Here is a 288,358-nt window from a genome sequence, read left to right as displayed (position 1 = left end):
GAGTGGTTCGTGTTGCTGTGTGGGAAGCTGAATTCTGGCTCTGAAAGATACTGAATTGTGGAGGTGAAAGATGATTTTTTTTTTTCATGGAAGAAAATATTTCTAGTTTAGTTTTTCTTAAAATAACAAGTGAGCAAAAATATTTGCTTAGAAGAACTAGGAAGTTCCTTAATCTGGGCTAGATTCTGCTCTCAGTTATGTTGCTATGAATGAAGATGAACTTTACTGAAGACAATGAAAATACCTTGGCATAAAACTGGTCTGAAGACCAGTTCCACAAACAGACAAATCCTCACTTATGTAGGAGAGAAACACAGGGGAGTTGGATGACATTTCTGGACCGGTAACCTCAACAATGTCTTATTTTAGAGAATAAGTAAAAATTGCAGATGAATTCCATACACATTCCATCCATACACACTGTGTGCAGGAAAAAAAGCAGAAAATACAAATGCTTCAGCGGCACTATTAATTCAGCCATAGGCACAGCATGTATGTCAGCATAAATCTTCAGTAGCCTAGCCAGCTACTGAAACTGCTGCTTCTGCATTTGCTTTCTCTGTATTTACTTACTAAAAGAAAGAAATTTCAGAAAACCGGAGGGCTATAAAGGTGTTAGGAACAAATGCCACTCAGAAAAATTAAGAAAAAGCTAAATACGACATTTTTCTGGGCATACTTACAACATAGATTTATTTTTGCAAATGGACCATCTGAGGCTCTGTAAGCACAGTAGATGTTTGAAGATTTTGAGACAAGTGTTCAGGGGAAAAAATGGCAGATTTTAGCACGATCAAATAATAATTTGGATTCTACCACAGGAAACATGGTTTAAGGTAAAGCTGAGACACGCTGAATTTCTCCAAAACACTGCACGTAGCGGTGGGGCTCCAGCACAGGGACATCACCAGTCAGTACACAGGGTCAGGTTTGAAGGTGGAGGTGGGTTGCTGCCTCTGTGCTGATGCTAAACAGCTCCATGGTGGCCATGAATCCCCAGGGCTTGCAGCCCATCCCCTTGGCCCCAGGGAGAGGGAAAGGCAGGTAATCGCTCAGCAGCTCCTGACACAGAGAAAAAAAAACCACATCGTGATGCAGGAGGGAGAAGGCTCCTGCTTGAGAGCCAAGCCAAGCATGAAATTAATATTTCCTTACAGTAAAAAAAAAAAAAAAGAAGAAAAAAGAAAGCCTGTAACATGGCAATAAATGTAAACTTGGGGTGGGAACAGGCTTTGAACTCCATGCGAGAAGGGGAAGGCTTTGGCTGGTTCACATCTCTCCCTGTTAAGCAGCACAGCACCAGAGAGGTCTAGGATGAGCTGCATGGTTAGATCCTGATACCCAGCCTGCTGCCCAGGTGAATCTCCTGTAGGTCTTGTATTCTTAGCCCGCTTCAGAATATCTCACCCACGAGGTATAGGCAGGGCCTGTGCAAGTCTTCAAACCCCCAGGAGTGGATTTGGTCCTTCCCCCCCAGCTCTCAGCACCACTTGCTGGGCTACCAGCTGCCAAAAAACACTGCAAAAACTGGTGGGGCTTCAGAAGGGCTTTCCTGCAGACAAAAGGGCAGCAGTGCTGTGCAGGGTTGTGCATCAATGGGCATTTTTACTTCCATGGTCGGGTTTCATGAAGTAATTTGTATTTCTTCATCCCTCTGTTTCCTCTAAGGAACCGCTCCAAAACATCTCGTGTTTGGAACCATCAGCGCTGGGACTGACCAAAACCAGGGTGTGAAACTAAAGTCCGGGCAACCTGAGAGGTACGGGATTTAATAAAAACTGCATCATGATTAAAAATGGCACCCTCCCTTTTTGCCAAATGAAAATTTCTCTGGAAAATTTTTTTTTTTCTTTTTTTTTTTAATTCTTTCTTCTTTTTTTGACAGCTGCATCTCAGCACTGCCCTACCTTTCCCTCCCATCTGTGGTTTTCTGGGGAGGAGCTCCGCATCCCCTGAGCCCAGCGCAGCATGGCCGGTGCATTTCTCCTGGCTGGCTTAGCGGAGGAACAGAGATCCCCACAGCATCACTGACGGTCCCCAGGGGAGGCAAACTCTTGCTGTCACCACCAAGTAGCTGAAGCAAAGCAAGTGAGCAGCGGGGACGGGCAAACACCCTGGGTGGCAAGCAGAAGCGCAGCCTCTCCCAGTGGGGAAGAGCTGCGTCCACCCAGGACAGGCATGTTTTGGAGGGGGGTGGTGCAGGCGGCAGGCAGGTAAATACCCAATGTGTCATGCACTTATTGCCCTTACCCCTCTGAAAGGCGTGGGATGAAGGAGGGACACATGGCCATTCTGCGATGGAAACAAATGACCCAGCTTTGCCCATTTTGGGCACAATACACAAGGGAAGAAGAGCAAAATTATGGAAAACGTGGCACAATTTTCAGCACAAGGAAAAAAGCTAAATAAATTCCTATGGTTTTTTTGGTTTTGAAAAGCTTGTGTTTGGGAAATCGGCTTGAAACTAGGCTTCACCTGTCTCTGTTCTCCTACCTCTGCTGGGCTGAGCCATCACTGGTTCATGAGGTCTGATGTGCAGCAATGCTACTGCTCGGTGCATTGCCTTTTTGGTTTTTTCCTGCCATATGTCCAACTTTTTGGTCACCTGGACATACCAAAGCACAGTTCTGCTTTGAAAAGCCACGATCTCCTCCTAAGTCATCAGGCTGCTCCTCCTTTCAGCTAGGAACCTGATGTGCCTGTTTAAAAAGGCAAAATAATTCCCTTTTTTCCTTACAACTTCTATTTCAGAGACAGCCTGGCCAGTGCAGCAGGAGCTAGACTCTGGCCGCTCTGCAGTATCTACTTTTCCCCAAAAATGCCATGCTGGAAAGAGTCTGACAAGAGGAAGCAGCTGGGGTGAGGAGCCCCTTGGTGTGCTTGGGATGCCACCACACTTTGGTCCCTTTCCCTGGCAGGCTGCCACCCCCCTCCTGTCCTCGGTGCACCCACGGGCCTTTAAATTCTGTGAAAGCTCTTTGTTTTCGGAGAAAATAATAATTAGAAAGAAAAAAAGAAAAAGCAGAGGAAAATTCTTCCTTGATTGCTGAGGCACTGATGGCAGAACCCCTCCTCCCCGGCAGGTTTCTTTCCCTGCTGAAGCACTTAATCAGGCCAGCCTTGCCGCCTCAGGCAGCCACCCCCCCGCAGCAGCGGGTGCCCACCGAGGCGGCCTCGCGAAATCTCCTCATCACTGGCAAATGGGCCTGATGATAGCACAGCAGGAGCCGAGCAAGGCTGGCTCTCATCGAGCGTAGAGGAGCTTCGCCGGCAGTGCTGGAGCTTCCCATCTCTCACCACCAATGCTGGCAGGGGAAGGTTGCTCCACCATCCCTGGGCAGCTCCCTCGGCCTCTGGCCACCAGCTGCTGATGCTGAGGATGCTCATGAGGATGCTCAGTCCCAAGCCTGGACACTGGTGGTGAGGGCACAGCCCAGCACTCCCTGGTTTTCAGCAGGAGAGCTCCTAGCTCCTCGGACAGTGAGGGAACACCAGGATTTCAGAGGGAAGGAGGCATCAAGGGGCCACTTGTGACACAAACTGACCTGCCTGACCATTTTCCTGGCCTTTTTACTTACAGCCACGTGGCTGGGCAGGCACCCACTGCTTTTCCTCTGGGACGTTGTGCTTTCACTTATTGTGCCCATACAGGGCCCCATTCCCAATCTGAGCCAATCTTTATGAATGACAGTAGAAAGCACAATTTTGGCACAATGCTGGCGCTTTCTCCTTGGCTTCTGTAGCACGGATACTGATGCTTTCCCATGACCCACAGCTCTCTGCCGTGGGCATTACCAGGGTTACATGCTGCCCTCCCAACTTTACTCGAGGTGACATCATTACAGTCCCTGTCTCCTCTGGATAAATGTCTTCAGTTGCTCAGCAACCTCCACACCAGGATTAAATTAACTTTGATTACAATTACAGACAGCAAGAATCAGCCCGCACCATCAGAAGAAAGCAGAGCGCGGGCTGTTTTTTTCTGGAGGATTTTCTTCCCAAAGCACCACTCTCAGGGGGAATCGCATCTCCCCGCTTTGCTTTGTGCCGAGCCTGGATGCATCCCTGATGCTTTAAATGCACAGTGGGATCGAGCACAAAAGAATTGATTTACATGCCTGAAAATATTGCCCTGCATGGGGAAGGAAAGCAGAGAGGAGGCCCAAGTGCTGAAGGCAGCTTTGCTCTTACGCCAAGGTCCCAAAACTTCCTCTGGTGAAACCAATAGGCTTAAATACAGCTACTCATACCCCCATAGGGTCTTTTCTGCCACCTCCTCCAGGTCCTCAAACTAATATATGGGAATGTGCAGTTATTATATATAGTTCCACAGCTCCCCGGAACAGGCTTTCCAGCTCCAAGAACCCCCTGGGCGATGAGGAGTTGCAGAGGACCAGCCCCGCAGGGATCAGACCTACAGGGCACAAAGCGGGAGGGTTAAACGCCTCTATCTGCTGCTCGTGGTCTTCTCTGCCCACTCCTGGAGCAGACCTGCCGGGCTGGCAGGACGCTTTCGTGGTGCCCAGCGTCTCACCATGTGGGCTGCAGTGGGCTATGCCTGGACGGGCAGGAGGGCCTTTGCCTGGGGTCTAGAAAACTGAGGGTTACCTGAAGCACTGCCCATTTAACTCCTGGCTTCAGGGAGGTCAGGCTGCTCTGCTCCCTGCTCTTGCACCTCTTTATTTCACCACCTCCTCTCAGCCAAACTAGAGCCTCTCTTTCCCTGGTTCTCCCACTTCCCCGGCTCATTGCACAGGAGAGCTGAGTACTGCTGGCCACCACCAGCCTGCAGAAGACCCGCTGGCACCATGCTGAAGCACCTACTGAGCTGTGTTTCAGGTAAGAACCTCCCTCAGGTAGGTGGAGAGGAAAACCGTACAGAGTGGTGTATCAACGTGAGAACTGGGACTGGCAGCACCAGCGAGAGGCATATAAAGCCTGGGTTAAAATTGAGGTTTGCTTTCTAAATGCCTTAGTAGAGGGGCAGTTTCTTCTCTCCCTGGGTGAGGAGGAAGAGGAGGAGGAGAAGGCAGGGCAGGGGAGCAGCTTTTGCTCCTGTCTGCGGTCCCCTGGACAGGAGACTTTTGCCAACTCAGTAGGTAAGGGCATCATCTGCTGCAGGAATTGGCCAGCAGCAAATGACTGCTCCCAAGTGGGAGCGGGGAAGGAAGTGTGGAGGCTCATCACATATAATGTAATTACTCTGGACTTACAGCAGGTTATGCGACAAAGGAATTTGGCCTTCTCCCTTTTCCCCCCTTCCCTGCCTTAATCTTCAATGATATAAGGGCCTGGTCATACCAACCTGTGATCCAAAGCGGCTCTCTGCAGTTTCTCCTTAAACAGAGACACTCCTGGCCTTGCACAGGCAGAGGTAACATGGCAGAAAAATTTATAAATAAGCCTAAAATTTGGCCAAGGCTGCTGCCGTGCAGAGGTCTGACGCAGGCAACTCCTGCCCTGGCGTCCCCCGCCAGGCAAGTCCCCTTGCTGGCAGAGCTGCTGCCCTCCCAGCTCTGCCAAGGAAGAGTCGGAGCTGCTCCTTGGCCATCTGCCCACCGCCTGCACAGGAGGCACGGCCGCGGAGGCCAGCAAAGGGTTCCCTTTGCCCGAGACCCACCACTGCACCTTCACCACCTGCAAACCAGATAGCTGGAGGAGCGTTGTCCAGGATGTCCCAGAGGAGGGTGGGACATGGGAGCTTTGATCCACCCACTTCTCCTCCCCCAGCTCTTGGTTTTGCCTCCTTTGCTTACTGCTGGGGGAGATGGAGGTGGCTAAAAAGCGGTGGCAGCACTGTCCTGCTCACCTGGGCATGCAGCTCTCCTCAGCACCCTGTGCACTGGGCTTGCACCTCTGTCCTGGCACCAACGTCCTGGGTGCTGGGTACTGACCTTCACCCTGGGGCTCCCAAGGCTTGTCCATGCAAGCCAGCCTGGGGCCACCTCCTGCCAGACACCTTCATGGGTTATGCAGGCAGGTCCCTGGGCCGTGGCAGTAGGCGGCTACGCGCACCCTGGGAAAGCGCGTGGTCATCGTCCATCGCTGCTCACAGCTGTCTTTCAGTATCTGTTTTCTCTCTCTCATGAGCCTCTTGATGTTTCCTGACACTTTCACCTTCCTTTTCTTTGTGCGCACCCAGGGGAAAGTGTCTTTGACTCACATTCCCGCTTCACCGTGACGCATTTCAGTCCTGCTGCAGCCTGCTCTGACCACTCGCCTGACCGCAGCGCGTCAGATATGCCAGAGATTGCCAGGATTTGTCTTTCCTAACCATATTTCTTATGAAAGGAGCCTTTGCATAGTCTGCCTCTCACAGACTTCGTCAAACAGATCACTTTGATCTTGTGATCATCAAGAAGTTGCAGGTCCATGCTCACCTTTTCCTGAGGTCAGGTTGGACTTTCAAACGGCTTAAATTTGGCTTCCTTCTGTCCCTTGCTGTACACTTTGCAAACATCTCACACACCTATTTGTTCCAGCAGGAAATATTCTCTCTGGCTGATCTGTCTCCAGGAGTGCAAGTTTTATCTGTTTCATGCTGCCAGCTCTACGTTTGCTCGCATCCCTTAGCAGCCTGATTTACACAAATTCCCCATGTGTGTACACTGCTCCTCGTTTTCTGATGATGGAGGTAGCACAGGACACTTGGTCCTTGCAGTCTGGCCATCAACAATTTGCCACCTTCCAGCCACCCTGCACCCAACCCTACCCAGCGCTTGGCAGGAGTGCCTGGAGCCTCCCCCCAGAGAGGCTAAGGCACACAGCAAGGGTGATAGGGTCAATCTTTTCTTCCATTGAACTACCTGTGTTGTACCCTGTGTGTCCCACTTGCGTGGGAGACAGCTCCTGCTCCATGTCCACATGGAGCCACCGTTACTGTGTTTTGCAGACAGGCGGTGCAGTCAACCATGGCTCCTTCCTGGTGCTTCCTCCTGGCTGGTGATCAGGCCGTGCATCCCGCTGGGACCCAACAATGCCCCCTGGTAACCACCCATCTCCTCCCTGCGCCTCTCCGGGCTCTGCTGCAGAAAGCCCCATGCTGTTGTCTCTGTGCCGGCGATGATCAGAGTTCCTCCTCCACCGTGGCACGCGTCAGCACGAGCAGCTCCACCTGCCCCCAGCATGTCAGGGCTTAGCCATATGTATCATCTTCTTGACACTTCCAAGTGCAGAAAGTGGACTTCTTTTCTTCGTGCTACTGGTCACCAAAGTCAACTGGCTGCATGTTACGAAAAGAGGTTGAGCTATTGCTTGCAAAGGCATCTCCATTTCAAGGGCTCTTGTGATACCCTCAAGTCATTGCTTCAGCAGTGGTGATGGAGGCCTCCAAAACGGGATGCCCAGGTGTTCTCACTGCCCCCTCCCTCATCTCAACAGATGTAGAAACACCGTCCCCAGCCATGCGATCCACACATGGATCAGCCTACAGCCTCCGGCAAATGTACCGCCTGTCCTCCGTTTCCCTTTCAGGAGCGAGTGTCCACAGCATCCATTTCTCCTGTGCAGATAAACCCAACTTTCAGAATATGAAGGACTTTAGGTCCATTTAAATACTTATTTGCTAACACAAAAGCAAGTGACCCCATAATTTAATATTCTTCTGGAAGTAATTGGATAGAAGTCCTTTGTTTCTTTTCTTCCTGCCAACTTGCATTTGTTTAATTTGGCTGTCGTGACACAAAGTGACAGATCCCATGCTCCATTTTTACAGATAGCAAAACTCTGGAATTCTTCTTTCTGCATTGTTAGAAATTTATGTATTCTCCCCATTCACTTGTACATCACTGTTGTGTCAGATTACTGACCCCCTTAAGAATAAATGCATTTTAATACAGCTGACCCACAAACCTCCCAGAGGGGAGATAAAGCGTAGCTCCGAGAACCAGCTGAATTTGCTGTAGCTTAGAGAGGAATCAGAGAAGGGTCCAAAGTGGGCAATGGCTCAGTGCCACGGCTATTTCCTATTAACAAGCCTCCCGCCACGTCCCCGCTTCCTGCTGCTCACAGCAGGCTGGTCCCAGGGCCGCGTCCGCTCCTCTGGGTGGGAAGGGGATGCTCGCACAGAGTTTTCTGCAACGCTTTCCCAGAGATACAGGTGCAGGGGAGGATCAGGCTTTATCCCCATGCAGAGCAGGCAACAGGGCTGTCCCAGAGACCGGGGACCCTGGCGTGAAGCACAGCAGGCTCTGAGGGCAGCAAAATTCAAGGACAGGTATTACTCAAGCTCAACTCCCGCAAGGGCAAGAAGGCAGGGGACAAAGCTGTCTGCAGGGGTTGGGGAGGCACGCTGCAAATAATGCCTTGTACTACGCTTCCCTGGCTGGCAATGTTCCTGGCACTTCTCTTTAAAGAATATTTTTCAGAAGAAAGGAGAAACAGCAGGAAATCGCAGAATCAACCTTGTATGGAAATGTGAAGCTGCAGAACGCAGGAGAAAAAAATATCATCTGTCTCTTCTAGAAGCCTTTAGACATTTTCTCAGATTTCATACAGTGAATCTTGTTCCCCATCCATTTTGGCAAGTTGTTTTAGAATGATTTCTATAAAATGCATTCAAAGCCTGAACGACTTGCTCAGTTCTGAGGACCACAGGCCAGTAGCGCTTCTCTTGTTTTGAGGTTTCCGAGTTGTGTGTTTGGGTCCTTGTGGAGGTCATCAGTTCAAAGGAAATATCTTCAGATTATAGCTGTGGCAAATTGTTGGGGGGAAATTTGTGTCACACTGGATGACTCCAGTTACCCATCCTGTTATTCTAACACCTTCCCCAAGCACCACAGGCCTTAGGTGCTTAATCTCTGTGCTATAACGTAACAGTGACCAAATAAAGACCTTTTCAGGCAAAAACTTCTCTTAGTTTATGAACTGCATGTTGAATGTTATACTCAAGCAGTTTATAATGGCCACATCATTATTAGCCCTAAGAGGCTAGTCCTGCAGTGGCCCTGGCAATGACCTTGCCCCATGGGAACAGCGGATGCAGGTGGACGCTGCCACCTGGGAGCCTGCCCACGCGTTCTGTTTGCCACCGCGGCCAGTCTGGCTGAGGCCACCGGGAAGGTCCTTCATCCCAGCAATATGCTTTGCACCCACCCTTGAAGGGACAAAAACCTCCATGGTGCCTTCCCCGTTTCCCGCACACACAGAGGCCAGGTCCCCTCTCCCACCTGCCAGCCCGGACCCTGCGGTCATGAGCTGAAACCGGCCTCTGCTCTCACTGCTGGAGCAAGAATCTGTGGGCACAGCAGGCGGTTTCACATGAGCTGGTGAAGGTGTGCGGGAACCAGTGCTTCCACACGTACTGGGAGCCAGCACACCTCGTTTAACCTATTAACACTGTAAGGGATGAGCCTTTCTGCTGTTTTATTACTGGTGATCAGTGGTGTAGGGATGAATCAGAAAGCGGCTAAGTTCATTTGCTTGATCTTCCAGGGTAGCGAAGACTGGGTAGGTTCTTCTAATCTGTGTTTCCCTTCCCTGAGGGGGTATGAAAGCCAAGAGGAGAAAATAGCTGAGGTTTCAGAACTCAGGTCGATTTTGCAGCATGGGCAAAAAAAGAAAGCAAGCTTCTCCTCTTGTTTGGTGCTGAAGAACATTTGCTCTGGAAGCCCTTGAAAGAAAATAAACATGGTGCAATATGCTGTTGTTTGTACAATCAGTTTTTTGTGAAAAACTTTACTTTAAATGGTAATGGAGATCTGGATAGTGTTGATCACGCATGTGAATTTAAGGACTATGCAGTAGCCAGGGTTATATTTCTACAAATTGGGCTACAGAGAAAGAAGCATTTCTGAGGGCCGCTCGCCTCTCCAATACAAATAGGCTCACACACATGCATATATATACATATATATACTAGAGTTTATTTAGATCTAAGGCCCATTAAACAACCTGGCTTTAAGACTCATGATGAGATTAATTGGGCATGGTAATTACATGTGCTTGAAAATTACTTAGCAATTATGCTTGAAGTTACCAAGAATTTCTGTGATGAATTACCTTAGGATTTTAATTCTGAAAGAGGTAAGGACAAGGTTAACAGAGGTCTAGGTTGAAGACAGTTAAGCACCAGATAATTATCCCGTGCTGCTGTATATTTACAGCGTGCACTGCTGCCATGAATCTTCAGACCTGTTGCAATGTAATTATTCCTGTTTTCCTTAATACGCAATTAATTCTGCACCATGGCTTGGGATTCCCTGCTTAAATCTGTGGATATTTTTTTGTTGGTGGTCCAGAGAGGGGACCTGACAGTCTCTCAGGACACTGCAGGTGGCTCATCCCACTCTCCTTTCCTCATGTACCAAGATGTGGATTAAGATGCCAGATGCTGGGTACCTATTTGGGGAATTTTCATGGAAAAGGATTTAAAAAATTCCGTTTTCAGAACCGAAGCATTTAAGTTCCTAAAAAGCACGGTGTAAGGGGCCGCTGCTTCCCTGTGTCAGCTGAACTAAGGAGAAGATGGAGGGCTGGCATACAGAAGCACGCTTTCTTCATCTACAAACATCTACTCTGTGCATTAAAACCAAAGGGGCCATAACTTTCCTTTGCTGGCCTCAGCCCCCCCCGAGGAATACGAGACTGTGGTGCTGGTGGGAGTTGGATGGAGCAGGGGTCTCAGCCCTACAGGGGACCACAGGGGATGGTTTCAGCAGCCAGGCTTGGCGCGCTGGGTCTGCAGCAGCCGTGCGGGTGTCCCCGGGCATGGCGTCGGTCCCCCGGTGCTCAGGCAGGACCGGGACCCTCCTTACAGCAAACAACAGGCAGAGCCTGGCTCATCCTTGGCAACATTGCCTGGTCTTCAATGGAATTGCACAAGAGAGGCGTTTCGTCTCTGGTGCCCAGGCAGCGGGAGCAGGGAGAGGTGGGGCTGAATGAAATCTCTGCAGCACTTAGGTTCCCAAGTAAATATCTAATTAGAGAAATGTTTGACTTCAATAATAAATGAGCAGAATATCAGGAGACATGAGTACTGGCAAAGTACATCTACGGCAAAGTCTTTACAATGGGGGCATGTTTTGGCCTGCCCTCCTATTTAAGGTCTTCACATAAGTGGAAAAACCATGTGTGCGGCTGCTGAGGGTAGGGCATGACTTTCCTCGCTCTTGCTCGAACAATTTGGAGGCACCCATCGGCAAACCCACCCTCATCAATTCTGCATCTTCCTGAAAATGTACTTTTAAGCACCTTAATTGCATTTCAGAGATAACCCTGCAGGCAAAGTGACAGGAAGAGAAACCATATGGAGCAGTTTGGCGGTCGGGCTCTTTGTTTTAAATCAATCAAACATCTGCGGCTAATGTAGCTTTGGGCTGCTCCTCAGGAAACATTAGCCCTATTAGTCTGGGCTGGCAGGAACACAAAATAATATATTTATGGACAAAGCACATGTGCATTACTGCTGGAGAGCGAGCGGAGGAGGAGGAGGAGGAAGAGAAGATCTGTGGTCAGCACTTTGCCTTCTTGGGAGGTCAGCTCCAACACGCAAAGAGCAGGAACATGGGGTCCTGTCTCCCAGCCCCAGCCCCGCGCCACCCACCTCCCTGCCCGGGTGCAGCCTCAAGACCTGCTGCCCCAAGCCCAGAGGAGAAAGACCACCAAAAAGAAGCTGGGTGGCATCTCGCCTTAAAGGAGATGAAGTGGGATGGTGCAGTGGGATGTGTTGCAGTCCCCAGGGGCAGCGATGGGGGAGGAACGCCGAGCGGTGGGGCCGGCCGTGGGGTCCCACAACACCACATCCCCGTGGGGCTGATGTACCGCAGCAAGCACAGCACAGGGATTGCACTCACTGCTTACAGGCGGAGGCAAGCACCGTGCGCGCAAGGGAGCAGGGTGTTACCGGACTGAAACCACCGTTTCACACCAAGGGCTACGAAAGCCAGAGGTGGGCTGGTTCCCCGTATATGTTCCCTTTTAAATCTAGAGAACCTCTGGGCAGTTCATCCCATTTACCTCCCATGTGGTGTCTTGATACGAGCTCATGTAACAGCAGCAGTCCCAAGGAGGAGGTGGGAGATGGAAGGTGTAACGAGGCTTTTTCATTTACGCTGTTATGCAGACAAATATGTGGGCATTTGCATGTGCATCCATAAATGAGAGGCACAAGGACATACGTCCGCCTGCCAGCACCTCTGTAGTCCATCCATCCATACCCCAGTTCCCTGGGAAATGGAGAACCATGACCAAGAGCAAGAAGAGCAAGAGCTTTGCTTTGGGGCTGCTTTGCAGCTGGCCACTGCCCCTATGCAGTAAGGAATTTGCACTAGAGAAACCTTAAAAGGTGTGAAAATACTGTACATAATCTTAATTAACTCCCCAACCACAGTTTTAGGCTTCCTTGTTTCTATTCTCTACAGGGGAAAACTAAAAGGCCTAGGACATTTAGGGGGGATAAGGTAGAGCATCCAAATTTAAGGAAAAGTACATCATTGGCATGTTTTGATTCCACCAAAACAAAAAGTTGTGAATCCTGAAAACACAAATAGTTGTTGAATTCAAGAAAAAACCCAAACTAATTCAGAGTTAGGAGTTGTATATTAGGTAGGCTGAGACAAACCTTAACTCTGCCCCTTAGTGACACTGTGAAGTAATCATATAACTATGACTTTTCAGTCCAGCACTAGATGAGCCTGATTTCCAAAATATAATCTAGTTAATCCTTTTTTATTTTTTCTGATGCTATCAACACTGGGCAGAGTCAGGGATTTGGGGATGCCTTAACTGACTTTGCAAATTTTTAAATGTTTTGTTCCATCTTTGCACTTCTTCAGATTATAATGGCAGGGGTTAGGGAGAGGAGGATGGCAGCATGTGCAGTTTGGGTATTCTTTTTTTAACCATGCTTCCATGGATGCATTTAGTATTAGTGTGTATGTGTCAGTTTGAGGAGTTTCCTCTTTTGCCCAGGTTGAAAATGTCAGTCTGGTACAGTGACTGTGAAATGCAAAGAGAACACTATTACATGCAGGAAATGTAATGACTTAAACCTGGAGAATACCAGCTTTATTTAAATTTCTGGTCTTTCATGAGCATGCTCATTTGTAAGCTCTGCCTTTCTTGCAGGGACACAGAGAAGCTAAGCTAGTTTTGTAAAGTAGAGCTGCTGAGGCAGGTAACTCAGCATGCCCTGCAGACCTCCCCGCTGCCTCTGTAGCTTATGCCCCTCACATGCCCTACATAGTCCTCCTGCCCACAGCATCTCCCCATACCTCTTGTGCACACAAGCCCCATGCAGGCGTGTGGGTGCCGCCCCACAGCCCATCCTCCTGCTCCTTTCACAGCCCTTGGCTTTTCCAAAACACGTGTCAGCTCCCAATGTGTTCAGCTGCGCTAAGACTGTTCCTGCCCCAGCAAACATCCCCATTTCTGAGCAGACACGTACTTCCACCTTCCACTTCTCTAAAGGGATGGATGAATTGTGCCAACTCGTGACCCCCGTTCTCCCAGGAGGGAGCTCCATCCGTTATGAAATGGGGCAATCTCTGGGACAGCCATTATTGCCTTTTCCTTTCCCAAAGGCTGACAAAGCTTCAGTGCTCAATGGCAGGAGAGGGACTCACCTACCATCTTTTGAGAACCCACAAATGCAGCCCGTGCAAAATACTTCGTCCCTAAGTGAAGGCTGGAGAAACATCTACACATTTCCTCTGGCACATTCACGAGAAGGCAAGGGTCTGAAGACTGCCGCTAAATTTGTCAAAGGACATATCTTCCAAAGTACTTCTAACTCAGGCAAATTATCCAATTTATTTGCAAATTATTTGAAAATCCATCCTCTACTCAAAAGAGTAAGTGCTGTAATTGTGCCAGAGATCCGCTGCATCCTCACCAGTCACTCACCACCTTCTCCAAGCGCAAAGAAACGTCATAATTCTCAGCAGCATCCCCATCATGCAAAGCACACCGATTTGATTTGAATTTTCCCAGCATCACAAGCAAAAAGTTTCCTTGAGTCATCCAGAGCTGAGGGGCTTCAGGAAGAAACCAAGGGATAGCTTGGCTGCGAGCACAGGGAAACTGCTGCCGATGGAGATTCCCAGTGCGGTCGAGGGCCTCCTGGGAGGGTGGGAAGAATAAGCGGGAGATGTTTCTGAGAGGAAAAAATGGTCGAAGGGAGTTTGCTTTGAAAATAATGTGTACCTCTACCCATAGGCCACATACCATGACGGGGGGAATACCGGAGGCAGCTGAGGTCTTGCAGCAGACATCCCCTGAGTATCGGCTGCCCCGTGGTCCCCTCGGTGGCTCAGCAGAGCAGGGGCCTGTGCTTTGTGGGTCACAGAGCGGGACGGCGTCCCAGGAAGCACGTGGGGTTTGAACTGACCGAATTTCCACAACTTCCCACAGAAGACATTGCTATTAGGAGTCATCTTAGCCCATGCAGTCAAAAGCAATCATCATACACAATATGTACGTAATCATCAGCTATAACAAGAGAAAGTTTTTCTTTCTTGACCCATACTTTGCGGGAACTCTTTTTCCAAGGAAAGGGTGTGGGAGCTTATCAGCAATGACAGCACCTCAAAGCAAGGGCGGCAGTCCTTCCCCACGCAACTGAAGGTCTCTCATGGTCCCAAAGAGGTGATACTGCAAAAAAGGATTCAGAGAAGAGTCAGTGTAATTCCAAGTTTAGTTTGTCCTGGCGCCAGCTGCTTGAAAGACTTCAGTGCTGGACCAATGTCTGAAGTGAAGGACATGAAAAGATAATTACACAAGGAGAAATGAAGTCCTTTGCAATGAATGTTTGTTGCTGTGGGGCGAGGGAGGTTGTGCTTACCCTTGTGAGGAGCATGCCTCATAATTAAGAGAAATGAGGAACAATGTGGTGACCACATGTACATTTGAAGATGGCCTGATAAAACTCCGATCTGTGTTCAGAAAAAGACAGAGGTGTGGGGCAGACCCAGGGGAGGGATGGGACCTCAGGGGAGTTGTCCCACTGCCTTCACACCCCTTTGGACGAGATCTGTGGTGTCCTCCCTCCCAAGGAAAAAGGATGTGCAGGGCCAGTACCAAGTAAGCTTTGACTTGTGGCCTCCAGGCTGGGCCCCGTTTGCCTCTTGCCCCTTCATTAGTTGTTCATTGATGAGGCTGTGCTCGGGTGGGCTGTGGAAGCCTTTTGCAAAGAGCCGGTGAGGAGCCCTGCCCAGCTTGTGAGGTGGGTCACCAGATAAGGTCGGCTGATAGTGGCTCTTTGCATCTTCACCCTGACCGGCACTGCCTCCGTGAGCTCTGCAAGACCCATTGTCCGGGAACAGAAAGAGCAGTCCTAACCTTCCCTGTAGGTACCAAATCAAACTGTTTTTTTTTCTTTTGCTTTCAGCAGGTTCTCTAATTATTAACCATGCAGAAGAGCTTAGGGATTACTGCGCGGGTTACTGCAGAGCACCTCGCTTGGGGAAGGCGCTCTGCACAAGCTGGGGGGCTTGTTTGCTCCTTGGCGTTCCTGCGAGATAAGAAAGACATTGAACAATGGAAACCAAATAATCTTCCTTTTTCCCCTTGACCATTAATTTGATTCATGGTACTTTTTGTTTGCCACTGATGAGTAATGAGCTATTTCATCGTCACTCCAGATCTATGCAGAAATGATAGGTACACATCATGCAATGTAAAAGACATATAGATTTAACCCCTTTGCCCAGCAATGCACTGCTAATAACATGGGCCTTAGAGATAGTGCTGTGATAGTAGAGGGGAGAAGTATTTTTTTGAAATCTACCTTTGATTAGGGACATACATTTTTGGAGTGACGGCCTGCCAGAAATACAGTGTTACACAAGCTCTCATCATCTGAACCAGCATCCCGGAGCAGCTCATTTTTCTCTCTCAAGGTCATTTTGCTATTATGCAACTGCACAAGCAAGGCAGGGACTAAAGGGGTAAAAAGACAAAGGAGGTTTTGACGCTCTCCCAGGAGCACAGGGCCTTTAGGACTGTCCATTTAAGTATATATGTTTGAAATATTCCCCACACTTTCTCTCAATTTGGCCATTTTTTGTGTAGCCCCCATGCAGTCTGGGGGCACAGAAGTGCCACCCGGCCCTGCATGCTGGGTGCCTCGGGGTCCCGCTCTCCCTGTGCCAGGCTGGAGCTGTGCAAGGCAGGTGCTGTGCAAATACCCGAGCCTCCTTCCCACCCATCCGTAGCACGGGGCACCTTCTTCGGTCCCACCCTGAGTAGTCATAGCCAGAAAACCCTGTGCCAGGTCAGCCTGGTGGTCCCTCCAGCCCAGTCGCTTTCTCTAGCAATGCCCAGTACGGCAGAGGCTCGGTGCCTTTGGGACCAGTATAAGTTAGGGGCACCCGGCTGGCAGGCAGCCCTTGCTCATGCCCTCCTGATTCAACCCAAGTGCTGGCAGGAGAATATATGTGCGGGTTAATAGCGGTGCCGAAACAGCGATGGTTTTCCAGAGCCCTCCGGAGCTGACTCATAGGACAGAGCTGAGCCAGAGATGACAGGGGTATAGAAATCAGGGCCCTGACGAGCTTCTCCATCAATTATCTATTTATTTCGTGCACCATCTTCTCCTTCTGCCTGTTGGCAACGAGGAGAATTCATAAATGACGGTAATAAATGCGAAATGACAGCTAATCTTAATTGACCAAAGCTTCCCTCAAAAGCCTGGGTTGTTCTTTAATATGCTCTAAACATAAAAATATACGCCATGAAATTACACTGGTGGTTTTACATGCCTTTAATCGGGTGGGTTTTATGCTGCCAAGCAAAAAAATCAAGGTGGGATCCGGCTGTGAGTGGGATTTTTTTTCCCCCAAATGGGAACTCTGCAGTTCAGTGGCCTCATGTTGCTCCTCTGTCCCACTGCCTCTGCTTCCCAAACCTGCAAATTTGGGCTCTGGAGTGGCAACACTTGGTAGGGGTTTATTTTCTACCTAAACTAACCTAATCTTTCTGGGCATCTGCCACCTGCTCGGTGCAGCCACCATGGTGAGAAGCAGCCGAGACATGCCGGGGGAGAGCCCTGTATTTTGCCAATGATATTTTACCTTGGTGGGTTACTTATTTTCTCTCCACTTATAATGCACCACAGACACTTATTTTTCCAAGAAATCATTTTTCCTCCCAGGAAACGGGTGTTGATAGTAAGGTGTCTGTCCCCTTATATCCCATCAGCTCTAGCACATTTCTCTTTGGAAACGGGAGAGGGATGCCTGGGGGCTCTTTGGAGCCAGGGGGAAAAGAGCCCCAGCTATTCCCTTCTGGACAGGCAGGCAGTGCTCGGTGCACCCCTGGCAGACCTCTCCTCCCATCAGAGGGTATCCAAAAGCTGCAATATTTTCCAGTGCTCCCCGCGGGAGCCGTGCACCAGGGAGCTGGGGCTGTGGTGGCTGCTCCCGCTCTCACCTTGGGCTTGCAGCACCATCCCGCTCCCCAAATTTCTTGGCTGAGTGGGCAGTGCCTGGGAGGCTGGGGCTGGGACATGTGAAGGAGGAGGGCCAAAGGAGAGTGGAAGGTGAAGAAGGAAACCTGAAGACAACAGCGTTTTCGCGGTCCTGCCAGGATGCTCCTCCTTGGGGTTTCTTTCCCCCCTCCCCAGCTTGGGTAGGTCCCCTCCCCGCCGCCTCCCCCGCCTGCCATGCCAGCTCGGCTGGGCTTGTACTGCGGCACTTTCATGAGAGCATCCCAGAGACTTCAAAACCTCCTCCTCGTCCTGGCAGAATGACTTGCAGCTTTTCCGAAAACTGGCAGGCAGCCTCAGTGCTTTACCGTGGGAAGAGGATTAACCCCTTCCCTCCTTTTCTCCTTCTTTCCCCTTCTCCCGGCCCAGCACACACTCCCTCTAGTTTGTCTGGGAACTGGCTGGGAGGAACGACAGAGGAGGAAATAATCTATTTTTAAGAGCATTTAGCCCTCACAGCTCCCTGGCTCAGGGTAACAGGAACGCAGCCTTGCACCGACAGCCTGAGGTTTCAGCCGTCTGAGGCCATGAGATAAAATCTCGATTTTTGAAAGGGGCAACTGAGGATTTGGGGGACAGTTGGTTGGGGGGTGTGAAACATTTAGAAGTAGGGAGAAAAGATTTATCCTTCAGGCGCTGCAGGGAGGAGCTGGCAGCAACTCAAAGGGCTCCCAGCCCCGAAGGAATATTTGAAAGTTTTCCTATTTCCTAGCTCTGCGTAAGAGCAACCTGCAGCAATCGCACAGCGGGGACCCGGGACTCCCGCCTCCTCTTCCTAGCTTTGCCTTGGGCTTGCGGTGTGATCTGCTTCAAGAACACCCGATTTCTTGGCTAATTTTCAAAAACATTACTTTTTTTTCTCACAGCAAGCTTTGCAGGTACAAAAAACATCGGGGTTCAATGCAGTGCAGCTGCAAACCCAGCTGTCCACCTGGCTCCCTGGTTTACACCCAGTTAATGTGGGACCCAGGGGTGCTGCCTACATCCCCCTCTGGCCCTGGGCTCCTCTACACCCCTCACCTCCCCAGGACGCCCCTGGCCCCTGCCACTGCTCGGGTGGGAATAACCACCCTCTGCCCCTGGCAGAGGCTGGCCGGGATGGCCAGGGGACGTGTAGTGGGAGAGGTGAGGGCTGAGGAGGAGGAAGACTAAGAGGCTGCCACAGCGAAGAGGTCCAGCCCAGTAAGCCGGGCTTTAAGCTTTTTCCTTCTTCTTTTGCAGATATGATTCCCACTCCTGCGATGTCAAGACTTCAGATTATTGGGAGATAAATTTAGAATAGATCTGAAAAGTAATTTAGAGACCTAAAAATAGCCTGTGAGCCTGTCTATCCAACAACTGTAAAACCAGAAGGGAGGAGAAAGGAGAAAGAATGACTGGGGGGTGAAGGGAAATAGGAATAAACAATTATTAGAGGTGGCAGCCATGACAGAGAGAAATCTTGAGCACACGTGTGCCTGATCGCTGGGATCAGGAGCTGGACAGCAAGCTATCTTAACTTGTCCCTGTACGCATTGAGAAAATATGGCCAGCTATTTTGATATTAAAGTTGAGAGATGCTATTTCATGTTGCAGTGGGTAGCCCCACGTGACTGCCCGCTGCTTTGCTCTCCGCACTCTGCCCCAGCCGGGGGCATCACCAGTGCCCGTAGCCCAGCAGGACATGACCCCTGATCTTCTTTCTTTCTTTCCCTGATAAAGTCATGGGAAACACCATTTGCCCTGAGTGCTGAACCAGACGAGGCGCTGGCGGGAATCAAATAGCAAAGGGGAATTTTTTTCGAGAGTTTTGGTAAACTGAGTAAACACAACTTGGCCAGTGATGTGGATTTGGCGTAGCAGGGCTGGACCTGGGGACCACTGACAGCCCCTGGCATGATGAGCCAGGTCCAGGATGCCATCCAAGGGATGGAGACAAGCGACAATGTATAAGCAATGTGTCCCTGCTGGGGAGAAGCCACCTGCAGCCCAGGGCCACAGTCCATGTTGGAGGCAGGACCGGAAGCAGGACCAGATGCAGGCAGCATAGTGCAGGCAGGACCGGGTGCCCCAGCCAGAGCTCAAACAGGTCTCCTGGTCCCCCATGAGAAAACAACCCGGTGGGACCAGGGTACTCGACCCCCATCACAGTACCGGAGCCCCCGGGGGGAGAGTGGCAGCCCCGGGAGGGCATGAGGAGGGGGCGGTGGGGGCTGCAGATGTTTCCTGCCTGCTGAACATGAGCTGTGGAGAGGAGATAAATGTCGGCACTGCGAGCTAAGCCTCGCCTCATATCGCGCCTTGCTTTTATAACCTCTTCTTTTTAATATCCTGTTGAGAAAAGCAGCCTGTGCATGTGTGCTGGGGGGGACCTGCTGAGCAGCTGAGTGTCTTTAGAGCATCTCAGCCTGAAAGATGCTCAAATGTCCCCTTTGCGGGGGGACATTAGATGCTCTAAGAAATTCAGTATTGCAGCAAGTGCTGGGCTGCCAAATCGCTCCTGTCCCAACCTTGGCTCCCTCAGGGGCAACAGAGATTCGTGACATGGCCACAGGGTCTGGGTGGGGCACCTTGGTTTGGTGGTGACAGACCATGGAGGGCAGGGATTGCAGCGGGACAGGGAGACGATGACACAGGTTGCCGAGATGGTCAGTCAAGGACTGACAGGATGCCACAGACATCTCCCACGCGATCTTTTCAAATGCCACACAGGCACTATAATGCTTTTGCACAAATACAGGCATTGGGTAGGTGAAACGTGGCTTCACACGTGATGACGCTGCTGGCCACCATGAGTCTGTGTCCTAAAAATGCTCCTGGCTGCAGCAGCGTCACCTCTCCTTCTGTATCTCCCATCGAAAGAAGAGGCGATGTTGCCGCAGCCCGAGCTATTTATCCTTCCCCACTTGGCACAAATCCCTGCTTCCAGAGGGAGTCATTAGATGTCCAGCAGCACATGGGAGTGAGGAGGCAGAGAGCAAAAGCCTCTCCCTTAGTTATACCCAGGTCGCCTGATGACTGATGCTCAGCACACAGTGGCATTCCAATTTTCCCCCTTGAACCACGAATCACGCCCTGTTTCTGTAACAGGCGCTTTTGGGGCGGACACATCATCCCTCGCGCAGTCTGTCACCACGCTCCCACCTCTCACGGGAAGGAGGGGTGCAGGGGAGGGTGCAGGCGTGGGCCGGGGTGTCACCTCTTCTCACACCATCAGCACCCAGACCTGGAAGGCGGGTGCCCAGCGGCCACATCCAGCAGCACAACGCCCACGTGGGCTTGGCCGTGGCAACGATCCCTTAAACTGTGGGGTGGGCTTTCAGCCCCACAGGTTTGCCCCAGCACCCTTCGGCATCCCGGCCAGCCCCACGCTCCAGTTGTCGTAGGGCCAAATCCTGCTCCCCGCCACAGGCTGGTCGCTGTCCTGGGTGGGGCAGCCGAGGTGAGGGAAGCAGTCCTGCCTTGCCCCAGCTCCCACGGTCACCAGCCCCACCGTAAGGTCTGGTGAAGTGTCCCTTCCCCTCGGCAGCAGCTGGTGCAGCCCCAGTTGCCCCAGTGAGGGACTGGGCTGACTGGGAACGACCAGGGGGACACTTCCTAGGCCCCTATCCTCAGTTATCAACACCAGGTGCTACTTCGGTGCCTCTCTCAGAAAAACCCCACGCTTTTAATTAAACATGCAGCTCAGACTACTTGTTTCTGTCACTTTGGGGACAACCTATTTTTGCAGAGACCGCCAAGCCTTTCAGCTGCTTTGCCCCCCCCCCGGGGGCAAGGGGCCTCGGGTGCTGGGGTCCCAGAGCCCATCTCCACCCTCCCTCGGGGACAGGGGGGTCTGTCTGTCCCCACCAGAGCCGCACGGCCCCGGCCAGCCCTTCCCGAGTGGCTCTGTCCTAACAGTGACATGCAGTGGCAGCGCGCTGCAACCAAGGCTGGAGATGCCCTCGCTCTCGGCCCGAGGTGCCAGTACCAGTTACAGCACCGAACAGGTTTCTGTAGCCATCTCTCTTTTTTTTATTTACTAATGGGTCAATATTCTCTCGATAATGAATTTTGCTCTTGTTTCGTACAGCACCGTTTTCTTCGAGCTCCCTTTTTGTCGCACCCATGCATGCACACATGCAGGCCTACTGCAAAATTTTCTGCAGAGATCCAGCTAAGCAGCAGTAAAGCTGAAACCGCTTTTCCTAGGGCACGGCCAGCGACGGGCTCCTGCATCTCCCGGAGAGAGCAGGGTGTATTGAGAGGGGAGGCTGGCACAGGCTGGGGGGTCCCGGCCGCCTCACCCATACCCTGCGCCCCACACAGCCCCCACCATCTCCCCATCTCTGGGGGTCTCGACACCTGCCCGTGACAGACTCACTGAACCAAAGGGAGCTTCTCCACGAGGAGAGGAGGCGGCGGCAGCCCTCCCCCAGCGCCCACGCAGCCCTGGCAGAGCGTGCCCGTGGCCGTGCCCCAGCGCATACTTCTGCACTGCTTACCTGCTGCTGCTGCTTGCAGATCAAGTAGCTAATGTCTAAGCAGTCCCATTTAAACCCACAATCAAATTACAGGAACAAAATTAGAAGCCAGACTGGAGCCACTTTAAAAGTTGCCCCTTATTTAATAATTCTGTCGCAGTTATTTTTCCTCTTATCACCATTTATTCTCATTCTGGGGCCGGTCTGTAATAACAGAGGAGGTTCATTTGTGCTCCCCCTCCTCTTTCCAATGTCTAGTCTTTCTGCGTGGGATTCATTTCTGCTTTGTGAAAAGACATTAGGATAAATAAACCAATGATATAGTACTACAGAGGTCTACGTTAATCGTTCATGGGACCACGCTGCACTCACCCCTTCCACGACCCTCCCTCTCCCGTACGAAAGGGGTGAATCAAAGAGATGAAATTCCTGTTTTACCCCTGCCCATACGTATAGGAATCAATCTATTGTGCATGGGAAGAAGAAATTGCAGTGCAGCTCTTTCCTTCAAGGCAGCACCACGCAGAAGCAGGAGCCCGGAGGAGGTGCTGGGGCGGTTTGGGAGTGCTGTCCCCGCTCTGGCGCGATCTGCACAGAACCGATGGAGGAGAGGTGGCAAGAGCCTCCCCATCCCTCCCTGCTCCTGCTGTCCCCCTGTGCAGCCAACAGTGCAGGTGTGGAGATACTGGGGTAGCAGGGATGCACAGCCCCAGCTGGGAGCTGGCTTGCACTGAAGGAGCCAGGGGAATCATCTGTCTATTAATTAAATATGTGACTTGATGAGAGATCAGATTCATTCCCCTGGCTGGATTTTCATCTGTTTCCGGATTAACTCTGGGAAAACAATAAATGCAGCTTCTCACTAACCCTTCAGCGTTTTAGTAAAAACTATTTTTAGATCCCCTTTAAAAACAAACCTATAGCCATTCTACAATAGCCAAGCAGTGCTGTGTGGTTAGTTGTCCCCCAAACTACTGCTGAAATCTGCCAGTATTTAAAAAAAATAAAAGTTTATGTGACCTTTTGGTGACAACCGCCTCTGTAGCACACCTGAATTCTTGTTTTCTATGAACAAGGCATTAGCCTAACTCACAGTAGGCACTGACTCGGGCATTTGCTGGCAGGAACCATGGCAAGAGCCACACAGCCTGGAAGCTGCTTCAGGGTCATGCACAAAGTCCCAGCATGGCCTGATCCTGCCTGTGCAGAACACAGTTACCCACGGGCACGGGGGCTGATGCATGGGAGATCTCCACGAAGGAAAGCGTGAGGATTTGCGGCCAGGGAGAGGTGTTCCTGACCGGGGGACTTGCTGCATGCCGGCCCTCTCGCAGGGCACGGAGAGAGGCTGAAAGCTGGGCAGGAGCCAGTGCGGGGGGATGAGCCGCCAGCAGGTTCTCTCCTCAGCTTTCACTGCACCTTACCTGTGCCCGCTACTACCCTGCAAAGTTTCTTTGTAGAAACAGCTGCATATTCCTGAAGGCTTCAGCTGTGAGCAGGCTAGCTGCCACTGGACTGCTTGGACGGAGGTTTAAGATGCCCAGGAGGCTCAAAGGTTTCATCCTGCCGCTAAGGGAGCTGGAGGCAGGGAATCAAATTGCGAGTAGGGGGCATACAGCAAGCAAAGGTGACAGCGGCACAGTGCTCAGTCCCTGCAAACTTGGAAACAAGCCAGAGCCAAGGGCTGGATGGGGGTCACCATCCCACCGCTCTCAGGAATCATCATGTGCTGGTCCTTCTCCCCCATGCATGATCCCACTACTAGAGTCTTCCTTCCACCCACACGCTCCCGCTAAGCAGAGTGCTTGCAGAATGGTTATTTTCCTTAACCCTGTATTTATCAAAGCATCTACTGGCGGCACTCACGAGGCAGAACAGGCCACCGGCACATGGTCAAACACAGGGGCTCGGCATCCAGCAGGACGAGCTGAGGGAGATCAGTCTCGCTCCTGGCAGGCGCAGAGGAGAACATGAACCTTGGGTAAACGTGAGCAATAATCCTTCTTTCAGAGGGGTGCTCTAGCTGGGGGATTTGCATCCACTGAGCTGTTTAGCCTCCATTTTAGGTTTGAGCTCTGAGTGAATGCAAATGTCTTTAAATAAAGTCAAAGCAGAAAGGCTGCTGGATATCAGGCAAGCATTTAAGTATCACGAAGCTACAAAGGAAGCGATAGCCTCACCTTGCTCCACATACAGCTCCAGTCATTTACACATCAAGTAGGTGAATTCAAGAGTGCAGAAACAGACCTGTAAATATATGGAGATTCTGCTTTTGCAGTAGTTCAAAGCACATCTACTTCTTAGTGTACATCTGGGGTCACACTCCACCTCACAGCTCTTGCACAGCTTTCTAAAACAAGCTGTTTCAGCTTGCTAGCGTTCCTCTAGAAGTGAAGCATGAAATACAAGTAAACACCTAACTTTTAGTGTTGTCACTCCTTTCATCTTGCTGCTAATTACTATTGTAAATTACATACATATCCTAAAATGTCTGAATTTCGGTGCAGTACGTTCTTGCTACTTGTGTTTCTTATTTTTAAAATATATAGAATCATAGAATCATTTCGGCTGGAAAAGACCTTCAAGATCATCGAGTCCAACCATTAACCATGCCCCCTAAACCATGCCCTGGAGTACCCTGTCCACTCGCTTTTTGAATACCTCCAGGGATGGTGAATCAACCACTTCCCTGGGCAGCCCATTCCAATGTTTGACAACCCTCTCAGTAAAAAAATTTTTCCTAATATCTAACCTAAACCTCCCTTGCCTCAACTTGAGGCCATTTCCTCTTGTCCTATCTCCAGACACCTGACAGAAGAGACCAACACCCACCTCACTACAACCCCCTTTCAGGTAGTTGTAGAGAGCGATAAGGTCTCCCCTCAGCCGCCTCTTTTCTAGACTGAACAACCCCAGATCCCTCAGCCGCTCCTCATAAGACTTGTGACAAATATTTCCATATTTTGTATTTCTACATTCTACTGACCACATCCAAATCTTATGGTAGGATATTCCTGTGATCAAAATGCAACGAGGCAAACTGGAATAGAGCAAAGGCCCTCTACTCCTCTTGTAAAAGACAGATTTATGATCTTTAGTGACAAGTCTTGTTGTACATCTTGATTTTTCATCTGACCTCAGGCACACCCTTAGGACACTTCCAGCATACCCCCTACCTCATGCTTCATCATCAGCTCATTTTTGACTTGTGAGAATACCGTTTCTCACAATTTCTTGAGCACTGCAGGAGATAGCCATTCTTTAAATGTTTCCCATACAAGTACCAGTCTGAGGCAACGGCGTCCAGCTTGTGAAATAGCACTTGCATTCAGAGGACAAGCTTTAGTCAAAGTAGGGATACAAAAACTTTACAGTGCCCCACGTAGTGTAGATTCAAGCTCTCCAGCCAGACTTCCCTCTAGCTGGTGCTGCAGGCATCCTCCTTACCTTGGTAAGCCATGTTATTGTGCGGCAGCCTTAGCTAGCCCAGATAAGAACTGAAAAGAAGGGAGCTCGAAGATGGAAAAGTTAGATTGCTGTCTAGTTCCAGCACCCAGAAAGCAAGCTGTTGTTAAGACAAATATTCAGTGTTTTACGGAGGCAATGAGGAATTAATTATACAAGAAGATATTTCAGTTTAGCACTTAACTGGATTACAGATGCTGGCTGCCTGGGGCTTTGTTGTCTCCTTGCAGGCGCTCCTTTGGCAGCAGGCTACCTTCTGCTCTAGCCCAGTTCACACCTACCCCAGGCATGTCAGCCAAGTTCTTCTCTCTCCTTATTTGCCAGTCCTCGCTCACTCTATGCCCTAGGCACCCCAAACCTTTCCCTCACCATTTCCCTTATCCTCACCCAGAGCTGAACCGGCTCTTGAAGCAAATGTTCGCACCCGTCTGCTCTTCTGCTGAATTTTGCTGTTTTCAGCTGCCTCATTCCTTTCTAGCTCTTACTGTTCCTTGTGGTGTATGCTGTCATTCCAGTTATATGCCTCTGCTCTATGCACTGGTCCATCCACCACCTGCCTGAAAACCTGAAGCCTCCATCCATTTTCATCTACTGCCACTAATACCAGAAAGCAGTTGCTGCGCACAACCGTGTCCTGTTCTGATCTTACTAGTCCCACTAAAACGTGCCTCACTGCAGTTACCTTTAGTGACTCACCCTTTGACAAGTTTCACTTCCTACAACATAAATCCCCAGATGAAGGCTTCTGGCAATGTGGGTGCGCTGCCATGCTTAAACATCGCAGGATGGGCTGATGGTGAACTGGCCAATGTAAAAGAACCCAACGAAATGAGATACGTGGAGGAGCCCCAAGAAATCACCCATTTAAACAGCAGTTGACTATTAGCCTTAGGCTTCTGGAGGCTCACATTTTAATGAATGCTAGCAAAATAGGCAATCCTGAACATGTCTGCCCATACGTTGATTCTAGATGGTTTTACTGTATTTAACCTTGTCTTACTCGCAGTCAAAAAGCTGAATAGCTGTGATCTGGAAGGGCTGGGAATTTGAGGAACCACAACAGACCACAGAGAGCGTTTCAGACAGAGACTGTCACATCAGTTCAGCACGAACAGTTGTAGCAACCTTGAAAAGATAAGGTTTAAAAAGAAATGCCAGCATTGGTTTAATTCGAGTGAAACCAGATGACGGCACTTCTCCTGCTTGGACCCATTTTTCCAAGCTCAATGCCTATGAATTCACATTCTCCATTTCCATTTCACAATCAGATACAAACAGGGACTTTCTTGTGATCGTTGTGAAAGTTTTATTATAGACTCTTATCAATAAATTACTTCTCTGAAAATCAGTTTTTCAGAACTAAAATCTAATCTGGCAGGGTTCAATAAGTAACAAGATGAAGTCAGCCATGCAAACAAAATATTACTAAGTTACTTTAATAAAATTTTATCTCAACAACCTCAGGAAGAAGAGCGTGTTCTGGAGACTTAGACAGTTAATCTTGGATTTTTATTAATATTTTGGATTCTTTTTGTTATGCCCTAGCCTCTGGTACACAGCTGTCTTCATTTTGATGCTAGAATGGGATAGATCTTTGGGTGCCTTTATGCCTGTGATTCTTGTCTTATTTTATAGCGCTGTAATAAAAATAGCACCATCAGTGTTCAGTGCTCGCCACAGTACATTTAAGCAACTGGTCATTGCACTGGAACAGAACTTCTGGAGAAACCGAGTTTATTCCTGGACAGCAACTGCTCACAAAAGGTCTAGCTCCCAAGTCTTTCAGTATGTGCCATTCATTTTCTGTTCAGCACCACTTATGAAGTTTATTAAAGTAACTTTATTGGGTTATGTTGCACACAATAGGATATTCAGAATTCCATCTTGACCTTCACAGCAGTATCTAATACTGCCTAGAAGATAACCAACAAACATTTTTTCTTTGTATATACAATCAGGATTCTGAGCTTGCAGCTACTTGTTGACAAATCCTTACCAGTTTCAGTTAAATACAAGAAAACCTAAGAACACTGAGAAATTTGAAAATAAGCATTACCATATTTTTAATGTATTTTGGATGGTTTAGCTCAACTTATTAATTACTCTTGATTTCCAGGGCTTAATTACACATAATTTTTACAAAAGCAACATCATGTCTTAACTTTAATCAAAGATAACATTTAAGATTTTTTTTTTATTGTGCAAAACTTAAGCAATAAGTCTTATTAGTACAATAAGCTGAAAAAGCAAGGGATATTTAAAACAATATTCATATTCAGTGTGCAGTTTTTATCCCTACTTCCATCTTTTGATGTGGAATCTAGAATTCCCATCAGTAAGTGCAGTCTGAAAATACCAATAGTTTGTTTCACCTTTTGTAATTTGGAGGAGACTCAGAATATATTTTTGCATTAGATTTTTATGCACAATTAAGACAGCTGTTTAAGTTGATAAATACAAATTAAGACACTGAAAAGGGTGAAAAAATACATATTGAAGGCATCCACCCAAATGGTGGTATGACAATAATTTATAGCTTATATTCAAAAATATAATTGATATTCTGATTTTCCATTTTGAACTCAAGATTTTAGCAAATAACCCAAAATTTTGTTTAAAATTCTGCCATCTGCTAATTGAAAAAGTAATTTAATACAATACTTAATTATAATTAAAATCTTTAGCTTATTAGTATTAAGTGCTACCAGTCAAGGCAGTCACAAAAGACTGATGTTTACATAGCATGATATAGACAAATATCTCCTTCAGAAACAGAGAGATTATGTTCGGCTAGGAACACAATCAGAGCATTTCCTGAATATTTTAGGTATCTTTGCCTTCCACATCATGAATATGTGCAACAATTCCTTAATTTGAGAAAAAAAATGCACAGAATTCCACTCAAGATTTAAGATGGTGCCATCATTAATTCAAATTCTCTATGTATAAACCTATCAAGAACTATTCAGTAGTCAATTTAATATTCAAAAGCAGATCGATAGTTTTATGTAAACTTGTTAAAAAACAAACCACCACATAATTTGGCTTTAAAGTGACAAAGTATTTTGCTTAATATAATTTACTAAACATGTGAAGAACTAACGTCAAACTACGATTTCAAAAAGATGCAGAGACGGGATTATCTCTGATATTGAAATACTCGATTAAAATACATAATTATATAAAGAATCTCCAAAACATGTAATTACAATTTGTTACAGTGGTATTGTTCATTCCGGTAATAATCCATCCTATAAGGAGGCTGCAACGTTAACTAAAATACACTAACCTGTTGTAGTTCCCAATTAGAGAACATCAATATTCTCCCTCTGCCTCTCTTCCGCCCTGAACTTACTAAAAAGCAGACTAGGTTTTCTACCTAAAGAAAAAGGGAATTATGCTCACTATCCAGATGGTCATTCCTTAGCCCTCATCAAAATCTTGTCAACTTATCTACAATTGTTAGTTTTAGGCTAGTAACAAATCTTGCAGTAAAGTGTTAAAAATAGATGGAGTAACTAACAAGCCATCTTCTGCATTTTAAATCACTGAAATCTACATATCAAAATACTTACAGAAGCATGAGTGCTGGTGACATCATTGACTCTTACAAAGAGAGCCTTCCGTAACAGTTGCACAGATGGAGAAAGATGCCTTGAGATAAATGGAAATAAAATCCAACTGAAGAAAGATTTCCTAATATTGAGCCCCAATTCCTTACAAACTAACACATGTATTTCAGTGACAGACACTGCTCATTATTTGGCCCTGTCTCTCTCCCAGAATCAGCTTCATAAGCTGTTATCACTCCAATTAAAAAAAAAATAAAATACACCCTGTTAAAATATTGTATATGGAGTTCTGGATTCCAAAAATAAAATGTAAAAGCAATTTCATATTCTTGCTATGAAACTTCAACTGAAAAACATGAATGTTTATAAAGAAACCAAATTGCATTGTATCTATATCAATACAGTTCTGTTAGTGGAGAATTCAGCAACTTTGTAAGTTCAACATGTGCAAAATTCAATTACATTTTGAAGAAAATTCCAGTTTAAAAAGTTATATATAATTTCATATATGACAGGCCAATAATCTAAAGGCCAATCTAAAACAAAGGTGTACAAAGTTTGCTTCAAATCTCCCTATACCCCCCCCAAAAGGCACTAAGTGGTTTAAGTGTGCAAATGGCTTCTTAGAAGAAACAGTGTACAAACAGAGCCTGTTTCATCAGCTCTGCATTCTTTAGTGATTTCCTAGACAGTATTGCTATTAATGCTATCTACAGTATGACTTTCTAAAGAACAGAAGACAGTCAGTCCACAGAATCACAGATATCTTTCACTTTCTGATTGAAGTCTTCAGGTTGATCAGCATACACATAATGACCTGCACCAAGGATAGCCTAGAGGATAAAGGTGAAGAAAGAGGTCAAAATCACAAGAATGTAGTAAGCAAATAAATAAATACTGGGATATGTCAAGAACCTGACTTTTACACATTACCTACTTGATATGCTATTACTTGAAAAGACAAATGTCAAAACTGAACTGATGTCTTGCACCCAGCCTGTGTTAAAGCAGTTAGCACAACTGCTGCCAGGAGGTGGTATCATACAGCCTAAAAAGGACTGTAAACATAAGGAAAAACGAAAGCTGTTTCAGCTGTTGAAGGAACTTTGCTACACAGGAAAAGAGGGTAAAACTACTGCTTATTCAACTGCGCACCTTGTTGAAAAAAAACACCATTCAAGCAGACACAAGTCACTGCAAAACAAACTTAGGAGAACATGCTTTACATAGCAAACTTCTGATTCATCTTCATCCCCTTCATTCTCCACTCAAATAGTTCTGCCAGGTTGCTCTTTTGTTCCGTAAGTGTTTGCATTAGAGACAGCATCAAATCATTTGTATTCTCTTATTATTAAAATGATATGGAAGAGACTAAAGAAGGTACTAGGATAAATGATTAAGAACTCAGAAGCTTAAATTGCTGGAGATTTTCTAGACTTGTGGAAGCAGATTTCAACCCTCCAAATAAACGACTACTATGTTAAGCAGGGACAAGTAAAATCCAAATGATGCAATATGGGGAGGAAAACCCCAGTCTGTGACCTAAATTATTTCACAGCAACTATGTAACAAAATTAAGGGCTTAAGCAACCACACACAGGGTGGTTACCCTATTTCTATAATTTATCATTCTCTGCCAAAACTGGTAGGAAGCAAGCCATCAGCATAGTGTACAGCAAAGGTACTTGACCTATTTTCTTTCCATTTTATAATTAGTCTGAGATTAATTTGTATTTAAATCTATTTTTCCCCTCCCTCCATTAAAACACTGCCTCTTAAGTCTCTAAATGAAGCCCCTAAAACGCATAGCTATGTTATTGTGTTAAAATCCCCCACAAAGTAAAAATTAATTACAAATAAACACACGTAATAAAACCCCAGAACCTCTGTGCATTTTACCAAGGATGGCACTGCCAGTCCGTGTCTCAGCCTCATGAGAACCCTTTCCCTCCTACGGTTTTTTGAAAGTCCCTATAATTTCTACCACTCCAATTTACCATTTAGAAGCTGTACTTGGCTTGACAAAATTTTAACCTGGAATACAATAGAGTTCTCCACAGTCTCTTCTAAAAGCCATTGACCAGACTGGAAAAATCTGCCTGAATGGTATATGCTTATCCTACCAATATATTGTACACTTCTTAACAGGGACTTTTTGTTACAACTTTCTCTCTGGTTAAGCAGTGAAGTGACACTTTCGGTCTGGATGTCAACATTTATGAAGTGTATTTTTGCTCTTTAACACATGTAAACAGTTCAATAACAATGTTTTTTCTCTGAGTTCCAGCTCTGATGTCAGCTACATCAAGATTATAAAATTTTATTTTAATGACTTGTAGTATACTATCAACATCACATACTGTACACTTCTGTCCAGATAGATCTAGACATCAGTAAGAAAGCAGCTGGTGTATTCAAACATTTTACCACCTCATAGCATTGAAACATATATGCATATTCAATTACCACGGGTGGCTGATGTGACAATGCGTGAAGAATACTTTTAAATTAATTTGTTTTTATAGAAATCAACAAAAATGCAGTGTGCACATTCACATCGAGTTGCAAGTACACACATTTTAAATGATAATGCCATACCTCTAAACAAGAACGTATTGGCTAGGAAGATAACACTAAGTATTTTTTTTAATGACTTAAAGACGCTTACAAGAACCTAAGCACCACGTACAAACTACTCTCTTATCAAAGAAACAAAAGCATTATACAGACAGATTAGGACAGCTTATGAGACCCTCCTCACTATGTCATACATATATGCAGATATTAGGACTGCTGTGGTTTAAAGCACAGACAAACCCAGAGATACTTACTAGTGACCACAAAAACTACTTGTACTAGCACATTGTAGAGCAAAGTATTTTATAGAGCAGAAGAACGACCTTGGCCAAAGATCTAATTGAGTTTCTAGTGCTACAGTAAGTTTCTTCTTAGTCTTGGGAACTCAATACTCTTTTGTCTACATTTTCTCTGATCTAACGCTTGTTTTCTCTGTCTCTGTTACAGAAATCAAAAGTTATTACCCCAGGCTTTAAATCAGAGGGCCAGCATTCCACAGTTGGTATAAAAAACATAGATATGGTTTAAACAAATCCACACAATAAATAAACAACTGCTTTAAAAGTTAACTTACTATTGTCTTCACATATGAATTTGGTCTCAGAGACTGGATAGTGCTGCCAGAATTGCCATCTATACATGAACGTGCTCCATAGACCACAGTGATAGGAATGTCTCGATCCATTTGAGGAATCCGCTGCAGCATCGGCCTTTTTGCCCATCCATAAGGAATAGTCATGTTCTTGAAAGCTGTTTCACCACTTCAAGTCATTCAAAAGGGTAAAAACAATTAAATTTCCATTGGATCTGCCTTTTCTCTAAATTGGAGTATCTGTGCCTTTTAGTAACAGAGCGTGCAATAGTACATAAGGCTGGGATTTTTTACTATTAAGAAACCTAAGTTTTCAATGTTTGCATGTAATTTTCAACAGAACCTATGTTTTTACAGTACTGAGTGATAACACTTTGTTCTGGTTTCGGCTGGGATAGAGTTAGTTTTCTTTTTAGTAGCTAGCATAGTGTTATGTTTTGGATTTAGTATGAGAATAATGTTGATAACACACTGATGTTTTCAGTTGTTGCTAAGTAGTGTTTATACTAAAGTCAAGGATTTTTCAGCTTCTCATGCCCAGCCAGTGAGAAGGCTGGAGGGGCACAAGAAGTTGGGAGGGGACACAGCCAGGGCAGCTGACCCAAACTGGCCAAAGGGGTATTCCATACCATGTGACGTCATGCCCAGTATATAAACTGGGGGGAGTTGGCCTGTGGAGGTGGGGGCAGATCGCTGCTCAGGAACTAACTGGGCATCGGTTGGCATGTGGTGAGCAATTGCATTGTGCATCACTTGTTTTGTATATTCCAATTCTTTTATTTTTATTATTATTGTCATATTATTATCATTATTATTATCATTTTCTTCCTTTCTGTCCTATTAAATTGTCTTTACCTCAGCCCATGAGTTTTACTTTTTTTTTTTCCCCCTCAATTCTCTCCCCCATTCCACTGGGTGGGGGGGAAGTGAGAGAGCAGCTGCGTGGTGTTTAGTTGCTGGCTGGGGTTAAACCATGACGCACTTAAAAAACTTTAAAAGTAAAGCATATCATTCTAAGAAATTTGTTCCAAATTAAACCACTGTAACAATTTTTTAATTAAAATTAGTGCCCAAACTCTCAGAATCAACACACAGGTAGGTTACAAGAAATATTGAATTAGAATAGCTTTTACATTTTTCAGTTTCTGGAATTCAGAAAAAGTGCAATGCTATTTTTTTCTTCAATTAACACAACAAATGTTACAATTTTTAAAAAAAAGCACACATACTGTTTCCATGGGCATTGGAGGGAGTAGCAGGCACTCAGTAAATGAAAGACAGAATTCAAAACATACACTGGGAAACTCATACTCACCTGGGGGACTGTACATTGCAGTGGTAGATATATTCAGCCACAGTGTTATCATCAAACATCGATGAATATTTTCGCTTGAAATCTGGTCTTAAACGTTGAACAAGGCTTAATCCTGTTCACACAGAAAATGCTATTACAGGAGGAATTAATATGGACAACTTTATCAGATTGTCCAACACTTTTCTTTACAAGCCTTCAAACACGTTCCCTTGAAACTCATGGCTAAGCTTGATGAATTCTAAACCCAATGTCTTGTTTCACCACTTGCATGTCTTAGGAAAACATGATGGCACTACACCAAACAGGAATGAAATATAAATATTCTAAAGGATTTTATGCTGCACCAGAAGAGGGGCAGTTTAATCACTGCTGAATACATATGGGGAATGTTTGAGAAGGGCCACTGCAGCAATAGAAGAAACATGCAAAGGGGACCAGCAAAAGGGCTAGGCAGAGTACCTTTTTGCTACCAGTTTAGTCTCACATTATACCAACACTGTCTTTCTCCTTGCTGTGGCAGCACTGTGTGGGCCAAAAGCAGCCCACCTTTCAGAACCAGAAGACACTGTTGAAAAAGCTGGGCTGTTTTATTTCCTCAGATGTAAGCCTGTGCTCTCCTTTTACAGAACAGTCTTCTTTTCAAGCTAGTTCATCTAACTAGTGCTTAGTTGAAAGAACAGAAGTCTATGCTGAACAACAGGTGTAGAAATCTTGACACGAGTATAAGACCCAAGAACTGCTATAAATTAAGAGATTTGACCTAGGAAAGCTGTAATCCCCATGCTCTCTTAACAGCCAAAGTAGAGAAGCTGGTCCCTTCAGGGGCCAGTTCAGGCTTTCTAAAGTTAAGCTCCTATTCTGAATCACGTCTTTAAGGAAGAAGCCTCTTCTAGTTGACCAGATGGATCTTTGGCATAAGAGCCTCACCAAAGGCTAATCTTAGTCTAAGAATATTATTCATGCCTGAAGAGATAGGCTTGCAGTTTACCAACTGAAAATAGAATCATATCATAGAATGGTTTGGGTTGGAAGGGACCTTAAAGATCATCTAGTTCCAACCCCCCTGCCATGGGCAGGGACACCTTCCACTAGACCAGGTTGCTCAAAGCCCCATCCAACCTGGCCTGGAACACTTCCAGGGATGAGGCATCCACAACTTCTCTGGGCAACCTGTTCCACTGTCTCACTACCCTCAGAGAACTTCTTCCTTACATCTAATCTAACTCTACCCTCTTCCAGTGTAAAGTCATTACCCCTTGTCCGATCACTACATGCCCTCGTAAAAATTCTCTCTCCAGCTTCCCCTGTAAGCCCCCTTTAGGTACTGGAAGGCTGCTATACAGTGTCCCCAGAGTCTTCTCTTCTCCAGCCTGAACCACGAACTCTTTCAGCCTCTCTTCATAGGAGAAGTACTCCAGCCCTCTGATCAGCTTCGTGGCACTTCTCTGGACTTGCTCCAACAGGTCCATGTCCTTGTTATGCTGGGGGCCCTAGAGCTGACTGCAGTACTCCAGGTGGGGTCTCATGAGAGCAGAGTAGAGGGGGAGAATCACCTCTCTCGACCTGCTAGCCATGCTTCTTTTGATGCAGCCCAGGATATGGTTAGCTTTCTGGGCTGCAAATGCACATTGCTGTGTCATGTTGAGCTTTTCATCAACCAACACCCCCAAGTCCTTCTCAGCGCTGCTCTCAATCCATTCTCCACCCAGCCTGTACCTGCGTTTGGGACTGCCCCAACCCTTGTGCAGGACCTTGCACTTGGCCTTGTTCAACTCCATGAGGTTTGCACAGGCCGACCTATCAAGCCTGTCATGGTCCCTCTGGATGGCATCCCTTCCCTCCAGCATGTCAACCACACCACGCAGCTTGGTGTTGTTGGCAAACTGGCTAAGGGTGCACTCAATCCCACTGTCCATGTCGCCAAAGATATTAAACAGCGCCAGTCCCAATACCGACCTCTGAGGAATGCCACTTGTCACTGGTCTCCACTCGGACACCGAGACGTTGACCGCAACTCTCTGAGTGCGACCATCCAGCCAATTCCTTATCCACCAAGTTGTCCATCCGTCAACTCCACGCCTCTCCAATTTAGAGACAAGGATGTCATGCAGGACAGCGTCAAATGCTTTACACAACTCCAGGTAGATGACATCCACTGCTCTCCCTTATCCACCAATGCTGTAACCCCGTTGTAGAAGGCCGCCAAATTTGTCAGGCACAATTTGCCCTTAGTGAAGCCATGCTGGCTGTCACCAGTCACCTCCTTATTTTCCACATGCCCTAGCATAGTTTCCAGGAGGATCTGCTCCATGCTCTTGCCAGGCACAGAGGTGAGACTGACTGACCTGCAGCTCCCACAGTCCTCCTTTTTTCCCTTTTTAAAAATTGGGGTTGTTTCCCCTTTTCCAGTCAGTGGGAACTTCATACTGTTGTAGATCTGTGCAATTATGATGATGTCACTTCTTCCCACCTACCCCTGGCCAAAGGTCTGGTACTATTTATGCAGACTTTGTCACAGTGATCTATGCTTTTGTAGCCTTGAGATTAGACTATTGCAACACGCCCTTATGTATCCTTTAAATCAATTTATAAAACTAATACAGTGCAAGAGAAAATAATTCCCTTATGAAACAGTGATTTAAGTCCTGAAGCGAAGAAGATTTTGCGAACATTCTGCAGTTTACTCTGCTGCTTGTATTTTCTCTATAGAGAGTTCAATTGCTGGACTTATGTCTTCTTCTGTCTGTCTGTTTGGGGGTTTTTTTGAACAGAAACAATACAGCTGGCTTGGAATAAGAGTACCTGGAAGAAAGAGACTAATTCTGTGTGTTCCAATGCCATCAGCATAGAGGCCACAGCATTCCCATTTCCAATAACTAGGGGACCGAAAGTTACTGAATTTTAGAATTCACTTTCCGTTTTGATAAAATGTGTTTTGTCTGTGAGTCCAATTGCAAACCCATTCTCCTTCCCTGGGAATTTACAGGGGAGAATGAAACAAGGGGTCAAGGCACCTTGGAACAAATTTAGGAATGAAATCACACTGCTTCATTCTCGTAATGTTTATAGAAGACACTCTCAGTTGTCTGGCTGATGTTTTCCATAGTGTCTATGGAAATGCTAAAAGAAATACTAACATTGAAGACTCTGAGTTCCACAAAAAGGGTGTGGTCACAGTGACTAAATTACTGTTGTCCTGAGGAATTTTTAGGTGTCCAGCTCTAGGAATGGAATTCACAAATCCAATCTAAGCACCAAAACCCCTATACTGTGAGCCTCCTGGGTGACTGTTCCAGTTAAGTGAAGGAAAACATGCAAATCAACTAACTGGAAACCATTCAAAGAAAAAGATCTCTCTGGATTCTGTCTCTCTCCCAAGTTTAAGTATCTGCCTGAAGGTCTGATTAAATATCCATGTGATACCACCATGATATCCCAAAGAACCTGGCTCACATTTAAGTGCCTAACTCATACCTTTGAACAGGAGCAATTGGCTTTATAGTATAGACAGCTATGCCTGCCCAGCAGCTTAAGCATATGTGCATGTAGAAGAAAACCTGGGTTTGGTTCAGTGCCTTCATCAGGTTGGGTTGGATGCCTACCTCGCAGCACGGTGTTTAAACTTACTCTTCTCTAGAGCTTCATCTGTCAAGAACTGCACATTAAGTTGATGATGGAAAACTTTTCTAACACGTGGAGTGAGAAATGGATGAAAAATTTTGAAAAGCACTGCCCTCCACAGCAACCTATAAGCGAGGTTAGGTTGGGGATACCTTGCCAAGACAGGGTCTGTTTCTGCAGCATGGTTTTGACTGCACTTACTTGCTAAGGGAGACAACTTCAGCTTTGAACTCTTCCACATGGATTGATTTATGCATGCATTTGTTATTGGATAAAAGGCATTAAATCAGTGCTTATCACTCAATATGCTTCAGGTTGTTTTTAACCGAATTAGCATTTTACTTTTACAAAAAAAAAAATCTGTACGAAACATGTTGCTTGTCTGAAAAGCTAATTTTGTCACACTCCTGAAAACAATCAAATAGATCAGCATATTAAAATAAATATTCTAGAATGAGATTTAGGAAACAGATGTGGTTTAAATGTAAACAAAGCCTAGAAATGTCACTAGTTTATCTTCAGACTGAATACTAAAAATAATGAAGAGGTAAGTTAATTGTAACTTGTGAGGGGCCTGAAGGATATCCTTTTCCAAGCCTCTCCAGCAGATACTCCTGTAGTACGGAAAGTAATAGACAGATAACCTCCTTCCCCTATGGAAGGAATACAAATAATGACTTTAAAATTTGATCACACCCTTCTCCCCACAGAAACTAAAACTGCAGTATTTTTGGTCATCCAAAATAGTCATCCCTACCTAGTCCTAGAATTAGGATATATAGAGTTTATCTAACATCTCATCAGTGCTGTTGAAGAAATGTAGAAATAGGAAGGACAGACTGCCACTGTAACGCAGGACACCAATGAGACCCACAAAATTTGCTAGAGTAATAAGAAAATGGCTAATGGAAAGAACCCAGTTTCAATTTAACTTTTCTAAACTTAGGCCAAAGCCCAATGAGTTTATGAGAGACTGCCTTCCAATGTTAACCAAATTTGGAAATCCTGTTTGTCCATCAAACTGCAGATGGAAGGGAAACTAAATGGACTGTGACCAGAGGCAACCAGAGAAAAAGCCTCTTCACATTCATGCCTCTTTGTCAGGCTTCCCCAACAGATGTCCACATAATCTGACTCACTGGAACTGTAGCCTACAATAACGTAACGTAGCTGGCTATAAACTATCGTACTAGTATTTCTCATAGAAAGAGCTTGCCATCTTGTCCTAAAGAGTTCCTCTTTCTTCAACGCCCTTCCACTTTTTCCTCCAACTCTTTTCTCTGTGGGTGATATGGTCTTGCAACAAAGCTTATCTTAATGTGATATCTGCCCCATGTTTATGTTTAATGAAAACAGAAACGGTATTTAAGAGTAGCTAAAACTCACCAAAGGGTCCTGCTATCCTCAGCCCAGCTAATGGATTAAATGGACTCAATATAGCTCCTAGTGCTTTGATCCAGATCGGAATTGGTCTCTCATGTTCAGCATTGTCAGGCCTCTCTGGAAAACCCCATGGCTCCACTAAGATAAGATGTTTGACCCTGTTGGCAAAAAAGGTTCAGAGGTTTAGAGTACGTTAATTTTTCTTCAGCTGAGTATGACGGAAATGTGCTATCTGTGGACTATGCAACCTGTTTTAGTCACTTCTATCATAGTGGCTTATTACCTAGTTTCTGATTCATCAATGGTTTTGCTTTCGATAGCTATTAGAGAGAGATTGAACTGTAACTCATCACATGTATGAACACCAGAAACTTGGAAGCTCATGTCCCAAAGAGAAACTCAGTATTCAATAGATACCCACTGTCCTACACATTTGAGAAACAGGCCAGTCTTGTTTCTATTTTTAAAAATAGCCTAAGCTATATGCTCAGTCAATATTATTTGCAGGAGCAGTTTAACTGCGAGAAAAGAAGATAATTGCATCTGTTTTATTTAAGTAAACTTCCTAAAAATCTTTCTTTTCCAAGCCATCTAAGACCTCTGTTCAAAGAAGAGATGCAATTTATCTGAAAAATCATCTTATCAAAGTAAAATTTGAACTGAGAGAGGCAGAGCAAAATTAGCAGATGTTTTCTAAATTTATTGATTTTAGGTCATGAAAGAAACATCAGAGAGACAATTTATAACATTATTACTCAAAGGAACCTCAGTACAGAGAGCATAGTAGGAGTCTCCAACTATGAATCACTTCAGGCCGTGAGTCCTCCCCAAGCAAAAAATCTATTTCATCTTGGTAGATTGGAATTGTCCATTTCTGTTTAATCCCATAATAACACCTACTCTAACTGTGCTAGATACTGCTGATTTCTGAAAAAGTGACTCTTAACTATAGTTTTGCATATTTAAGGCAATTTTCTATGCAAGCTTCATCATCTTTACTTCATTCTTCATAACTTCCTTCTCTTTCAAAGCCACAGGATTAGATACTTAATACACCAGAGTTCTTAGTGCCTAAAACAATGTCAGAAGTGATTCCAAAGGCTATTTCTGGACTATGATCAGTTGGGAAACCAAAAATCTGTGCTTGAAATGAGGGGTTGAAAAGGATTAACCTCACAAAGATGTTTCTTGGCTGTCAGCTCAGTCACAAGCGTGTTTGCACACAGCAGCAAACACCAATGGTAAGAGAGGACAGGGTAGAATTTAACTATACAAACCAAGCAGGAGAGATTAGAGGCTAAGGAGCGCAAACAATGAGGAGCCATTCAGGACAGCCACACGTTCTGTGCAGAAACTATGGCATTAAACATAAAACAGCAAACACATGAATAAAAATAGAATAAGCTTTCTTTCTTGTTTCCTTTCTTAATACCTTCCTTCCTATTTGGCATTTCTCCTTTTGGTAATCAAGCCTAAAACATAACCCAGGATAATGGGAAGTTGACCACAAGAATCATTCCAAAAGCAATAGTCCAGAAGTTGTAGTATTTGAAAATCATGACCCACCACCACCCGGGAATATTCTAAATAGGAATCTTTTTGGATTAGTAACCTCAGATGTCCCATGAACAACTTTGGTACAATGTAGTAAGTTAACAGATCATCTAAGCTTGGAGAAACAGCTCTACTTTCCTAACAATATGTATCCAGAATCCCTTAAGCCTCTAATGCATTGTTAGATAATCTGGCTGAAAGCTGTGCTATATTTATCACTTGATTCAATGCTGTCTTAAAATCCCACCAATCAATTTTCTAATTTGATGGTGTTAGTTTAATTTCAGAAAAACATTAATAATGTGAGAGCACAAACTGAAACAACCCCAAATTAATTAACCCCAACCTAAGCAAAGAGGCATGACAACAAAGTGTCATTCTCAATGTAAGGCAGCAGGGAGCAGAAACAATACCCCATCCCACAGGGATGGGATAGCCCCATTTATAGATACTTCAGAAAAAGGGGTAAGGAACTTGTAAGTGATGTAACTACAGTTAGCTAGAAGTTGTTTTATGCCCAAAAGGATAACAGGTTTACGTCCCTAGAGCAGAGGACTGCACTTCTTCACTGCAACTCCAGATTTAGATGCCTGCCTACTTTCACACATCATTTCCAACTGCATGTGCCAGCTGTGGTCCACTTGGAAAGAAAGACACAAAGCGTTTTAGCAAAAAATGATGTATGAATTTATTTCAAAATCTCCAAATGAGAGACAAAGGAATGTATATGGTGTAAACTGATGTGAATATAAAAGAATAAGATACGTTTTATATAATATAGAATCTGCCATACTATGTGGAAAGCTAAAGTTTTATCCACAGTTTTTCACAGGAGTCCACTATGTGTATCTAAACAAAGGCAACGTCCTTTTTTGATACAGAATGACTTCAGCTGGTGGGATCCTAGCTCACCAGGGGCTATATAACCAGACTATATAAAAAAAAGAGACAAATTATTAGTTTAAGTGAAAAAAAAAAAGATCAGCTGTTGGCACAATGGAGTGCAGAAAATGCTGATGAAATACAATTACAGGACTGCTGCAGCTGGGTTGTTTTTCAAAGAAGTAGTATGAAGTGGCATAAAGACAATTTAAATCAGTCACTAAAATAATTTTTACATCATCATGCTGGCACCAGGCCGACTTCTAGCATACAGGCATAAATAACTTAGGGGAATTACGTTCAGAAGTTTCAGTGTTATCCATAATAATGGGAAGTTTGGCAGAAACAGGCTTATTTTCCCTTCACAAACCTGTGTTTGATCAGAGATGTCACAAATCATCCATCCATAAATACGATCTTTGCTGTTTTGCCTTATAACATGGCAAGGGGGTACTGAACAAAAAAAGAGGTACAGAAAAGTACACAGAAAAGCATGTTTACCATATCTACTTATTTCTATTCATCTGGAAACAAACCATACAATTAATACTTTGGGCTTAAAACTCAGTATCAAGTTTCTTTAAATCAGCACAGTCATTTACTTAAAGATAATCTGTAAAGATACTGATAAAATAAAATCTGTGTTAAAATCCCTAGTCAAATACAGAAAAGGAATTCCTTCATTCCTTTATTTTCACATACCTTGATGGGTATTTTAATGAGTAAGCAGCAGCCAGGAATCCACCTAGGTTGTGTCCAAGTAAAATCATTTTTTCTAACCCCACCTCCTTTCTCCATTCTTCTATGGATTCCACAAACTGGTTTTCTGCTTCCTGAGCATCAGTGTCAAAGTGTGGTCTACTGCTACGTCCAAATCCCAAGAGGTCCACAGCATGAACAGGCCTGTTCTCACAGAGATCTTCAAAATTGAGAGCCCACAGTCCAACACCTCCTCCAAACCCATGCAGGAGAACAAGCGGAGTTTTATGTGAAAGGTCCGGAGAGAATGTCAGTGTCCATATTTTATTTCCATTAGATATATACACATATCGTTTATTGTATGTACTTGCAATACCTGAAGAAAGAGTGGGAAAAAATTATGTTGCTAGATGTGCCTGATAAAATATGAAGTACATTCTACAAAACCCGCTGTTTTAAATAGGAGCTACCTTTCAAAGGGGAGAGCCTACAATCAAATATCTAAATAAGGGAACAATGAAAATCTAAATATAAACCTGTTTATTTCATTAGAGTGTAAAAGCCATATTTAAAAACTTCTCTGATTATATTTAATGTAAATTTATAGAAAATCTAGTGGTATCTATGAATCTTATTAAAAACCAAAGACTTACATTTTAGCATTTTGTCCTCAGCCTCTTTAAGGTGTAGCAGTGATGTGGGACACCAAGCAGGAAGCCAGCTGAATAACCATCCTAACCTACAACAGCAATACAGAATAAAAATTTCTTGAGCAAGACGGCAATTTTTTGCACGATTTGATGCTCTGAAGACATTTCTTTTGCTGCTTTTCATAAAAGAACCCCAATTACACACCATGCAGGACAGGAGTGCGCAGTGGGGGGGAATTCACTTTCTCCTGACTTTTATAAAGTGGTGTCATAATCAGGGGGTGTTCTTCAAACAGCTGTTTCTGCACCGTGTGTTCCTTATCAGAGTGTACTGTTCTATCTCCATCAGAGCAGGCTTCTTCTAAGAACCTGAAGACATCAGTCCTCACGCCAACCCGACAAGCCTGGCACAATCATTGGGGTTTCTAGACTCCTCTCAAGTTCCCTTGGAAGTCTGCCTGCACACACATTACCCTGCATGAACCTACTACTTCCAAAAAAAGCAATAAACCATGCACTTGCCAGCCTAACTTGAACTGATTCATATACTAGATAAATTTAAAAAGTGAAAAATAAGAAGACTTATTCTAGCAAAGCAAAAAAACAGGGCCTTCATTACCAACTTAGAAGCAAAGTCCCAGAGGAAAACAAAACAGAATTTCAATTCCCCCAACAGAAGCTGCTTTTCCAGCTGTCAGTTACTATCTTGGTAGAACTAGCTTGACCATGAGAGCAGGGAGAATGACTCAGCTAGCAGCACCGCCTTACTGACAGTGCTTCAAAAGACACAGCAACTGGGTACAGCTCTTCCTGGGTGCTAATTTATCCTTTGTTTTTAAGATGGAATCCTATTTTTCCCTCTCTCACCTGTTTTTGAAGTGGCTCAGACTATCAGTGCTACTGTAGGACCCCAGACCATTCCTCACAGGGAAGAGGATAAGGTCACCAAATTCACAATCAACTTTCTTTAGCAATTTTTTCCTACACTGAACTGCTTTCCAGTTAGTTATAGTATTTTCAAGACTGAACACTGCAAATATTAATTGTACAACAATTAATGTAAAAAGACTATAAGTATACTAATGTCCAATTTTTCAGGGTGTACACAACACATCAATAACAAATTACAGATCTAGCCCCACCAAGTTCTTTACCCAAAGGACCTTCTCTCCCCCCTTTTTAAGAGATTGAGCTACCTTAGCTGCATAACTACTTAAGTTTATGATACAACATAGAAGGTTTTCTGGGGATGCACAATGCAATCGCAAGCAGCACTGTTCAGATTCATAGAAACATATTAGGGGATATAAAGAAAAAAAAACCCAAACCACACTTGATCAAAAAGGATTAATCATCCAGTCACCCATGCCCACTGCTATTCAGTATTATTTACTCCTCTGAGAAATGCACTGATGTCTGGCTGTTCTGTAAATAAGCTTCCTAAACCACCAGACCGTGGGAATCATTATAATGGTGTATTGAGGGACTGGGAAAGGATGGTTGCATGTCATTCCATGCCATGTCCTCATGCAACCTAAGAAATGAAGGAGCTCAGCATCTTACAGGAATGGGCATCCAAGTATTTTGCTTCCACATTAATCTGTGCTTTTATTTAAAAGTAAGATTTTTAAGAGGTTAAAGCTGGCACCAGCCAAAAGCTGTTTCACCAGCAAATAACTGTGAAATCTGAGTTTAAATCACTAATTGTGTCCAATGTTATGAATTACTCTGGTAAATTATTAAACAATAGCTATGTCACCACCCTCCTGAGCCAAACTTTCTGCTAGTTACATGCTTAACTAGGCATTTTCATTCATAACTCCTAGGTCAGAAGCACAAAACCCAAACACTATTTCCCTCAAACCAAAACTATAGGAAATGTTTCTTCTTGGCAAAACCACTGATTCAGCAAAGGAACTTCTTTAAAGTGTTTGGTTTTTTCTACAGAAATATATAGCTGCAACATGTCAACATGAAGACAGTGCAGAGATATGACCACAATGAAATAAAAATGCAATCTACAGTTCACAGTCCCAGAATTTTATTTCCCAGTCTTAGGGAGACACCTGGATACTCATTAAAAATATTTAGAAAATTGTATCAGAATAAGAAAGTTATAACATAGATGCCCACTCTTTCTTTTGTTAGTTATCAGTACAGTTTATAAATACTGAGATTTTCATTCAGAAGAGACATCACATACACATAGCTTGACGAAGTCAGCAAGCTGAAACACTTAAAATAAAAATTATGTTTGCAATTCAGTCATTCTGTACTTGCTAAAGTAAAAGAGAAAGTGAAGAAGGCTTTCTGTCAAAAAGCGATCACTTTCCAGAAAAGTTATTTTAGAAAGAAAATATCTAGTTACTTATATTCAAGACTTAATCCTTTGGTTTTCACCCCCTCCTTCCAAAAATTATTTACCACATTGCTAGATGTTTTCCACATGTGGAGAACAATCAACTATTTAATCTATTTGAATAATTTCTCTGATAGTTTTGGAAGACTAGAGTGTGACAGTATCATTTCTTTTGTACATCTGCCCTAAACATGTCTTCTAAATGCACACAAGAATGTCAATTGCTTACATGGCCTATCATTTTTATTTCTGTGATATAAAGTTAAAAGAGCTATGTAACGTCAAAAAAGCAGCAATGGACCTTTCAAGACACTGTGCTCACCAGCAATGGAGATAAGATATGAAAGAAAACCAAAGATTTCCAGTAGTTTCACTTTGTAAGTGAGCTACCCACTGTCAGAAGAGGCAGACCCCCATTCTGCTTTCATCACCCACCACTTCCCAAACACTCTGTTTCCATCTTTCTTTTTACAAAAAGAAAACTCAACAGTGGAATTGTATTTTGAGGCATTAAGAAATCCATTGGGCTTAGCTGCTTGCCGAATCAAAAAGTGTGAAATAAATCTGGCAACTGACAGCCCAAATTTCTATCATTTTTATACTGATTGTACACACGGGCATTACGTGCCAAATTACCAAGGCGTGTAACTAGTGGAATTTAACCCGTATATTCGTTTGTGGCCATGCAGTAACATAAACCAGTGTGTGCATCCATGCTAAAATAAGCAATAGTCAGTAGGGCAGAGCGTGCCATAGCATGCTTCCTTGCATCTCCTATTTTGGGTCAGTTACACTTTTCACAGACACCTGAAAAAGTCTGGAGTACTGGAGGCTGGAAAAATCAGAGGCCAGCTGACCTGCTGGGTGTTCAAAGAAGTCACTCGCTCTGCCAACAGACCTCCACACTTCTAGTAACATGTCTGGGGCAGGAGACCAGAAGGTAAGGGAAAGCCCCAGAGACATGCACTGAACGGCCTTAGATATGGAAAAAGTCGAGGTGATTAGTGTGCGGCTAGAAGATTAGTAAGACCATCAGCAGCCTATGCTGATAACCAAATACAGTAATAAATAATGAAAAAAAAAAAAGGGGACACAGGCACAGACATCTGACAACATGGAGCTGCAATCACTATGCGCAGGGGCCAAGCTGCCAGCCAGGACCTAACACGTTGGCTGGTTGGAGCACGTGTCCTATTTCCCTGGGTCCCAGCATAAGAAAGGATAAAAATAAATAAATAATTATTTAAAAATAAATAATAATTACTATGTTTAGACATCTAAGGAGTAAAGAATAATTGAATATCATGTAAAATGTAACTAAGGATAACACCGCTTTTCCTTAGCTGCCTGAATGTTAATTTGAATCAAGAACTTGCTGTCACAGCACAGCTTAAATTGCCCGAGGGTAACTTTCAAAAGAACTGGGAATCAAGTAGAGGCAGAGGTATAGTGAACCTGACACACCCATCCACCTCCACTAATTACGTCAAATTGGGTGAAGAAGATGGCGAATAGGTAACTTGGATACTACCATTCTGTCAGCTAAATTAATCCTGTTTAGCTTGGTGAGAATTGATTACATGCAAGACAACTGATGGATCTGTAGTCAGCTACAAATTTGACATACTCCACAAAAAGCTCATGAAAGCTTAGATAATACTGAAGAATTGAAAACATCTATTGTAGCACTGATGTATGCACTCAAACAGCTGAATAATCTATCTAATTTCTGGCTTGTAATGTGGATTTAAAAAATGAAGCTCTACCATATAAAGATGTTCAACAAATGTTCAGCAGAAGTTGCTTATAATTCTATCTAGGAGATATAAATGTACATGGAGCTCACTCTCTCACTTTTCAAGCTGACAATTTACTTACTCACATGACAGTTATATGAATGCATGGCTTACAAGAGGTATTAAGCTTAAAATCATTCAACAGAGGTTATTTTCCCATGCGCACCACCACTGTAGATCTAACTGTAATAATCTATGCAAAGCCTGTGTGGCCAAAAAGCAAAACAAAAAACCTGTAAGCAACAGAACTCCACTAAATCAGAGTAAATGAAAGCAACACCATTTGCTACATGATGATCTGTCAAAAATTGCTGACCCGCCGAGACAGGACATGCAGAGATCTTTCTACAATACTGAATATAAAAATTGGCTTTTCACTAAGAATTTTGAAGTTAGTAAGGTAACCAAAACTCCCAATACAGACCAAGAAACAGGTGCTGAAACATGCATGTTCCCTGTCATGAAGATTATTTGGCCTTAAAAATGACATCAGCAGGGGAACCAGAGCTCAGGGTATACAACAATTACACAACAATTCACAAGCAAAGGATTACTGGAATGTAACTGAATTGCTCATTATGGGAACGTAACTGTTGCTCTGCACGAGCAACAGAGCTGCATATCTGTTTCTGTCTTGCTCTCCGCAAATGAACATATTTAAGATTTTTAATTGAATTTGTGAAGACAATGTGGCAAACTACCAAGGTTTTAGCTAGGGAACAAGCTCAAAAACTTAAAATGCTGAAACACTGAGTGAACTCACTGGTGAACCATTTCAAGCTTTACCCTTTACCCTTAAAACTTATTCGAATCAAGCTGATCTTTCAAAAACCCTAACCCTCTCCTCTCCTGACTCTCAGAATTAATTCCAGGTATTTATAAGGAAGAAAAAATCAAATTAATGCAGAGAATTTGTTGTACTGTTTCTGCCCAGCACCAAGAGGAATGGCATTGTGATTTTCAGGGCCATCCACCTGGCATGGCAGTTATGAATATCCATCAATTTGAGCTAGCCTCAAATTAAGAGAATCTTGCACTGTAACAGAAAAACAAGGGTAAGCTAATAGAAAGACAGCTCAGGCTGTCCCATCTTGCTTCCACATAAAGTATTTTTGAAGTACTGTGCAAGCAAAGGAATTCAGAACTGCCGATGTGTTGAAATCTAAATAAGATAAGCAACGTAAGGCTTACTATTCTAAGGTCTCACGTAACCCCATCACATAAAAACACTTAAGCATTGTACTTCAATGGAACTAGTCATATATTTAAGTGTTCTGCTGAACTGAGTTTAGAGTGCTCAGCATTTTATCAAAACAAACCCCAAATACTTAAATATTATCATTAATCCATAAGTAACACTCAAAAGAGATCAATAATTTAAAGAATGGAGCAACCACCTGCAGGGAAAAGCAACTCACTCAGCCCTTTCAATTGTTACAGAAATACTAAGAACGGGCAAACCAGGAGGAGTGAAAAGGAGCATCAGGTATTCATAACACATGAAGTCAACAAATCAAATTTAGGGCAAACTGCCAATTTTAAAAGAAAAATTGTTTTACTATAATGATCTAAGGACACTCTCTAGTTAACATAGGATTTTGTATGGATGGATGCTTAAGTGAAATAAGTAGAGATACACTTCTACCCTTTTCATTATCATCTTTTTTTCTTTTCTCTCTCTTTTTTTTTTTTTTTAAAAGGAACAGCAGGAATAAGTCTGTCTACTGAATGTTTTCTGCATTTTCCTCAGCATCAGCAGTAGGCTACACAAAGCCTAAGAGGTAAGTAGGATGTGGTTTCTTCCGTCCTTAACAGCATCAAGTTTTCAGAGCAAATTCTACTTTCGGTTACTAAATTTCAAGTTTACAGGTAATGACCTGAAACAATACAAAGCAAAAGAAACAGTCAAGGATGACAGAATCAAATAGGACTTTGTGTGTCAAAATGTCAGAGAAAAGTCGCAGGTTTACATCTGGCTAATTTATGTCCAAGATAGAGCTGAGTTATAATAAACTTTTCCTTTCCCATTTCATTAATTTAAAGGCCTGCAACACCAGCATACTGAGTGCTGTTTACATGACTGATTATGGCAAGAATTAATGCTTTTTAATTAACATTTACCAGCAACACTATCATTACAAAACCCTCTACTATTTAAGTAAAGAAAAATATTTTTTTTTCCAGCATTCACTATACCCAAGTTCCATCTTGTTCTCTGTTTACTACCAGGAGAATTTCTCTTGCATGTAGGTTGTTTAACAAATCACTGGGGGGGAAAAAAGCACTTTGGAGAAAAATGCAATAAACCTATTTCACCTAGTGTGTGAAAGAACAATAAAAAATGTTTCTAAAACTCCAGTAAATTGAAAAGTAAACTTGAGGAGATACAGAGGTGGCAACTATTTTCAACTCAAGAAAGTTTTAAAATTATTATATATTGGAACTGCATATCTCTGAATCAAATTTGATAACATTTTTCTGTTTGATAACACAATATTAAATGACTAATAGTGATAAGAAATTTAAAACGCATAAGGTAGTACCACTAAAATTAGGATGTCAATCATTGTGGATTTAATTTTACGAACATTTTCAAGTCCTCCTATATGGTTTCAGACAAGCAAGCAGTCTCTGTAGCATTTCAACAACTGTAATCATTTAAAATCCAAGAAAATTACACATCCAAGCTTAGTACTAGTTTAAAGCAGAAATCTTGCTATGAGAGGGAAATTTGGGGTGGAGAAAGTTCTAATGTAAAGAAGTAAATAAAATACATTCTTAAAGACCAAGATAAATGCTCCTTCTGTTCAAAGAATATATAAGAATATAATGGTGAGATTTTCTTAATTATAAAATACAGTAAAAACTGTAAGGCAAAGCACATTTAATTGAAAACGACAGAATGCATTACTGATTAGCACAAAAGAGGACTCAAATTTCCTAATTAAAATTGGAAAATTTAGGAAATTAGGAAAATATGTTTATCACATGAAAGCAACACGCTCTGCATGAAACTGAGAACAAAATGCAGCAAACAGATATATATTAGACTTAAACTTTTGACAAAAGTAGTTGACTGCAGTTAATATTCAGTGTTAGCTTGTTAAGCCAAGGAAAGTCCATGTGTCAGTCTAACTTGGAGAAGCACCGTACTTAAGCGTTTTTATTCCTGCTGGTGTCAGTATGCAGTAAGCTGGGTGATGTAACGCCTGAATCTCAGGCCATCCTCACTACCAGCAGATCAGATCAGATCTAAAAGCTTACTATTCCCTCCATTTTCCCAACTCAACTATTTTGTGGATGCTCTCTCTATCAGATTTGTGAAATGATTCAGCTTTAAAAGAAACTATGTTTTAAACCAGATTAATTACAGAGATCCAGCTATAGTGAAGCCAAACAGTTAACCAGCAGACCTATGGACTAACAAGATGGAAAAAAGACCAGCAAGGCAAGGTGGAGTAAGGAGAGCTTTTAAGTCAGAGCTGCCAGACAGTAACATATAATCATGACCTCAGTCAGGGCAGGGATGTCTTGGGAACAATGCTCAGGATATGGTTTCATGAGAACTTTTAAGAGCATAACCAATTTTAGGAGTCCTTGTAGTCCTTCATTCGTGTCCCCAAAGTGCACCATGTTCTTTAGTGCTTCAGTTTTCTGAGAATAATGAATACAGTCAGAATAATTCAAGCATACACAATCTACGTATAGTAAGTGTTATTGCAAAGGCTCTATATCCAGGGGAGGAGCTTCTGTATGTACAGTAGAAGTGAGATGGAGTAACCACAACAACAGTTTGAATGAGATGTTCCTAGGACAAAAATTAGGCTCTAGCAGTTGCAGAAAAACATCAGGAGAAGAAAAATATTCCATGTTCCAGTCCATAATCACTGCATGAAAAAACCTTGAGGAGCATAATAAAGAGGCAAGACCCAGAAACAAGAATTAGAAATATGGTATGGGAACAAAAAACCTCAATCCTTTAACAAATGTCTGCTTACCATTTTCATGAGGTGACAAAAAAAAGCATGAAATTGCTGTGAATGGGTTAAAAAGGAACCCAATTTTTTTCCCCAGATGACATTACAACCCTGCCTATAAAGTTCTGTTTAGATGAGTTTTGAGCCAAGATGTTCCATGCAATTAGATGTTGTGAAACTCTTGGATACTTCAGTAACATTAAAATAGAATGTTTTGAAAACCTCTACATAATATTTCTAGGGCGTGTAATCTACAATAGCCCCATTCCAACAAAAAGCCCATGATAGGTTATTGCAGGATATTGCTGCACTAGGTCAGAGATAAAAACAATGCATTCCTCACGTACTTACTGCATCTTGAACTCTGTATTAGAACATTCAACATCAGAATGAATGTAAAAATTCAGAAGCAAATTTTATTACTGTCTCTATATTAACACTGCTATTCAGGACTATCACTTATCAAAATTAACCTGAGAATGTAAATAATGAATGTGAAGCCATAACTAAGGATCATTTTCTGGCTGTTTTAGTAATACTGAAGATTACCGTGTTATTTAAATTCATTTGAGCAACCTGAGCATTCAGGCAGTGCAGAGGAATTTTGCTCCCTCCCATGCTGAACCCCAGCCATAGGTATGCTTTGCTGTATACCTTGCATCACTGCAGCCCTCTCCCCATTTTCTTCTCTGTCTCCCAGTATTGCCTTTCATTTTTTTTATGCATATGTATCCTTTTTATATGTTTTTGTCATTTCTTCCATCCCCTTTCTAGCTACACCTAAAGGTGGCCATTTCAGGGCATGTGCTTTGTCAGTATGTACAAGAATGAAGTTTACCTGTGGACTGTCAACCAAGCCTGCAGCCTGTAATGCTCATACTGCTTACAAAGTAGCTGTGTTAACAGCCAGTGCAAGAAACCATTAAGCATGTATGCAATAATGAAGAAACTATGCGTGTGGTCATACAGCTATTACTAATTCCTATTACTGTTCACTGCTATACAGGTTCCAAATCTACAAACAAGGGCACTGTCCTACCATCCTTCAAAACATCACAAAGTCTACTCCACAGTCAGGTTGAAGTCAGGCCACAAATATACTACAGAGCAGAGAACTAATCAATTCTAACCAGCTGATGTGGTTTAACCCCAGCCAGCAACTAAGCACCATGCAGCCACTCACTCACTCCTTTCCACTCCCAGTGGGATGGGGAAGAGAATAGAAAAAAAAGTAGTAAAACTCATGGGTTGAGATAAGAATGGTTTACTAACTGAAGTAAAATAAAATACAATAATAATAACAATAAAAATTTAAAAAAATGTAAAAAAAAAAAAGAGAGAGAGAAATAAAACCCAAGAAAAGACAAGTGATGCACAGTACAATTGCTCACCACCCGCTGACCAATGCCCAAGCAGTGATCCACCCCTCCTGGCCAACTCCCCCCTGTTTATATACTGAGCATGATGTTCTATGGTATGGAATATCCCTTTGGCTAGTTCAGGTCAGCTGTCCTGGCTATGCTCCCTCCCAGCTTCTTGTGCACCTGCTCGCTGGCAGAGCATGGGAAAATGAAAAATCCTTGACTTAGGGTAAGCACTACTTAGCAACAACTAAAACATCAGTGTGTAACCAACATTATTCTCACACTAAATCCAAAAGACACCAGCTTTGAGAAACACTGTTCCTCCCTAACTTACAACACACTCTCTAACATACAGGCATTTCCGCTTAAAAACTTTATGGTCCACTAGCTGCTAATACTAACCAGCCAAGCAAGTCCTTGGTTATTTCCTTCCATCTCTTCTAAAGACCCATTATTTTATAGTTTGATTTAAAAGCTAAAATCAAACATAATCTACAGAAAAATCATATTAGCAACTACAGACCAGGAATGGAAGAATACAAAGATAAAGATGCAGAGGAGAGGAATGGGGGGAGCTGCACAGTCCCACTAAAACTACTCAACCTTGTGACAGAGATCATGGGTGTAACACACAAGTTAGGTACCACTGAGAACCTACATCAGTCTGCCTCCTCCACAGTAAACTCACATCTGATAGAACTTGGCACTGCTACAGCTGTTAAGTGTTTGTAAAAACAACACACTGCACACTGCATTAAGAATTTGTGAAGAAAAGCGTAATTAAAGAAAATTAAAATTTCCTCTTGGTGCCCTTCAGATGCTACAGAACTTTCTACTACTTCCATTTTGTTCACCCACCTACTGATGTACTCCTGCCGCCCTTCGGATACTGCATAACCTCAACCTAGATTAAACTTTGTCAGCCTCCTCATATCTACCATGCCAGAGGCCCGCACTTCAGACTGTCCCCAAGTTCCATCAAACAGGACAAGAACAAACCACACATGTAACAGGCACCTCTCAAATCTGCACCATTGCCCACCCACACTCTACCCCACTTATCTTTTGTTTATATTCCATAGTGTATTATGCACAATTCAGATCAAAACTTAAACAGATGGTTATTTTTATTTTTCCATAGAGAGACATATATGAACATAGATAAAACACTATCTAAAGCACACAATTATTTCCCTTGGCTCCAAACGTGCTATACACAAACCCCACTCGTATCATACCTGTCTCGAGTGTGAATACATACTGAAGATGGCTTGTTTCACTGCAGACCATTAGAACAGCTTCTACATTATGTTCCTTTATCATAGTCACCTATGGTGACTAACAGTTACCTATGTCAAATTTCAAGAACTGGAATTCAATGTTTTGGGCTACCTAGCCTCATTTCCACTTCTGGAAAACCTAAGAAGTGTACAACACTTTTCCTAACAAACTGTTTTGTGTACATGCCTACACTACAAATGCTTTAGATGTCAAGAAAGTGTAAGTAGCCTTAGAAATAGGTAAGAAGATAAGCGGGTCTAAAAAGCCATTGCATCAAATGTCCCCTCATGGAAAGGTACAATATAATTAGTAAGCCTTTAGGGTCAGTATAACACTTACTAAATGTAATCAAGAAAAAAAAAAAAATCTACAATAGTTTGCTAGCACTAACCCACCTTATTTCTTTTTTTTCCTCATTGCAATACATTTCTCTCCCCACTTCAATATACGAGTGGACTTCCTCAATGGCAACAGGCGCTCTTAGATCTTTTGTTACAAAATGCATTTTTACAGCTGTATCTTCCCCTCCTTTCTGCAGTCTCGTATAATCCTGAGTTTTCTATGACAACTCATTCAGAGCACCTTCCTCCTTTGCCATTCCTCACCACATTTTCTTCATGTCACTCAAGGCTTACCCTTAAAATCCTCCTCTTTTACCCTCTTAACCTTATTCCAGACTGACCTCATTCCCTTACACAGCTTCACTGACTCACAAATCTCTCTTCTCCACTGACCTCTCTCCTGCTGTTCAGCTTCTCATCTGCATCTTTCAGAGCCAATGCAAATGCAGACATTCGCCTTTCCTCCCATGCCCTGTTCTCTCTGGCTGTCAATACAAATCATGTACAAAAACCTACCGTGAAAGAATGTCAGAGTTGCAAGTAAATACTCAAAAGTTATGAAACAAAAGAATCAGAATTTCCTCAACAAGAAATCTTAATAAACCACTATATAAGAGAGAAAAGAAAAGCTGCTTTTATAATTTATCAGTTGGGAAAGTTGTTCAGATTCTCCCATTGATGTTCAGGAAAGTCAGAGACCAGGGAGATCCTCCTGGCACAGACATTGTCCTTTTTGGAGGGTAAGTGTCTAACTGGGCCTACCAGCCCCCTAGCAGGCTCTAAAAAACCTAGAATATACCCAAAGACATGCAACAGTGGCTGAAGTTTGCATTCTCCAATGACCCATAGTCACCAACACTTTGGCAACCCCAGTAGTAACCCCACAGCTAGCTGCCTCTCTGGATCTGTGACTCTGCTTTAATTCCCACTGGTGCTACGACCCCCGCCAAGGTACCCTAATCCTACTTTGGCAATTTTTGTAGTAGTCTTTGCTTGATACTTGGAAAGTTTCCACTTGACCCACACAATTAGTAGCAGACTTTTTAATGCTGCCTCTTCCACCTGCCTTACCCCCCATCAGTAAATGTAAATTAAAAGCTACTACATAATTACTATCTTCCTCCCTCTGCTTCTCATATTTTTCTTTAATGACTTGAGCCGGATGGCTGATAAATCTAGTCAGATATTTTTTGTGGGGGATTTCTGTCATAGCATATGACTTGGCCAGGTCATCACTGAAGGAGAGAGGCATCTTCTACAGGAGGCAGAGGAAACCTTCAGGCCAGACGCTGAAAGTGTCTCTTCTTGTGACAGTTTCCGTAAAAATTCATGTCCATTTACTACATACACAAAGCATGAAGCACACGAAGCACACCCGACCTCTGGGATCACCTGCATGCCCACGGGTGGCAGTGGAAACCACGCACTTGAATGCTGCTTCACTGAAGGCGGCAACCAGCGTTGTTGCCACAGGCCACTGGAAAGGGGCAACTGAGAGTATGGACTGCTGCTCGGAAAGAGGGGGGACCTTCCGCAGTTCGCTGCAGCACGTTAGTGTGGCCTTTCCTCCTATCATCTAACAGAAGAACAAGTTTCAGAAAGAGCAGAGGAGAAAACCTTTCAGCCTAGACGTGTCTAGCCTGTGGCATTCAAACCTCTAGATGATGTTTCCTAAGGCAGTCTCCCTTAGGAACCATGAAGAACTATGAAGAACTGAAGAATTCTCTGGAAAATCACAAACATATTTGCTGAATTATAAATGAAATGTATGGGATGCCCCAATGTTACTCATTTTGTTTTTAAACTGTGAAACAAAGTCCAGGGGCCTCACTGTTCCCTCATGAAGAGGTCTTGACCAAGATTGTGGTCCTTCAGCAGCAACTTGCCATCAGCCCTGTCATCTAATTTCCTGCTAAGCTGAGGGAACTTGTAAGGTGGTAAGTAAACATATAAATGGGTCTAACTGAAATCTAAAAATCCCCTTCACAAATGTTAAGTAAATCAGGTATAACCATGGAGGACTAGTGTGAAATGGGTGAAGAAAATCTAAAAAAAATAACAAATAGAAAACTCTTCTCTCGATCTCTCCCCTAAACATGAGTCAACGAATATTTAATAAACAAGGGAATTCTAAGAGGAGCCAAAATGGAGTAAAAAGAGCTAAACAGATCATCTACTTTGGTATAGTCATTGCAATTTATTTTTTTAAAACTTTTTTCCATAATGTTTGCCTACGGTTGCCAGCTGGGAAAAGCTGAACATTACTTTCTATCCCCTGTAGTGTTTAATCAAGCCTCTCACAGGGGCATTTGGATGAGATTCTTCCTTGTCCAGGGACAGGGACATGACCATCTTTTTTCTGCCACTGGAATGAGAAGATAGCCCCTATTAAATTTTGCCATCTTTTCCCTCTCTCCCTTGAGTCTGTGTTGGGGGAGAAAAGAGATCTTCCCTAATGAACACAGACCTTCCCTTCCCAAACTCATAGAAGGACAGGAAAACCATTAGAAACAACCCTATAAATGCCCGAAAACGTGCTCATACATATACTTTCAGATGAGCACACGGATGTAACACAGAAGACATTAAGCACTGAAGCTATGACCGACACAACTCTGCCAGGGAAAAAGACAAAATCAGAAAAGAGGAAGGAAACGTCCTTTAGCCATTTCCCACATGTGCTTACCACACTGCACTTAGGTCTCACTCGTTCTTTAAAAATGCAGGTTGTAGGTACCAGACCTGCTGTCAGTCGCCTGCGCTATATGAAAGGCCCTTAGAAATAGTCTCCTTTCACAAAGAAAAGTAAGCAGGACCCTGCTTTCAGCAGTCTACCCACTCAGTTTGCTTTAAAACCTAGATGCTGTAATGAGCAAAAAATCAAGCAAATATTTTGAGTTGAGAGTGTCCCTTCATGCTGTAATATCATGCTTTAACATATCACTATGATATCCCCATGAACCGTCCTACTAAGAGGCAGACGCAGGCTCTACTAAGCCTAATAAACTATTCCTCTTTTATTAATCAAACAGCTCACTTCAAAACTGTATAAAGAATTCTGTCATACAAACAAGCTTGAAGGATAGTGCAAAAATAATTGTGATTACTGGTGTTGCAGTGTACTTTTTCACCTATTACACCAAGCCATTACTTTGTGGGATTACAGGCCACTTACAATCAATCTGGTGAAGGTTTGTAAGTGCAGATCCCTTAAAAATTTTGTTTTAAAGAAAGCTATTCCACTTATCTCAGAGCAGGGAAAAACCCAGCATTCTGTTTTGGGGATTTTTTCTGTATATATACATACATTTAGTAGCTGCTATTCCTAGTTATATTACAAGCCATAACTAGTCCTGTTGAATCCAGAGTGAGTATAAGTGAATTCAATACTGGCAAAAGGCTTATGCTAGGCTGTTCGCCTCGCAGGCAGAAGTCTACATCTAAAACTTAGGCAGAGAAGGTCCAAGGCTGTGAAGAGGTTTGGAAATTGTTAGCAGGTGACATGTTAACCACGCAATCACTTCCATGATGAATACTAAAACATTTGTTTATTTATCTTCTCATTCAAAGTTAGGACAATGTAGTGAGTATCTTTCAGGGGAGATCTTCTAGAAAGTAACTGAGCCACTATTCTGTTTTCACCAGGCTTTACACAGTTACCAGATTGCAACAAACAGCGTGTGTTGCGTAACAAGTTGAGCCACACTATTTTTTTCAAAGCGGATAAAGTAAACTTTGTTTTTATTCTTTGTATACACCTGTCACTAACAATTTAATCTAGGGTTTTGATGGTATATTGTACTCTTCCTCTCACTGCCAAGGAGTTTTAAATCAAAAAATATTTAACATATTTCACTTGTTTATAAATTTCCTCTGGGTACAGAGCTTTGCTCAACTTCAAAAGACGAAGAAATGCTAATTTTGACTATTGTTAGAAACAGACCAATAAAAACACTAACAACTTGGAGCACTAGCATTTCATCAAAGCTAATGCACTTTCTGAATTCATGGAAAAAAAGGATGAGATTTTGTTCTTAGAAGTCTCTAATGAATTGGGGGGCTTACTCTGAAAGATTTCAGATGAAATGGCCTGATTGTTCAGAGGGCAGACACCGACAACATCCTGAAAATCAACCTGCTTTAAAAAGCTACCCAGCTGAGTAAACCATGATGAGGAACTTGTCATAATCCTTTTGAAAATTTAGCCTATGATTCCTAACCCTATGTCCAGATCATCTAGTGTTATGATCCTGCAATCCTGACAGGCTACTGAAGCTGAGGGTACTTGGCACTGTCTCAGCAGCACTCAGTGCTCCACGTGATCAAACCAGACAGCTAATACAGTTCAGGCTAACATGCTGAATGAACATACAAACAAAACAGGTTGAGGCAGAGCTATTTTAAGTCTCTTACTTAAAAAACCCGTAAACCATCAACAAGAGGCTTTACAAATGATGTGTATTTTATGAATGTGAATGGGTCAGAAAGAACACAGAACCAAGAAGGCGACTGTAGTTTCAAATGGGTAATGTTGCAGAACACAGAGGGGGTGGTGGGGAGATTATTTTGAAAAACTATTTTAAGCTTGAGGAAAGGAGGAGAGCACAGAGTTACAGAGCAGACAAAACTGCATAGTGCTTTGAAAGGGAAGCCTTTGAAGTTTATACTTGAAAAGAGAATGCTGTGTGTACATGGTGATAAAGTGTTGTGGTTTAACCCCAGCCAGCAACTAAGCACCATACAGCTGCTCACTCACCCCCCTCCCTCTCCCCCAGTGGGATGGGGGAGAAAATCAGGAAAAGAAGTAAAACCTGTGGGTTGAGATAAGAACGGATTAATAGAACAGAAAAGAAGAAACTAATAATGATAATGATAACACTAATAAAATGACAACAGCAATAATAAAAGGATTGGAATGTACAAATGATGCGCAGTGCAATTGCTCACCACCCGCCGACCGACACCCAGCTAGTCCCCGAGTGGTGATTCCCCCCGCCCCCACTCCCCCCAATTCCTATACTAGATGGGACGTCACATGGTATGGAATACCCCGTTGGCCAGTGTGGGTCAGCTGCCCTGGCTGTGTCCTGTGCCAACTTCTTGTGCCCCTCCAGCTTTCTCGCTGGCTGGGGATGAGAAGCTGAAAAATCCTTGACTTTAGCCTAAACACTACTGAGCAACAACTGAAAACATCAGTGTTATCAACATTCTTTGCATACTGAACTCAAAACATAGCACCGTACCAGCTACTAGGAAGACAGTTAACTCTATCCCAGCTGAAACCAGGACATAAAGGCGTAACAGGGAGTTTGGAAAAGACTGGTAGTCCAGTTCTGGTCAGATTGAGCTGGCAGAGCAGCAAAGTACGTAAGATGAAATACCAAAGCCAGAAGTTGGAAAAAGGACTAAAAAGAGAACAAGACTGAGAATGGAGGTAGTTTTGAAAGGTAACAGAACAGACACATAACATGTCAACATGCAAACATCCTTGATATGAAGTCATGAATGCACAGCATGATTTTCATGCAAGTAGCTGAAGAATTTTAAGTGGAATTTCTCAAAATAACACAAGACTTAATTATGAAAGAAGGGAGATGGGAGAAGAACAGGCAATAAATGAGTTTTTGTGGGCCAGGCAATCAACAAGGAGATACACCACCTAATATTTATAGGATGGAGAAATAGGAAAAATTCTTGTAAACAGTGCATACAAAGCACATTTACACACCTGACAGAGGGTATAAAGCACATGTATAACTAGAGCACAGCTAGATATCTCCTGATAGAGCATTTTTTGGACTAGGACCATAAAATATGATGGAACAAACTGGGAGGTAAGTGACCAGCAGACGTATTAAGTATGTTTGGTGAACAGACTCAGAGACAGGATGACTGTATTATTCTATCGCGGGATAAAGGAGGGCAGACAATGTATTTGGGGGCAATGGAAGAGTATAAGAACAAGTCTGTACTGGAAGCTGAAGTGTACAACGAGAAATAGAACATACACTGAAAGACAAGGCATGAGAAGGCGTACACGAGTAAAGAACACGTCAATGGAAGAAGTACAGACCACCGATTAATTACTTGATTTTTACGGAACCATTTGAATATACACAGACAAAAGATACAGTGCGGAACTATGTAATTTAAGGCAGAAGAGTGATTAATAGCTATAATGAAGTCATATATCGAGGGTGTGAGTAAGTAGTTACCAACAAGTATTAGGGATACATGTTAAGAACAGGGGCAGGATAATTTATGCCAGAGGAGTTATTTTGGTAGATGTGAATGCCTTGGGATAGTGAAAAGAAAGAAAAGGTTAGCAGAGCTAGCTGGAGATGAGGTAGGCATACAGTACTAGAAAAGGGAAAAGTTAGAGCAACAGCATATATGTTTGTAATTAAAAGATGTGCTCTCATCTACTTGCATCAAGCATTACCCAGAAGAATGGCGATACAATGGCAGAGAGGCTGACAAGCCTTACTGTCTGCTCGACACCTAAACAAAGGTATAGAACGGGCGGAATGAGAAGATGGGATATCTGTACGTACCAGTAAAGTTGCAAAGGCACACAAAAGCATGGGGCAGCAGCACGTACAGATGTGTGCATACTGGACTCCGGGGCGCAAAGGAAGGGTGGATGACAGCACGAGTGCATACATGCGCCGAAGCAAAGGCGACGGTGACATGTGTATGTATATACGTGTAAGCAGGTGTGCGGTTACAACCGCTGGGCCAAGCACCGCCAAGCTCGTCTGCAGAAAATGAAGCGGCAGGGCACGGGCACGGGGCTAGTGGCAAAATCTCCCGGGAGGGAGCCTGCCCGTGCGAGGACCCATCTATACCCACGGGAGGGAGGAAGCCACAGCAGGAGGGCGGTCTGTGCGGCAGGGAAAATGGCAGACAGCGTGCCCGTAGGCCGAGGGAGCACACCAGAGGCGATGCAGGAGCGCACGGGGGCAGGCGGGGCGGCCGCACCGGAGGCGCTGCGCGGCGGGGAGCAAGCGTACCTGCTTGCTCGGGCTGCGGCGAGACAGGCCAGCGGCCGGGGGGAGGCGGGCAAGCAGGGCCTGGAGCGGCAGGGTACGGCCGGGGTCCCCCTTACAGCCCTCCTCCCCCCCGCCGCGGGCACCTACGGGGAGGACGAGGGTCACCCCGGGCCCGCTCCACTCACCCTTCGCTGGAGGTCTCCTCCTCGGCCATGGCGGCGGCGCGGCGGCCGGGAGCTGGCAGCGGAGGCGGGGGGGCAGCGGTGGCGGCGGCCGGCAGCGCAGCGAGGGACAGCGCGACGGCGGCGGCACCGGCCATCACGGGCTCCTCCTTCCCGTCCGCCCGCCCGGCGCCTGCGTCATCCCCCGCGGCGGCCACCCACACCACAGAGCGGGGCGGCCGCCGGCGGCCAGAGCGCCGCCGCGCGCGGCCGGGGAGCGGGGAGGGCCCCGCTGCCAGGGGGCGGGGGCGGTGGCCGCCTGCCTGCCGGCGGCGGCGTGTGGGCGCGGGTCAGGGTCCCCCTGAGAGGGGAGGGGGCCCCGGGCGCTCGGCGGCGGCCTCGCTGGAGCAAGGCTGCCGGGATCCTGCTCGTAGGCCCCGTGTCCCCCCGCCTGGTCCCGAGATAGCCGCCCGTGAAGCGGGGCCGCCCGCCCGTGAAGCGGGGCCGCGGCTCCCCGGCCAGGCGGAGGGTGAGGTCCGGCCGGGGCTACTGCTCTGCGGCGGCCGGCTCGGCTCGGCTCTGCCCTGCCCTGCCCTGCCAGCCCTCCGCGCCCTGCGCCTGGGGCCCGGTGCGAGTCCGCCTCTGCTGAGCGAGCGTCTTTCCCACCGCACTTGCCTTCCCCGCCGTGTAACTCGCGTACAGGGTAACGGCCGGCCGGGGGGCCGAACAGCCGGCAGCTACCTCGGGGAGGGAGCACAGCCTCCGTGCCAGCACACGGCTGACAGGTAAAGCAGGAGAGGGAGCAGAACCCAAACGAAAGTCTCGGCCCCTCCACAAACGGAGATCCTTCGCCAGCTTGCTCAGCAGGGCCCGCAGAGACGGCAGCAATGGTAGTCAGCACTAGGTTTTCAGGTTGGTCGTCTGTGTTTGTTTTTACGTATAAGAAGCAAATTAGGAGCTCTGGATGTAACTTAAGTATTACCTGTCCCTAAGACGATGACGAGTAGAACGCCCATTGTGATTTTCGTTTTCAAGTGTTTTGAAAGTCTTAAGCGCAGCCATGCCTATGGGGAGGAGGACGCTTGGGGAAAGGGCTGTGCTTGTTTTAGTCAGCATTTAGCCTCACCATATAGGTAGTGTTGTTATTCAGCTGCGTAAGAACTGCATTCCTATTGAACAAACCTTAACTGAAATAAAGCAGCAAGGTGCAGTGAGTGGAAGGAGTGGTGAGAAGTTTTTAAGTCTTGCATTTCTTCTGAATTTTGCCACTGAGCTGAAGCACTTCAGAAAGACAGAACAGAAGATTGATTACCATTTCTTTTGGTTTCTGAAATCCTTTGATAAAAGGCATAAGGTTAATTTGGTAATAGCTGGCTCTCTTTATTGAATTAGTTTAATGTCATTCTCTTTAATAAGAGGTATGTCACCCAATGTTGCTATTATAAGCCAGAATTTTATTTTCAGATCCCATCATCTAACATAGATAAGCTTAAAATAGAAAGACTTTCCTCTGTCACAGTGATAAAATTTAAAAAAAACCCAACAGATGTCTGTTCACTTTGTTGTTATCCTTACAGCTTCCTTTGTTATACTTTTTTCCAGGGCAAACATCTTTTCCTGCTAGCATCAGAAGAAAAAGCAAGTTCCCTTTGCTGGAAGAAGAAAAGCAATCCAGCTGACCTCACAGATCCCCCTTGTCCTGGACTGAGATAAAAAAAAAAAAAATCAATCTCCGTGCTAGAGAAAGACTCCAGATGACACTACAAAAGCTTGAGTGTCAGAGCCATCTTGCTTACTCTGGATTTCACATAATGGCTTTCAGACTATCTATGTTAGAGGCCAGTTCACAGTAACTGTCATTGTTCTTAGCTGTTTAACATTTGGGGTTGTATTATTGTCTATGTCAATGTTCTTCAAATACACAGAACTTCTATATTATGTGTACTATGCTTGTGATCCTACTTTCGATCCAACAGAAGTAGCTACATGTCAGCCAGAGCTTGTGACTTAATAAAGCACGAAAAGAGAGCAATAGTGTTTATCATCCACATTTTTATAACGACCCACTTAGTAAGCTACTTCTCCAAACTGCATCACAAAGAGCTTGCTAAAATCAGTCTGAGAAAAACTGTAGAGAAGGTTGAACTGGCCAAGTATGTACAGACTGAGGGGGAAAAGGTTGTTTATGCTTGTTATTTATAAGAAAGTGATAAAAACGGCAGCTTGATGAAAGTAACATCATATACTATGCCTATTCTGATTTGGTGGCAATAACTAAGATAGCACCCCAGCTCAAGAGCAAAGGGGCTCCCACCAGTTTCATCCTTGTGGTATTTCAGCAAGCATGTAGTTGACTACCATACAGCCTCTGCAGGCCTTTTGCTTCTTGCTCCCACAGACTCTCTTCCTCTAAGTGTCTACTCTACATGTTCTCCATCTTTTAGTTCAGGCATAAGTTCCAGCTGAAAATGTGAGCCTTGCCTCCCAGGTAGCCCAGGTTGAAAAGGAGAGCCACCTTATTTTGGCATTTTGCGGGGACTCAGGATAACAAGGAAAAAGCAGAATAAAACTGATTGGTTTCTGCAAATGAACCTGTTCATGATGGCAAGAGGACCTTGAAGCCATCGTAGGATGTCCCTGGGAGCTCCTATCCATGCCTTGCTGTTACTGGAGGACTTAGCTTATCTGCCATGCCACTTCAGGGGAGAAGCCTAATATTTGTCACCTGCCTCAGAGACTGGAGCTGCAGGTGTTGGAGCTAGCTGTGGCTAAGCCTGAGTGGAAGTCCAAATGGGGCTGGAGGACTGACAGCTCTCAGGATGTGTAAATGAGGAAGTCTGCCCACAGTGCTGTTGTCTGTGTTTCTCTGGGAAGAGCTCTTGGTGTTGCTGAGGTGGGGGAGGAATCCTGACATCAACTGAGCCTCTGCTGCCTGGTTCTGGACCTCAGTACTATGGCAGTCTGGCAGCTGCATATTTCAGCCTTGGATCAGTCGGTGAAGAAAATTCATAACCATGTCAGTCTTTGGTAGAATCTGGGCATTCATATTACTGGGCACTCTTAGACCCCAGTGGTCTACAGGGTCACTGCAGCCCCACAGGCAGCTTGTTCAACTTTTTATCTGTCTTACTGCTTTGTAGACTCTGTCACAGTGCTCCCCTGCAAACTGGAGTGGCAGTTTGAGACCAATGGCAGCATGCTTGTTATGCTCCTAGTGTGACTGCTCCATGTTATCCTGTTTCCTAGACATATGTGGGTGTGGGAAAAGAGTTTAAAATCAGTGTAGGTTGACCAGGAAGCGTTCAACTACTTGGAGGTCCTTTTTCGCTTTAATTTTGCCAACATCTTCCAATCAACATGTCTCTGCCTCTGGTGAGCATAAGGAGGCTATTTCTACAGATACCCAAAGTCCTGGAAGCTGCAAGGGATGTTGGTGACATGGGAGACCCTCCTTGAAGCAAGGCTAGTGTTTTGCTGTGGTCCTTGTGCCTGAGGCCTGCCCTGCATAGGGAAACAATCTGTCTCAGCCTCTTCTCCTTTCACGTTCCTGCTGTGCAGAAGGGCAAGCTTTCTTGTGCCTCTTCCAAGAGTCATGTCTGATCCTGCTCTGGGAGCAGGCTGTCTGTGGACTGGGAAACCTATGTATGACATTGTGGCCGTGACTGTGAGGGGACAGTCCTGGTGAGAATGGCTGGGGCAAACCAGAGTCTCTGTGAGCCTGGCACTTGAACACATGAGGTGCAGTTGAGGAGAGTTGTGAGAAAAGTTTTGCTGGTTACTTCACCAGGGTCATGTCATGTAAGCACAGTAAATAGCAGTGCTGACTGAGTTGCTGTTTACAACATCTCAGAGTAGGGTTTGCATTCAGAGCCCCTATAGCACCATTTTGAAACCGTGCCCAGTTGCGGTAGGAAGTTGAGTAACTGTGTGCAAGGGTCAGCTATGGGGAGGCCAGGAGAAGTTTTAGGGCTCCGAGAAGCAAGTGAACTGCAGAGGGGTGCCTAGATACATCTTTATTAATATATCCGTATCAGCAACAGCTGAGGTCATGACAAGCTGTGTTGCTAGCCAGAACTTCCATCTTGTCATACTCGGCTATTCCAGAGTATATGATTCACATGTGATTAACCTGAAATTCCCTCCTGGATACAGGAGTGGCTAGGGAGAGACAAGGTCTCATGTTTTCAGGTGGGTGGAAGGGTGCTCCCATCAAGGGTACTGTGACTGTGTCTTCCTGGGTCATGTGTGCTAGCTGTGAGAACCCACGCCGATGAGACATTCAGCCGCATGAGACAGGGCGTGTAATCTAAGCTGTGTCCCTGTGCCACAACCTTCTGTTTTCCTTAGCTGTGAATGTGAATACCTACATGAACGCACAAGTTGGAGACAGGTGAGCCTTCCAGGCTTTCTGAAGAAGTCCACAGAGCAATGAGGCTATTCTAGTTTTGATTACAAACAATAAGAAGCAACTAGCTGAAAAGGTCAGGGTAAACATTAGATGAGACTGTCCATGAAATAGCAGAGTTAGTGATCTGCAGGACCAGAATGAGGAGTAGGATCAACATGAACCCCAAGAAAGTCAGGAGGGCAGCCTTCAATGAACTTGGAGAAGAGGAAGGCAGGGGTCCCCGGGAAGCTTGTATAACAGGTGAATGGAAAAGAAAGAGTGAATTCACAGGAGCTGCTAATATTAAGAGCACAAATACAGGTTCTAATTGTGAAGTAAATTCAGCAACTGTAGTTAGGAAACCAGCTTGGCTAAATCAGTCAAACTGAAGAAACAAACCTATAGGGAAGGAGAAAGCAGGCTAAGCTGTTAGGGCTGAGAATAAAAGTGTAACAGAAGCATGTAGGAACAAAATCAGAAAGACACAAGCATGAAATGAAATGCAACTAGCAAGCAAAATAAAAAAACCCACATCACTCTAGAAGCCCACTAATTGTATGAGGTAGAAAGGGTTCTCTTAACTGTAAAGTGAGAAAACTAAAAGGTGTCAGGAAGGCAGTACCTTCTAGACTTTACTACAAAAGATCAGTAAAATAAGGAAACTAATGCATTAGCCTCAGTTAAGAAAAGGGTAGAATATTTAAGGCAGGTATTTTCAAACTGACCTCAAGTCTCTCTCTAACTTCATCCTAGTGTATTTAAAGATCTTTCTAACAGAATCCGAGTGTCAATAATCAATGTCTTTGACAAGTTATGGATGTTAGGAAGGATAGAGGGAGGCTGTAAAGTGACGAGCTTGGTGGAGGGGAGGGAGGAGAAAAAGGAGAAGGTATGGAATTATTGATTAAGCAAATTAATTTCAATTCCTAGAAAAATAGTGAAAAATATATTTGTACATTCCTGAAAAATAACATAGGGATGAGTAACCATCAACAAGAAACCACATCTCAAAAATTTGGTTGCCTTTACGACAGCATGACATATCTTATGGAGAAGAGCTATAGATACAATATGTCTTGATTTTCAGGTAACTTTTTATGTGATTTGCATAAGCAAATTAATAAAGTGTGTTCTACATTAATCTGCAGCTAGGTGTGTGCAAAGCTTGTGGGAAAACCAGAGTAACAGGGTGGTTCTCTATAAAAATGGAAATGTGTATCAAGTTGGATTGCACAGATCCAGAATCTGGTGACCTGGACGAATGCTTATAAAAGGGAAAATGCTTATTGAATTCACATATATGTCAGGCTGGGAAGGAGTAAGTATGCTGGAGGACAGGGACAGAATAAAAAATGATCTTCAATTAGAAATATGAAAAAAATGGAAGCTAGTCAACCAAAACAGCTGCAGACCTAGGCAGGAATAATCAACTGGTAGGGAAAACTGGTTAGGTAGCAGTTCTGTACAATAGTAACTCAGGCTTTGAGTGGTCACAGACTGGCTGTGAGTCAACCATGGCTTGTTATTGCAAAAAAAGGTAAGTGTCCTGCTGGGGTGTATTATGAGGATTAGAGTTTGCAAGACTTGGCAAGGAATTCTGCTTTGCTTAGCAGTTGTAAAGCTAGTTCTGGATGTTGCATGTGAAGAAGGATGTGGACCACCTGGAGAGCAACCAGAATGTCAAAGGGCCTAGAGGAAATAGTGAATTATTAGGGAGGAATAAGATGAGTAGAAGAATGACAACAGTCCACAAATATGTGAGAAGTTACTGATGAGATGGGAATGTTTTCTATGTCCACCAGGGGCAGAAATTGCAACCAGGATATTTTACGTTAAACATTAGGACAAACATTTTTCAAGGGTAGAGGTACTGGAAAAAAGATTGCCAGTGGTATGGTCAGGGTCTGTCATTGGGGTCTTTAAGAACAGGCTACATACATATCCTCCATAAACAGAAATTTGGTAGGTGTAGTGGAGCAGCCTGGAGGCAGGGAGGCTGTCAGTAGGACTTTCTTCGGACTCTTCAGCCCTATGTTTCTATTGTTGCTAATGTCATAGAATCACAGAATCATAGAATGGTTTGGGTTGGAAGGCACCTTTAAAGGTCATCTAGTCCAAACCCCCTGCAAGGAGCAGGGACATCTTTCACTAGATCAGGTAGCTCAAAGCCTCATCCAACCTGACCTTGAACACTTCCAATGATGGGGCATTGCTTCTCTGGGCAACCTGTTCCAGTGTCTCACCACCCTCATCATAAAAAAATTCTTCCTTATATCAAATCTAAATCTACCCTTTTTCAGTTTGAAACCATTGCCCCTTCTCCTATCACTACAGGCCTTGGTAAAAAGTGGATCCTGTCCACCAGTACACGCATTGTCCCCTCCCATGTCCTGGAGTCTATGCCATTCCACTTGATACTAGTTGAAGGTTTCAACCCCCAAAATCCTCCTCATAATCCTGCTCCTAGTTAAGTTAATTTACCTATGAAACACAGTGCAACTTCTCTGGTGTAATCCTGACCTCATCCTAACCCTGTTGGTTGTAAATAAAAACTTGTGCAATGTTTTGGAGTTTTCTTTTTACATAAAACTACATCTCTTTTTTTAACCTTAAAACTTATGTTGTAATACACAGCTGGTCAACAGTCTCCAAACATCTGCCATGGGTAAATACAGGAAATGTCTTGTGGCTGTTGTACTTGATGTCTGGTAAGCGCCGAACCTGAGAATTTCCAGTCATTACTCTTGAGAAATAATTTCCTACTGCAGGCTTTTTTTGTTAAAAATATTATTTTTAATACTTCTCTATACTTGAAATAAAATAATAAATTCTTAATGTTTTGAACCAGATTCATAAAAATAACTGATATTTTTCCAGCCGTGTTAAGTCCCAGTTATTTATGTATACAACATGAGTAAAAAATAATTACCTTTACTAGTAAAATCTTTTGCTTTGTGTGTGTGAAGACAATATTGAAAGTATTATTTAAAGTCAGTAAACATGTTTGGTTACAATTTTTTAATTGTTGTTTATTCTTTTGAGAGAAATTGTTCTTCTTTTGTTCTCTTTTAATAATCTTTAGGGTTCAATAAAGCAAAAAGAAATATTTCTTATTTGTACTGATCTTAGCTGGTAGAAAATAGTAGTAGTAAGTAGTAGTAGAGTGGAAAATACTTCTGTCCTTGGAGTTTGGCCTTTTTAACATAAAGATCACTTTTGTAAGGCAATGTCAAGATGAGTAACTGCTTAAACTCAGTTTAAAAGTACTTTTTTTTTTTTCCCACTTTGTAGCCTCTGTCACTGGCCAGATTCAGCCTTGCGAGATTTTTTTTTTAAATTAGGGAATGCAGTGACAGAGAACCCAGTTATGTCTATGGTGCACTGTTTTTATTTGCAAGAAATGTACACGAAGTGCTATTTCCCTGAAAAGAGGGGAAAGCAAACAACATGAGGCACTTTGCTTACAGTTTGTTCTTTTGACCTTCTCTTGGTGAAACACAACTGTTGCTTCTCTTGCTCTCTGTGGCTTTTTTCCTGTTTGCTTGCTGGGTGCTGATGATACACAGATACACACTGTCCTTCCAAACCACACTCAACCTTTGCATTTGCATTGAAACCACAGTGCTACCCTTTATACCACATATCTTAGTTCCTACCCCAGCCTTGTCACACTTGTCCAGATTTCAGCCAGCATTTTTTACTGTGTCAGTTATTGATAACTAAAGGCAAATTTAGCATGATTTCTTAATTCTGTTCTGCCCACTATTTTCAGCAGTGCCCACAGAGCAAAGTCAATGGCTACTCCCAGAGACAGCAAATCTACAGGATGAATTTATATTAAAAATTAAATACGTATTTATGTAATCTCAGTGTTCAAAGTGCTGCAGTAAATGACAACATGTATGCTGCGTTTGTGTCTTTTTTCCTTCCAGATGAAAATATGATATCACTTCTGAGGGCAAAAGGCTCTTTCTCCCACTGGTGTTTCCCACAGGACTTCAGGAGAGGGCTGGCTTTGGAACTGCTGCTTCTCATAGCAACAGAATGGTGATGAACTGTTGCTGTGAGAGGCAGGGACCCCTGAAGCACAGCTCCTGCTGAGTCTTGAGCTAAGTAGGAGGAAAGGACAAGTGACCCTGCTGCTCACGGAGGCAGCCCTTTCCTTTCCTGGATGTTGTGAGTCTCTTAGTTCCAGCTGAGGTCCTAATTCAGCTGTCCCGCAGCTACAATCTATGACAGCTGCATGATCTGCCTCCATGTCCGGCAGGGAGTGCTCATGGAATTCAGAACTTGTCCAAAGGTAGGAAATCCTGTAGTTCAGCAGTGGAAGAAAAGGTTCCTGTGAACAGCATCTGAAGTGGCAGAAACTCCACTATTGCGACAAATGCCATCCATGAGCATTCAAGGATTTAACAAGACAGTCTCTGAAATGGAGTAAAAATGTTTCGGGGAGGAAGACAGTATAATTTTTTTCCTAACTGGTTGAGGAACAGAGTTATTCTTTCAATGTTACCACATCTGCACCTCAAGACAGCTCGCTGTCACTCACACCTCCCGATAAGCTCCTTGGTGAACAAGTTCTTCAGCTGAACTGACTAGATCCAGATGGGATGCCAACGGCAGCTGTGGTCACACCTTTTCATGACATCAAGCATATGATTCTGTGTGATGTAGGGTTTTGTCATTGACCTAATTAGGATCAAAAGCAAATCCTAATGGCTGCCTGCAAGACCCTGTGATGTCAGTAAAAGTTTTGCCATTGTACTTTTGTACCAACTTCTTAACACATCATGACTTCCATCTGCATGTGGACGGAGACCCAATCAACTAGAGCTCTTATCAAGCTTCTGGGATAAAGCTGATCAAAAATAAAATCCTGGAACAAAATCTGCTTTGAGTTATTTTATGTTTCACACAAATTTAACTCTGTTAATTGCCACGGAATTTCTCTTCAGCTGCACTGTTGCAACGAAGTGCAGAGCTTTTGCCTCAAATGTCTCCCAGCTTCAGAAAATGTTCTGATCAGGAATCTTTTAATGTATTTCATTCTTCTTGATGTTGAAGTTATTTCACTAACCCTTCTTTATCTTTGCTGCTGAATATACATTTGATTACTAAATTTAGTGCTTCTCTTCACATGACCCATTTCTTTTGAGTCTTAATGCTGTTGCTTGGATACGCTTCTCTCTTCTAAGTGAGGCACTTGGTTTCATCTTGCTTTTTTCTGTGCTTTGGGCAATACAAATGGATTGTTATTGAATATTTTTTCAGGTTTTTAAATGTATTTGGTTTGTCTGGCACCTTGGTTTCAGGAGAACTTTTGTCTTTGCAGATCTGTCTTTTTATGTATAGTATATCCTGTGTAACGTTGAATAGCTTGCTATTGCTTTTCTTCACAATCAGTTACAAAAATGACACCATTATGTTGAGTAAAGGCCAATCACTACATAACTTATGGGAATACGAATATTTATAGATAAACAGGGAGATATATTCAATTTCCTTTTTGTATGTGTACTGTAGCTGCAAGTTAATTTCTGAAGCACCTTACATGAATTCATCTTTTTGTTTTAGTCCTGGGCTATTAAAGTATACAACAGGAATAAACTAAAGCACTTTAATTTGGGCTGAAGTATTCTTACTCCTGTACAGAGTTTTGCTTATACCATTTTGAAAAAGGTATAGTAGACTAGCACAAGAAGAAGTTGAAGGAAGGCTGGCAGAGACTTTCAGAGGTAGAGAATAGCTACCATGGGTGGACATGGTAAATAGGTTAGAATTCTTGGCCTAGAAGAGTGATTGTTGCGGACACATATTTAGCTAACGGTCGCAAAAGTATTCCAGACGCCTTTAGAAGGCCTTGAACAGAATAAACAAGAAGACAAAAAAAAGAAAGATGCCAATTAGAAGAACACAGGTGCACATTCCAAGATAAAGGGAACTTGGCACGAAGAACCTCAATTCGGCAGTTTATCTTAACCAATTAGGCTGAGACAAGTTTCACATGTTTTAGTTAGTATAACCAATTGTGTCCTATGTTTAGGCGCGTGTACAGAGTTAGTATAACCAATTGTGTCCTATGTTTATGCGCGTGGACAGAGATAGTATAACCAATTATATTTTAGCTTTTGGCACGTGGACAGCTGATGTTTAGCTTGACAAGGTATATAAGCACGCTATTTGGGCAATAAAGGGAGAACAACTTTAACCGTATCGGTGTCCGGTTGTTACTCGGCTCACGTCTCCAGATGGTTCCCTGCTACAAGTGATGATGGAAAGCAGCACAAGAAAAATCTTTAAAGCAATGGATGGTGTGGACAGGTAAACAAGAAGCAAGCATTCACATAATCTCACAATACAAGAATTAGGACCATCCTGTGAATCATATAACAGATAAAAAAAAATCAGAAGCAAGTACTTTTTTATGTGACAAATAGTGGAATGTGATGCTGTTGGAGACTGAGGAGCCAGTACTATAAAAAGTGAGTAGGTAGGGAAATGGAAGGTGTCCGTTGGTTGCCATTGAAGATAGTGGCCAGATACAAACCCCATCTTAATCCTTTGGTCACTGATTGCTGGAAGCTGAAAAAACGTGCAACAGGAAGGTTCAGAGCATGTTGCTAGATTTTTGTATGGGTTGCATTCTGATTTATGTAATGTGCTGTCTAGCCTATGCTGCTGCATCTTCACTGCTACTTGTACCTGTGCTAACTGGATTAAAGATAGCATACATATACCTCCCCGTGCTACATGTACCTCTTCATTTTGCTGTGTAGGGTGTTTTGGACATGTAGAGCAATTCTGAGAAGAACAGGAAAGCTTTTAAAGTTTACCTTATCAAAATGTTCCATATGCTTACTGGTATGTGGCTAAGCAATCACACTGCCGTGAGTGTTTAATACTGTGTATTTTCTTTGTAGGCACACCCAAAGTTTCATTATGGTTTGTACTGCTGGAGAAATAATAGAAATCAAGGAGTTAGAATTCTGTGAAGAGAGCAGTAATTGATGGTGATGTGTTGCGGAAGCACATGCCTGAAACGAGTTAAGTACTTGGACTTTCCATTTATTAACAATATTACCAAATGTTATTTGTATGAAGACGTTACTGTAGGCTGTGTGAAAGAAAATTAATCATACGCTTTTTAACAATCAAAATGAGAACAACGTATATAATCATGTTCTTGATGGGTAACTTCTTGTGTAAAGAACTGTTGGCTTTTGAGGCTGATGCAGAACACTGCTCTCTCAAGAAAAAGAATAAAGTGCCCACCTAATTAGAGAAGCAAAAAGCTAAATAAGCTGCTTGAACATAGCTGTCTAGTACCATTTTAGTTGCTATGTGGTATCTCTCTCCTGTCTGCCAGCTGTTGCTTCAGAAAGCTGCAGATCTATCATCAGTCTTGTGGTGTATCTGCAAGCCCTCTGCAGATATCTTTGATACCCAAGGGTGTGTCAGGTGGCACTAGATGATGCAGATGATCTCTGTGAGTGGCAGCTGAAAAGTCACCCGGGGGGCTCTTGCTGACACTCCTTCAGGTAACAGAAGTGTGGAGGGACCTATCTGGGGAACCAATTTCTCACCTAGATGTGTCAGAGCATTGATGTACAGCCCCCAAAATATAAAAGTTTATACTTCAGTTACATGGGCTGAACTTAGTGGAGTCAATACAAATAAATCACATTAAAAAATCATGTATGTGTGAGTTATGCAAGAGCAGATTCCACACTGTATACGGTACAGTACTGGATACATTACTTTGATTAAATTTTTACTTGATTTTCGTATCTAGTGTGGAAGAAACTTTAATAAAGGTCAGTTAAATGCTAAGGTATTGTTTCTTCTGGTCTTTTAAGGAACTATAATTTCTTTACCATTTTCCTCCTTATTCAAATATGTTCAGATGCTGTTGAAATTGTCCTGTATCAAACACGTACATTTAAAATAGCAAATAAATATATATGGCTTTTGAAATTAAAAAAAAAATTGGTGAACTAGCGTTAATATTCACTGCGTCCCTCAGAGAGTTGAATAATGACACATAGTGAATAAATCAACAATTAAATGTAACTACCCCATGACAAACAAATAAAAAAAAATTAACAAAACAACCATTACAGATCTAGATAACAAAATCTAGGAAGATATTAATATCTAGAGTAATCTGCAAAATGTCCATCAATCAAAAAATCATTAAAATAATAATACACAAATAATACTACATCTTACCATAATAGCTCTGCATTTTTTTAATTAATGTTAACATTTCTGGCAAACTTATCATGTTGTTTTTCTTAGTATTTATCACACAACATTACTTTTGTCATACAACGAAATGCCAGGAGTATATTGAGACCTCCTGAAAGGCCACTTAACTAAATGAGGCACAAATGTTGTCTGTTGAAGGCAAAATGTCTTTCACCTTTGAATCTTAAAGTCCTCTTTAAAAATGTCAGAAAGGGATGTGTGTTTGATTACTTTGCTAATGATTAAGGAAAAATCCAAAGTATCCGATAACTCAATATTGCTTCTTATTAACAGTTGCCTAAGGAAGGGATACAGAAAACCTAAGTATATGGACAACACATCTTTCTTCTGGCTAGATGATGCTGGTATCTATAGTCTTACAGCATGCTATGTCAGTGTTGCCAAGTGGATCATTACCTTCAGCGTGAGGTACTGTAATTACATCATCTAATATTGCCAGTACTTATCCTAATTCTGCCATTTACCAGTCTCCCTGCTTTTAAGAATGTTAAATGCCCAGAATGTTTTAGATTTGAGTGTTTCAAACCTAGGTTAGCATGAGTTTCAAACTTCTCTGAATTGATAAAGCTCCGCAGCAGCATACATTCTCAGTGATTTCAGAGTACACAACCATGTTAAGCAGGGACAGGCCCAGAATAGCCTGTGCTGCCAGTTGTTGCACAGATCCATATTTCCTGACACACAAAGATCCTCATGTCCAGCAGGTCCTACCTATCTGGCACGTGGAGAACCATCTCTCTAAACCCAGTTGTCATATACCACTAAGGGCAGCCTTTCATTCCCTTACCACCAGCTATTTGTAAGTGCCTGAGGGAGTGTCTTGACTGTATGTGTTACTTGTGCACTTATATAGGCGTGGTGACTACTTGTGGACACCTGAAACCATCTCATTTAGTCTGGAGGTGGGATTTCAATTCAGACAAGCTGGCTCAGCTGGGACACAGGACCAGCCCTGCTGCTTACTCTCACTTTTGTTAGTCAGCAGCCAGCTTCAGAGTAACAACATGAATGAGTGCTGACAGTCACCCAGTATTTCCCAGCATTTCCAGTGTCCAGAAGAGCAGACAAGTTGTCTTACAGTTAAGTGAGAAAGAATCATAGATACTGTTGCAGGTGTGGATTTAAAAAAGCAATAGAGGATTTAATCCTCCCACACCTCAACATTAGCCCACACCGCCTAGTGTACAGGAAACTGGTGCTATGAGTATAGCACTGCAGCTTCTCTCAGTCTTCAGTCCCACGTGCCTGGGAAGAAGCTGTGGCTGTCTCTAACAGCCAAGAAAGGTATGTCTCTCTGCCTGCACTGCTGGTCCACACCTTTGTGTGACCAAGCCCAGGGCACCTGCCTACCTTATGTGACCTCTGAGGGAGTGTGTTCTTGCCACGTAGCCTGATATGGCCATAGTGTGCACCTCCAACGCATGGCCCTACACAGAAGAGAGAAGCCTTCATCTGTCATCTTCATGTAGAGCCTCCATCCACCCCAATACTGCAGTAACACATAAAGCATTATGTTCCCATGAGTTCTAGGGCCTTACATGCAATACTAGTGGGACTCACTGTGACTCTCACACAGCTTTAAATACACCCACTCACACCCAGCCTGGACTAACTGAGATTGTCTGTACCCAGACACCTGTCACTCTCATTAAATCTGAAGTGAACACAGACTCTTGGTTATATAACACAATACCAAAATACTATTTTATTTTTCCTGAAAAAGAAAGAAACCCCAAACGGAACTTGCATTCCGTACTGTTTTCAGTACATGACTTCAGATCCCCCAGGAAAAAGATTTTTAAGGGCAATATTAATTGTTAATCTTTTCTTGACTTTCACTTGACTTGACATTTGATATTAAGAATGGAGAATCCTTTTTTAATTTAATGTTTTGCTTAGCTTATTTCACTGTAATACTAGCACGAAGGAGCAGTCCCTTCTGAGGCTTAAAATGGAGCAAATACTACACTCTTCTGCTATTCCATCTTGACAAACACTAGACATCTGCTTCAGAAGGAACTAAATGAGGAGAACAGAAATAGGATTCCTGTTTTCTACCACATTGCATTTCTAATTGCTGATTGGAGATGATTTTCACTAAAATAAAGACTTTTTAAAATTAGGTTTGATACATCTGAGTGTGCTTCAAATCAGATTATAGAATTATACACTACAGAAATAAAAGACAAATTTAATGACCTTGATAAAATCAAGGTTTTTCTGTACAGACTTATAGTACTAAATTTTAAGTGGGCCACTTGATACTAATAAAGATAATATACTAGTCTCTAATTAGTTAGAATTTATAGAAAATTTCTTTACATTTACAAACATTATGTCTCTGGTATTTCTGAATGTATGACTATAGCAGGCAGGTCAGTCTAAACATTTTTTTCAGTTTCACTCAGAGCGCCTGGTGTTCCCCTGAACTGACAGAATATACCATATATCTTTATTACCCCATGCCCTGAACATTTGATGACAGCACTGGGACCCACGCGGACTCAGATGGTGAAAAACTGTACCAGACTTTGCATTCAAGGAACTAACTAGATACCAAAAATACATGTTGAACTAGATCAACACATGCAGTCTTTTAGCAATAGCATATGCATACCTCCTTGTTCTTTCAGTGCTTTGCTTGCTGGCCCTGTAGAGGAGATACAGCAAAAGACTTTCTCTTTTGACTCATCCAATTTTTTCTTTAATAGCTAGTATTACTTTAGTGATGGCTTTGCAGTGTTTCATTGATTATTTCAAATGGTACTATTTTCATTAGTTCAATATTTTGTTCTTGGTGTTGTTGGTTTCTAAGGGGACAAGCGCCATAATTTTGCAAGGTCCAGTGATCACATTTATATTTTGGTCAAAAAATTAAGAGTGATTTATTCAAGGCTTGTGATTTTTATTTCTGTTTTGGAGTCTTGGATGAGTCATCTCATCCAATTGGGGGTCATCTGAAAATGAAGAGGAAGCTATGTTTCTGAGTATGTAGATGTAGTATGTAAACTAGTCTGACAACAGTAATAATGACAAGCTTGGGCCCTTAGAAATAGCAATTAATAGAAATAGGATATCTAGTTTAACAGATTTAACTAGTTTTGTCATTTTTCCAAGCAATGGTGAGAACAGTCAAATGAACAGATGTACAGTTCATACCAGGGGACAGTAAGTAAACAAAGAAATTCTATGCAGTCTTGCAACTGTATCATACAACAGCAGTGTATAGTGTATGAAAGGAAAACAGATCTCAGAGTCTTTAGATTTAAAACTGTTGGACAGCTGTCAAATCTATGATTGTTTTGCCAGCAGTATGCCAGTGCTACAGCCCTTGCCTAACTGTATAAGCCCCAGAGAAATCAATTTATGACAGTTTGAAGAATCAGCTAGAAAAACTTACACAACTCATCTTTTCCTAATCAAGAGCTCCATAAAAGACCAGTTCCCAAGTTATGCTTCAAGTTACTTAAAAGTTAGAGTAAAATGGACCATATAAAGATGTGGTATCTGCCTTTTATATAGGTGCTTTCATGAAGTTGTCTGTAAGAACACATGAAATATTTCATGAAGCACAATAAAAGCCATCATGTGCACATCTGATGTAGTTTGGGATAGCTGATGGTATTCCTGCTCTCTGATTTTGGTTTGTCTTAAAGCCTCATGTTGTGGTTGTCCAGCAGCTGAATAGCAGCTGAATTCAGGCACAAGGGGTGAAAGACAGCTGGAATCATTAACTTCTTCAGCCCTCCTATGGCCATTCCCATTCATGACTCAAAGCCCTCAGAGTAGGACTGTAAGGGGATTTATCACGTCGTTACCTGCAGTGAGTGTTACTTTGAAGGTAGTGGCTGGAAGGACTTTTACTGAATACTAAATTCCTGAACTTGCCTCTCCCAAACCTTGGTTAAGCTCTTTCTGCTATGATCATAATTTAGCAGGCTAGTTAAGAGTTAGCATAGTCTTCCTTCAGTTCCTAAATTCAGGCAGAGATACTATTAAAACAGCTATTTGAAAAACAGTCTACTGAAAGGCTACACCGGATGGTGCAGGCAGGGACCTCTGTGAGGCACAGCCCCAGTCATAGCATCATGGCTACTGATGAATCCAGTCTCTGCATGTTTTGTTAGAATGTGCTAAATTCTGCTATCTAATAACTCATAGTAATTAACCAATTGACTACGCAGTACTGTTTTTAGCCATGGACTAACAAATAAACCAAGTATTTTCTGCCCAGGTGGAATGAACTTTGAATCATAGAATCATAGAATCATTTAATTTGGAAAAGACCTTTAAGATCATTCAGTCCAACCGTTAACCCAACACTGCCAAGTCCACCACTAAACCATGTCCCTAAGTGCCACATCTACACGTCTTTTAAATACCTCCAGCGATGGTGACTCAACCACTTCCCTGGGCAGCCTGTTCCAATGCTTGACAACCCTTTTGGTGAAGAAATTTTTCCCAATATCCAATCTAAACCTACCCTGGCACAACTTGAGGCTGTTTCCTCTCATCCTACTGCTTGTTACTTGGGAAAAGAGACTGACACCCACCTTGCTACAACCTCCTTTCAGGTGGCTGTAGAGAGCAATAAGGTCTCCCCTCAGCCTCCTTTTCTCCAGGCTAAACAACCCCAGTTCCCTCAGCTGCTCCTCATAAGACTTGTTCTCTAGACCCTTCACCAGCTTCGTTGCCCTTCTTTGGACATGCTCCAGCACCTCAATGTCTTACTTGTAGTGAGGGGTACAAAACTGAACACAGTATTCAAGGTGCAGCCTCACCAGTGCTGAGCACAGGGGGATGATCACTTTCCTGGTCCTGCTGGCCACACTATTTCTGATACAAGCCAGGATGCTATTGGCCTTGAGGACTTTTAATTCACTTTCCTTCAATTCACATATAAACGATGATTAACATCTTATGCAGATGTTTTACCTTTTACCTGCTCCTTCTGGGAGTTTGAGAGTGGTTTCTCTCACCTCTTCCAGGCTTAGGCAGGCTGATCCTCCTCTTTTTATGCTGTTTCCATTTTGTTTGACAGGACAGGGTTTTTTGCTCTTTGACGACCTAATTTGGAAATAGATACCTCAGATAAAACCAGATGTTTCTAATCAGCTAGACACAGTGTGAAATGGAAGAGATGCATCTTCCTTGTGCTTTACAGATTAAAATTGATCAGATTTGTTGCTCAGTGTTTATGAATTAAAGCTTCCACACTTTGATCCCAAGGATGCTTGGACTGCCTGAACACACTTATTTGAAAATTCCTGGCAGGGTGTAAAAATTGCACCAGGTGTGACTCAAAAAATAATTTCCCCTCCATTTGCAGGAAGGTAAAAGCATTTTAGTAATGTTTATTACACTATTGGAAAGATCCTGTATAATCTGACCAAAACCACCGCTGAAGATAGATTGGTAAAATGTCAGTATATCTTACTCTGACAAATATATCAATTTAAATTTAATTACTAAAATTTTAACGTAATTACCATGTTAGCCTTAAACTTTAGGTGTTCCATCATCCATTTTACACTCAAACCGAAGTCATTAGCTTCTGAGTGAAAATCATATTTTACTGTTAATTGCTCCTTACTTTTACAATAACACAATGTTCCAGTATGCCTCAAAACCTAGGTAAAGGTAAATCTTAAGAAAATGATTGCTATTATGTGTGACTTCAGATAAGAGCCAATATTAATCTCATTTATGTGACTATATAAAATATGGTTGTCATACCATACATATGTCTATGCGCATTTGAATCAATAAGGTTTGTTGTATGGAAAGGTACTTACCTTGTGCCAACTCTTGATCTTATCTAGCCTTTCTCTGAGTTTATTTAAATCACTAAAATAGCATAAAGCAAAACCAGCCAAAAGGGCGTCGTTTTCTGTGGAGCTGGTAAATTCAATGGGCTCAGAGAAGGATCTGACAAGTGCCAGAGTTGGTGCAAGTATGGAGCAGAGCCTTAGAGCTGGCAATGAGGGCACAAGGAGAAGGAAATGGTAATGGTGGACTGGGAGTGAGATCTCACCTTTTTAGTAGCAGTGAGATGCTGGATGGGCTCAGCTAGCCATTGAACTATACCCAAAATGTGAGCAGAGTTTCAACAAGGTGTACAAGAGAATTTCACTTCACAGTAGGTTACTGGCTTCTTAATTTAGTTAAGTACTGCGGTAGTTACTAGTCCAGGGAGAAAAGGGTTAACCACAGAATAAAAAAGTCCTCTGCTCTTGAAATTTTGATGGATTCTTTTTTGTCTCTCTTTTTTTCTGCCTTACTACAGCTCATCCATTATACTCTGGCTACAGTCTGCATTGTGACTGACAGAGACACACCATGAAAATGCTATAATAAGCTAACAGAATCACAAGACTGGACTACAGTCACAAATGGATACAAGCTTGGGCTTTATATTTAGCTGTAGTGATAGTGCAGTTTGCAGTTTAGGGTGAGCATACCTGATCCATCTTTAAATTAGCTAATCCTCCTACTGGAAAATTTCTAGTCACTATAACACTGTGCTTGGCACAAGGTAATTTACTTTTTGCCATCATGGTGAGACAGTTTCCACTGCGCCAACAGTGTATGTGTATGCAGATTACTTTCTAGACACATCCACCATCTACTTATGAATCCTATTTTTCTTTTGTGAACATGGGATTATGTGCTAACCTTTATGCATGGCTAGCAAAATGCAAACCTTTTAGAAGAAAACGGAGAGTGTAACAGTTAAGAATTCATTGCATAGCAAGAATGTGACACCTAGTGGATAGACAACATTAAGTAAATGTGACGGTCCCATCAAGGAATATTGACATTAAATGACCCTATCCAGTAGAACAATGAATTTGATACCAGAAAAGACATTGATATTGAATGACTCTTTGCACTGGGCCAAAGTAATTGGATAATAGCAAGTCCCCACTGAAAGTTCAGAAGTGGAGAAGGTGTCAGAGATTGTTTTAAAAGGATTTTTTGTAAACCACTAGCAGAATGAAGATGTCAGGCCAAGAAGGCCAGAGGGCTTCTAAAAGACAGAGACAAAAGCCCATGAAGACATTGTGGATACTCATGAGATGCATCATAACTGGAGACTTCCAACATGCAAAAGACAGGAATAAAGTGTGTCTAAAAAAACCCCTTTTGTTAAACCCATGTCTTTGTTATTGCCATGTTATCTCTTCAGGAAGTGAGAGTTTTCACAGTCAGAGACACTCAGTGGTGAATAACTATACGGTTAGGCCAGCAGGAGCTGGACAAGACTGAGACACAGTTTGAGAAGTCTAACACATTCTGCCCAAACTAGCTGATACAGACTGTGTCTGTCTGCTACTCCCCCTGCAGTCTGTAGTACCTGAATTTCAAGTATTCACATATCTCCATTTCTGGGGTGCCCTAGTCCCTCACTGCTTCATTAGCTATAAATAATAGAAAAACTTATCACCAGAAACTGGTACTTTATACTGGCTACAGAATACAAACCAAACTTTTCACTGTAAAATTTACAAATTTTAAATCTGTATTTCCAAATATGCTGAAAAGTGCATGTTGAATAATAGCCAGATGCTAGAGAAAGGATAAAGCTTACCCTCTCGCAGTTGTGTTCTGTATGGGGTCTACACATTGGCTCTAAAAAACCTCTACCAATGGGGGCTTTTTCCTGTGGTCAGTCCCCAGTTCCAGTGGATAAGCCAAAACGAAGTTGCCTTGAGGCCAACTGGTTTACACCAGTCTCATCTTACCTGGTAAGCTGTTATGAATCCACTCAGTAGCTCAGAGCCATTTGCTGTTAAGCAATGTGGTGTGCACCTACTTGGCACAAACCACAGAGGCAAACACTGTGCAACTCCCAGCCGGTGCCTTTCAAGCTGTGAGGGACAGTTTCTGTAGTCATTCTACATCTGTATGCACTGTTCACATGTGTAGGTTGACCTAATTTGCAAGAAATGCTCAAGGCCCCAAAATTGTCTGAAACAAAAAATATTCGGAGAACCTGGTTTAAAAGAACTTCCACAAGCCCAGCAGGGGAGTGTGCTTTGCTAGCCAGCTTGTCTGCCACCCCTGCTCTGCAGTCACACTTCGCCCTTCTCAGCTACAAATGGATGTGTGGAATTAGATTCTCTACAAAAACCTTGGCTATCAAAATGCAAAAATGTCCTCTTTTGCCTGTAGAAAACGATGTCTGGAAATAAAACCAACCCCACTGAAGCACAGGGTTTTTAGCTCAAGCTCCGGAAGGAGATTTGGCCTTACAGGAGACAGCACAGGAAGGGAAAGGTGCAAAAAAAATAAAAGGATGAAGCGAGAGCTCAGGGTCCATACGACTGCCGATAAAACACCGTATAAAAGTATTTTGAAAGTATTATGGCACAAGGGACAGACGAACGCCGCCGGGCCGGGCGCCCAGCCCCCACCAAGAGTCTCGACCTCGCCTCAGCCGTCGCGCCCGTGCCCCATGAGCGCGCGACCGGGGCGGGGCGGGGTGGTGTAGCGCCGCCTCCGGCCAATGGGAGGAGGAGAGCCAGCCGCGGCGGGCGGGGCCACGGGGCGGAGAGGCGTGGCCAGCGGCAGCCGGTGGCACGTTGTGCCGCCCCGGCGCCTCTCCCGCCCGCCTCCTGCCCTGCCCTGCGGATGTGGAGCCGGCAGCCGGCGGTGAGTGGGGAGTGGGCGGCCGTCACCCAGCGGGAAGGGGCTCTCGCTGCCTGCGCCGCCGCCGCCGCCGTGAGGGGCGGAGCCTTTCTCCTTCCCGCCCACCCCGGCCTTCCCCGCTGTGGCGCCGAGTCGCTCCCCCCCCCCCCTTCCATCGCCCAGGCACGCTCGCCCGGCGGCGTTCCCGAGGACGGGGAGGCTGCCGGGCCTGGAGCTGGCCCGTTCCCGGCGCGGTGCCTGCCGCAGCTATGGGCACCTCCCCCCCCTCCCCCCCTCCCGCCGACGCGGGAAACGCTCGGGCTCGTGCCCGCCCCGTGCTGCCGTGGTGGGCTCCGGGCGGCGGGGGGGGGGGGCGGGAGGGGGGGTGTAGGGAGCTGGGCGGGCGGCGCCCGCTGGCGGAGCGCGGCCTGGCGTGAGGGAGCGAGTCACCGGCCGTGCCGGCGGGGGGGGGGGGGCGGCCGGGCCTCTCTCTCCTCCCCGGTCCTCTGGTTCCTCGGAGAGGAGAGCGGGGGGGGCGGCCGGGCCTCTCTCTCCTCCCCGGTCCTCTGGTTCCTCGGAGAGGAGAGCGAGGGGCGCGGCCGGGCAGCGGGAGGGCGCCGTCGTGGGCGCCTCAGAGCGGACGCGGCGAGGGGCCCTGCCGCTTCTGGCTGCCCGGGGAGGCCGGGCCGGGGGCAGGGCAGCCGGGCAGCGAGCCTGCCGCTGCTCCGCACGGCCACCGTCGTGTGGGCCGCCCCTTGGAAGGGGGCTGCGGCTCCCTCTGCCCTGAGGGGTGCGCTGGCTTGGAGACCGCCCTGGGCGGCCACCCAGCGGCTTCGTGACTGGGAGGTGGCTGCGGGGCCTGGAAGTCCTTTTGTCTCTCCTCCCCACGCTTCTGGGTCTGTCGTAAGTTACCGTGTCCGTAGGTGTGCAAGTAGAGGCCAAGTTACACCCCATAGGGTCTGTGCTAGGCACCGAACTAGCTACTCCGTGGTACAGGAAATCACAAACGCAGGTTGGAAGAGTGCTTCAGCTCTGTTGTAGTTTTCCGTAGTAATATGCCTAAAAATAACAAATCTTACTTAGTCACCACACCAAGCACGATAATTCTGAATAAATGGTAGGAGCCAAGTTTACTGAGGAGTAGCATGCTGTTTATACAGAGGCCGTTTTGAGAAAATAACTGTTCTGTGAAGCGATACTGTTAACTAGTAATATTTAATAATTACCTAGTGCTTTTTAAATTCTTTAGGAATTGCAGTATGCACAATGTGGCAGGCATTATCATCTTTAAAAAGATAAAACTGATTATGGAAAGTGATGCAATTAGGTGGAGAGACTCGTCAAGACAGTGTAGTCAATCATTGACGCCGTGCCTTATCCCTGATCACATTTTCCTTTGATTCATTCTGTTTGTACCGATTTGCATCTAAAATGTTTTTAAATACTTTATTAATCTGGTGTATTTCTTTTAAAGACATACATACTTGGGTTCAGAGCTGTAAATCCGAATGCTGCAGAATTGTGTGCATGTGAAGGGGCAAGTGAAACTAACTGAAATTGAAATTTGGCTTGAAAGCTTTTTTTACCAGTCAAAAGCAAATAAGCGTGTTTATTATGATATGCATATGTTTACAGTATCACTGTATTTTGTAGGATAATTTATAGGAGATACTGGAGATAGTGATTTCTCTGAATCACAGAAGTGTAACTGTCATAAAAGCTGAACTGCATCCTTAGAGCAACTTACTTAGAAATTAAGTAGTTTCAGTCTTTGAACAGATGGGGGAAAACTGCTTAAAGACAGTGGGTAAAATCCTTTCTTCAGTGAAGTTAATAGAAAAAAACCCAACAAACCCCCAAACCTTCCCCTCAGTTGTAAATTCAGCCTGTGATAGGTTTTGTGGTTTTGTTTTTTTTTTTAAACTGTGTAGGTTAGTTATCAGATTTATCTTTTTATATCAACACCTCTAAGTTGCTTTATGAAGCATGATATAATGATCTCTGTAGAATCATTTATATAAAAGTTGAAAGCACAATGTCAACAAGACTTAAGGGGAGCAGCTGAGGAAACTGAGGTTGTTTAGCCTGGAGAAAAGGAGGCTGAGGGGAGACCTTATCGCTCTCTACAGCCACCTGAAAGGAGGTTGTAGCGAGGTGGGTGTCAGTCTCATTTCCCAAGTAACAAGCAATAGGATGAGAGGAAACAGCCTCAAGTTGTGCCAGGGTAGGTTTAGATTGGATATTGGGAAAAATTTCTTCACCAAAAGGGTTGTCAAGCATTAGAACAGGCTGCCCACGGGACATGGTTTAGTGGTGGACTTGGCAGTGTTGGGTTAACAGTTGGACTTGATGATCTTAAAGGTTTTTTCCAACCTAAATGATTCCACGATTCTATAAAGGTTCACTTAGATCATTTGGATTATTTACATATAAAGTTATGCTGATGCTCAACACTTTGCAGCTGGACTTTGTCACAGAACACTTGGTTTATATCAACAAGTCACTTAAGTGCTTTGTGCATAATTTGCCTATCTATGTGATAGATGTCCTACTCACCTACCCAAGGTGGTGTAAGTTTCCTTGGTATGGTTGAAGCTTCACAAGATTAGCTGTGAAGGTTCCTCCTTAAATGTATAATGTGTTTGCACACAGGAGAAGTTTATAGGTTTTAGATATGTGTTTGACTAATATTCTCTTCTGTTAATGTTTTCATTTGCTGACAAATACACAGTAGGAAATTGCAAGCTGTTGTTTTTGTTGATAGTTTCTCCTTATTACTTGTTTTAATTTATTTATTTTCTTTCTCATCACTACTACTTTGCTATACATAGCAACAACAATTTTCCTACTTAGACAGTAGGACATAAATGCTACCAAAGACCGGTAGCATCTTGCCAAGTGACAATTGGAGAGGTTACTCGTACTGCTGTTTTCAGTAGGTCCACTGAAATGGGCACCTGCCACTTTGCTAAGGACAGACATGTGTAACTCACTATAGTAAGGTTTTGTGTTTTTTAGATTAATACCAAATATTTTTTTAACACTGGCATTTTTGTTTTGCTTTTGTACTTGGAAAGCTCTCAAAAGATGGCAGAAAGCTGGTCTTTCTTGGATGCTTTTGAGCCTAACTTCAGACCTCTGGTAGTAGTTGAGCTTGCAAAAGGCACCAAAGAAGAAACCATAAAATGGTTCACTAAACGAATTGTGGACAAGAAAGCAAATGCAGGTGAGTACAGTATGACCTTCTGTAACACTTTTAAATCAAATTGGCTATCATCGTAATATGAAGGCGTAGAGAAAATTAGTTTTCAGGTAATTTGTGGTTTAACTATTGTTTAGCCAATCCCACTCCATTTTGCATTTTTGAAGTAGCTTAATTTTTTGTAAGAGTAGAGCTTTGTGCTGGTGTCATGAAAATATAACAACTGAACCCTTTTAACCTTATTGGCTTAAGGTCACATGCCTGTTGAACTCTAGAATCCTTCCATTCTTGTGAAACCCTGATAACCTGTCTTTCAACATAGCTTTGATATCAGTTTTTATATTAATTGTCTAGAGCATGTTTCTCTTGTTGCTTATGGAATGTTGTAAGCCTTGCCAAAATGAAAATGCATGGCATCTACTATCCTGTCCACAAGACTTGGTACCATGTTGTAGAATGAAGTTAAGTTAGCAGGAAGCAATTGAACTTGATAAATTAATGTTGGATTTCAGTTATCTTTTTGCTAGCTTGTAGGCTCTTACAAAGACAATATTTCATTACTTGTTTTAGTATACTTCCAGGAGTTGAAGTTAGGCAAATTAATTTGTAATTCCTTAGACTTTTTTTTTTTTACTTTTTTTTTTTTAGAAAGCCATTATTTATGGCTCTTTTAGCTTATATCTTATGGTCAGTAGTATTTCCGTGGCTACCGGATTTGTGACTACAAACTTGCTTTCAGGCCTCTGTTAGATAAATCAGATGTTTCTGTTTCTAAAGTCTAGTCTCCTTAAAGTGAGTGGGACTGTTTGCAGAAGCACTGGTTGCTTGTGTGATGTGAGCATTAGGGGAGTAGATCCAAACTGTCCCCGTTGTTCCAGTTCATTGTCTGTGAGTGCTTCCACAGAAAGAGGTCTGAATCAGGGGTTGACCCTGCAAGATTCTAAACACCACACATCAGGTGCTGTTGAAGCCTTAATTCTTTGTGCCCTTAAAAAGATGCAGCTTCAGTGCTCCTGATAACTAGGTCCAGTATGATGGATGCTAAAATACTAGGGGTTTGAGATGTAATTTTTATGTATTTTCTTCCTTATTTTGCCTTTCTTTACTTTGAAGGTGCACAACTGCTGGTTAAACCATTGGTCACGGAAAGTGGAGATGAAAATATTTATCTAGTTGGAGCTTCCCACTTAAGGCTGTTGCTGGGAGCTGAAACTGTGGGTTTGGTGAAGGAATGTAATGATAACTCAATGAGAACTTTTACATACAGCAGTAGAAAAACTTTCAAAGATTTTGCAGGTAAGCAATTTGAGGGGTCTTTGTCATTGCAAAGTAGTGGCTAAAGATAGAAGTAATTACACTGCTAAATCTTTCATGGTCTTTCTATTCCTTGGAATGGTAACAGTGAACAGAAATAGGAAGAACAAGCCATGAAAAAATTCTCTTTTTTACCTATGGAAATTCAGATCATATAATGAAATTAATTTTTTTTCTTGCACATGGCTTTCACTTTTTGCTTGTGTTTTATTTTATTCTTTTGTATGCTCCAAATAGTCTCTTTTTTTTGAAAGATTTTTGTTAAATTAAGACAAGAAAAAATAGTTGAAAAACATGAGTGCAGGATTAAAAATCAATATTATGAATTAACATAATTTAATTTCTGTGAGCGAGTTTTGAGGCTTATTATCTCATAATTAGCTGGAGAAAATAGAAACATTTTTCTCTATTATATTTATACATAAAACAGAATTAAATAATTAAATAACACTACAGAGCATTCAATGAAATTTGGGCATGATTAGCGAAATCATTCCTTTTCCTCTTCTATTTGGAGGAGGTGCCAACACATGAACATTTTCTTTTAAATGTACTACCTGTAAGGTATTTAACCCCCCTACAGTGGCAGAACTCATTTTGCTCTCCAGGTTAAATATTGGAGTTCCAGCTTAGTCTTGCTAATACTTTTCATGTGCCTGTTTTGGTGATGCCTTTCACCACATTTTCAATATAAAGGTTTTTGGGTCTGCCTGAAACAATAATAAAGTAGAGTTTTGTTGTTTGTTTGATGCTAGTTTATTCAACACTGCTGCTGTGTGCAATAGATGCTGCACTGTCTTTTCTTTTGTGACCTTGCTTTCCTGAAATTAGGAAGCCTTGAGAAGAATTGTCAGTTGCAAAGGTGCCATTTCTGTTTCTTTCATGTGTTTACATTCTTAATGCTAATCTGTCATTGCTAACAGATTCTGTAGTAGCAGCTGGAAGTCCAACTACTGTAAATCTAAAAGATAATTTCTGCTGTATCTCCTGGTCTTTTTTCTTTTTAAAAACATTAATATAACTTAATTTTGTCCAGATCTGATCAGAGTATAAAATAGTTGACCATGCTTAGATGAGGTGAAAAATGTCATCTACAAAAGAAACCCTGCAGCCTATGTTGTCTTACTAATATTTCTAGTTCCCCAATTTAACTGATATTATATTCTCATTCTTTGTATTAGAGACCTGTTGCTGTTTTAGCTTCTTTCTTAGTGTATTTAGGGCCATCCCTATAGTTTCTTATTCCTAAGGGGAAAAAAAATAATCAATTGGTTATGTCAAGGAAATCAGACTCTATTTCCTTGATGATAAATTGATGGGATTGATAATAGGTTTGTTGCTGTAGCTCTTCAAAATTTGGGATTTTTGGAAAGGTTTCTTATTGTTTTACCTTGTTTCTGTATTTTTATCAGAACTAATTGTCTCCAATGGCTTATCATTACGATGTATGAGCAATAAAGAGCAAGATACTGTGATATTTGGTGTGAAATGCTTATTGAAAAGGAGTTCTGTCCTGACATCTTACTGTTCTTTGTTATGAAAATACTTCAGGAACTGTATGGCAGAAGGGGTATGGAGATTCTGAGATTGGCAAATAGTGGATGCCTAAGTAAGAGTTTCAACAGGGCAAGAGTATGTAGTACTTGCTGGTATACTATCCCAGCCTTCAGCAATTAGTACTTCAGGGTGTCTTTGTCTCTAGTGATTTGTTCTCTTAGTTCACCTGGGTAGTAAAAAATGCAGTGGCCAACATGTGCCAGTTAGCCAGTTAGAGAAAACTTCTTCCCAAGATGTTTACTTTAAAAAGTGGTGGTTTTGCTAATGGATGTTTGTTGGCAGTAATTGTCACTTCCCCCTGATTCTGGTCATTTTTGATAGTTGTTTGCTGCCAGGGTTGTCTTCCTATGCTGCACAATTTCATACTACCTTCTTTTTGATTTAGATGACAATCACAATTTCCTTACAATGGCAGAATGTCAGTATATCGTCAAACATGAACTTGAAAATTTGAGAGCTAAAGATGAAAAAATGATCCCTGGATATCCTCAGGCAAAGCTGTATCCAGGAAAATCAATTGGTAAGCAATGTAGCTTGTTGCCTGTCACTCACTGCATTGATATAGGATGGTGTTCATGGTGAAAAAACCTTAATAGTCCTGCAATGAAGAGGAATCCTTCAGGCATTAAAGTCCCACTATTTTTAATCAACTTTGTTTTCTCTTTGCTGCACAGTGATAGGACAAGAGGCAATGGATGCACAGTGCAACAAGAGAAATCCTGAATAGATATCGAGAAAATGTTTTTCACAATGAGGGTAATCAAACATTGGAACAGGGTTTTACAGAGATTGTGGTAACTCTGTCCTGGGAGACTTTGAGATCTTCACTAGACAAAGCCCTGAGCAGCCCAATTTAAGCTGGACCTACTTTGAGGAGGAAGTTGAACCAGATGACTTCCAGAGGGCCTTCCATCCTGAGTCTTTCTGTGATGCTGAGACTGTGGCCTTATGTTTTCAGTTGGATAATTTTCATGTATATTGATGTAATCCATTATTTTTATAATTAGTACCAAAAATATTTGGTTTTAAAAAATTACATAATTGTATACTTGGATTGTCTCTGTATAAAAATACTGGAATGAGTAACAGTGTTGCAGAGCTATAAATTTCACAATATGAAGGAAGGAAGTTTTATTTCATTCATTTGATTTCATTTTTCCTCCTCTGCTTCAAGAGCTCTTCCTTTTCATGGGAGAAAGAAGCAATGAGAGTTAGTGCTATTTTTATGGTAGCTGGAACTAGTTCACTGGCAGAGATGCTATAGTTTCTTAGGAGAATTTGTCTTAATATTTGTATGTCCTTTTAATAGCAGTGTCTTTATTCATTAGTGTTGGTCATCAAAGAAAGAGATCTGTGCATATCAGTAGTTCAAGAAATGTAAATAAATATAGATGTCAGATGAGTTTACACCAGTAATTTTTTATATAGCTAAGGTATTTTCTAGTTATGTCAAGTTGATGCTGGTGGGAAATGGTAAAAAACTATGACACAAACATCCAGTGCCTCCCCTCTCCTGTTTTTGAATTTATTTTCTTTTTTAATATTTCCATGGTTGTAACTTTTCCCACAAAGCTACACATGGCATTTCGGTTTCTGACCTGTAGCACCTTTTGTTACTGAAGCTGCAAATGATAATATTGCAAACCTATGGAATAGTTAATAGATGTAAAAAGGTTACTCCTTTCTTTTTCACTGGACAGCATAGTCTTTGTAGGAATAGGTAGAACTGCTCTCTATAACGAGCAATTTTTAACTAACATGCAGACTATTTATTTATTTTTAGGTTTTAAATGCTAGATTTATTTGAAGGGAACTGTAAGCTTGCTAAGTACATAATGTAACCTATTTGTTTTTATCAACTTCATTGTCCTTTGAGGGAGTACTGGGTACTTTTTTTTTTTTTTTTTTTTTTTCCTTCTAGTGAGAAGATTATTGACCAGTGGTATTCTAGTTCAGATTTTCCCACTGCATGATAGAGAAGAGTTGAAAAAGCTCCGTCAGAGCTGGTATGGCCGTGTGAAAGTTGGCTATCAACCTTTAGGTATGTGAACACTTAACTCCGCTACAAATAAAGTGCAGGGTTTCTTCTGGAGAAGTTTTCTCTTTGGTTTGTGTGAGAAGACCAAGGGTGCTTCCTAACTTCTACTCCAGCATTTAGCCTCTGTAGAAGTGAAACTCCTGTGTGGAAGGTAAGTATTGTACCAAGAAATCTGTGGTTTCACTAAGAGTTTACCTTTTCACATCCCGAATTATCCATTGCAGTTCACGTCCTCTAACATTACCTTTCTGCCCAGGTTGCTTTGTTGGCCACTGTGAACCAAAGTCCTTGTTTTACCCAGCCTTGCTTTTACTGGTCTTGGAATCAACAGCGTGGCTTAGGCTCTGGTTAAGGAAGCATCCACATTTCTAGACTTCTTGATAGGCACAGCTGAGGTCTCTTCATTGAATTCTCTTTGGTTCTAAGATGGCTGTAGGGTAATCTTTTGCTATAATGACTAGCAATACAACTGTTCTGAAGTGAAGTGTTGGATGTGCAGGCTGCTGTTTCTTGATTTTCTTTCTTGTGGCTGCAGGAGTTCTGTATATAGGCCTTTGGTCATAGTTTCCAAGTTGGAGCTGGGGGGCAGTTCAAAGGCCCAGCATTTGCACTGTGATCATCTAGCATGGAGTCCTGAAATTAGACCATTGCTGTTTTACCAGCTGGGCAAGTTTTACCTCTTCCAGCATTTCATATGTAACCTCCTGAAATGGTTCAAGACTTGAGAAATTGGTGGCTTAGAGTCTGCAGATTCAGTGTCTGCAAACTTCCATGTAACAACAGTCTGCACATCACAAATTCTCCCTACCCATCAGTGAAGCAGTAATGGACCAAGCCAAGACTGTTTTCTCAAACTGACTCTTGACAGGGAAGTTCCTCGATGTCTGGAATTCCCAAAGCTGTTTTGAGTTCTAGGCATGTCAAAAGTGTGTTTACAACTGTTTGTTTTAAATTCATTGTCTGTATGAAGACTGTATGTTGTTGCATGCCGGGGTCACTTGAGTATATTTTACACACTGAATAAGCTTAAAATGAAAATAATTTTTAGTCTGGCAATGTGGAAAGTTAATTTCTGGATTGTAAACTGGTAAACTTTACTTAAAAATAAGAAACATTTGGGAGTTTGCCTGATTATTAATCTCTGGGTCTTGAGATTCTTTCCTGAGCTACAGGAAGTTAAAGATCTAGCTCAGTAATGCCTGCCTCCAGAGTATTGTATTAGGGCTCTTCCTGTGTGCTTGTCTTTTGTTTACGCAGGAGAGGGGTTTTTTTTGACTGAGATTGAATGCACATAAAATTTCAAAGTAAATCCCAGGAACCCTGTTATGTATGTATTAATTTAGGGTTGTCTTTCACATTGTGTGTTTGGAGTGTGAAATGATGCTAATGACCTACACTTGAACTTACTTGTTAATAAATTTTTGATTGAGAGGTATGTTGGAGTGCCGATTCTTCTGTTTGCCTTTTCTTCTTGCTTTCAGAAACTTATCTGATTGGCAATTGTGATCTGCTGTAGTGTGTTGTAAACCATAAGCTGTAAGAATATTATGGTATTGCACATGAGGTTTTGATGTGCTAGTGTATTATGGACAGTACATTTACAGTGTCAGTTCAGAGGTCACGATGTCATGGCTGTTTTGTTAAGCTGGTGAATACATAACAGTGGCATACAAGCAATCTGGTCTTCCAAGCAGGCAAAGATAAAACAGATTTCAGCATTCTAAACTCAGGTTTGCTAGGCATTTCTATACCTTATTATGTGGTGCCATTTCTAGATTATGTTGAATAATAGTCCTACATTTCTTTGTTAGTAGTAAGATAAGTGAGATCTTGTATTCCTTGGAGGTAATACATCTGTCATGAAATATATCCATTAGTAGTGCATTTTTCAAGTCATCATAACACCTGAGCAGACAACCTTGGTGAGTACAGCAGGTGTGTATTTCATGTATCAGTTGTCTGCTGAAGGGAATGTCTCAGTCTGGGTGTGCTACCTGACGTGTTTAAGATTTAAGATTTCAATATACCTTTCCATCTATTCCTTTAGTTCCTTGAGGGCTGGCAAAGCACAACTAGTCCTTTTTGGCCCTGAGCAGGCTAAAACAAATTTGTTTCCCGGTGTACGTATGCCAGTGAGAAGCTTCAGAAGTTAGGTGTCACTTGCTGTTAAAGTTTGGTTTTTATTATACCAAATGTTTTCTGTGCCATCCTAGCTATTCATTGATATAATAGATTCTGTTTTCAAGAATGCTAGTGTGTTCGTGTTTGTCTCCCCTGCCTCCCCCCCGATATCTGATGTTGATATGGTAAGTATTGAGATATTTGACTTCCCTACCATCTGAATATATGTATATATGTTTGTGTGTGTGTATATGTATATAACAACAACAAAAATTCAAATAGCCTTCTAAGTTTTTGGAACATTGGAGAAGGAAGAACAAAAAAGCAATAATGTTCATTGTGTTATTTAGAAAAAAAATTGGGGCCAAGGGATTCATGTAAAGTCAAGTTTGATATTATACTGACATCTATGTTAAGTGTAGTCTTAATTGATTCTTTTTTCTCTGCAGATGAGATACGCTGCTACTTCGGTGAAACCATTGCTCTCTACTTTGGCTTCTTAGAGTACTTCACGTTTGCTTTGATTCCAATGGCTGTCATTGGGATTCCTTATTATGTGTTTGCATGGGAAGACTATGACAAATATGTGATGTTTGCCACATTCAATCTGCTCTGGTCCACTGTGATACTGGAAGTTTGGAAGCGGATTTGTGCCATCATGACATACCGTTGGGGGACGCTGTTGATGAAACGACAGTTTGAAGAACCGAGATCAGGCTTTCATGGTGTCCTGGGTATCAATCCTGTCACTGGGAGGGAGGAACCAGTGTACTCAAGTATTAAGAGGCAGATACGGATTTATCTGGTGTCCTTGCCATTTGTGTGCCTTTGCCTCTACTTCTCACTGTACGTGATGATGATTTACTTTGACTTGGAACAGTGGGCTCTGGATTATCATGAAGAGAATGAGTCTAACTTCAGCAACTTGATGCTGTTTGTGCCTAGTATCATATATGCTGTTGTGATTGAAATTATGAACCGTATCTATCGGTATGCTGCTGAATTCTTAACATCATGGGGTAAGAAAGTTGTTTATTCTTCCTTCTTAAAGTTAGAATTGCAGATGTTTAGAATTTGTTTCTTTGTACAATATGTTACTGTGAGTTCTTGTTCAATGGAATGGAATGCTAAAGAAATTTCCTGAAGTAGATTTTTACTGTGGGGTAAAAGAGATGGCCATTTTAACTTCTTACATTTATTTTGAGTGTTCTCAGACTGCAATTTCACATTTGGTTTAATTTGGTCTAGCATGCCATCAGAAGGGGTGATCCTGCTGTCCTCCTCAGCCTCTCTATGCCTTTGGTGCAGAGTCCCCCTTCCCTGATTTAGCTCTTTGTTTGGCTATATCAGCCGTAGTGCTGGCAAAAGGGATGAGGTGAGATTATCAGGATGGGACCTCAGAGGTGGATGGCAGGAGGGACTGTCCTGGCAGGTTGCACCCACAACCTGGGTTTGTTGGATACGTCTTAGTCTACTGATGTATCTATGCAGAGGACGGAGGCACTGAGATAAGGAACAAAATTGAAAAACACCAACTAAATGTCATATGAGAGTGTTTGTGTATGCTATATATGTAAGAAAGACTGAGATTTCACATCCCTATCAAAATATTTTCCTGTGGGCACTCACAGAAGAGGAAGAATGTTACAATAGATTGCCTTTTTTTCCCTTGTGTGTGTGACTTATTTAACAGATTGGGCTTTATGTTTTGTAACCTAACATAAGGATATTGAAATGTCAGTGTTTATTTTGAATTTTAGCATTTCTACAGACATGTGCAGTTGCTTTCAGGCAAAGTTAATAGATGAAGCTAATGGGGAGTTAACTGGTTTGTGTAGCTCAATATGGCATACATTTACAGGACAGAATCCAGGTTACTAAAGCTGGAGACCCAGAAAATTAACCTAAGAAAGATTAAGCAAAAGGGAGATTGATGCAGAAGACAGAATAAAAGGATGTGTTGAAGTGGGGATTGGTTATGGATGCCAAAATGATTTGCTCAGCAAATTCAACTTGACAGCAGCAATAGTAAAAGCAAGCAATTTCTTGATTTGTTTATGACTGTTCAAGGATTTTAATTAATGACTTTTAAATTCACATCTAGGTTTCAATTGACTGTTTTGTTTCATTTTTTTTCACTGTACTGCAAGAAAAAGCCTTTATGCAAAATGCCCAGTTGTATTGATCAGGTAGACTAAAATGTCTTTAACAGGTAATCCAAGTTTTTTTTTAATCCAGTTTTTTTGTTTGTTTGTTTTAAGCTGGTGTTTCATATTCAGCAGCAAAGGCATTTGTGTAACTCACTACACTGATAGCTTGTGCCTTTTCTGTGCTATCCAATGTGATTATGCTGCCATGCTGTGAACAGGATGAAGAGCTCGGCTGGCTGTCCTACGTCACATCCCACCTGGCATATTTTCGGCTAATATCTGACTTAAACAGCTAATTGACAAAACATAGGAAACAATCTGGGGCGTTTTTAAGCACAGCTCTTGCACCCATTTATCATGAGAACTGATCATTTAGTGAAAACTGAAAGCAAAAATTGCATTGAGTCACTTGAGTGCACCTTCCATGTGTCAGGCCCAACTTCATGTCCCTGTCAGAGTAGAACTCTGCTGTTTTGTCCTGAGCAAGGTCCATAGGTGATGGTGTCTCCTTTCAGCCTTGTTGACACAGCTCATGCTAGCGTGCTGCCTTCTCAGTTACTGCTTAGCCAGGGCTTTAAAGGTACAATCTGACAAAATAGCAAAAAGAAATAGGAAATCACCCATTCACTTCCCTTTCCTCCTCCCTAGTAACCAACATTCCTCACACATCAGCTTCTGACAGTTTATCTTGAATGAACTGAGAATCTTAATTATAGAATGAGTAATGCATCTGTTGAACTTCATGTACTCTAGTCTTGCTTTAGAGCTTAGGGTCTGATCTAAATTTCCTGGAGATGAATGGGAATATTTCTGTGAGCATTTACTGTTTCGAATCAAATTTGATATTGTTATTTTTCATAATGTATTCCAATTAGTTTTGCATTTGTTTTCAGCCAAAGAAAAATCAATAACTAAGCATGTTTTATTAAGTATTAAGAATGACGGATGGTTTTTCTGTTATAAAACAGCTCTTCTGAGAAAGAATGATGTAAAAGGAAAAACCTTTGCAGTAGAAAAAATACTGGAGTTGTAGCTGAAAATATGTATGTCAATATTGTGCATCAGATTAGCCTCATAGGTTAAGTGATGTACTGGCACAGTATAAATTCTTTTTGCCATAAAGCATTGGAGGAACTATTTCCCATAAACTATTAGTTAAATAATTTTTAGGTGGAGGACAAATGTCTGTTTACTCTTTGTATAACAATGTTTATTATATGGTAAGTGCTTCTGCTGTTTACTAATCAATAATTCTGTTGGTATTTTAGAAAATCACAGGCTGGAATCTTCTTATCAGAATCATTTAATTCTGAAGGTTTTAGTGGTAAGTATGTACTATAAGCAGCTTTTAAGATTATTTAAAAAGAGAACTTGTCATGTGTTTTATTGCTGCTTTCCTAGCATTACCTTACTGACCTACAGTTTTGTTCAAGGCCAAATACTCGCACAAATATCAGAGTAAACAGGATTTCTGTTGTGGTTCCAGTAACTGCTAGACTGTTTTAGATGCCTTTTTTTATAGTGGAGAGTTGGGTTTTATTTGTATTGATTTGTTCTTTCATTAGGATTCTGTATACGTAAGTTTTTATGTTAATTGATGTCCTGTCTTTAGCTGGGAACTATTGCTTTCTCTTTTTGCAAGACTTTATGGTAAACCGTATTTTAAAAAGTTCTTGTATTAACTTCCACCTGTACTAATATTCAGACAACCAGTCAGGAGGCTGGAGATACATGTCCATCAGTATGCTCCTATGCTGTTTCTAGTATATACTGATCTATTTACTTTGTGGCTCTGAACAAGTAGCTTTTGTGTGTGTATGTATGTTTGGTTGCTCTTTCAGGTGTATATCCAGATGCAACACTGATTCTAAGGAACTGTACTGTAAATCCTGAGTTCCCATATAAGATCTTCAGTAAAAGCAGTTTTAATGATTGGCTGATTTTGAGACTTAATCTTGTTTCCTTTTTGAAAAGATTGTTTAAGTCTCTCCAGAGTTCTTTTTTTTTTTTTTTTTGTTCTCAGCATGCTTTTTTTTTTTAATTTGCTTGTTATTCTTCTGTTACTGGTAACCTCTAGAGCTAAAACTCTTGTACGTATCATTTATAGCTTTGTCTCTGCCTTTCTCAAAAAATACCGCCATCTCTTTTTCTCCATAGGAAATTTATATAAAATAATTTAAAAAATTACAAAATGTCAAATGTAAGTGTGTCCCCCCCAATTTTCACTTTCACCCTATGAGTGGCTCTCTGCAGTCCCAGTATTATTTATGTTGTCCATGAGCTCCAAAAAAGGAGCTTCAGCACTGACAGCAAGTAGGAAGCTTCAGAGCTTGATTGTGTTTTTTCAGGTAGAATACTGTGATTATGTCTCATTTTAGAAGTAGGGAGTATTTCTCTTGGTCATAAAACCTCTTGAATTGATTAAACCTAAAGCTCAACTAATATTGAGGAACAGTGGTACATACTGAGAGAGATGTCATCCAACACATATATTTTGATAAAGTATTTCTTTGAAAAAAAAAAAAAATCATTACCCTAAATTAAGATCAGTGCGTCCCTTTTATTGCATTACCTATGGGGAAACTGCCAAAAGATGACAGTTAAGTAGAAGGCAGTGTGTTTTTCATGTCCACATTTCATAACTGAATTGTAGTTCGCTTTGTATAACATGCTTTAGGAAAGTATTAAGCTTGTCAAATGAAAATCTGAATCAGACCAATATTGAAAATGAGGTTTTTCTGACCTAAGTTTTAAAAATGGTAAAGAAAATTTTAATGAACAGTTTACATCTGTGTGAGTCAATGTAACTGTTAAGTTAGATAACTCTGCATTTGAACACTTGCTTGAGTACTAATAACAAATATTTTTATTTGCAGTTCAACTTCTTAAATTGTTTTGCATCTCTCTTCTACATTGCCTTTGTGCTGTTTGATATGAAGCTTTTGAGACAGGTGAGTTGCAAGGACATCTTAAGAATGTTGATGAATCTAGGAAAATAAATGATTGATTGAAACAGGACTTTAGTTTTTAATCATTTTTCTGAAATATTAAATTGACAATGAATATATATCATACATTTTCTTGGAAATCCAGCTTCCGTATTTCAGTTCCTATAGCACAGCTGCAGAATCATGACAAGAGTGGAGCAATTCTTTCTCTCCGTATAAATGAGGAACTGTTTCCAAATAATTGATTATTCCCTCCCAGAGATGAGACTGGAAAATTTTCTTTTCCTCCTTTCCCTTTATGTTAGAAAATGGTTTTCTCTGTAGTGTTCTTAATGAGAGGCTCTTGAGGATAGGAGCATGATTAAGTTTATGACTACAATGAGGAGCTGAGAATAAATGAAAGCAAAAATAATTTGTAGTTGGTATTTTAAATCAGCTTTCTGTTGTTAACATCTTTTGCACTCAAATGCATGATAATTGGGTATAAGGAAAATATTTTTGCTTTAAATACAATGAAGAAAATGTCAAGAACTTCAACTCAAGGTCTCTGTTCTTCTAAAGAGATCTCTAGCGAAACACTTGACATACCTATACCAGATAGGGCATTTGTGACATTTCGTATACTTTAAGGTAAAAGTAAGAAGAAAAAAAAATTCATTGTTTAGCTCTGTGGTTGGTGTTGGCATATGTTAAGTTTGTATCTTTACCCTTCACTGGACTTTGCGTACTGTCTCCAAGATACATCCAGATTCACAACATATTTAGACATCTAACTCCTCTTTTGTCCTTTTCAGCACATAGCAAAGAATGGGAACTAGAGCACCTATACTTTTCATATGCTATTGCTAGTTTTGTTAGGCCTTCTTTTGTCATAGTATAACAACTTACAGTGTTACTAGAACGCACAAAATTGGAAATGATCATAGGTTTACCACAGTTCTATTAATATTTTTTCTTTTTTTTTTTTTTTTTTTTTAAACTTAAGAGCTTGGCCACTTTGCTGATAACTTCGCAGATCCTTAATCAGTTTGCAGAATCCTTGCTTCCTTACTGGCTCCAAAAAAGACATAAGAAGAGGATGAAGAAACGCATATGTTCTCTGAAAACAGATACAGACCTGTCGTTAGTTGAACAAGTCAACTTGGAGAAAGAAATGGGCACCTATTTTGTACGTTTTACTACTGTAAAAGAGTTAAAAAGTTTTTTGGGCTGCAGTTGACAGAGATATAAGCCAGTGCAGCCTAAAATATTTCTGGCTGTCTGGCCTGGCAGCTTATTTCCAGCTTCGTCGGTTTTGTTGGTAGTGTTTATACAGCTATATGGTGCACTGGATCAAGAAACTGGTACAGTGCAGGATCCCAGTTACACCAGAACAAAGGGGTAGGAATGAACAGCGGAATCTGGAGCTACCTAACCCTGTATCACTGGAAGAAGTATTTGTGTAATATGCCCTTAATCTCCAAGGGTAGCCTGAAGGCTGTCAGGATGAAGAGCCTCGCATAGGGAAGTTGGAGGCTGTTTCTGTTTTAGTTTGTTTTTGCAGTGATGCTAGCTTAAACTGTCAATTAAACTATAGCCTGAGAGAGTGTGCTCGTGTCTGGGTGGGGCCAGAAATCGAGAGGGCAGAAGAGACCAGCTCTTCAAACCAATACTACTGCTGGAAGCTCTTGCTTCTTGAAACTACAGCTTTGGCATTTGCTGTCTTCCTAGTTCTGTTCCTGACCACCTCCTACCCAGTACAATTTCTAATTGTATTTAACAGACTTCATGCAGTTCATTACTTGCAGCTCTAAAGGAATTGACAAAGCAGACATCAGTGTGTGTGTTAAGGCCTTACAGACTGGCTGACAACTTGATCAGATGCTGCAAGCATAGTCACAGGAGTTTTAATAGTGTATGATTTATACTTTTACAGAATAAGAATTATATGTAGACAGTGTACCTTTTATGTAAAAGGTAGAGGATAGCAGTTTGAGATTTGATATTAATACCGTATCAGATTCCTCTCTTCCTGCATAAAGTGCCATGAAATGGGGAGAGGAAAAAGAAATACTACCTTTGCAATTGAGAAATTGTACAAATGTTAATACTTGTGTTCCTCTGGGAAGGTTGGTATTTCTCACATTTTATATGGAGGGAGATAGATTTAGCGAGCATGTCTATCGTACAATGGAGAACACAGCAGAAATCCCCAAGTTAGTGTCTGAACTGGTAAATCAGCACAGTCCAGCACTGTGCCTGCAAATAGGCCAGCGCAGCTCCAAAAGCTGTATATCGTCATCAGGCATTGATATACCCGATGAAATAAGCTCTACCTTTTAGACCTGAGCTGACTTCTGATTCTCAGCTGGCACATACAAAGCCATTGTGGTGTCTTTGAGTCACATTGCCCAGTGCTTCTTGTGCAGAGCTGGATCAAATGTATCTGCACCTGTTCTACTGTTCTGCCCTGAATAATTTTCCATGGGGACCCAACAGGTTAATTACAGAGTTAAGACTTTGCCTTGGGAGGTGTCCACTGCTAGCCTCAGTTTCAGTTCAAGGTACTGTCTACTCAAGGCCTTAATTTTATTTTCACTCTGAAGATTTTAATTGTACTGTGTTGGTGAATACACAATATTAGACCACTGATTTGTTTGGAAGCAGTGAGCTGTCAGCAGGGAAGAGTATTTCTAAAACTAAATCTGTCACAAGGGGGAAGCATTTGACTATGTTTAGTAACTGAGGAGTTTAGCAGGAGTCTTGACAGAATTCTGCATTTGAGACTCACTTGTTTTCCTTCCTTCACTTACTCTTTAACATTTAATTCTCTTTTTTTGTTTGTCTTCTTTCTCTCTCACTTTTCAAATCTCCAGCCCTTAAACCGGTTTAAGATGTAAAAACATCCTGCAATAATTGTGTGGTGTTTTTTTTTTTTTTTAAATTTCTGCTTGTCTCCTTTAGTTCATTTTCTCCCTGAATTTCTTTGTTGATTCTGTTTCCTTGATGCCATAGTTCTTGTGCTGCTCTTGTGGCTGACAATGGCACACTTTGAAATTTCTTTAACGTTGTATCAGACTCCTGTTTTCCTGCACAAAGTGTCACAAATTGAGTAGGAGAAAAATAAATACTCCTTTTCTTTCCGTACTCTGCTATTCTAAAAGTCAATAGGTACTGGGCAAGGAAATGAGAAGAAAGGTGTGAGGAAGCAGTGGGAATACTACGCAGTTACCGGAAGCAAGAGCATAAAGGGAAGCATTGCTCCCTGCCTGCAACAGTTGTCTGAGAAAGTGATAGCAGGGACAAATATGTGACTGCCAGTCCAGTGAGTGATACTGCACAAACGTCCCTAACGAAGACCTTACTAAAATTCAGAGTTCATGCAAAACGTTTCTATGGAAAAATCTCAGTGGTTTTAAAAGTTGGGTAGCTCCTCATGGTCTGCCCTGGAGATCTGTTTGTCACACCCAGCTCTACTGTGCAACTTTATAATGATCTCAAGTGAAAAATGTAGCTAATGACCACCCCAGGTTGATTTCTGAGCTTGCAGACTTCCACTGTCTCTCTCTGTTGGCTAGAAAGAAAAGCACTAGGTGCTGGAGAGGGCAGTCAGTTTAACAGTTATAATCAGCAAAAAAAGATTAGAGAACCACGTGTCTGATGCATGGAGCCAAACCCAATTTTATGCGGTTCCTGTAATAATCTCAGTTACTGTCAAGTCTTTATTATTTCATTTTTGAGAGAGAGGCAATATGTGGGTCTGGGCGAATACAAGATAGCTAGATCTGAGTTTAACTTGGTGGTGGTATTTTACCATACTTTTAGTGAACAGTTTTTCTTTAAAAATGGTTGGTTTTGTTCTTCACTTCATAAATAATTGCTGCAATCATAGAAGACTTATTAATACTACAAAACTAATATGCAAATATATATGATAACCTGCATGTGAATACTTAATCAGCATTTAAGTACCCACATTCTTGGTTTAAAGATCAGGTGATGGATTCATTGTGGATTTGCCAAAATAGGGCTTTTTGTTTGCATTAATTGTTCCTTTCAAGTGTCAGTGCTGCATTTTGTGATTTCAGCCTTCAAGTGGGCCACTAATTCTGCCTTACCTGTTATGAAATAAACAAGCAGAAATACCAGAAAAGAGTTGCCTATTTACCAACCTACTTTTCTGGTTAGGTCTTTCATGGACAGTCTGAAATATGAGGACTTTTCTTGTCACAATGCTCTTAGGAGAATGTTCTGCCAGTTAAAATGCATGGTGCTGTTTTCTTGTCCCCTACTGTTCCTTCTGCAATTGTTTCACTGAGATAGTCAGGAACTTAAATGGGATGAATGTGTTTATACAATTACTTCATGTAATAAGGATAAGAAGTGTGACTTGCAGAAAATGCATTAGGCAAAAGGAAAAACCTTGGCCTCCCCTTATTACGAAGTTTTGAGTAATTGAATAATTCCAAATTAACTAGCTGCAGTTTTGTTGTTGTTTTCTGTCACCAGTCATTCCCAAACAACTGATATGGGATGAGGAAGCTTGGTTACAACTGTATTGTTAATTCTGTGTTTCTTCATATATTTTTTTTTTGTGGGTTGAAGTTGTTCTTATTTTTGCTCTTTCAGGGTACTTTTGATGATTACCTGGAGTTGTTCTTACAGTTTGGCTATGTGAGTCTTTTCTCATGTGTTTATCCATTGGCAGCTGTCTTTGCAGTGTTGAACAACATCACAGAGATATATTCTGATGCCTTAAAGATGTGTAGAGTTTACAAGCGTCCATTTGCAGAACCCACAGCAAATATTGGTGTTTGGCAGGTAATTTTTGTGTCTCTTTCTATTCATTTGTTTTAAAAGAGCTTTCAACAAATTTATTTAAGCTGTGTGTTTGACCCACCGGGCACTTTGAAGTTTAGTAGGTACTTTGTTCTCTTCAATGCCTTAGGATAGTGTCTATCCAACTGTATATCCAAGTGATTTTTTTTTTGTGGAGTTTTTGACCGCGCCTTTCAGTTGCCTTTAAAAAGAAAACAAATCCTTCCTATAGTTCTTTTATATGTATGTATTGTACTCCTTTTGCCACTGCAACAAAGCAAAGCTGCCAGATACTGCCCAGTACTCTTTACAGCCAGCGTATTTTAGAAATGGTAGTATCTGATGCAATCTCAGAAGCGTGGAGCTCAGCAAGGGTTTCAGAAAAATTGAAGAGTGATAGGTAAGTATTTGGATTCCCAGGACTTGCTTGGCTGTGTGCCCTTGTGATTTGTTAAGGGAGAAGCTGCTGCCTGAGCATTCACACACCAATCAAGGAGTTGCACACACACTAAATGAGACTTTACCTGCTAGGACCGGAGTCCCTTTGCAGTGGGCAACTCCAGTGAGCCGACGGGTGCCCCTTTTGACTCCTCACACGCACACATTCACCCTTGGGTGCTGCTTCTTCCCTCAGGCTCAACCTAGGTTCCCAAAAGCAGAATCTAATCAAGGCCTTCAAAATGAAAAGCATAATTTATTCTATGGTGCACAGATTTAGACAGCTCAAGCTGGGTGCCTCTGCAGAGAGGCCCCAAACATTAAAATTCCTGGGCAATTACGCCCTTACAATCTAAGTTGCTGCCCCTCACACCATAGTCTGATCCAGTAGTAATATTCGGGTCTGGGGTCGTCTTCTCTCATTGGGTCCTTTTTCTTTCCTCTAGGCAGGTTCTTTCTCTTTCCTGTTTTTTAGGCTAGTAGTTACTATGTCTCCTTTTCCTGGCTCAAACTGACTCTGAGGCTTTCCGAATCTTCTTATTCCTCCAATCAGAGAATAGGTCAACGTTAAGCAAAAGCCTTAAGCAAGCTGTGAGTTCTGCTTTATCATGAAGGACTACATTTAAGAAGCTAAACAAAGTCCTTAAAGCCCTCCAAAACATATTAATAGCCTCTATAATTTATATACATTCCTGTGCTATTATAGCCTCACAATCTTATCCTGTTATTGCGATGTGCTGTTTGAGTCTCATTCAGGTGTGGTCCACGTGTTCATGTAGCTCATCTTTGCCACCTTCCACAACAGATTACTGGTACTCAAGCTGACTAATTTTAAAATAACCTGGATCTGTGAGCAGGAGCTGGACCTTTCTGCACAGCCTGAACACTGCGGTCTATCTAAACAATTTCATGCTAGTTGTACTGGGTTAAAGATTTTCTGTCCTCAGTTGTTTGCTAATGCAATCATGCTAGCATCAGCTAGTTCGGAGTGTGCTGAGTATGCTGCATCAGTGAACCGATTCTGACCAAAAATAAGCCCTGTAAAACCCTTCCAAAACCAGAGTGTTTTCTGAAAAGAAGGAAGGCTATTAAGTCGCATCTAGAGACTTTAGCATTCTGTAACAGCAGTAGTCTGATAAGGAATGTGAGGTAGGTTAGAGAAAATTTCTGTGGGATGACCCATATTCTAGTTTTATTTAACAACATTTCTAATGATATGTAATGGAGGCAAAGGGCACAATAAGCTAGTGGATTTTTTAATTTGGAGGGATTGTGAGTGTTGGTACCAAATGAAACAAATGGGAGATGAGAAATGAAATCGGGAAACCTCAAATGAAACATCCTGTAAAAACATGCAAACCAAGTATTCTGAGCAATGTTCATTAGACATGTACATAGGTATTAATGAAATGAACTTATAGGAGAAGCATTTTAATATTAGATCATTAAAAATGTGTAAATTATAATCTGATTGCGTTTTTTAACATTTAATTCGTTTTCTCGGTCCAAATCTATGCTGCCAACATCTTGATGGCACAGCTGCATTGACCAGTGGTGTGACCACCAGGTAAATGAAGCTGTGGTCATGAGTCCCAAGCATAACTGCAGGTATATTAATAGCATTTGCTTTTGCTAGAATAGTTTGTTTCAATCTAGGGAGTAGGTTGGAAAACTATAACACTAATGGTACAGTCATGTTTGTTTTTATAGTGTACGTTTTTAACTAATAGTAGAAATGCATTTGCTTTGTGAATTAAAAATAGTGACTCAAAAACGTAGTTATCTGTTTCATGTGGGAAGTTAGAATATTGGCTGAAAGATGTCTGTTAAAGGAATACTGGAGTTACTTTATCAGGTGAGCTGAGTCACCAGCTTGTTGTCAAGGAGAAGGTTACTTCTGCTAATTCATTGTGACAGTTGCTACAATTCAACATCAGTCTTTCTCATTCCAGAGAGGACTTTGAGATAAGTAAACATTATATTGCAAAAGTAATTGTCACACTGTAGTAATATTTTCAGACATTTTGTGGGAGCTCTGTAGGCAAAAGCTTCTTAGACTTGTACAATTGCATGCGTTTAAATGTAAATCTTTCTTTCAACAAATTTCAGCTTGTATAACTGTTAGTGATTTTAAAAAGGCATTCTGAACCATCCTTACACTTTCCTGTTACTTAACATTCAGACAAAACCCTCCAAACCCAGAGTGTTCGGACTATTAGTTCCTCTAGGAATTTTGCATTTTTTCCTATATCCTGAAAGAGATTTATGTTCAGGAGTATGACTGTAGATGAACGCATACTCTTTTATGTGTTGAGGTTATGAGTCTTGAAGACAGCAGGGATAAGGCTGCTTTCCTGTCCACTTTTTTCCTTTAGGATTATTCATAATTTTTCAGGAGGTGATCTGACATTATCTACATCTAGAATGTTAGTGATCTCTAAACAACTTCTCAAGGTCTTTACAGTACTATGGAATTGTGGAAGAATACTCTTTAACTTCTTCACAGCAAACACACATACAGGCACATAGAGAAATCAAATTTGAGAAAAATTCAGGGTTGCCAGGTGGTGTTTGTGGTATTGCAGACCTTGTTGTGGTCTTGTCCTTGCCTGTTCTTAAAGCTGATGAAGTCTGGACTGCTTGCCAAACAAGTCTTACGCCACAGAATTCAAAAGACGAAGGAAAATAAAAAGTTAAAATAATGGGTCTTCTGAGGATTTAATGAAGAGAGAGGTATTGTCCAGAGCAATTCAGGGACTGGTAAATTAGAGATAATGGTTGTAACTATATATTTGTGTTTTATTTCAGTTGGCTTTTGAAACTATGAGTGTAATATCAGTTGTTACTAATTGCATACTGATTGGAATGTCTCCACAAGTGAATGCCCTTTTCCCAGATTCAAAAATGGACCTTATTCTGACTGTGGCATTGGTAGAGGTAAGTCTGCCTTCAAAACAGTGTGTGTGTGTTTTAGTAGCAAATAACATGAACACCAGTGGAAGTTATACCAGGAAGTAGACTCCCCCCTCCACCCGCCAATATTAAAAGGAAATGTCGATTTCTCAATCAAAGAAGTGTTTCAAAGTCTTGCCTTTTGATTTCTTTCCTGTTTTTTCATGTACTGTGAATGTTGTTGCCATACTTTTACATACATTCCCAAGATACCATGTATTTGTTGCTTCATGTATTTCAAGAATTTAATAGTGCTATTTAAAGAAGCAAAATAACCACACTTTTGTGAACTGGTTATTTCTCTGCTTGGTTTGTGACTCCAGCATATCTTATAAAGACCTCCTACATAATCTTTATGGATGTTTCCTGTAAGGCTTGTCTGAAACAATTATGTATGATGACTGCAAATACTAGTGATTGTAACAGCATTTGGGTTTCATCTTTTCCTAATTCTGTGTAGTAAACACTTAAGTGTCATTCCTTTTCATACAAGGAGGGATGTCGATGGGCATTGTATGTAATTGAGATTGTAGGAATTTGTCCTTATATATCTTTCTTTTGGAACTTTCTTGTATTGCATTGCCTTGACTTTCATCATTATGCTATTTTAGTTTTTAGGAACTGGATTACTTTTCTTGTGGCAAAAAGTCTGGGTTGTCTGTGTGTGGTTGTTAAACTGCATGGCCTTATGGCTCCTGCCGTACAGCAGGAGCACATACTTCTTTGTTGTTGTTTTTACAGGTGTTAAGCATTATGCAATGAATTACAAGCTTGCTTTGAGTTTTATTTTCCAAGCCTCAAGGTTTGCAGAGTTAACTCTAATCACGAATCGTGTCAACTGGTTTACTGAAGTTCACATCTGCAGACAGCCTGATGTATTCTATTATGTGTGTGTGAACATTTGTATTAACCTCAGTGAGGTATTTTAATATGAAACTAATTTGGCAATTTAAATGTAATGCTGTAGTTCATTACTGGACAACATATCCAGAGAGATCATATTATGAAAACTGTATGACTAAGCAGTATAGATTTATGGCAGCTTAAAGAGATGGGGCTATTTTTGCCTTTGCTTCCTGGGTATTTATTCCCATCTTATTTGTTACACTGGCACTTTCTTTTATCTGGTGCATGATGAATCAGATGAGGGAATTGATTTGGGGGAAGCTGTCTGACCCAGTTCACTGGTGAAAGGGAGCAGGATGGAAGTAACTGTATGTGGAAGACACACAGTAATGCTGTAGGTTTGTGCTGGATTAAATTTGTGGGACTTCTGCACTACTGTCTTTCTCCTGTAAGCATTACTTCATCTAACAGGAAGATCCCTAAACTATGAGAGGAGCACAAATCTCCTGTATTGGCAATATTGCCATGCACCTTTACTATATTTATTAATGATTAAACTGTGCATTTCAGTTGTAAGGAAAAATTCAGGATCAGAACATATCACATTAAACCTCTAGGACAAACCTGGTGCATCTAAAATACATCAGTGTCAAGGTAGGAAAAAATTCTGTTGGATATGTCAGGGTGTTGATAGAAAAGCATTTTACATCACCTAGTAGAGATTCAGAAACACATGATACAGGTAAGTTATTTTACTTTCTGGTGTTTGGTGCAGATGAAGATGAAAATTTTATGGTGTGTTTATGCTATTTTGAGCAGCTTGGCAGGCAGTGTAAAAATGTTGAGGAACATAAGAAATTTCTTTTTAGTAGGCTGTGTATGCTTTCACGTGTTCAGTTGATGCAGTAACCTACTTAAATCTTAGCTGTCATTAAATATTTTTATCAGGTTTAAGTAATTGAGACTCCAGTTGAATATTTAGATATGTTTGATGCAAAGCTAAATAGAAGAAGCACTGTTCTTACCAAAGCATAGGTATTAGCAATGTCCTTTTTCTTTTATTTAAAAAAAAAAGTTAGTGCTTTTTAATAACAATAATACTAATACTCTTCAAATGGAAACATGTTTATATGGCAACAGTTGACATCACTCAGTACAGAAGTAATGAAGGACTGTGTGTGATATTCTTACAAGCGTTCTGTAAGCCAGCCCCTACAGATTTATGCAAAGTAATTTTTTTTTTCATTAACAACACTAACTCTACTGCTGTCTACACTTTTGGTGGGAATACATATTGTATCAGCAAAGTAAATGCTAATTAAATAGAATAAAATATTAAGCATTTCATAATAAATAATGGTAAATATTAAAATAATAACATTTAATAATAATTTTGAAGTATTAAAACAGCAAACTTTTTTTTGAACAGTTGACCTATTTTCATCAATCCAACATCTGCTTCCATAGCAACACACTTTGAACCAGGAGTAGAATCATGAAACTCCCCTCCTTTACTTATGGATGGATGCTAATCGAGTGCAGCAAGTGTAGTTTTCAAACAGAAAGAAGTAGGTGGATGTCCTTAAAGCAGGAAACAATAAGCCCTTATTAACATAATTTAAAAATAGTTATATCCCATAGTGTGTTTAGTTATTCAGGCTTTACCATAGACACATACTTTTGGTATGAACTACAGCTGCAAAGTAGGACATTCCAAACAAGCATCTGTGCTTGTGTGAAACTGTTCACAATCACCTCTGACTTCTTACACTGATTTGAAAAAGAAAGGATATTACTCTGAAGAAGTTTGGTGAATAGTTGTAGGAGTGGGTTGAAACAAGGTGTAACCTTAATTCTGCAGTGCTTTCTTACTTTTCTTTGAAAATTGTTGAAAAAGGGTTTTGTTCATGTGGACTCTCATAAATTCAAAGAATGCTAATCAAATCAGTGTCAGGACTACTCTGAAAGTTGAGTCTAAGAAATCAGTTGCATGTACAACTCTTAGTAGTGATGAGTATTTTTTTCTTTAACAGTACATCAGTAGGGGTGTTATGAAGCAATAGCTGTAAAATACAGCTTAACATGAATGTATCCTAATCTCCAAAAGTAACTCATTGTGTATCCAGCACTCAAATGAGTAAACTAATGGGAAGCTTTTATGCAGAGGTGCACGTAGCCTGGATGTTTTATGTCACATTGAGGCATTTGGGGATTAGCTTGGTAATACTAAATTAATAATGGAGGGCCCACTTGACAGCTGTAATATAAAATCTGACCTTACAGTTGACAAATATGATTTGGGGAAGAATGTAGTCATAAGCTCTGGTATAGATGAATATGAGGACCTTAGTGTAAGGACAGCACTAGCATATTTGTAGTAAACATGGCTTAATAAACAGTTGGGCCATGTGGATTTGATTTCATGGAGTCCTCAAGGATTTGAAATAGATCTTCATGAGCTTCATAAAATATATATATATATATATGTGTTTAAAAGTCAGTTCTGTAAGAGGTATGGAGTGGAATAAGGGAAGTAACCCTTTATTAAGCTTTTTTTTTCTGGGTGAGGAGGAGCTGACAGTGCATTTATCAAAGGCTGGAAAACAGGAATCATAGCTTGTTAATAAAGCTGAAAAGTTAGTGGTGGTATGTTTAGAAGTGTTAGCTGGTCCAAAATCAAAGTGGTTGAGAGTTGCCTGGTACATCTGCTTTTCTCTAGAGTTACATTTTATTAAGTGTATTTCTTCATCAAATGTTTCCTGGTGTACAGTAGAAGCTCTTTGAGCTTCTGCTGAGCACTCTTAATGTAATAGTCCCAACATTCAATCAGCTCAGCAGTAAACTTGACAGTTGTTTCTGAAATGATGTGCCAAAGAAACTGGGAAACACTACCAGAGTCGAGCAGTTTGGATTCTAGTAGATGAGAAGGTATACTTATCATCTGGTTCTAGGCATCATCATACTTTGCTTTCCAGATAAACTTCAAAATTAGTAAGCATTGCATCCTGAGTGCAGCTGAAGGTCTTTTGAATCCAATTCCTGAGCAAAAGCAATTTTAGGTGGCTTGTTATGTCAAAATGAATGTCTTTTCCCTTTATTTCCTTTTAAAAAAAATCCTTAAATGCTTTGCAAGAGATTTCAGTGTTATCTGTTTTTTCCTGATAAAGCTGCGATTTTGTATTTTTATTTTTTAAGAAACAGCTCTAGTTGCCTCTTTTCTTAGCAATAACATACATGACTCCATTCTGGCAGGGTGGAAGTGAGGCGTGCTTCTGTACGGTATAGAGTTTATGTGTGGAGCAAACAGCTTTATTCATGTAGAATTGAGGAATTTGGGATTTAGCAGATACGCAAAGTACACTTACATATTGACCATCTTTACATAGTAGAGAAACTGGAAAAAAATGCAGAAAAAGAGGCTGCATCAGCATACATGCATATATAAATCCATTGACACTAATGGAGTTGTAACAGTGCAAAGTTGAAGCAAAACAGCTGTGTATAAAGCAATTTTTTTCTAAATTATTTCTGTGTTTGTGACAGGTACTAATTTAAAATATGGTAGCCGCAGAGTTTCATATACAGAATTGGAGAGTAGTCTAGGTTGGAAGGGACCTCTGGAGATTACTTGGTCCAGCCTTCTGCTGAAAGCAGAACCCTAGATTAGGTTGTCCATGTCCTTGTCAAGCTAAGCTAAGGCTCGAATACTTCCAGTGGGAGAAAGTCCACCACTTCTCTGGGCAAACTATTGCATTGTTTAATTGTTCTCATGGCAAAGAATTGTGGGTTTGCTGGGTTTTTTTCTTACGGCAAGAAAAAAATTTCCCTGAAGCAACTTGTGGCTCATGGCATCTTGTCCTTTTACTGTGCATCCCTGTGAAGAGGGCACCTCTGCCTTCTCTAAAATTACCCGTTAGGCATTGGAAGACCATGGTTAGATCCCCCCCACCCTCCCAAGCCTTTTCTAAGTGGAGCAAACTGAGTTCCTTCAGCCTTTCTTCATATGTCAGGTTCTTCAGCCCTGTAGTCTTGGCGGCCCTCCAACAGGCCCCCTCCAGGTTTTCAATGTACGTTCTCCAAGTTGCCAGTGCCACTTTTAAAGAAATAAGGAGTGCTTTCCATGTGGGCTTATCCCCTTGTATCTTTCTGCTAGTTGCAGTGTGTATTCTTTCTTTGTCCTCAATCTATTTGCTCTTTAATCAGAGAAGATAATTTCTGGAAGCAGTTGTACAACTCAACTCTCTTACTCCTGAAATTTTTTTGGCAACAGTCTCCAGGTATCTGTCTTCCCATGTGCTAATTCTTTTCTGTGGCAGTGTGTTTCTTCCATACTAAGATGCATACTTATATGCATGCATATATACCACATGAGGGTGTTTCATTTATAACCCAAGTAGTTTGTCAGTTTTCAGGTATAAATGTAACGAGGAGTAATTACTGGTAAATACTTGATTTTTTGTTTAATTTTCTGTCTAATGGTTAAATGTATAGGAAAAAAAATGATTATTTAGGTATAACGAATAAATATTAATGAGGAAGTTACACGTAAGGCTTTTTCTGTAATGTTTCATGGTAAGGTACAAGCCTTACTGACGGTTCCTTTTTGAGAAAATATTTAGCAAGCTTATTCATCAGGTATTATATTTTAGTGAAACAGATACCCTAGCCAAGACCTATCTATGCTTGCACTTGTGCCAAAAATAAAAAAATTCAGAAAGATAAATGGAAAAATGCGCTTCGTGTAAATTGTGTAATTATTTGGTTCACTGATGTATATATACATAAAATAATTCTGCAGCATTACTAATTCTGAATGTTAAAAAAGATTAATCCAAGCCACTGGTGATTTCAATTAACATACTGTTTTTGTTCAAGAATACCTCTACCTCAGCTGCAAACATGTACGCAATCATATATAAAAGTCCTCTTTTAAAAACCTGATGTGTATATTTTCATTTTTGATATACAAAATAGTAATTTGATTTTTATATTCTATCCTGGACAGGTAAGCCACTGCAGTTTGGTTTATTTCTAGATTTGCAATTGTGAGCCATAAAAATAGTTTGATATTTTAATTTAAAGCTGAAACCCTGGCAAAAATTACCAGAAGAGGCTGAATAGTGTTGGTATAACACCTAGTGGAAGTTTCTAAAGGTTACTGGAGTATAAAGACTTAAAGTTTACTGATTCTTTAGTTTACTGTTTGACAACATTTTAAGAATAAAAATGAACTCAAATTTCTGTGCATTTTATACAGATTGTACTTTGCAAAAGGTTCTTGAAACTGTAGGTTTAGTTTGAATATGAAGTTATGAAATATTTTAGATCAGTTATTCTTCTGAGTAACAGGGGAACAGATTGCTCTCAGGGATTTTTTTCTCACCTTAGTGAGAATTTTAACCTTTCAGATGGGAGAAGGATTTATGGATTTGTCTGTATAAAATTTTATAAATGATTGCCGCTGAACCAGACTCCTGGGACCATATCAACGAGGTTAAAAAATACGACAGTTTTGCTGGTTGTACATTAATATGGATTATGCTTATTTCTAAAATCAAAATTTATCACAGATCTTTTTATTGCCATCTGCTGGTTCTTTTGAGATATTCATTCTGATCTAGTGTAGATTTTTGGTCACTCTGAATCTGAAAGATTAATGGCAAAAGCTTGTCAGAATGAAAACAAACATTAAAATATTCAGAGCTAAGTAAGTTTGTAGTTGCTGGTTGTATTCTGAGGTTTTTTGCTAGTATAGAAATGAAAATGAATATTAACATCTATCCTTAAATAGTCCAATGGCTTTTTGAAAGTCTCAGAATTTAAAACAGTATTTGTGGATTTTCCTATTTGTGAGTCATTTTAATTTGTTTGTCCTTATTTTCTGTTCTTAAACACTTCCTTTTTCAGATTCTCAATTTGCTATGTTGGAAGTTGAAAAATAATCACACAGATGAATGAATTGTCCTGTTCAAACCACATAAAACCACTGAAATGTGTTAAATATGTGGGTATGTGTAGTAATGTGTAGGACAGCAAGAAACCACTGTATTGCATCAGGTTTTTCAACCCTGATAACTGAAATGTGTTGATGCATTTTACTACTGTGTCTACCCCAACTGAAGCATTGTATTTTGACAGTAATTTTCTTTTCTTGCTTTAGGGTGACACAATTCAGGATGTGATTTTTATCTTTAAATAAATACATGTCTTGGTTGTAAAGGTCAGACTTGGTGTATGAAATACAGCTTTACTTTTTTTTTTAAACAGATTATTTTGATGCAGTTGAACTAGGAATATGTACAAAGGAGTGGCTGAGCTGGGTTGGATCATGAGTCTATCTAGGCCACAATTCTTTCTGCAGCAGAGGCCAAGGGAAGAGTATATTAGTATAGCCAACTATGTAGTCATGCTTCCTCAAAATGAATTCCCAGGATCTGGTAATTTGCAGTGTAAACCTTTTTAAGGACCTGTCTCGTTACTGAAAATGAGCTGGCCGGAGCTTCATATGAAAGTGTGCAATGCTTTCATACAATGGCATATCCACGTTTTCAAAAGAACCTGAATTATTTTATAGTAAAAAGCTAGTTAGGCAACTAACATTAATATACTGTTAGCTTCATCATGTGTATTGGTTCTACCCTGGATTTTTCTAGCTTTTCTCTGCTGTTTTTTCAGTTGTCTTTTCTGTGTAAGGACTTTTAATTCTAAATTGGATACTGCCAGTGTGGGTGTGACATTATAGTGGAGGTTAAGAAGTTGGTGGCACAGGAAGCCCTCTCACTGGGAAAGAAAAGCTGGGAGGTATCTCAGTAGAAACAATGACGGCAAAAAGGTAATACTCTCTTCTTGCCATCAGCCAGGTGGTGGTAGGAACAGGGAGCTACAAAGGTATTAAGTGCTAGTTAGGTAGAAGACCTGAACTTTCAAGAAAGATCACAGCAATGCTTTAGCTCATGTTGGGGTCCCTTCAATAAGAAGCAGAAATGGGTGTGTCATCTGGGATTGTGCCATTCCTCATGAAATTAACATTATCTGGTAGATACTACTGTATTTTTAAACCATGAGTATACTAAGAAGGCTGGATGGGGGAGATACCTTAGGAATTCTTCCTGGAAGAGAGCATATTCCTTAACTATGCTAGTAAGTGCTTCAGAAGTGTCAACCTGGAAAAACAGCAGAAGACGACTGAGTAAGAATATTTTTTTCTGTTCCTTCTGGGATTGTGCAAGACTGCCAAAATGACAGAACTTCAAAAGCGAAGATGAATAGAGAATGGATCTTTGGGGACAATTACAAGACATTTTAAAGAACTTTATAAGAATCAGACTTTCAGATCTCTTAAAAACCCACTTAGCTTAATATTTCCCACAAAGAAGTTTCCTTTAATGTATAAATTATGGTATTTTCAACTCAAGCCTGATCAGGATGTACAGCTTCCTTGCTGGCAGTTGGAAGTTGAATGGCCAGACAAAAGCCAAGTTAATACCTATTAATATTCATTGTTTACCTTCCACTTGATTAAGATTAGTAATTGTTTAATAACAAGGTAGAGTATGAACATTCAAAGCCTCCTGGCTTCACAACCATTCCAAGGTTGGCTTAGCATTTCATGGAACTGAATTGTTTTGTTCTGTAGATAACATATTAGTTTATTAAGTTAAATTATTGAAATAATTTTCTGCAAATGTGATATCTATAGCTGCCAGCACAAGCCTGAATAATGGCATTTCCTCGAGAATGTAGGGCTATAGGATTCAGATACCATATTTCCATACATCTGTGATGCAGTTTGCAGCAGCATTTCTTTGTATCGTTCTTACTAGAAGCCTTTGTTTTCAGGGACTGTGATGTTCTTCCTGTCTCCGAAGTTTGATATAACTTCTTTGTCTAAGGTGGTATGTTTTGGTTGGTTGGGTTGGTTGGTTTTAAAACTGTGTGTAGCATTGGAGGATAAATCCGATTTGCCATTTGTATCCTCAGATGATTGAGAGTGAAAATCAGTGGCTCTGAGCAGGTAAGGGAACCCAAAGATAGAAAATGTGGGGTTTGCAGCTGCAGTTGGAAAAGATGTGGAGATCAGGAGGTCAGTAAAACTGTCTCCAAATAGCAGGAGAAAGCCAGTCATACATGTATTGGAGCCTCTGTATTGTCGATCAGATAAAAACACCTCTTTTCAGAGAGAGTCTTAGTGATGTAATGTTGTTGCTTGTGTGTTTTCCAGTTATAAAATTGCAGAAGAATTTGCTTTTCTTTTATTAAATTTTCTTTGCAATAACTTCTAACACTCTGGTTTGGAGTGTTAAGCCTTCTGGATAGACTTTTGTATTTATGTTGTTGACTTTGTTACACACCTGCTTAGTATTGTAATTAGTAGTCATTTATTGGAAACTTCTCTTCTTTAAAAATTAGCTAAATTTGTTGCTATAGTTTCTCCCCTCCTGACCCTCTTTAGAAAAAGTTCCAAAGCATCATTTGCTTTTTAAAATCTGGGTTTATAAAAAAATATTCCCTTTGTTTTTTGTTTGCTTGCTTTGTTTTGTTTTTTAAGTGCTGAGAGCCACCTGGCACACTTAACTGAAAACTGATTTTGGAACTTAAATTGTACAAGAAAATGCAGTATTGGATTGAAAGGCTGTAGTATAGAGTTAACTTTTTTTTTAATAGTCTCTGTGAAAACTTCTTATTAAACGCCGGCTGAAGATGGTCATGAGTCATGCTGTAAAGTAAATGTCAAAAGAAGTGGGCTTAATTACTTCATTTTTGCACTGAATTTTTATCTTATACTGGAAGGAAGTGTCAATCCAGTATTTCACTCTTCTGATCAGAAGAAATTAGTGGAATGATGTGTAATTTTCAAAGGGATTTTTCATTAACTGTGGCAGTGTGCAATCTGCCTGGTATGCTGCTGCTTTCTATTCTAATACGTTGAACAGTCCTTTTGAAGTCATGGGAGATTCTAATGCATGCCTATAATCGGCTAAATCTCTACAATAAATAATGCAAAGGAGATAGAAGCTGCTGGGAATTCATAAACCATAATATGTTTGATCAAGGTTAGTTTTAGTCAGAGGATTTGTTGTAAGATAAAAAATGTGTGTGTGCGTGGTATAGGGATTACAGATAAACCAATATCAAATATAAGGGTATCTTTTATTAAACTTGAAATATAGAATTTGCAATACTTGAGTTTATCTGCATCTCTGTGTGTTTTTTTCAGAAGTTCATAACCATTGCAAATTCTGAGTGAAACTTGGTTTAAAATCCAGTGACATGGGAATAAACAGTTTATTAAAGGAAATGTTTAAATTTTTACTGTTATAGCTTAGCAAATAAAGTTATTGAATTCAAGTACTTTCTTGTTCTTCTAGCTTCTAAAAGGCGTCACTTTAAAAAAAGATGTCTATACTAGGAATAGCTTGTAACAGATAAATTATTAATGCACCTTGAAGAATAGCATGTTGGAGAAAATTGAAGTATTAGTTTATTCTAACACTGGTTGCATTTGGTAGTTCTGCTTTATTTCCTGTGTAATTAGAGGAAGTGCGGGAGCAAGCAGGAGAAATATGATGAGTATTAGTGTGACATCTTTCCAGTGGCTTTCATGCCAGTTTAACAAAATAATACTGGGGAAAGTGTATTACACTTTTTAAAAAGTATAATATGTGTATATAGGAAGGATTTGAGGGATAACTCCTTACATGTGAATAAGGAGTCCACAACCCAGACTGTAGAGCGTTCCTGCAAGTGTTCCTGTTTCTGTTCCACTCCCTGTAGTTACAGGAGACTAAAATTACTTTTAAATTCTTACTGCAAACTGTCCTTTAAGAGTCAAAAGCACAGCTTATAGTGAGAATGGGATGTGGCCATATTCCTTCCCGTGGAGACAGCAGGTTGAAAAGTGACACTGGTACCATTATGTTAATAGGTTCACAAATTGGTCTTCCCTAAACTTGGATGGTCCTTTCATGGCCAAATAAAACTGACTTTGGATATGTCAGAAGGAATGAGTCGATCTGCCTCTTCAGGACTTCCAGCTTGTATTATTTTGGTGCGTATCTTGAAAGCCACATGTAACGCAAAACGTAACTGCTGATTTCCTAGGTAGTATGGAGACTGCAGTTCTTTCACAACTGCATGGTCTTTGTATCAGTGCGATTGGAATTGCAAGTTTTGAACTTGCTGAGTATAGGTAGAGCCTTCTATCATTTTGTTTTTCTGTTTTTATGAATCTTTCAAGTTGCTCAGGCTTTCCAAGCAACCTCAGGTGCTGTGGTGGTTACACTAAGACCTTAACTACCCAGAGATGTTAACAATGACAGTTACTGAAAAAGACATGTTAGGGGTGCACCTCCTCATGTGGATGCTCTGTTATAGTATTATAATAACTTTATTCTGGTATAAATCTTCAAAATAAGAGGTTCCAAATCCACTGAGTTTTTAGTCTGTTTTCCATGTCTCTTCCCCTCCCTCCCTGTTTCTGAAGGTGGAGTGAATAACAGTAGTGGCAGCTTGCTCTTCTGTCCCACCCCCTCAATGTAGATTAAACTTTGAGATCTATAGTTACGCAGTTTAATTACAAAATAATTGGTACAGCAATGGATCAAAAGCTGTATGTTGTAAAATGTCTTCTGAAGCTGAAGTGTAAGAGTACGTACAGCTGTATGACATTTTTCAAATTTTAGCTAGGGAAGCTACATGCAAGAATTGCCTTTCTAATAGGAACACTGAGCAAAAAGGGGGAGGGAATCCAGCTTCCTTTGCAATGTCACATTATATTAATAATTGCAGCTGCATCTTGCTTTGCTCAGCTTCCCTCTGAAGACATCTGAACTGCAGAGATACTGCGAGTGATAAGAGCATAATCTTAGAAGCCATAAAAAGAGGCAGATGCTTCTTTGGATCCTACAAAGTAATTGTGGCTAATATGTAAAAAGCTGCATTGTGGCTTCTTTTTAAAGTTTGGGAGAAGACTTAGAACTTCGCTGACTCTATTTCAAACAAAAGAAGCCTCCTGTCTTGTCATTTTTCTGTTGGTGCGTTGTCTAGAGATACTGCCTTGGTACAATAATACTGATGCGTTTCTGCTGGTGCAAATGTGTTCTTATGCATGTGTATATGTTTTATAACATACAGTGATAGTTTAGATTTTTTTGGCAAAAAATCAAGACTTAAAGATAAATTTCCGTTAGATTCTTTGTGCATACTACCATCTATAGCTAAAATCTGTCCCTTTGTCATATGTACCTTTCTAATGTGCTTTATATTACAGAATTATAGCTACATTTGGAAATCAGTGTCAAAACTGTGGAGAGCCTGAGAGGGCTACCTAGTGTTGTGGTGTCTACGTCAGGCAAAGCTTGACTTCATCAGGATGGGACTCAAGTGTCTGTTGTTCTTCCTCTGCTCCCGTCTATCCTATTTTTCATCAGGAGAAAACATGGGTGGCTGTTTGAAAGTGGAGGAGCTGCACTGTTACACTGGTAACAGCTGCCCCATTCTGGCTGATTGGGGAGTGAAGATTCAAAATGTTTTGTGGACCCTGCCCCTAAGTTTAGCTTATATAACTTTACTCTCCCTGCTCTGAACGAGGATCATGTAACCTTAACTAAGATGCGAGGTTCCTAGCATGAGGATTTTCATTGTTCTCAAGTAACCTATTCATGAACTTTCTATTCTTGTAGTTAGAAAGCTTTAACAAAAATCTCCCAAGTGCAGGTTAAGCTGATTTACTACTTGTAGTACAGAAAAGTAATTGGTCACTGTTCCCTTCATGATGACTTTCTAACTGCTGTGGTGTTCCTGTCTTCTATTTCCTAAACTGCATGAACTCAGATCTTTCAGCTCTTCCTCACAGGTCAATTATTTCAAAATACTTGGTTTTGTTCTTACCAGGATTGTCTCTATTTTTTAAACGATGATACCTGAAACCAGATACAAGTGCGTAAGTTTTACTATACTTCTGAGTATAAAAAAAGTTCAGGTACATCCTATGTTGTATGTGATGCTCTTTTTAGCATGTCAGAAGGTTTTTCTGTCTTTTCTGCAATCACCTTGTACTGAATATTTCTTTTTTTCTGAATTGGTGCTATACATCTTTCAATGTGTACCTGTTTGTTTTCACTGAATCTCATCTTGTTCATTAGGACTGTTTCTTCAGTTTTTCAGGATCACTGAGTTCTAATCCAGCTCTTCAGAGCACTTGGATTTCTCCTTGCTTGATATCATATGTGCAGTTCTTAAGCTGATTTTCCTGTTCAGTCACCAAAATTGTTAATGAAACTACTGAACTAGGGTCTGATCCACCACAAGTCTTTGTAGGCCCCCATGGGATAGTCCTTCCAGCTTGACAGTTGCCAATGATTACTGTTGAAGGGCTTTTCTTTTCCAGTCAGTTTTGTGCTTCCCTATTCCGTTACTTGATTTAGAGTGTTTTGAGAGTGACACAACTACTATAAATCTTGTCAGAGTAGTTACATTTACTTTTATTGTTGCTTCTGAACCCACGTTTGAGGTTATATGCATTTCTGCACTATGGTTTCATTGGTGAATGGTTTTGCAAGGAAAATTCAGAAATATACATTGATTTTTTAGAAATTGGTTTCTAGCTATCAAACAAATTATAACAAAATGTCTTATCGTCTGCCACTGTTCTCTGAATTATAACCAATTAGTGTTATATCAAGGCATGGACATGTCTGTATTAAAACATGTGCATGATGGGCAAAAATCACACAAAAGGTTTACGTAGGCCAAAAAGTTAATTGTTCTTTGTGTTGATAGAATTTTGTTGGTGCTTGCGTTTCCAAAGAAGTCTTTATTTTAGAATCTACCTGATAGGCTGCAGGTTTGTCCCGGTGAGAAAAGATGGGTCTGTTCTGTGAGCTGATGGTGTGCTGTGGTTTCCTATGCTCGCCTCTACTCAGAACAGAAAGAAGGTCTGGTGTTCTTAGGTAAGCAGTGTTTTGTGGAGGGTGATTAGTGACCTCTCCCAGCGTAGTCTCCGTTATAACAGCATGTGGGATTGCAAATACACCAAGGTGCTGTCAGTGAGCTCTTGAGTCATTAAAAATATAGTGAAAGTTGTGATCTTGCCAAACACCAGATAATTCTGTTTTATTAAACTGCTAAATATGTGCAAATATGTACCAGTTCAGAATGACTGTCCCTTTGGACCGTTGTTCATGTAATAACAATTTGCTGGATTGCTGCATTAAAGGAGGAGGACAAGTATGTGGATGGGAGGTTTTTACCCATACTTGCTAATCTAAAATCTAGGCTATTTTATTTTAAAACTAGCTAGCGTGCTAGTCTTCTGTTAAGAAATGGTAACATAATATTTAGGAAAATTTGAGAGTGTTAAGTCTGGCAGTGTTTGAAGCTGAGTTCCTACAGATAAAATACCTGATGCATTGGCAACATTTTGCCAATCATAATGCAAATCATTGCCACAAACATAGGTCAGAGTTGGTGGCGTTTCTGTTTTCAGTTCACTGCTTAGTATTTAAAAGTAGAGAATAAATATACTTAGGGAAGGGAAATGCAGTAGCTTAGAATGGAAAGAACACAAGCATTCATTTATGATTCTGGTAATCAAGGAGTTTAAGTGCTAGTGCATGGTGGAGTTTATTATCTATCTATTAGTATACTTAAAAAAATCATAAAATCTGGAGAATTCTGTGACATTATGCTAAATTAGTTTTGTACCTTTGTTGACAGTTCTATTCTTTGATTATTATGTTTTTATCCCTGGATTTAATAACCAAGCCATGCACTCATGCTTAAGATAAAGTAAGCTTGTCATCTTCAATGAATAGCTTCCAAAAGAGGTTGTAGATAGGCCATTAGTGGCCCAACCTTGGTTAGGAGATACGAGAGTAAGATTTTTATGCTGGAGAGGAGGTGCATAGAATCTCTGAATATGGTAGGTCTCACGATTATTTTACCACTAGAGGGCTGATTTGTATAACAGTGAAAAGTGTGCTTGAGAAGGTTGCCTTGAGACGGCTTTCTGATGCTTCATACAGTCCAAGAAAAAGAGAAAAAGCACCCCATATGGAAGTGCGACATTGAGGAGATCGATATCAGACTACAAAGTTAAGAATATTATGAACTAGTTATTTCTTCTAAACTCAGAAGATGAAATAAGAGTTTGTGTCTCAGTGTACAACTAGACATAGAGCCTGATTAGGAGTAAGAAAAGATTGGAAAAGAGAAATTAGAATATCCCATCCAATTCTGTTTTTAAGAGTTTTGCTGTTTATTTGACCTGTGCTTAAAGCACCTCTTTGACAGAGCCATGCATTTTTTGACATCAGTTGCATTATCTTGGTTTCTACTTTTCTTTTGCTTTTCATCATAGGTGAACATTTCTTCATTTTTATGGTCCACACTAGCATGCAAGATATTTCCTTGGGAATCTGCTTAGTACGGAATATGCCTCATTCACAGCACCAATGAGAATCCTGGTGCAAGTGTCCTCTCTTTCCTGTTCATAAAGCCTGAGTTGTAATGACAGAATGTAACATCTCTTTTGGCACTTTCCAAGAGTCTCTCTTGTTTTGAAACATTGTTTGGCAGTTGCTTGGCTTGTCAGCACAGAATCTGTGGAGACAGCTTTCCCGAAAACTGCTACTAGCTTTGGGTTTTTGCATGCATATGCACTTAAAATTAATTTTTGCAAAACTGTAGTTGTTGGTCTGATTCTGTTCTTTTGTTTAGAGATCCTGCAAATTCTATTTAATGAGTCTTAAAATGTGCAGTTGTCATTCTGGGTTTTGTGTCTATCATTAGCAAATACGAAATCCCTAATGTAGACAGTGCAGCTTCATCTTTTCTCAGTAACGTCTAGATATGTTGCTTTGGTTTGCATTTGGGTGGGTTTTTTTTTTTTTTCTTTATAAAAAGTACATACAACTTGGCAACAAAACTGTTGATGATATACCAGAGTTCTTGCTGGTAGTAATTACACAATGGGACGTTTAAAGGAAAGTTTGACAGAATATCTCCCTTTAAAAAAAAAAAAAAATTAAGGCAAAATTTTGTATTTTGAAACACAAAAAAGTAGTTGTCTAGTTTTTATTTCCATCTTGTTCACTGATATTTCTTTTCCAGAAGAAACCATCCCTTTGGAAGTCTAATGTTCCACACCACTACAAAACTGTATTTCTCTGCAGATAATACTTTTCTCATTTGGTGTAGTGGCTTGGTGTCAGAATGCTGTGACGAAACAAATGGTGGCATGTATTGCCTGTCCGCACTAACTTGGCTCTTAATAGTTGTAGATAAAGATTTGGGGTTTTTTTCCTCTTCCTGTTTCCCAACTGTTACCAAAAACTGTAGACAACAGTGACTTCTCTCATGAGTGTCCCTGACAGCTGTAAGACCCGGATGCCAAGTTCTGGCTCCCAAGCCTTGATCTCTTCTTTGGCTTCTTTTCTGGTCTCTTGGCTGGCTCCTCTGCTTGCTGCTGTGGCAGCTGTGGAATCATCTCTGGAGCTGATTGATGCAAACCTAGCTTGTTCAGATTCTGCTTTATTCTTGGTGATGCCACTTCTCTTAGACTTAGCTCAGTTAGATTATCCGTATGTTTTTAATATATTCTAAGAGTCAGAATTCTTAAAATTCTCAAATTGCTATGATTACAAATATTGAATTTTTTTTTTTAAAATTTTCTTACTGTAAATAGAAAGTGGTTCTGTTTTACTTGGAAGTATAAAAACAGTCTGAATATAAATACATGGGACAAAGAACAGTAATCCTCCATCCCTGACATTTTTGTTTGGCACTAACTTCCTGGATAAAAAGAATAACAGTGCTTTCATTGTATGAAATATTTCAGCAACTTTGTAAAGAGCAAGTATGTCTGAGACATGGTTAAAATGGCTTAAAAGGGATGTGCTTATAATTTGAAGACCAGCATGTATTGAATGTTTGTTACCTATTCGCACATTTAATATCAGTAGCTAGGTATGAAGAGAGTCTAATCTGGTTTGAAAGAGGTTCAGTAGATTTATTAGAGGGAAGGGGAGAAGCAAATGTGTGAATACAGGGTACGCGGCTGGGTGGTGTGTCTAAACCTTGTTTTAGACAACTGGAATTTATGAAAAGGAAACAATTACAATATCCTCTTTTATCTCAGCAAAAAGTGAGGCTTTAATGCCCTAAAAACCTGTCTATTAAAATCATTAGTAGTAGTAGTATCATTAAAGTCCAACTTATAGTGAGAAAACACAAATAAATGACTAATGATGTTAGAGGTGAAGCATTATCCATGTCTACAGCAAAATGGTAGAGCAGGACCAAAATCATCCCTTCAATGAGGATTACATGGTTGCACAGTGGCAGAGGATGTGCAGGGTTTTAAGAAAAGCTGCTGTAACTAGATAACCTCTTGGTATGTTTATCACAATGCCTGTGGTTGTATTTCAGAGCAGAAGAGACAGTTAAAAATACTGAGTAGAGGAATGTAAACTGTTTCTGAGCATTTCAATAAAAAAGATGATGGGGGAAAAAAACAGGTTTTATCCTAACTACTCACAGTATATTAGAACATAAACATTCCTCCTCAAACCACTCCAAAATAGCTGTGAAATAAACAGAGAGATTCAGAAGAGCCAATATCCCATCCTGCTGGAGGAAGTGGAAAGAACAGATATTCCTTATATCAAGGATCATCCACATAAATGACAGGTTGGCTACAGATTACAAGCTGAATTTGGGAAATTCCATATGGTTGTGTATTTTAGTGGCTCACAGTGTTTTGAGGTAGCCAGGGATTGATGGCATCCACCAAAAGATGTAAAATGTCACATCCTTCTGTCTTGCTGCCACCTTGCATCCCACAGGTTTGGCCACTGTTGTTTATGAACCTGATTTGATTCCTGAGGAGAGTTGCCCCATCTGGAAGCTTATCTATTTGTCCGAGAGAAGAAAAGTAGTAGAACAGTGCCATAGTGGCTTGCAGGAGAAAATGTAGAACTGTAGGAATGGGTAAGAATCCAAACCAGCTCCAGTCTGCAGAAATACTAGCCGAGGAAGAAGCAGAATCTGCTTAGTTGGCGTTTTCATTCTCACAATAGTTCCCGACACTACTGTATACTTAGTTAATACTGCTTGCTTCCATGTGCTGGAGAGAGACAGACCTTGTCAGGCTCTCAACCTCAGCTGTTTGGAGAGAGAGACGGAGAAAGAGAGAATTTTAAAAAGAGAAGTTCAAGATGAAATGTGTGTATGAGTCATTTCAATACTTGGGAGTTTTTTGTAGATAGGGAACATCAGGTACATGACTGTACAAAGGGTAGGAGAAAGAAAGGACTAGATCAAAGCTCTTCTGGTTGGAAATATTAAAACATATTTGCATATCAGTTAATAATTTGCCATACTTTTTAAGGTATATATTAACTTTCTAAATCCTTCCAGAAATATACACTGTAATTTACACAAGTAAATTAATTCCATACTGTAGCCACTTTTTAATTTTTACTATTTACAGTTTAAACATTAGTAACAAAAATAAGAGTAATTTCAATATTGCAACTGTGAATGCCAAGATTTTACTCGTAAGTGCAAAGTAAATCCGCAACTGATTTAGAGTTACTGATTTTTGTCTCTTAATGAGTATATAGTTTTGTGAGACCTTGAGTGTTAATTTCTAACACATTGATGGTTTTCATTAGCCAGTTATAAATATATGTTCCCAAATTAAAATTCTGTCCAGACCCACCTCAAGATCCAAGATGTTCCCTTAACAGCCTAAGGCTTCGTCCTCTGACTTTTGGAAATCTTTTAATGTGGTTTCAGGTTTTGAATATTTGTGTTGGTGCATATTGGAATCTAGGTTTCAGCTCTGTCTATGAAGACACGTAGCAGAACACTGCCTTTGTTTTGCACAGGAGAGGCCTTTTTAATGTTGGATGCCATGAATGCTGGGCATACTTTGAAGACTTCCCTCGTATCTGAGATATGAGGGGAATGTTACTTTGCTTAAAGGATTTTCTTCTATTTGTGCTTTTTCATCCCAGTGTTATTGCCTCCTGCTGCCTACCAGAGAGCATTGGCAACCACTTCCAAATGTATGCTTTCCTAACTTTATATAACCTCTTCTGCCACTGTGTGTGTGTTTTTTGGAGGTTTTTTTGGTCAGTGCTCATTCAAGCTCTCAGTGAGCTTGAAGCCATCCTGGCTGTGTGCTGGTCTATTTTTATCTGATAATTGGTTTTCTTGCTTGAGGGATTCACACATTGTAAATGAAGGTACTGATTTGCCTTGTCCCTGAATAATGTTCTTGTTTCCTGGTGAATTGCCATGTTGCTTGGTAAAACTGGTTTATTTTAGAATATTAGCTGCAGATACTTTGAATCAACTAAAGTATAACTGAAGGAAAAAAAATTAATGCAAACACTTTGTGAATTTGATAATCACAAAGTTTGATAATTAATTACAATATGCTTTCTGGTGTGCGTACAGAGGAGAATGTTCACTATAAGGATGTCTCTTTTTATACAAAAATAATCAATTGATATATGATATGTATTCTTAAAATTGGTTTAAACCAAGATTAAATTTCGTATTTGTGAGTTAGGAAACTGGAGTTGAGGGATGGGGTTATTTTTACCAGAGCTAAGCATTAGTCTTTGCATTGGTAGGAGGAAAATGAGGAATTGAAATTCCTCATTTATCTAACTTACATAATGGAATAAGTATAAATATCTTATCTGGGATTTGGTCAGTTTACTGCAGCTAATGCTATCTTCTTCCCATAGAACGGAACATCTGCCCAAGGTGATCAACATTATTGACTCGTAGTTCATGCTCACTTCCCCTAGGAATAAGTCTATAGGCAGATTTCTTTTTCTGGATCTAGCTTCATGTTTCCACTCATGTTTTCCACTCCTTTGTCACAGGCAACATCCCTGCTAATCTGTTGTGAGAGTACTCCTATATCCGTAACAGTCATAGAATCATAGAATCATTTCGGTTGGAAAAGACCTTCAAGATCATCAAGTCCAACCATTAACCATGCCCCCTAAACCATGCCCTGGAGTAAGTACCCTGTCCACTCGCTTTTTGAATACCTCCAGGGATGGTGAATCAACCACTTCCCTGGGCAGCCCATTCCAATGTTTGACAACCCTCTCAGTAAAAAAATTTTTCCTAATATCTAACCTAAATCTCCCTTGCCTCAACTTGAGGCCATTTCCTCTTGTCCTATCTCCAGCCACCTGACAGAAGAGACCAACACCCACCTCACTACAACCCCCTTTCAGGTAGTTGTAGAGAGCGATAAGGTCTCCCCTCAGCCTCCTCTTTTCTAGACTGAACAACCCCAGATCCTTCAGCCGCTCCTCATAAGACTTGTGTTCAAGGCCCCTCACCAACTTGGTTGCCCTTCTCTGGACACACTCAAAAGGAGTAAATCATATGTACTTGCTTATCTAACTTAAAATGGATCAGGGGCCCATGACCTTCAGATTCTGTAAAGGTCATCTTGGAATCACTAGCTTACAAATATCCCAGTACTCTTAGGAAATTACTATAAGAAAAAAGTTGGCGAAGGCTACAATGCTGAAATACATGGAAAATGTATAGTTATCATCAAATGAGGCACTATGCAGTGCATGATCCAGGTAATTTGCGTGATGTTAATGACTGTAGGCGTTGCTGAACAGAAGCAGTATAGTGAATTTAGCTAGCTGATGTATCTTTTAAATTAATCCTGAGAGTTTGTTCTTGTATGGAAATAATTTTATTAAAATACACTTTTCATATGTAACACTATTTTGTAACTTTGCATCAGATCTTCACATGCAGTACTTTGACAATGTATTCATTAGAGATGCAGTTTGATCATGTATGTTGAATTGAAACCTTCATGCAGTCACTGCAAAATATTTCAAATATTGATTCAAATTAATACTCAATCACTAAAGCATTCTGTAGTTCCACTTTCAGTTTCGTGATGATATCAACATTGATAAAAATCTGTTTGTGAAAAGTTCTATGCAGACAGAACAGGATTGTGTTTGTGGTGAACAAAGTAGAAAAAAAAGTTCATACAGTTTCGTATATTAGTGGTTTTTCAAAATTTTTTTTTCCCTAACTGATAAGCTTTCATTTCCCATTAAAATTGTGAGCATTATGTTAAGACTCTGGCTAACTCAGTTGCATGACAATATTATTCCAAAGTAGCATATTAATGTTGGTTTGTTTAAACTGCAAAAAACCATCTGTAAGACAGATGTATATATTTTCAAGTTGATGGTTAATTAGCCAAGGTTAATAAAAAGGAGAGGTAGTATGTTTACAGCCTGTTAGCAAAGTGAAAATATAGCAAGTGGGATTGAAGAGCCACTTTATGGGACAGAGCTAATTATGAAAATGGAGTTTATAATGGGAAAGATAATTTTATAGTCCCTATGTGAGTTACTTCCCTAAAATATAAATTGGCAGTATTTTTTTTTAACTGTATCTTTCATCTTTTATTTTCTGAATGTGTTGACACAGTAGAATTTTTTTTTTTTACTTAAAATTTTCTAAGTGAATAATGCACATCCATTACTGCTTTTAACACTGTTGTGCTGAGTGGTGATTGCCTGCACAAACACGGGACATTATCTTCAATAGGGTTAAGAGAAAAAAGTTAATGCGTTCTCAATGGCAGTGTGTTCTTTTTGGGGATTCTAAACAGGGATAATTCAAAAGAAGTTTTTTTAACAAGTTTTTGAGTTCTAGTCTGTCATTTCACATTGATAACTTCTAACATGTGTTACCACATGAAAAAATGAGTCAGATTTTGTTTGAATGGGACTCTTCACATACTTTATTAAATGTATTTTCATGTATGTTATTTTGTTGTAGCAATTATTGTTTAACTGTTTTGCTTGTGTGAGGAACTCTGACTTCTGCCTGGGATAATTTTGGTTCTTTCTGAATAACCATATATGCTTACAACTGTGATCCCCATTAGATAGCTAGCATATGTATCAAGAAGTTAGTGACTTGGGTTTATGTTATACAGCTTGTTAGGGTACATCCAGGAGTACAATATTATCTTCACTTGCCATTTTACACTGCACAGGATTGTTCATCATCTTTGCTCAGTAGAGGGTTATTTTTTCTTTCAGCTAGTTACCTTGTAGCTCTTTCTCCAAAATACCTTTGAAATGCAGGATATGTAAAAATATACAGTTAAGTGAAAGGAGCTTGTAGGATTAAGTTTGTTACAGTGCTTCTTTTCAAATAGCTTCTAATACTGAATAAATCCAAATGTTACGTATATCTGTAGCTCCAAAAAGAATCTTGACATGAGAGAGAGAGAGATAAAGTTTGACTGGACAAATACTGTTGCCTCAAAATTTAGACAGCTGTTTCATTTTTCTTCTTGATGATTTGTTTTTTTTTTTTCTGAGTTTTAGCCTGAGGAAGTTAAAATGATACCAGTATAATTACTTGGTGCATTAATTATACCAGTGTACTGCATGAACTAAAACTCTGACAGGTCTCTAAAGTGACATAATCTGCTCTTGCACTAGAATAAAAATATCTGCAAGGAATTATACTGAAATAACCCTAGTAGTATGAATATATGCGTTACCCCATATTGGTGTCACTTCTTTATTAGGCAAGCTCTAAGTATTTATAGTATGCATTCCATTGTTTTGGAAGTTGCCCTTTCTCCCTGCTGATTTACCAAGGTACTCAGAACTCAAAACAGTTTCTGCTTGTTTAGTCTTAGAGCTTTAAATTCTGTCTGTGTTAGCATTTTAACCATATTCAGGAACTAGATGGGTTTTGGAAGTTCCTTAGTATTGTTTGGGAGGTAGGGATTTTAGTCCAGATCAAGCACTAAATTGGAAAATGTATTTGAATTCTGATAAAGGGTAATTTTTGAAGGGTTTTATAGAACACACTAAAAAGGGAAAAAAACGCCCCCCACCACAAAATAACAACCCCAAACTGTTTCAGTCTAGCAGAAATGTGGAACAAGTTTTTTTCAGAAATATTTTAATTGTAGAGTTTTTGAAAAACAAAGGCAAATTCTCATGGTTTTACTTTTTTGCCTCCCCAGACAAAATTGATAATTTGCATTCCTGCCTACAGATGTTTCCCTAGTGACAGGATGTTTGGGCTGTGGAAAATAAACTCAATGAAAATTGACTTAAAATAGCTTTAACAGGTATCTGTTTATGATCAGTGATAACACAGGTGTGATGCCAGAATAAGCGAAATAATGACTTTGCTTGATGGAGAAGAATGAGTCTGTAATGACTTGAAATGAGAGTCATCTGAGCACTTAAACAGTTTTGCACTCAATATTGAAAACTTTTTTTGAATAGTGTACACAGAACAAGACCTGTTTCATTGTTACATAGGCACACTGTTTTGCTATATAGTAAAACTAGGCTGCTGATGCTTTGAACCAATAACGCATTTTAAGTGAAGAAAAATGTTTTAATCCTGGGTCAAAGTAGCTAGTGATCCTGTGTACATTGCTGTATTATCTCAGCAGTTGAGAAAATTGCCTAAGCACAAATAAATGGGCTGACAAAGACCAGTGTTCTGTTTCATTTTCTATTTGCAAGTATGTTTTCTCCTGTTGATTTAAAGTATGTGGAAAAATGTGTAATGATGGGTTTAGAATTTGGTACAGGGCAATTAATTTATTCCTTCTAATTATCTGATACGTACTCATTTTGTGGTAAATGGTAAGGTTCTTGTGAACTTATAACTCTGCTTTTATAATGCAGCTAAGATGCTATTTTAAATCCCAACTGTGGGAAGCAAACTTTGGAAAAAATATTACATAAACAGACGGGATGTCATTTGTGCTCCTTTTCCTCTGCTTGACACTGAACTGGCTCTGCAAGTCTCCTGTGTATACTCAGGAGTATTTTGAGCCAAATGTTTTGATATTTATATCGCACACAAGCAAACAAAACCAAACAAAACTGGCAAAACAACAGAGTTGGGAACCCCAATGGGGTTAATTTAGCTGCTGTCTTCCTCTGCAGTTCAGATTTAATGTATTTATTTATTAAAGCACAGATTGATCTTATCTTAACATCTAGAAGATACTTTGAGAACAAAATCATTGTTGTGCAAGTCCATCTCTTTTTAAAGGAAGCTCATGATGAAACAGAGATGCTAGCTTTGATCAGTACTGTCAAAGTTGTTTTGCAATAGTTGCTTAAAGGTAATATATATTTTTTTAAGATGCTGTTAGGATGGATCCCATGGTCGGGGATGTGCTTCATCCATGTATGGAGTAAATTATAGGGTTAAAAAAAGCCTTTTGATGAAAACAGCTTATTTGGTCTGTTTCCCTCTAGCAGTGCTGTATAGTGATCAGGCTGTGAGGAATAACTGATGTGTTTTCAATTACATTTTTCAAAATGTTTTGTGAATGAAATGACTAACCCGAAGATAGAGATACAACCTCTGGCATGAGGAGTCCTGAAGCAGCGGTTTGCTTAGAGGTATGCTGAGGGAAGCTATCATTATCCACTTGTCTTTTCTTCTGCACTTTCTTCCAGGGACAGGATGTTGGATGTTTGTATGTTCTGTTCTCAAGTAACACAATAGCATTTATTTTCATAACCTTCTAAAAGCAGCTTTCATGTTCTTCAATTTTAAAAACACTGTCAAATGGGTAGGGCAAAGGAAGAAGGACTAGTCTGAGGAGACTCAAAGGTGAGGGCAAAGATACAGTTTATCCACCACATGTTCTCTGGGTGATCTGCAGGCTGACGCTGCTGTCAACACTAACTTCTTCAGTGTATTGTTTTAGGCAGGGCAGGTGGTTTTTTCATGGAGAGCTGTGCAGGCAGAACTGAAAAGTTACACCTGTTTCAGTGAGCAGAAACAGAGTCAAAAGAAGAAAGAACTTAGAGCGAAGGACAAGAAACCAGGGGAGTGGCTGCCATGCTTCTGCAGGAGTGACTGCCTTTTCCCAAGCAGTGCCATTGAGCAGAGACTGAGCACTACAGGTTTGAGAAAGCCAGAGGACTGGTGTAAAGTGCATGATGGCAAGGGGAGAAGGGTAGTGTACACAGTGAGATGCATCTGAGGGCAAAAGAGAATTTAGGCCCTCTGGGGAAGGGCTGGGAGTGCTTGCGGATTATAGTATCCGGGTAGGATGGCATACAGAAGTATTTGGTAGGAGTCCTTTCTGAAACAGTGTGGAGTTTGTTTGCATTTTTGTACATTTGATGCTGAACTCCTTGAAATGCATGAGGTTCCTCCTGAGATCTCAGAAAGCAGGCTTTCAAGCCATTTTATTGGTCTCCGATATCTTCTTAATTTTTGAACTTTGTTGGAATGCCTCTGCTGCTGTTTCTTGTCAGATAGTGACAAACTGTTGGTGGTTATCCACCCTGTCCATGCAGTCAAATGGAATAATTCAAGAATAGCTTGTAATAAAAGCTATACAAAGTGCTTAGAGGAATTGCTCAAAAAGAATATTCTTTTTTGTATCAGTATGTGATCAGGAATATGCATTGGCTGCTTTTTTGGGTATATTTATGTACATAAGGGAATGGATGCTAGAAAAAATAAAAAGGACATGCAAATAGTGATTTGAACAGTTACAAATTACTGTTTGGAAGACCTCCGGTGGTCTCTCCCACGTGTCTGCAGGAATATTCAGTAACAGAAAAATCAGTTCATGGTTAAGTGTGATAATATAACTCTCTCCCACAGCTCAAAGTTTAAAAAAAAAAGAGCTGCTTGGTGTAAATATTTTGAAGCATTAGATTGCTAGATACTGTCAAATGTCTACCTTACAGTTTGTTCTTTTTCCTGTCGTTTGAGGATGATCTTGGAGAAGGGGAAACTTTCAAAAATACTACATAGTTATTAAGAAAACCTATCTTAAACAGAGTGGGCAAATGCTTACTGTGACACTGGTAGCATATGTGTGAAAGGATGTGAAAGGAGATGGTAAATAATTACAGTGAAGTTATTCCTCTTCAGCTATTACTCAAATTATGTTCCTGTGTTTTTCTCTTGTTGCTAAGAGCAACATAAACATATCAGTTAATGAGGTCTCTTTATGTATATTGGCAATCTTGGTTTGGTTTTGAAAGGAAAAATCCATGTGTAATAGTGTTAGAAACAATAAATTGCCTTTTCGAATGCTTGATCATTCCTCCTGTACCTGCTCCTGTAGTCTGTGTAGCATGTAGTGAAATGTAAGGCAAGAAAACACATGCGACTTTCTTGGGCACGCAGTGAAGAAAGAGGACTGGATCTGTATCAAGTGGTATTGCTAGGGCTTTGAAGAGAGTGCTGTAGAATATTCTTTAGCTGGAAACATGGTGACCTTCTGCAAGGTCTGGAAAGTGAGACTGATACTACTAAAACTTATACTCAGATAAATACACTGAAATGAATTCCAAAAAGAAATCTTTAACTTCTTATTCAGCTACCTAAAATACATTTTCTCTTAGGATAGGTACAAATTTTAAATAGAAATTTATGGTGCTTTCGTATATAAACTGAAAATTTCCTGCTTTAGAGTTGCTGCCTTCCTTGTGGACAGCCCTAAAATTAATTTCATGCTTGTCTATTATTATCAAAACTCTGTTTATAATAATTCCCTCTAATTTTGCTTCATGATTTTTGTTGAACTTCTGTGTTCCTTTCTTCCTTTGTGTTGAAGTTGGACTTCAAACCCTTCTCTACTTTCCTTCCTCCCTCCCTCTGTTCCTGAAGTGACAGCTGCCTTTGTGGCTATTTCTGTATACAGTGTTTGTAAATCTTAGCCTTCATACCTTATCTTGATGCACAAGCTTGCTTTCCTTAAATCAATAGGGGGCAATTTTATATACTTTTTTTCTTAGTATTAGATTATTCTGGTTAACACTTGCTCTACATAAGAGTGTTACAACAAGGGATCTGGTAGTTATCAGGACTCTGCAACAGCGGTGCTGGCTATTGCCATATCTTGCCTAAAATTCCTGTAATATTGCTACAGAAGTGGCTGAGTGTCTAGTGAAAAATGATGGAGAATGAGCTTTTGGAGTGGTAGCTTATGCTGTCCATGGTGAACAGCAAAAAGGAACAAGGCCTTGTACAGTGGCATAACTTAGTGCTTTACAGTGCATTAATTACTTTTGGGGGCAAATATATTAGTATTGTGCAGACTTCCCACATTATATATTTACAAGTGTGACATAATTCAGAGTACTTATATGAACTTCTTAAAAGCTCTTTTTTGTTTGTGTGACTTTTCAGTGGATCACTTTTGCTTCAGAACAGTATTGCCTATTTTCTTTGGAAGCTAAAAATTAAGATCCGAATGATATGTTTATGGCATCTGTTGCTCAAGGAAACAGGCACAGGATATCAGGTGGAGACTCTTGTGTGGTATTTGGAGGAACAGACAACAAAATGAATTGTTTGGTGTGTGTTTTGTGAACAGTGCAGGGGCCAGTCTCTAAAAATTGCTCACTCTCCAAACTACTAGTGAAATAATAGTTTAGTGGTTTGCAGAAATGAGAAACTATGAATTTGTTATTTCATTGTTTCTTTCTTTTTTAAATGGAAAAATAACATTTTAATTTCCTTGTCTACTTGGTATTCTTTGTTCTGACGCACAGTATTTGGGGGTTTGTTTTGAAAAAGGGACTAGCCAGGCAGAAAGTTGAATGAAATTAAAGACATTTGATTATTTTAATTTGTGGAAGTGTTTATATGCTGTTACATAACACAACCTGCACTGTCAGCCTGGAACTTTTCTACCTTTAAGATGTATTTGGACCATTACAACTACTATGAAACAACTGAATTGACAGGTGTGGTTTTTTTAGTTTAACTTATTTTGCCAGAACAGCAATAAAACTTGAGTTTCAGTGATTACAAATGCAATTTAAACTTCATTCTTTGTGTTGGAATGATGCTTTGTTGGGCTTCACATGAGTTTTGTCTTTGCAGATGATTATTTTTTGCTTTAACTGTCTACGCATTAATTCAAGAAAAATTAAGAAAACAATTTATTGCAAGATGTGTATCTTTAGCATGAGGTCAATTGATTTAACATTCTTATCTAAATATGCTACAGTGCTTATTAAAATATAAAGCAATTTGGCATAAGAGCTAACTTATGCCTTATTAAGAACCGCATGGTTATTTTACAGCTAAGTATGATTGCTTCGTCGTGTTTAAGAAGATTATCTTCTTTCTGTTTTTAAAACTGTATCATCTCTCCTGGCTAAAGATAGAAGGAGGACAATTTAAATTTCTGATGAGATAGTATAAGGGCTGTTTGGGAGCTTAATAGAAATTGAGTTGATTTTAATTAAAAGTCAATAAAATCAAGTGCATTTACCCACTTTAATATTACTCCTTTACCATACTGATAATTTACATGTGGATCTTATTTCAATAGGAAAAAGTGACTAATGGAGGTGACAAGAACTTCATGGATTTTATTAATGATTGTGCTCTGCTTTCAAAAGCAGATGAGCATTGAACCTGTCAATCTTTGTAAAGATCCAGGCATCTGTCACATGCACACACAAATACAGTTACTGCAGTTAAAATCTGAATGTTTACCATTAGCAGTTGATAAAGGAACCATTCAATAGTTTTTCCCATTCTAAATTTATCAAATGCTGGGGGTTAAAATGAGTGCACTGAATGAACACGCTTGAATAGTCTCATTCATGTGTGGTGTTGGAAGGCTCTGCCTGAGGCTCATGCCTGAGAGGTGGCATATCACCCAACAATGCGGTAAGAATTGCATATATTCAGCGTTTCTCCATGGTGCTGCTTTTAGTGAGTTCTACCTCAAAAAAGATATTTCTATCTCAAAAAAGTTTGCATGTTTAAAGATAGATAATAGGTAAGAAGTTTGGAAAAGGAAAATATGTAAATCAAGGTTACGTGTTTACTGGAACTATCTGTGTCATGTGTCCCTTTTTGTTACTATTTATTTATTATTACCTGTGAATTTAAGGAAGTTATCCATAGGAAATTTCAGCTAAGGTTTCGTGATAAGTTTTAAAGAAGGAATGGGGAGTGTGGACAAATGTATGGATTGTCCTATATGAAAATAGGGTCCTTCAACAGAAAAAAGCCCTAGTTTGCATCAATATATAGAGATGAGACTTCTGAGACATGCATTTTTATTTCTTTACAACTCTTCAGTGCTATGTGACATTTAAAATATACTTGAGCAGCTAAATTATATGACCTTGCTTTTATTTTCCTAGGCTTTGGTAGCTAATAAAATGTAATAGAGGATGTTGGTTGTAGGGGATGCTGAAAAAAAAGTGCTGCTGCAGGAGGTCCCAAATTGTATTTGAAATTAATGTTGGTAGAAGCAACAACTCTGTTTTGTGTCTGACTTAAACTGCTTCTTTTTTTTTTTTTTTTTTTTTTTTTGGTAACAGTGGTAATGCTTAAGCCAGATCTTAAGAACCAAGAACCTCATAAACAAATTCATGGCTTAGAAGAGAGGATAAATAGAAAAATGTAGAAAATCTAGATCCAGACCAAGACCTTTAAATTGCATACAGAAACTAAAGATGCGCTGGAGTGTAGACAGTAGTTAAATTGGTCAAGGGAAAGCAATTACTGAAAAGATCTTGTTTATCAAAATAAGTGCAATTCCACATCTGGATGTGCAGGCTGTTGATGTCTTGGAATGAAAGGGTACAGAAAATACCAGAGAGTCTTACATTCTGTGACTTCAGTGCATCTTTACAATGCACTGCTAATCCAGATAGTCCAGTGTAAACTACTGGGGCTACGTAACAAGTAACTTATGCATGTGTTTGATTTTTCTGCATTGCTAGTAGTTACATTTTATGAAATGGTAATAAAACAACCTAAAATTGTTCAAGGATAGAATTAATCAATGTACAAAAAATACTTGCAAGAAAAATCTGAACAGATATTTTACAACTTTTTATAGCTGTATAAGAAAATGAGACTTAGTTCTAATCCAGATGGAAAAGTAGTAATACTAGTCTATTTAAATAGTGCATAATGATTACATGGGCTAACCTCTGGAAATTTGCAATAAAAGTATCTCCAAAGGATTGAACAGTTCCAGATGTTAAATCATTTTGTGCATGTCTCCTTTTACACTGTCATTTCTATGACTGATTTATTCCATAAACCCGTTCTTGAGTTCTGAGAGAAGTGTAGATGAGGAATAGCACAGAATGGCATGAATCTGAAAGTGGAGCACTCCAGAGTACCCAGGGTGAATTACCCATATGGCTTAATTTTCTTACTGGGCAAGTATCTTTACTTACTTCATAGGGTTACTGTGACACTTCATATACTAAATACTTTTAAGATGTTTGAATGATACTCCTTCCACTAAACCAAGAATGGATGAGAAAGGTTAAAGCTATTCTTCTGTTAATTATTTACTCCCATGAAGGTTGTTGCTAGTTACTTTCCTGTTCTCAAAGTAAACATGGCAAGCCTTTTATGGTTGTGTAATGCCACGTTTGATATAGAACAGAATGGATGACTCAAACTTATCACCCACTTTTGAAAGGAGAAGATAGATTTCCCATAGGCATTTTAAGAAGGGTCCTTGATGGCTTTATGCAAGTTCCAAGTCTTTCACAAAAATGTTTCTATCTACAGAATAAGCCGTTCGTGGAAACAGCATTTGCGAATTATCATTTTCATTCACAGATGCTTTATATCCTATTCTTGATTGCTGTCAGGCTCTTCAATTCATCTATGACAACAGAGTCACATTTCTCAAGTTAAAAATAAAATACCTTCACCAATTATAGCTGCATGCAATACCACCTGAATTCTGGTAAGGAGTTCCAGTCTTTTCACTTTTCTTTTTTCCTCTCTGATTGCATATTGAGACACACTTCTGTATGTCTCGCAAGTTGCTCTCATTCCAAAGTAGGGAGATGTTAGCATCTTTTTCTTCTAACTTCCATTATTTACACTTCCATTATTTCAGTTCTCAGGTCTCTTAAGCAGCTAGCTTGACCTGCTTGCCAGTTAATCCTAGAGTGGGAGTATATCACTTCCCTTAGAGAACTGACAAAAGAAAGGCTGTCTTGTTAATCTCATGTCTTTTAAAGCATCCTAGGTGCTTATCCACTCCCATTTTCCTCCTCCTTGAAAACATCCTTTATTGCATATTTTACTAACAGAAGTTCAGAAGAATATTGGGAAATGTCAGATTCCTCTTCTCTTTAAAATTACTTTAGGGTACACCTAAATATTTATTATACAGCAGCATATTAACTGCATTAAGCTATATGATACATTAATTGTTTTCTTACATTTGCTCCCTTAAACCCCACATAAGCAATCCTTGATTTTTTTTTTAATGTATGTTAATGTTATATGAACAGTTAGAATTTTAAGTTTAGACCATCTTCTAAGCTTGTCCAAGGTAATTTCATTTTACAAGGGCTATATGGTATCTGCTGGAGATTGACATCATCTAGAATGGTTTGATAAATTTGTTTTTGTTACTTTTGCGTGGTATTCAGGCCCTCAGTAAAAAGTGGCTACCTATGCTCAAGTTCACAGTTCATCATATGAAGTGTTTTATCTTCCGTATGAGTGCTCTCTGCAGATTTGATGTCCTTTCTTTGAAGTTCTTTCCAAATGCATTGAGAAGCTGGGTTCCTTTTAGGGGGTGATAAGCAGAAACAAAACTGGACAATAAAAAAATCCCACCACTTCCATTACTCAACAGCTGCCTATTTCAAAATAATTCTCTGAAATGTTGCTGTTGGGTGCTACAGCTTTCTTGAGGATAGACTGAAAATACACTTCATCTGAAGAACTGACTTGACCTAAACTGGTGCAGCACAGGGTCAGCTGTTTTTTCTTCTCTGAACAGCAAACAAAATTCTGCATTATCAGACTTCATTTGTGATAACAGGATTGCTAGGTCCTGTATTCTATTCAAAATTTGATTTTAAATCATAAGTGAAATACTAAACTGCTTTTGGAGTCATTTACTAGGAGAGCCTCTGAATTCTTGCCTTGTTTATTTGTTCTGCTACTATCCCAGTGGTTCCTCTCTACTGCCATCTTTTTCAGTCTGTTCTCACTGCTTCCCATATCAGAGAAAAGACTATTTCAGTGTTAATTAGATGATTTATGTGTCTTTTGAAACATGAGCAGTGTGGTTTGTAAGGGGGTTTTATTATTATTTTTATCATTCTTGTATGTTGCCTTTTTTTTTATTCTTCACTTTGAAGTAAAGAAAACATAGGCTTTGTACATTTGGTAATTCTTTGGTTAATACCAGCATGCTGATCTGTTGAGACACTTTCAGCTCATAATATGAAGGAAAGTTTCTTTGCTACTATAGTAAAATTACAAAGATTTTTTCACTATTATGGAAAAAATTTGCCTGAAAAAGGAATTACAGAGCTTTGCAGTTTTAATTTTCTGTTGCTGCTGTTCATAGAGTGTATGTAGTGAATGAGTATGCAGTATTTGGTGTGTTAACGTAATGGAGTTACAGTAGATTTCAAGTAAGTTAGAAGTAAAACAAGATTACTGGAAAGGCAATTGAATAATCAGTGTTTTTCTTGGTTTAGCCCTTTGGGACTCAATTTTGTGTGCAACATGATTTCTTAAATCTGACTTTCAGCTAAACAGAAATTCAGTGAGTTTGTGATACGTAGATGAACACTTTACTGGATGTTTTTCAAAATGTCAGTTCAAGTCCTGCTATAGAAGATGTTACTTTGCAAGTTATTCTTGTTGGTTTAAAATTAGTTCTTTGCCTTATGTTGGCCAGCTTCTGTAGAACATTATTTTACAAGTACTGTTTATAAAGTAGTCTAAAACTTAATGGTTTGAGTTACCACATTATAAACAGGGTAGACAATAAGACTAGTGATAATAAGAACATCTTACATGATATCAGATTTCCTTTATAAGGTACAAGATTGCCAAATGACATTTGCACTTGCGAAAGTACTATGCATGAGGGTATAGGTGTACCTTGAAAATGGGTGTTTTGTATAGAACACTTTATGCACGTAAGAAATTATTGTTCAGGTAGCTGTAGTTTATTTGTATTGAATATTTCTAAAGATGCCAGGTTTTAAAGCTAGAAAACCACTCAAGTTGTCTTATTGCTGGCATGACTTCCATCATATGTTTTCAGTTCTTGCTTTTTAAAAATTTGAGCTTGTAGTATGTTTTAAAAAAAAAATTGCTGAAAATTGTGCATTCTTGTATACAAGTTGCAAAAACTGTGACCCTTGGTACTTTGTTTCAAGCATAAATCATCCTTGCCATTTAAGAAAAGAAAAATCAGCTATTTTGCATTTGACTACCTTCAATTTCTTGTCATTCATTCTTTATTGCCTCCTTAAGTTTAGGACCCTTCTGTTCCCTTTGATGTCTCATTTGCATACTTTAATCAAATTACCCATTAATTTTCTTCTTGGTAAATAAAGGCTTCTTTACACTGTGACTGTGATTCTTTAATCATTCATACGGGGGTTTTTGTGAGCTTTTCCCATTTTTTCAGCCTTGTTCTTGAAGTGGGGAACACTAGATTTCCTATGCTTTTCCAGTACTAGTCTCATCAGTACCAGAGGCAAAGTAATTTCACTTCCTATCTTCTCCGCATTCCTTTGTTTACTAGGTCAAGTACAATATTGCCATGCTGTCCAAGGAATAATATTCAAATGATTATTAATCAGTACCCAGATCTCTTTTTTTGAGCTACTGCTTCTGAGGACAGTGATCCCCCATTCTGTACCTGATCTTTGTGACCATTTGTAGATGCAGCGTTTCACTTGGTTGCTCTGGAAAGTTTATTTCTTGGTTGTATGCAGTCAATAAAGAGATGTAGTACCTCTGCATCAGCACCTTGGTTTCTTCAGAATTTATTACTGTTTAGGCACCACAGGATTTTTCCAGAAATGATTTCACTTTTCTTCCAAATCATCAGCAGCTGAATATCCTGATCAGTACTGTGTCATTATGAGATGGTTCATGTGCTGCTGCAGAAAAGGTACAACCATACTAGGATGGTATCCTTGAGCTCTATCATGTGTCTCATTTTTAAGCCTGTTTAATTTATAGCATGCTAGTGTATTTATTTAATGAAAATGTTGTGTAAAAATCAAGTCACGTTTTTTCAGGAGCTGTAAGTATACTACATCAAAATTGTTGCTTTTTATCAACCAAGTTTTATAATGTCCTCAAGAACCAATATCCACTTAATGAGTTACATTTTATGCTAATGCAAGTTGATTGGCACTAATTGTTGATTATTAGTGGTGACAAGAACTTTTGAGTTGGGCATAGAACAGGCAGTGATGGTGTAAACCTTTTGTGTCGTGCTCTGTGCTCATATATCAAACTCTTCTTGGGGTAGTTTTACTTTGGTATACTCATTCTTTCTGATCTTTTGTAGTTAGCATGATGTGTCATAAAACCAAAATGCATTACTCAGGAATGAAGAGATTCAGGAAGCTTAGTTGTGATTGTAAATACATGAAAAACAAAACGGCTCTGTTCCAGAAACAAGACCTGGCCTAATAATAGAGACCGCCATAATAGAGACAGTCTTCTCATTGTTCCTTTTGGGATTCAGGAATTCGCATACAAAGGGGCTCTGAGATTGGGTGTGGCACATAGAGTGGGATTCTTTATTTTCTGTAAGTATTGTGATGACCACACCAAGTTTACCTTTGTAAGTGTAATATAACTGTGCTCTCCAGTGACTGTAGGACTCTATTAAAAATTACTGATGTAGTTATTGAATGCAGAGTACTATTGATAAGTAGTCCTTGATTTCAGTTCAAATAGTTCAGTCTCTTTTAATATGCCATTGTATAATCTATGGCATTTTTGGTTTTGTAATTTTGTCCTTTATATTAACTTGGAAAGATGCTAAAAAAAAGACTACATTTGTATTGAAGTGGAGTATTAGAAAGTCAATAGAAACAACAAAAACTGAAATGGCTGGAAATTGTCAGCATAAATTTATCCATCATTGACATCCTCTTATTTTCTCAGGAGCAATTGAAACAATTATACTGGGGTGTGGGGCAGGGAGAGCTTACCCTGAAGCCCCAGGAAGCAAGCAAAAAAACCCCCTGCAGTTTTATCACTGTCCAACTACCAGAATGCTCACAGCATCAATGCACCATAATTTTGATACTCTATTTCTGTTACATGCTAAATTTTTTCATTTTAGTTTAATGTCAGTACACTACAATAACATGTTGTTTATGGATGTGAAACCATGTCCTTTGGGTATAAATTAAATAAGTGACTTTGTAATACACAGGTAAATTGTGGATTGGCCTTTTGACTCATGTTTAGAAGAAGGAAAAAAAGGATTTATTTTTTTCTGTCTCAAAAGAAATAGCTTAAGTCCTTTTCCTTTGTTGCATGTTGGGGTTTTTGCATAGCAGGTATATGTGCCAGCATAACCAAATTCCTAGAAATGCAACAGGCATTTCAGCATTGTTCAGATGCTCTTATATAGTATTTTAAAACTACTAAAAATTTTAGAACTACTTTAATGGGCAATTTCTCAAGAAAGTTACTCTTTATATATTGTATGGTAGCTATGTTTGCTATCTCTTTCACTAAGTTTCTTTACTACAATTTCTTGTTAAAAAGATAACAAATATGACATTGTCAATAGTACAATTTATTCTGTGCACACAAAGCCGGACTGTCTCGAGGTGACTATGCAGTGTCCCAGTAGGCTTAGAAACCTTGGACTAGTCTCTTTTATGACAGTGAGATCAATGCTACTGTTAAAGCTGCCAAGTGTGTTTAGGCTATAATAATGTCTGCACCATTATTTACCAGAAGAATTCCAGAAGCATATTGTATGAGGTATTATTTGGTAAGGCTATATGTTTGGTGGGTTGCTGAATTTAAGGAAAGGGGACGGGGGAAGCACTTGTTAAATGAAATGTCTGGACTCTTGTCTGCGGGAATCAATTGGCTCTCACCTATTTGTATATTCATAACACAGATCTCTAGCATCATCATTTTTCTCAGCTGTCACTTCACAGCAACAAAGCGGCAGCAATAGTGCCTTAGACATAGCATTTATAACCACCAGAGCAGCAAAACAAAACAAGCAGTCATTCTCTATTGTACGGGGTTTCTTTTGTCTTTATGAAGGAAGAAAGGGATCTTCAGCTTCTTAAATATTTTTCCAAGATTAAAGTATGTAGATGTTTCTGTTCTCCTTCAGTCTGGTATGTTTTCACTTATGATTTTACACACACCTCACTTGCTTTGTTGTTTTAAAACCTGCTGCACTGTATTATTTTCTAAACACAATAACTCTGTCCACACTGTTTGGTTATGCAACTCTTCATGACCTGTGTGGCTGCTAGTCAGACTTGATTGACAGTATTTCCTCTTAGACATGCTAGACGTGGATGCACAGGAGGCACTCATAAATTTAAAGTACTTTCTGATGCCAGCCTGAAATGCTTTTTTTTTTTAAAAAAAAAAAAAAGTCCCAATAGCACAATTAATACCATTCATGGTGAGGGGAAGTAAAACTGAAACTGTTTTGAAGTGTGAACTTCTAAAATAGTTTCAGGTGGCTGACACCTGTGTACATAAATATATTCCGAAAGAACCCAGTAGATTATATCCCATACAGGCATTTCTGTAGTTGTTTGTTCCCCCCTCTTTAATGTTATAAGACTTGTGTCATGAAGCATCTGGAGCACTTAATAATATGTAACACTTTATGTAAAAATTCATAAAGACTATTTTCTGTTAATAGCATGTCAAGGATTTATTTTCAGAAAGCCATAGTATGTATATTTACCTCTCCATTACAAAATAAAAAAGTAAAAGGAGATGGTAGATGCTAATTCTTACAAGGAGTATTTTGGTTTGCTGGTAAACACATGATAATGATTGTAATACAACTCTCCACTGAAAGAAAAGCTCCTGTTCCTGCATCTTCCCTGAACAAAGCCCAGCTCCTCTTTTCAACCAAGACTGTTCCAGGAGATTGTGCCATTAGCTTTTGAACTGGTTTAAAAAAAAAAAAAAAAATCTCTTTTATGAAGAGAGGGTCATACTTCTATGGCTCCTATAATTCTTTTGTATGCTTTCACTTTCATGAAGATGTATGAATTCTAGCTTGATTTCATCAAAGGTAAAGGGTTTGATTCTGCTACCAAAAAATACCAGTGGACTGCTGCATACCGTACAGATGTTACTAATTTCAAGGATCAGGTGTAACATGAAACCTTCAGATGTAGTTTGGGATTGCAATAGAATATCAAACACAATACGATGGAAGGATGAGTATGTGTACATTAACATAGGGTATTTTTATAGTTAGGGAATATGTCCTGGAAGGACTCTTTTTTTTTTTTTTTTTTCAAATTTCCTTTCCTATTCTTGAAATACAGAACTTCTTACTGAATGGACTGTAAAGTGGGTGTGTCCTGCAGGGCAGTTTTTTACCTGAGAGGGCTGAGGAGCAGCAGGTGTTATGTGGACTATGAATTAAGCATTTTCCATCTAGTGAGTGCTTAACCAAAAAACCTGATCCCTGATCTCCTGAGTGCTGGCCATGAGTGACTGGCCAGCTGACTTGTGTTCAAATTGGTCAGTGCTTCTCTTCTTTAAAATAAAGATTTTAAAAAACCAAAACATAAAATGGAAGTGGTGTTAAGAAAATAAAAAATCCTCATTACCCCCATTGGTGGGGTATTAATTTTTGTTTGGCTTTGCTAACCTGTAATTTTGTAAAATAGACCTAATAAATGGTGATAATATATATCATGTTTAGTAGAGATCAGTCTTTCAATTTCTGCTGAAGTGGAGTATTGAGTTTAACTAGCCTGAGAGGAGCAGTAATTTATTTCTGTGCTTCCAGAGAGAGGAAGATGGTGACTTCATGACAAGAACAGGAGGCAGAGTTGGTAGGGCATATTATCTAACACAAGGAAAAAGTGATACCATTGCTTCAGGAGAGGCAGTGTCCTAGGTGCTGGCACCTAGCCTTAATTAATCCTGTTACAGAAGCATATGCAATGAGGCAGAAAGTGAATTACAAAAAATAGTGCACAACATAATTAGGTTCTTGGTCTTCACACCTATCAATGTCGATTTGCTATACTAGGCAATCTTAGGAGTCCAGGACTGCCATCGTTTTTGTTGGTTATCCTCTTCTTGGAAAGTGTCATATGAACTAGCTCACTGCCTTGAACTGAAAGGTGCAGATAATGGTTGCAAAACACCTGAATCAATAGCATGTGTGTGTGTGGATGGGATGTACCATGTCGGTATGTTGTGACCTCATGCCATAATGATTTCTCACTGTCTCTCAGGAAGGTTTTAAGATGAAGGTCTGGTCTTTGCTTAATTCAGATGAGCTAATTAATTTTACCTTAAATGACCAAAAGCCACTTTGTTTTCAGTAGGATGTCACCTCAGATTGATTTGCTTGAGCACAGAGGGGTTTTGGGGGGTTTGTTTTGGTTTTTGGTTGTGGGTTTGGTTTGTTTTTTTTTTTTTCTCCAGTGAAGACAAGGTCAAAGGGACTGAAGTAGCTTCTAGCTATGGTAAGTGGTTCTGACTTATGTGATACTCTTTTAGGTGTTTGCTTTTGGTTTGGGGTTTTTTTTTTTGGTGATAGATCATAAATATCTGCAATTGTTTAAATATAGTAGGAAAAAAATGCCTCTATTCTGAGGTCCTATGGAAGAGGATGAAAAAATTTTGCTGAATTCCCCACAGATTGGCAGAATTTAAATAGAAAGGAAAAGTCCTTTAACCAAAAAGCATTCATTTTAGTGTCTCAAACTGGAGGAATAACTCAACATTCTGTAATGCACAGTCGAATAACTTGAGCAACATACACTCTTCCTCCACTTCTTCCCCCCCGCCTTTTTTTTTAAGGAGGGAAAAAAGGTTTAGACTGTACATGTATTAGTGCTGTGGTATCCAGGTTGCAGTAACTTATTTATAGCTGGGTTCAGAAGTTGCTTCGCTGTCCTAAGATAGTTTCTTTAGTTAAGATTTGTCAATACTGAGGGAACATGTTTAGCTTTATCGTTAAAGGGGATGTACCACATCACAAAATCTGAGTTGCTTGTTTACCATTAAACACTGTCTGAACAACTTGGAAATAATTAAGTCTTATAGCTGTATTCAAGTGACAAGTTAATGCTTCAAAAATTTTGTGAGAGCTTAAATTATATAAAATTTTTTTAAAAAACTCTTACTGTATGATTTTTTTTTTTTTGAAAACTCTTACTAGACTGCTGCCATAGGATAGAGTTGATTTCTACCAAATTTTACAGTAACTTTATCTGGAAAAACTGACTGTCATGAGTTGTTTCTTGTTAATGCTGATAATGTGATTGGTGCATTGTTATTGATATCTGATAAATTTCATTACAGACACGTACTTTATACACTTATCAACATTGTCTTAGAAGTTTAACAAATAAGGGACCTTCTGAAGATGTTAAAGCAAGCAGTACAGTACTGAAATCGTGGGAGCATCATTAAATTTTAAAGTAAAAATATTCTGGTTGGTGTTTTTTTTTTTTTTACTTCACAAAACCCCCTTATTAAAACACTTCATAAGCAGCTCATTGCTATAGTTCTGGTAAACCAGAAGGTCCATATGTGTTAAATCTGCATAGTTTCAATTTGTATTTATATATTCCTGGATAATTAATTTACTTGTTTAGCCTTGAGTGGTGTTTGTTCAACACTAGGTAAGTGTGGTGGATAAAACCAAATATTTTTCAAGATAGAGTTTATATATTAGAGGCTTGGAATGTAGCCAGTTGTGATTTTAGACTGGAAAAAAGCTTTCATTTACAATATGGGAGCATTCTGGCTTGATCCTACAGGAAGGCTGATATTAGCCATTTGTTTTGCATCATCTTTTTTCTGTCAAAAGAATCACAGTTATCTTTTCAGAATTACGTGTCATACTGCGTGAAGATGAGAGCCTAGAATTATTGATTGGTGTTTATTGTAGAGATTAGGACAGCAGAAAGGTGTTTACTCATTAGAAGAGTGTCATGGTTCACTGGTTCCTTCTATCTCAGAGGAATTCTGTCACACTTGGATAAAGCTGTAGTTTGATTCATATATAGTCACCGTAAAAAGCATTTACAGCTCTGGATTTTATCATCACCTGATGGTATGTTCATATTCCTCTGAGAGCTACCTGTGTGTAGACAAACTAAATATGCAGCCATAGTAAAGAGCAAGATTTTAAAGTGGCTTTGTACTTTTTAAGGGGAGATGCCTTCTGGATATTATATCCTTGAAGCTTGCACTGAAGTCATGTAGAGTTGCTTGTATGTATCTGTGACACTTGTATACATCTGTGACATGGGTAAGGCTGTGGTTACATTTGGTTTTCTTATGGTAGGGTGGGCAGATCTTAAAAAAATGTATCTGTTGGGGACAGTGCATGGGTGAGAAAATGAGATGTATACTTCTATAAGCTTTACCTTGCATTTTTTTTCTGTGCCTGTAATTGAAAACTTAAATATTTTTATTAGCTCTTATTATTTTTCATCATAGTGAACTCTTAAAGTAACTTAATTAGAATTTAATTCTTCCATCATTTGTTAAAAGAAAAGCTGTGATGCTTTTTTTCATCTGATAAGTTCATGCAGAATTGTAGATTTTTTGTTCCTTTGAACTTTTCTGGCCCGTGAAATTTTTCAGTTTTTTGCTCTTATTTACAAATTTTTTTCATCCTTGAATCTTACACTGTAAAAGATAAATAACTTTGCAATATTGTATAAACTAGCCAAGAGCTCCATTTACAGAAGCAAAGTATTTGTAGTATTTCCAAATTTTGTGGAAATGTATGAGCGGGCCTGAGCCCAGAATAAGTCTTCTCTTTGACTGTGAGATCCTTCTTTTCCTCCTTCATCATAGTATCTGTCCAGAAGAGCATCTGACTGGAATTACTCAAAAACGAATTTCCACTCTGTATTGAAATTGAATGTAGGCAACATTTTTACCTGTTATATCTTAATTTTGTTCTTCTATATTTCTTTTCAAATTTTTAGATATTTTTGTTTGAGCTCAAATACAACACATTCTTGTAAGAAAGGTCCTACTGTTGCTTTCCAATCCAGTGTTCATGACCTCAGTGCTCATTACCAGAAATTGAGCTGTGAGGGGAGGAGGAGGGAGTTTGGCCTAAATACTGTCAGAATATTTGCATGACAAAATAATGAAATAAGGAAATGAAATACACCCATTTAAAACTATTTTACTATTTGTGTAATGAGCTTGCTGTTTTTAATTTTGATACAAAAATTAATTTATTTCTAAATTAATTCTAATTGTTGCATTCTGCAAACAATAAATAAGATGGTAATGTAGAAGGAATTTCATCTTCCAGCTGGATGTGTGTTAATTTTTGTTTGCATAGAGTCTCTTAGACACAATGAAAAGAAAATTTTTAGTGGGATCTGCAGTATTAGGCAAGACAAAAGAGCATGAAAGGAATAATTTAATATTTCTGAATTTATTGGTAAAACCTCATGAGAAATCCTGGCCTCATTTACAAGAGTACAGTAGTATTGGCTTATTGACCTGAAGCACTTGAAATAACCATCTTAAACATCTCACGCAGAGGCTGGATACTCCAGCTGAAGTAAAAATGTTCCAGCTAATAATATACAAATGTTTTTAAAAAAAAAAAAAAGTGATTTGCAGTCTCAAGAAGTAGAATAGTCCTAGGATTCTTAGGACATGAGACTGATGTGCTGGGGTAGTTGTGCATCTGGGTTCTTGAAAAGATAATACAGGGTTGTCATGAAATGGGGAGCTTTAGATTTCAGCATTTTCATGTAGCCTGCTCTTCCGATATGCTGTACAGCACTAGGGAAGTGGATTAACCTCAATCTTTTTTTCAGCAATAGAGCAGGGAGAACAATTTTCCTCTTTTATAACAGATGGTATGAATAGTTTATTTTATGATGCAAGTTCTAAGTGATTTTATAATACTGTAATCCCTCTTCCAGCTTAAGAGATGGAGTAGTATACAACAATCCAGTAGGTAATCAAGAAACTGGCATTTGGGATTGCTGAAGGCTAATGAAGCTTAAAATGTTCTCATTTGACTTGTTGATGGGAAATACTAAAATGGAAATACTACTGGCCAGGGGGCTTTACAAGTAAATTGACCTAAATTTTCTGAAAAGGTATGAGACTCCTAATTTAATGTGTCACTTAAAAGCACATTTGACTGCACTAGTCTGCACTGGGAGTTCACAGAGTAGGTAGACTGAAGAGAGGATAGGTGGAAGTGTGTGGGGATGCTGCAAGTTACCTGTTTTGATCTGGAATTCCTGGACCACATCTGACAAGAAAATTATCTCTGAACACCTACTCAGCAATTTCAGAATACTGCTTTTACCCCAATTCCTTTGTCTCTTCATTGTTTTTGATTAGAATGAATTTCTTGTTATCTGGGCCTTGTTCCTGCAAAGGTGGACTTTTGTTTGTGTGTGTGCTTTTCTGTAATTTGGGTGAGTTTTCTTTAGCCATGTAATTGAGGAGCTGCTGAACCAGTAAAACCAAGATTAAATGTTTGCTGATGGGAGACTCACACTAGTGTGATGAAAGTTCACTTTTCAGCAAGAAAAGACAGCGTTGGGGGTGTTGGTCAGCAGCTGGCTGAATATGAGCTGGCAGTGTGCCCAGGTGGCCAAGAAGGCCAATGGCATCCTGGCCTGTATCAGAAATAGTGTGGCCAGCAGGAGCAGGGAGGTGGTTGTTCCCCTGTACTCAGCACTGGTGAGGCCGCACCTCGAGTACTGTGTTCAGTTTTGGGCCCCTCACTACAGGAAAGACATGGAGGTGCTGGAACGTGTCCAGAGAAGGGCAACCAAGTTGGTGAGGGGTCTAGAGAACAAGTGTTACAAGGAGCAGCTGAGGGAACTGGGGTTGTTTAGCCTGGAGAAAAGGAGGCTGAGGGGAGACCTTATTGCTCTCTACAGCCACCTGAAAGGAGGTTGTAGTGAGGTGGGTGTTGGTCTCTTCTGTCAGGTGGCTGGAGATAGGACAAGAGGAAATGACCTCAGGTTGCATCAGGGGAGGTTTAGATTGGATATTGGGAAAAATTTCTTCACCAAAAGGGTTGTCAAGCATTGGAACAGGCTGCCCAGGGAAGTGGTTGTGAGTCACCATCCCTGGAGGTATTTAAAAGACGTGTAGATGTGGCACTTAGGGACATGGTTTAGTGGGACTTGGCAGTGTTGGGTTAACAGTTAGTCTCGATGATCTTAAAGGTCTTTTCCAACCTAAATGATTCTATGATATAGAATAGCATAGCTGGGCAATGATGTGAGAGATCCAGCAAGCCAAGTGATCTTTATATTTTAGGAAAGTGAATCAAGTCAGTAGTTTTATTGTACATGAAGAAGTGTTTCATAATTTCATCCCAGAAGCTTGAAAACGATGCATCCTTCCTGATTTTGTTTTGAGGTGCATGTGCCTATGTTTGGGATGTACCAGACGGTGACCTACAATCTTGGTTTACAAAGCCATGACTGAAATTGTCAAAATAACATACGAATTCATATAAAGACTTCACCCTTAACCACTGGTGTCCAGTTAACTTTGCTATGATAGCGTCAGGAGCAGAAAGACTGAATTTTACTGCATTTAGCCAAATGGAGCCATGAGGTTACTGAGGTTAGTGAGGTTCACTTCTGATTAATCTATATGGCCTTCTGTTGCTGTTAACTATCCTTTCATTCAAACCTGAAGTGGTTTACTAGACTTCACCATCCACCTGCCGTGGAATAGCATCCTATATCCTATGACCTAGTGCTTTATTCAGGTTTAAGTAACTCTTCACTGGAATTTCTAATATGTTCTGTTGGAATACCTCCATTCAGTGACTGATACACGACACCTTTTTTCTCTCATCTGGAGACTTCATCAGCTGTAAAGGCTGGTGTCGTGGTTTAACCCCAGCCAGCAACTAAACACCACGCAGCCGCTCACTCACTCCCCCCCACCCAGTGGGATGGGGGAGAAAATCGGGAAAAGAAGCAAAACCTGTGGGTTGAGATAAGAACGGATTAATAGAACAGAAAAGAAGAAACTAGTAATGATAATGATAACACTAATAAAATGACAACAGCAATAATGAAAGGATTGGAATGTACAAATGATGCGCAGTGCAATTGCTCACCACCCGCCGACCGACACCCAGCCAGTCCCCCGAGCGGCAAATCCCTCCCCCCACTTCCCCGTTCCTATACTGGATGGGACGTCACATGGTATGGAATACCCCGTTGGCCAGTTTGGGTCAGGTGCCCTGGCTGTGTCCTGTGTCAACTTCTTGTGCCCCTCCAGCTTTCTCACTGGCTGGGCATGAGAAGCTGAAAAATCCTTGACATCAGTCTAAACACTACTGAGCAACAACTGAAAACATCAGTGTTATCAACATTCTTCACATACTGAACTCAAAACATAGCACTGTACCAGCTACTAGGAAGACAGTTAACTCTATCCCAGCTGAAACCAGGACAGCTGGAATTAGCATTTTCTGCAAAAACAACAAAGAAAATCTGTTTGTATCTTTAAAGTTAATTTTTCTTCTTTGCATATTTAGTATTACTGAGAACGGTGTCTGAGTTAGTGAAGATGCAGCTTTGTGGGATTTTTATTTTTCTTCCCTAGCAGAAGTCAGAAATTAAGAAAAAGGTTTTTCTCCTGATAATCCTTTGATTTTTAGTCAGAATATAGTAGTTTTAAAATGCTTGAGACTGAACACATCAAAACATGTATGAGGACCTTTCCTAAAATATTCTCCAGTATTGTAGTCTCAACATTATTTACACAAAAATAGTTCACAAAATTTTCTTTCATATTCTCCATTTCATATACAGGTTAAAGGTTTTCTGAAGTCTTACTTATTCGTATTAGAATATGGAACACATTATTATTAACACTATACATGGCTATATAATGCCAAAGAAATTGGTGGTGTAAAATGAGACCTCTGCACCCATTCACATGAGTAAACCTATTAAGTACAACACTTTGCAGCCCAAACAATCTAACTAGTTTAGTAGTTAGCTTCAGTAATCACAACAAACTAGAAACTGTACCTCGTATTTCATAAGTTACACTTAGATATTTTTAATGTTTTAAAGTGGCTTTTCTGCAAAAACATAGTATCATAAAAAGGTTTTGGAATATTTCTTCTACTCAAGCACTGTTGCGCTTGTTTCCCACTGAGTTCAACTGGTGAGATATTTATGGCATTTACTCTTAAATTTATATAAATTGGAAAACATCTGTCTCCCCTAACCTTTAACTATGTGAAAGCTAGTATCTGTATGAAGCCAGTTGCCTAGCCTACTGTATGGGCAAGGGGGATGCATAGGCACCTACAGAGAGTCATTCCTGCCTTCGTTTGGAATGGAATGATTTGCCATCTGGGGATGTGTAGTCTGCTAACTTTGGCTACACTCAATTTATTAGATAATTAAACTTACATGAAAGAAAATCACATACATAATTTTTATTTACTTTTGCTCAACAAATAAAAGTCTTGATCCAATTTTCCATGTCTAGCCTTTAATTTCAGGGTAATTGTTAATAGTGTTTGTCTGTTTCAGTGACCCAAACACTTGGACAAACTGTAAATATTGTATAGTAACACAGAACTTTTAAAATACAGGTGTCTGATTTCAAGCATCTGCATGTAGGTATGAAGTAGCATTGATCTGATTTTCAGAACTAGAGCACTGCTGGTTATGCCAACAAAAATAGAGTATGCTGACACTTTCTCAGAAACTGGTTTTCAGCATATGATCTCCAAACTCATGCTCTGAGGTATGTGGTGATAGGGGATTGCTTTTCATTTTTAATTTCCGAAGTTAGTGTCCCAACTTGATAATATTTGGTGTTCTATTATATGGAGGAAGACACGTTCCACTTTTAGTCTTGTTCTGTTTCTATGCTCTATGCCTCTATGCTGTGTGGCGTACAGGGTTTTTTTTGTCTTGTGAACTTCATAGTGAAATGAGTTTTGCAGGAAAAAAGAAAGGTTGCTATTAGTGTTTAAGTTTTAAAATGGAGCCATCAAGATGAGCTTGTGTTCTGTTCAGCACTAATCCTTCCTTTCTAATTGTAAATCTATGCCTTCTTGCTTGTTTGGAGTTGACAGTTAATGGCTTTGTGATTGATCAAAACTGTGGTGGTTGGAGCAGGAGTTCTTGGTCTGAGTTATCACTGTACATGGAGTGTGTGGGACTGAGGTATCTAGCTGGACTGATTTAAAATGGCCTTGCCCAGAACCAGATTGGGAATTCTGTCAGTCATGCTGCCTTATGCTCCTACCCATCTTCATGCAGCACATGACCCGCCCCTGCACACTTTTGTGTGCTCAGTGGGAAGGCTGCTGCTCTCAGCTGGCTTTCCTCTGTACAGAATGAATGCTCTGCTGATGGACTATAAGCAGCAGAGGCTATTTGCGCCCTTTAAGCTTAAGTAGAGCTAGTGAGCAAGGGAACGCAAATCTACCCTCTCATGATTGGAAACTGTTGGTAATCATTCAAGGTAAAAACAAAGCTAGCATTCCTGAAAATGCTTTTAGTCTATTTAAAAACCTTGTTTTTATAATGGAGTATTGCTCAGTTGTAAGCACTTTCAGATAGAAGGGGTTACTTTTCTTTGCAGGTGAATATTTAAAAGCAGAATTCATTAAGTTACTTTGTGTAAAGGCGATATTTTATTTAGGAAATTGTAGCAAAAGTTAATACATGTCATTGAAGAACAGATTGTCCACTCAGAAGCATCTGATTGCATATAAGGAAGAAATATGGTGCACTACAGAGGTAATGCAGTTTGTGCAGTCATCTCTCCTAGACCTATTGACTGAGGGTAACACGTGCATTTCAGATAGCAGACCTGGTTGGCATTTCTAACCTGTTAGTTGTGAACCTATTGAACATAGTCTCGTAGCACGGGAAAAGAAAAGATTAAAACAAGCCCAAAGCTTTGATCAGCATCGTGATTTTTAATCATTCATATTTAGTTGAAAGTTTTTATTGGCAAAATCAGATTTTGCAACTCCTTATTGCCTTATGAAAAAAAACAAGTGATCCCTGATCTTAATACCAATTTTCTCCTAGTGACACAGTCTAACCAGACTTACTTTCAGAAAGTGTATATAAATGTTGTATGTAAAGAAAATAGGTATTAGATCTGAAGCAAATAATGGTTGTCTTTCCTTTATTCCTTCTATTCATTTGAGAGACAAGTATGTGTTCTGAAAACCAGATCCATGTGTAATGTTACAAGCAACATTATATGTTCAGAAAATTGTATGGTTTTAAATGAACTTTTTTAAAAATGCTGTTGCTGTGCACATATCTAGAAAGGGAAGACACAACACTTGAAAACAAAATGTGAGCCATCACCCTAGGTTTCCTATTTATAGAAATTCCTTAATGGTTAAATCTCTAAAATTCTTGCAATAATCCTAGATGCTAAACTGTTACCATCTTCTGTTTGGAATGGGCCAGGGTTGCTGTGTTGGATGCAAATGAGTGGTCTTGTGCATCAGTATTTTGGATTTACACAGGGGCAGCACGTTAATTATGTGAATGGCTATGTTCTCACTGTAACATCATGTATAGAGAATAGAGTTGATGGCTGCAGAGGCTTAGCACCTTAGCAGCTTTGGTCCACAAGGAAAGTTTAATTAGAGTGCATTTTTAAAGGCAATGTGTTGAGAACTGGCTGTGCAAGTTACAGATTTATCAGAGAAGCCCAGTAATTCATCCTATTAAACATATTCTGTTGCTGACAGTGCACAGAAGACTAGTTTTACTGTGCAGCAGCAAGTTCACTTGGAGATAACAAGTTTGACAATATTCTAAAAGTATGAAGGAGAATTTTAATTAAAATAAAGGTCAGCTGTATATATTTAAGCTTTAAAAAAAATAATCAAAGGACAAAAAAATTAGAATAGGCCATGTGAAGATAAGGTTGCTGGCATGGTGGGGAATAAAGAGAAGGGAAAGAAAGGAAGAGGTGAACTTTTAACCCAACCATAATAAATGAAATTTGTGTCCCTCAAAAGCAAAGCACTGTCAGAAAGATTACCCCTACTAACAACCAAGCATGTGCTTAATGAGATCAAGGAATCAAACCTCTGACAGAACAGGGTAACAAAGCACCTCTCCGATCAATGCAACTGTATCTTGATTGTTTTGTAAAACTAACCTCTGTTGTATCTCCTGGTGTTATAGCAATAAAATTAAGTAAACCTTTTCATAATGACATTCTTTCCTATAGAAATCATATTTTATAATTCTAAAGCATGTTTTGTATTCACTTCAGGCAACCCAAGTTGACAAAGAAACTCTTACAGTTTACCTGGTTTCAAAGTCTTAAGTGTTTGTCTTGGAAGAATAATGATGCTAAAGACTGACTTACATCTTTAAAAGAATTTTGAGTGTCAGTGGTCCCCAAGTGTTTTTGTTTTGAACCACATTACCGAATGTTTTTTGTCTGTGTGAGAGAAGTTAGGCAAAAATAAGTAAATGTAACGTGGAAAGGTGCAAAGTTACTTAAAGTCCCTTCCTGCAAAACAACAATGGAATACATCCTAATTAATCTGAGCCAGGATGAAGTGCAGTGATATACATGTGTAATGTGTTTAATGATACAGTGTTTGAAACACAGTAACTGTTTTTAAAAGATGAGGTAGGCAGTAAAAAAAAAAAAAATCATTGCCTGCATGAACATGTAAAACAAAACCAGAAGCAGTACAGTGTTTGGTACTTCTCTAGTTTACATTTGGCATCCCTGCAAATTCTCAAAAGGATCCAGGTGCTTTTCAGGTTTGAGGTGACAGGGTAATATGCTTGTTCCCATTGGAAGCGAGCAAAATATAATTTCATCGTGTATGTTTGCTGACTAGTAAAGACGTTGTTTCTGGCTTGAGAGAGCTAGGTATCTGTGATGCTAAAATGATTCATCATAGAAATGGATTTTAAATTGCTATATACAGCAAAGTTATCTTGTCTAACCCAGAACCCTTCAGTACTATCAAAGAAAGGTAATGTTCTTCTGGGTTGAAAGAAAAATATACTTAATTTTTTTCTCATAATACTTTTATGTCATGCTGGAAGGTCTTACTTTTGAATACTGTTTGACTGAGAAATTTTTTTCCTATATTTGAGACATACTGATATTTCTTCTCCCAGTAAAAATGCTAGATGAGATTTTAGGAAAAGAGTGTGAAGTAGCAAAATGGATTTATGAGCCTGTTATCTGACATGACTTTCACCTTTTAGGATTTTTGCGTGATAATTTATTATGTTAGAAGATAATTCTTTAATTGTTATGTCACAAAACCCCACACAACTTCAAGTACTGCCAGATCTCTCAAACATTCCAGGACAAGTTCTCCCATTGTATTTTTTTTTTAACCTTTTTGAGTATATGGGGAATATTTCTTTTATATATATAAGGATATGTGTGTTTGGATTATCAAAGAACACTTGGTCAAGGATATAAAAAAGAAAAAAAAGATAAAATGAAGGCCAAGAGGTTTTAGGGATTTATTCTCTCAAGTAACAGCTCTTAAAGGACTTCTAAGGGACAAAGGCAGAGTCACAGCAAAGTAACATTTTGAACCCTGAAAATTTTGTTCGTGTTTTGCCTGTTCACTGTGCTATTAGTTTGTTTCTGGTTAAGATTCATGTGACTGAGGGAGTCTGTGTTTGGATAAAAGATTTGAAATGCTATGATTGTCAATGATCTCACTTTTATAAATGTGTCTCAAGACAGAAATTGCATTAATTTATCAGGACTGCCTATTTTTAGAGGTGATCACCTGCCTCTGCACCCCAGGATTCATCTTGTTGCTTTTGGAGACAGCAGGTCTTGGAGATGGTAAGCTGGCTCACGTCGCTGTTCAGGGGCAGTGAAGCTGACAGAGTGGTGGTGTATTGCAGCCAATTCCAAGGCATGCTCCATTTGCAGCAACAGTCTTGCCCTTGTGCGCCAGGCTTGCTCAGTCCTGTACATTTACATCCTTTCGTTTTTCTCTGTATGCTTCTCATTTTTCCTGAAGAATGCTCCTTACCCAAGTTTAGCACAAAAAGGAGCAGCAGTTTGCTTCATCTAGAAGCTAAAGGAAAGGCACTGTAGAATACTTCCATTTCCGGTATTTCCTTAGCTCAGAGAAGAAAAAGAATCACTTTTCAGTCTGGTCGTAAGGAAAACTAATAAATACAAATGGTCTCCAGATTCAGGAAATAAATATCTGCTTTGCATCAGTCTATCTGTGCAGACCCAGGACTGGTTCAAGACTCAAGGTCTGCAGGATACATACTTCTGTAATGCCATCCTCCTGGTTCACAGCAGGGCCAGATCACTACTGCTAGAAGTTATTCCTGTAGTGAGGTAATGCCTCTTCACAGGTTTCTCTCATTCCCAGAATGAGTTTTGAAGCTGAGACACAGTCATTTTTGGTTCCATGTTACCCCTTTTAATTATGAGTAGCAGACCAGTCACAGGTACAGATGACTTCTTCCTTCAGTCCCTGGACTTCTCAGATTCCTGTGATAGCACGGGTCAGCTCTGCTGAGATTCATGTGTGAAAAGTCTCAGCTTCCCACCTGTCTCTGCTTGCATGTTATAGTTACTCAAGGACCTGTTCAGATTTAGTCACTGACCCAAGATCTTGTCTGACATCTCAGCATTGCCCATTTGAGATGCTTGAGGCATCTTTCAGAGCCATGCTCAGAATTGCTATTTAATTCATATCCAGTTGAAAGTGGCCTTTTCAGCTGAGATCATTTCAGCCAGAGAATGAGTCAGCTGCAGGTTTTTATGGCTGATTATTCCTATGTGATAATGTTCCATAGCAACAAAGTGATGCTGAGCCCTTGCTGCAAGTTGACTCCCAAATGGTCTTAAAATTCTAATTGAATCTGTAAGTAGTGGGGTGTGTTTTTTTTTTTTTCTTCAGCCTTGCTATTTGTAGGGAGATGAGAAGTTGTGCTCACTGCATGTTGTGAAAACTGTTACACCACTGAGATTCAACTGTTGGTTTTCTGTTCTGCCTGTAGTTCCAAAGGCCAAACTACCAAGTCTTAGAAAAAAACCTGAAGTGACTTAAGTGAATAACAGTCTTTGTTGCTATATTACCATTTTTGCTGGTATTCCTTTCTCCTCATACATCAGAATTCAATTGAGAATCTTCCTTATTCAAGTGTGATGGGTTTTGAGATGTCCTGGATGCCCACTGAATTTGTCAAGCAGTAAGCATTGGATTACGCTGATAGAAGTCTAGTTTTGAAGAACTGTACTGCAGTGATGCAGCTCTGTGTATCTGAATGTATAGGAGAGTTACTGCTTTCTAGTCTCTATGTTGGGATTCACATTCTGACTCCGCATTCTCAGCTGATAGAACGACTTGATAGAATCACTTACTGCCACTGTGGAGAACACAGCTTGTTCTTCTTTTCTACTCTATTTCCTCCCACCTCTCTTCTGGAGTCTGCACCTTTCGATGGGCTTTGCATTCCTTAAGAATGTAAGCAGTTCTGGAAGCATTTCATAGGCTGCTTTTATGTGAGTGCATGGAAAGCTAAAGCTGGGAGGTGTATTATTGCTGAAAAACTCAGTTGCATGCATATGACCTGCAAAGGGGTCTGCATTAACTCCAGTATTTTGTCTCAAAAGTGAATTTGGCTCACAGTTAAAGGTTCTCTTTTTGTCAGCTTGAACAGACCAGTTATGTTCCCAACAAGTTGAAGCAAGTCGTCAGCTAAGGCTAAACTCTGGGCTGTGCTCTGTTGCAGAGATCTGCCACGGCCATAAAAGTTGATGGGAGAATTTCATGGCTAGCTTCCAACAGCTTTGATGAAGAACTCTTTTACAGCAAGGGCAGGTACTGGTGTTCCAAAACAGAGAAAATTGTATGTAATTTTGTGAATACCCATTCACAGAAAAGACAGATAAAGAGGATGTACAGGTCTTTTTTTTTAAAGATACAGTTTTTATGCAAGCTTTTCAGGAGTTGGCAGCACATCCAAACACCTGCTGCAATGTTTAATTAAAATACTCCAGCTGAATGGAAAGCTTTTCTTCTGACCTTTATTGAAAAGCAAAGGATTATTTGACTTTGCATAGTTCTGATGAAAAAAACCCTCTAGGTTTTTACAAGAAAAATGCAGGTGATGAGTTTCCAGTATGAAAATTGTTAATTTAATTTTTTCCTACAGAATTGTTTCAGATTAGCTACTTTTATTGTACCCATTTCAATTCATTTGTTTTGATTAAAGTTGCACAGGAATAGAGACAACAATTAATCTGCAGTTTACTGTGTGATATATCGCAATACCATTATTTTTCTCTGAGTCATGGCTGTGACATTTTGTTCGTTATTTAATGTTGCATGATTCACCTTTTGGTCCAGATTAAAAAATGTGCTGTGTCATACAGAATTTACTTACAGCTTCAAACAGAAGTAAAGCATGCCACTTACAATAGGATGAATACACAGAAGAAAGCTGTGCGTTACACTAAAATTTTGAATCATTCAATGAAGATGCATTTGCAGTGTGGTGAAATATATTTTGTTTTAAATGTGTTTATTCAGATACAGTTCTTAATGTTGTGAGGTGAACAGATTTTTTCAGTAGGAATAATGTTCATGTCAATCAGCTTTGAAACCGTCATAAGACAGTTGTATGTAAAGCCAGGTAGTTGCAAGAGAAATAAGCAAGTACCTATAAATACAATGTGATGCATCTAGTTGGAGAACTTGTTATTCACAGTTAAAGGTAAAAACTTAGGTCTATATCTTCTCTGAAGAATAACTGACTGAGACTTCACTCTTAAAACTAAACCCCAGTTACATTTTGTGTTACTTGCTATCAAGGTGACAGATAAAACCATCAATTTCAATGTTTAAAATCGTTTACATTCCAATATAGATGCAGTGTCACCTTTTCCTAGCATAAACTGAAATAAAATGTCAGATTGACAAGTCTAATTGTGTCACAATCTCCAGAACCAACATACAGTTTTGGGAAAGCCATCTGTAAAGCTTATTAAAGTATAGTGGTTTTACTTTCCTATGTGTACATTCTGATATCTTTGCTGAGTCTGTCCAAAACTCAATTGGGAGTTTTATACCTGTCTACTTTGGTGTGGACTAGGACAAATGAGGTTTGGTTGAGGCAGGAGCAAAGAGTTCTCAAAATCTGTGATGCCTGTATGCATGCCTGCGATGACTGTAGTTCAGTGTGTTTATCACTGAACTGACTACAGTAGTTTCAAACCCCTGGCAGAAACAATACTTCGTATGTCCTTACTAATCCCAGGTCATCCAGTCACGTAACCAAGGAGGAATTTCTGAGTCCTGAGAAACAGAACTCCTTACAATGCATAATTACAATGACGTGTGCTGTAATTTACTTGCATCTTTTTTCATAGAGAAAAATGTATGGCTTAAAGGTGGAAAGAAGTATAAGTTTTGTAGATTAATAGAAAATAGCGAACTTCTTTTTCCTTCCTTGATGTGGAACATTAGGGCGTTTTGACAATAAACTATACCTGTCAGAATGGGAACCAATATGTAATGTTAGCAATCAGCTAAGAGGCATTTCATATGGCTTGGTATTAATCATACTGTCAATTTTAATTCCATAGGCATCCTTCTTTCCCCTTTTCACTTAGAATTTATTTCAGAGTGTGATCAGAGCTCTGCTGTTCATTACATTCAGCATTAGCTAATTTGGCTTTTGGCAACTCTTATCCCAGTTCCTATTAAACGCTAGCCATAAATTGAGATAAGGGTTGTGCCAAAACATTTCAGGATTATCAAATGGTAACATAGAGATGGGTGCATTATCACACTGCTTTCAAGACTGTTGGGTTACTGCAAAATTAACCATTAGCAAATACTTACAAGCTCCAAGACAAATTTATACCTACGGTGCTTTTTTTCATGTCTTTTGAATTGACTACAGGATGAAACAAATGTGAGAAAAATCATGTCTTGTAATATTTCTGTAATGCTCATTTGTGTATGTTGTAGTTTTATAGTGACTTTTATAGAGACAGTTTTGCAAGTGTGCTGTGTCATAAAATATTTTGGGTCACAGAATATGCTGTGTTTATAAAACAAGATTATTAGAGTAACTGTTTTTTCCCAAGCTGCAGTCAGTTAGAAGTCTGTGTACAAGATTGATATCAGAAGTTCTTTTATTTAGAAGTTTTTCTTTCAGCAGGTGTTTCTAGAACCTGCTGAATGTATAATTTCTAGCAATAGACACAAAAATGGCAACTTGCCTGGAGAGAGGGGAAAGTGTTGCTTGTGTATGTAAATAAAACACCCTACCTTACCAGCCCTTGTCCCTCTTTTTTCATACTTCAGTCTTGAAAAAGTAATCTGAAAGTAAGCTTAAAATTTCCAGTGTAAAAGATCTATAGAAAGGCTTGAACAAATATGTAAATGATGAGAAATAAAGAACTAGTGGCTTTTGTGCAGCATTTAATAAGTTGGTGACAAAATTTCTATAGATTTCTGTGCTGCCTTACATCTTGTTATTGTTGTAGAAAATTATGGAGAACAGTTGGGTGTCTAAATCTTTTCAAAAAGACTAATAAAACCAGATAATGCTTTAGTTCATTAGTGACTGAATATGATGTATAACAGCTGTGGTTTAAATGTTAGTAAGAAATAATCTATAAATAATTAGATAATTTGTTTTTAAAAGATGATGAATTCATTATATACTAGAAAGTATAATGGTGCTGTAAGATGAAAAAATTGTCATGACTATGCAACTGATCAGATTACTTGCACTTTCAAGTTTATTAACATGTGCATTGGTAGAATATTTATTTATTTAACAGATTGCCCCTGATGACTTATGTTTAAAATTTTATGTGGTTTAAATACTTCCTAAGGCTTTCCAAGAGGAGGGCTAAGTTTCCGAAGTAGGAGTCGGTTACTTTGCTTGCTTTCCAACTGGTCTTGTAGAGCTTTTTTGGAAACGAGAGAGTATAAAAATATGTATAGGCAGAAGAGACCAGCTTCCTCACTAGAAGATGATGTTTGCAATATTTTATTTTTTGCTTTGCCTAACCCATTGCTTTTGCAGTAACTTCCTGGAAAGAAGAGCAGAGAATCTGCTTCCTTAGAGATTATCTTTCTTTTTTTTTTAAACTTTCATGTTGTCTTATACATTAGTCACTTGCTCAGGAGTGCTGGTCTGGAATTGTCTTTTTTTCAATAATGATAGTATATGAAGCAATTGTAGTATTTAGAATAAATTTACTTCTGAAAGAAACCAGTTCAATAGTCTTGAGGTATAAGGCCATGACGTAACTGGAAAAAGAGGTGTATCGGTGCTACTAGAGGCCAGCGCTGCTAATATATGTGTAACAGTAATAAAACAAACCCTTATTCTCATGCTGTAGCTCAATAGTTGTTTTCATGATTGAAATATACCTCAAAACTGCATATTAAAGCCTGGTATCTTTTTCAGCATAGATATCTACCTGTGAGGTTTTTGTAGTGGCTTGGTAATAAAAATACCAGGATTTCTGCACTAATTAAAACCATTTCAGAAGTGTAAATGTAAAGAGACTTTGTGCAAGCTGGCATTCATCTCTTCAGACAGGTGAATTTAGTATATGTCACATCCTACCACCCCCAGGAAAAGAAAATATGTATTGTGATTCAGCCATTGAATTTTAAGACCCAGATTCAGCAAATGACCTGGGCATTATTTTTTAATCTACTTTTAAGCCTGGACTTAAATGTTTTTCTGAACATAAATATATTTATAGGTATGCTTAAAACTAAATATAAGCTTAAATACTCTGTTGAGTGGGGCTAGATTTCACAAATGTGCTGGTGTGGCCAATAGGGGATGGATGATCTGCTCTTACCCTTCTGATGGTCTGCGAGATGTTCTGTCAGAAATGTAGCTGCTGGTTTTCCTTGGGCAGCGTTTGCGGGTTTGTGTGTGTATACGCGTGTGTTCATCATCCAAGAGGAAGAAACGGACGTTCTGTTACAAATTATAAATGGACCGGATAATGCTGTCTCTGCATACGCTTTCTGACATGTTTTGTAATAAGCTTCTGTTTAGTTGCATCTATCTCTGCCACATTTTAATAGGTCAGGCTGAAACTCTCCCTGCTGGTTGGGTTTTTTTCAGTTTGGAGTTTCGAGTTTTTGCATTTTTACATAAATGCCTTCCTCCTTTCAAGAAAGGAGAAAATATATAAATATAAAAAAATTTAAATATAGAATATTTATAGGTATATAAAAATAAGATTATTATTGTGTTGTGAAGATGCATTGTATCTGTGCTCTGAAGTAGCAATGTGAAGGTTGGCAGAAGGCTTACTCTGATCTAAAGAATGTGCTTTATGATGCTCCTATGAGAAAACTGCCCAAACTTGGCAAAGATACAAGTTTCTGAAACATCTTTGTTTTATGTGCTTTGTAGAGACTTAAAGGAGTGCAGCAGGTGTTAAGTGTGTGAACATTTCACCTGTACTGAGCATATTCCAGCTGAGAGCTGAGACAGACTTCACTGTGCTGGAGTGGCGAGAGGCATTGAATCTGAGGCAGGAAGGCTGCACTTCAGTCCTAGTGTTTCCCTGGAGTTTTGGCAGGGAGGAGAAAGCTTATTCTGGCTGAAAGGAGGGAGAGATGGATTATGCTGGTTTGGGGATAAATGGGGTAGATGGCGCATGCAGATTGCGGCAGGCATCTGGACTTTAAGTGTGTGCATGGGTATGTCTGTGGGAAGAGAAGACAAAGTCTCAAGCTGAATGGGAGACGTGAAGAAGCCTTGAAATAGGACCAATGCGAAATAACTTTTTTTATCATCCCCCCCCCCCTCCAGGATTTTGGACACGTCTATGGATAAAATGAAATTTTGAAGGGAATATCAGAGGTTTTTATAAAGGCAGATTCCATTCCCATTTTACAAAAATTCCACAATAATATGTGGGATATGAGGTTTTAAAATCAGCATTTATCAGAGTATCAGAAGAAAGGCCCTTTTTAAAGTCCCTCAGCTGTGATGATTTTGCTCCATTAGCAAGCCTCTGTAGTGAAGCCAGTTCAGCCCAAAAGTAGGAAGGAAAGTTTGGTCGTGCTTTCTTTTTATGTATATTGCAGAAATATTTACTCATAAATTTATTTTATTGCTGTCTATTAAAGACAATTTAATTTAATTCCTGAGTTTTATGGAAATTTTTCTTTGCCTGTATTGCTCCCTTGACAGAATTATTTTTCACTTTCCTCCTGCCTTTTTTATACTCAGAGAGATGCAAGACCCTCAAAGCTAAAAACTGTTGCCACAGAAAGAGAAATTTTTTTTTTTTTGGTCTGTTCTTAGTGTTTGATCTTAGCTTAGTTTAGTGTCAGAATACTGTGATCCAGAGTCCTAGCAAAGAATCTAATGATCTCCCTGCCTTCTGCTCTGACAGCAACATGATCTTGCAGTGATACTTTGCTTTACATTTGCAAAGATATTTTGCGTATACCAGTAGGGAATAGAGGTTCAAAGCAATGTGCCATTCTCAGGTGTTGGCTTTTGTGTTGGGTTCCTTACCTATGCAGAGTTAGTAATCAGTAACCATCTTGTTTCATAGTATGTACTAGTTCTAGGCTGGACTAGGTCCAGATTTCTGATTTTAATTGAAAGTTTTTATAAATAATAGATTCTAAAATAGGCTTTTGATACAAAATTTTATTAAAGTCTCTCCAAGCTGACGTTTGGCATGCACTTTATCAGCTAACCAGCAACACAGCTACTGCTCGTGTTCTTTTTTTCCTTTTTTTTTTTTTCCAGTTGAGTAGATTTTGACAGGAATTGCTGCAGTAAGACCACTATAGAAATCAAATTAGCTGTTCAAAATTCCAAGAATTTAACCCTAATTTGCATTTTCTGCTTTAGAAGAGATGAGGTTGGGGACTCACTGCTGCAAAACACAGCTGCTGCTTCTACTCTTGTCAGTGGCTTTGCAGAACAGAATAGTTCTTCTGGCTCTCTAAGCACCTGGCACAAGACCTCAAAGAGTTTGATGGCACTGCATTTATCAAGGGGGAGAGACTCATTGCTGTTTCTCTCCTTGCCCACTGGCAGATTGCAAAATAGGAGGGGACTTTGCTGTTGGCATTGGAGAGCTTACAGCTTGTGTGAATGTTACCCTGGGTTTTGCTTGCAGTGAAATAGTCCTCTTGTAATCATGAAGGCCATGTTCTTGGAAACAGCACCGCTTTTTAATGGTTGCCGTTAGAAATAATGGTTGGGTTTGTAACTTGATTGAATAAAAAAATCCCCAAAATAAAAAAAAAACCAAACAACCACAAAACCAACTCTATGGAGAAATTTTAGTATTGTACAAATACATTTGCACTAGTTGTGCAGCAAATTTGGATAACCTTTCATATTTTCTTTTTAGAATATGTTCATACTAGTATTAATGTAACTATACTATGAAAGAGAATTTTGCTGTCTGTTCTGGTGATTTATACTGTCCTCTTAAGATGTTTCTTTTTTGAAAGCAGATGTCTCCTTTTTGTGGATCTGACTTGCAGGAATTATACTAAAACAAGATTAAGAAATCAGTATGGAATATGAATAATATAATGAACACTACTCATCGCCCTATTTTTTCCTTCAATTTCTCTTGAATAACTACTTACATTTCCTTAGTCAAATGGCAATTCTAGAATGTGATATAAACTGTTAATAAATTTAGATACATTTTCTTTTAAAGAGGTTTCATCAATCATATGACCCACATTCATCATTTCTGCCAGTTGCCTTCCCAGTTTTGTTTAATATTACTCCTAATTTGCAACTAGGAACAGCTGGAGAAGTTATCCAAGGGAGGCTGTTGCTGTGATGTCTTTTTTCAGGTTCACTGGGAGTTATGAGGTGGAATTGAACTGAATTTGCAGTCTGTTGAGTCCAATGTGGTTTCTGAGGTCACAGGCTTGCACACAGGGACATCCCATGCAGTTCTGAGCACTTTATGACTGATAAAGCTTTGTTTTGATGGGAGGGAAAAGAACATAAAAAAAGCCCTTCTGAGGGGTAAACCAAAGGTCTACTTAACCCAGTTATCTTTTTTTTACAGTGGCCCATAGTGGATGTCTAGGAAAGAGGATGACAGTAGGGCAAGCAGAAGTAGTAACTTTCCCCATCTGTACTCCAACTTTTGAGCCCTCTCTGACTTGAAGGCTTTCTCAGTCAGCTTCTGCCTTCGTGCTTAAGGCTGTATCCTTGTCTTTGCAGGCTATGAGTTGTGCTAGCATGAAAACTGGCTTCTTTTCTGACAAACAGCTAGTTTGTGTCAAAGGTATTTTTCAATACATGTGGTTAACAGCCTATTGCCAAAAAACTCATCTCTAGAATACTGCTGAACTGCTGGGCTCTGCTTAGTTGATACCACTACAAAACTCTTCATGTGGTGAAGTAGTTAAAACGCATTGCCCTTCTAAATCTATTTTAAAAAATACAGTGTTTTCCAGGATTAACTGCAGCATTTTTATTGGTTTTATATCTGTTTTCTCTAGATGTCTCTTCTATTCCTTCCTCACCCCTATTAAAAATGGGAAAAACTCTGTCCTCCATAATATTATTTACGTTTTCCTGAAATGATTCTGGTTTTTTTCTTAAAAATTGTTTGGATTTGGAGCTACTTTGAAGTCCCCATGTAAAGTTACTAGCTTGGCTTATGTTTTCAAGGCTCTTCAAGAAGCAATAGCTGAACAGTTACAGTTCCAAAATTTGATTCTTGCTTTTTAATATGATAAAATAATACGGTTTTTTTCTTTCGTTTAGCAAAGTGAGACGAACCCCAGTCCAAAGGATTTTGAGCAGCTAGAAGCTACATTGTGTAATGCTGAGTCTTTTTTTCAACTGGGATGTCCATTGTAACTTTTCAAATAAATATCCCTGTTCAAATCCCTCAGTTTCCTCTGGTTCTGTCAGTCATTTGCCTTAAGTGTAAGATTTAACCCTACTCCTGTTACCTAGTTTTGAGTTAACTCCAAATTTGATCTCCTTATTTTCCTCTTTGCAAACCAAAATTTTATCTGTAGATTAATTATTCGCCTTCAACCTGTGATTCCTTATGACTCTATTCTGCATAGAAGTATTGTTTGTCTTATTTTTTTGTTATTGTCTTCAACATTTTACCTTTTTTCATTTAAGAGAGATCTCCAGTGCTAGTTCTGAGACATGTTTTATTGTTACGTATTTCTAGCATAAACCAACATTGTTTGCTATCATTTTGTTTGCAAGAAAAGTTCCTTAGTAGCAGACACTATTAAGTTGAGTGGGAAAAGAAAATTTGTATGAGCGGGGGAATGCTTTACTGTTGACATATATTTATTTTTTTTAATAATGCAGTATTACCCATTGCATTACACAGCAGACATGCTAATTGCTTCATTAACCTCTTAATCTGTGTTCAGGTTTTCATTGATATATTAGCATTGAATTAATTTTCAGCCTCCTTTCACCTCTTATTCCTTGCACTAACAGTTTGTTTCCTAGACCTACCAACGATTTTTGTGTAATACATTTTTAAAAATAATTTCATGTCTGGCTCTTTATTGTTGTTCTCTTCCTTGTTACCATTATCTGATTTCTTACTTTAACTCTTATTTGTTGGAATTGGCTTATTTAGAGTTTCACTACCACTCCTGCGAAGTCTGTAGTGTTTTTGCTGGTTTCTTGCTCACCTAATTCCAGAATCTCAGGGATTTTTGTTCTGTTACATTGTTATTCATGTGCCCAAGTGCATCAGGATCATATAGTTCAGCAAAATGTATTTCAGAAAGGACCACTGATCTGTTCCATTTTATAAAAAAATCAGGGAAATTTGGTAAGTAGCTTGTACATGCAATCTAAATTTAAGCATGTCTACGAGTATCATTATGTCAGTGGAAGTTAAGCATGTGCTTAAAGTTAAGCACATATATTATGTGTTGCTTTATATTGGTCAGGGTTTTCTTAGCTAAGAACAAGTTCCTGCTTGCAAACATGCAGCATACTGTTAGCTTAGCGCTTGATAAAATAAGATTTAATGATTCTTGTTTAGATGATATTTATAGTTGACATAAATGAAGAAACAAAACCACTGACTTGGCAGTTTGGCACTTGTTTTTGGTGAGAGGAGGGGAATTGTGCATGTTTAAGTGAAATTTAAGGACTGGTCAGTGACTAGGTTCAACAGAACTTCATGCTTGTTTTCTCTTAAATAAGATTATAATCTTTTGTGATAAGTAATTTGGCATCTTGTATGTGGAATGTTTCTCCATTTCCTGGAAAGTTTCTTTTCATAAGTGTGCCACTTCTTTAAAGATCATATTTTAGTTTTTGTTCTCTTCTGATGCTTTCTCAGGAGTCCTTTTAGGTTTCAATAACTTCTTTAATGCAGAAATTCTGTGTTTGTTTATATTTTTTGCAATATGCTTGTTTCATTTTTATCATGACATACGTGTGTGTGTGCGTGCACGTATGTATGTTGTTATAATTGCATCTAATTATATGTAAATATATTTATATGAGTGTGTATACATATGTAAAAGTTCACTATGAAACTATATGTGCTGGGTGCCATAATTCAATTTCTACGCACCAATAATATGTTTTAAAAGCTATTATTTTATCTGGAATCACAAATACAAAATTGAATTAGAAATTTATAGTACCTAGTGGAAATGGGATTATTATGAAAATAAGCCAAACTATTTGTGTTTATATTCAAATTATGAATTACTGTAAATAGAAAAAATATGGAGTAGCTGAGGCTTAATGGGGTTATAGTATGCTATCTGTGTTGTACATGTCACAAGAAATAATTGTTTGTACCTTTATTACTAAAATTTGGAAATAGTATTACACTGTTCTCTCTATGCTTCGAACTCCATAGAACAACATTTTTCTTCTTATTTTTTTTCCAGCACTTATTACTAGCAATAAAGTTTATCATGGCATTTGTAATTCCGGATAAACCAAGAGATATCCAGATAAAACTCGCCAGATTGGAATTTGAATCTCTGGAGGCTCTCAAACAACAGGTATGAGCAACTGACATGTAGAATAGTGAAAAGTGTTGGTGGTCTGAAGGAAAGATAAACCAGGGAGATTCTGCTTTTGTTTTAGGTGGATAAATACATAAATTCTGGAGTTTTGAAATTCCTGTTTACATTATATTAGGATTAGCTAGCTAAAGCTGTTCCACCTCTACCCCACAGGTTGTGGTGGCAGAGCTGGAGTGGCTGGGTGGGGTGTGGAACAGTCACTGGTACTATAGTGTACAGCACAGAGTATTAAATAAGTAGAAAACAGTGCTGGCTTCTACATGTTGGGTTGTAAACTGTAGTATTTCAGATACTGCTTCATTTTCTGTTAATCCATCACTGCTTAAGAAGTGGAGCAGAGAGCTGGAAGTTTTAGCATATTCATCTGTCCTTTTAACCCACCAATGTATGTGAGTCAACATTAGGAAAATGGTTTTCCTTTTCAAATAGCTTGAAATTCCTGGTGTGGCTAGTAATGTAGGGACTTGGAATGTCTGTTGTCCTTGTGTGTGCGAAATACGTTGTTTATATTGTCACCTCTAAAGGACATTGGGCTCTATGAAACCTCATTTCATCCCCTGGAGGTGTTTGTTGTTGCAACACTAAGATTTCTTTCATTGCTGAAATACCATCACAGATAAACAGTTAACTTGGCTTTAATATAAGCAGAAATTGTAAACAGGCTGAACATGTTTGAAATGATTGTGTTGAGAACTAAGTATGTATGAGGGAACAGTAATGTTGCCTTATTTTACTGTCCATACAATATTCTCATTTTATTGCATAAATACAGTGTATTTTACAACATATTTAACAAGCATTCCAAAGCAATTTAGGAAAATAAGGAACTAGATTTTTCTACTGAAAATTTCCATTTTAACAAATGTTTCCATAGAGAGAGTGGTGGAGATCACAAGAGATGAAGAATCATATGGGATTAGCTTCAGTAGGATACAGAGATTCTACAGAGCTGGTTTTGAAATGGCAGCATTCTTTAGGAGTTTCTGACTGTACCATGGTAGATAGGATTTCTAAGCTAGCTTACATATAAAAAAAACCCAAAACCCAACAAAACAAACCAGCATGGAGCTGCAGAGACTGGTTCACCTATTTATTGTTAGCTCAGATATTTTTACACTGCAATGCATGGTTTTACATGAATATATTCTTTGTGTGCTCCACATGCAGATGTGTAACCTCCTCTATACTGTGTTTTTTGTGTAGAATGGGAGGGTACTTTTTAAAACATCTACCATAGCTGCACGTGACAAAATGATCTCTTAATTCTGGGCAAACTGAGCCTGTAAACAATACACTGCCTTTTCTATTTAAATACCCACAGTTTTGTGTGATACTAGAACATTGCTATTGAGGTCAGCCCTGTCTTCCGTAATCAGCCATAACAAACAAAATCCAAATTACAGTTGCATCTAATGTCTGATAGTTCTGTTTTGCCTTTCTCTAGTACGTGGATGTGAAGTTAACCAGGAGCTGGTCATGGATCTCATGTACTTTTTAGATAATATTAAAAGGAACAGGACTACATTTCTATTTTAGTTGTTCATTCTCTGTTTTCATTTTGTAGACAGGCAAAACTAGGTCATCCACTGGAACCTTAAGCTGAAGTGAATATGGTCACCTTTGGTTATAATGTGCCAACTGGAATATATTCGGAGTCTCTTTCAACATGAGTATGCGTGTCAGCAGTTAGAACTTCATCTGCTATCCTTGCATCTGCGCATTGCCTACAATAATATATTCCTGATTCCCAGTTCTTCAGGGTTGTGTCAGTAATTCAGTGGTGAAAAGTTAGTTGGAATTTCATTAAGAATCAGAACCCTGGCAGTTCTCACCTAATACTTTCAGGCTTCCTACAGGATCCAGGAAGAATATTGGCTGGTTTTCAGGTGCCTTGGTAGGTACTTTAAACACAAGTGTCTACCATCACCTTTTTAGATTTCCTCTGATTGATACTATGCTACATATCCCATAGACATGTAGAGATTTGGGCTTTTTTTTCTGCTGCCTTAAGTTTTTTTGAGCGAAAAATATCTGCATTTAAAAGTAATACATTGGCAGTGGAAAAAGATACTGAAGCATTTATTTTAGAAGCACATTTTCTAGTTCTTCCTCTTGTTACTGAGAGTCATCATGGTAATTTATGCTGTATGTCTTACTCTCAAGCAAAAATCAGCAACAAAATCCCCCAGAACAACTGTTTAAAAAGACAAACATAGAAGTCTGGGGCAAATGTGTTGTGGGATCATGTGTTATGGAGAAACTGGTTTATATACTTTTGTGCAAGTATGCATCACGTTCCTCTGTTGATGCTATCCAGACACGCATGCCATTGTGTTTTACCATATGAGCTTTTAGAGTACTGCTGTCTTGGGATGTAGCTATTAGAAGGGTATTAACACTTACCAGACTGTAAACTCCAAGATGCCAAAACAGATTATCAGGCTCCATATATAGTGCATGGAGAGAAAATCTCCTAATACAGTGGCTTTGAACAGTTGTATTGATTGTGCTTGAGATCCTTAACTTTAGACAGTGTGAGCACCTTTACATTTGCATTAATGCTAAGCTAATTGCTTTTTAACCTGGTGCAGTGGGACTATATTCTGTGTTCAAATCCATTTGAAGACTGAGTTAGTGTCTATTTGAAATGGGTTTTAAAGAATACAGTGTCTCAACTCCCTAACAGAGATGAACGATCATCATTAGAGCTTGTTAAAACCTCCTATACAGTGAAAAATGGTGTAATTAAAAAAAAAAAATCATTTTATATTGGAATGACAGTCTTGTTTTGAAGTTCTCAAACTTCAAGAAAGGTTTTTAGGAAGTTCTGAAATGCTTCTTTGAAACATTTCTTTACATAGCTTGGGTTAAGACTTTTGAAAGGGAGTGGGCTGTTGAATGGGTTGTAATAATTTGATCTATTTTGAAAATACGTTGTTATGATACACTCGAAGTATCTTAACAAAGTTTGTTGACATAACTCAGGACAAACTACTTTAACCTTTCTGAATCCAAACTGGGGAATGTGCTACGTCTGTAGACTTTGCTTCAAATTTCCATGAGGCCCTTCGGTGTAAAGAATGGGAGAGGCTGCTGGTTAGACTCTCTTTTTGGGGGGGTTGGGGCAGAGAATAAATTAATGTGAACTCTTTAATAGAGGAGTAAAGAGAATATAGATCAAGGTTTTTGGAAGAAGAGCAGGAGTGATTCCATTCACACTCCCTAAAGTGTTGTCAGTTTCTTCGTCACCAGGAAGGAAGCCTGGATGCTGGGCAACTAGAAATGGGTACTGTCTGCTACTAGGGTTATGGACCCTTTTCTGGTGAACATCATGATCCTTCTTAGGGAAGTAGCTAGCTGGTGAAGTGGGGTAAGGTGCCCAAGACTCCCCTTGCTTCTTTGCAGTACTCTGCTCTGTTGCATCTATTTCTTGCAAGTGCAGAAGCATGCCATGCTCTTTGGTCTAGTTCCTATTTTAAGGAAGAGAGACCAAGTATAGGTGTGCCTGCGAGCAGCAAGGGAACAGTCGGTTAATTCTTCAGTGGTTCAGAAATTACCATAGGCGTAGGTGAGGGACCAATGCTGTAAACACAGTGTGAGGACACTATCTAGCATTTTTCAGGGCAGTGACAGTGAAAGCTACACTGGTAAGCATTTTAGCTTCTGGACAGATCAAAGCTTAATGAGTAGACAAAAGGCCCTCATGGCTGGAGATGGGTCAGCAGTCTATCCTTATAAAAGGTCGAAGTTCCAGAAACACAAGTCAACCACAGATTAAACAGCATAACTTGCATTTTGTGGACTAGCTTACAGTCATGTTTTCAGGTATTGTGAGATCTTCCCAGTATTACCTTCTTCCAATTGAGGCAAACATCAAAATAATACCTTCTTTCTGCACCAAAACTAGACCCAGGCAAAGCAAGCGAGAGACAAATTGGGTGAAAATAATTATTCGTGCAGTTCTTTTCTGAGCATGAAATACAGTGACTCGCAACTCCAACATGAGGTATAACTAGTAGCCATTTTTCAAGGAAAAATAAAGTTTTAAATGGTGGGGAATGGTGTATCTTTTCACAAAGTGCAAATACCTAGACAGCATCAGTATTAGCTCTGAAAAAAAAAGCATATTGATGTAAAAATGCTTGGGTTTTGTGGTACTTTTGCATTAAAAAATCTGAATTATATAAATTGGATAAAGATATTTTTCCTTATAGCTTCTCCTTCACTATCTCAGCAGAATAAACATAGCCCTGATAGCAGCAATAGAGAAATAAATTTCACTGTAAGAGTTTGCTTTTTCAGAGGAACTACAGGGGGGGAAAAACCTGTCCTTAAGCTGGAGCAGAAATGCAGATGTGGAGGATTTTTTGGTCTGTGCATCCCTTCCCAGATCCTTCCCTTCTCCCAGCCCTTACCTCCAAGGGGACCTAATCTATAAACATCCCGTCATCCCTGTGCTCTAGCTTCCTTTCTTAGTGTTCTAGCCATCAGTGGCCAGTATCTTTTAACAGAAATGCCTTTTCCTTCTGATAAGTGAAGCCTTTCAGTGCTTCCTGTGAAGAAGTGTGTCCATCTCTTGGATGTCTGGTGTCCATCTGTAAATATTGCACCAGAAAGACTCCAGATAGATAACATGCTTGTGAACAAAGGGCCCAGTCAGCTGATTGACAGTTGTCGTCCTTCTTCAACTGCCAGTAATGAAAAGGGTCAAGCTTTTGAACACCAGCCATGAAAATATGCCTCCTTTATCAACCCTGGTGTACTTATTTTCAGAGTGAGATAAAGCAGTGTAGTCGCAGAATCATAGAATGGTTTGGTTTGGAAGGGACCTTAAAGATCATCTATTTCCAACCCCGCTGCCATGGGCATGGACACCTTCCACCAGACCAGATTGCTCAAAGCCCCATCCAACCTGGCCTTGAACACTTCCAGGGATGGGGCATCCACAATCTCTCTGGGCAACCTGTTCCAGTGTCCCACTACCCTCACAGTGAAGAATTTCTTCCTAATACCTAATCTAAATGTACCCTCTTTCGGCAGACGGTTTAAAACCATCATTCAGCCTGGGCCAAGTGGAGAAGGGCCTTTTGCTCTTTCATACAGTATCTCCTGTGGTGGTTGTACCATCTACATACAATCGCTTAGTGGCAGTAGTATAGTCTGTATATCCATAAACAATTGCTTCCATTGCTTTAGAGTGAGATCTAGGTGTTTGTAAGTCAGTAGTGCTCCTTCTTAATGAATTCCAGAAGAATAACAAGTTTTCCAAAGCAACAGTAGGTGCCACATTCACTAGGATTTCTCCAGCAATGTCATCCATTTACTGAAAACAGGCCTTGTGTCTCAGTTCCCTCTCCAGGAAATGCAAGAAATGAAGAAAGCTGTGACTGATCTCTGCATCATCTTCATTGGCCAAAAGCTTCAAAACATGCTAGTGCGTTAATTAGCTTCTTTTTGAAAGGGATGGTGAGACTGACAGAAAGAGGCAGGTGTCTTTTTGCCTAGGTGCGAGTCATATGGAAAGTTTAAACTCTTTATTCCTCCTTCTGCAGGTATTCTGGCATGTAAAAGTTGCTGTTCTCTCTAGTAAAAACCTTCTGCTTCAAGTAATGTCGGTGCTTTAACATTGCAATTCACTGCAGCAGCTCTAATAATTGCAAAGCTTTCTGTTTTCTGACTGCAATATCTGGATCTTGCCATTTCCCTAAGAATAGTACCCACTAGCACTAATCACGTCCTTTCCAGAAGGAATACACTGGGTTTGAGTGTGCTGGCCCATCTGGCCCCTGTCCTGTTAGAGTGCTTAGTCTCTCTGGGAACAGCTTTCTGTAGCTCAGAGCAAAACAAGGAGATACTGCTAACTTAAGGGTCTTCTGCACTGGGCAACATTTATCCTTGCTCCTTGCACCTCTTCAAGCTGCTGTTCTTGCAGAGATTTTCTATTTACTAACATGTCAGGTGTCTCAATGTCACTGTGGGTATGATGGACCAACATAGCTGCTTGAACTGTCAGTGAGCCTCAGAAATTACCCTTCTTTTTTGGCAGGGGAAGGAAGAGAACAGGTTCTTCTGTTTTTAACCATTTAACATTGGGAGAGCATGAGTCGTTGGTTCTTAACATCCCACTTATTTATCTTGTGAAATGGGTGCTGAAGACAGTTTTTGTGAGACTGAAAAAAACTCAGTGGATTTCTGCCTCATTCAGTGCTATAATTACAAGAATTAGAGGGCTCAGAAAAGGACTACCTGTAGCTTCAGGACTACCCTCAAAACACCACTGATAATAAAAGCAGAAGCTTGTGCTGTGCTCGCTGGCAACGCTGAGCAAACACAAGGATGCAGACAGGAGGAAGGGCAAGTAGCTGAAATGAAAATTTTTCATTCAAATAACCAAAGATTTGCAAAACAACCTGTAGGAAAGACTGGTGAAACTTGAGCTCGAACATTGAATTTAATTTAAAACAGAATGAGATGAAATAAAACACTTGCTTTGTTTTGACAAAAAAAAAAAATCCTTAAAAATAGTACTGTTTCTAAAGAAAAATGTATTTTTAACAAAAACTCATTTTTTCCAGCAAAAGTGTGTGGCTGCACTTTTTTTGATAGGCTCCACTGGTTTGTGATGTTAAAATAGAGCCATTACTAATCATTGTTGTTTACTGTAGGTTTTTTAAGAGTCCAAACCTGTTAATTCAACTTTGCAAATGCAGTTTTTCCCTAGTGAATAGTCAGAATGCTTTCAGGCATGTCAATATAACATTTGCATGTGTTTGGTAGCAGCAGGGATATAGTGCAAGTAAGGTTCATTATATTTTCATAATACAGTTTTTTAAGCATAGAAAAACTTGCACCCAGTCATAGAAGAACAGATTGTGTCAAACATACTTTTGCCAGTGTATTTTAAATGTGAATTCTTTTAATGCTGGACCTTTCTTGAGAGTACGTTTCTGAAAATTACTTTCAATATAAAAGTGTTAGCAAAACCAAAATAAGTGATGAACCTTTAAGAAAAAAAAAACAAAGTCAAAAACGCATTAATTTGGGAAGAAGGTTTTTGTGTCCCCATTTCTGACTTTTCAACTGAAGGTGAGATGACACCAAGTCTGCCTGGTTTGCAGATAAGTTAAACTTTTAAATATGGGACCCTTGAGAGCTAACAGTATAAATATAAACTTTTAAATAGATATGAGTATAATGTGATGGTAGCTGATACTTTTGCATGCTCTTAATAGGAACAAAAACAAACAGTGCATCAGCTTCCCAGCAGGTGTAGTTTTCTTTTCCAACAATCCATTCATTCTCTGTGACTATTGCCAGGGGTAAAATTGTCCATCAAGTTATGTTTCCGTAACAGCTGAGTCTCTCTGGAAAGGTAACCTGTTTTACCTTTCTCAAATCCTGACCTAGAGGCTGGTGGTGGAATGAACATCAATCAGTTCAGTCCTCTCTTTTTGCCTGACATCCCAGATCATTGACAAGATACAATCTCAACAAGGAAACCTGGAGTAAGGGGATAGGATGAAAACTAGGTTAAAATTGTTCCTACTGTAAGAATACTGCAACTACGTCAGGCTTTCATAGTTTCAGAACCCAGAGGGGATCCCAATTATATGTGAACTGGTTTGAATACAAGGGAAGAGGCTATTCCACTTCCCATACAAATGAGAGTAAAGTGCATGGTGCACTTGATTTCAAGAGCTCTGGTAACCAGGCTTTCAACAGGACATTCATATGTCTGTGCAGACTTCCAAATAATCGTTGCACCTGTTACTGAGAAGGTGAAGGACTAGAGTGAGAGAAAAAATGAAGTCTCTTGTCTTGTTAAAATTTCTTCAAAAGAAAAGAATCCCAAAAGATTACACTTACCATGATTTGATAATGAAATTTTCTTTATAGAACTGAATAGAATTTGGTGATTAAAAAAAAGTAGTATTTGTTGCAAGCAGCTGCGGACTCCTACACGCCTGTCACATTTTAAATATCCTTTTCTCTATGCCACCTCAAAAGATCCCAGTAAGAACAATAAGCCTTTAAAGGAAAGGCTAGTTTAATTGAAATAATTAAACTTGACTCTGGAAAGATTTCTCTATGAGCAGGAAGACAGTAAATAGGATATATCTCAACTTTTCAGAGATGATGATTTCAGTCAAATTTTAGATGTTTAGATATTACCTGATTACCCACCCTGCCCCAAAGAAAAACTCTTGTCATCTTGTCTGCAGGGAGAACTCTTTCTGAGACTAACTGGAGATCAAAAAGCAGGAACCCACAGAATTCCTGGAAAAGAGACAAAAATTTAGAAGTGGGTTCATGTCTGTGTGTTGCTAGTGATGACACTTGCACCACGACTGAGTCTTTGCACATGCTGTGCAGCCTGATCCCGGTGATTCTAAGAACAAGTATGCCTACACAGCCGCTGGGGTTTTATTCATTTTGAATTTGAAAAAATCTCTATGCCTGCTGGTGCTGCCTTGAATACTTGTACTTTTTGTTGTTTGAGAAATAGCACTCTGAGATATATCTGCCATTTTAGTGAGGTGGGTAAGACACATGCCAAATAGTCAAGTCCTTACTATATATATGGATTGATAATTTTTGTTCTGAAATGAGATGTAATTGCTTGTCTGAATAACATAAAACTTATTTTTATATGTGTAAATTTTATTTAAATTGCACAGTGTCCATGAATAGTTTAATATGTTGTTTATATAACTTACATAGCACATGCTTTTTGTATATTAGAGTAGTCCTTATGCAAATACTTTTCAAACTTTCATCATGGAGTACTCTGTAAAGGTGGTTTCATGGACCATTGCTTCTTGCACTTTCAAGTATCTAATTCTTTACCTTCCCCCAGCATCTAAAGAGTTGATAGAGTTGAAGAATGTATTGAAAGGGGTGATTTTCAAAAGACAAGATAAAAATTAGCACTTGTGTTTGTTCTGTATTGTCTTTCCTATTTTCCAGTCTGTGTTGTTGACTTGAACATACAAGGTAAAGAGGTGCAGTATTTTAATGGTAGGCCACAGCTTTTTTTATAATCACATATATGTACAAATAAACCAGGCATAAACAGCATTATCAGTGTATACATAGATACAGGACATTTTCTCTTAATTCACAAGAGACGGCAGAATCCCTCAGTACAGTCAAAGACTGTGTTGCAGAGTAGAAGAGGAGATGTCTACAGACATTTTGATGTGTCTGCTACTGAATTCACTCCCAGCATTGTCTTTCCCGATATTTCTTGCTGCAACTATGGCTTGACATTAAATTTGATAAGGGATCTTATATTGCAGAGACCAGTCCCTTGACCATCAGACTGGACCCTATCCTACATGGCTTGGACTCTTGTCACACAAGCAGTGACAGTTTGTGCAGTTAGCTCTCCAACTACTGCTCTACACTAGTAATGTCCGTTAAGATGACTTTTTTTTTTCTGTGAACCCTTTCAGTGTTAGCAATGAATTACCTTAAAGCATTAACTGTCCTCTCCCTCATCCTCTTACCTAGTTGTAATTGAGGATGGGTGGAATTGTTGCTCTTTCTTCTCCAAAGCTACACAGAGAAAGACTGCATTGCAGGAGGTTTCAGGCTTTGAGCGCCTCTGGCTCTTGAGGTGTCTTACTGGGGACACCTGCCTGATAGGCAGTGCAAGTGATTGACTCTTAGTCAAATTACTGTCCTCTAGGAGCCACTGAGGTCCCACAAGCCGGACAACATATGGCAGCATTTGGGTTTTGGCTTGGGGTTTTTGTGCCACTCATAATTTTCTAGAGCAAATTATCAATTCATATTTCATTTACATTCTTGTAATTTATGCAGGTTATTTGGCAACTCACTTGTGTCCACTTGCTCTCTTTTGCTGCTTCTCAAAATTTGTGATAATTCACAAATTTGAATGTAGTAAAATATATGCTGAGGAAAACCTTCCAAGTGAACAGACGGATGTGAAGCAGCTTGGTCCAACAAAGGCGGTTTTATTTGTTTTAACTCCAGTGCATTAGAAGGCTTCTGCAAACTCTGCATATGTTCATCTGTGTTAGCTGAAAAGTAATCATATCTGACATAGGTATCTCTATTGTATCAGAATAGGCACCACTCACTTATTCATAGATATTTAGCAAATACATGTTCTGTGTCAACACCCATTTTCTAAGACTTACTGTATCCATAATATAAGGAACTTTGCTATGATGTCTTAAATGATTTTGCCCTTTACCAATATCCAGACTGATACCTAGACTATGTTTAAACATGACCTTTAAGAGTTTGTGATTTCATAGAATCATAGACTGGCGTAGGTTGGAAGGGACAGCTAGAAGTCATCCAGCCCAACATCCCCATGTTGAGCTAGTTGGTATAGCTGAAGCTCCTTGTGGACTAGGAAAGGTCATATTTTTAAGATAAACACTTCCTCCAGAGTGACACTTTTTGTCAGAGAGGTTTTTGGGTTTTTCTTCTATTTGCTTTGGAAGATTAAAATAAATGAAATTCATTGTTTCCTGGGACACATTGAACTGTATGTGAGACTTTTCTTTGTGAAAACATGCCATGCATGTGTAAAAACAAAAAGCCCCACCTCTGTCACTAGTAGACATGTAGGCAGTCTAACTCCAAATTGAATATACATGTGTGGCAGGACAGCAGCAGCAAAATTCAGTCTATGTATTTCATAGATATTATAAGTGAGGAAAGTCATATTTTCACTAATTATTTTGTAACCATGGTGGAGATACATTGTTCAATGATGGGTACTACTTGGCTGAAATGAAACTGGTAAATGATGAGGGACTGCAGAAACTTTGATCCCTTAAGAGAGTATGACAGGTTGTCCAGTGTCTGAGGAAGGAGCAGAGATGGCCTGTGTGTGTGAAGGGGAAGGGAGATTGAGTCCCCTTTTGTCCTAATGCCTGATCAGGCAACATGAACCATGACCCTGTGTTGAGTCGCTCAGCTAGAAGCAGGCATGGGGTATCAGTCAGAAAGAAGTTTTAACTTGCTTTTCTCTCCATTTCATGTGTATGCCCCGCCAAAGTAACCTGCTAGCTTCCTTAGGAGGGGACTGATAGGACTTGTATTCACAAAGGAACTTGGTTCTGGCCTTTTTTAATCTGGTGTATAAGATTAGGAAATCAGAGAGGAGCTGTGATGCCATACCAAGAATGCAGGAGATAAAGATGGGGCCGTCTGCAGAGATTAAGCTCTGATAGTTTTTTCTAGCTATTGCCCATTTAAGATGTTTGTGTGGGAAGAAGTCTGTATCTACCATAGGGACATTTATAAGCATTTTGTCCCAGTATCAGCAGTTCTTTTAATACGTGTACAAATGATTCTCTTTGAATTATGTGACAGTCTGAACCAGCAGTTTGTAACCTTTGCTGCCATATATAGCGGAGATTATTTAGTGACATTAGTCTTGTAAGACTCGATTTATTTAGCTTGTCAAGAAAAGGGTTGAGAGATGCCTGTATTTACCAGCACGTGGAAGGATAGTGGGAGACTTTTTAACCTTCTTGATAAGAGCGTAATGTGGCCCAGTGGCTGAAATTGGATGTTACATAAAGGAGGCACAGTTTTGTACCTGTGAAAATAGGTGAATGTTGGTCCATATTAGAAATGGAGTGTATCAGGGACAAAACAAACTTTTATCAAAGCTGGTATGCTATCTCTACCAGCAGCCACAAACAGATGTCTAGGAAGGAGCAGGAAAGCATGGTGACTAGGGTTGTGCTTCCTCCCAAAACTCTTCTACTTTCCAGTCTTTTTTAGCTCTGATTTTTCTAAGCCAGATGCAGTTTCTCTGTATGTAGTAATCTTCAGTGATTTTTTTATTCCATGGTGGTATTCTGCCTCCCTTTGAACCATTTTTAGCTTTAGGGTCCACGGTGTCCTTTGGCAAGAAGTGCTACAACTCATTATCCTCGGTGCTAAGGACGTGGGTTGATTATTTGCAGACATCTTAATATATTCTGATCAGGTTTGGTGGAAAAATTCTTTAGCTTTTACATATAAGAGCAGGTGTTTGGCTGAATTATCATGGAGATCCTTTTGGCTTCTGGAACCTGTGAATTTGAGTTTTTGTCATTTTATTTTACAGGCCTCATGGAAAACATGACAGCCTGATTTGCTTTTAGCTTGTTAATGATGCTTGCAAATTTGCTTTAAGACAATTAGTATAATCAAATCATGTGCTTCAGGGCTTTAGGTAACTCCTTTTTTCCTCTGTTTGTGTATAGGTGGCCAAATAATGTGAATTGGTGCAGAGTCTCCTCTTTTTTGGATGCCAGGTTACCATTTTGCTAACACAATGAAAGCCAGACAGTTTGGGAAAATTCAAGTTGGCAAGGTTCTTGTAGTTCCTGGTCTTCCACTATAATATGGTACATGAATTGACTTACCTAATCTGTTCCTTGCCACCATAGGGGGGATATTAGGTGCTGGGTGTACTTTCCTGTCTTTTTCTCATGGAAAATTGTTTAATCTGCCCAAAACAGACATGTCTGAGAACTGTCAGTTTGGTAGTTGTCATTAGATGAGATATGCAGGAGTTGGTGGTGGCTGATCTCATGGCCTGTTGTGTCTTTGAAGTGTGCTGAGCAGTTATACTGCAATATAGCAAATGACATTGTTTCGTTTCTTAAAATAGCTAAGGTCATTTCTATCACTTGGGACTGGGACACTTGAAAGTCCATCTTCCAAACTCTGTTAACTTTATAGAAGAAGAAAATACCACATTAATGAGGAATAGGTTTATAGTGCTTAATATATTTAGTTATTTTCATGTGTGACTCGTATAAAATTGTATTATGCATCTAAAATTTTAATTTAATTATAAATATAAATTTAAAGTAAATACTCCATTAGTAATTAGCTATGTTGGCTTTCTTATAAGAGGCATTTATGTGTAGAAGGGTCAAACATTTGTTTCATGACAGGAGTGCTCAGAAATACTAAGAGGTTGAATCTTTCTGCTGTTTGGGATCTCCTGCATTTCAAGGGGGGCACTTTGCTAGGGAGTTCTAGCCAGCACCTCCATAATGCATAGCCAGATTTCTGCAGCCCATGCTTTCTGCCTAACAGTTGAGTTACATCTTGCCTTTGTGACTACTGTATGCCTTCATTTATTTTTTTAAAGGCATCTTTATAGTCACAATAGGCAGTTTTTTAAAAGTTCAGCTGAATATAGGCAGCTGCTTTCCCTGGAGTACATGCATTTAAAAGTTACTGTCTTTCTACTCATGTATTGTGTACATAATGTTTTCCAGCCAACATTAATCATACTGGGTAGCTTTGAGGGCAAAACTGTTGCACTAAGATAAACATTTGAGAGTCTGCTTTAATGCCCAAAGCCTCTTAGCTTTTTTAGGTCAAATTATCTTGTATCTTCTGTGTTTCTAGGCATGCTACTACTAAATGCTACTTTTAAAATTCAAATTCTCTGTTGTATTTTTGTTGACAAGCTTAAAGAGAAGATATCTCACAATTAAGGTCCCAACATCAATGGCGAGAACAAGATTGTGGTTCTACTTTCTTATAGCTGGCATTTAAGAAGAATGCTAGTTGTATTATACTTACAATATTGCCTATGCTTTTTGTATTCTACCAGTGTCAATATCATAATACTGGTGCAAAATGAGGATGTTCTTTTACAACAGTGTGCTAGGAGTTAAAATTTTGTTGACCAGAATATATGAGTTCAAGTCGTTTACACTTTTATTTTTCTGAAAGACTTTGTCTTACAAATACTGTTTTCTGCAAGCTATAAATAATTGTAATTAAACATGATATAAAAAAAAAGAAAGCATTATGTACTGTGCAACTATCCTAGAAAAGACAAATAGAACTAATTTTCTTAAGAGCATTATGCCTTGGTTTTTGCATTGATATCAGCTGAGAAAAAGAACTCAATTGATAAGAATTCTTTTTTCACAAGATATTTTCAAAAGTTGTAGCTTTGTTAAATAGATGAGTGCCACACAACAAATTTTCTTTACTTTCCTCCTCAGTGAATGTCCTTGGCTAATATTTGCCATGTACTCAGCTAAAGATTGGCTTATTGAGGAATGAGAAGAAATGTTTGTAAAAACATGGGTTTCTTCTGCTGTGAAACATTGGCTGGAGTGTGTGCACAATGTGATTTTTCTAAAGTTGGGTTTACTGGCAGGGGATATATGTGAAAATGTCCAAAAACCAGAGACCTGATCTATTTCTGCTGGTAGCTAGCGTGATGCCATTAGTGTCTGTAATCTAGGGAGCTTGGGGGGAGGGGAGGGGGGAGTGAGGGAGGGTTGTTAGCAGTTTTTTAAAATATCTCCTTAAAAGCCAGATAGTGACAGAGTTAGAGAGGAAAAGCTGTCAGATAGTCAAATATCTGGGAGGTGGTTTGGCTGTCACAGTATATGAAAGTTACATAAGGTGTATAAGCATGTTGCATAAGTGCTCCCTGGTGCTCCAGGTCACCAGCTGCTCTTCCAAAACTAACCACTGCCTGCCTGAAAGCAGCCCAGAAACACAGGCAGCACACATGGAAAATGGGCATCCACATTATTTCTACAGCAGTGGCAACATGTTTGCATGAGATACACATACAAGTATATTCAAAAGTAATATAATGATTTGTAAGAAGAACAAAATCAAATGTCCGCAAGAAATGAGTTTAATTTTATTTTGACTAAGTGAGTATCAGTTTAAAAGAGCAGATCACATGCAGAAACTTGTATTGCAGTGGAATATGTTTCAATACTGTGAAATGATGGGGAGTTTTTAGGCCCAGCAGGAAGGACCTGCTGTTTATATACAGTCTGAATAAGCATTTCTTTGCATTTGGAAAAGAGAATTGCAGCTCAGCTTTTGCTAGCTTTTTTGATACTGCTAGTAAAATCTTCTTTGCAGTTCTGCAAACAGAAGTGTGGATATTTCTTGGGGCCGGGGGGGGAGGAGAAGACAGGTGGGGGCAAATCTGCCCCTCTGAAGGCCTCGCTCTTTAATCCATCACAGTTTAAGATCAAGACCAAAAGGTGTTTGATGATGATGAACCTTTTCCACCCTCTGAAGCACATTTTAACAGTAAGAGCTCGACTCTTCGTGCTTTGGTCAGATAGCTGCAGCACCATCTTGACAGTGCGCCAGACTTCATTTATATTAAAGGTTAAATGGTTGAAATCACTGTATTTAGTATCTGTAACAGATAACAGATGAGAGCTCTACAAGATGTTCTCTTCTCCTTAAGTTATTGGAAAGGTCGAATTCAGCTTTGCAGAGGAGTACCCTCCTTTTTCATCCCTCAGCCTCCTCTCAAAAACTCACTCAGAGGTGGGAAAGATGGCAGAATACCTTCATACAGATGGCATGGGGTCTTTGCAAGGAGCTTGTTTTAATCCAGATGTTCTGGAACACAGATGACATGTCCTCTCCATGGGTTTCAGAGGCTAAGTGCTGACAGAGTGCTACGATGGTCACTGTCCAAAGAAACCAGGAGCAGTATCAGTTCCACTCTGTCCAGAAACACTGCTTTGGACTTGGGATAATTCGCCATTAAGCTGAAGCCTCTGTACCTGTCAAACATCTGACTAAACTGAACACATTTTTTATTAGAGACATCTCTTGGATGTTGCATGCTGTAATCACATTGGTCTTGACAATCCTAAGAAAAAAGGATATGCCTAAGGCTCCATTACCGTGATGCAGATTGTGCTAGTAGTCTGCTGATATGTAAGTTCAGCCTGTAGCCCAGTTACCTCTTCTGCCTGATACTGCTTCACAGAGCTGCAGTCGGGATCTACATTCATATCCAGCATTGCTGCATCTGGTGTATTACAGTAGGGTTAATACAATTCATTGCCAGAGTGAGGGGCAGTTCAGCTGTAGGTCAGAACCTTCTTCTCCATGAAACAAAGAACAAAATTTTGTGTAGACTGACTTGCTAAGTAAAGTGAAGGAAATTCTGTCCATTGGCAGTCTAACGTTAAGCACTAACCTCCCGTGAAAAACTTTCTGCTATTTTAGTCTGTTGGCTCGTCCTAGAGTAATCACAGCTTTCCGTTAACTCTACAAAGAAAGACTTGGCAGAATTTGCTGCAGCCTGTTTTCCTACTCAGTGCCATAAAACAGATTTTGTCACCTCACAATTGCTGGGATCTCATTGTCTAGTTTGTGAGAAACTGCTTTTTGCTTTGTTAGTGCAAACTGAGTTTTATGTCTTTTCCTTGAGGAAAGTATCTTCTGATTTCCCATGTCTAGGAAGATTGCCCCATGAAGCCATCCTGCAGTCCCTGTTCTGTTTAAGTGGAACATTTCACACACATATCCCGTCCACATGGTAACTTATTTCTAGTCACTGGGAGTAAGATCTCTGTGGACAGTTTTTTAAAGAAGAGTAATTTTTTACATGTTGTAGTAAGTAATAGGTTCTTCAGGATGTATAGCCTATGTCCATCATACTGCACTATAATCCTTTGCCGCAACAGAATTTTATATCTTAGCGATTCCTTATTGATAAAGAAGTGGGGAGCTGGTTGTTCCTTCTCCAATTGGGACTTCAGGACAGCCAGACCACAATGATCATGGGTGTCAAGTGTATCACCAGCAAAATCCATACAACAATATAACTTAAAGAAACAGTTAAAGTAAAATAATGTTTCTTTAGCATTTAGTTTGTAGGTAAACAAGGGGCAGATGAGTTAGCTCAGTGTGGTGAGGCACTGGAACAGGTTGCCCAGAGAGGTTGTGGATACCCCATCCCTGGAAGTGTTCAAGGCCAGGTTGCATGGGGCTTTGAGCAACCTGGTGTAGTGGAAGGGGGCTGGAACTAGATGATCTTCAAGGTCCCTTCCAACCCAAACCATTCTATGATTCTAGTTCAGTACATCAATCTGCAGCCAGGCTGTTACCTTTGTCTGATAAAAACAGTCCCTGACTATGAAATAAATGTGGTTTGTGGGGATTGTTTGGTGTAAAAATGGTCTCCTCCCCTTCCTGCCCTGTTCTCTCAAATTTTGTACCTGCTTTTCTTCTTATTCTGTCCATTGTTCTGAAAGCACAGAAGTCTTTATTCATTTTGGTGCGTAGACTCTTGTAATCTTTTCAGTTTTGCATTTCTTTGTTTTACTTATCTTAATGTTTATAACCTCCATGGGAGAGATGTTGTTAGGCTGTCATGCAGTGAGTTTCATGAACCTGATTTAATAAATATACTCTTTGCCTTGTTGCAGTTCACCCTGACCTCTGATCGGTTATTAGGCATTTTAAAGTCCCTGTGCAGTGAGTATTTTGAAAACATCCATTTTATTTGCCACGATGAGTGTTCCACAGCTCTTCACACAGTGACAATGGAATTAATCCAGGAAAAGAAACGAGCTGAAAAAAGTCATTTAAGTACCCATGCCAGCCTTGCTCCACTGGGCCGTTTGTTTACATTGATTTTATTAGGACACAAAGAAAGAACTAAGGAAGAAAAGAATCTATTCTGAATTGTGCTGTTCACTCATCACAATATTCAGTATTTGAACAAAATCTCCCAGCCTCTCAACTAGATTAAATTGCATTTAATTTACCCTTATTATACACACATTTTGGTTATAACACTCAAAATACTTGGTTCTCGAAGGCCTTCGTTTCAATGAGAACAGAATGTTCTGGTTTGGAAAGAAAGCCTGGTGCAAACAAAATTGAATGCTGAAAGCTGAAATTGAAAGTTCAGGGAGGTGGAGAAGTGACAGGAAAGGTAGTTGCACACTCATAAGATGTTCCTTCATTTGTTTTTTAATTTTGCATTGATGCCAAAATCAAGCAATTTCATTGTCTTCACAGTAGAAAAAATGAGTGATTCCCACCTTCATCAGCATGTTGAAATGTACGTTAACTGTGAATTCTCTTGTTTCTATTAGAAGTACATCTTTATTTTCCTAATGCACTAACACCTGTGCATGTATAGACATCCTTATACACTTGCACATGCATATGGGTCTGCACATAACCATATGGGCTTTGTAACTGGTTTTTGGTAGTACTGAATCAGCTTGTCAGTGACAATTTTGATAGTAATTGTGATACTGAATCTTTCTGTAGCTGCTTTGTTTAACTTTTGTTTATTATTTCAGGTTTTTTTTTTAAAGTATTAATTTTTTTTCCTCTGGGTATATGTGCAACTCATGGCCCTGATACTGCATATGCTCATGTGGAAATATAATTTTATCTGTATGAGCTGTTCTGCCTCTTGTAAAATAACTTTCATGTGTCTTTTTGAGATAGAAGTTCTGCAGTTTGATTAGAACGGCTGGGCTGGTCATGAGAAATTTTTAGATATATTAAGCCTTGGAATATTGGAGTAGAGTCTGGTTTAATTTCACCAACTGGGAGTAAAGAATGCAGATTTAAGAAGGTCAAGCCAGTGATTCTTTTACAGCTGAGTGGAAACCACAGTTTCTGAAGGCTGGATTGATGAATGAATGCTCTGTGGTTGTGCTTTGTAACTACTCAACTAAACCAGAAAAGATTACAGTAACATTGTGAATCCGTAAGCAATGTGAGATAATACAATGTTATTTTCTAAACATGGCTCAATTAAAATAAGAAAAGCATCATTGCACAGATGCAATGAGCTTGACATTTATATAGCTTTGAGAAGATGCACACTGCTAGATAAACTTTGTGCACTTTTATACACTCAAGGTGTTAGCTACTTTGGTTATTGGACAAAGGACAACATTTCTGTACTGTCTGAGGACAATCCTAATGCCTGGTATATCCACATGTACAGATACTTCCATACACTTTAAATCATTGAAGTCAGTGGATAGGTATAGAAGTTAAGGAGCCCTGTGCCTGTGAGGAAGAAAAAATATTTTAACAGCATAAAACTCCTATAACTAATTAGAAGTGTTTGTATAGTACTAGCATTTTGTGATCATAGCTAATACAATGTAAAGTAAAATATCTGTACTTAATATTATATAGACATACTGGGAGAATTCGCTTTAGATATGCTGGTCTCCCCTGTTCCTTGAAGAAAAGCAGAAAAAGAGGTTCCTCTGGAAGGTAATTCAGAGCAGGAACCGACCTTGAGTTATGAGCAATCTATGAAGGAACCTACCCCTGTCTCTTAACTGTACATGGAGCATCTTGGGCAAGTCTCCCTTAGGGTAAAGTGTGAATGACTTCATAGATAGACACCAGCTAAGAACTTGGTCCATAATATAAATCCTGCTTGAAAATGAAAGTGTTTATATTTTGGCAAGTAAGGGACAAAATTAGAACACCCTAGAACATAGGGTGATTTTGCTTGTTATTCTGTTTATTTTTCATAAATATCTTGGATCACTTTAACGAACACTAAGACTAAAGTTTTTTTGTATCCACTTGTTTGTTTTTTTATGCGTAAAGGTCTTTCCATTTTCACTTTTAGGTTTGTTTCCGCCATTATCATGATCACTCTTTTATGCAGAGGGAAAGCATACAATTGAGTTTCCTGCAGAGTATTACACAAGAATGACATAGTTCACCAAAGGCAGTGCAAAAAAAAAAAAAAAAAAAAATATATATATACCCTGTTGTCAGAGAATAGCATTGCAAACAGTTTCTGTTCTGATCTTAAGAACTTTTGCACCTGTGCCAGGTATAAAATTAGCAATTGGAAATTTGACTTCAAATTGACTGAATCCCTTGAAATGAACACATTGGAGAGCAGTATTGGTTTCCAAGGCAACAATCAGCCGTGTTCCTAAGGACATGAAAGGTGTTTCAATGACAAGGTTGGCTTCAGAGAACATCTTACTAAAATTTTACATTCATTGAGAATATCCAGAACTACGAAACTTTCATAATGTGGAGTACAGCTCTCAATACATCTTTACTCAGTCATGAGTAAACTCACTCCTACAAAATATATTCCCTTCCCAACACCATATTCTAAATATGTTACAGTTCATGCTGCATTTCCAATTTCTCCCTGTGGCTATTATAGGACACAAGTAGCGATATCTATAGCTAAGATTATGTAATACTTTCTGTTACATTAAACTACAGTATTAGAATGATAGCAAAAATTAGGCTCTGGAGATGACATGGTAAAAAAAATAATCAGGTATTTTGGCAGATCTAATCACAGTTAGATCTATTGAAGGGTTCTTAGCCCCCCAGGAAGATATGATCATGATGACTCATTAATGCCTGATCATGGTTTTATGAAATGTTCTTTATACATCAAAAGTTATTTTATTCAGGATACTTTTTACAGATGCACATGGAGAGCTTTTCCATACCTGTGTGGCAACATAAAAGAACAAACAATGATTTTTGATGGAGAAGCTTGCTAGCAAGGAAACAATGATGACATTTCTTTGGCAAAGCGATGAGAAGAGTTAGCTCTCCATGTCAAAGTGGAGCAAGTGGATGAGGAGTAGATTATAAAACTTCTGAAAGTTGGAAGAAGTTAGTTTGATGCAAAGGAACAGTAAGCTGAAGAGTATGATAATAAAGTCAAAGGAACAAATTAGATTATTTTAACAGTATATGGGAGCTATGAGTGCAGGCATAAAAACTCAGAGATTCAACTGACATGGAGACAGAGGAATTTGGTGTTGGGACAGGTTTCACATTTGCAAATGATTCTTTGCTCTCTAGTTACACATTTGTTTCATAAATATGCAGATTAAAATTCTTAACACATTTTGGAGATTTGTCTAGCTTGTTTGTGAAGTGAAGAGTAGATTTGGAAAATAATGATCTTGAGGCAGTACTATTGGGGAGAAGCGATTTACTGAATAATGTAACTACTTCCTGCAAATCCTTGGAGACAGAATTCTCAAATTACAGTTTCTAATTCCATAGAAATATACTAACTTGAAATTGTAACCTATTTAATTCTCTTTATATGGAAAAGATTGGTTTGTTTTGGAGGTTTATTAATCAGCAGATATACTTCTCTGAGAGCTATCATTATAATGGTTTTGAAAGCCTCAATTGTTTTCTAAAATATAGGTATTAAAACCTGTGTAGCTTTCCTGTTGAGTCTAAATGGTGAAAGGTACATATCTGTTTCACTTCATTACTTTTTACAAGAGTCAAGAAGCACAAAAGTCTTCAGCTGGAATAATCAGCCCAACTTCATTAGATTCGAGAGCCTCCCACTCTCAAGAGATCTAGCCCAGAGGGTTTTTTTAGTGATGTTTGATGCTTAAAACACCTAATGTTTTGAAAGATCTTCTAAAACTGAAAACAGCACTAAGTATCAATACCAAAATGGGCACTGAAGATTTGTTAGTGATATAATGATTATAAAGTGGAACTAAAGTGAGCAATAGTAAATGGAAGGGAACTTGCCAAACCACAGTTTTGGACCTTGTGCTCCAGATCATTATTCAGGGTTGCACTGCAATTTTTATTCCCCCCAATATTCTTACCTCAGTCTGTGGTAAGTTGGATGATGTTCAGTGAGTGAGGTTGCTTTACCTAAATTTATTTTTATTTTCACTGTTTAGTGGCAAGGTGAATATTTTCTTCTCTGCTTAGAACCTAACTGCTGTTCCTTGATTTACATGCTGTTTATTATTCAGGATATACAGTTCCTCCATACACAGGATAGAACACAATCTATACTTAAGCAGTGTAAATTCAGAGCTGTCTCATTTGCAAATAAATGGTAGTTCTACCTAAGTCTTGGATCTTAAAAATTGTAATTGCAATCACTACTTTTTGTTTCTCTGTTGCCTGCTTAATGTATTCTGACTTCTGAAGAAGGTAGGGATTTTTCAGAAGTAATGTATGATAATGTAATCAAAAGCCTAAGTGGGATTTTCAGAAACGGTGGTGGATTGAGTGTCTAATTTCCACTGTCTATCACTACAAATTATGTGTGGCCTTTAGAAATTTTTGAAAAGTCCACCTTTCATTTCAGTTGCCAAATACAAAACTGAATCGATGGTATTTATAATCTTTAACCTCAAGTAACTTTTATCAGACTGTCTAAGACTAATTTTTAGGTGTACATCCTTCATACCAATCTGTGCAATCCAGGTGTTGCTCGTAACTGCAAACAACTGGAAAGCTATTCACTTAATACAGCAAGTGAAGTATCGTGTCTTGAATGTTGCTAGACTGCGGAGAAGAACTCTCGGAAGAGACAACACGTGTTTCTGCTTTCCTAAGATTAGCTGACTAGCTCTTTTATGCTGTAATCATTTGTAAATGCATTTGCACTATATATCTTGTTTTATTACAAGTTTCTTCTGTTTTGTATGTTGTACAGTATGATTGTTTGCAATATAAGGAAATCAGTAAACAACGTACCAAATCACTTTTATCCAGGGAGGCAACATTCCATAGTAATTTAGATTCTGATGAAACAGCTAGATGTTTAATATACTCTTCTAAAATGTTTTCTATAAGACACTTGTCTTCATTGGGCTGTCTGGTGCTCACCTGATGCTGCATTTAATGAAAAAAAGTGGTTTGATACCTATAAGTAGGAAGGCACATGATTATTTGTTGAGGTATGTCATCACTTGAATTTACTGTTGTCGTGGTTTAACCCCAGCTGGCAGCTAAGCCCCACACAGCTGCTCGCTCACTCCCCTCCAGTGGGATGGGGGAGAGAATCAGAAGGGTAAAAGTGAGAAAACTCATGGGCTGAGATAAAGACAGTTTAATAGGTAAAGCAAAAGCCACATGCACAAGCAAAGCAGAACAAGGAATCCCTTCACTATTGCCCATCAGCAGGCAGGTGTTCAGCCATCTCCAGGAACGCAGGGCTCCATCATGCCTAATGGTTACTTGGGAAGACAGACACCACCACTCCAAACGTCCCCCCCTTCCTCCTTCTTCCCCCCAGCTTTATATGCTGAGCATGACGTCATATGGTCTGGCATATCCCTGTGGTCAGTTGGGGTCAGCTGTCCCAGCTGTGTCCCCTCCCAACTTCTTGTGCCCCCCCAGCCTCCTCGCTGGTGGGGTGGGGTGAGGAGCAGAAAAGGCCTTGGCTCCATGTAAGCACTGCTCAGCAGTAACGAAAACATCCCTGTGTTACCAACACTGTTTTCAGCACAAATCCAAAACACAGCCCCATACTAGCTACTGTGAAGAAAATTAACTCTATCCCAGCCAAAACCAGTACAACTGTAAATTCAAAATAGCATGAAATGTGTCAAAAAGACTATAATGCTCACTTACGTGGCAGTCTTTCTGCTGTCTGTTTATGTATGGTATGGCAATATTTATTTTTTAGCTTTTTATGATTTTACATGTTTCAGAAATTTCAAAGTTGTATAGTAAAAAGGCTTACAGTAGCTTCTAAATATAAATAAGCTTAAAAATAAATCCTGCAAAACTGCAACAATCCATTTAATAAAATACCCATTTTTGTAAAGTCCCTGAAAGGAGTGGGTGAAAATAAGTGTGACACATCATGTGGGCTTAATCTGTTTCGTATAAATTTGCTGTGAAAGCTCTAGTTCAATATAGATAATGTGCAATCTGTTCTAAACATCCAGTTGTACAATAAGGGTAATTTGTGGGAGACAGTTATGGATCTCAAGAGCCCTTTCATCATTCGGAATATTGAATTAATCTCCTCCTAAATGCTCATTCAGAAAGTGCCAGAAGACTGCTCTGTTTGGTTGCCATGGCAGATATTACTCTCCTGGCTCCTTGGAGAGCTAAATTTCTATAAATTGTGAGTGTTTTCAAGTTTATCAAAGCAGTAAGCTGTAGTTACTCCGATTGTTGTTTTTGTTGACAATTTCCTTCTGTGATATGCTTGCATTAATTTTATTCTTTAAAAAATGTTCTAAAAATTCTTTACCTGTTTGCTCTCTCAAATAGAACAATAACTTTCATTTAGGGACAAAAAAGGGCAAAAAAGTATTTTGCATTTAGAGTCTTACGGTCTTTTAGATAAAAATAGAAAGAAATCAGAAAATATAGCACCTGTATGCTGAGAGACTAGAAAATGGCAGAACTCTCCGATAAATGCAGTTTGTAAGCAGGGAAGGGAATGAAAATGCTTTTCTCAAGTCTGTACGGGGGCAGATACCGTGAAGGAGATGGGACTGATTTCTTAGATGATAAACTTTTCCAATTGCATGTTCTCATGTTACACACAATCTGCTTATGAGTAGCAGAACTAGTGAAGCCTGATTTCATCTTGATTTATGTTCTGCCTGTCCTGATTGAACAACTGGCAGCTACTTGCTGAACAGTAGAAGGAATTGAGTTGCAATGGTGTTTTCAATGACGGGGTGTTGGTTCGGATTTCCCTTCATACCAAGCTATTTGGTATTCTGTAGTAATACATCCTGTCAATTCAAGATGTGTGGTTATGCTTGTTGTTTGCTTGTCCAGATGCCTAGCACAATGCGGATGCATGTGTGCTTTGAACACTTGAGCTTGAGATTTTTATTTTATTTTGATGTTTTGGTTACTCAGGATTATTATACTCAGTATAAGCCTATTAGTAGGGAGACTAACTAGGTAACAAGCTTATCAGAGTTTGCAATGAGGTACTTGCCAGCAGTTACCCAGGTACACACATCAGTGTTCAAATTACAGTGTTGACCTCACAGAGAATTCTGTGGTCCTGACATCTTTTGCTGGTTTTGGCTGGGATAGAGTTAATTTTCTTCACAGTAGCTAGTATGGGGCTGTGTTTTGGATTTGTGCTGAAAACAGTGTTGGTAACACAGGGATGTTTTCGTTACTGCTGAGCAGTGCTTACATGGAGCCAAGGCCTTTTCTGCTCCTCACCCCACCCCACCAGCGAGGAGGCTGGGGGGGCACAAGAAGTTGGGAGGGGACACAGCTGGGACAGCTGACCCCAACTGACCAAACAGATATTCCAGACCACATGACGTCATGCTCAGCAATAAAAAGCTGGGGGGAAGAAGAAGGAAGGGGGGGACGTTTGGAGTGGTGGTGTCTGTCTTCCCAAGTAACCATTAGGCATGATGGAGCCCTGCGTTCCTGGAGATGGCTGAACACCTGCCTGCTGATGGGCAATAGTGAAGGGATTCCTTGTTCTGCTTTGCTTGTGCATGTGGCTTTTGCTTTACCTATTAAACTGTCTTTATCTCAGCCCATGAGTTTTCTCACTTTTACCCTTCTGATTCTCTCCCCCATCCCACTGGAGGGGAGTGAGCGAGCGGCTGTGTGGGGCTTAGTTGCTGGCTAGGGTTAAACCATGACGCACGTGAAAAGTAACCCCCTTGTTTGCTACCGTATTACCAAACTCTTCCCTTTCAGAGACATCCAGAAGCAAAGCTGTTCTTGGCGGTCCTGTGTTAGCTGTGCAGCTGAAAGACTCTCAAATCTAACTCCTAATCAACTGTGAATATGTGGGAGGATAACTGCTTTGAATCAGTGACAGTGTGAATGATCGTATGGACAAGCATTGAAGGGAGGAAAGGAAGCTACCCATTAATAATTGGAGTTGTCAGAAGTGTTTTGTTGATATGCAAATTTACCATTTACCTACTTCCAAGTCCTTTTTAGTCTAGCGTGAGGGGACGGGGCATATATAAACTCTTCAGGTTCTGGATAAGCAAACAAGTATTCATGTGCTACTTTGTTATGAATATGCATCCACGGCGTGAAACTGTGTAAGGATAGCATGTGTTACTCTTCCTGGAAGGTGATGTTTGGTGTGTGTACAAAATGTGAAAATATTAAGAACAAACCTGAGGGGAAGGCAGATATTTAGAGAATTGAGAAACTCAGAAAAGGATTATACACCATAAAACACTTGAATTGAGTGTGTAAAATACATTCATTATCACTGCATTTTCTCTTTAAATCAGATCTGTTTCTAGGACAAGATTGGGGAAAATGCCATTCTGGACAGAACCTACATGTAGTTCAGACTGCCAACAAATCTGTTATAGACCATCTCATTGAAACAACAGCTGAACTATGAAATGATTGAATTGTGAAGTGATTAAATGAAGAAAAATGAATATAAGAAGGTTAGTCACACTAATATGAGGGTTTATTTCAATATGTAAGCAATATAGGGAACACATTAAGTGGAGGAAATGAGGTCTGATGTTTTCATGAAGGATTTTTTTTTTTTTAACCTGTCTGCAACAGTCAACATGCGACCATTGCATGTTCTTTCTCTTTCTTCTGTGGTGCATCATAAACACAGTATTTCTGCTGCATTTGAAGTCTTATATGCTTCTATGGAAAAGCAGCAAGGCTTGACATTTGGGAAATGCGAGAGGTTTTGTGTTCAAAGAAAGATGGTTAGGGTCAAAGAGCATGTCAGTCTTTAATTAGTATGCAGCATCCTTTTCAGTTAGCATGAGGAATATTTTAGATTCTTATTGCCTAGTGTGTAGTTAATTCATTACACGCTATGCTGTAAAAACTGCAAGAAATGTGTATTTGTCAAGCTGAAAGTAACCATTTTTAATTATTCGTACAGAGGACAGGATGGTGTACATCTAACAGATTATAATGTATTATGAAATGTATTCTGAGGTAATTTAGAAAATAGACAACAGTGGAGTTCCCTTAACCTTCTCTTCCTGAAACAAGTATTAAACTGAAGTGTCTGACATATATATTTTGGTCAACTCAATATAATATTCTGCTAGGAAGTTGTTAAAATCATGGAGCATACAATGTAGCTTTCTATAGACAGGCATCACTGCATATGTATCAGACTTGGTATTGCTCTGTTACAGAAGCAATAGTATGTTGCTGCTCTGTGTTTAATAAGAGACTCAATTCTCCAATATTCAGAGGGAATTTTCATGAAAACCAGATTCATTTCTGTATATGGAAAGCATCATACCATTATGTAAATAGCTGCATGCTTAAACAAAAGAATAAGTTTTCCTGTATGTACTCTCAGCATTGGTTCTCTCTGATGTGCAGTTGTATGAATTACAGGTAACATGGCATGCAGTGATAGGTAGCTCATATGCAGAAGAGGACACTGTTTAGAGCAGGTCTTTTGGTGAGATAATGTCTTTTTGCTTCTGAGAAGCAGGCTGTCAGGAGGTTTCAGTGGTACCGTTAGGCTCTGCATACCAAGGCATGCTTTTTAAGATGCCAGCTCATATAAAATGGATTAGAGAAGCCAGGAGGAAAATACCTGGCAAAAGAACTAAATTCAGACAGATACTTTTTAAAGCTTTATTGTATTTTGAAGTTTTACTAAAATTAATGAAAACTAAATGGAAAAGCACGACTAGGAACACGTAGAATATTTTATAAGTTAAGGTACTATAGTACTCTTTTCCTTTTTTTTCTTTTCTATTGATGGCAAGTAAAACTTCAGAAATCATTTCAGAGCATTATGCTTCTCTGTAGTTTGCTAGGTTATTCACCCAGTAATAGGTGTAATGTGCACTGCTTATGGCTATGTATGCTGTGAAATGGATTGAAGAGAAAGATTTGCTTTCATAAGCAGCATTTGGAGAACCTAAAGTTCAGCAGTTCAGTTGCCCTCTTTGCCTTTTTTTTTTTTCTCATTTACAGGCTTTCCTGCTGCTGCTTTTTCTTTTTTTTTGACACTGATTTAGTTCTTGAGTCTTTGTTAGGGCTGCATAGCCAATCTATGAATTTTTTGTCCAATTCCCTTCTTTTCTTAGGAGAATCTTTTTTCTTTTTATCTGCTTCCTCAGATGATAATAATATCATTCATATTCCAGCATATTCTTTTTTTTTTTCTACTGCCTCAATTTTTGTTCCATGTGGAAGATGTAGTTGGAATGTGTGTGGAGAAACAAGCGGTACGTGGTAGGTCATTTCTGCAGAGGGGGTTGCCTTTGGCCCAGCCATAGTTGTACTATCTACCTTGTTATCTCGGAGCAAGGCTGTCCAGAGCAATATATACTGCAATAATGCACATCTAAATTGAAGAGTCTGCTGCAGTTCGGTGTCTTCTCCTTGGTCCCTCAGAGCAGAGGAGGAAACACTCAAAACATGTCTTGTTTGGACAGAAATTCTTACCTTGTCAGACACTGAAAGTTTGGTAGAGTATTGGCTTATTCTGGTAGAAGATTACAAACTAGAAAGGAACTTCTCCCAGATAAAACTCCAGAATGAATCAGCGGGGCAGCTGAGCAGAAAGGATGGAGAGGTGCAGAGAGTAATTATCTCTATCTAGGGGAAAAAAAGGAAGAAAAAACCCCACCCCAAAATCCCAGGGAAAGCAATAAAGGCATTCAAGATCAAAAAGCAAGGATTTTTCCTTTCAAAGATGAAAACCAGGTTTTGATACTAGAGCAAGTGCTTTCTTTGGAGATTATTTTACATAAGGAGAGAGTCTGATTACACTTGATACCCAGGTAAATGGAGATAATACTAAAACCATTTCTAAAAAAGCTAGGCAAAAAATGCAGTGGTATTTTGAGTGGTATTACTCTAATGATGTCCAGATTGGTTGATCAAACTTTCAGGGATGTGACCAATCATAGTTTCTTCAAAGATGTGTTAGGAGGAGTTTAAAATTCAATGCAAAGAAAATATTTTGAAGGTTTAGCAGACGTGTGTGCATGTTGACTCCATAGCTTTTGATAGGAAAGAAATAGGAAAAAGTTGCAGGATTTTAAACATCTTCATAAGTATTTTGGTAATTTTCATGTAGGAGATGGTACATCTGCCAGAATGGCTCACCAAACACAGGTTTTTAAGATTCAGGTCAGATACCGAGACAAAAGAACTGTGTGTGGTAGGTAACTATTTATATTGCAGTGTTTATATAGTTGTAGCACTTAGAGGGCTTATGCACATTAGGACTTTTGTTGCCTTAGCTCTATAAAAATGCACAAGTGTTAAGTTCCTGCCCCAAAGGTATTTTGGATGTCTGTGCTACTTATACAGGTCACCGTCTGCTTGGCTTTCCAGGTTCCAAAAGCTTGGTGCAAGTCTGCCTGTGAACTGCTTTTGGTTACCTAGGAAGAAAAAAGACTTGAAAAAGCTCTGGCAGCAACACAGCCCTAGATGTTTAAGGATAATTTCACTTGCCATTGGAAGAGCAGGGCTGCCTGAAACAAAACAAGGATTGCTGGATATTTGTTGAAGAGAAGCTCTGTGTTGGTGCCCCCTTTGCTTGAATAGTTTGAAATAAATTGAAAAATAAGGAAGCCTGTTTCCCTGAAGGGATAGGGTTTCTTACCAGCATTTTCTTAAGCTGATGAATTTTTTCAAAAGGTAGGAGTACTTCTATATGTATATAAAGAAGTAGTAAATTTGCTGGATAGAGAAGTTTCTTGTGACTCTTGGTCCTTCCTGTTTCTGACTTGAGACATGCTATCAAATTAATCAGTCTGTCTCTTGAAAAAGGCTTGGTCATCTTTGGGGAGATGGAGATGTGGTTCTTACCACAGTGTAGCTAACATTTGGTAACTAGTGCTGAGGTAAAATCTTAATGAAATGAAAGACAAATGGGTTTGGGTTGGTGGAAGTACTGTTGAGCAAACCCAGAATTTAGCTGGTCTGCCAAGTTGAGAAACTCTTAAGTGACTAAATGAGGCTTACATGTGGCAAGAAGACACCTTTATTCTGCAGGTGGGACACACCCAGAGTTTCCCTTACTTGTTTTTCACTTGTTGATGTTGAAATTATCAGACCAAACCATTAATTAGTTCATCCAGTTAACAACTTCTCTGGGAGTGATTAGTCCTGTTGTTTCCATGAGAAGTATACAAAGTGTAGTGAACACAGTTAAAACTTTGGAATAACTATTAATAGCAGCAGTTGCTTACTTTCTGTATCAATTAGTATTAAGCTTATCTCAGGAATCGGAAGAATTTTCATATCTGCTTCAAAAACAAGATTTCTAATGTGACTGTGGAGGTTCCAGTTTATTGCATAAACATCTAATACAAGAGCATTTATGTGGATCTTAGTAATTCTTAGTTGTATTTTCTTTTCTATTTTTTCACTGATCAACAGAGATCAAGAAAAGAGATTCACTCATTCACTAACACAGGACAAAGACTTCTTTTCTTCTTTTTAGTCGAATCCCTGCAGATTTCATAAGAGAAAATTTTGTTAAGGTGTTATTTATGTATTTTTCCCAATATTCTTTGTGATTATTCCCCTGTCACAGAGATCAAAGTCAAGAAGCAAATTCAGCAGATGGCAGTTTCAATGGGATATATTTCTTTGATCAAAAGTTAATAAGATTGCAAAATTCATATATAGCTATTTATATGAGATTAATACTTAGTAACATAGAGTAACATATATAGTATATATTTTAAATTAATGTTAAATGCTAAGTAGGATATACCGTCTGCTGAAAAACTCCTTTGCTGATCTGAAGTGTGAATTCCACATACCATTATGGTAGCAATATTGGCCAATTTCCAGATTTCACAGGTTACAAATGAGGAAGGTGTCAGGAGGAGAATTCTCAAGGTAACAAAATCCAAAAAAAACAGCACATGGAAACCAAAACCTAACAGCCTCCCATTAACGTTGTTGAGAATGCCCCTTTAAATACAAGCATTATACTGACACTGCTCATTCCCTGAAGGTAGCATTGTTAAAATCTTCTTTATTTGTTCTTCTGTGTGTGTGTGTATGCATTTTCTTTGTATTTTTTATATATGTATAGATGCAGTATACGGGGGGGAGAGAGAGAGGGAATGAGAATCTGTGTGTGTGTATGCTGTTGAGTTCCTTTTGTAGATGCACTCTCTCACTGGCTTATTGTAAACCACAGCCTGTAATTCCATTTCTTTTTACTGGGCATATTCTTTTCCTTTGATGTATTTCCTTACACCATTAATAATTACCGTTATTTCCTATTAATATGGAAAATGGTGCACTCTGTATGTGAGAGGCCTTTACTTTAGATTATCAAAGAAATCTTTTGCTACAGTTGTAAATTATTTTAGGAAAGAATGTAACTGACTGCCAGGGGTTTTGCAGTCCTTTTGGTCCTATAATGGTATATGGAATTTTCACTCTTTGCTTTCTGATTGTTTCCAGTTCCAAAAAGAAAACATGAGCCTGTGAGCACTGACATATTACCAAGCTCAAAGTGCAGAAAATGGATTTCTGCAGCTTGTTAATATTTTGTAATTATTTGTCCTGTCCCAGCTTGCATATTTGATTTGCCCTGAAGGATCTGTGGAAATGTGTGTTCACCTTCCATCTTATACCATCACATAAATTTACAGTGAATTAACTAGGTGACTCACTGGATAATATTAACTCACTTTACTGATGCAAAATCATATGATGTCTTAAACATTTATTTAGAGTCCTTTGACAGCACTTACTGGCATGTTTTTTAAAATCTGGTTTGTTTGACAGATGTAACAACCTATTTTATAAAGGTCTTACTATAAAGTTTATAAGGCAACATATATTTTTTTGACAAATAGTAATGTTGTACAGTGTTTCTATAGCTATAGGGCAGTTTTAATGTGCTACAGCTAATGTGTTGAAGAGAAATTATTTTAGATATTTGTGGTTGTATGCTAGATAATATATTTATTGTTGTGATAGATTAAAATTGAGAAATAGGAATGCAGTGGTACTGGTAACCCAGGGTACCCAGTAAAAGCACTTTGCAATGTATAAGAAACATTTCAAAGCAAAGCCTTGAGGTCTGATAGAATTAAATTAGTGTGGCAATTTAACATGAATCATAATAGTTAATCCCTCAGTGCATGCTGAAGCTGGCACCATTAGCTCTAATTTCCATTGAAGCAAAAGAAGAAGGTCAGTCTTGAACAGTGGCTGGACTGAAGCAGTATACATCTGTTCAACACATTTATTTCTAGGATTCGGTTTGTTGCCAGGCTTTATCCAGCCCCTCAGAGCAGAGCAAAGCTGCAAAGTGGGGCTGTGCTAGTGGTACTTTGTTCTTCCTTTCTTTCCCACTGCTCCTGAAAAGTGGAGCGGGGTGATGGGAGTGGGAGGAGGAGTGCAGCGCTTTTCCCACCAGGGAGCTGCCAGCCTCCAGGGCCAGTCCTTTTGGCAGTTTTTCTGCCAGCAAGTTTGACTCTTACCGACCAGTGAATTTAGATGCAGAAGGGAGCGATTTCTCGGTTTGAAGAAATTGGAAGTAAAAACCTAAGGGAGAGGCTTGAACTAGGACAGTAGAACACAGGACAGGGAATCATCAAGGAATAAATAAGGGAGTAAAATGCTTTAATAAAGAAAGCAAAAGTACTTGACAGAAATGAAAAAGCAGAAAAAAATAAGGAGGAGCGTTACCAAGGCGTATGAAAATTGACTTACTCTGTGCATGGAAAGGCTGCAGAGACACAAGGCTCATGTTGAAAAAGTAAAAGAATAATTTCAGTGTGCTTACCCTTTTTTGCAATTATTCAAGTTTTGTTTAGAAGGTAACAGTTTTCGTATGAAGTTCTAAACCTAAAAATCTACAATGTTATTAAAATAAATTCTTACAAATTTACATGTATTTAATACAAGTAATCTGCTTATGCCTTTATGTATTGTTTTGTACAAAAATGAAGTTAACAGAGAGAAACAGATTACAGGGTTGGCAAGGCTTGAAAATAATAAAATCAAGTAGTCAGAAATAATTTCTAATTTTTTTTCCAATCTAAACTTCATCCTAAAATCTTTTTCTGTAACTGCTCAGTTACATAGTGTAGGGTGTTCAAGGCACTAAAGCAGATCTCAGAAAGAGAGCACACAATAATATTCAGTATAACTACAGATTGTTGTTTGTCTTCATGTTACAAAGCTGCTTAAAAATTCATATCTCTTCAGCCTGAAAATAGTAGCTATTATACAGCTTTAATTTTTCATAGCTTGCTCTTTATTACAAAATAATTTCATAAAGCTATGCAAAGAACTTGCTGATAGTATTAGAAGCAGAAAACCACAAAAATTTGTTAGGGTCTCTGATAACAATACAGATAGCTCTGAAAAGTGGGCTATGGAGGAAGAGCACCTAGGGCACAGCAGTACTGATGAGTACAGCAGTGCATTGATGTAACGCACAGGAATGCTTTGTTGTTCTAGTGAAAAAGCAGACAGATGGGCAGGAGCTTTACCGGTCAAGGACTACGTCTGCATTTCTGAACAAATGCGGTAAACAACCTGTGGCAAAGAGGTTTTCTTCCCACTAATTTGCTGGGAAAAAGGAAAATCATTTTGTTCACTCGTAACCTAGGAAGCACATAAAGGGAAAGGCTGGCTTCACTGAAGTAAACCAGAACTTCGCCATTGCCTTCAAGGAAACCAGACCTTTACCCTTTGCTAGGTTGTTTAAAATTACTACAGGCATAGCAGAGTAATTTATAAATATTGTTATACCTATAATTTAGGACTGTCAACTGTTACAACTTCAGTCATTTTGAAGAAATGCAGAGTTATAAAGTACCAAACCAACTGTTTACTCGTTTTCAAAATACCTGTGCAAGCTAATTAGCTAATTCAAAGTTTATTCTGACTCTCCTACATGGTTATTAGACAATCCTTTGTAGTTCTCTAAGAGTAATGCTTCGTATCCAGTTGTGCTTCTTAAATGAAAATGGCAAGTTTAAGAAGCTATACATGTCCTTTGTGTATGTGTGTATATCTGCATAAAGGTTGTGAAATCAAGGGTTTCTCTAGCCCAGGCCCCAAAGTGGCAATAAGCAGGTGCCTAGGATAGAGCGAAGAGCAGAGCTAACATATATTTCCCCATAATATTTTCCCATCCTCTGCCTGTGCTTAGTTCAAGAACTTTCTGAGCCAGATCAAACCATAAATCCACCATAACTAATTTGAGTAATTGACTTTATCTGAAAAGGTATATGACTTTATCTGATCAGATAGGTATCAACTTAAATATATTTTTAAAAGCAAATCAATACCTGTAACTGATCAATACTTATGCTTAGCCCAGTGTTTAACTAAGGGAAAACAAGTTGCCTCTTTTTCATGTGTGCATAGTCTTCCCAAGGAGCAGGGCACTTGGCAGAAGGGCAGTTTATTTGCCTTGTCACAGGTGTCTTTGGTGGAAGAAGGAATTCTGTCAGTGGTGCTGTTGCCATTCTGAAAGTATTTGCAAAAGAACCTTTGATACACTTTAAAATTGGTAGAACTGATTTCTTCAGAACATTTATAAAATTACTGTAACTAGCAATTGGTTACCAGCTCTGTGTTGATTATTTTTTACTGGGCTGTGAATAGGCAATAGCAGAGCCCCCACAGGAAGTAGAAGAAAGCTTGTCTTTGGAGAGAAAGACAAGAGTGAAATAATACTGGAAATTATGTTGTAAGGACAAGTACTTGGGGCAGGAGAGCCTCTCGAGGGGAGGAAACCAAATAAGATGACCTGGCAGGTCCCTTCTGTTGCTGGTTTTGGATTCCTTGCCTATTAAACTCTTGAGTAGAATTCAGAATAGTTCTTCACCAATAATTTAAACAGTGAGTAGTTTTTCCTACTTTACTGCAGTGAACTGTTATTTTTTGAATACTGTGGTAACAGTAACTTTAGAATTAAACTCACTTTCCATGCTGATATGGCAGATAAATGGAGAGGCAAATTACTTGCTAGGAAAAACTTCAAAAGAGGGGTTGCTTTTGCTGTGTGTCTGCCCAGTACTTAGTGTGGAAGTCTAATTTCTAAACACGTGGTTTATACTTCAAGTATATTTTAATATTTTCTACTTATGCTGTTCAGTTGTTTGATTTCTCTGGTGTCATCTCACGTATTTGTCAGGCTGAAGTTTCTTGCCCTCTGCAAGAAATGTGGAAATTTTGTACTTGTAGCATTGTGGCTGGTGTGTGGTAGCAGGACAGAGCACAGCTATGCACTCCCTGTGTTTATCTGCTTTTTCTATCAGATTTATGTCACAGATAGAAATTTCCAAAAATAGTGCCTGAAGTTGGGTTCTTAGTTTCATATCTGGAGTCCGGTCTAGATTACCTAAATAATTCCCTGCGTAGAGCAACAACCTTTTTTGTTATTACTTGTTTTTTGGAAACCAAGTAGGGCTCTGTACAGATCCACAAATTAACAAATCTGGAAAGAAATGTGAGCCCAGGTTGTAACTCGGGCCAGCTGGGCTTGGGCTGGGGCTGGGCATGCCTTTGTGTCCGCTGGCAGAGCAGGGGGTGGACAGGGCACTAGTGCTTTGGGTGCTTAGGTGTTGGGCTTTGGGTGCCTGGGTTCCAGTGATGGCCAAATCTGTGTCCAGAAAGTAATGGCATTATGGAGTATTTCTCTTGTCTTCTGAGGGTTGGGCATCATTCATTTTGAGAGACCATCTCTGCTTTTCACACAGTCTATTCCCTGCTGTTGCACGGATTACAAGGAGACGTGTTCGTGCTCTTTGATTTTTCTTCTGTTCTTTTTGTGGCATTAAATAGTTTAAACTAGTCTTTTGCCTTTCGTACAATAGAATTTGTTAAAGGATGTTGGCAAAAACTCTGTGGGTTTTGGCATGTGTAATACCGGAATAGATGTTGTGTGGTGTCCTCGGGGCTAAACCTCTACTACTGCGTGGGTTTATGCACTTGAGGGAGGCTTGTGTCTATAACCCACCAGGTCCCTTCGAGTCTTAAATTGGAAAAAAATGGAAGCACAGAGCTCACATAGCTTTGCTTGTCTTTAAAGTGTTAGACTGAAACATATATTCTCTCAGAAGCTGTGTATTTTGACATCACCTGAGCACGTTATCATTCAAGCAGAAGTGTGAGGAGGGAAGGACTGTCGGCCATCTCACTGCAGTGCCACTGACTGCCTTCGAGTCCGTCGCCACTGGTGCTGGCATTTTTTCAGACGCTGTTTCGCTGGTTTTGCTATTTCTCAGCTGTGCCTCCTGCGTCATGAGGCAGGGTGAGCGCAAAGCATGTGAGCTTAAGGAGTAAATTAGCATATACTGAGCAACCTGGTTCTTAGCAAGGCTGTTAACTGCTATTATAGTTGGTATAAGGCTAACTCAGCTATGTATGCAGTTACGCTTCAGTCAGGCATATCTATATCCATATATTAGGGCTTTGTGTCCAGACACTTAGTTAAACTCTCAAAGTGCTGAGTATTTCTCTCCCAAAGGGTAAGTGCCTGCTCAGGAGCATCCTACTTACCGTATAAGCTTCTTAAACTTCAGAGAGGAGGAATGGTTTGTTTTACCCATTTTCTCTTGATTGTAACTAGTAACTGAAAACTGGTAATTAACATTATCCAAAGCTCCTGAAAAAATGAACTTTATCATAGCTTACCCTGAAATCATTGAAACGTCGTTGACGTGCTGTTAACTTAGGGACAAACTGCACCCTTAAACTGTAGTGAAGTCTGTTTGACCCAGGTCACAAAATCAAAGAAATACATGACTGACAGGCATAGATCTGGAAGGACTGTGCAGTCTGCCCCCCGGCTCCGAGATGTGATCAAGGTCATGTCACTTTGGGTATTTTTGCATCATTGCTTTCATAGCTGGTCAATAGTTTCTGACTCCAAAATCTATTGACTGGCTGCTTATTGGATGAGAGCTAATTGCATAAGCTGAAGGGGAGAGCATCTGCTAGGCTGGTCTGGCATCCTGTGAGAGTGGTTAGAGTGCATGCTCTTCATTAGGTATTCAGACATATTGTTTAACGTTATGTATTTATGTTTCACTTTGCAACTCCATGGTCAGTTACAGTGAAAGAAGTGAATTTTAAAAAGTAGGAACTAAACCAAGATAAAAATAATTTAAATGTTCTGAGGGTCAGAATACATAAGCTATACTTCTGAAAAAAATACTATGATACTATCTAATGTGGCTTCTATTATTTCTACACTTTTGTTCTATCTACTGAACTAAAATAAGGTTCAGCAAAGGGTGACTAATACCATAAGAATATTGTAATGAGTATTAATTAATACTTTGCAATTTAAATCAGAGACAATATAAAGTAGATCAGAAAAAATATTGGAAAAAAATCTACTACAAATGGTGTTGCTTTGTCTGCTATGGCTCACAGCGCTATTAATCAGGCCCAATACTCCAAGGCACATATTATGTGATTCTGCAAGTTTTCCTGAGTCTGCACTTAGTAATTTTGCAAACTTACTGTTTCATTAACACTAGGTTTTGTACTTGGTATTCTGTCATGAATACATGACATACATCCTTTCATACAAGAAAGGAAAGAAGATAATTACTTGTTTGCTGTTACCTGCTATTTGTTCTAGCAGATTCTTACTCTAGATCTGTAGAGTCCAGGCAAACTTCTCTGTCAGAATTCCTGTAGGAACAACTATAAAAATCCCTCAGCCTAGAAGGGTCCTCAGAAGGTCTCTAGTCCAACCCCGTGCTCATCAACACCAAATTCAGACCAGGTTGCTGGGGGCTTTTTCCAGTTGGGTCTTGAAAACCTCTGAGGACAGAGACTGCAAAACCTCCCTGGGCCTCTGCTGCAGTGCTTAGTTATCCTTGCAGTGAAATGTTCTTTTCTTTTCTTTTCTTTTTTTTTTTTTTTTCTTATTTCTTTATAACCACTTTGTTTCTTGTTTTCCTGCTGTGCACCTCAGCAAAGAGCCTGGCTCCATCTTCTTGCTAACCTCCTTGCAGATATTGGCAGGTGTCTCAGCCTTTTCTCACAGGGCATGTGGATCACCTCCCTGCCCATCCTGTGTCCCATGGCTAGACTTGGTGAAGGTGATCAGTATTCTTACATTGGAGGGCCCCAAACTAGACACAATATTCTAGGTGCAGCCTAGAGGTAAGGAGAATAATAGGTGCAGTGCTTGGTAACATTTCAGTCCTCAAAAGGTTAAATTATTGTAATTGCTTACAGAGTCCTTCTTATAAGAGCTACACAATCCAGCATTTGTTTCTTTGTTATCTATCTTCCGTTTAAAATTCTTCTCATCAAAACCCTGTATTTTCGCTGTTTAATGCTCATATCTGGCTTTTTTTTAAAGAGAGTTGTTTTTGCTGGTTTGCAGCATCATAGTGCCATTGGTCTTGGCTCTGGTAAATAAGGAAGTTGTGAAATTATTCCTACAAGTCTTTTATCATATTACTTAAGTAGGGGGGGGGGAAATGTATTCTGGAAATCAATACCCTTCCAGAAGACTTAGGGGTTGTACTGGATGAGTTACTGAAAATAAGCATTCAGTGTCATACTGTGGCTGCGTGGTATAACACAGAAGTCCTGGGATTTATAAACAGGAGTATACTAGTATAGAAGCTGTTTATTGCTACTGTAAACAAGCATCAGTTATTATCTCCAGCTACGGCAACTAAGAGGTTGCTGAAAAACTGGTCAGAATTAGAAACAAGGCTTAAAAGTTACCCCAGACCCAAAGTCCTTAAGTTCCATTCCCTGCAGAGAGTGTTCAACACCACAGTGCAAAAACTTTGAGGGAGGGTTTGTGGTTCTAGATACAAAGTTACACAACTTTGCACCATTATAATCAGTGAGAAAAATTTGCCATTAAATAAGTTTTTACACTTTTACACAGAATAAAATATTGGATGTGGAAGAGGCTTACTAAGTTTTGAAGTGGATGTTAATTTGCCTCTTTTGTAACTGGCTGGTACTTACAGGGTAAGCTGATATGGTTCTCAGAGTTTTCAGCAAACAGCTCAAGGCCCAAGAAACTACTTTTGTTGTGACTATACACCATTAGGAAAGAATAATTTTAATATATATCCATCACGTTTTCATATTATAATTAATTTGAGAAAGTGGAAAGATACCATGTAACACTACGGTTTCTTTAAGCAGTAAACTGCTAATGAGCCGTTCTACGTGGTGAATACAGGAAAAGCAGAAGATGGAGTTGCTGATTAGAAACATCTGCCTTCATGTCGTCTTGTCTTTCACTGTATGGCTATTTACATGTCTGTTCTTCGTATATGCAAACATATGTGTTCATGGAGTATGCATATGGAAAAGCACCAAACCAGTGAGTCATTAACTCCTGGTTTCATTGATTTTCACTTTTAAATGCTTTTTATTTTTTAAAATTGTTTTCCTCAGGTTGTGGTTGAACTGTCAGTTGGTGTTAACACACACAGTAGTAAAATTAAAAGTAGTTAGAGGCTGGCTTACCAAGACCAAGCATAACTGGAAAATAAGCACGTTCTAAGCATTTGATGCAGAGCTCAGCAAGTACAAGAAATCAACATTAAACAGACAGCCAGAAGTGAGGAATGCAAAGACTGTTAGCCACCTGATAAAATGTTGGCTGTCCCATAGAAACCATACAGGAAAGTTGAGGGTGTTGGATTAGATTATGAGTGTGTGTGAAATGAGCACTGGTAACAGCAAAAATGCCGGGTTATCTCTGTGATCCTCCCATACAGAAAGAAGGTCACAGATGGATTTGCAAGATAGGGGTTGTGAAAGGCAGTGCGTGCTTCTCAGCCACAGGGGCAGAATGAAGCTCCATGCTGGGGCATACAGTGTCCTTGCTCAAAGCAGCCCTACTGCACAGAGCAAGGTGCAAAGCATCTCGTCATCTGTGAGCTCTGGGCAGAGGGTTTGAAAATGAAGGTGGGTCACGGTTCTCCTGTTGCCATGCAGAAGGGACCTGGATTTGCAGTGAGGCTGTGGCTTGAACAAAGCCCTAGTGCTGCTAGTGGTAAATCCCTTGGCAACTCAACTGGTTTTGCTTTAGTCGAGGGCTGTGGTGTTACTGTGTGTTTCTGTTACTTAGTGTTTGTAGCTATTTCTTTTACTTGCATATATTAAGTAGCATTGTTTGTAGTACTAAATCAGGAGATCAGACTTCTGTAGACCCTCTAACTGGAGAGTTACCAGTTGTTGATAACTACAGTCCATACCCTGTGTACTAAAATTTGTGTTCTGGTTGTGAACACCAAAGGAAGTAGCCTGATTTCCAGGCTTGCTATGCAACTGTATTTGTGTTGTGAAAGTATCTGTCATGTTTTATTAAAGTGCTTTTAGGAAATTTAATGTTGAAATGTAGTGAAATCTAATTAAGTGGTAAAGCCTATTTGTAAACCACATTGAAGAATTTTTGCTGTTTCTACTGAAAGTACTGTCTAATTATATTATGTGTGCTTTACAAAGAAATTTAAACTTAATAAAATGGAAATAGCAAATCTATTGAATTACAGCAGATAAATATTTAGGGCACTTCCTAACAGTAGAGTTTTAGAATCAACTACACTATAGCCCCACTATTATAAACTAATATTAGTTTAAACATATGCTTCGCTTATGTATCGCATACATAGGCTACTGTTGCTAAGTGCGCTGTATAAAACAGACCATTGAGTTGGTTCAGCCACGCAGCCGGAGAGAGACATGATCCCAAGTGCTGTGCAGAGCCAGGCCTAGCTTGTTAGGGAGCAGGACTGTATGATCAATTGTCATGCACCAGCCACCTATTTTGCAAAACAGAGGCATAAACCTTTCACTAGTAACTCTCAGCTGATAATAAATGAAGAATGGTTTCTTGAGCCAACTCATTTCTCAACTATGCCTCTGGTTAGTTTATAGAGGCTTTTACTACCCTCAACTGAGCATTGCTTTTATTTGTCATTAGGTATCTAGTAGGTTTGAAAAATAGATTGAGAAGTTTTTAATACCTCTCTTTCTGTATTTTTAAAATACTACTTAAAACTTACAAAGAAATGTCTTTTTGATGGAAGAGTAGTTAATTCAGTCCCACAGGTTTGCCAATGAGCCTGTTGGGGCCATCAGGGAAAAGGTGATCTTAAAATGTACCTTGTCAGTTCCTTTTGTCAGTATCAGAAAAAAAATACACTCCCTTTCCCATAGGCTGTCCTAGAGAAATATTTTCCTAGTAAAAAGAAACATTTCCTTTCACAATAAAAGAAAAGAAAATTTAAAAATTCTTCAGCCTGAACTTGGCAAAGAATTTCACTGTCTAATGATGCCACCACATGTTGCTTGCCAAAGTGATAGCTCTTAGGGGAGCCTGGTGCTGCCAGGTACTGCAAAATATGTTCTGGTATTAGAAATTATAAAGAAGAAATTAAACATGCAGCTCTTGGGGTTCTTACATTGCTTATGATTCATTTCCCGAAATGCGTGAGTGACTGCATTTGGACTGGTTTTGCCCAGGCTGTGTATGCCATGGCAGCACGTGAAGCTATTTTAAGAGTTTTTCTACTCGCTGGCCCACTGAAGAAGCTTGGAAATTTGTTTGTTTGTCATATATTTTAAATATACTAGCATAAGATTGCCAGCATAAGAGAATACTAGCCTAAGATTAGCTCGGTTAAAATTAGGAGGGCCTTCAAAAATAAATGACAGTAGTCCCGCTTGTACAGAATTTTTGGACAGATTACCATCTAGTCACCATTAGTAGTCATATGCTTGGTTTTCTTCCAGACTTTGGCAAGCCCTGCAGAAATCAGAGAGTAAAAATACCTTTCCAGTTTTCTACATTCCTCATCAACCCCCATATAATTACAACAACGCTCAGAATTTAAGAAATCATTCTAAAATAAGAGAATAAGGTTTGAATTTGATGAATCCTAAAGTGAACTAAGTTGCTGTCTTCTGTATCTTTTTTAATGTTTTTACAATAAGGGTAGAAGTCACTTTAATGAAGATGCTGTAGTTTTATACAGACATTTATTTAAATAAGTGAATCAGGATGCAGAAGAGGAATCTGTATTCCAGCATTTAGCTATGGCTTTTTTTCTGCACTGTTGCTATGGAGAACCATATAAATATTTGTATCACAAACTAATTTTACTTCCCTTATAGATGGCATGGCAATACAGATAAAAATGGTAAAGAAGAGTTATTGTAGGTGGGATTTATCATGCAGAGTAGTGTTTCGGAATGGGTTCAGGCACAGACTAGCAGCAAAGGGAAGTTAGAAGGTGCTGCATTAAAGCAATCTGACATCTTTATGTTACGGGGTAGAAATTGAATGCAAGTGTCCGTTGTATTTGCAGTTTCCCCTTTTCCAATTTTTTTTTTATAGCATTATTAGGTATTTGTCTTTCTACTAGCCCGTATGTACTAGCCATTTGTATAAAATCAAACATAAGCATAAAAGAAAGAACTTTAAATTTAAGGAACTTAAGCATGTGTCCATAGCACCCACTGGATGGATGATATGGAAACTACACAACTGCTTAGGAGTTGGGAGCTGCATAAAATCATTTCTTCATGTGATCACTCACATTTTTCATGTTCAGCTCTTTTCTTTCCTTGTCTGCCAAATTGCCTCGAAGGTGGCAGTCATGCTGGACACCAGCCTATGGCCTCCTGAATTCCAGCAGTGCTGGGCTTCTCCTTGCCTTTGCTCCTCACCCTGTCCTTTGGGCTGGTCTCCATCTATTCTCCTTCCTTGGACTGTTGTCTCTTGGTCATGTTCTTTGGGAACTTAAGTCTCTGTGATTATTTCTTAGTATACGAGGGTGGCTTCCAGCCTTCCAGACATTGAAGGACCCTTAGCTGATAACCCCGGGTGATGTGTGAGAGATGCCTTTGGCACAGTTTAAACTCCGCTCTTACTGCTTCTTACTGTTAATTCTGTGTTACGAAACATCCTCTTTAACAGGAAGCTTCAAAGAGTGGCTCTGGTTTCTCTTACTTAGTAGATATTTTCAACGCCTGGAATTGTTATTCTGGTTTCACATTGAGATCTCTCTGGTGACATCCTAAGATAATGAAAACAAAAATGGTTAACAACAGGATTGGAAATAACATGTATCACCATAGCAGTCTGCTACCTCTTTCTTATATCACAGGATGTTTTCGTTCAATTCAATAGCAAAAAAAAAGGGCAATACGGAAGTTCCGAATAACAGTTACAGCTTAACATTCATGCAGTGGGAAATCGGGGCAGCATTGTGTCAGTAGTTCATTGACCTTTTAGGATCCCTTAAAAACTTAAAAGGCTAAATGACTTTATGATTTTTCTAAAAATAAAAAAACCCTCTACAGTATCAAAGACTTCACAGTGAACTAAAATACTATATCTGTAAAGAATGTACCTTAAAGATGTGCATACCACTTGGCCAGTAGGTAGATTGTCCCACGGACTAAGCAAATTGCATTCGTGTCTTCAGAATTAATATCTGCTATAGCTAGGAATAATTAATAATTTTTTTTTAATTCCCTTTGTGGCTGAGATTCTGATATCGCAGTCCTTCACTGTGCTGAGCATTTTGCTTATCTGAAGTTATCTCAAAGAACTATCCTGTATTTTAATAAATAAATCTGTGATTCAGAGATAAGGATTCTTAATTCCAGCCTGGTATTGATGCCTTCCTAAATGGAAGAGCAGATTTCCAGCAAAGCCCATCAGCTGTACCTGTCTGTGCTTACTGCCATTGTTTTAGGTAACAGCCAGTGCTGCCTAAGAGCACACAGGCATGACCAGAGATAGAGGGGTCGGGGATTTCCAGGAGCAGTGATGGCGATGCCAGCTTAGACGGTGCACTGTCATGAGCACAGTTATTGCCCAGGAGTGGCAGAAGACAGTTCCAATACAACAGTAATTTCCCCCAGCTTTTAATTTTGCCGTTCTTACAGCAGTTCCCCCTGGTCATGAGTCTGAGGGAGAAGGTTTTTTTTCTGTATCTGTTGGGCCCAGTAATTTCAGCATAAGGCATTACTCATCATGAAAAGAATTAATTAACATACAAATTGCATCATCATTTACTGAGTCTTTTGGTGGGAAAAGCAATACCTCTGTTAAAACTGTGTCATTTGGAAAAGTCAGGCATAACAGACTTGCGTTTTTGTTTTTAACTACCAAAGCTTGAGTTAATTTTTTTTGTGTCGTTTTATTACTCGGTTGGATTCAGAAGTGTCCTCCTTTCAGATTTTGCTGTTTTGCGTTAATTCGTCATGCTAGCACTGCACTTAGTGTACCTTTTCTTTTTTCCCTTCTCTCACAGCAAATGAAGCTTGCGGCTGAGTCACTGAAGGAGTAAACATGAAGGAACGAGGATGACTAAAGCAGTCACATGTGAATGCAATGCGGGCACTTCTTGAGCGTTTGTTTAGGGTGATGTGTAGCTCTCAGAGTGTGCACTCTACCATCTATTCAGTAGGTGGCACCTGCTTATATGATACTTGGTAAATATTCTTTGCCTGACACTGTAAAAAAAGATATTTTCTCCTGCTCTCTTGCTTTCTTATATGCAACTGTTGATGAAGTTAACACCAAATAACACTCCAGCTTATGCTAGGTCTGGTTGAAATCTGCCAGACTCACTGTGCTGCAAGTGATTGAAAACAGACCCTGTGAGTAAGCATCCAGAAGCTAACAAGAGTTTTCAGCTGCAACTTTGTTAAAGAAAAAAATAGAAGGTAGACTGGTATTTAATTCACAGTGTACAGTCCCCTTTGGGCTCATTGCCCCTTTTGTTCCTTTATTACAATAGCTAATCAGTCCTGTATTATTTCAAAGACTTGCTTATTAGCTACTCTTTGCACATAGCAAATTAATTTAAGTATTTTATGGATTGTGTAATGAAATACATGGTTGTTCCCTATATGATCTGAGAACTAGTTAAATATTATAAAGTATGCATTATATACTCCTGTGTGCTAGTTAAATAAGCCCCAGCTAAAATCTGTTCAAAAGCTGGGTAAAAAGCATTCAGTAGGAGGCAGATTGCTGATCAGTAATTTATGAAGTGTATTTATTTTTTAATTTACATTAGATTTTGGTATCACTTCCTTGGATCTCAAACTGCAGTATTGTATGAATGGATCTTCTGGTTAAATGAACTGATAGTAACAGATCAATTAAACTTGATACTCGATACACCAGTACTCGTGTATGTAGTGAATATCTGATTTTTTTTTCTTGCATTTCACAAAAAGGTAGGAGCGTTTCATTGCTTTCTGACAGTAGTAGGACCAAAATCTACAGTGTTTGTTCCTGTGACCTTGAGACAGTTTATTTTCTCCTGCTGTGACCTTCATCTTTGGTAGATGTAACTTACCTATATGTGATACTTGCTGGAATTCTGTTTGGAAAAATCTGTTGTTACAATAATTAAGGTATTTGCCTACTTTGCACATTTCAGATTTCTGCCACAGGGCCCCCACAGCAGAGTAATAGAACTAAGCCAAAATAATGTATTCTGCCTGGAATTTAAAATTAACATTTCTCAAACTCTGCAAGCGTGACCCAGTAAGAAACGACTCTGTTCCCTTGGGAAGAGGAGCAAAAAACTGTGCTACAGCTGCTGTCTCTGTTCTTGTTTCTCCCACTGCGCATCCCCCACACTGCTGCTATTTCAGGGGTATCTCACAGGCTGCTGCTGTTTCACAGCCTGTTCCTGAGGTGGCGGTTGCAGGGTTGTGGCTGCACAAGCTCTGCCCTGAGCAGCCAGCAGGGATCTCTGAGGGGAGCATGTCTCCTTTCCTATGGTGCTGTAGAGATCCCAAAACCGAAGCTTTTTTGAGGAGGGGACCACCACGTTCTTCATGAAAGCTCCCCAGCTTTGCAGTTTCTTGCCCACTTTGATCTGAAGTAGCTCCTGTTTGTTTAAGTTTTACTCATGCTGCCTAGTCAGTGTTTTTGAGTGAACAGTTCAGAAGAAAAATCTGTGGGAGGGGTTCCTGGTGGAACATGTTCTTGTGAGCTTGTCACTGCCATTTTGAAGGGAGTCTGCTGGTCTGCTAATTTGCGCTGGTTTGTGAGCGTAAAGTTGGTGTGTTTGTTTTGCTGATGGCAACTGTATCAGGTGTCTGGAATAATTTTCTAAGATGGGTTAGAAAAGGAATAGAGTCGTGTCTCAACTGTGATCATGTGAAAAAAATAAGTAGACTTCTGCAAAACTGATGTTGTGGTTGTCCTCGTGGTCCCTTCATTCTCCTGTTTTCTGTAGACTAACAGGAAAATCTCTAGTAAGGTTTAAGTACCTGGTGACATAAGTAACGTTAGCTGTTGCCCTTGCCTTGGGCAAATCTTTCACTTCTGCTTAGTTTCCTTACCTATAAATGGGGGTAATACTGTTCTTTAGGCAGATTCTCCACCTCAAGCTAGTAGGTATGGAAGAATTATGACCTTCCATAGTGTGAGTGAGTAAGAAGTAGGGGAATCCTTTGTTGTATAGGGATTAGAGTTTGTTCTAGATACTGGGAGAACTCTTGTTTTAGCATCACAAATGCTACACAGTCATGACAGAGAGTGTTTCTGTCCTAAAGAGCATACACTTTAGCTTGCTGAGAAATGTTACCTGTATATTGCCAAGTAATACTTTGTCACCGGACTGAAATTTAGCTCCTATTCCTCTGTATGCTGTTCTTTGCCCTTGTACTGGGGGAGTGCTGTGTTCAAAACATACAGGTTTAATACTGGGGTTTGGTTTGTTTTTTGTTTTTTTACATTGACGATGTCATCTATTTTCATTTCTCATTTGAGAGAAAAAATGTTTCTGTCTATGCTTCTGATTGTCTTTGTATTGTTTTCTTTCTGCTGTAGGTGCATCTGTAAAAATTGTGGGATGCTAGGGACGAAGCTTACTGACAAAAATCTGTTGTCAGATGAAAATATGAGAATAAATAAGATCCTTACCAGTAACTGCCATTCACAAGCTGTGTAATCTGTATGTCTGTTCCTAGTCTGGGTAACTGTGTCCCCCAGGCACACAGGAGTGGAGACTTTACTTTCCCATTGTTCTCAGGCCACCCCCCAGCACAGAGCTGGCATACAAGGCCAGATCCAGTTTTCTCAACGTGCAGTTGAGAAGGGCACAGTGGGCTACAGGGGAAAGGGGCAAGTGCACTGAAGTGGAAGGAAACAAGGGCACCTAGATCAGAGGCGTCTGGTTGCCAGTAAATGTCTTCTGTCTCCTTCCTTGGGGTCAGCGAGCAGTTTGTGTACAGCGATAGCTGAAGCTGCAGCTCGGGCCCTTCAGGCAAACTGGTGGGTTCATGCAGGGGTTGTGGAAAGTGTGAATGGGCTGGTTTATGAGCGTAAAGCTTACGCTCTACCTGTGCCCCCACTACGGGCAGCGAGTCTGTCCCTGGAGGTTCATGGCATGGTCCATTACCCAACTAGAGAGACCCTTAGACCTCAGAGACAGCCTTGGCTCTGGACCTTTCAGGAGTGCAGGCAAACAGCCTTGGGTGTGGGGCAGTTCTTCCAATGCCCGAGCCTAAGAAATAAGTTCATCTCTGGTCTCAAGCTTTAGGGAGGAGCCTAGGATGAGTCTGGAGGCATCCTGTTTGGGAAGTCAACTGTGTGGGAGTAGCCTGTACCTATCTGTAAGGCTTGAATTTTACACATCACCTTAGCAGCAGCGGTAACAACCAAGACTGTTTTTAAGGAAAAGGCCAGTCATAAATAATTTACTGGTAATACAAAAGTTCTCTCATCAGGTGTGTTGTGAGCCACAGGTCTAATCGTGTGGCCCAGAGGGATCTGCTGACTCAGGATCTCTACTGTACTTGCTGGACTGCAGCAGCTCCCATGAACTTAAGGACAGTGGAAGAGGAAAACATGGGAATCGTTACATGAGGAGAGGTTCCTCTGTAAGCAGGCAAGCAATTCTGGGTATTTTTGCTTACCTCGACCAGAGGGAATCGATCTCGAATCTCATTCAGGAGGACTTGCACTGACTGAGAGTTTACTTCCTTATTCAGATAAGCAAAGCCAGTGGGAACCATGCCTACTACCGCCAAGCGCTTTCTTCAGGAAAGCTCTCCCATCCATGCCTCATCCAAGAGTTGGAGGGGTGAGTGCCAGCATCAGGCTGGAGCTGACAACAGGGCCTGGTGACTCATCTGTCAGCCCTGAAGACTGATGCCCTTAGAGAGGAGGGATCTCTCTGCACTCCGCTGCTCGATATAAAACACAGTGGTGACGGCATCTGTCATCACTGGTGTGATGAGGGTGATCCTGGGTACGGTGTAAGAGCGCTCATCAGCCCTTCCTGCTAGCTCCCGGCTCTGCAGCACTGAGCCGAACCTCTCCCAGGCCTTGGGCACTGAAGCGGAGTGCGTGCAGCACACAAGAGCCCAGAGAGAAAAACAGATCCTTCCCTCCTGCCTCCCCCAGCCCTGTATTTCTCAAGAGAGAGTAGTGAGGGGGAAGAAGTTACACAAGCGTTTGCTGAAATTAATTGCTAAGGAGATCTGACATGACACGTCTGAGAGCCTAGTGAAGTCCTTACAAAAACCCCAAGCTTTTCAAGTTAAGTAAGTCCTCTAAACTTGCATTTTTCATATGACATAAGTCTTCTACCATCTGGGAAAGTAAATAAGAGATCATCCTTTTTTTCCCCCTAGTATAATAGACTTTACTTCGTCACTAATTCAGGGTTCTTGACTTCTAGAAATTGATGTCATTTGTAATACACACAGATAGGCCAAACTGAGTCAACTTGTTACAAGTAATTAAAATTGTAAGCTCAAAAAAACCCAGTAGCCAGAGCCTCTGCTTCAAGAAGGGAGCAGGCTAAAACAGCCACAGAGACATTGCCCTGGAGAAGGGCCGCGCGGCTGTCCCTCAAAACACCGTACTGACGTGACTTCAGTGAGGGAGCCTCACTGGCCTCAGTCAGTAGGCAACTAAACGAGTGAGTCACTGTTACACTTTCCCAAGTACAGTCATGTCAAGGTGTTATTACTCAAACACCTTTTATTGAAAGCAAGTCATAATCTGGAATTTGCGACAGACAGATCTGTTCTGATTCATCCACATAAACTTAACCATGGGAAAGGCTGTTGGGGTGGCTCGGTTGTCTCTAATGTTTGGGATGTGCCAAGCTGCCCCGTTCTCTGTTTATTGCCAGCCATCCACGTTGGGATTTCTCTATAGCTGGCTAGCCCATTTCTTTATTAGGTAATGAAAAATTCATTTAAAAAATCAGACCTGTGAGTACTGAGATGTTATTGCTGGGCTTTGATGTCTTAAGAAAGGGAGGGTAGTACCAGATTTGTAACACTGTTCCTCACTCAGGCATGGTCACAGCTCCCCCCACCCCCCCAAGTTCTTTGGCTGTTCCTTGCCTCCACCCCATTGTGCATTAACCAGCACCAGGAAGCTCACCAGCAATGGCAAGGTCCTAGCTGCAAAAGTCTGTGGGTACAGCTTTGCACAACTAGCCAATCATAAAGTAATCATATGTTAATTGCATATAATTACATAACCTGTTAAATGCCATTAATCCCTGTAAGTGTACCAAACGTCCTGGGTCCATACCATCTCTGCCTGGTTACAGCTCATGTTTCATGAACAGTTAAATCACAGGCTCTGTGTTAAATCGCTGCAGAAGGTTGTGCTGACCTGCTCCAACCACAGGTCACCAGAGACATCTCTGAGGGTAAACTGGTAACATGTACGAGAAGGTAACAGAAACCACCTGCTCTCAGGCAGTCCAGTATGCGTGCTGGTGGGGCAAAATGGACAGAACATGTTCCAGAAGCACTGGCTAGCGCTGCTACCCCTCCTCAGCCTGAGCCGCTTTTCACAGTACCATGGGAAAAAGGTAGCAGTAAGAAGCGTTACTCTCCCAACTACACGTTAAGGTGCAGCAGTTTGTAAGTGACAGCAGTGAGAGCACGTGCCTGGATTTCAGCTTAGGTATTTCAGTTGTTCTCTTCCTTCTGTACTGACATACATACATACGTACTTTTAGACTAAATGTTCAGGAGCAGATGTTTTCCAGCACATGGCAGTCTAAACACTGCAATGTGGCACAGAATTGTAAGATGTACTCTGTGAAGCACCTGCAGTAAACACATGGAATTAACTCCTGGAATCCTGTTACTTGTGACAGCACAACCAGAGCAGAGGATGCAGAGCTGTGCCTTGCACTGTGGTTTTAGATCTTGGGTGGTTTGGGTGATGATAGCTTTTTCTTAAGGCACCCATCTTTTGGTGCGGTCAGCATGCTCCAGTCCCCACTGGTGATGTGTATCAGTGCTGTTGCTAACATTTTTTTTTTACTATTACCCGTTTTACATTGCAAAGAAGAATAGTACTGGGTTAGGTTTGGATGAAAAACATTCAATCTATACTGGTGAAACTTCCAACTCACATACATACACCTTCACAAGAACAACAACAACAAAATACTAGTTTACACACCACCTATGCAGATTTGCAAACAGGTATACAACCGGTTGTTTCATCTAACAAGAAAAAACCTGAGACAAGTAAAGCACCTTACTTTCCCCAAGAGTTACAGCAGGGCTGGGTGAGGCGTCCCTCCCATGACTGTAACGGACAGAGGTGTGGCCGAGATAAGACTCATCTGACTGACTTGGGCACACACAGAGCAAATATTTTAACTGAGATTTTTGAGACCCATCGTATTCTGTATTCCAGAGCTGCCAGGCACCAGCTGCCAGAACAGCACTGGGTTTGCTCAGATGGTAAACCGGACAAGTGTATCATCAAAAGCATTCTCCAGCTGAACAGCGGCTTGTAAAGTTCACTAAACCACTTACTTAAATTAGTCTAAGTTCTGCCCCAAAACCAGCAACCTCAACCTTTAAACAAAAAGCTATTCTAGTGGATGACAACTTTTAAGCCCAAATGAACAAGTTTGCTCTATGTGAGAGAATGCCTGGAAGTCTGCAAACCAACATGCATCCACACACAAAGTTGTATTTTTTCAAGGCAACCGAGCTTATATTTCTACTGCTTTCTATTTTCATTTATTACTCTACTCAGCGGGGGCTGCAGCACAGAGAACACACGCCTAGCAAGCATGTCTCCAGAAGCTCTGGCCTCCGCTGCGCTGCAGCGTGGGGACGGGGCCGGGAGCTTGTGCCGCCCTTACACAGTGAACACCAGGAGTAACAAGCCGCATTGACATGCAAATCATAGGTTATGCGTCAATCAAGATATCACTTTTATTAACTGGATTTTCCATTTCTGTCGCACGCCATGAATGTTTATACAATGAAAAAGCCAAACATTGCTGGAAGCAATAAGATCAGCTGATATTTCTGTACCCTCTTAACACACACACATGGATTCTTTCTTGGTGAGAAATTTTTATATTTCTGTTCATTAATTCTGTTTATTTATACTGCTACTCTTAAAATTCTGTGTCAAGATTGTCACATCTTAAATACAGATTAAGTTGCTAGAGGTACATTTTTTTTATATATATATTTATATACACACATACAGAAAAATACAAGACTAGTTGTTTTTCCACAATATTTAATTTATACACTACTGTAACTATATGCAACTTTTAAAGACACGTTAAGGGGTACAAGAAACTGTTTACTTGTCTAAATAGTTTGGTCCAATATTATCTTAATGTAGTGGTTATTCTCGCCCTTCCTTTTACGTGACAACATAATACAACATACACCACATGCACAATCATTCACCTGTCAACAGATGGAGAAAGGACACCACTCAGACTAACATTTGTACACCCAAAGGTTCAACCAACCACACACAACTATAAGGCTATGATACAACTATGCAGCATAAATGGTCAACACTGCTGTTCTAAAGTGAGCACCATATATACAGTTGTATATAAAAACATTGGAAACAAAATACACCTGGGGTTAGTTAAAAGGTGCCATTCCAAGGCTGTACATAATATCAGGAAAGAGTATTTACACTACTTGGAAAAAAGCTGCAACAAATAAGTTTATTGCCAATGCCCTTTATAAACTTGTCTCCTACTTGGATGTTACGCTCACTGTCTGTGAACCACACATCTCATTTCTGGCCCTTGGTAAGATCCCTGCTCAAAAATTTCAATCAATCAAATATGTTCTATGGCTTCACCCACACATCTATTCTTGTAGCTTTTGATTTATAAATATCACGCTGACTAAACTGCAACTAGAGTTTAAAACTTAAAGAAGGAAAACACTTATCATTCGCCTTGTTTAGAAAGCAGAATGTAAAATCCCCGACTAGGCTAGCCAGTAAGAATACCCCATGCAATTTAGACTCTCTTAGTAAAGTCCTTCACTCATCATCAAGAAGAACTGTCATGAGCTGTAGAAATTATGACCAAGCGTAACGCCGTTCTTTGGTGCTCTGCTCACTCTGCGGTGGACGTGAAACGCATTGTATTTGACCATTCTGCACATGTTACAAGATGCTCAACAGTGTAAACTCCTCCCAGACAGCCAATGTCTGCCCAGGGTGCTGCTACATAATACCACCAGTTTCACTAGCATTGCTTAGAAGACCCAGTGCACAGCATGAAAAAATAAAACATTCTTGCCCTTCCCAAAACTAGGAATCTGCAATATATTTTATTCTAGATAATAAAATTCCACAAAGTTAATTCATCTGGTCAAAAGTATCCTTTCGTACAGAAATACTCTAAATCAAGACCTTGCCACGGCAATGGGAAACCCGACAGAAAGGCTAAAAGCTGTAAAATAAATACTTTCCTATATGCTATTTTAAATTGACTTCATGAAAAAGCATTATGACTGAGGGAAAATAAGTGGTGTACATGTGGGGAACAGCAGTATTTTAAGTCTTAAAAAGAGTAATAATGAGAAAAATGTAAATGACAATAACAATTTCCATTTGAATCCAATTACCTAAAGGTCTTCCATCCCTTATTGCCTTTTGAAATCTCAGGGAGGGGAGGAAAGGATACGGGAGAAGGTTTACAAGGTAAAAACCTAAAATATTAAGTGTCATGATATACTAATAACAAAAGTAATTCATACAAATACTTTATTTTCAGTTACCATGTAAAAACTCAGAAGTAGACTTAATAATTTACCTTTGTTATATTAAAAAAGAAGATTGTCTGCTTGTAATATTAACATATTTCTATGGGAGAAAGCTGCCTTACAAATCTACTTGCCTTTTTTTTTAAAAAAAAGAAAAAAAAAAAAGAAAGAAAACTGCCTCTAGCAAAACAAGATCTTTTCAGTTTGATTTTTGAGCCACAACTTTATCCATATTATAGCTTAAGACAAACAGGTGTGGGTTTAAAATCATATTTCAAGATCACTAATTTTCAGTGCATCTTTGCTTTGTACAAGCCTTGGAACATCTGAAAGCTCCCTGAAGAGTTTTCAGCATCAAAACATTATTGCTTTGGTTCTGTTTCAGACACATAGAAGTATGCCACATATCACATATTTTAGTTATCACAGAAGGTCAGAACAAGAATTAACATTTCACAAGCAAACAAAAGCTTCTCTCTCTAGTTTAAGTGCAGAACATGAAACTTCTAAGTGCTCCATTTACATTAGGATCCAGATATTTATTTTAATTTAATCCGGATCTTCCGTAGTAAAATTATAAATGTAAAAATTACACAATAAAATATTGTTTTGTTGAAAAAGAAAAACATATCGGCTAGCAGCATGCAAAGACCATGCATTGTCATACCATCAAGCAAACACAAAATTAAAGTGTAATAAATAACTGCTCAAAGCCCACTTAAAAATCTTAAGACAATAAAAGGGGTTCTGTGACAAGGTGTGCACAGCTCTGAACAGGAAGAATGATGCTGTCAAGTAGATCGAGCTATTAAGTCGAGTCGTTGTCAAATGACATGACAACAACTGGTCTGACTGGAGGTACACAGCAGCCCCTCCTTTGGGTTCCGCTGAATATTCACAGATATCGTCTTTTCACAGAGAGGTAGTTGTAGCACATTGTTTTTCAAGTTCCTGTTCTTTATCCGTTCCAATTCATTTGCTGTGTCTGACATTTGGTCAGAAAAAAACTTTAGGTTGCCCAACGATGAAGCCTGGTTTGTGCTTCCGCTGGAACTTATACACATTTTCCATGTTGACTTCTCCTGTACTTTTACACTGGAAAAGGACAGATTGTTTTGAGGATCAATAATGTATTTAGTGCTGCTGTGAATCTGTGAACCTAGGCAAAGGCTCATTAACTTCAGGCTTTCAACCAGTTCCCCTGCACTTCTAGATGATAGCTGCATTGAGTTCCCGGATCCAGCGCATCTCCGAGTGGAACCTGAAGTGTTGTTGGTGCTACCGCTGGAGCTACCGGAGGGACTCCCCCCACCTTTGTTGTTATCACTTGGGCTCGTTTTGTCTACCCCTCCGTTTCCATTACTTGGTTTGCTTTGTCCACCACCATCTCCTTGGCTGCCAGGTGGCCCTTCGCTGCTATCCCGCCTATGCCAAGAATAAGTAAACCCACTATCTTTGTCTAGGCGTCTCCTACTTTCCGAGTCGTCATCGCTTGTTTCTGAGCTACTGCAACTAGAGCCCCGTCCCTGGCTTTTCCTCCTGTGATAGCGTTTATGCACTGTGCTAGGTGAAGCAATATTCATTTTTAACCTGCTGAGCTTTGGGGGTAGGTTCTCATCCATGTCGAACTCATCATCTGACTCGCCCTCCTCAAAGATTTGATTGAGGACCGGTGCACTCTTTCTTGAAGTAAGACGATTTGTAACTGAAGGCTTACGGCGCAGAACAACTTGAGTAGAAAGAGAAATAGGTTTCTTATCTTCTTCATCCTCCTCTTCATCTTCCTCTACTCTGAACAAGCACTTGCGGCCACTTGTAGTGGGTTTTAAGCTCACCGATGGGACTGCTGAAAGTGCCGGTCCAGCTAATTCGGGGATATCTTCTTTCTTTGCTGAATCGCCAAGGGCCTTGCTTCTGTGGCCATTGAGAACATTCTCAGCCGTGCGAGCCGGTGACTGAGGAACAGTTGCATGGGAGAGAGGAGAAGCTGTAAGGTCATCCTCCAGATCTTGGGGTACATCGATTTTTGTTGGCCACGACTGCCTACATAAACAATTATAAAGGATAAAAGAAAAGTTAAATCATGGCAAGCATTTCCAAACATGTAAGAAAACATAAGATCTGCACAACAGAAGCACAAGTACTGTCACACAGATTGGCCTGCTGAGTGGCATGTTTGTAACAGTACTAACTAAAGAAACAGAAGCATTCTCAGAGAATGTGCATTCATTTAGAAATGCTGTTATTTGAAAGGAAGATCATATATACAAAAGCATAGTTTAGAAATTATGTTGGTTACTGTCAAATGAAATCTTAAGATTTCACTGCTCTCAGAAAATGAATTAAGCAATAAAAAACTTTAAATAATTGTGTCTCAGAGAAAATAATCTGAAGTAGGTATAGAACCACCAGCACCTAGAGGAAGATACAAGCTGACTCAAGCGTACCTTAAATAAGATAGTATTGCAAACCTCTTTTAATCTAAAGCTTCTGTTATTTTTTCCCAGTATTCTTAATATAAAAATTAGGTTAGAATTAACATGAGCGAGACTGAAAAGTTGAGTCAGAAGAAACATTCTCTCATTTTCAGTAAGTCTCATGCAGACTAAGCTCTATTCTACAAAATCCCCTTTAATTTTAAACACACATGAATTGAGATCATACATTTATTTGTCCTTAGCTGAGCAACTGGAATAATACAGCTGCATGAATTCAGGACTCAAGCTGCTTAAGAATATGACACTCGACTAAACTGCAAATCCAAGTTCAAAATATATGACTGTGTACTAGCATTGGCTCAAATCAAAATGAAAGTAACACCTGAGTGTAAATCAGTTTTACAGTTAGCATCTGATGCCTTATCTCCAGTATCTAAGCTAGTACCTATGATTTGTATTTTACTTTAAATCCTAATATATATTGTAATTTTCCCATAATGCACACCAAATAAACTAAGAACAAAGACTGTCAGTCTTTCTTCCCTCTCTGTATTTTGAAAGCCTAATCCAAGACCAACACCTACAGACCAACACCTTAACACTGAATAATTCTTCAATTGCTTCACTCAGCATAAGCCCCATATTTCTTGTGGAGACCAAGAAATTTTTTCTAACCTCTCAAAGTAAGAGTTAATTTTTAATTTAAAAAAGTTTGCCAGTCATTTAACTTGACATAACTAAAATACTCTTAACATACTGCATGAAAAGCTGTAGTAGAGACCTCTCTTCACATATGGATAGCATTACAAGACATTCCCAACCATATTTTGGGTGTGCCAAAAGAAAGGGCTGTAGCCCAGTTTAGAAGCAACGCGTAGGAGGAAAGTGGGAAAGGAAGCAGAGAATGTTTCACACCAAGCGTGACCCCAGATATCTGCTTGGACAGCCTGCATACAAAAACGGAAGGATCATACCAACTTCCTGATCTCTGCTGTGTTAAGAGGTCAAGCTGAAGAAACAAGGAAAGCTCGCACACCTCTTTGCTATTACTCTAAATGTGTTCTTTTTAAGGTTTAAAGTTAATGGAAGCACCTACACTAGGACTGCATTTGCTCAAGGCTCCCTCTGTAACAGCTAGATAGAAAAGGATCCTGAAGTGTGAGATGCCTGTCTACACAGGTAACAATTGACATCTTCCCAATTGTATGAACTTTGAAGAAGAGTACTTTATTAAAGCCAACATTAAACTCATCAAGCCTAACTGCAGACTTCGTTTTGAAGTGCTAGTTTCAGTTTTGCTTAACAAACCAGTGATACAAAAATCCACCAGGATCCTCTTAGGACCTGGCTGCCAACACACCCGTGTAAGCCTGTGTAGTCCGTTCCCTAGGAGGAGCTGCACAGGCTCCTTCCTGTCTCCTGGGGCACTGGGAGCTACCGGTGCCCTCCCACCAGTTTCCCTCCAGTGAGGGGCTCTGCCTCGAGGGAGGCCACACAACCAGCAGCTCTGACCCAAGCTGTCCAGACAAGAAGCGGAGCTCAAGCTGTGGTCCTCCTGGGTTTGACACTGGCATCCTCACTTAGGCCCCAGCTGACTCCAGAAACACTGGGAACCACTGACCTAGTTTTCTGATGACTTGTGCTATGCTGGGTATTTTAAACACAACCAACCGTCTGTGATTAACAAATAGGACTTAAATAAATTAGAAACATAACTACAAAAGTGACAGAAAACAAAGATCTAAATCTTTCAAGAATTTACCATGCTTTAAGAACAGACTGGTTTGTCAGCAAAAAAAAGGAAGAGAGTTCTGTGGCTGTCACAATAAAGGGTAAATATAGTATCTAACAGTACTGTAGTTTCCAGGCAATAAACCTACCCACTACAGTATGTTTATCTCTCATAGCAGCCCATGTTTGCATCCCTTCCCCCACACCTCCCCTCCATTCCCAATAGGCCTGAGGGGAGAGTGAGACAGAAGGGAAGCTCGAGGTTGCAAGTAATTTTAAAAAAAAAAAAAAAAAATCTTTTGAAGTCTCAAAGTCAAAGTAATGCAGTACTTTGTTGTCTCTTCCATGAGGTCATTCTATATAAACACTTTGAATTTAGAACCACCATGAAGACAAGGAATAGCTACCTGAGACCATTAAGGGCAAGAGTTCCTGAGTTTATGCAGATGCCCTTCATCATGATTCGTACTCATAAGGCAGGCTTTAAGTACTCCATTCAACTTTACAAATTCATAGCAAGATTTAGATGGAATGAACTTGTTTGCTCCAGTTCCTCATATAACTGGAGCAGCTCTTCTACTGCAAGAGCGACACTGATGCAGAGAAAAAACCAAAACAATTTAAAAGCAGACTTTGTAGTTTTAGAATTTTCATTTGAAGTTTTCATTTCATGCTCTGCTTGGATTTCTTTTTTAAAAGAAATTGACATAAAAAAAGAGGATGGTCCATTAAGAGAACTGCAGAGTGAAAGTTACAGTATTACCCTTGAAGAGACCTAAGCTCTGTAACACCAAGCTCCAGGCCATTTAGGTTCTGGAGGCAACCCTTAGTTGCCTGCAACAATAACTCTTTGAAAGTACTTGTAACCACACAACATAAAATTTCCTACATAAGTGACCATTGAGTGAATGACCTTTTAAGCACAGCAATAAAGTTTCAGTCTACTCTAGTACACAACACAGGCTGCAGTCTCATCTGGAGATGACAAAGATGTTGAGAACCACTGTAAGGTTCAGAGAGAAATAACTCATTATTCAGGTAGACAGAATGGTGTTCGGAACAGACTCCTTTAAAAGCCTCCAAAATCTCAGCCTAAATCCAAGGTAACAACCAATGGAGATGATGTATCTTTAACCTATTTTCCAAAGTGCATGCCCTTAATTTATAACTTATCCATTTTTTTCCTAGATTGAAATTGAGGTAGTAGTATCTGACTTTTGTCAATCAGGCCAAGGAAAATATAGATATGCAGCAGAAGGACACCATAGCATTTATGTCCCTATTATCATTCCTATTAAATGATTTCACATGTGACCTTGCATGAAAGTTGCACAAAGAAACCTTTGGAATGAAAAAGCTATTTTGTCTTTTTCTCCAAATCCTATAGACAGATCAACAACACTGAAGGTAAGCAGCAACTCTAAACATCAGCACAAGCACTTAATATTCTTCTCTCATTAAGAGATTAGCTACCAACAATTGTTATTATTGCTAATAATAGTTACCAATAATATTTTGCCAAAACCTAAAAGGCAAATTTTGAAGAGACTGGAGGTTAGAGAACAAAAATTAATGGAAATGCCTCAGCACAACCTCCGTCTTCACTATAAAGATTGTCAAGATGGGCCAATAAAGATTTTTTTTCAATACCAGCAGATCCCTAGTTGTAGTCTAACACTTAACTCAGGAAATTAAAAACAAAATGTTTAAGAAAACTAAGTGTTCAAAACACGTATCCTCCAATATCAATGTGTGGGTAGAAACTATACTATTCACCTTGTGTTTGTTTTGTTAAAGCATATGCCACTGTAACTGAAAATATGGGATGCTTTGCTAACTGGTTGCAGAGCAAATGGACTGGTTGAACATAGCAATACCAGCTAGATGCCAGAACCCCACTTCCCCCTTTAGTTTTACTGTGTCACAAGCTGAAGCTTTGAAAAATCTCAGGGAACCTTACTACGCGTTTTTTTAAATCATGTTTTTGTCAAACTAAAAAAAAAAAAAAAAAATCTATTGCCATATCTTTAAATGGGTGATTAAAGCAATTAATTGAACAGTTTTCCTTAGACAACAGGCATATCAACTGATATTAAAAAGAACACAACCTACAGATGTTTGCTCTAAGCTTGATTTAGCGGATGTTCAACCCATTTAAAAAAAAAAAAAAAAAAATCAAAGCTAACAACTAAACCTAACATCAAATTCAGAATGATTTCTCATTTACAACTAATTCCCCATCAACATGTTTATGGATTATGCAACTAATTTTTTTCCAGGGATTTATATACACAGTTTGTATGAGGAACTGAAGGTCAATGAACATGCCCTTTCCTAGCAGGTGTGAAAACTTACTACTTCAGATACAGCCTTCAAATTGGTTAGGCATTTCCTGAAAATGGTAGGAATTGAAAATATTATTGGTAACTGATTTCTGAACAGCTTCTGAAGCACCCACAGCACTTTAAAAACATTTAAAATTTGCAATGAATAAGTATTTTACTGTTTTTTAAAAAGAAGTACTTGAGCAATTCAATAATATTCTCATTAAGCCAGCTTAAAAATTTAGATTCCTAAATTCTCACCTGAACTGAGCTTTGATGTTGCTAGGGCTTGCAGATCTGGTCTGAATTTCTTTCTCTTGTTTTTCTCGCAGAATCCTTTCAGCTAGTAAGAAGTAAGTAGCAGTGATGTGATTGTATTTGTTAGTTTCCAATGCCCTAAGAAAAGTACAAAACATGAAATAAACCATACATCAATGGTTTTCTAAAAACTGGACCTGCATCTCGCAAAACTTGCTGTAATTCTCATAGCAGGAAGAGCGCCTGAAAGCAGAACTGTGTATTTTTGATGTTTGGACAAGCATGTCTTGGTTTTACATAAAATAAAGAGCCAACAAGTCTAGTAATTTCAACTATAGTTGGATGAGGACATCCTCAGAATATCATAAAAAAAAAATTAAAGAATTCTTACTTTACTGAACATTCTTTAAATGATAAAATTGTATTTCATTAATATTATGCACCAATGATGGGCTTTCCCACTGGCACATACAACCACAAAGCACTAATATTTGTTTATGCAACAAATGGAGGAAAAATGTTCATTATTTTAAGGCTGTCGCATTAAGTTTACAGTAAAATTAAATTCATAAGCTAGTAAGCATCATTCAGACATTCTAACAGAAAGGATGCCACTGTTAGACAGCTAAAAGCTTAAGAAGCGAGACTGCTGCTTTCCCCCCGCCCCGCCAATGGTAAGCTAGTAACAGTTTTTCTAGCTTAAGCGCAAGCAGAAAAAATAATTTTAAGTCCTCTTTCAATTTTGGAAATATTTTAGAAATTTGGGAGTTTTAATCTATTAGAAGAAACTATGTAGCTTTCTAGCAAGCTTACTCAGTGACAGTTACTATTTTGCATTATATAGATAAAAGGAATAATATTTTAAATTAACAAAGATTCAGGTATACTGGAAATGTACTAAGGGAAAAAATGCTAGAATTTATCACCTCCAAATATGCATGAGAGATGAAACACAAATAAAAGCATGGATTTCAAAGTAGTTAAATCTACTTAAGATGGCAAACTACCACAGGAATCAAACACTGTTCCAACACATTTTCTTGGAAGTTTTTCCTAAGGTTGGGTCTACTTAAGTATTTCTCATCCTAGAATATCCCATCACAGAGCAAGACTGTAATACTTTGTTTGTTAACCGAAAGGCTTGATATTTAAACACTGGAGTACCCAGGTTCTCATGACATTCTTTAATCAAAAATGACAGATGCACAAAACAAACTGCATACAGAAAATTGACAACTTACTCCACTATTGTATCTCGGTCTGCAATATCACCAAGAACCATGCGTTGTATTATACTGTTGTGTTCCTCCTCAGACAGATTTTTATATGACACAAGAGGAATATTGTACTTTGTTGCAGGCGATGGGTCAACTCCTTGGAGCCACGCATGGTTTTCAATCTCTTCCAAAGATGCTCTTCGCTTCGGGTCTCTCTGCAACATCCGTGTAATTAGACTGTGAATAAAAAATAAATCTAAACAAAATGCACTCACATGTTTAAAAAGCAGCCATTGTAAGAGCAACGTTAGGAAAAAATTTTCTGCCGTTAGTCCACATAGATCTTTAGAAGTCTCTACAGTAAACAATGTGATGGGAAATTATTTATTCTCAAATACATTCCAAATATTGCTGAACTGAAACAAACAATTTACTTATTAAAAACTATAAATATCATAAACACTGCAGTTTTCATTCACTATGCTTAGATTCCTAACCTGATTTTGCTAGTTTGTTTTTAGTAGGTCTTAAAGGGCAACTGTCACAGATGGCCTAGGCTGGTCTGTAAAGTAATAGAAGTATAACTTTCTATTATTGCTGCTGTCAACAAGAATGCGGAATGGCAAGATAAGTAGAAATTCTTTATTCTAAAATAGCTATTAGACATTTGATTCTTCAGTGTCCCTGAAAGAACACTGATCTGTTCTATCCATAGAGGAAAAAAAAAACCAAAACGAAACACTATCTGGGATGATGAAGTGACAAACCGACTAATAGGTTGATACTGAGTGTTTACAAGTGCTGGAAAGGAAGTGCATAAATTCCCCAAATAAACAGAGAAAGATGACTTGATTAGCATAGCACATCTCTGTTCACTTACTAGACAAGAAAAATTCTTGGAGAAGGTATTTTTGGCTTTGCACAACAAACAGAACACGTATATACAGTTTTGGTGCCAAGGTTTCAATGAAAATTTATTGCTCCAACATGTGGAATGAAAGTTCTGTGGTTTTCACATAATGCTTTTTATTGCACTAACTATACCACACCATGCAACTTCAAACTGCAAGGCCACACAAATCACAAAGGTAATCACAATTTATTTGTATTTTTTAGTGTAAGATTATGTATGGAATTAAAAATGGAGCTTAATTCAGACTTCTTAAAACTCTACTGTAAAAAAAGAATGTCACATACATAGTTAGTAGCTGTGGCTCTGCCTTTACCAAAAGGAAAAGCAGGGTGAGACATGGGAGCCCTGATTTTCTTTGCTTTTGTTAACATTATGACAGAAAGGGAACAAACTATATACTTCGTCTGACTTTTTTTAAACTACACCTGTAGTAAAACCACACGAATGTACCACATGTGCCTCCTGCTTTAAGCTTGCTTATGCAAACCACCAAGAATGCTTTTACTCCAGGCAGGAAGTTTAAACATTCCCAGAGTCTTTTCCCTAAGAAAACCTAACCTACAGAGGACTTGGGTAACTGATCATACATTGTTGATGCATCATGTAGAAAAAGTAGATCTACTTGGGCCTTTAAGCAAATTAGCATTAGCCAATATATTAAGCAAAAGGCTGCAAAAAATAAGTTTCCTGGCTTCAGCACAGCATGCAGCGTCTCAAGAGATTTACTTGATACAATTCACTGATAAGAGCTCTCTTTTAAACCTCTTCCTGTATTGCATTTTAAACCTCTTCCTGTATCTAAAGCTCTTCAAGCTGTTGAGAGCACCGATAGCAGCTTTTCCATGTTACTGGAAATGCTAGACACTAATGACAAGGCATGAAAACCAGAAAACCAGCTATGGCATCATGTTATGCATTAGATTCCCGGACCATACAGACGACAGGTGAAGAGAGGAGCAGTCATTATGACCACAGCTGTAAAAATTTCATTCTGTGTCAAATAACAGAATCCTAGATGCTGCCGTAGTTTTTTTGACTGGACCAAATGCATTTTTCAAGCATTTATAAAGGCATCTGGACTTTCATATTGAAAATTTAAAGATAGTCTATTGCAGATTCAAGAACCCTGCCAAACATTGTAAAATACTCTAAGTGATACAACTGGGGTATATATTAAAAGGAATGAAGAGGTCATTAACCGATAGGGAAATATGGAAAATATTGGAACATATCAAAAAAATAAAAAAGCTGCAGCGAACACTGCAGAAAAACAACACATCAAAATGACTCATGATTCCCAAGTGGCATATGGTATTTGCAGACAGAATATTTTTCTCCCTTGATTGCCTGGAATGTTGATTTGGAGTTGCAATTTCAGTAGGAGATGAGCAAAACTTGCTGTGATATCCTCGGGTTTTAGCAACTTTGTTTTGAACAAAAACGTATCAGAGTCATTACCTTTTTAACCCCTGCCACAAAATACTCTCAGCAACACTTTGTAATTTGTGCAGCAAGAGTGGCGGCCAAAGTCAGTCAGTGGTGAGCAGCTTCTTCATTTATAAAATGCATGACAACTGAGACACATGAAAGATACATTGTGTAAAACCAAAATGAAGTTTCACACAAGTGTGGGAAAAACCTATTAGCAAAAAATCATCATGGGATTAACCTTTAGTAAGAAGAGACACAAAGAATAAAAAAATGCAATACTGAAACTACTCAATCGATGTGAAGAAATATTAACTAAGCAAAAGCAGTCAGCAAAATATCTTATTAACAGCCAAGGAATATTCCACATGCTGATATGGTGTGGGGAACTCCTAAAGGTAATGAGAATCCACTTCTATGAATGCTTCAAAGTTCTTTAGTACTCTACTTACTCTTTACATTCTTTGGACACATGAGGTGGCACTGTGTATTTGCAGTCCATTATCATAGTCAGTGTTTCACTGTCATTTGCTTCTTGAAATGGTGGTTGTCCACAAACCAACATGAAGAGGATGACCCCTAAACTCCATATATCTGTAAATATATAGTACATATTTTAAAATAACTGTTGAGGAAACAGACATAATTATCATCAAAACCGAGAAATATTCTTGAGGTGCATACTGAAGTTATTACTGCACTCTTGATTATGAGCATTACTTACGGAATTTGCAATTCCACTGAAGTACAAAATACAGTCATTTCATTGTTTGACAGCTTTTATAGTTTTAGAGGAAAAAAGAATCAGAATTAATGACTTCAAGGATGCGTAACAGTTTGAGATGCATAACACCTTTGACAGCAAAGTGTTAGATAAAGCTGAAGATAATCTGGTCACTCAGAAGACAAGAATTCATTACCCTTTTCTTCATAGGTAGGCACAGATTATTAAAGAGATTCATATTCAAAGCACGTTCCTTTTTGAAGGACTACCATAAACTGTTCTCAATAGTGTTTACATGTTACTCTATGAAGTAGAGAAATTACAAAGAAAGTCACTTATTTCAAGGAGACTGAACTAGTTATGTTTTTCCTTTAGTAGTGTTGCTTTAAAAAATTCTTTGCTACCTGTAACGGTAAATAATAAATTACATCATTTAAGTAAAACTACCTTCTTACACCAATCATACTACAAAGTGTGGGGTGTTTTGGTTTTTTTAAATATCCAAACATAACAATTAACAGTGATCTCTACTATGCCGTGGGAGACTTCTTGTTTCCTTCTAATTCCTGCTTGTGTAAAATAAAAAACATTTAACAACTTTCTTGTTCCCCAATAAAATGACATACCAAGAGACAAAAAAGAAGCACTGCTGGGCATGAAGCCCTTTAGTTGGTTTCTACTTACTGTAAAAGCTAATATTTAGTTCAAATCTTTATTAAGAGTTTGCCTAGAACAAAATACTTCACAAGTCTCACTGCATTCAATACAGAAAGCTTAAATATTGAGAAATATTATATTTCATATTGCATAAAAATAAATAAATAACTCCAATATATGCTTAGAGAAAAGACCATGCTCTTAATCTTCAGCTACAACTGCATGCTCTGGAAATTTCAGTGGCAATTTAGGGTCTTACACCCTAGCATTTCACAGATCTGTACCCAGTAAAACCAAACAAACAGCTGAACTGAGAGAAATGACAAAAAGAGGGGAGAGCAGCTGGCAGTGGTCCTAAGAAGCAGAGAAACCAGCTCTGTCCTGGCAGAGTTTGCAAGAGGGAACCACACTAAGTTACCTACCCAACTGCATCTTGCTTTCTGTAGCCTACTCAAAATACTTGACGTGCATTTAAAGCTGAAGGATGGCTACAATTTTATTTAATAACGTAAATCACACACATTCATCCCTAGAACAATCACTCATTTTGCTAGTTACAACCTATTCTTCATATGGCTTAGCTGACAGAGGAACAGAAACACTACATGGTAATTTTCTTTAGAGCTCTAATTTGTAGTAAGTGTATGCTATTAACTCAGACAATTATTTGATTTCTGTTATGCTTATTAGGGCTTCAATCCTGTAGGTATTGAACATTTTGAGGCCAGTACACCATATCATGTATACCTGCAAATTCAGCATGACTATTCACATATTTAAGATTCAGTATGTGCGTTAATACTTTGATAGACTGATGCCAGAAAGCTGAATGTTCTGGAATATAGGATTTTAAAAAGCCTCACAAGACAGAGAGGTACCTAGGAAGTACACCTTTAATTTTGTGAAGCTACTTACATCTTTGTCCTACTGTTTAGTTTGAAAGCGGCAAAAAGTTTTGGTGCATTATCTCTCTCCCACCATGCAACAGATTATAAGAACTCATTTTTTGCAAGCGCATAAAACACGTGAATACGTGCATTTCTGTTAACAGTCATCTTTTAGAAATCAACATCCTTCCTAGATTTTTAACTTTGCCTAAACTCTATTTTGTGATACGATCTATCCTAGTATTCTGGTTGATACTGCCCCCGCAATAAAATGCTTCATGTATCCTTTCAACATGAAGTATTTTAGAAGAGTCCATGTAGCAGCTTATTGTAGGTGTTTATTTGAGAAAATGAAAGCATGACACAGCACAGCAAAAACTAAAATAATGTTGATAGCGTGAACACACAGAACTTGAATGCTCCATTTAAACCAGCACAGGGTTGCCTTAGCTCAGCTACAAAACAAAATTATTTTTCACTTCTCACACCAAACACAGTGTAAAGGATGGTAAGTGTGAAGGAAGTGGTAAAAAAAGCTGACAGAAAACAGGAAACATTAAACAAACTTTCAAAGTAACTTCATTTGAAAGATACAAACCCTGAAAGAACAATGGAAAAAGGGAACTGGTTTATAACAGCTGGATTATTCACTAGTATTTCAAACTACAGATTATTCACCCAACAGCTATGTGCAATCCTAAACAAAATAAGACCAGTAACAACAGTATCTTGCCCTGCCCAAACTACCACAAAATTTCACATTGGCGCTTTTTTTAAGACGCATACAATACTGTATGAAATAAAAGTTAGGATTTTTACTGGCAGATCTCTGCAAAAAAAAGTTTCCAGAACAGACAACAGGAATCGCTGTGGGTTTTGCATTATAAAGCTTTTATTTTGCATGTGTATTGGGTTTGATTGGCAGGGGTTTGATGGCAGGGGAGGGGCTGCAGGGGTGGCTCCTTCAAGAAGCTGCTAGAAGCTTCCCAGGCTCCAAGGCTGAGTCCATCAGTGATGGTGGTAGCATCTCTGGGATAAAATATTTAAGAAGGGAAACCTGCAGCATAGAGGGGAGCGGGATGTGAGAGAAACCCCTCTGCAGATACTGAGGTCAGTGAAGAAGGAGGGGAGGAGGTGTGCCAGAGGAGGAGATGCCCCTGCAGCCCATGGTGAGACGGCAGGCTGTCCCCCCCCAGCCCGTGGAGGGGAGCAGATGCCCACCTGCAGCCTGCAGAGGACCCCACGCCGGAGCAGGTGGATGCCCCCAAAGGTGGCTGTGACTCCATGGGAAAGCCCATGTTGGAGCAGGCTCCTGGCAGGACCTGTAGCCCCGTGGAGAGAGGAGCCCATGCTGGAGCAGGTTTTCTGGCAGGACTTGTGACCCTGTGGGGGACCCACGCTGGAGCAGCGTGCTCCTGAAGACTGCACGCCATGGAAGGGACCCATGCTGGAGCAGTTCGTGAAGGACTGCAGCCCATGGGAAGGACCCACGCTGGAGCAGGGGAAGAGTGGGGAGTCCTCCCCCTGAGGAGGAAGGAGCAGCAGAGACAACATGTGATAAACTGACCCCAACCCCCATTCCCCGTCCCCCTGCGCCACTGGAGGGGCAGAGGTAGAGAAAATCAGGAGTGAAGCTGTGCCTGGGAAGGAAAGAGGGGTAGGGGGAATGTGTTCTAAGGTTTGAGTTTTACTTCTCATTATCCTTGATTTGATTTGTAGTAAATTAAATTGGTTTGTTTTTTCCCCAAGTTGAGCCTGTCTTTTGCCCATGACCATAAGTGGCAAGTGATCCCTCCCTGTCCATGTCTCGACCCACAAGCTTTTCTTTATATTTTCTCCTCCCCATCCCACCAGGGGGGAGGATTGAGCGAGCAGCCTCGTGGCACTTGGTTGCCAGCTGGGCTTAAACCACAACAGCATGTTTTGAAGCCACTCATAGCTTGACATAGGTAATAGTACCAAAAAGGGGAAATCATCTCCTCTTTGTAAAAAGGATACATAAACTTAGGGTTAAAGGTCTTACTTATTTGTAAACATCTGTTCTAAATTTAAATACGTGATCTGCACTCCCAACACGCAAGTAAGTTTAAACATGTTGGTTTGCTAGCCTTCAGCGTAACTCAAAATCCAAGGTTTAGAACCTGAAGTCTTCAAAGCAGGTATTCCAAAATAATGAGTTAATACCCACATATCATTTTGAAATATTTAAAAGATCAACAGTCAAATGACTATAGGGTACATATGGAAGAAATGCTAAAGTTTGTACCTGATTTATTAGGTTTAAGCCATTTTATACATGCAAAAATCAATCCTGTATCTGTACTCTCCACTTTACTGGAGATCCATAGCTGCATATTTTTCAGTCAAATTCAGAAAATATACTGCAAAATATTGAAAGAAATGAAAATGCTTTCTTCCCTTTAGAGACACAATTTTTGTTCACCCACTTAATGTAATAATCATGGTACATTTTGGAAAATTCTTGGTTTCCAGAATAGTGCCATCTGGCCGACAGAAGCAAAACTCAAGATCTTTAAGCACAGCTGTCTTTGAGAAATTAGTAAAGGAGAATCAATCAGAGATTATTTTATTATAGTGCTTATTTACCAGATTTTATTATTTCCCCAAACAATACACAAAGCCACACACAGGAATGTTCTTTACCATACTGGTTTGTGCTGCCAGAATCAGTGCTGCTCTATTATTCTTTCCTATTAATAAAGAGAAAACTCAGCTGTCCTCTGGATCCCAAGGAACCTAAGGAAGATGGAGACAGTTTGCACTCAACTGATCAAGTGCTTTGATCAACACCTGGTCCATACACACTGCTCCTTCTTGTGCTGTACGCTGCTGTTGCCGATTTCTGCTCACATGCTAGGTGTAGCAAAAGGGGAATAACTGCTTCTGCTGGGGAGATCACTTCAACCAGCAGAGCAGACAATGGCACCTTGATCTTTCATTTCTAAATCCCAAAGAGCATTCTTACCCTATTACAAAAGGGGGTGAAAGTCTCAGTCAAAATCTAGTGACCCAATTTGGTCAAAAGCATCATCAATTTTGACAAGACAGTTGTGTGAGCAGATTAGAAAGATGTTGGAGCAGCAATGAAGAGCCTGACATCTCATCAAAGCAAGGCTTCTAGATAGAATAGCATCTCTTACTAGACCAGCTAGTAAATGGGGAAAGGGGGAAGAAAAACAACTCAAAGTTTAAAGGAACATAAGTTTTTCTTTAGATCTCCACACACTTGGGAAAACATACCTTTTTTTTTTTAGTGAAGGCAGCCCTTTTAGTACGTTCTTAGTTTGATATACCTTATGTCAACTCAGGGGAAAAATCCTAGCTGAGACAGTTTCCTGCTTTCACACATTATTAGAAGCTGTAGATACACATTTAAAAACAACGACGACATCTATTTACCTTTTTACCCATTCACTGAATGGCACTGGTTCGCTAAAGGGTTGCACAAGCACTAGAGTAAAAAAAAACAAAACAAAACACCAACATTCTCATGCAGAACTATATGGGTAGGATCTGAATACAGAGCAAGACTGCTTTTTTGAGACCTGTTAAATGGGCTGCGCCATTTAAAAAAAAAAATCTCACCTTCAGTTCAATTCAAGTATGGCTTGACATACAATATACACAGTGAAGAACTCTGCAGAGATCTACCTCTCCTCCACCTTCACGCCCCTGGCATACAATTTTAAGATAATATATTAGCTATGGTGCTATGTTAATGCCCCCCCCAAAATAATCAGGTTTTAGACAAAACTTTTAGATATTGTAATAAATGTACTGCTGGATAGTTTAACCAGATAAAGGAGCAGGTTTTGTATGCAAAACTACTTAGCTTGGGCCAACAACTCAGCATACATTTTCAGCTATGTTCCCTTATCACAGCTCAGAACTCAGGTGCCAGTGCCAATTCTAGATCTGAGACTCTTAACTGAAGGAACATAGGGAAGAGAAGGGTTACAAAAACCTACCTTTAGAAGAGCAGATTTAAACAAGAATTTATTTTTCACAATTTTTTACTACTCTTAGTAATTAGCAGTTGAAGGCTTTATGGACACTTACTTCTCCTCTCCTTCCTGCCAAGCATCATCTAATTTGCTCTCTTCAGAAAATTGGTGGAGAAGTAGAATTTAGGCCTGACATGCTGCCTGCATTTAGCACACTTATAACTTGTAAAATTCAAATCATTATGGTGAAGGAAGGCACACTCGTATACTGGAGTGGCCAGAATCAAGGTCTCTATCAAAAGCACAGTGAAGATCTCAAGATACAATTAGCCTTTAAATTGGGCACTAGTAACTTGAAATTGCCATTGCTATAACAAGACTAAAATGAGAGAGATGAGGACTTTTAAAAGCACTAGTAGCTAGCTGCAGTAGAGAATATTTTATTGGTTTTAAAGCCATCAAATAATGTTGATCAGGAAAGGACTGTTCAAGCAGGATTCCCAGAACCATGACAACCAGGGCTGTGTATACGCAACTTCCTTACATAACATGAAGTCACTGCCATAGAAACCAAACTACATCATTAGCTGTCTATGCTGCGCCTGTCTTAAACACAGGGCAAACATCTGTTATATTCAAGTTTGTACACTGCACAACAGATACCCATATTCATCTGCTTAACCACCGAGCTGGGCTTCACAATTTCATTAGCCATTTATTGCTTTCTGAAGTTCCCGATTTACTCTTAAAATAAGCACTACAGGTTTCAGACAGTTACAATTTATGTGACATAGGGTATCGTTATAGCTTGAGATTTGCTCAATTTTCTACCATTCCTGAGAAGTCAGACACTTGTTACGCTTTGTATATGCTACGTGAATTTGTGATTTTAAGCAGCTAAAAATCCATACTCATTTTGGAATAGACACATTCGCATTTAACTATGTAATGTAAATTGAGTCTTCTTATTAAAGTCATTTATTTCAGACCTTGGTGGGAAAAAGACTTTTTTTTTCCTCCCAACTTAAATGTAGAACTGCTTAACAGTTTACACAGTGTTTACTCAGTTGATAAGACAGAACTTTCTACAGAAAGTCTGCTTCTTCAGAAGTTATTTGTAATATTGAGTAAATTTAGTCAGGTTTTACACATTTCTGATTGCAATGTTTACTATAACAGCTCAATATTACAGTTATCTTCTACTAGAAGCCACTTAAGCAAAAAGAAAACAAATCAACTTTTATGGAGATGACAAATGTTTACATGTTTATTTTGCCACTGCAGAGGTATCAACGGACTGTGGATAAATGAAGGATGGAAATGGACCCCAATTTCCAGCATCATGGGCAATTACTCTAACCACTATCTTAAGACATTCTCTTTAATGTCATCAACACTGCTGCTACAACCTCTTCAGAGCAGATTTGTGGAAGAAAGCCCAGTCCATAGAAACCTGTTGAAGACAAGCCTTGAAAGAGACTCAACACATCAGCACTTCAATATCAAGTTCTTCTATGCAGAGCTAATTAGGAAAATCTAAGGTAAAGATCATCAGCATCTCTGCACTCTGGGCATGTTCAGGGCTAGGCAGCAACTGGGCAATTTGTGAAGACGGCTGTTTTGAACTCTGACATGAAACCCCATCATAAACCACTTTATTTGGATTGGAATTTATGGGTGGAACCTTCATTGGGCTCAGGAGTAGGCACAGGCTGATAACTCCTGAGGGTAATAGTGGTAAGCGTAGTTGTTACAAGTTGAAATTTAAGATCCTGTCTGCAGCTTAGGCTATGGAAAATAGAATGAACACTCAAATTTATAGCATAGCTTCACATAATTGTCTGAAGAACCAAAACACAGTTTAAGAGTAAAAATTCATATGACAAGTCAAACACTGCAGAAAATGAGACTCCTATTAGAAACGATGATGAAAAATTACATACTACGGTATAAAAGGATAAAAATTGGTATCATACTGCAGAATTGTTTGAATGGTGCCTGTTATATTGCTGATATACTTGTGCTTCAAACGAAGAAGAAGTATTTCCACCCCTGAAGAAGCTAAAAAGCTTACAAAAGTTGCATCCCTTGCATAAAAAGTCAGTAGCAAAATAGTATAGAATAATTGTGTAAATGATTTCACCATTTCTGTGCATCAAGTATTTTTACACTACCATGTGCACAGACTGCTGGCAAATCTGGAAGATGCTCAAACTGGGCCAGTTGTAAAAATTGAAGAGTATGGGTAAAGAACAAAGATTACTTTTTCATAGACACTCAATTTTTAGCTGATTGAACTAGTCTTCCATTCTTTAACTTTTAACGAAAAAGGTTTTGAATAAACTTCTGTACTGACCTCTCTAGTTTTCAGAGATGCCATCATCTGTTAATTCAGCTTTTTTTTTTGGTCTTTGTCAAATGAGATTTATATTTCCCTTGCAGAAGGCTGAGGAAGAGATCATCCACAATCAATGCTAACACTTTCAAAATTAACAGGCAGAACTGGGTTCTCCCCTTGGTTTAAAGCACTACAAATCCAATTAAAATTACTATTAGAACACATAGACAAGAGAATTAGGAAAAACCTTTTCCTTCCCCCATCTCTCCAAAAAAGAGCATAAATAGCAAATGGCATTTAGCAAATTATTTTTATAATTAGCTTAACTGTCTGATGAAACAGTCTGTTCTATATATGTTATTTTATTTGACTAAGACATGATAATCAGTAACTAGTAGTATCTTTGGAAGCAATTCTTATTTTCATTCAATCTGGCAACTAGTACTTATTTTTCCCTGAAGACAATAACATGGGTTTTGCTGGTTGCATAAAACTATTAAAATACAAACAGTTGTTCTTTATTTTTTAGAAAATACTGCATCTCAAATTTCAGTAAGGATATTTTAACAAAAAAACACCACCATTGAAAGGTCTTACTGAACACATGCCACTGCCTTTATTCCAAAATAGCCTGTTTTACTCTGATTCATCAATTCTGCATTTAGAAATGCATTCTTTCTCCTTTGGTTTCTGTTGCTTAGCCACATTTCAGAAGTTACTGAATCTATATTAAAAACACAAACAAAACCAACATTTTCTGCATGAATTCCAATACTACTACTTGAGAAAATAATAAGCCAGGATAAAAAACAGTATTAATTAGTTACATGTAGAAGTAAGTTTTCCTCTTTATAAAACATGTTCTCAAAATCATTGGACATATCAAAGTCTATACAGCACATACAGCTTATGTACATGTTTCACTGCAATGGTTTTGGTCTTATTTTGTATACAAGTACTAAAGAATTTTCTCCTGGTATCTAAGAAATCCTTCATATTTTCTGACTGACTATCTTTTCCTAAAGGTTTTAGCTGTACAATGTATAATTTGTACTTTATTTATAAAAATTAACATCTTAGTACAGCTTTACACATGAATGCAAAACTTGTGCATCTGGTTTATAAATAAGTAATACACCATTGATTTAGGTCCCACCAGATCTGTGTTGCCAAATTAGTCAACCATGGGCTGAACATAAGTAATCTGAATATTTGTTTGCAAGATACATGAAATGAAGCATCCTGGCTGTGGAGATGTATTTATCATAATGAAATCTTGCTCCACAACAGCCATCTGAAGTATTATGAAAGCAGTTCTCCCATGAACACAGCAAGATGACTAAGAAACATCCCTATACTTAAGTTACAGTTCAGTTGATATTGTAGTAACTGAAGACTATCTTGACAGCTTCTCCTCTGTGGTTTCACTTGGATAAATTCTTCTTTGATTCACCCAGCAGTTTACTGGTGAACGCATTAAAACTTGTGCATAAAGCAATCCAGAATGGAACATTAATTATACCTCATAAATATTAGCCAGCAGAGGTTTACTGAGAAGTCATCACAGACTCTCACCCTTCATCATAACTTCACTTCTAGCTCTGAATACAAGGCTCTGATACCTGCAACACAACACCCTCCATTTGAGGCATTAAAAGTATTTTCTTGTTAATAAATAATTAGTTGGAGGGGAAAAAAGCAGAACCAAAGGATAGCATACTACATAAAAATTGGACTCCCTTTTCATTAAAAATAAATTTTATGACCTGCATACAAACTGCCACAGAACATAAAAATAAATTCTTTGTTAACATGACATGAACATCCTCAAGACTGAAACTTTCCAAAAGTATTCTACAACCAATTCCTTACATTTGCCCCTTCTAAAAAGTATAAAAAGCTCATTTCTGATAATTTTTCAAATTTGACTCGGTTTTTCCAGCAGTGTGAGATACACAGCACAGCAGGGAGAAGGCAGAAAAGCATGGCCACTAACACAGGTACACAGGAGAGCGCAGCATGGAAATACACAAGGTACTCCCATCAATTCCTTCTGTTTTGCTTCAAAAAGCATTTGAAGCTGAAAAGTAGAGTGCACAATTCTCCTAGAAATATACTGGCAATGATACTTGATGAATTTCAGTCAAATTAGTTTCTCTTACATGGAAGGTGAAGATATATGAGCTAGGCTGAGTTGATCTAACCTCAACTTGCTAACACAAAACAGGGGCAACCCCTATCACCCTTCCCCAGGGCTCTACTCCACACTGCATGCTCCCTTCACCTCCTTTGCACCAGCTCTTCCACTCAATGCTAAGGGAACAAACATCTCTGCTAACCTGGCAGAAGTTAAGCCTGCAGAAAAGTTAACAGTTTTCTGTCAAGTTACCTGATAAAATCAGTTCATGAAATGGTCAGCTATGCAATAGAATGCAGCACAAGAGAAGAGGTAGCTCTGCACTGACGCAAGCAAAACGGAAATGCTGGAAGCAGCTAAGTATTATACTTCTAGCTTTCTACACCCTTACATCTTCAAGCTCATTCTATAGTATGTCTCACTATAAATCTTCTAAAGCGCTGCAATATAACATTAAAAGGGGAGATTTTCAAAACAAAACAATCAGTGAATCAGTCCTTTTGTACGACTTCTTGCTTTTCATTTCTGTCAAATTTGGCTATAATCTGATTTTGAGGATACTGAATCTCCAAAATGCTGTCAGGTATGCTAAATGATTCAATACCATATATGGTTTGCAAGTATCTTACCATTTTATTTTTTTAACTCAAGTCTGTCAAATCTTATATTCAGCATATTTATAGTGTGAAAGGTTACTGTACATACCCATTGGCCATTATGCTTACATTAGTGATTCAGTTTGTGAATAAATTGCTATACACATGCAGAAACATCAAAACTAGCTCCACACAGGCCAGACAGGGTCATCAGGGCTACTTAGCTACGCTTAAGCACCAGGTAAACATGGCTGAAGCTTTGAAAGACAAAACACACTCCAGCAACACTATACACAAGAAGCCCTTGCAAATGCTTGATGCAAAAAGAAAACAAAAGAATTTGGGATCATTCCAACAGAGACAAAATGTGTCTAAAGCAGTATCCATCTCGGGAAAGCCAAAGGTATGTATGACAAATCCTCTGTTTCCCTTAATAATCAAAAAATGTATGACTAGATAATGAAGCCATGTATTCATTATTATCTTACCATATTGGCAGAAGATATCCAGGTCTGAGTTGTGCAAGAAAGCCATCAGCCATCATCTAATTACTAAAGCAATGGATGTTATCCAAGTGGTTAGCCTCTGCAACTTCCAAGAAGGCAGCAAGTTGGATTTGGACTACAAACTGCCAGTTGACTACTATTTGGTGCACTGAGCTACAGTAACCATAATATTCTTGTTAGTCACATCTTTTATGAGGAACATCTTGCCACCATTCTCTTGGTGTTGCTGTGACGACAGACTGCAATGCTAAATAATTGTGACAGTACCTACAATGTTGTTTGTGTATTACAGTACCATTCTAGAGGCCTGTGCTCAACTGTGCTAAATAGACAATCCCAATCTTACAATCTGAATTTGCCCATTTCTCATCCCAAAAGGATGAATTTACTCTGCAAATGTTTCCATGCATCTATGAAATCACATACAGAATACCCAACTACAATAATAAAAACCTATCAGAAGTGTCAATGTCTTCAGAATTACTGTACCCTACAGCACACTTAATACTTTGTAGAGATGCCAAGCAGTTAAAATAGAATTTGCTCTCCTCCGAAAGAATCAACTAATCTGAAAAACTGTAATTAAACTTTATCACCTAGGAAAGAGGCGATTTCTATTTATTTAATGATCCAATCTCTGTTGATGCTGGTAGAGCAAAAGGAAAAGCATTATCAGAAGCATACTTTATTCTCTCTCATCTGTAGTTATCCACTTTTCAATACTGCTGGAGTTCACTGGATTACACCACTGCTCTAGACATAACTGTCTGATCTAAAATAGTATGTCCATTTGATTTACAAAGTGAACTTTATGTGCAACAACAGTCCTCTCACTTTCCCCTGACTAAACCAAGTTTTAATTAACAGTCAAAAAAACATGGGAAACTACAAGCAACAGAACTTCTCATTATCTCACTCAGCTTTTTGAAAAGCCCTGGGAACATATGATCATTGCCTAATATTCCTCTTGCATCATTTTAACTACATACAGGCTTAAACACAAAAGGAAATGAGACACCTAAATTAACTAGTCTCTTTTCAAGTGTGAAAGCTTTTAAGCAGCAGCATAAAGGGGAGTTTAATCCCCAAACTAGCTGAAACAGTTACATTTTCATAAAGCAAGCTTTTCCATGATATTTATTAAGCATATAACTTAACAAAAGACTTGCCCTGAGTATTTCAGATCTTTGTAGAACAAAAATGTAAAGTCTTTTCCTCCATATACTCATTCTAATATTATTCATAAGACATGAGAAAAGCCATGTTTGTGGCAAAGGTCTTTGGCAAAAAAAAAACCAAACCCACAATACACCTTGATTAATTTTTCTTGCAATAATTTTTGCAAATATAAGAACAATTTTGGATAAATGAAAACAGGTGTGGGGGTTTTAAAATATTATAATGAATGCAAGTGTACCTTAACATGCACTGAGTATAAGCAGGGCAATCCTTTTTAATTTGGCATTTTAGTAAATTGAATTGGGTTTCAAGTGGTCAGATGCTCACAAAGGGGCAGAACCATGTAGTTGCACATGACCACCTTTCTCAAACAACTAGCTTTTAGATTGGTTCAGCTCTAATATAATTTCATCCTAACTGGCAAAAAAATCTTTGCCATCGTCAGTCATTATTACTGCAATATTAATAGCCCTATTCAGCCAACAGCTGAATGAGTTCACAGCACTTCACCACTACTGCAGGCTAGATATACACCTTGCACATTACTAGCATCAAAATGTAACTGATTTAATTCCTCTTCTTTTGAAAATGTCTACTTCTGAATTTATACATACTTCCAGTCCACAAGTGTGACCTCATCTTAGTGTGAAAGTTTATCTTAAAGGTTAAGAAAGGTTTACACAAGCTGATTTCTCAGTTGCATAATTATATGGTTAGTGATAAATTTCCTAAACATATATTCTTTTAAGATTCTACATTTAAGATTCCACTTGGGGGAAGGAGGGCTTTAAAGAAGTCCCTAATATTTTTTTTCCCCCACAATCTTTGCATTTAAAATACATGAATAAGTTGTATTTAGAAAACTTACATAGTGTATCTTACCTTTTTACCCACAGTTAGAAGAGGAAAATGCAGACTCAAGGTCATCATCTTATTGGCAACTTGTAGTAAATTTTGGTATTTTTATTCTGTAACTATTGTACTGACAGTACTTTAGAGATTTTGTAGTCCATTACAAAGTGATGAAAACTGTGCCACTAAAAAAGTGAGAATACAAGCACTGCAATCTGTCAACTAGGATAGGAGAACTTCTAGTATGCAGTAATTGAGACAGCATACTGGGGAATAAGTAAGCAAAAACTAACCACTGATGTGTATTTAAATATTCTCAGAAATAAAACTTAACTAGCATCCTTAAACAGCAGCTAGAAGAAATTCATTTTTTCTAGTTTTTCTACTGTTCACAGCAATCCACTCTATATTAGCCACACCTCCTCGTCTATGAATCCATTCAACCATTTTCTTCTAGTACTGTTCAGAAGTTTACCTACCTAATTGCTTACAAGGTCCTCTAAGAAACATTTTATGTGATGTCACCATTCTTACATTTATCATTAAGACGTCCAAAGTGCGCTTTGTTAACTCTGCAATTCAATTTTGACCATCTGGTCATAGTACTCCTAAGAACTCCAGGAGAACTCAGGAGTTAGGATCTCTAGGTTGCCACTAATAAAACCAGGACCAACTCATCTAAAACATTTGACTCTAAATAGAAATAATTTCATCAAGCATCACTGTAGCATCAACATGGATTTGCAAAACCACAAATAGCATAGACATCTAAAATTCCCAATTATAGCACACTTGAGAAAGTACTTTCAAGTCCAGAAATACCACAGTAAAATACCTATTCAAAGTCAGAAGCCATGAAGTGACATTGAAATGTTTAAGCAAAGACCATATGGTCTGCTAGCTAAAAATATTTATATTAAAAATAATGCAAGAATTTTAGTTCAACAGTGTGCAGGAATACCTTGTCAGCATACAAAATTAGCTGATTGTTTACCTCAGGTAAATTAGCAAAAAATTAGACAAGTCAGTCTTAATTTAAACCATCACTACAGCCACTACTATAACCATAGCAAAACACATACACAGCCATGTACAGAGTTCTAATGGGTATTAATAAGACAGTAAAAGTATCAGATACTGAGCGCACAAGAACAAGAGGCATGTTGACTACAATAAGCTGGTTTTGAAGCATCATTTGGAATTATACGTACCTAAGTTTGTTGGACAACTGAGCTCTACCTCAGTTAACAGATGCGAGCAATCTGTGTGACTACAGGACATTATTCAGTGACTCTATCAACATTTACAGCTATTTTAAAAAAACCCTCTAAAGTTACCTCTAAAAGCATATGCAGTAGACCTAACAGAGAGAATAAGAAGATTATCTGTATTAGTCTGTCTAGCACACTCCACTTTCCAGCTAGAAACATGAAGACTAATTTATACATTACTACTTCTCTTAACCTTTTAAACAATTAGGAGCAACTGGGAACTCACCCCTACTTTCAGTTCTCAGACAGGAAAAGGGCGGAGAAGAGGAAGAGGCAGTTAAAGCTTTCCTTAATTTCCAGTCTCCTTCTTCGATAGCCAGGTTAGTACTTATTAAAAATGGAATCCTACGACCTTGCAGCAGAACATGTAAGCAGCCTGGTCTCACAATGTCATTCTTATATGGCTAAACTGCGCAAAGAAAATCACTGGGTGGTTGGAGTTTTTCACAGTGGTGGGCAGGGGGACAATGTTAAAAATAAATTGAAAACAGGCACTTTTCTGAAAAAGGGATAGGTCCGCTAACAAAGCAAGTACAAACATACACATAGCATTCATATTATTGTTAATAGGAAAGTTAATTACAATGTACACAATTGCATCATTTAATACAAAAAGATCTTTTAAGCATTTTTTGAGAATGTTTGAGTATCTCCTCCAAACAGAGCTGCTCCAGCATTAACTCATCCATAAGTCATCCAGGTTATAATATTATTTCTTGCCAATTAGCTAGCTTCCATATATGGCATTATCTTGAAACAGAAAACAGTGGTACAACATCATGGTACTTAAATTTAGATTACTGGTTGAATTCAAAGAGGACATACCAACTGCTGGTGCATCATATTCATCCCCAAGTAAAATTTCAGGAGCAGAATATGCAAGAGATCCACAGCTTGTGGTGAGCTTCTTTCCAGGCTGGAATTTGTTGCTGAAGCCAAAATCAGTCAATTTCACAAGTCCTTGTTTTTCAAAGAATACAACATTCTCTGGTTTTAAGTCTCTGTGAACTACATGCAGTTTATGGCAGTAGGATATAGCATGAACTATTTGAGCAAAATATTTTTTTGCCAGATCCTCATTCAGACCTTCTTCATGTTTCATGATGTAATCAAACATATCTCCTCCATCACCTAGCTCCAAGATAAGATATAGCTTAGTCTGGGTGTCAATCACTTCATACAGCCGTACTATATTGGGATGCTGCACTAGTTTCATGCATCTAACTTCTTGAAAAAGATGTCCAGTGGCCAGAGTGTCCAGTTTGGTCTTGTCAATTACTTTTACTGCTACTTTTTCACCTGTGAAGACATGCCGAGCAAGTTTGACCACAGCAAAATGGCCTCTGCCCAAAGTTTTATCCAAGTCATACAATCCTGCAATTTTTCCATCATATCCTCGCTTGAAGCCTGCCATTCTGTTTCAGAAAATGAAATAATATTTAAGCTCTTTGGAAACGTGATCTTTTCATATAAGAGTATCTGATGCAAATAAATAGTCCATTGTCACTGCCAAGCATACCTAAAAATAAAGATACAAGTTTATATATTTGTATAAAAATAAGCAAAATTACTATCCTATAATTCTCCCAAAGTTACATTGGCACATTATTACAGATTATTTATTAAATTCTTCAGGGGTTTTTACAAAGGGTTTGATAAGCCATGCTTCAGTAACAAACAGATTTCTGAAATCACATTATCAGTATGCTTGAAGAAAGTGAATTTCAACAGTGCAATAATGAAAATTTCTCTGAAAATCACTGGCATTCATGTTCTTGAGTCAGAAACCTTGCAAGCAACACTTGAAGAAGTTAGTGTTACAAGGACTGTTAAAATTGGCAAAGCTGAAATCTGTGACTTTTCCGGCTACATTAGAAATGCACTGGGCAGCACAGAATATTGACAAGAGGAACATGCTTGATTTACCTTATTTTTGGCATATTCCTTCATGTTGCAGAATGAAACAGCTCTAATACAAAGTTCTGATGGCATGACTTTGGACTTTTACCTTCTCCTTTTTAACAGCTTCCTGTTTAGCAAAGCTCAGACTGACATACAAGACTTAATTTTGTAACACTAATTAGTTTGAGCATTATCAATCACTACTTTAATTACAACAAATGAACAGCTCTACAGGCTGAAATGAAACATTTGGGTTGGATGTACTCTTAGTGCTAAATAAAATGTCTTGTTAAATATTTTGACTGGAGTTATAAAAACTGGTGATAAAAAGTTTGCATGTAGGCTGCATATGTTCAGCAGTCCTGGGAATGAGTCAGGAGAAGGGGAAGAAGAGTGGGAAGGAAGGGGAGAGAACTCAAGACTTCAGCCTATTTATGCTGAACTCGTGCTTACCAGTTAATCTGACATTTAAGCAAACAAGATTCAATTTATAAAACATTTATATTCAAAACTGGTTTTGAAGGTCTTATGTCCCATTGCCATTTTTTTCACACACAAAACCTCCCAAAAACTTTTCCTGCATCTTTAACTTCGACTGATGTTTAAATAAAAATTTGTAGCTATCAAAAAGCTAACCATTTCTCCCACTTTGAGTGCAAAGTAGATAGAAATAGGAAAATTAGATGGCTTGTTGCCAACTCAATAAAATACAGAAAACCCAGCTCTTTAGAATATATTTTCACAGTTTCAAAACTGAACTTCAAAAAGAAAATCTTTGAAAAGGAAGCTGGCAAACAAACAGCTTCTTACATTAGCTATTCTCAAGTCAACATGTAAGCATTAGATTAAAAACACTCCCTGCTAAACAAGTTATTTCACAGACAGTGAAACTAATGAACCTGGTTTCATATGGATTCAATTACAAGGTTGGGGGTCCTGTGAGGATTCTCTGATGTTTAACAAGCTCACCTTACTGCTTTTCTCAGCTGGAGCCATGGTATAACCTCTTCTCTATCCAGCTGTCTACTTCCACAAAGTCCGTGGGAATTCAGTTTGAGACCTCCACCCCTGTAAAATTTGAATGAAATCAATCAGCTTCTGAAATCTCATAACATAGACAAGGAACAGGGTAAGTGTAACAATCATATAAACATTGGGGTTTGGGTTTTTGTTTTTCTTTCAAGATAATAATCAAGCTTTAAAAAATTTCATTGGGTTTTGTGTTACTATACCCTTTCATTCTTCTACTAAGCACTATGCTTCAGATGCTCTTCCAAAAACCATTCCACTTCACTAGAAGATACCACAGTATCAAAACTGGGGTTGGCATATCTGCTTCCCAACACATCCTGTACTGCTCATCTTACAAAGTTTCCCCTACCACTCCCAATAAACCATGTAATGCCATCCCATCCTTATTCCAGAAAGTACAAAACTAGGTTAGAGCATGCTACATTAAACCAAATGCCCATGTCAAACACTTTCCTACCTCATAAGTAACCATTAGAGAATGCATAGGGAAGAACATAGTACAACGGCAAATGTAAGAATAAATAACAAAACTCTCCTTATCTTAAAGAGTTTCAAAAACTTCTTTACATCAGAGGGCAGTGGCTTTGTGTTTAATAATGCTTGATAGATTCCACCCCTCCCTGTGAAACTGGGCAGGTGCTTTATTAAAGCGTGTGAATTTTTAGTATCAAGAACATCCTGCGACAAGGAGTTTAATAGCTTAACTACGTGCTGTGAGAAGAACCACTTCCTCTTTTTTGTTTTTAATCTCCTGATAATTTGTGCATCTTCTCATTCACCATCTGTTCCAAAACAAGAACTATCATACTTTATTTACCTTGCCTCAAGCAACTCACAGTTGTAGCTTCCTCCCTTCCTAGCTTCAGTTCAATCTCGTTCAAGTCCTACTCTGTCACTCCTTTTACAGATGTTATTCCAACAGGCTCTAGCATTCTTCTCACCTGTCTACACATTTTCTGGTTTGTTCTGTACTACTTTCTTAGGCCAGTTTAGGGGGGTTACTAATACTGAGCACTGACATAATGTTTTCATGTAATGCTTTATTATAGTTGTATAATGTCCCATCATACTGACCTAACCCCAAAAATGCAGGCTAATGAAAATGTACACACATAAAACACCTAACCTTAACCTGTATGAAGCAATAAGGAAGATACTAATCAGCTGTGCCCCATATGGTTGTGCGACTCCAGAGTCTCAATCCTAAAAGGACTGCAAACATTTGAAACAAAAAAAACCACCCCATGCAAACATGTTTTATAGAACTGCTGTCTCCACAGCACCCTAATCAGACTCTTCACCGCTTCTAGATTAAAGAAATAAAATAATCAAAAAAGCACACGAACTTACAAAGACAACTTTTTTAACTGCCACTAGGACATCACCCCTCCTTACAAATCTTTTTCACCCATAATGCATCCTATAGTCAATACCTTATGCTAAACTACAGTTTTAGAACCCTTAAACTTTAAAAACACAAAAGTTGTATCAAAAAACAGACAGCCATTCCCTATGCAATTGAAGTTACCAACAACACAAACTCCAGTGCTCAAGTTTTTACAGACCATTTCTTTCTTGAATGTTAAATCAAAACTCAAGATTTACATCTCTATTCACACGAATTCATCACATCCTACAAATCTGGCCCAGATCATGAAACACCTTTACTCTCTAAGGGGAGATGTGGCTTTAAGAGATATTTTCTGTTAAGTCTTGGATTCAAAAAGAACACCTGGAGACAAGACGGAGCTTTCTTAGTGCGTGGCAAAACCAAAGTTTCATTACTGGAAGAGGTAAGGAAGATGGAGGTAAAAAAGCCTCACTCCATTTTGACTTAGCTTTTCTTTCTTAAATTCAGGAAGGTTCCATCCCTGGCAGGGCAAAAGGGAGAAAGCGATCCCAGCCAGATGTAACAGAATGTAACTTGTCTGAATTTAAGTAACTACAATACTCAGCAGTAAGGAAAGATTTATACTAATTATTTTGTTCACTTGGCACATTCTCAACCATCTTCATACAAACTCAACAAGTGATTTATCTCTAAATGACAGAATACACATAAACATCAACCTGTCAACAAAATTCCAGGAAAAATCAGTTATGCCTAAGCTGTGGAGAAATACATCAGACAGTAATCAATAGGATAAAAGCTTACAGAAATGGAAGATGAACTACGCTTACTAATGTTGCAGCCCCATTAGCTGAAATAAAATTAATGCAGATTCATTAACAGTTTAACATTAAGTCTCCGCAATAACAGACCAACTAACTTTTAATTCTGTGGGTTTAAAATAAATCTTCAGAGATGAAGCTCCCACAGCTAAACACAAGGATCTTAGACACACACACGTGGTTTGAAGTGAACATACCAAAATAAAGAATTGCTCAGTAGTAGGAAATGGATGTAAAACTGCCATAGTGCATATAGGTACAAACCTTCATTACAATTTAAATATGCTGAAGGATCACAGTTGCTATACCAATACTTTTCAGAGAAATAGTTTCTTTTTCTCAGTTTCTCTCTAGAGTAAGAAAGCAGAATTTTGAAAGCACTTAGGGATCAACTAAGAATGCAATTTCACAAGGTACCAGCTCTCAAGCTGAAGCCTCTTTGTGACCCTTTCTTTGCAGTTGTCTCCTTAGTTACATCAGTAACACTTTCGGGGCTAACTATAAATGGAATCACCCAAAACTTCCAGATTTAACACATCTACTACCATCGTGATCCAAAACAGGGTTAGTTTTAATGACAGATCATTTCAATGACCCAGTTTACAATGGGACCTCTTGAACATTTTTACCAAATGAAGGAGCTGCGAACTGCAGCGCCCAACAATCAAAATTTCAGCCAGCCATATTTTGCCAGCAAGCCAAACTACAGCCTGAGGAAAAACATTTAAGAGACAGTTATATCACAGAAAATATTTACCTGTCTTTCTTTTAATTCACATTATCTCAAGTCCTTTATTATAAGTTCATTTTTCAGCATTAGAGAGTTCGGGTTTTCTAGCTGGCGAGCTTACTAACCATTAGCAGCATTTAATCCATGTGGCTAATTATGGTTTTAAAAATGCAGTTTTCCCTAACTATACCAGAATTCAGCTACGCCCCCGATACTCATTTTATGTAATGCAGACATTTACCAGTAAATAGATTCAGAACAGATCCTTCCTTCCATAGAAGCTCATGTATCCTATCCCACAAAATACTGCAAACAGCCTCTGTAATGGAGATCTGCAGAAGCCGTTTTGTAATATCACATGCATCCTATTAAGGAGCTTAACAACAGTACTGTGATTCAACTACCTCTAAAAGATGGATGAATAGATCTCTAATAGATGTGTTTAGAAAAACAGCATGCTTCAGAGACACCAGTTTTTCTTTAAGCAATTCATCCTGTCCAAAAAGTTTCATTATATTATACATTACATGCAAGACCAGCCCAGTTCATCTTACCCTAATGTGTTTATTAGCTTCTTACTTTAGAAGATGAAGAGTCAAAGTTCCATTTCAACAAAATGTTATAATGCTATCAATGCAAAAACTTCCCTGCATTATCAGGCTAACAGACATAAAAGTTGAAGTAATCTTCACTGGGACTCCCTCGTCCACAAACAGCTAACCATTCCTGTCTCCCTTCACAATAAATGGGAGGTTCAGTCAACACAGATAAGAGCCTATGATAAAACAAATTGCACCCTAAAGCAGATAGCTAAACACATCACATGAATCATTTCTTAAAAGCACACATTTTCATTTTCTGTAGCAGGAGTTTAGGACTACTAGTTCAGTGGATGTACATATTATACACACCCACAAGACAGATTAAATAAGTTTCACCCTGTTTCCCCTTTTGATCTCTTTTGTCTCAGATGAATAACAGTATATATACCAATTATTTATTCACTACATAATTTTTTACTGTGAAAGTGATTTGTACCAATCATTAGAATCTGAGAGCAAACTGAAGGAAACATCAACTCAGTTACAAAACTGTGCAAGTATAATTTTTCACTTTTTTTCCAATATTTCCTATCATTTTTTTAATCTGCTATCCTACTGTAAAATAGCTTCACAGCCTAATCCATGAGCCTTTAAATACAGTCTTTGTTACTACAGGAGCCACTACTTCTATGTGATGATGTTACGCCCGTATTCTCCTTTTGTTTCCACACAGAGGTGTCAGAGTCCAGCAAAGCCCTTCCTCCCCAACCTTCCTGTGACCTAAGCCTTCACAACTACCAAAGGTACTCGAAGAAAGGACAGAAAGGACAGCAATCTATACCTGCCCTACAGCCAAACACCTTGCAGATGCGGCATTCCTGGGGGGTGGGGGCAGCAGTGTTACAACTCAGTCATCATATACACAACGCTATCTAATGCTTTATTTTCCACTTTGTGTGACTGCACCACAGCATACATGCATATCTTCCCCTTCACTGATGACTAATCCCATAAACTCTCCTGCTCCTGACAAGTTCCACAGTAAAACACTACAGTAGATTTTTCAAGGTGTACATGTGCTTTTATTTTCATATTAGACCTCATTGTCATCTCCCACAGCATCAGCATCCACCTCGCAGTGCATTGCTAAAATGTCAAGATGTATCAGCAAATCTACCATTCCGCATGGCCACACCTAAAACAATGAAGATAAGAGTTATCAAGTAGTTCTATGTTCCAAACATAAAAAGAAGAATTAACCTGCACGATTTAGTATTATTCCCTGAATTTTGCTCTGAAAAGATACGAGCTGCCAATTGCTGATGAAGTTTTGCCATTAAACATTTGGGAAGTCTGTAGTGAAACGCTAGTGTTTTCATTATTTTAGAATGTATTGCAGGCATCAGGGCTACTGGTGCCTAGCCTTAACTCTTCTTAGAATCCAGAAATAAAAACAAAATGCCAGCAAGAATGCTTCAACTCTAAGGTCCATTATTCAGCGAACAGCCAGCAGCAAAAATATTTAGCAGGCCAATAAACTTAAAACATTGCTCCTGAACCTATAACAAAAGGTTGGAGGAGGGAGAGGTTGCATTATAGATTTAAGAAAAAAGTTACTAACATTATTTTGTAACAGAAAATTACAAGAGCCTGCATGACCTGAGATCTAAGAGCAAGACTTTGAGGCAGCTCCGATGTATGAGAAAAATCAAACTTAAAAAATATGATGCACGATTCAGGATACCATCAATTAAAGAATACAAGTATTTCTTAGACAAGAAATTCCCAAACTTTTAGACCTACAGATTTCTGTCTGCCATCCTATTTTCTAAGTCACGGTACAGTCACATCAAGCATGGAATGTTTAAGCTTTCCTCTTTCACACCTGTTTGTAAAGCTGTGGTGAGTGGCTTGCAAGAACACTAGTAAAGAGCAAAATAAAATTTGAGAACTGTGTTGTAGATACCCCACTATAGTTGACATCTTTGTAAGAATCACCTTCAATACAGACAAGTGAAAAAAGCCACTGGATCTGAATTGGTCCTTCAAGGGGGGGTGCCTTTAAAAGTCAAGAATGTGTATTTCCTTTTTCTTTCACAACAAGTAGATGAAAGAGGAAAAAAAAAAAGATACAGACAACACCTAAGTAGGTATATATTGCAAAGCAATAGCAAGATAGTAGTAGTAATAGCAAGATTATGATTACAGACTAGATGCCAAAGCTATTAAGAGGACAGATGTGCTACGAGTGATCAAACTACGATCCATTGTCAAACTCATCATTAGTAGTCACTAGCATTGGTTCCAACTGCCTCTAGTTGTGAAATGTGTTAAAAGCCCAAGATACTTTCATAACCACGCTGATAATCACTGTAGCTCACAAGACACTTTCCATTTCTAAGAGGAGGTATTACACAAGACAAATGCAATCTGCCCTATGGATTTGAGAACTCAGCAATAGCTTTGCACCATTTAAAGTCCTCACACCAGCCACAGCTCCAAAAGCAATTAATTTCATATGGTCCCTGTTTTCCTCTTGTGCCTACTCTCAAAGTCCAGTATGTAGCTAAATAAATAAAAAACAGTAATACAAACAGACACCACCACCCCATTCACTTAAGATGTAAAGCTGCTCTTAAAGTATTATTGCAGAGGAAGAGAATACCAGATCTTCCCAAATGGCCGTGTCCCCTAAATTGTCTTCTGCAAACTGGTATGTGATAACATCTTTTTAAAAGGACTTACTTCAAATTTTGCAATATCTGCTAGTACTTTCTTTTTGTGTCTGTAAATCAGTTCTAAAATTTTAAGGCCCTGTGATGTCATGATATACAAAAAAATTAGTTTCAACTGAAATGATCCGTGTTTTGCAGTTCCCACTGAAAGAAAAATTTCTGCTCAGCTACAGGAAATTAACATGCATATCTGTTACAGACATTCATAAACCTAACCAACCTGAAGACCACAGAAACCAACAAGCTTTTCAGTTGACCATCTTATAAGCAACAGACATAGCTCATGGTAGTTGAACTCCCTACCCCAAAATTATACTTTTCCAAGCTTGATAAGCAGTATCCTAGTAGCTTCTCAAAGGCTTTAATATTCCAAATCTCATCACAATTTCCTTTTTTTTGTTCTTCCCCAGGCCCCCAAAATAACTGGGAACATGAAACTGATGAAGAAATACTTTGCATATCAGACAGAAGTCATATTATTGTGATTCATGATGGCATCACTATCTTTTAGACAAGACACTGCATCTTTATTTCCAGAAAACCTACTACAGGAACTTTGCAGAAAACAGACAACTCGGATTTCTATTCCACCAAGCTGGACTCTTTTAGAGGAATTGCCTCATCTACTCCACGTTCATGAATTCTCAGAATTGTTTCACCTTTTCCAAATGTCTATTTTTTTAACATTACCACATAATTTTCTCACGCCAGACAGTGTCGCAAAGACCACTAACAGGAGCTCTAAACATTCCACTGTTAATCAATGAATACTTCAGTGTGGCTTAACATTTTAATAAGTTGCCACTGTTGTAAGATCTAAAATCATCTTTGTTGTACAAATTCAAAATCACAAACATGATTTTTATTCTGTATCAAGGGAGGTGAAAGCATCAACCACTAGCTCAAATGGGAGTATTCAGATGCAAATATGTGTACATACTGTTAGTACCTATGACAAGCAATAATGATTGCTATTAAATTTCTTAAGAACAATCTCTGAGCTCAAATGTCAGATAGCTTCATTTGTTTAGCAATACATCTGGTAACATAAAACTTAAGTACTGAATTGACTTAAGTTGCCTCTGAGATACTGACATTTTCCATCTAGGATACAAACTACTTAAACCTTAAGAAATAGATCGACCACAACCTCCAGTTACTCAGTTTCAATATTTTATCCTCATTTATAGCATCCTAAATTAGTTAGGAACTGGCAGACACCTGAAATTCACCATGCCTCAACATGAAATAAAACTATAAAAGTCTAGGCTATCATCTTATCTCTCAAGTTGGTTTAAGTCCAGTCAGTAACTAGATAGGAGACTACTGAAAAAAACCCACAGAATGATATGTGAAGAACAGAAGTAAAAACCAGTCTGTCAAATTCAGTGCAACATTCACATCCCAACACTGCTGTAGAAGATCACTATACAACCAGGAGATTCAGCTTTTCAGAAAGCAAACACGCTCTTATGTATTTCACAAGTGTAAAAACTACATAGCACTTTTTGCTCATTAAGTTCTTAACATTGGTGACTTAACTGACATGTACTAGAACTCTGCCAGGGTAAGTTATCCTAGAATTGTAAGTGAATACACAGTTTTTCAAATCCTCTTAAGCTCTTACATAATACTGTTATGTGTATTAAAACAACAGCTACTTTACATTATTACAGAAGCTGTAGCATTCCAGTTAAGTGCTTGAGAGTAGTGTGACAACGAAGATGCACAGAACCTCGTAGGTTAGTAAAGTTAAGAGCTTATGCAATTTAACATCGGTATATTCATCATAAACTGCAATTCAGCCCTATATGCATAAGGCAGTGTCCCTGATCTGAACCATGTTTCATTGGTTTCTTATTTTAAGACATAATCAGAAAACACTATAATGGACAGAAGTTCACTGAGAAGTTTTACAGCTACAGCATTTCAGTGGAACTTTGAAAGCAGACAAAATCCAAAGAAGTACATTTTTTCATGACACACACACATTCTGAGGAAAAAAAAGCTACCTGCACCAGGATACTGTGCCCTTGAAAGCAAGGCAGGCAACAAAGCAAGACAAAGGCGCTACTTTGGCATTACAGTTGCTAGTGGGATAAAAAGGGCAATGATACACTGAAGGTGTAGACTGCAAAAGAATTACTCAAGTATGATATTGAAGGCAGGGAGTTGGAACCTTAGAAGAGACCAAGTTGGTCAGAACAGCGCACAAGGAAGATGACTACCACAAGTACAGGAATATCTGCAGTAGCATCTTAACATGTATACTCTTAACATGCTATTTGTTTAAAATAATCAGAAATCAGACTATGTATCTGCGGTGCAACCACCCACACCACATGGGAATATTAGTTCTCATAGCAAGATGATTCAAGGAACATCAGTAACCTGTACAGAAATTTCAGGATCCAAAACTCAATCTGTACTTTCTTGCTTCTCAATTGTGTAAAAGAAAAAAAAACAAACAGTTTACCACTAAGTCCACTTAAGATGTCATCTTCCCTTTTCCTTGTTTTTGTTGGAAGCCTCAGGTGTGGATCACAAAGATTCCCTCAAAAAAGCCAGATAAAGTGCTGTCTTGGATGATACCTTGCCTACCAGGCACCACTCCAGCATTCAGGTTAGCTTCTCTTCCCAATCACTTCAAAAATCATGCCATCATTCTACCACTTTTCTGGTCATTTATAACATTCAGGAAAAATGTGAGACAAGACTGGACTTTCTCCTCAGATTTTATTGTTAAGACCTCAAATCTCGATTTTTTTTTTTCCATCCACTAGAAGTAAAAGGGGCAATTATTAGTCTAATTTAAGTTAACATTTCAACATGTTCCACAAAGTAAAATTTTATTGCCTTATGTAGCAATGACTGTTAGTTCTTGTAAGTTTGTTTCAGATTCCTTCTTTCTAAGGGTCAGCAATAGTACAAAAATAAGTGCTAGCCGAATTCCCACTTTCTGTGATACACTTACAGCTATCAAAAAACCCTACCATTCATTAACCCAGTTCCTAATGGTACATGCCTTGCAAGAACTGCTTAGTTCTAACATAATAAACATGTGCTTGTAAACATTTTCGTATAGATTTCATTTTGCTGAGTTTTATTAAACTGGTCCTTCCCCAGAGCCTAAAGATCTAAATATATCCGTAATAAACAACTGCAAAAAGCAGCCTATATGACTAAGTAGTGACTGCACTACAGAGGGCAGGCGTAAGCAGATTTGCATGCAATTCATTCATGCTAGATGGCTGTAAATCATACAATACACTTCAGCTGCTCCAGGAACTGCAATGGTACCGTTGAGGAAAACACTTCTTTGCATATCTACTCTTAACAAGCTCCTGAAAGCAAGATGATCAGTAAGGAACTATCTACACATAAGCAAAAACCCAAAGCATTTTATATTTCCATATCCCATGTAAAGCTTTCTCCTTCACAGGTGTTCCTGCATCACTTACCAATAAAAATATCCAATTTGAAAATAGGTCACATTTGTCGCCAACCATCCTCAGGCCAATATAGTCTTTTTCCCTAGTGGATGTGCTCTGACACTTTATTCGGTCTACTTATTAAAAAAAAAAAGCACACCACCAAAAACAACCACACATATCTGTCCTTCAGCTATTACCAAGACGGTATGTCAACCACAAACATCTTTAAAAGTCATCTTCCATAAATTTAACTAGTGGAGTACCATCTGGGTGCCAAAACCCACCTAGCAAAAAGCACAAAGACCTCTACCCAGGACTTATCTACTTATCCGGCCGATTTCTATAGTAATCTAAAGGCAGTAAATTCAACGCGGTAAGTGTACTGACAGAAGCAACACACGTATCGACAAAGAACAAGGGATACTTGTGCTCCCAGCCTCTGCCAGGGGCATGCTCCAGCCCTGCCGGCAGAAAAGACGCCAGCTTGCATTCTGAGCAAACCTGTTGGCCGCGCACCTGGTTCCGAGGGGTAAGATGCACCGTCATTCCCCCAAAACGCACCCGTGACCGGACCGACTCTCTAACCGCAGGGCTTTCGCCTCCCTTGTTTATCTGCTTTCCGAGCGGCGGAGAATACGCGGAGGAGCCGGCGGGGGCAGCAGGGCGGAGGGGCAAACTCGCCACCGCTCCCCCCCCACCCCGCGGTGCGCGGACACTGCTCCGGAGCGGCCGGCGAGGGCACGCACCCGGGCGGACACAAACACGCGCGGGGTCAGATGTCAGTCGCGCGGCGGGGAGCCGGTCACACGCGCTGCTGGTGCGGGGACGCGTCGCACGGACCCCGCCTCGGAGGGGGCGAGGGGCTGGCGTGGGGCACGCCGGGCTCCGCCGCGCCGGTGGCGGGGGGGGGGGGGGGCACAGGAGTCTCCCGCCGGGAGCCCGCCGTAACACCCGCTCCTCCCCTCCCCCCCAAATCCCTCTCCTCCAGCCCCGGGCGGCACCGACCTTCGGCGGCCGGGAAGCGTCCCCCCGCCACCGCCTGCCTCCTCCTGGGCCGAGGCCGCCATTGGGCCGGCCGGGAGGAGCTCGGCGGGCGAGGCCGGCTCCGGGAGAAACGGGAAGGCGAAGGGAGGGGAGGAAGGGAACCCACCACACCCCACCGGGCCGGCCCCGTCCTCACCGGCCCAGCCCAAGCTGGCAACTTACTGCCTGCAGCAGCGGCGGCGGCGTCTCCTCGGGCCGCCGCGCCCCGCGCCGCCCCCTGCATGGGCAGCGCCCGCCGCGACTGCCCTCGGGAGCGGCGGCGGGAAGGGAGGGAAAGGGTCGAAGACCCCAGCGGGAGCAGCGGGGAACCCCGGCTGAGCTGCGGCGAGTCCTGCCCCGCGCCTGCCTGCCCGCCTGGCGCTCCGCCGGGCCCTGCCGCTGCGGCGACTCCGAGGCGCAACTGACAACAACGGCCGCGGCGGCTCGCGGAGAGCCGTTGGGGGGGGGGGGGGGAGTAGGAGGAGGGCGGGTGGGAGGCGGGGCAACGGGCACCCGCGCGAGCCCGCGAGCCGGGCGCCGCTGCGCCTGCGCGGCAGGGAGGCCACGCCATTGCCGTCACGGCGGGCCAATGGGGGAAGGGAAAGCGCGTTGGGGGGGGGGGGCGGGGCAGCGAGCGGCGGGTGGGGAAGGGGAGGAGAGGGGGAGAGGCTGCCTGAGGGGAGGGGAGGGCAGGGCAGGGCAGGGCAGGGCAGGAGGGGGCAGTTCAGGGGAGGGGGGTGGGTGGGCCGGCGGCTCTCGGGGACAGCGCTTGCTCCCGTTCGTGCCCTCCCTGGGCTCCGGCTTCCTAAAGGTGCCCGGCAATTCGCCCTGGAAATGGCAAAAATAAGAGGGGAGGGCGAACCGTTGAAGGTCTGAGGAGAGGGCGAAGCCCGCGGGCCTGCCTCCTGGGTGGCGGCCACGCTGCCGCTCGTTCGCCGCCCCTCTCCCTCCGGAGGGGACGCTGCACTGGAGGGCTAACTGAAGTGGTGGTGAAATGGCCACGCCTGTGATCCCTGGCTGATCGGATCGCAAGTGAGGGGTGAGGGTGGTAGAAGTAATAGCGTATTATTAATGAGAGTATAGAGGTGGTGCCCCTTGTGTCCTGGGCAGCTCGCCGAGGTAGCGACGGTGTGCAGGCAGCGAGGCACGCTGCCCTTGGATTCCCCTGTGGTGAGGAGGACAGGATCAAGATGGATGGTGGAGGTCGGCTGGAAGTAGGGGCAGTGAAGGGAAAGGGTGACATTGAGGCTAGGAGGAGAAAATAGGCCAGGGAATGAGCCTGGCAGCCGTTTTGGAGGGAAACGGCTGTCCATGTAATGAAGGGGAGGGAAAAGCCTTGAACAGTTGTGCCACAGAAGCTTTCAGGCTGCTACGTGCTAAGGGGTATGAGCAAAGCGGTTGCTTGGAGCATCAGAAATAATGCAAGACTTTCCTCCAAAGATCAAGGAAAGAAAATCTTTGAATAGCCAGGGAGAGGAAAGACTTAAAAGTGTCACTTTGCAAAGTGCCCTTTTTTTTTTCCAAATACAAATGGCCAATCAAGATATATGGAGAGTACAAAACCTCATTATAGTGAAGCCCAATGTTAAGAAAATGTTTGATAAATGCTTTTTGGTTTTCCCCATGCTTTGACAAAATTTAGATGTCATTCCTTCGTGAATGGCTTATATTACACTGTACAGCAGGGGCTATTGTATTAACCTGGAATTTCTTAGGCTGAAACCTGTGAATAATCTAAACTAGAAAATACAGTTCAGGAGAAGACTAAACTGAAATAGTGTGATCATATGTAATAAAAAGGACCTCATGATTTCATATTTTAAGGTTTCAGAAGAGAAATAGAAAAAAAAATACATCAAGATTTCAGGTTATGTTGATTCCGATCACTGCTTGCTGATGAGAATGTCTTCATTTTGTCATCATTTAGACCATTCAGTAGGCCTGATTCTCCACTCTTAGACCAATTTGACACCAATAAAACACAACTGATTGCTGAATTTACAAGATGGATCTGATGTAAGAGATTGCAATAGCCAGCCCATCACCTCCAGCTCCCTGATCATCACTGATTTCTCAAGTCTGAGTTTGCACCGCTGTGCGGCACGCACTACTTGGATTTCTGAGCCTACTATGATCAGATGACACCTAATGTTTATTGTTCTGTAAAAGTCTAGATTCTGTCTCTCACTTTCTAGTTAATAATAGCTATGATTTCCACTTGTTTTTCTGTTGAAGTTTCATTTGCATGTTGGAGAAGGCACATCTTGCAAAGACCATATACGTATGAAAGTTGTAATGATACTTCAGTTCAGTGCTACTAAGTCTCCCTTTGCAAAATATTTTGGCCTAAAGGGCTTTTTTATATTTGCTAGAAAACATTATCTGTTGCGCTGCCACACAGGGTATCGTGCTCAGATGTACTCAACCATTCAGTGCGTTTGCATGTGTGTTTGCTTATGCGGGAGAACAAGTGGTTGGAAAGGGATACATTTGCAGAACAAAAAAAGAATATTCTTACCTGTGATACTGCTGTTGTGAGATACTATACTTTGGGTCACTGGTATAATACAGCAGTTCTTTTACTCAATGTGATGAGTCTGTAGATGAATCTGTGTGAGACTAAAAAGAAGTAGAGGGTCAAGGATATGTACAGCACTTAAGGGGAGACAACAGGGACTGGGAGGAGTCCGGCAGTCACAGTGGGCTGGAATTCAGTACAGGCTGGTTTGCCTTTTTTCAGGCAGTTTTATTACTGCTTACACTAGATCGCATGCTGCTGGGATGAGACTGATACCATTCCCCCAATAGGCTAACGTGAATCTCCTGTCACATATACAGCCACTTACACTGGGCTTTTTCTTCAGTGGCATAGGGCCTTGTTTTGGTTTTGTGAGGCTTTTCACAGTGAAAACTTAATTAATGTGGTAGCTACGTGCCTGTAAAATCAGACAAGCTGCAGCTAGGTTGCTAGGGGAGGTCAGCACTACGCTGCTGCTTTTGGTTGGCCTCACCTGGTTTACCTCGCAATAAAAGTGCTGTGCCTTGTCTCCACGTTGGTTTTAAAACAAGATAGCTAATACACATTAGCTATGCCACAGCAAAACACACCTCATCCGTCAGTCATTAGCCTGACTGTATTTGTCTAGGAAAGGTGACAGCAACAGCCTCATGCATCTATTTGAGAGGTTGCTCATGGCATATATGCATCCAAATCAGACCAGACGACATTCCTCTTTGCTAAATCCAAGCTTAGTCTACTGTAGAAAGAAAATGGTAGATAATATTTGTTTTTACAGAAGTCTTACTGGCACACATTCGAAACAACCTTATTTTATATAAGATATTAAATGTGTAAGCCATCTGTGAAAAGTATGGAGTATATAAACACATATGAAATTGTTAGTCTACAGTATTTGAGAATGGGTATGTTTTTCAAAAGATGAATCATTACGGTTCACCTGTTTCAAAAATTAGGCTAATACTTAATGTAAATTATTTTGCACCTTTCCAATTAGATGTGTTTGAAATGCAAAGTAGTGAAAATGTTCGGATGTTTCAAAGTGCATGAGGCTTAAATAATGACCTTGGACCAGCCTTTGCCAGTCTGTCCATTCTCCCTAGTAATTTCCAAACCCACTGGTCATATCTGAATTAAAGGGGTAGCTATCTCCAGAATTACATGTTTTCATAAGTGTCGTGAAACTAGGGCTAGGTACTGGAGAGTAACCTTACCTGTACTCCCTGTACAGCAAAAGCTGCAGTGTGAGCTCACCCTTTATTAGTCAAAGGACAATCCGCATGGATGAGAGTGGCTTTTTCCCCTCAGGGTGGAAAAAGCTTCAGTCAAAATTCACACTTCGTTAGACACTGGATAATCTGAGCATGAGGCTCAAATCCATGGGCCTCATTAGTTCCCTTTCATTATTAAATTATTAACATTTTCCCTGACAAAGCAGAACAAAGCAGCTGCCTTTGGACAGATATAGAAGAGTACAATTTATACTGAAGCTTATGCAGGACATTCAGATATTACATTTCTTAATAGCCTCAGTACTTGCATTTGAACGTTCCGTACATTTCCACCATCAGAGTAGCTAACTCAGGTTTCTGGGCTGATGCAGAAACTGCTGCAAATGTCCAAAGGAATAACATACAGTCTCTCTTCTGAGGTCAAAGCTCAACTAGAGTTACGATTTGCAAGGGATCCCAAGGACAAGAAGAAGAGCTTCTACTACAACTCCAAGAGTAAAAGACTGAAAACAGAAAATGTGGGCTTGTTCCCGAATGGGGCAAATGACAAAGTAACAATGGAAATGGATAAGGCTGTGGTACTCAGAGCCATCTTTGCCTCAGACCTACCATCAGGGTCTCCCAGCTCTCTGTGCTTAGGATTCAAGGAGGAGGACTACCAGCAATGGGTGAGGATCAAGTCAGGGATTACATGGGAGAACTCAACCGATAAACATGCATGGGATCAACTGAGCTGCATCCAAGGGTGCTGAGGGAGCTGGCTGGTGTCACTGCAAGGCTGCACTTTTATCTTTGAAAGGTCACAGAGACTGGGAGAGGTCCCCAAAGACTGGAGAAACACAACTGTAGTGCCCATCTTGAAAAAAAAGCCCAAAGGGAAACTGTTGGCTGATCAGCCTCACTGCAGTCCATGTGGAAATCCATGTCCTCTTGGAACACATTTCTGGGCACAGGAAGGAGGAGGTGATCAGGAACAGCCAGCATGCATTTACCAAGGGTGAATCATGCCTCATCAACGTGATTGCCTTCTGTAATAAAATGACTGGATTTGTATGAAGGAAGAGGAGTAGATATCATTTACCCTGACTTTTGCAAGGCTTTGGACACCGTCTTCCACAATCTTGTATCCAAATTAGGACATTATGGTCTGGACGGATGGACAACCACATGGGTAAAAAACTGTTTGGGTGATAGGGCTCAGAGGACAGGGGTTAACGGGCTGTACTCTATCTGGAGGCCAGTAAGAAGTGGAGTACTGTAGGGGTCTATCCTGGGACCTGACCTGTTTAACGTCTTTATCAATGCCTAGAGGAGATGACAGAGTGCCCTCTCATCAAGTTTGCGGATGACAGCAAATTGATGGGACTAGTCAATATGGTTAAGGGTAGAGCTGCCATTCAGAGGCACTCAGGCTGGAGGAATGGGATGACAAGAACTTCATGAAATTCAACCAGGACAAATGGTATCTGGGACATACTAACACCCTGCAGGGTAGTGGGGTGGGGAGCAGCTCTGAAGAGAAGGCCCTGGTGTCCTGGGGGACAGCTGGGTAAGCCCAAGCCAGCTATGAAGGCTAACAGCACCCTGGGCTGTGTCAGCAGGAGCACAGCCACGAGATGGGGGAAGTGATTACCATCCTCTGCTTGGCATTCAGACCGCATCTGGAATACTGTGCTTTTCCACCACCACATAGTTGCTCCACTGTGCTGCAGGTCTTTGCAAAAGGTCCGTCCTCCCTCCAGGAAGGAAGAGGGGCACAAACACCCTCCCACAGCCTGTACCAAGGGAGGAGAGACACAAAGCAAGGCCAGGGGTGCTTTAGTACTATGGAGGAAGAAGGTGTGTGCTTCCTGGGATGGGCGGAGAGCAGCGTTTTCCGCCGCTGCCAAGGACAATTAGAGAGTTGCTGTGGAGGAAGCATGTATTGCGTCCCCTAACTCCTCGCTTGCTTTTTAATCAAAGCAACCAATCCAGCTGGTGACACAAATAGCAGAGGCAGTGATGCGGGGGACCCTTGTACTGACAGGAAACCTGGGATGTGGCCCAACCTGACTTACCCCAGGCAATGGGGGACAAAAATATCAGACAGACCCAGCGTGCAGCCTCTCCAAGTCCTGGTTAGCACAGAAATAGTGCAGAAACTTCACCTTTCATATGATACCTTTGTCCCAAATATAGTTCTGGTGCGGTGACGATACAGTTCACAGGCTCCTGCTTTACTCAGAAAGGAACAGGACATTAAAAGAACATCAGGCATAGAAATGATGAATGAAGTCAAGTATGATGTGGCCTCCTAATGCCTCAGTTCAAAAAGGATAAAAATGTGTGAATCTGGAAGGGAAGGTAGAGGCACAAGGTCTGTGGACATGCCATTAGTGTTTTTAGGTGATAAACTAATTAAACATAGTAAAGTTAGGAGTGGTTCTAAGGCTGGTGATTTGCATTCCTTTTCACTTATGGTTTTGGGCTTGGCCCAAGTTATTTAGGGATTCCTAGTAACTCTTCTAGAAGAGCCAGGGTTGGAAAAAGTGAGTCAGTTTCAGAAAAAAAAAATTCCTTAGTGCTAACACGTTACTTTAAGGCAGTCAGGAGTTTAACTCAGAACTACTCTCTGTCTTTCTCTGTTCTGGGAAAGGTTGGGAGGCCTTCGTGTGGGACAAAGTGCCAGGTTTCCTCATGCAGGTGTCACACTGGCTGGGGAAGACTTTGCCTGAACCAGATTCTCAAAATCCCCCATCACCTTGCCAGGGTAGAAGAATAAAGAATGCATCATTGACCTGGGAGGAAGAAGGGAAGGTAGGGTTTAGAAAAATTGTCCTTCTGAAGGACAAATCCGTGGTGAGAAACTGTCTGAAAATAAATGGCAGAAAGGATCCTTTCAATTTCTCTATAAAATACGGGGTTTGAATGGTAGGAAGTGTAGAAAATCAGTCATATGTTTGCTGCTACAGGAAAAAGGTACACAATTAATTAGTGTTAAAATCAAAATTAGAATTCTGATCATGTGACAGATTACTCAACCCCAGTGTTTGCTACTGAAGCGTAAGTGCTAATGGCTAGGATATGACCTATATTCCACCGTGACACTTTAATGGGTGAAATAAGACTGCCATGTCCTAAAAACCAAATATTTAAAAGCTTTTTACAGTATTATCATTGTTACTTATTTTTAGGTATGTTCAAACATATATTACCTAATGAAGAGTCCTTAGGAATACATACCCCTCATTTAACAGCAATAGTTCCTTCCATGCACTTACAAGAGAACTTAACTGCATCTAGTGCACTGCAGAAAATAACAAGATGCAATGTGGAGACCTGTAGCTGAAGACCTGTAAAACCACATCTCAACGAGGTAATGCCATGGATTTAAAAATAAGCAATTTCTTGGAAGGAAAGCTTGAGAATTGCACCTTTGAGGGCAATTGTAGTCATGGAACAGCAGTAATCATGTTTTACACGGCAAAATGTGTTTCCCCGGAATAGCTGATGTTCACCTAAAAGGCTAGTGTTGCCATTTTTACAAGTGCAACATTTTAGTTTTGAAATGAAACATTTAAAAAAATTCATGTCAACAATGGATTTGAGAGCAAGGGGGTTTTGTTTGACTTTTTTAAATTTTTTTTTAAATTCTGATGAATGCCATGCTAAATACTTGCACATCTGCTTGTAGCGCTGTGGCAAATGCAGTCAAAATGACCTCTGCCAGTGCAGTAAAAGCCAATGGTTAAACCTGTGTACTTAAATTCACCCCCCTGGAATGAAGAGCGAAGGGCAGAGCAGCTTTCTGGGGTTAACAGATTTTAAGCTGCACATTCCCAATAACTCACCGCTCCAGCCCTGGCCTGCACTTCCCTACCAGTGCTGCAGAAACTGTACACCTCATCTTCAATCTGGCCTGTGCCTTAAAGCCTAGAAGATAGTCCTTCTATTTTGTTGGGGGTTTTTTTGTTTCACTCAGTCTTCCTTTCAGTACTCAGTCTTCTTTTTCTTTTCGTGGCCTGAGAAGAATGCTGTGTGTTTAATTTATCAGAGTTTGGATTTACAAAGTTACTAGCAGATGTATAGAATCTCTCAGTTCAGGCTGGAAAGGAAAAAAAATGCAGTTTTCTTATAATGACTTTGCTTTTGACACCGAGTAGGTGCACCAGAAGTTGAGGTCTCTGGGAGAGATAAAGAAAGGAAAGAACCATTTTCACAGAAAATGTATCTTAGAAAAAAGAAAGAGAAGAAATAGAAATGAGACTTCAGAAACTTCTGGTTTATAAAATCTGCCACATAATGTAGTGGTTGGAAAGTCAAACAACGCAAAATAGCTATGTTCATACAATGCATGATTATTTGAACAACTAAGAGGTTTACTATGTTTTAGACAATCTTCATGCTGTTACAGGCAGCTTGTATGTGTTCTTTAACATTCTTCCCATTCTACAAAGAGAAACAATATTGGAGCCACATTTTTTTTTAAATCTCCAGGTTTAACTCCAAATGAAAGGCAACCCCAAACGTAATTGAATGCAGAACTTTAAATTCCATTTCCATGCTTAAACAATGACATTCTCTTGCTCAACCACTGGTAAATAACATTTGTTGTCCATTTACAATTAGGGTATTAAGAAAAGAAATAAGATGTTGTGGTTCCTAATTCGTACATTCATGTGGAAGGGTTGCGAATCTTGAAGATAAATGCATAGATTTCTCTGTGTTCCTGCAGTAACTGCTTTATAGCTGAGATGGATTTGTCACTGACATCTCTGAAACTATGTCGACGTTTTCTTGAAGTCCTACCGAGCCCTTTCCTGCAAACAGTCCGACTGAGAATCAAAGGGACCAGATTCTTTGAGGACTGAAACTGGGCAAGTTACGTCATGAAGCCACTGTTGTGCTTGTTCTCTGTTCCAGAGAAAGGCCAGGATTAGCCTTTCTTTAGACCCACAACAGGAAAATGTATGCTATTTCAACTCCCTTCGCTCCACCAGTCTGAGGACTGGAAACTCAAGGGAAAAAAGGGGGTTCAATTTTTTTCTCTCTGTTTGATCACTGCCTGCAAAGCAGTATTTGTCCCATGGCACTATAACCACATTCATTGTGGGACTACTTTAGAAAGTGATCGAGACTTTTTATTTAATACTACTATAATGTATAAATGAGTCTGTATTACTCACAGTGAAGATATGCTTTGCTGTATTTTACTCTCATGTCAATGCAACCCCATTATTATAAATCAAACCGAGGGTTTGACAGACCACTTCAGTCACATCTTGCTCACCGCTCCCACTGTTCACTGTAACATACACAATGTGCCATTTGTAAAATGAACAAACTCCAACAGCTGATTTTACTTCATTTAACAGTTGAGCGCATGTCAGTGTAACATCAAAGGTGTTTTACCTTTTTTGTTTTGACTAACAAACTTGCTAGCTAGCTCATGTAATGTTTGTGAAATTATAGCGGATTGTTAGAATGTATTTAAAGCAGTTATAATTCACTAACATTCAAGCTCTTCAAAAGGCACTGTACAATCTTATCAGCAAGAACTAAATACTCTACTTGAGAAATAAGAGGCACATTCCTTATCTGTTGCTTGAACAAAGAAAGGGTGGGGACATTTCTCAACCAATCATCCATTTAAAATGTTTCCAGATGGAATCACACCTGTTGGTTTTACACTGAAGAGTATAAATTACTGCAGTGAAGTATATTTCATAATGGAGCAAAACAAAATCTACCTAAATGTAAGCTTTTGTGATCGGTAATACATTTAGTCATAATATCTTTTCTTTCATGTTGATAAAATACAATTGGGGTGCAGCTTGGAGAAGATTTCTTAAAGACACAATTTTCTTAAGGTTTGTTTTAAATTACTCATTGCATTTTTTAGTTTTTTTACTGCTCGTATTAAAATTACTGATCTGTTTGTTTTATCACGTCTCAAGGAAACACAAGCATGTACATGTAATAAAACTGTTATGATACTTGTTTGTGCACTTTGCATGCTAGCTGACTAGGCAAGCAATTATGCTAATGTAGCTGCTAAATTGTATTTATTACTTGTGCTGGAGTTACAGCCACACCTGTCTGCTCTATCTCATAGCAAGGCATGGGAGTTCAGGAACAACAGTCCTTCTTCAATCCATGGAAAATTCTGTAAGAAAGTTCATACGTGGCAGACCCTTTCCACTCCAAACGTCCCAGTCCTCAAATATTGGATCTTAAGGGTACTTGATCCACAGGACATTGCGAAGGACTCACTGCTGAGTCATAGACAGCATTTTGAAATCTCTATGACTGCTTTTCCGTCTTTGGTGGATCCAGGGGCTTGTGCTAAAGGAGTCAGAGAAATGTGACTGGAAAGAAGTTCAGTTGTGTCGTGCCTCCCCTAGCTGCGTGGGAAATTCCACTATTCTGCCCTTACAAAAAGGGTCATCACTTTTTGTAGTAAGAGACAAAGGATCTGCAAAGGGTTGGGAATCAGGTTGTAAAGGAGGGCAAAAGTAATTGTTTTCTTCTCTTCACATTCCCCTGCTGGGTCACACGTACAGTACAGTCTTAACTCTCTCCTGAGCAAACTCAATGAGGGGTTGGAGGTGCTGGGATACAGAAGGAAAACGAGGTTTAGGAGAGGTGATAAACTGTATTTCCCAAGAGATGCTAAATTGGTTATTTTATCTAAAAGTCAGAGGCGGCAAGGTCAAGCACTGGGTCTGTGGGCTTCCTTCCTTCATAAGCACCTTGGAGGTACAGTCTAATCCCAAGACCCAGTTTTGGCAGGACTAGATTCTACATAAATCTGACTACTTAGTGTTGACCACTGGTGGCTCTGTGCTCTGAGCCTTACTCACATCTCTGGAATAATTACTGAGAAGCTTTTGGGGTGCCAGCCAATGGAAAACAGTAGGAACAGGGATTTAAGTGGAATTTAGGTCAGGAGAATCTGGCACTAAGATCAATAGATTCAGTCATTAGATTAATGGAAGGTGTTATTCACCCCCCTCTCCCTCCCATTTTGGATAACTAGCAGTCTCTTCTTTCTTTTAGAGGTCTGAACATTTATGCAACCAGGAACAAATCTATCCCAACCTCCTTTAGGCTTTCCGCAATTAGTCCTACCAACTACACACTGGAGTTGAATCACATACCTTCTAGCAGTGATGTTCAGAGCACAACTGAGTGGCTGTCAGTTGGCCAAGCTTGCACATGCTTTGGAGTGCATCTCTGGTTTCCTAGGGAACCTCGCCCCGGTCCTCCTGTGATGTTCCAAGGCACCCAGGAGACATTTCATTACCACCACTGTTCATGGTTTTGTACATCCCTGAGTAATCAACACATCAAAGGTGCATTTGCATTTTTTATCCTTAAGTTTCTAAAGCAGTAAAATAAATTGCTGACCATACAAAACTGATTGTACTTCTAGCTGTGAAACTCAAGAGCCTTGCTCGGAAGTTTGAAGTTGAAACTCTACCTTATTCATCACACCTACACTGCCAGTATGGGCTACTGACTGGTACTACTGTTTTTCTTATTAAGTTGACCAGCAGGCCACTGTTCATCCAAGCAGCTACCTGTGGCTTTGCTCTGATTTATTTATCTGCTATTGTTCAGGACTAGTCATTCTTCAAGGATCCAGATCTCTCTCACAGTCCATATTTCTGATGTCATCCTGCAACCATTAACAGCTTACCCCTTACCTTCCATGGTAGGCTAGCAGGCTGAACTTTCTCCAGGGAGTCTTTAATGTATACACAGTATCTTTGCTCAAGAATAGGCTATTTATTTCTTACAAGAAAAAGAAGGGGGGGGGGGGAAGCATTGCCTATTGAGGATATTGGCTAAAATCTTTTTGGTGAGCTTTTCCTTCAAAACAGAAAATACTCTGTAGAGAGTAACTACTTCTGGGGAAAGCAAAGGTTTAATGAGAAAATTTTCAGTCAGTCTTCATATGCATTCATTCATCTGTCTCTAGACTCTGAGACCCATGCCACAGATATAGGCTTGATATGCACCTTATCTTCTCTTCTCTGCACATACTGGTCACAGATATCTGAATACTACATTTTCCAGGGCAGGCTGAAGCTTTAATGCTTTCCCCTGGAGGAGAGATAAGAGCCAGAACACATGTAGACTGCATTACATTTTCATTTGTAATCAGCAATGTGTAAAGTTTCTAAAAGTTGTTGACACTCATATGATATATTCTATCTCCATTAGGGGGATAGTGGATGGGGTTACATGGTCAGATACCACTTTATTTGCAAAGAACTTCTCTCCTTTTACCAACCCAGAACTGTTCTCCATCACTTCTGTCTCATGTAATGAAATACACAGCCTTATCATTTTCCAGTCTTATTCCTCTTTCTTATCATTCATATTTAATGTATTTCTACCTTCTATTTTGTAGCCGTTTACATTTTATTGATTCTTAGGTGCAGTTTATGAGTCAGTGATTTATTATCTTTCACTTCTCTTTGTGCTGACAGGGAACATTGCCATTTTTCTACTTCAGATGTAGTGTGAGGTAAAAATATTTGTGGCTGAAACCTGTGAAAATGTAAGGTACACATTTAAGCTGTGCTAATTGTTATTACACAGATTTTTAGAAAAACAGAGAAGAGAAGGAAATTCATGGTTAAGGGTAGCACCCCATTTTCTGCTCACAGAACTTGGTATTGCAGCATATGCAATGTATTAGCTGTCACCATTTAGAGGGCTGTGCAATGTCTGACACGAGAGAGGACATCAAGGATTCAGGCCAGATTTTTTAAACTTAGGTGCCAGAAGGTGGGTATCCAAGATTTTTGAGCCAAGGATGAATTTAAGAGCCTCTAAGTTTAAAAATAGGATACAATGGCATGTGTGTATAAACCCAAAATGTTTAATTTAACAAAAACTGCTGGAAAATGAGCCAGAATATCTCCTGCACAGGGTGGGGTCTGGAGCAGCACTGTGGCCTGTATCACTTTCCAAGTGCAGATGCCATGGAGGGGCGGGTGAGGGGCAGCAGCATGAATAAAACTGCAGGGGGACATGACATGGGACAGGCACCAGCCGCAGCCACAGGGCATTGCTCAGTTCCCTACTGATGGCAGCAGTGGGGAGGACTGGCGTTAGAGGTTTGCCACTCCTTCCACACCAGACATTTCCAGAGCAAGGGGCAGATCCTCCTGGGTGCAGTGCCGTTTGTCCTGCCCTTTGCTCCTCTCTGCTTTGTAAAGGACGTTTTTTGGGGACAGAATAGGAAAAATAGGCCGCGGTACTGCAGCTGTGTTGACAATAACCAGTCCCCTTTCTCTGCCTCACCTGACAAGGCTGGTGCTGTTGAAAACCACACAGATTGTTGGTGAAGGACTGAGCTCATGATGAAATGTCTTGGCAGAAATTACGCCTGGCAAAATTGACTTATTTGCCTTGGAAAAATAGTCTTTTCCACTCCTTGTGGAAGATGTGTGCCTGCCATTTGTTGGTTTGCACATGGAGGCTCTAGGTGGATTCCTGTTGCACAATCCCAAATAAGCAGTTTCTAGAAAGTTTCTCATTTTTGTCTGGACGGGAGGTTGCGACAACGTATTTTTTCCCCATAGCGGGCCTTGCTATTGCAAGTCAGTTACTTGTTGCTTCACAGCTAGATTGCTGCAACATGCTCGTCTTTGGGCTACATCTACAGTCAATCCAGGAGCTGTAGGCAGCTACTCTCTTACTAAACAAGGTATTTTATCATGAGCAGCAATCTTACAATATCAGCTGTTGGTTTTGATGTGAACGGCTTGCACGGGATTTACTTACCACATCTCTTTTCTGCTGTTGAAGAAAAGGATAGAGCACAGATTGGAGCTCAAGATAATGGAAGGACACTTTCTGTGAGGAGCTCTCAGCTTTGGCATTTGCTTGAGGCTGTTCGGGGGCTGTGGGGAGGGGGGTGTTAATGATCAGGACAGGCTGTGAGTCTCTTCTGTTTTCCCAGGATTTCAGAAAGGACGGGGCTAGACCTGACAGCATTCCCCAAATCTGTTGTGTTTGGAAAGATTTTTAATGATATGACTGAAATACAGTCCTGTGATCTCCAGCTGCTTCTCATAAACACTAGCGTGGCTCTCACCAGGATTTTATGCCTCGTCCCCACTACACTGAGTCTACAGGAGGCTTTTCATGTGCTCTACACCTAAGCATATCGCAGTGCTTGCCCTTTTCTCAGCCTCTCTCACACATTGTTTGGCCACAGACTCTCTCTGTCTTTCCCCTAGAAGAAATGGGACTTTGTGTAGAAATCGTATGTCCCAGCCCCACAGCTGTCCTCCTTGGGCTGCCCAGCACCTTTAGCAAATTCCTGCCTTGAGCTCCAGTGCTGCGAGTGCTTGAGGGTTCCCAGCTCACCTCTCTGGCCAGCGGGGACAGGGGAAAAAGGCAGATTTTGTGACTACTCCTAAATTAAACAAGCACGCTTGCCTGGATCATGTTTCCTACTGCCATGATCAGGGACAGAATATGAGTCTGGGCAAGGCATTTCTTGTGTTCTTAGGTCCTACATCTGGCAAAAGAAATATACTGCTCCAGAAAAAAACCACAAAACCCCACATAGTGCCAATATGCAGCTCTACATATTTCCCTGTTTAAATTTCCTCACCACTTGATAGTGTTCTTTGGGTTTAAGGCTTCCTGACTACACAGGATCCTCCTCTCCTCTCTCACTCGTCCCCACAGAGTTCTTCTGCATCCCTTTCTCAGCTGGTTCAGCAGCTAAACCAAATTGCTCTGCTCTTCCTCTTCTGTGTTAAGTTCCCCTGCGTTTCTGTAAATCTCTCTAAGACTCTCGAGCTTTGCAGTATTTAAGATCCCAGGTTAATACCTAATCTCTTTGTCCTGCTTCTAGTGGAAGTCTCCTCTTCCAAACATCCTCCCTGCAAACAAACTTTGCAGGACTAGTTTTCCGAAGTCTCACTGTGCCATCATCCAGCTTGATGACTAGATCAAAGGAAAAGAAAGCTACAGATGGGTGAATTGTCACTGCACCCGACCTAGAAATCTTAAAATGTATTGCCAGTGCTGTATTTCTAACCAGTGGATAAAGGGGGAAAAAAAGGGGGGTTGATGAATTGTCCAGAACACTCAATGAAAAGGAAAAAACAGAACCCACTAGAAACTGGAGTTTGTACGGATCATATGCAATTACTTAAAATAAAAAGAAATGTACCTCCTGGTGCAGTAACCTAAAGACCTTGCCCAAATCCTGCTATTGATTTCACACTCTGAACTGACAGCTGTTTAAAGTCAGTATTGGTCTAGTTCTAGAAAGGGAAGGAATCTTTTGGTCATTCAACAACACCCAGTTAAATCCGATACATTTAGCTACAAACACTTTAAGTAGGGCCCATGTGTCTGTTTGTTGAGATGCTCTTGGACAGCACAAAAATGTGGATTTTTGAGTGAGATGGGAAAAAAAATAGAAGATTCCTTAGGGCATCTCAAGATGGAAAAAAATGAAGAGAATTTCAAGGCCCTGCTGCTCTGTTGCTGAATGAGGTCATGCTTCATGCTGTATGTGGATAAAAGAAAAGACAATTTCCCACTTCCCATTTCTGTTCTGTATTGCCAGGTTAATTGTTGTCATTGTATTCCCCACAAGAGAAGCTTCAGCAGTGGTGCCAAATAAACCAGATTAGTGTTCAGGGGCATTTGCTGGAAGTGATGCCAAATCCATTCTTGATCCTAATTATATGAAATATGCTCCAATAATTTTCCACAAGGTGAATAAAAATAATGCCAGAACTGCCGCTTTCACTAAAGCTCAATTAGGACGCATTCACTAATCCCAAGACATATCATAGCTTTTTCTGTGCAATTATATTCTCCTTTTTATAAACTGATGTTTACCTAGAGAAGATGAATATCCTAATTCCTGGCACCAATACGAGAGTGATATCGGGAGAGAGAGAAAAACATAGACAAGACCTGGCCCATATCCCAACATTAGGCAAGCCGACCTTTGGTTTCGATCTCCACAGACAAGCTGTTGCGTCTGTACAATTTCATGCAGTACACATAGGAGATACACGCTTGAATACAATGTTCGTTCCTGAATCTAAAAGAAGAAATGAAGAGACACTTAACTTAGAAAATAAAATCAGATTAAACAAATTATCCTTTGTTAGTCACGGAACATTTCCTGTGGTGTACAATACCTTGTTCTGCAATGAATTTCCGATTTCATGATGACTGATTTGCAGCAGCTGACTAAGAAAGAGGTATGTGTCAAAAACAGGCACTCACTACCAGCAGTTGCAAATCCAGACTTTTGTTCAAACAATTGAAAATTCGTTGTAAAATCGAGAGGCATTCTGCTAGCATATAAGCACAATGAAATATGTTTTGACTGCATTTGAAAAAAAAATAGTTCCTTTACAGCTAGAGTTGAAAGAGGATGGACAAATATGTTTACTGAAACAGTATGATAACAAATTATGTTCATAGTCTGTGGTTAGCTTATATAATAGTATCATCTTTCAGGATTCTCAAAGCACAAAACATCTTTATTTTCCATTTATTAAAAAACCCCAGCTTTCTCAGTTAGAGGCTTTTACTAATATGTAACCTTCCTGTTCTTCCTTCATGCCTTTGCTTTCATGGAAAGTCTCACGAACACCAAAGCTAATATTACAGAAATAGACGTCAAGTTTCATGACTTCATATACCCTCTTTCAATTTTTGAAGTTTCTTCCACCCCTAAAACTGCTGAAGAGACCATATTTATTGATTGTCTGATATAGAATCATAGAATCATAGACTATCTCAAGTTGGAAGGGACCCATAAGAACCATCAAGTCCAACTCCCTGCTCCTTGCAGGACTACCTAAAACTAAACAATATGACTAAGAACATCGTCCAGATGCTCCTTGAACTCTGACAGGCTTGGTGCCATGACCACTTCCCTGGGGAGACTGTTCCCGTGACTGACCACCCTTTCAGTGAAGAACCTTTTCCCAATGTCCAATCTGAACTTCCCCTGATGCAGCTTCATATCTTATATTTGCTAGCCCAATCTCTGACTAATTTGTGGGATCATATAATGGTTAGCATACGGCAGAGTGAAACCTGACATTTAAAGAGGAAAACAAAATTGTTCAGGTGAGTTAGTGACTTCATGGCCAATGCATTCATATGCTCATGGCATACTCTCTGCTGCTGTCAGAATTGACCTCTCAACTTCGGCTGATAGTTGCAATGGTATCTCCATGGCTCCATCCTCCCCAGTGGGATAATAGAGTATGTTGGGATTAAGGAAAAAGCAGATATGCATCTCTCTTCTCTCCATGTATGCTGAATACTGATCATACTCCCCCACCCAGCTCTCCCGCAGGATTTGGCTAAGCAGATGCACAATAGCTCGCACCCATTCAAGCTGAAGTGCTCGAGCAGGCTATTGTTTTGCCCTTGGCAAAAATCCAAAAAAGATTTCATTAGCAGTTGCTTATCAGGAATAGGGACAGGAAATAGTTGTGTCTCTGCTTGGAGACTGGTCCCTAAAATTCAACATGACAGGCAAGCCCTTATACATACACTGCAGAGGTTTACAGCTGCGGTGTCTCCTGATACTCAAAGTGTAAAGGCTTTCCGGATTGCTGCTGATGGGTGACATAATGGGTTTTGTTCCATTGACTGCATTATCTCCTAATACAAACTAGTACCCTTTGTTTCCAGGAGCGCCGGAAACTTGCCAGCAACTCAGCAAAGCTAAAGAGGTGATAAAAGAGGGTTTTAAAGGTCTCCTGGGTGAAGGCTGAAGGAGATGCACAAGAAAGCTAGAGCATGAGGGGAAGGGGCTGAACTGGGCTCTAGATCAAGGGACGCAGATCTCACAGCAGGTACCCCTTGAACTGCCCATTTGCCTGCCTTGCCACAGGTGGATGCCCAGGGACTTGTGAAGCAGGACAGAGTTAGATGGAGGGAAGCTGCACTTCAGAAAAGGCTTGGGGTTTGGGGAGCCCTCTTGTTTGTTTGCTTTTAATGAGCTCTTTTAGGATGTCATGTAAAATCTAGCTGTGTTGCTGTATTTCCTCATTTTTTCTCACAAAATGTTAACTGGAATGTGGGAGATGATAGGGGATATTTATAATCTCTGGGCTGAGTCTGAGGATTCAATACTAGATCTTCAGGGAAATGCAGGTTTCAAGGAGGAAGCTGACAGAGGGGGTTTGGGGGGAGTCTGTATGATCAACAGGCTGTACCTAATTTCTATTCAGGGGCTTGTAACACCTGGAAATTCACTGCTAGGACTTGTGATTTATAGTAGTCCAGTGCATGTCCAAGGCAGGTATGTTCCTAGCCCCTGTTTTAATGTATGGATAGAAGACATCAGCATACAAAAAAAGGCCAATGGAAATGTAATCTTGGAAACAGGTCCATGGCTATCTAGCAGCAAGCCTCCACCGGGGTTGCGCGTGTTGAGAAATATTCACCATGGGTTAAATCTTGCATCCTATCAATATTCTGTTTAGTTGGTTAGTGATGGTAAAGCTGTTCCTGGAATCTGAAAAACATACATGAATAAGAAGCAGTATCAGTATGCCGTATGATGATATTAATCGAGCTGGCCGAGCAGCGTTGTTGTGTGCCTCTGTGAACTGCATGATGTAACTTGCCTGCACTGACAGAGTTTCCTGGAGGCTATGCTAGAATCAGGGTACGAAAATGTATGCAGTCATGAGACAAAGCAGTTGCAGTAAACATGTTCTCCTTTGGAGTAAAGGCAGGTGATTAATAGAGCTGTAAAATGACCTGGGACGAGGAGACTGTTGTCTCTTTCCAGTGCCAGGAACGAATGTTTTCTAGTTGCTGAGATGGAGTGTATATGTCAATTAATTACCATTTTTCAATTAATACTGCGACATACCTTTCCCTAAAGAAATTATTGAGCAATACAACCAGAACTCAAACTAGATCTGTCACAGCTGAGAGGGTAACTGACTGCATTTGCAATTCCTGCTTCCCAGATGTCCCACATTTCTTCAGGTAATGGCCAGAAGCACAGAAAGGTTAATTTGAGGTAGATATCTCTGTTCCCAGGTCTCATTGATGGACACTCAGCTTTCTTCTTATTTTGTCAAATTTTCTCAGTATCATGCTGATGGTTTTGTTAGCCAGTGGTCTCCGCAGAGCTTGAAAAAACCTGAATATTTGCACGGGCTGTGTATTTGCAGTGTGATGGGAACTAATGGAGGCTGTCTTTACAGAGCCTTCAGTGGTCACTGGTTGTGATTAAAACACTCCTAATGAGCAGCTCTTGCAGGCCCATTAGAGAAATGGCCTGCCAAGAGTAAGCCACTTTTTCATGTTGCAATCACTGTATTCATTTTCCTATCCAGAAAACAGTGCTTTATTCCTCCCTTCAACAGATGAAGCCTCAGCTTGGATGTTCTATCATATAAATGCAATATTAATAATTTCTGTAAAGATACTTTCTCTGTGGAACTTTTTGAGCTACAAATGCACTCAGTGAGCCAAAATCATGCTCTCTTATTGCATCGTGTCCTATATACTCACAGCACCAGAATTTAGCTTTCTGTACCTTACTCTATTTACCTAGGCACCCATCTAAAGAGTGGGAGCAACTAACTAATAGACTGAAGTTCCTTGCAGGATACCTGGTAGAAATAACATTTACCTTCTTCTAATAAGCAGCAAAAGTTGTCAGAAGAAAATTAAAGCCTGAAGCACTTTTGGCTTGGTTGTTGCTGTTTCGAACTATTTTTGAATCTCCACTAACCTTGGAAGACTTCTCAGAGGAACGATTGCCTAAATTAGAATATCTATTTCACATGAAATATTAGGAAAGGAGAGGAAGGGTTATATTAGCTATTTCATTAGAACTAACTCTCAGGGTCTGTATCGCAGCCTGCAGCAGAAATGTCAAGAGGAGCAGCTGCCACAGCACACCAGCCAGCAGAATATTTCCATCTCTGAACAAGGCAAAGGAGGAGGTGGGAGGGGGAAACTGAGTGAATTACGTAAGATGTGAACATTGTAAGTAGCGAAGAAGGACTGTATGTCAGCAGAGATTGAGCGGAACCCTTTATCTGTCCATTGCTGGAGATTAAGTTCCGTTTTCTTTGTGAAACATGCAGACCTTTCATAGTGCAAAGGTGCCATTGCTTTGGGGCTTTAGTGTGGTTCCAGAGGAGTACACTGCCCACCTCAACCCTTTTTAATATAAATCATTATTGGCACATCTTTTTCTTACCTCTCTATCTTCACTAGATGCCAAATAAGCAAACCTCTTACCCTATTATGTTACTTAGTGTTACCAAACAACTATTGCCAGCATAAAAGTAGAGCAAACAAACTGAAAACAGAGGATGGTCTTTCATGGGTCATTTCTTAAACTTCAGTCTCACAACTGCTCCTTGACTAGGTGCGTCATCAGCAATGTCATTAGGATTTTTTTTCGGTCATGTATTTCTTTGCCTGCATAAAGACAGAATCCATGTCTTCCTGGGAACTATTTTGCCTAGTATTTCTTCAAATATTGCTTAACACTAACACATTGTACTCGTAAAGTATGTGAAAGGGCTAGGTTGTTGCTATGCCTTTTTAGTTGATGTCAGCATGTTGGACTGGTGTCTCACTGTAAAACTGTCATGGTAATATGCCAGGCTTTGAAAAAAAAAAAATTAAGAAGAAAAACATTGGCACTTAAAAACGCATGCAAAGCATATAGCAAACCATGGTGCATACTCACTGCCAATACATACTTTGTTTCATCCCAGTGTCATTCCCCCAGACTTGTAGAAGGATTCATTAATAAACACCATCCAAAGGGGAGAAAGCAGAGCAATATGTGGCTTTGGGTATTTTCACACACTTCCATGTGACTGAGCTACTGCTTTTTGACAAGCTAGGTTGTGGGTACATGTCTTCTGTTGGCCGGCTTAAGAGGTCACCGCCTGTAGCTCCCTCTCCACCTCTCCTCTACCCAGCCTAGTTTGCTTGCTGAGTTTGTTGTCTGAGGATTTTGTAACCTCTTTGGGACCATTTAAACTGATCAGTCTAGCCCCTTTGGTGGGAGAGCCTGGCAACTGTTTGCCTGAGCACCATACCGAGAGGTGCGAGGGAACAGCGGATGCCAGTAGGGAGGCTGTGGTAGAGCTGGGGCTGGTAATTTTTTCCTTCAGCTCAGCTGTGGTAGTAAGAGGTAGCATGCATGCAGTCTTGCTTCTGAGCTGAACCACGGTCAGCTCCTAGACCATTGCAGTTGAGAAGCAGAACATTACTAGAGGGTCATAATTGCCATGGGCTAAAACTGTACCCGTAGCCATTTACCACAGCTCAGGCTAGTTTGTGGTGACTCGGTCACGATCAGATGATATTACTTACTGGCTTGCATTTCCTTTTAGGTGTTGGGACACTTTCTAGGTACATTGACCCCTGCCTATTCCATTCGTATTAAATATCCTTACTGACCTGCCAGGAATCCAGTCTTACCCCTTCAAATGTGCAAGAACAACATCATGTAGGAACTTTTCATTTTACAGAGTGAATTTGCTTAGACTAAGAATTCATATCGCAATTCAGACTTGCTGTACCGTATCTAACATTACAACGAACCTTCCCTGCAGCATGTTGTATAAAGTCCTGGTAATTCATGGTTGGGTGACTGTGGAAAGGCTTTTATTTTTTATCTGAATTGGAGATACCTGTAATATATCTTCTCTGACCAATAAATGAATTACTTTATATTCAGTACAAATATAGAACTGGGAGGGCCACCTGGGTTCTTTGACTCAGGTTCCACACAGTGTTGGGCAACCAGGTGATAGATATTTATGGTCCAGAAAGGCCCACAGAGCATTTGCTTTTCCTATGTGTTATCTGCCTTTTGTATAGATCTAATTGTTACTGTAAAATGACTACCTAAATAGATATTAAGGCTTAGAGATAACAATTATTTAGCCTGACTTCCTCATAATGCTCATCCTAATGCTCATTCCTGCAGTGGAGGAAATTAATCTTTGCTATTAATATTGTCTATTAAAGCTAGAATTCAGATCGGTCCACTTGCAGTCCTTATTAAATAAGGACCCCTGCTGGTCCTTATTAGATAGATGAAGGACCAAGAGTGAAGTTCCTTGTTACTTAAATGAAACCCATGTTTAGCAAAGCTGTTAAATCACAGCTGAAGGCAGACATCTTGATGAATAAATCAGCATTCATGAATAAATAATTGACATAAGTGCTAAAATGGGATTCTCGTTTTCATGCTGTTTCTGTCCTTGGCCAAAAATTGAGACAGTCTGTGTGAGTGGCAGTGGTGGCCCTTGTGGTGGAGTCAAGTAAGGTCAGGTTTCTGAAGGTGTATATATGATTCTGGTAGGACCAACAGAAGCATCTCAGTCTGCTGGAGGCTCCAGCTCCTTTGGTTTCAATGGTTCTGGTGAGTTAGGGAGCTGGAATAAGCCTTACTAGCACGTTTCCCATAGGACATGAAATAACGTGAGTCAGTGCTGCTCTGGGACACATTCGCACTTTGATCTAACAGTTAGAGGCTCAGTGTCCCATTACCAGTTCATTGAAGATGGCTGCCTTTCCCTGTAATTGTGCTGGTTATTCACACCAGTGGAACTTTCATCAGCTAGCTGCTTCCTGGGGACAACTATTTCCCACTTTGCATTACCAACCTTAAGTAGGTTATGAGTCTTGCAGCATTTTGTGTACAAGGACATGAAAAGTTTCAAGAAGAACAATGCTTGTAGAAGAATCTTTGTGGTTTTGTGAGAGCAGTGGCTGCATCCTGCCTGAGAGAGGGGAGGAATGGCATCCAGTACTAGTCTCGCACAGAGCCGACTCTGGTATTTTTTGTCTCCTGCCTAAGCACTACACAGCACCCATAAGAACCATTCCAGAGTGCCATCTTATTTTGCTAAATATTTAAAATACCTGTGGTTATGGGGAAATGCCAGTTCTGAAATCTGCCACTTTAATAATACAAGTGGTTTTCAGATGCTGGGGATAAGGATGCAGCTGCTCCAAGAGCCCAAAGTGCTGGTATTCTTAAGAACTGCAGCCAGGCACTTACAATGCACTTGTGTCTTAAAGCCACAGCAAAGGGCAGGAGCTGGTGCCACCCAGGAATCAAAGGCTGCCATTCGTGCCTATGCAGAGCAGGCAGGCAGAGCCTCTGGAATAACCCTGGTATCAAAACAGGGCTCAGATGGGACTAAAGCAATGCCAAGTTCTTGTTGTCATCGCTGTGGTTTTCTCCCTCTCACCTCATGCAATACTTTTAATAAGCATCAGTGCCAGTTCCTGTGTGTGAAGGGCCAGCGCGTGGCATAACATGCAATCATCTGCAAAGATGCAGCAAGTACATTCACAGAGAGAAAAAGCAGGATGGTGTCTTATTATAGGCCATTGTGAGATTATGTCTCCAGTCACATGAGCTCCTCACCTAGCATAAATCGACCCAACTCCATCCGAGTCAGTGGAGCTACACTGATTTACACACACTGGAGGTGTGCTTTGGATTTGTGCAGTATAAAACTATTCACTCTCAATTTCCCTGGCTTATAACTTCATGAAGTTACCAAAACAGCGAACAAATATTTGCATATTATAAAACCAACAGGTACATCCTGGAAACAGAGACATTCCTGGAGTCCTGGGGCACGCATCTGCCCAAGCATGTAGCAAGCCAACTGTGTGAGGCATACAAAAGCCACTCACTAGCATCAGACTGTGAAGTACATTAAACAGATCTCATTGTATCATGGCACGTAAAAGAAGCAGGTACACAGCATCAGCCTCATGAAGAGGAAGAGAAGTTACATAAAATTTATAAGGAAATTTCTAAAAATCCAGCATTCACGTGAGATGGGGAGCTAAGAATTTGGACCCTGACCCAGACTGCCGAAGTTAGCAGTGACCTTGCACCATGGCCTCCGTCATCTTACAGCCTCTTCCTCTTGACAACCGTTGCAGCAGCAGAACTTCCCTTGACAGCTTCTGATTCCCTCACCAAATCTTGTCTCTTGCCAAGTGTCCCTGTTTTATTTTGGGCGTGAAGCACCTCCCCAGGATAGAACCTGTTATTTGGTAGTTACAGCGTGTATCTAGGACGCACATATTCCTACTCTTAGAAGAGGAAATTATGCCTGGGATTCCCACGTTGTGGATGAAGCTTCTTGCTGTAAAAAGGGTGGAGAAGCAGAGTAAGAGTAAATTGTTCTACTTATTTCACATTTTTGGGGGGGGAATGAATTGGCTGCATGTGTAGTGAGGACACTTCCTAGATGAGGTTTAACAGATGACCTGGGCAGAGGAGCCCCTAATTTTGGACCTTGTCAGCCCTCCTGTCCTTGGCTATGCAGCACCATGAAAACTGTGCTGCTCAGAGGTGGCCACCTGGGTTCCTAGCAGAGCTGGCTGGGCAATGCTTGGGGGCTCGTGGGCTCTTACTGCCTTTTGCACACAGAACTCCCCAGGCAGGGTTTTAAGAATCCAAACAAGTCTATGCTGAGACCTGGCTCACCTGGTACACAAACTGGTGGCACACAGGCCTGTTCTAAAATCTGAGCAGAAGCAAAGGACATAAGGACATGCTGTGCCATAAATGTTTTTTACAGCTGAGCTCAGTCTTCCCTAAGGATGCTGCCCTATGGGTCTTACATCCAAGCTATGGTCTGGCAGTAGACAAGCTAAATCCAACAATGCAGGCAGCGTGCAGGCAGGAGTGAGCCCTGGATCACCTCTGACGTTGCTCTTTTAGCACAGAAGTGCCTAAATACTGAAACTGGGGCATCTGCACGGGAAATTTGGCGGTACAGATGCTGCATGGGAAACCCATGGGCCAATGTATCACTGTCTTCTTTTATATATCCTCAGCCACAGGTTTGCTGTAGATGACACTAAAATACACGTGAATGTGGGACCATTGGAAGACATTTGGCTTCGTTATGCTTTGTTCCTAAGTGATGCTAAAGCTGGCTCCAGGCTTGCCAGATCCTGTTAGCTTGGAGGCCTATGCCAGCTCTGCAAGGCTAAGCGAGGTTGGTTCAGACCTTCTTCAACCTTGAGAAGTCATGTATACTGGAGAAGATTTGTGGAGTCTGTACTACCTACAAATGCACCTGGTTAGCATTTTAATTTTTTTTTTTTCCCCTTGGTTATCTCAGCTGGAAATGCTGTTGTTTTGACGTTGCTTATAGGACTTCCTATAACTTACTTCAGTTGCTCCAGGATTTTAAAGTTATAATGTATATTTTTCCCTCATCCATTTATTGCCCTGAAGTTTTTTTGGTTCCCCCCCCTTCATGGTATGTGCATCCCTGACCTATGGATCAGACATTCTGGACTCTTGTAGGCCAGATTTCAAGGGGATTATAAAACCTGGCAAAAGTTGAAGGAGTCCAGGACAAAAGATACATTGACATTTTTGCAGTCATCCAAAAAAGCCAATATTTTACAGTGGAGTCCCAGAGGAAGATTGTGCTCATCCAAAAATTCTTGCAGGAAATGCTGTTGTTCCCTGCAAACTTAAAAAGGGAGAAAAATTTCCCTGCTTTTATTAATATGCACACCCCCTGGTTCCTTAGTGATTGGTAACAGCAGACAATGAGGTTGTAGAATGGCATTTGTTTAACAGAAAGGTAGGCTAAAGTGGAATTGGAGTTCACCTGAAGCAGCTACGCAAAACTCCCTCTGACCCAGCTCAGAGGCTGAAGCGCTGGAGGGGCGCAGGGTGCTGTGCACAGCAGGTAATATGTTTTGCTCAGGTAATCTCACTGCCCTGAGCATTTTCAGCAGCACACATCCACAGCTGATTTCAGAATCTGCTATATAAAGCCTATGGCTGGATAGGTTGTTCTTTGAAATGTTTAAAAAATGTTTTTGAATTTTTTTACATATTCTAGCATTTTAACATATTCTAGTCAAAACTGTGCTTTTATAAAACATTTCTGAGGCTTTTTTCCAAGATTTCCATTGACTGCAGCAGGCTTTGGCACAGACTCTAACTGTACAAAGCCTAGGACTATAAATACAGATTCCCAAGGACTTGACTGGAGGGAGTGACAGATGTATAGCTTGACTCTGAGATCTGCCAGGGCAACATTTTCCAGAAGCAAAAAAATGAGAATCATCTGTGTTAAATTTATCCACACTTGGACTTCTTTGGTACGTGCAGGAGGAAATAGCTAGGGAGCGAATGACTTTTTAATCTGCCAGTAGTGTAAAGTTTGTGTGCCGTCTTAGTGGCAATACTGTTTATTACATTCCTTGAGTAAATTTTACCTCTGATGCAAAGTATATAAAACATCTTCACAAGGTAGAAGAGAAGATCAATAGCATATGGTGAATAATTCTCTCTTCAGCGCCTGCTTGAAGCATTGCTGTATGCTCTTATGACACGGTTTAGATCTTGGATCCATATGGCTGGTCTTGCTGTCGATGATATGTGCTCCCTGAGGACCTGATCTGGACCCCACTGAAAAGCTCCTCTTGACCTCAGTGGCTTTGGAACCAGGCTGAAATGCATTGATCTCCCATTGACGCCCCACCGCCTACCGGAAACTTTCTTGCTCTTGCAACTGGAGAGGAATTTTTCCTTCGGTCTGGCTAACAGTTTGAGAGCAGGGTTATATTTTTTCCTCTGTTTCTGGTGACCTTTGGGGCTGGAAGCACATTTTGGATGCGAGCTCTAAGGTAGCAGAGTGCTGTGTTTGCTCCTGCCGTGGTGGGGACGGAAACGTGTGTTTAGAGGGAAGTTCTGATTAAGATCATCAAAGTGTTTCCTTTCTTCCACTCAAACAGACCTGCACAATGCAAGCACTGCAAGCCAAAAAGCATGATTCAATGCTTTAATCATTATGAGAGGTGATGGGGATAGAAAGGAATTGCTCGTTTTTCAAGGCATACTGGAAGGGAGATGCTCCGTACCAGCCTTGTTGGCATAGCCTTCCTGCCAACGCCCACCCATGCACTTCACCAGAGACGGGGTACAGGGGGAGACGGGACCTTGGCTTGACCCAGCGCTGATGCACTTATGCTTTTGTCAGTGGTTTGCAGCGATGAGCACCCGAGGCAGTTCAAGCCAACTGGCTGAAGCGCAGGGCTGAGTAATTCATGCATTCGCAGTGCAGGTTAGCAGGAAGGCCCTGGGCAAATCTCACCATCACACCTCCTCTCAGTTTTCCCATCTGTCAGAGGGAATAATAACACTGACCTTGCCTGCCCTGCAAGGGTACCCTTGCGGGGCCTGAGTCATTTGGGAAGGGGACAGGCTCTGCTCGCTGCCACTGGTTCCAGCACGGTTGCCTGGTGGTTACTGAGAGGAGACCATGGCCAGCTGATGGTAAAGAGCTTCGAAGATGAAAAGGGCCAGTGCTAACTCATTAAATGACAGGGGTTGACACACCTTCACAAAACCTGTACTTTAGTGTTTCCTGGCAAGCGAGGGAAAGCAAACGCTTCTCTGGAGGGTCCAAGCTCAATTTCCTCCTCTGCCATCCTTGAACTGGCTCCTTTCTTCTGTGCTGGTGGGAAGGAGAGGCTGGAGGCTGGCAGTGGCCGGCTGGCTGGGAGTTGTTCCAGGAGCGGGGAGCACTCAGCTGGCAGCACACTGACAGTTCGGAGCTGGAGGACCGTCCCCTGGGGACCACTGCCAGATGGCTGAGATGAGAGTATCCCTCAGGCGGTTTTAGCCCCTGCCAGAGCGGTGGAGAGAGCTGGGGCTGGAACTGAGCAGGACAAAGGTGTTTTGCACTGGTTTAGCTGGGAGGGCTTCAGGACAGAAGGGAATGTCACCCGCTGTGTTCCTGCGGCTATTAGATAGGCTGAGATAAGGGAATAGCTGCATAGGCAGAGAAAGGACCGTTGGTGCTGGCTACTGTGTGAATACTAAGTTTGAACTACTGCATGTGCAAAAGTTATTCTTGGATCTGTGATGATGGGCCCTGGAACGCATCACAGCGAAGCCATTTTTAAAAGCACTGGAGATTCATTTACCAAACGTAAGGGTGGTCTAATGAAAAGGTACATGCTGAAATATCTCCTCCACTAGCCTCCACTGTACTGCCTATTCATGGTTTTACATGAAGGGGGAAGTTGCTGTGCTGCTCTGCTCCTTCTGTCCTGAGAGTCAGCCTTGGTTTGCTGGACCTTTGTATGAGGAAGGCAATGGAGCTGCCTGTATGGCCAGCCAGGGCCTCACCCTGCCTTTCCGCTACCTTGGCCCTGCTGGCTCTGCGCTCCAGCGTCAGCTGATTGCTCCCATACTCAAAAGCCACATCCCACAAAAGATGTCCTCTCTTACGCCGCAGCCTGCAGACATACTCTCCATAGAGGTGAAGGCAGCTCCCCAGTTGCTGTGGTGGAGCTCAGTGCTCAACCTGGTGCAAGGATCTGCCTCACAGGCAGCTACGATCTGAATAGGTAAGCGAAACATTTTGAACACATACCTATGTGGTAGGTGTCCAGAAGGAAAGGGCTGGTTTCGGGACTGGGGCCCTGGGTTGGCATCCAGAAATTGTTCTGCTGCAGCCTTGCTCCGTAATGTCAAGCATGCTGTTTACTCGCCAAGCTTCCTCTGCCCATCTGCTTTGGCACAGGGTGTGGAGAATGAGAAATCTGCTGTTGAAACTCTGGGCTCCTGCATAGGGTCACAGTTTTCAGATATATACAGTGTGATGTGATGATGAGTATGGATCTGCTAGTGGAGGGAGGAAGGGGGACTAACAGGGCTGAAGCCTTACCTCTCCCAATGCTGTGCGTGTGTTTCTGAATCCCATGATGCCACCACGACCGGCCATCTTGTTTGTGACAGCTCAGTCACAACTACAACCACTGTGTTGGGGACTATTAAGTTTCTGGACAGAGAGGGACGAGAAGATGGGCTTAAGGAAAATGTCACAGTTCTTGGCAAAGTCCCCTGACCTTGTATAGCCAACACTGATGTGGTGAGTGAAGAAATTGCTTCACTGGAGAAATATGAGGTTTGGGGAGGGGTTTAGGAGGGCTGTCAGAAGCAGCCTTACACAGAGAAGAAAAAGGGCTTCCAGATCTGAAAGGCAGAAAGGAGAGAGTGGGAGAATGAAGGGACGTGGTGGCTGGGTGAGAGGTTTTGCAGTGCAAGGAGAGCTTGAGGTGCTGGGAAGGTGGAAGGGTTGAAGAGTACAATTTATTCCCTGCTGCATGTGTTCAGACCCCGTTGTAATGCCTCATACAGTCTGGGCATTGGTGTACCAAGGGCTTGTAGCTACTCAGGGAAAATAAGTGTTGCATAAACGTAGGATCATTATTCACTCAGCATGTCGACTTGTTTAAATTTCTGTGAGGAGAGCAAGTATATTATGGTATTGTTATCCTATGTGGAGAGTTGTTCGTTTTTAATTATAGTTCGTGAGAAATACACTCTTACAATGCATCGTCTGTTCAAACAGATATATACATCTTAGGGAAAAAAATAATAGTGCTATTAAATACTGTTCTTATAAAGTGTCAGAACAAAGCACATGTGCACGTCTCCTCATATCCAGCAATAAAATAAATGTAGAGGACTAAACATAGAAATGTATCCTACAAATACGTATAGCAGCTAACCGTGAGTCAATGGGACTGATCTGTGCAAATCCCTCACGTATCTGTACGTAAATATATATCCCCACACCCCAAGGGTGACATTCATGAAAAAGGGAATGTCTTGTATTTCCTGATTTGCTTCCTTGTTCTTCAGAAATCACTATTCTTGCATTTGGCAATAGACAATTTAGGGATAAACTAGGAGCCAAAAACCCAACGTGATTCAGGGGGGCTCTTCCTGCCCACTGTGGATGTTATTCACATCACCTCGCTGCTGACTGCTGAGAACTGCAGAAAATGAAGTGTTGCCATCATCCTTTGTCCTGCAGGCAGCAATTTTCTGCTTGCCTGT

At 40.1% G+C, this 288,358-nt stretch overlaps 3 protein-coding genes and 2 long non-coding RNA genes across 8 annotated transcripts; 2 read left to right on the top strand and 3 right to left on the bottom strand.

Moving 5' to 3' along the window:
* Positions 1 to 27,046: 27,046 nt before the first annotated feature.
* On the bottom strand, positions 27,047 to 60,653 carry ABHD5 (abhydrolase domain containing 5, lysophosphatidic acid acyltransferase). 2 transcript variants are annotated; one of them, XM_052797272.1, is made up of 7 exons: positions 60,470 to 60,653; positions 42,178 to 42,263; positions 41,528 to 41,900; positions 38,393 to 38,547; positions 33,386 to 33,497; positions 32,053 to 32,239; positions 27,047 to 29,734 (listed from the first exon to the last, which is right to left on the bottom strand). In XM_052797272.1, the coding sequence occupies exons 1-7, from the start codon at positions 60,601 to 60,603 to the stop codon at positions 29,645 to 29,647; spliced, it is 1,137 nt and encodes a 378-aa protein (XP_052653232.1). In that variant the 5' UTR covers positions 60,604 to 60,653; the 3' UTR covers positions 27,047 to 29,644. The 2 variants fall into 2 exon arrangements, with proteins under 2 accessions (XP_052653232.1, XP_052653222.1); XM_052797262.1 differs by lacking the exon at positions 60,470 to 60,653 and adding an exon at positions 59,847 to 59,920.
* A 56-nt stretch (positions 60,654 to 60,709) lies between these two features.
* LOC128146139 (uncharacterized) lies at positions 60,710 to 70,536 on the top strand. The gene is made up of 3 exons (XR_008236687.1): positions 60,710 to 61,357; positions 62,048 to 67,540; positions 68,765 to 70,536. It is a non-coding gene; the product is annotated as an uncharacterized LOC128146139 (long non-coding RNA).
* An 11,142-nt stretch (positions 70,537 to 81,678) lies between these two features.
* Positions 81,679 to 211,845, top strand: ANO10 (anoctamin 10). 2 transcript variants are annotated; one of them, XM_052797242.1, is made up of 13 exons: positions 81,679 to 81,759; positions 84,809 to 84,957; positions 86,047 to 86,229; positions 88,190 to 88,324; positions 89,726 to 89,845; positions 92,413 to 92,982; positions 95,382 to 95,437; positions 96,990 to 97,064; positions 98,047 to 98,229; positions 101,670 to 101,861; positions 105,105 to 105,233; positions 167,056 to 167,172; positions 210,966 to 211,845. In XM_052797242.1, the coding sequence occupies exons 2-13, from the start codon at positions 84,819 to 84,821 to the stop codon at positions 210,999 to 211,001; spliced, it is 1,935 nt and encodes a 644-aa protein (XP_052653202.1). In that variant the 5' UTR covers positions 81,679 to 81,759; positions 84,809 to 84,818; the 3' UTR covers positions 211,002 to 211,845. The 2 variants fall into 2 exon arrangements, with proteins under 2 accessions (XP_052653202.1, XP_052653210.1); XM_052797250.1 differs by lacking the exon at positions 81,679 to 81,759 and adding an exon at positions 82,276 to 82,638.
* A 6,020-nt stretch (positions 211,846 to 217,865) lies between these two features.
* Positions 217,866 to 259,138, bottom strand: SNRK (SNF related kinase). 2 transcript variants are annotated; one of them, XM_052797221.1, is made up of 7 exons: positions 258,883 to 259,138; positions 248,001 to 248,099; positions 245,955 to 246,648; positions 230,470 to 230,611; positions 227,701 to 227,913; positions 226,463 to 226,597; positions 217,866 to 221,751 (listed from the first exon to the last, which is right to left on the bottom strand). In XM_052797221.1, the coding sequence occupies exons 3-7, from the start codon at positions 246,541 to 246,543 to the stop codon at positions 220,533 to 220,535; spliced, it is 2,298 nt and encodes a 765-aa protein (XP_052653181.1). In that variant the 5' UTR covers positions 246,544 to 246,648; positions 248,001 to 248,099; positions 258,883 to 259,138; the 3' UTR covers positions 217,866 to 220,532. The 2 variants fall into 2 exon arrangements, with proteins under 2 accessions (XP_052653181.1, XP_052653191.1); XM_052797231.1 differs by lacking the exon at positions 258,883 to 259,138 and adding an exon at positions 258,682 to 258,700.
* Positions 259,139 to 282,426: 23,288 nt separating this feature from the next.
* Positions 282,427 to 287,287, bottom strand: LOC128142396 (uncharacterized). The gene is made up of 3 exons (XR_008235393.1): positions 287,181 to 287,287; positions 286,887 to 287,077; positions 282,427 to 282,617 (listed from the first exon to the last, which is right to left on the bottom strand). It is a non-coding gene; the product is annotated as an uncharacterized LOC128142396 (long non-coding RNA).
* Positions 287,288 to 288,358: the final 1,071 nt, after the last annotated feature.

This window comes from Harpia harpyja, chromosome 1 (assembly GCF_026419915.1).
Source record: "Harpia harpyja isolate bHarHar1 chromosome 1, bHarHar1 primary haplotype, whole genome shotgun sequence".
Taxonomy (NCBI): Eukaryota; Metazoa; Chordata; class Aves; order Accipitriformes; family Accipitridae; genus Harpia; species Harpia harpyja.
This window is presented reverse-complemented; position numbering and strand designations above follow the sequence as displayed.

Excerpts from the sequence above, each read along its gene's own strand:
- ANO10 (XM_052797242.1), top strand. The coding sequence starts at position 84,819 with ATGGCAGAAAGCTGGTCTTTCTTGGATGCTTTTGAGCCTAACTTCAGA. Across the intron at positions 88,325-89,725 it reads GTATCCAGGAAAATCAATTG|TGAGAAGATTATTGACCAGT; the intron begins GTAAGCAATGTA and ends TTTTCCTTCTAG. Across the intron at positions 101,862-105,104 it reads CAAATATTGGTGTTTGGCAG|TTGGCTTTTGAAACTATGAG; the intron begins GTAATTTTTGTG and ends GTTTTATTTCAG.
- ABHD5 (XM_052797272.1), bottom strand. The coding sequence starts at position 60,603 with ATGGCCGGTGCCGCCGCCGTCGCGCTGTCCCTCGCTGCGCTGCCGGCC. Across the intron at positions 33,498-38,392 it reads GAGGATAGCAGGACCCTTTG|GATTAAGCCTTGTTCAACGT; the intron begins GTGAGTTTTAGC and ends CTGTGTGAACAG. Across the intron at positions 32,240-33,385 it reads TGCAATGTACAGTCCCCCAG|TGGTGAAACAGCTTTCAAGA; the intron begins GTGAGTATGAGT and ends AATGACTTGAAG.
- SNRK (XM_052797221.1), bottom strand. The coding sequence starts at position 246,543 with ATGGCAGGCTTCAAGCGAGGATATGATGGAAAAATTGCAGGATTGTAT. Across the intron at positions 230,612-245,954 it reads ATATGATGCACCAGCAGTTG|ATATATGGAGTTTAGGGGTC; the intron begins GTATGTCCTCTT and ends ATATATTTACAG. Across the intron at positions 227,914-230,469 it reads GTGTCCAAAGAATGTAAAGA|TCTAATTACACGGATGTTGC; the intron begins GTAAGTAGAGTA and ends TTTTATTCACAG.